General features: G+C 39.9%; 4 protein-coding genes across 9 annotated transcripts; 1 reads left to right on the top strand and 3 right to left on the bottom strand.

Annotated features, from left to right (window-relative positions):
* Positions 1-79,261: 79,261 nt before the first annotated feature.
* On the bottom strand, positions 79,262-83,991 carry CD24 (CD24 molecule). Its single transcript, XM_014248362.2, has 2 exons — positions 83,833-83,991; positions 79,262-81,314 (listed from the first exon to the last, which is right to left on the bottom strand). The coding sequence occupies exons 1-2, from the start codon at positions 83,905-83,907 to the stop codon at positions 81,129-81,131; spliced, it is 261 nt and encodes an 86-aa protein (XP_014103837.1). The 5' UTR covers positions 83,908-83,991; the 3' UTR covers positions 79,262-81,128.
* An 11,601-nt stretch (positions 83,992-95,592) lies between these two features.
* MTRES1 (mitochondrial transcription rescue factor 1) lies at positions 95,593-99,941 on the top strand. Of its 2 annotated transcripts, none has more exons than XM_005518247.3 (4): positions 95,593-95,669; positions 97,131-97,566; positions 98,388-98,460; positions 99,489-99,941. In XM_005518247.3, the coding sequence occupies exons 2-4, from the start codon at positions 97,139-97,141 to the stop codon at positions 99,663-99,665; spliced, it is 678 nt and encodes a 225-aa protein (XP_005518304.2). In that variant the 5' UTR covers positions 95,593-95,669; positions 97,131-97,138; the 3' UTR covers positions 99,666-99,941. The 2 variants fall into 2 exon arrangements, with proteins under 2 accessions (XP_005518304.2, XP_087910019.1); XM_088053893.1 differs by lacking the exon at positions 95,593-95,669 and adding an exon at positions 96,196-96,663.
* Positions 99,942-108,071: 8,130 nt separating this feature from the next.
* Positions 108,072-128,465, bottom strand: BEND3 (BEN domain containing 3). Of its 3 annotated transcripts, none has more exons than XM_014263660.2 (4): positions 127,400-128,465; positions 117,903-117,947; positions 117,243-117,463; positions 108,072-112,233 (listed from the first exon to the last, which is right to left on the bottom strand). In XM_014263660.2, exons 2-4 carry the CDS (start codon positions 117,934-117,936, stop codon positions 109,960-109,962), a joined length of 2,529 nt encoding a protein of 842 aa, XP_014119135.1. In that variant the 5' UTR covers positions 117,937-117,947; positions 127,400-128,465; the 3' UTR covers positions 108,072-109,959. The 3 variants fall into 3 exon arrangements, with proteins under 3 accessions (XP_014119135.1, XP_087909605.1, XP_087909604.1); XM_088053479.1 differs by lacking the exon at positions 127,400-128,465 and adding an exon at positions 125,338-125,360; XM_088053478.1 differs by lacking the exon at positions 127,400-128,465 and adding an exon at positions 125,046-125,070.
* A 10,410-nt stretch (positions 128,466-138,875) lies between these two features.
* PDSS2 (decaprenyl diphosphate synthase subunit 2) lies at positions 138,876-250,696 on the bottom strand. 3 transcript variants are annotated; one of them, XM_014248332.2, is made up of 8 exons: positions 250,276-250,696; positions 202,399-202,530; positions 179,444-179,642; positions 163,067-163,141; positions 154,430-154,603; positions 152,238-152,369; positions 148,647-148,682; positions 138,876-141,673 (listed from the first exon to the last, which is right to left on the bottom strand). In XM_014248332.2, exons 1-8 carry the CDS (start codon positions 250,500-250,502, stop codon positions 141,515-141,517), a joined length of 1,134 nt encoding a protein of 377 aa, XP_014103807.2. In that variant the 5' UTR covers positions 250,503-250,696; the 3' UTR covers positions 138,876-141,514. The 3 variants fall into 3 exon arrangements, with proteins under 3 accessions (XP_014103807.2, XP_014103808.2, XP_014103809.1); XM_014248334.2 differs by lacking the exon at positions 138,876-141,673 and adding an exon at positions 146,711-147,358; XM_014248333.2 differs by lacking the exon at positions 148,647-148,682.
* Positions 250,697-267,381: the final 16,685 nt, after the last annotated feature.

Raw genomic sequence — 267,381 nt, 5'->3', positions numbered from 1 at the left:
AGCTTGCAGACAAGTGGAGGTGGGAAGGTGCTGGACTCCACCTGCTTGGTTACACAAGTCAGGGAACATATTTAGGAGGAAAAACTGTCCCTGAGAGGACTGCCCAGTACACCAGGGCAAAGGCTGTCTTTAGGGATATTTGAGGTCAGATCTGATGCCTCTCTAGATGTGCTGGCTTTCAAGGACTCGGAGAGAATTTGTATTTCTTCATTTCCCATCCCACTCTTGAATCTTAAATCAATCACAGGGTTCTCAGAGCACCATAGCAGCAGGCACATGGAGAGTGTGAGGAACGTACAAAAGCCCCGAGGGCTGTGTGAAACACTGATGTGCAATCAGGGAGATAACATATCCCAAGGCCTGCCATAAAGAACATGCCTAAACATTATCAGGGTGGAAAAAAAAAACAGTTCTGCTCATGCCTCTTTGATTTGTGACTTAAAGCATGCATCTGACAGAATTGCAAAGGCAAAAAACATTCACTCTGTGTTGTAGTCAACAGTGCTGCACATCTGTGCCACAAGACCGTCTCACCTGAGGGCAGCCCAGCAAGAGAGACTCCCTCACAGAACAAGCAAAGAGGCTGTCCTAGTCTTCAGCCAAAGGAAAAGGAGATTACACCTCCTAGCATCCTTCTTGGGGGAGAAGCTTAGTGAAACACATTACTCTTAAACAAAACCACTCTTTTTTTTGTCCCCAGAATATATACTGAGACATTGTAAGTGCCAAGTGTATTTCTCCCACACAGCATGTTTTTCTCTAAAATCAAATTCACTTTTTCGCGTACATGCCGTGAGAGGGAAGAACAGTGGTGAGGAATTTGTAGCATGCCTTAAAAGTTGAGGGGAGACAAATGGAATAGCAAAGGAGGAAATAGTTTTTACAAACAAGTCAGCTAAATATTCTAATGCATTTGCTCTTCAAGCACAGTTACATTTATGAACAGCCTGATGAAGGGGATGTGTGTTGCTCCAGTTCCATTGCCTCAGCAAGAGTGAATTTGAGCACTGAAGGATTAGGACTAGATCTAACATACTTTGAACCTGGTGAAAAACAGACTTCTGAATTAGCAACATAACTGAAAGTAAAGAAGATAATTATTTCCGTTTCTTCTTTAAAAGTGAGACCTTAAGACAAGCTATGGCATAGAGGAACTTCAGGTAACTATTGCTTTTCTTAAGTGCAAACTTAACACTTTTCGTGTAGAGCATTTCTGACTCCTGCTCTTCACTGCCACTTCATTTTTTCCATTCAAACACAAGATTTCCCAGTGAATTTGGCCAACATATATGGAATTCATTGATGGACCTGAAATGATGGAGAAAACCTATCAGAATTCATTATGCTTGGTGTAAATGGACTAGTCATGCTGTTTTTGAGAAGAGACATAGTGAATGTAGTAATGGGTAGTCTTCCCTATAGACTTCTCCTAAATTTCCTTCTCCTGGTATTGTTTACTCTGAAAGCACAGGCATTTCCCAAACCACTGGCTCTGGCTCTTGTGAGCAAACTCACTAAACAAACATCACATTTCCATGCAGTCTAGTATTACCAGAGTGAGTGTGCTATTGAATTAACACCTTAAAGCCATTTTAGAGCATTCTTCAATCTTATTAAATACATGAGAATTTAGCTCAAGCTCCAGTTCTGTTACAGACAGAAATTGCTGTCATTGTCTTAAGTATCAGCACAAAGTATGGGTGGGGGACAAGAAGACTAAATATCACTTAATAATTCTATTGATCTATTCAATTTTTAAGGCTTTTTTTCCTAGGACCTGCTGCAAGTACTAACCTTTTTCTATAATTACCACTACAGATCATTGGCAAGAAACAGTTCTGAAAAATTATGAACTCTCCAAAGATGAAACCTGAAAATGAGTTTCATTATTCATGAATAGCCCTTGGAGATATCTGTTTCTATAAGACCAACAATGTCAAGTCCCTATTTTTGCCACTTTTAAAACATCTGCTTTGTTTTTCTGTTTTCAATATATTAGTCTTTACTGATAGCTGTGAAGGTCTGGTTTTCTCTGCTTAACTGAGGAAGACCAGCTGTACAGGGACACTGAAGACAATTTTCAAACTGATCCTTTTCAGAACTGACTTGGCTCTCTACTCATGTCACTACTTCAGAAAACTTGGTCAGGCCTCAGAGTGGAGGTTGCCTTTCAGGAGTTTGATGAAATATTACAAGGAAAAGGCCAGTACTCAGAAACTGCTCTTGAAGTAAATAATTTTTATTACTATCCTGCTGGAGGAAGCTTTACTTATATTAGTGTGCTATACTGCTTTTGTATCACTCCCAGTTTCTATACAAGTGTCAAATGCCATCCAAGAAAATAAAAATCACTCTAGAACTCTAAATATTCAGTGGCAACATTATAATATATATCAGCCACCTCTTAAAACAACATTACAAATCTCCCAAGTTTGATAGGAAAATGCTTTCCATCAATCTGTTGACACTCATTATATTGTTTTCAAGTTATCTGTCCAGTTCCCCCATCATGGTTTCTGCTCTTTTTCCTGTGACTAAGACCCAACAGACTTATGGTTGGGAGTGTCCCCATAAATCCTAACAGCTCTGAGATGTAGCTTCCTCCCCTCCTTCCTCAGGGCTTCCCTGCCGACCACAACAACACTCACCCCAACAGTCTCTCAACCCAGGACGTTTCCTGGAGGGAGGTTATGCATTTTCAAACGTTTAGCTGCAATTTAGCACCCTCCCAATTTATTACCAGAGGGGAAGATATATAGTCATATGAAATAGCTATGATGTCTCTGTTTAGTATCTGTAAATGTCTCTAAGTCCTTTTTCTGCTGTTAGTGGCAAAGATTTTGTTTTGCCAACAGCACCAGTAGGTGACCAGGAGCACAGCTGGGCTGAGAAGGGAAGGTGGATTTTTATTCTTAGGAAAGCCTAGGGCTTAAGTGTTTAATATCTTACCTTATTCCACATAATTAGTATCTTACCCTATGAAAAGAGGTGTATCAGCTTTTCCAGCTAGAAATTTATGTCCTGTATTTGTTACTCTCAGCTTCCCCATTCTTGTTTTATATTCACAGAGAGGAGGGTTATTGTTTTAACAGTTCCTTTTCAGCCAGGATGTTGTTGTTTTTCTTGAAACGAATGTACCCTTATTTTTTTCCCAGTTATGGCTTATTAGGCAGCCTGGAAAATATTCTTAGACATTTTACAGTTACAATTTACATTTTTTTCCCCGAATGACTTAGTTCAGAGTTGTTTTCCACTTTGTGAAATTGTATCAGCTAAAACTACTAATTTGCATTTTGTTTTCCTTGAACAAACATAATCGAGCTGTGAATATTTTTATTTATTATACCACTAAGTTTTACTACTGTGCCTCCTCTCCTCTGCTGAGGCAAAATCTGGAGTTTTCTTGATATCTGGAGCAATCGTTTTTAAGAAACAAAATTAAGAATGTTATTTAGTGATTCTGAAGATGTTTCAGTGCCGGCAGCATGAGATTGCCAGCATATGGTATTTGGATTAATGTCTCCCACAAAACCCACAATCTTCCTTTTCCTCCTATAAATTATAGATAGCAACTGAAAAAGTCACCTGTTCCTCATAAAAAGTAGGGGTTTTTTTTCTCTCACAGAGAGAAACTCCTACTCCCTTTTGCACTTCTCACAATGGGAAATCTGTCCATGAGACAATTTCTTTGTTATTTGTCACTAGTAAAATATTCACTTCCTTTTGTTATTTTTGGTAATAGTGTGCCATTTCTTATCCCCTTCTGTCCTCTCAACCTTTCTTAAGAGATTTTTACCTGTGATTTAAAGATTTCAATTACCAGAAAATTCTCATCAAGTTCCAGCAATGCCATCTCTATTGAAGCTACATTCCTAAATAAGCAATCCCAGTTTCTCTGTTGATTATTTAGGACCCTCACATTGGCTCAAGCAGCTAAATTATTTCCCCTCATGTCCTTGAGCATGTAAGGTGGTTTTATTCACCCTGGCATGGCTTGGAGTTAGATTAGTTTCTGGGCAGTCCCTTTCTCACAGAGGTAGAAGCTGCAGAGTTCTCCCAGCCCGCTCAGAGGCTGCCTGCTCACCAGAAACCCTCCAAGAAGAGGAACCTCCCTTCTGCCCTGCAGCCAAAGGCAGGAGACATTAAACACATTTATGCCTGCCGCCTTTCTTCAGGGTGGAAAAGTGGTTTCTGACATTACTCTGGCTAATATTTGACCATATGTTCCTTTGCCCATCCCTCCTCCCTTTAAAAAACCCAAAATCTTGCTCCATGAGTAGTTTTTGCACTTAAGAGGAAGGTAGAGAGAAATGAACTTTTAAAGCAAAAACAATTTTTGTGTGTATCCATATCCTTACCCTTAACTTTCATTCTTTTATAGGAAATGTTACATTAAAAATATTAAAGGGCAGTTAAAGGTTGAAGTTGTTTTATTCCACATAAACTCAGGCATTAATGATTCAGTCCTGTCTTTGATTTCTAGTATGATCCCAAATTTCAGCAGGATGTTATTCTGCACAAATAATCAAAGCCACAGAAACTCATTCTTGAAATCAGTACTGTCTTACCAGAGATGTATTGCACACCAAAAGAGAGTGAATTCAGCACTCTCCAGTCAATGCTGTGTTACATGGTCCATTTATAGGATGTGCTTTAAAACAGGACCAATTATTCTTACAGATTGCAATACAAATCGTAGTGTAATTAGTCCTTAACAGCAATAGTGAAAGAAAGTAAGAAAAATAGTGAAATAAGAGACAAAACCCAATTTATTTTAAGTAATTGCATTTCCACCTATTTATTTGAAATCTGCCACTTTCAAATCTTGTCATCTTGCCAATGCAGTAGCACAATGTTCTGCTGCTAGCCCTTTATATGTCTTTGTAGAATAAAAATCTCAGCTGCAGTATTCCCTTACTCTCAGAACAGAAATTATTCCTCCCTAATCCAAACCTCCTAATGGCTCAGCATTTTGTGCTGAGAGATCTTCCATCTTCTTGCAAGATCAAATAAGCAACTTTTCAGTTGAGTGTCCTAAAAGAACTATTGTCTATACAGCCACTTTAAAAGCCAAGACTTTTTTCCTCACACACATTCGCTTGCTTAGGAGATGTTTTTTGCATTCTCTGTAACCACTTCTTCGTCAGTTTGCTTAGCCCAATACAAACCTCACAGTTAATGACCTTTGTTATTTCAAATGCATAGAGAAACTAGATTCAGTTCAAAGTCAATACCACTGCAAGGCTATTGTAGTTCTGAAATATTTCCTTGCCAGTCTGTTGGAAGAAAGTAAAAGAAATAATTTTTTTAAAAGTCTAGAAAATAGCCCCCGAGAACAAAAGTCCAGTCTGCCTTAACAAGCGTGGCTGAATGGCATCCAGTATTTTAGTCTTTCATCATTGCTCCATGGAGTTCAGTATTCCCCCAGTCCTCCCAAATTCAAGGGCTTGTTTTTGATTTTGGATCTACTGTCTCCAGATTGACAGCTATGAAAACATGAAACATCCACAAATCACTACAGCATTAATTCCCAAATTTGGCAGCCAGACTAAATCAATGGTGTTTGCAAAGCACAAATCACCTCGCGCATTTCAATGGGCTCCTTGATCACCAAGCTGTGGACAATCAGTTGGATAATGAGGTTTTTTAGCTGTTTCACAAATAATTGTGTTATTAAAACATATTCCTCTCTGAATGCCAGTAACATTATAGCCAGTGATCAAAACCTTCCAGGTTCATCATTTGTAATTCCTATGGCATATCCATGAACTGGCAGTATGGATGTTCTAGGTAGCACGAAATCCAGACACTGCATAAAACACTGAATACACAAGAAGCCTCAGGAAAACAAAGGTATGATCATATTATTCACAACTGTGTGAAACTCATCAATTTTCAGGGTGACTGCTTGGACTTTCCAGCCTACCCTGACCTCATGTCATTGCAGCCAGGAGCAGTGACAGAACCGTCAGATCCCACTTATCACCAAGCACCCAGGTGTACGTGCCTTGTGTGACTTGATCAGTCAGCAAAAGGAATTACCAGCTTTACAGTGCAATGGAAAAGTTTATGCTTTTTTCTGCTCTGCAGAAGTGGATGTGGAAAACTTGGACCTCTTTGCGAAGTCATGTTTTGGTAATATGTGTCAGGATAAACTTTGCTCTAAACCCTGATTTAAAGCCGAACTGAGCTGGGAAGAGTTCAGTTGGTTTAATTAAAGCAGTTTACTTCTGGATTTTTTTGCTTGTGGAGTTTTTTCAGTTGGTTGGGATTTTTGGGGGTTTGGGGTTGGTTTTCTTTTGAATACAACCACTCGCTGCAGGGCTTGTTACCTGTGTATTTCCTTTTCCACCTGGGAACATCTGTGTTACTACAGCACATCTACAGTGTTGCAGTAACCTTGTCTGTACCTGTGCTTGTGTAAGGAGCAGACAATCTGGGAAAAGGCCCAAGTACCTGAAATCTTCTCTATTTATTTTCCAGTACACTGGTTGCTGTAACAACGGCTACTACTTTTTTTTTTTACAAACCTTGCTTTCTTTATACTGTACCCAGTTTAATGAGCTTGTACCACTTTATCTACCTGACAGGTCATAGCAGAATAAGCTGTGCTCCGTAGGCACATCCGAAGGAGCGTGAAAAATGGAACAGGTTCCAGCATTTTGAAGAGGCATTTTAAGCAACAGTTACTCCCTGCCTCCTCCACAGCCAGCTCAAAAACAGGGCAGTTTCTTTCCTAAAGTTTTCAATGATTCCCAATATGCTGCTCTGACCAGTCTGCCTTGCCCACATCCTTTACCACAGTTACCAGGGGCTGCTCATGTGAGGAAACCTGTTGTCAGAAGCAGTGAGTGTGCAACCAGCTCCCAGCAGCCTCCATGGATGCTGTTCCTGAACTGGAATGTGGTTACTGGGAATTAATTAAAATGCTCATGACTTAGCAAGCACCATGAATACTATAAGAAAGCATGTTCCCCGAATATGACTCCAAATCCCCTGGGCCCATTCAGCTCCATGTCCAGAGACCAGACCTGCCTGACAGCTGCAGCCCTGCACTCTTCCAGCAGCACTGGTACCCCTGGCAGCAGCCCTCTGCCACAGCCTCTCTCTGCCCCACTGCAGCATCGCTCATCACTGAGCCCCACGTCCTTTTCCAGGGGAGCAGACACACCAGCCTGGGCCTCCTCATCTCATCCTCCCACAAGTGACCATTTGTGCAAGCGTTTTGCCCTCCCAGATCAAATAACCTGACTCAAGGTGTCTCACATGATGAGACACAGGGAAATTGAGAAGTCTGAATTGCTGTGGTTTCACCTTTCTGAAGTGCAGCACCTGAACCAACAATATTTTCATGTTTTTGAAGCTTGGGGACTGCATTTCTTGATCATCTCTCTGTAAAAAAATGCAGTAGAACTCTTCTCAGAAACAAATGGATAACCGAAGAGACTGATACCAAACCCGAAATACTAGTATTGGGAGTATACATATATGATTTGGCTGAAGGAGCAGAAGGAGAAGTCTAACAGAAAATACAATGCAGATACCTCCTGATTAGCTCCAGACTACAGTGCCAAAGCCACACTGATGTGTAAAAGATTCCATCTCACCAGCAAATGGAAAAGCATCCCTAAATGTCCATGGCATGCTGCAAGCTAAGCAAAACTGAGCTGCTGACTTTGTGAACGTGTGCTCAATGTGATGTAATTATCATATCATTTTGCAGTGCACCATCAAGAATTTGAGCAGGAAGAGCTTTGTCTTCTCTGCTGTGTGACTTAAAAGCCAGCAAAGTACGCTGCTCACCTTCTCCAAGCTGCACTGCCACTGTGAGTGTTAAAGTGACGGTGACTAAAGGAATCAATGCTTATTTATTTTTAAATCAATGCTTCACATTTACTTGGATTCATGGAAGAAATAAAAGTTTTAATCTTCCAGCAATTCACCCAAATGAAAAATATAAATATGCTTGAAACGTTTTTGAGAGTATAAAACTGAAATATGCTTCCTTGCCACCTCTGATCTTTTTCTCTGCTATAAACTAGAGAATCAGAATATCATTAATGTGATCATGGTGTTTTTATCTAGGATGAGAGGTAAAGTCCCTTGCTGTCATCGACCTGCTCTACTGCTGATATTCTTGATACCTGAGCAGTTGTGATGAGGTGACAATTTTAGAACAGCAGCTGGCTGTTTATATCTCTTGAACATACATTTTCTGAGAGAAGATGATGAATCTTCTGAAAGTCCAGAATGATAAATTAAGTCAAGCCTTGTTCAGAATGGTTTTCAAATAAGGTATTCTGCAGTTCCCAGTATTGTCTTCCCACCCCAGTCTCAAGGATAAAAGATGCAATGAGAAGTTGCTGCTATTTGGGAGCACCAGCAGCTACTTTACTTAGTGGCCCCTGACAGCCAGAGAGAGCACAAGCTCCTGCAGAGAGCCCGTCTCCCCCGGGACCTGCAGCGCTGCCAATGTCACCTTATCCCTTGTTTTTTTTCCAGATCATTAACTGTTAAACAGGGAGAGAAAGCAGAAGTGAGTCCTGCTGCCCTGAGAACAGCACAACGTCAAGAAGGAAGGGCTACATTTCATCAATCCTCTGCTAAAGCAAGTGCAGCGTATACTTTTGCCAAAAATAAGCAAGAAGAAGGATGGAAGTAAAAATAAACATCCCTAAAGCTCTTTGACTTTCTTCTGCCAGAATGTGTCTGTCTAAAGCAGGCTTTGGCAGCGGGTCCCCGGTGCCTGACTGGGCCCTGCTGTGACCGGCGGCTGCCCGGGGGAGCAGGCACAGGCATTGGGGCTGGGATAAGGGATGGGACAGGGCTGATGTCACAGAACAGCTGGAGGCAGGCATGGGCAGCACCGCAGGGTGGCTTGGCCAGGAGCTGCCTCCAGCTCCAGATCTCTGGTGGACTGCACTGAAGCCTCCAGGTACCCTTGCCATTTCACCTTCACCACAAAATCTGATTCTCCACCTTTTTGAAACCCTCTCAAGAACATGGGGGTTTCCCTGCTGTGGTGGATGGCTGTCTCTCTCCACACCTCCACTATTTTCAGTGCAAACCACTTTCTAATTTTATGTTCCGAGTGGGAATTTCCAGCTGTAACCTGGCTGCACTCTCAGTGCGGCAAGCAAGTGGGCTGACTCGCAGCCACATGATTTGCTCTTGACATTGAACTGTTTGTTCTTTTCACACCCTGGCCACTTCTACTGTGCCTAAGCATCAGTCATAAAATGTAAGAGCTGGAAAATGTTACCTACAAAAAAGGTGCAGAGCTCCTCAACAGCAAGAGAGCCTTTTCCACACTGCTAGTCTTTGTTTCTGAGGGTCTGGGTATCCCAAGCACACCGTGCTGCTGGATTCTGGTCACACAGTTCTCTGAGATGCACTGCACTGCACCCACTGCCCTTCCTCCAGGTACCAGCAGCATCTGATGCAGTTGTGTTGAAACAAAAAAAGATTAAACCAGGGACATTCCCAGCTGTCAGTGCTATATGACCTGAAAGAAGTCAAATTAGGATTTTAGAAAGTTCTAGGCAGAATTTTCATCAGCTCCCTTTGATTTTAAGGATATCAAAGGGTTCAGGTGGAGGTGCAGAGGAGCAGAGCAGGAAAAGCTGGACTTTTCCAACTGCTTTAGTAAAGTTTTATTCCCTCCCTTGAAGGCCAGCCACAGCTGGGTTAATGCCGAGGGTGACAGTGCCACCTCAGCTCCATCCCTTCCCTGAACCACCAGGGCGGTGTGTCCTGGAAGCACCAGGAGGAAGCAGCCTCTGTACTCTCCTTTGCGAAGACTGCAATCACAAGGAGCTATCTGGACACTGCAAATAAATTTTTTGTAAGTTTTATTTCCTTTTGGACTGGGCAAGTGTCAGAAATTGCTTCCTGAAATGACTGAGATACGACTCTTCTGGCACTATTCCAGGCTTAAATAAAGATGAGTTATAATACCAAGCTTTGCAAAAAACATCAAGAAAAATGCTGACCAAGAAGCTTTGTGTAACTTCTTGGCAAAACTTGAGAAGGGAAGGATAGTTTAATCTTCATGGATTTATGGTTGCCTATAAGAAGGGGAAAGGCTTGACGTGGATGTGGTCCAAATAACTAATTTTTAGTGATTTTTTTCTGCAACCTGTATTTTATCTGATTGATTCCTATATGTCTACCTTGAGTCCTTCAGACAGTTTGTCCTCTCAGACAGTGCCAGATTCCAGCATGCATGTCCAGAAGGGAAAGAAAATACAATATAAATCCAAACTGAATTGAATTTTTGCTTCAGTGTAGCTTTCCATTAAGACCATACCAGTAGCATTTGTGGAAGTCCTTGAGTTATCTGCACCAGAGCCTGCTGCCAGTCAGAAGGCAAGAACAACCTCTTCCTGCTCCTCTTTAAACACTCCCCAGCCAGCATGAAAAGTCCTACATATGTAATGCTGTGCAACATGCTTATTTTGTTACTACTTTAGAGCCACTGGTTAAAAGAACCAGACTGGTTGATCAACAAATTCCTAAATATCTGTAATATATTTTTTAACTTTTCTATTAACATGCATTTATTCTTGTTAGAAAATTAGCGCCTACATTCAGTTAGAGATTAAATAAGTATACATCAAATTTTATTTCTCCATTTGTAAATCAAGGAGTAAACTTCTGTTCATTCTCACCCTGATTTTTTCAAAGAGATTGTTCTTTTTCTGACTTTGCAAGTGAGCTATTATTTTAAGTAGTGTTATTGAGAATTAACTTACATTGTAAAGGAACAAACACAATCTTGCAGGCACCACTGGTTAAATGCAACATAAATTGCACCAAGCACTGAAACAAAGTCTAAAGAATATCAAGATACCATTGTTTAAAACAGTACAAAGCAATCTCAAAACCTTTAGCAAACACACAGAAAGCAAGAGTGTTACCTGACTGCCAAAGAAGGCTACTAGGTATGATGTGAGAGGATTATAGGCCACTCAGCCTAATTTCAAGATCTGAAGTGTCCAGCAAATCACTATATAACTATAACCTGTCAGAACACTCTCAGTAAAGTCAGATACCACCTGGTGAAATGTGGGTGAAGCACTTCTTACTAATGAGTATATAAAAATTATTTGGAATTTATTTTAAAATACATATATTTGCCTTGGTTACCACCTCTTTTTATCATGCTCTTTCAAAGAGAGAAACAAATAGCTCAAAACCTGACCCTGAGGCAGAAAGACATGACTCTAAGAATGACATCTTTCCAAAGACAAGAGATTGTCTGTCAGCCATGAGCACTTCTCTCTTTGAAATGAAAACCAATGAAGACAAGTTCCTTTAAGAAGGGTATGCCAGACTTCAGGTAACTCAGCAGCACACACATTGCTGTGGGTAGTTAAGTACTAGTTGAATTCATCTTGGTTAGTCCATTCCATCTCAAATCCAGATGGCCTTTAAAAGTTGGTTTCTGAATCTATTTTCCCTGGGAATAAAGCAGTTGTTACTGCCTGGTTTGCCTGGAGAGGATTGCTCTTGAGTGGCTTTGACTCCACAAATGGGCTGGGGAGGAAAGCCCACATTTTGGGGGAAGAAAGCCCACATCTGGGGATTTCCTTGCTCAGTCTGACAGTGAGAGGAAAACATATCAACAAACAAAGCCCTAGACAAGAAACAGCTCCATGAGGTGCTTTAGCCTCTGATTTAATGGTTGACTCATTGCTTGTGACACAGAAAACCTCAGGGCTATCACCAACGTGGCACAGATTTTCCAGGGATGTCTAGAAAAGCTCACTTCAGTTCCTTGGTGGGGGATAGGAGGAGCAGAGTGGTGCAGTGATGGGAAAGAACAAAAAACAGAAAGCAAAGCTGAAATGATCCCAGGAAATAATTTACCAGCTCTCTTCCAGAGTTCAATTCAGCACATGCATTTAATTATTGAAACTTGTTGAATCTGCTGAAAGTCTAGAAACTTTGATGGAAAGCTTTTGTTGTTGCCTAAACTTACTGTGAGGTGAGATGTCCTTTTTTTGTCATATCTACCCCAGACACAATAAATTATTCATTCCCCTACAAAAATCTATTTCATTGACAAAGTTTAACTTCAGAGGGTTTTTAGGAAAATATTTCTCAACAGGTCAGGTACTCTTCTGATAAATGCAGGTTTTATACACTCAAATACAATTATCTATTACTCAAAGTAACATTTACCCATTTTGGATTTTTTAAAAATCCATTCCTTAGACATGCAATATAAATTAAAGTTATAAATTATGATTGTACTGATTCTAAGTTTTCCACAGATTGTCCAAATCAGTTTACTCAAGGGACATAGTCTTTCAGCTATTACAGCAGTATATATGAATGTAGTACTTGTAGATTTTGAATAATCAAGAAAATAAGGTTTTGCAGGTCAGAAAATTATATCATTATGGAAACCAATGCATCTCACAGCATGTAAACACATTCTCCTTGGTCTCTCAGTGTAAAGCCCTGACCAGACACATACAGAGTCCAGCCTCCATCGAACCTGTAAGTTCTAGCAAGCAGTAGAATTGCCCAAAGTCTGCACTGTTTTCAGGGAAATTAAAGGGATTTCAGGGAAATTAGGTTAAATTAACCTAACGTGTCTGTTTTCTAAAATCAGAAGGAAGTCAGGTATTCCAGAGGTAGTACAGACATGGGAAATAAAGTGTTTTTTGCATAGGTACACTTACAACCAAAATATTAATCATCAGTTTTTTAACAGTGTAACATATAGACATTCTCCCAACACATCACAGTCAGGATTGTGACTATTTTAAGACTATCAGAAAACATAGTATATGCTGTTCAAGAGAAGCATTATGCAACCGCTGAAAGAGTCTCTTTTTCACCCTTAATAAACAAAGTTTAATTACTGAACCCTTACCTAATGGGCAGAAATAACTTACAGGAGCTGTAAAATACTTCCTGATCCTGTACACTGTTAAGTTACATCTTTCTTACTATGGTGTACCTGAACATTTCCATGTTTTGAGAGCTGACAGAATGATTTCCAAACCTTTTTTTTTTTCAGATCTGCAGAAAAACAAGCAAAAGGTTTTGCCAAATCCACTTCAGGAATATGTTTATCCCCTGATTTAAAATGCTTGTGATCTAGAAGAGCATCTAAAAACAAGTCTTCCTTCTTATTGTCTACAAAATCACAGGAAAATGGTGTTTTCTAAATAGCAGCATTAGCTGTAGCAACTCCAAGCAGTAAGTAGGTCATTTAAGCCCCCGAAACCTGTTTGTAGTGCATTTGTTACATTTTTGAGTATTCATAATGCTGTTTAAATGAGGTCTTGAAAATATTCTTGTAGAGACCATATTACTCTTTTCTACCTGCTCAACAATAAATATTAGAAATATTTGGATATTGCCAAGATTTTGAGGCATCAGTAGCCACTATCTTTAATTGTTTTCTAAATTGAAAGAAGACCATGTTATTAACAGTAAATGGAGTTCTCAATCTAAAATCATATGCTGCTTCAGAAACAAGTAGAAAATTATATTGAATTTGCCATCAGAGTAAAGAGATTTATGTGAATGGTTGCAGAGAGTATGATTCTTGTTTGCCACTTTTACAACACTACTTTTCATTGTTCTCTGCAAAAACCTATTGAGTTTTTAATGTACAAGTTATATTACAATTAGTTTTTCTTATCTATTCTGCTTGCTTGCTCTTTTATATCTGACATTACCCAACCAGTCAAAGAACTATTTTCTTCATGTGCTAAGAAGCCTTGTGTCCATGCACCTAAACTGATCTCTGCAAAGTCATTCCTCCTGTCAGGAAGGTGAGAAAGAGCATTTCTTCCAACACAGGCAAGAGCAGATATACTGGGGGAAATGCTACCTTTGTACTCATAGACCTGATCCATGGACACCAGTAAAACCAGTAACACCTCACTAGTATTTCAAACTGGTCTTGTTTCACAACCAGCCATGGATGTACTCCATTTAAGTAATATTTAAGCTATGAAAAATTGAACTAAAGACACTCCCAAATCACAGAAGCTTGAATAGTTAAGCATAATCTAGGTTCTAGTGTTTACAGGCTATAGGTATTTTAGAAATGAAAGTGAATGTAAAACATATTTCAATGTGGAACTAATGATGTTTCAGGATCCTTTGCAATGTAAACTCTTGCTTGATCAAATTCAAGATCTGGTGTCCCAACAAGTAGTGGGCACCCAGCCTTCTCACACTGTCTGTGACAGGAACTCAGAAAACCTTTCTGGAGGAGTAAAATCTTTGTTGTTTGCTCAGCTGGGCTCTCCAGCCTTCGAGCAAAAGTCTTCAGATGACACCCATGGAGCCTCCACTCCCGCTCTTCTTAAGGCATTCTGCTCCTCAAGTCTTTTCTAAGTTCTCACTTAGCTCTCCTCCTCAGTTCTGCAAGCAATGTTTTTCTCTTTCCAGTTCCACAACCAAGCAATGAAATCCTTATTTTATGACTTCCCTACCTGCCCAGAAAGTGCCAGCAACCTAGTAACCCTTTACAGGGCTGGTGGCCTCACTATTTATAAGCTGCGAAATGAACATTTCCAGAGGGCCTGGTTATGACTTCTGCACACAAATTTCCATGTCATACCTGAGTGAAATGACATTCCATCACTCTCTAGCACAACACAATTTGTGAAATTCTGAACTGACTTTATCAATAAAGCATATTATGTTTTCATACTTGTTAACATTAAGTTTTCAGAAGTTCTCCTCCTCACAGAAGATTTCTTTACCTGGGGTAGAGGTACAGCACTTAATGCATAGTGCAATACAGTGATTTCATGGGTAAAGTCTGCCATCCTCAGCTGTGGCTTAAGAGCTTTCTCTTTAGGAGACAGATTTTCTTGTTCTTACCCAAAGTCTGGGGCTCCTCACACTGAAGATGAGCGCCTACAGAGAAAAGAGATCCTGCTGAAGGTAGATCCTTAAACCGACACACACACAGTGGAACACGAGTGGAACAAGGGATGCTCCTGAAAATAAGCAGTAGCTGATCACACCCTGTCAGTACACAGAAGTACAGACCTGAGCCCTTCCAGCCACATTCTCCTGACCCGCTCTCTCCACCCACAGCAACAACTGCTGTCCACATCCTGAGCTGGAGACACACAAATAGCGCTGCACCAGCGTTGCTGTTCCTGTGAGCAAACAAGGAATGGTGCTACAGGAAGGAAAAAAAAAAAAAAAAAAAAAAAAAAGACAGAAGAAACAGAGAAACACCAACCTGTTTTTCAGAAGTTGTGAGGAAGTGAGGCTCCAGATTTTCAAAACTTTTAATTTTGAAATTATTTAATTAAATAATGTGTGGAAAACACAGCTGAACTCTTATAAAAAAGAGTCATGCAGATTCTAAAGAACAGATTTGATTACCTTAATTCAATGAAGTGTTAGTCTAAGGGTTAATTTATCAGGGTATTAGAGACACTTGAAAGTAGAAGAATCTGGATTTCAAGACCTATTACTTCTAACATTAAACCAATGTACATCAGACCCTATAAGTCGATGTCAGTAATATTTACCACAAGTAATTATTCACAATACTTTTTAATAGATTTTAAGTCCCACAGCAGCCTTTATGTGAATTCCAGCCTTTCCTAAACAACAGATATTTTACTAAATTAAAGGCTTTTTATAACCTAATAACCACACACACTTGTGTAAGCATTTTCAATTACGTCATGCATTTTATTTCTGGTATAATTCTAGTTTCAGCACTAAACTTTCTTATGGCCACCTTCTAAGATGAAGAACTGTAATATAACAACTCATGTCTCCACAAGGTAATGGAGGTTTCTGGACAGCACACTTGTTTAAACCAGCATGCCAGGTGCAATGCCACCAATAATGTAGCCAGTGGTAATGAATTACTGGGTTTTGACCAACTTTAATAATCTTATATTCTAGTTTCATTCCATTTCTGTTTCACTGCCCCCATTCTCCAAGAATGGTGGTTCTCCTGTTGCAATGTGGAATCTGTGATTATTCCTGTCTTTTGAGAAAGAAGGTACTAAATACATATATATACAGATACATATATATAAATATATAAAGAAAGCTCCACATGAGAATGGTCATAATAGCAAAGCAATCTTCAAAATGTTTGTGCACGAGGCAGATAACAGGGTTAAAAGTGTATCACAGCCATGAACCCTGGAGGTACAAAAAGATCCAGCTTTGTAAGAAAGTCCTTAGTAATTGAGGACATATATAAAAAGTTAATACAGGTTTGGTATTACTTAGTCATCTCCTTTTCTAGCTTAAAATAAGATTCATAACACTGAACAAACATTTTCCTGACATCTTGGCACATAAGACAAACTGTTCTAAGAGAAAAATACATTATGAATAAAGTGAAAAATACAGATATAATCAATCATACTCAGTTATAATTTAATCCTCTAGTACTCAGTCTTCTTCTTTCCCTCTCCCCCAATGTTGGGATGATTATAAAAATCCCCAGCACCTTTAAAATCAACAGGAGATACTTTGGGTTGTATCTGACCAATTTAGGGTCAAAGGGAACAAATGCAATGCACAGAATTTTGTTCTTGAAATTCTAATTACCCCTGCTTTCTCAGGCAATGTTGGATCTCTAATAGTAAATCCAGCACACAGATTTCTTGCCTATCAAAATCCCCTTAGTTTTCCTGTGATTCCTTACTCTCTCCTGGCCAACTGATTTGAAATCAACAAATGTTGTTTCAGAGAATATACAAAATCCTAATTAATAGGGACATAAGAATTGGAAAAAGGAATTAATGAAAGCAAAAAATTAAGTAAGACCACATTTTATTGAAAATATAGAATTAGGAGACTGATACCTTTTTCTCAGGTTACATCATTTAACGTATTTAAACATAGGTTGAAAGCACACTTCTTCCTGCAATTCTTTAGAAGATTCCAGTAATTTTACTGGATAGTCATACATTTTCCAGATTTCAAAATCTGAATATCTACTCTTTCGAGTTACTGCCACCAATGAGAGACTTGAGGACAAAACCATCTGCTGGCCTTGTTTGTGATACATTGCTTCCTTCATATGCTCCCATATAACCATGGTGTGGGAGGCCCACTGCCCTACTGGCACAACACAGGAAGGCTCTGTATTTCAAACACTCTTCAGTAATAATGAAACTGAGAGGAGTCATAGCTGTATTTCCAGCCATCTCATGGCAAACTGGTTGTCTGTTGTTCCATCCAATTCCTTGCCCCAAAGTGCTCTCTTCACAAAGGTTTTGAGAAGAGTACTGTGTACTGAACCTTTTCCTACTTCAGAGAGATAACAAGGGAAGAAGAGGGGTGACAGAGGGTACCAGAAAAGTCTGTAAGATTTTCCAAAGCTTGCTGAAATTAATTTTCCCTGAAGAGAGTTTCCAAATTCATTTCACCACCCCTCCAGTTTCCTACAACACTATGTCAGCTAAGTAGAATTGTCTATTTTGCATAGGAACCACCTTTATATCTCAGTTTCCAGCACTCTTTGAGCCTGCCTTTTCATGCACTTTCTGTCAAAATATCATTTTCATTTCAAAACAGCCAGAGACATCTTGAGAGATCAGACTCCTCCGTGAAGAAGACTTCAGCCTTTTGAAACAGATTGTCTCCAGCACAATTCAAAACTCTATCAGCATAAAAAAAATATTTAGCATCTCCACCAAATACCACCAAAGAACCAAGTGCCCCAGAGATGTGGGGCTTGGAAACTCCCAAGGTGTAACACTGGGTACCTGACAGAGGAACCAGTGGAACAAATTGTCTGGAGTCAAAATAAAAACAAAAGCAAACCTAGTTCATGGATACCCAAGTGTCACAGGCACTCAGGCTTCTGGGTGTTCTCTCCAAGTCCAGACATACAGAGGGAAGAGGATACTGCTTGCCAGGATTTTCCTACCTGAGCACTCCCTCATTCATTTGAAGTCATTATTCCCCATCCACCCCTTTGATTTACCAGGACTGATTTTGCAGGATGAGCCTTAGGGAGCACTTGACCAGGAGCTCAGCTGGGGTAGCAGCCTCTGGCAGAGGAGCTGCATCAACCCCTTTCATCAAGTACGGTGGTCCCAGAAGAAAACATCTATTTGTGGCTTCCACTGAATCAGAACCATCTCTGCATAACATTTTAGTTTTGGCTAAAAATCAATAAGTTCTGCTGAGTAGGTGTTGTATTGATTATTTTTTCCCTAACCAGCTGTACAATTGCTAAGAAACTGATGTTCTATCAGATATTTCAGTGACTAAGTAATGAATTATTGGCATTTAATTCAACCAGCTGTCACACTAGACAGTCTCTGAAAGCCTGTTCACAGTAAATACTGGGTTTGAGTGGGAAGTTTCAGGTACAAATATTCCCAGTGTGAGTTTCTTGATTCTTTTTGCTTCAACTACTGCCTGCAAAAAGCTCACCTTTGCTTTACCTATATTGCAGCATTTTAGTACAGTGACATTTAAATCCTGTGAGATTTTCAGCCTAAAATTTTAAATCCCACCTGCAGAGGTCTTTATAACAATACTTAAATGTTTGATTCTGCCTAGAGAAACATCTAGTAATAAGCTTATCAGGTGATAAATGACTAGCTCTCAACTCTCCTCATACTGAGTTCCATATGCTATAGCCATTGATTTTTTTTCACAGCCAGTGCCCATCACTGGCACTGGCAAATGTGGCATCATTTGAAACTCCCAAAGAAGACCAAAAAGACACAGAATTAGAGTTTTGGCTCTCTGAAGCCTTCAAATTCACTTTCCCAGGAGCACATTGGTTTTAATATTCCTTTCCCTGGGTGCACCAGAAAAAGATTGTTTCATGACCAAAAATAATTGTAGTTTTGTATTGGAATATGAGTCCAAACAATTATGTGAATTATCTCTCCAGCTATGCCTTACATGGAAGAAAATATGGAATTATAAAAAAAAAGCAAACAACAACCACCCAAACCAGCCAACCTATATATCTCTTGGTTGGAATGATCAATAGTTCATATGCATGTAACATATTTAGAATTAAATAATCCTTGTATGCAACAGAGCAGACTTGGTGAGGCAGAAGACTCTCTAAGTTTCTTAACCCGAGACAGCTGTCTGCCACATATATTCAATGTATCTTACAACATAAAATTTGCCTCACTCCAGTTTCTCTAAGAATGAGCAAATCTTGCTACTTAGAGCAAGACACTGGTCTCACTCCACACACACCTCTCATCTCCATTATTTATACTGCCAATATTAGCAGCAGTTCATTGTAGAAAAAGCTATTAAGGAACAACTACTCATTTCCTTTTAGCTTGTAAAGTAATTAGACTGGCAAAGCAGTTACAGTGTTAATTTATCCCTGGCAGATAAATTAACTGGTTCTTTGCAGACACTGGAGGAATGACTCACATCATGAACACAAGTTTATTAACCAGAGTCTTTCCCTCTTTCCTACCTCCCACCTTCTCCTTTGGGCATAAAATTAAGACTGGAAGGCCAGTTTCACTGTATTTCTTAGCGTTTTCACTGATTGCCCCTGTTTTCTATCCCCAGTCCCAGAGTTCAGCCCCACCAACACTTGGGAGCGATGCCTGCTCCCAGTGCAATTGGATCAGCTCCACTGAGAGCCTTAATCTGTTCATCGTTTTCCACAGTCATAGCCATCAGCTAAATATCAGCAATACCTTCTACACCACAGCAGCAAGTCTGCCAGGAATGTTATTTGGATCTGATTTTTAGGTGTTTTTACACAAAACACAGCTAGGAAAGTTCCCTGCAGACTGAAATTAGAGGGCTGGGTTCTTCAAGCACTCATTCACACAAGCAGCCCTTACCTGCAAGCCTCATCAATGGCACTATTCACGTGAGATTTTACAGTTTAGAGGATTAGACACTGTATGTAATGTCTCAGCCTGAGAGACACAGCCCCATACCCACATGAGGCTGAACACAGGCCACACAGCACAGTTCTTCTACCCGCTCTCCATCAGTGGCTGAGAGATTCAGAAATGCAAATATATTTTTGAAAGTTGCCCTTTAAATCCTCAATTTCATCATTGCTCAGAAAAATCCAGCTGCTTGGGATATGTATGCAGACTCCCTTTAAGCCCACCATGATGAATTCAGCCTTCAAACAGGCCTGTGTTGGAAATTGTGGTAAATGAATTGCTGCTAGTCCTATATAACCAGTGAATTCATTTTCTAGGCTTGCCAATATGGCCTGTTTCAACAAGACTTACATTCAGTTTTTACAGGTATTGTGTTAATGTGTTTGTATCATTTTTTTCTTATACGATTCCCAGCATATTTAAGGACCTCCATCATTGCAAATTGCCTCTTTATCTTTGTCACGGAATCCCTCTTTATCTGCAGGCCCTTTGGCTCAGCAAAATGAACCTCTTGCCACATCAAGAAAATTTCAGGTTCTGTTGTTTTTTAGGTTAAACAAGACACTATGGCAACTCCAAGTAGAACCTGTTATGCTGGCTCAGGTCTGCTGGCAAGGTATGCAAGTTTCAGGTGCTCACTTAAATTAACAGCGATGATGAAGGAGGCACTTGTACCTTAACTCTCCCTAATCCTTGTGGGAATAAGGCTCTTAGAGCCTGCGTTTTGCTGGTGATACAGCCATGGAATAAATATTAATTCTCAGTAAGTTAAAATCATGATTACCATGTCTGCTGAATGACGTCTGCACCTCACCTTGGCTGAGCTCTTGGACAAGCTTCTGTAATAAAGACACTGCAGTGTCATAGCCATCCATACACTGCTCACTGACGCCAGTGCCATGCCACGTGCAGCAGATGTCAGACCAAACTGCCCCACCCTAAATTAGGCCAAGGGAAGGAAACATGAAATCCCCTTCATTATTCAGGAGCCCCCTTGCCAGACCTGTGTGGGCTCTCTGGGGTGCAGCAGCAAACCCATCTCTTCCACCCATAACAGCCTAACTGCAAATCCAAATTTCCCAATACTCTAATCACTGCCCAGAGACACTGGTACAACCGATGTTAAAGACAAAGCTTTCTGCCCTGCTCTGACACCTAATTCCACCCACAAATTCTAGTTCTCTTGACCTTGAATGTTAAAACAACCCCAACCTTTAGTCCCTGCTGTTAGCATAACCTGACTGTAATCTCAGCCTACATGTGCTTTTTATTTGCTCATTAGCATCAACAAGAGAATTGACAACAAAGAGAAAAGAAATGACACTGACTATAATGACCTACAGTTCAATTAAGAAAAAAAAAAAACCCAAATCATTAAGCAACAGGCTCCAAAAACTCACAGTCATTTGGCATACCAAATCATGCTAGGGTAACAGGATTACTGCTTGCACTGAGATCAGGGATAGGATAAGAGTTATTATTTAGGAAAGCACAGAATGAGGAGCTTGATTTGTGCTAAAGGGAAGGTCATACAAATAGGGCATGGGGTGGAAGGTTTTACTTTAGCTTTTAGGTTGAGAAGGACTTAAGGTCCAAACTTTGTAGGTGGCTCTGAAAACTGTGAGGACTAGTGTAAGACCTGTGTACGAGGACTAGAGCTTAACTTAGGTGTAAGCAGGTCTCATTTGCCTATGTGCTGGCAGGAGGTAACAGGGGCTGGGCAGCAAGGACAAAGACAGGATGAAAAGCATGGGGAGACCTGTTGCTGCTCCCAGGAGGGATGAGAGAGCTCCTCACGGGCTAATGAATTAGCAAAGGTTCAAAACCTAGTGTGGAAGATGGAAAAGGTAGTGTGTTGCCTGGTGCCCTGAAGTAGCAGGAATATCAGGGCAGAGAATTGTTGATATTTGTGTTGGTGCAAGTGGGGCTTACTGGAGTAGTTCTAAGGATACTACTGTGTAACTCTACAATAGCTTCTTAAATCAGAGCTACAACATGTTTTTAAAGTTAATCTAGTAATCATTCCCACATACCATGCACTGAGCTGTACTGTAGGCAGCTGTGGTGCACACAAACAAGAATCCTTTCAGTCAAAAGAGACCTGGAAGGCCCCCTCCAAGTGTACTCCCACCCTTAAAGGAGCTTTTGGGTCTGTAAATCTGTTTTGCTAATGCCCCAAGGTCTGCAGGACAGTCTGTTCTTGGAGATTCCTAAGCAGGTTTTAGCAGCTGGTTGCCAGCTGCAATGAGAGGCATTGTTATTCACGTGGTATTGTGGGTCCCAAAACAACCTGGCTAGATAAACTGCTATGCAAGGACCTGAGAAAAAGCTGACCTTGTAGGAGAGAAGGTCTTACTTGTCTTTAATCTAGCTAAGTAAGAACATAAACTGGATAGAGGCAGTTCAGAGACTGTAACAAGTTAAAAGAAAAAAACAAATCAGAGTAAGATACTCATAGTAGATGGGATAAAACCTCTGACTGGGTGTAAAAAACAGTTTTGGATAGTACAAAGGAACTTGTAAAGAGAAATTGGTGAGAAAAGATGAGTGGTGATGAAAACTAAAGAGAGATTATCAGCATCCAGCTTCAAGGAGCATTGCTGGAGCCTGAGAAGCAGCAGGAGAACCTGGGATACTCTGTGATGATGCAAAATAATCTGATCATCCCTCATTTATCTGCAGTTTGTCTGGTTTCTAACAGGCACAAAGTTAATGTAACATGTCCCGTAGTTGTTGGTAATAAAGTTACCCCCTAGGTGACAGGTGGCTGTGTGACACTGTATTTATTTGCACCTTGAAGCGTGAGGGTACTGCACCAGCTCTTCCTCCCTCTAGGGATTCTCTTGCCCCCTCTCCAAAGAGCTGGCAGCTCTTGGCTCATCTGCCTGGCCCAGCTGGTCCATGGATGCTGATGTAGCTCTGCTTGCCCCCAGCCAGGCACCTGTTAGACTGGATCCCACAAAAAGCACCATTATTTTCCAAGAACTCAAGGAACGCAAATACCTGCATAAATTCTTACTCATTTCCCACTCTCGTTACCCAGAACTAGAGAGTTTGAACAACAGCTTCAGAGATCTTTAACACAAAGACTACCAGGAACTCATTGTCCTTGTCTTCTTCCTGAAACAAAAGGACATTAAGGAGGAAATCTGTACGTCTGTAAGCAGTTAATCTTGGGTGTTTTCCTGCAACAGCTGCTGTGTTTAAAGGATTGAGCCCGCCATTCTCTTGCACACCTTTGGCCAAAGAAAAACTCAGAGGTAGGAAAACAACTGTAGTGTCACTTGTAGGTCAGGAAAAGAATGAGCTGGAACACAGATAAGGCATGAACATATGCAGCAATGGAGGCAAGGCTCACTTCTGCATTGTCCACTGATACGGAAAACAAATGTGGTCAAGCAAGGAACAGAATAACTTACAGGTTATTTCTTGTCCAGGTGGATATTTCTTCATTATTGTTAGGTTTACAGATAGAACTTGTGCTGCAGAGAGCGTTGCAAAGTGCAGGCAACAAAAGGCTAAAGTAAACTAGAAGGCCTTCTGAGTTGAATGAGGGTGAATAGTGAAGTTAGGTTGTTGTTGCTGTAGCAGGAATCTCTGGCCCTAAACAAGTCTAAGTTCAGGACAGGGTTAGATGTAGAGCTCCAACTGGACGAATCAAATTGATAGGACATTTGCTGAATCCTGCTTGGTTTTTCCTTTATTTTCCAATTTCTAGGACATTTATGAGAAAAGGTTAGGCTGCTTCATATGGTTGTGGTTACTGAGAGCAGGAGCAGCTTTGTCGTGGCACGTGCAGAGGAGTGGGATAGAATTCACACTGGAAAGAAACTGGCTTAAGGTTAGCCAGAAGTTCATCTCTGTACTAAAGTGATCTTTCTATCTCTTGAAAAATTATTTACACCTAAGATTAAGACTGGAGAGGGGATGAGTGTTATGGAAAAGGGGCTGAAGATCTCAAGTTAGGGATGCAAGAGCCACTGCTGAGGATGAGATGTGGGGCCATATGTGGTTTCTTTGTTACTCCAAGTTCAAGGGAGAGCTGCAGAGAAGAGACAGCCCTGGGCTTTGTAATTAAGACAAGATTCAAGCGAAGAGCTAGTTGGATTCACAGATGCTGAAATGCCTGTGGACTGGACTGCTACCAATAGGAAAGTACGACCTTTCTTCTTGTTTGGATAAGTTGCTAATTATTATTTAGCCAGTGGCTAGGGTTTGTGGTTAAGGTTCATTTACAGAGTCCTTGTTTACTGGAGAACTAGAATCTTGTCAGGCCTAGCAGATTAGAATGAGGACTCATACCAGAAGGAAGCAAAACTCCTTATACTCCTTATCCATCTGCTACTGGGATGTGTCTCTTGCTACAACTACTGTCAGGAGTGTGGTTACTGCACAACAGTGCTGGGGAAATGATTCCTCTCTGCTACTCACTGTAAAAGACCCACTGAAAAGACTTTGGCTTAGACTAGTCCTGCATACTAACTTAATATAGTTTGACATACAAAAACTTTTGACTTTATTCCTAGTCCATGAAGCTGGTTTTAGTCTTAACACAGAGAGAGCTGGCTGGAAACAAACAAACCCAAAGTAAAATATTCCTCCCTTCTAGCAATGGCTCTTGCAGTAAGAGATTAAGCCCTGAATACTGTAGTCATAAAACCTGAAATCTTCAGGACCTGGTGTTAATTATGTACCAGTCCTAGCACAGGTAGATTATTAACCCTTTGTCTGTAACACAAACACAGAAAATCAATTAGTAAAGTACACACACACATGCATCACTTATATATGTGTGTATAGCCTTTTGAGGAGGTCAAAGTAATGTGAAGACCCTTCAAAACCAGCAAGATTTTGCATAGCCCTTTGTCCTAGACAGAGTCTTTGTGTTCTCAGACTAAGACAAACTTGTAAGTAGGTAGTCAAAAATCCAAAATCCAGTTGGAATAGTTATAGACTGGATTATGAGGCTACAAAGCCGATATCTGCTTGATTCCTAGACACAGCACCTCTAAGGAGTCAAATAATCAAACTAGTATTTCAGGATCTGCCGTTTCCAACCATAAAATTGATCATATCTTTGAAACCCTTCCACAGACTGTAGAGAAGCATGAAATATTCTTGCCTCCTGGCACAAGCCCATATCTGAGTCCACAGTTCTCTATTGCACCTTTAAACACTGGTCTTCTGGCCCTGCTATTTCCCTAACATGACACCTGGCCATAGTTAGAGTTAGGTTCTTATCATAGCTTGAAAAGAGAATGAACTCTTACCCTCTGGCTACCGGTCCCAACCCTAAACTGCCACAAAAATATCTACTTTCCATCAGGCCCTGCTAGCCATAACCTCTGCCCTAGCTGAAGGCCACAAAAAGACACAAAATGGGCTTCTCTTTTGCAACCAACCCATTACCAAGGCCAGAGCAACATTCCTTCTGCAGATTAAAGCCTGGTTGTCCAACCCAGCTATCCATCGCCGTAAGGGGAGGCTAAACTTAACTATAACCCCTGAAACTGCTATTGCAACCCCACCCCAGCCTCCCTTCAAAAGTAATTTTTGACACCCAGAAATACCTAGCATTTGTATCTCTGATGGATCTGAACAGCAACCAAAGCCAAAGCAAAGCCCCAGCTACAACCCAAGTGAGCACTACCGCACAGATACTTTATTTACATCATGAATCTGTCTGTTTCAAGCACCATTCCTTAGTTCCAAACATGAGCACTTGGCCAGATCTAGTGATAAAATAACATCTTCAGCACTCATCTTCCAATCCCAGACCCTGGTCTCAGTTCCAGTGCTGGCACCAAACAAAGCTCAGTGACTGCCAACATCTCCACAAGGGTATTTTGTATCTGCTGCCTCCTAGAACCAGCCTCATATACGTCACTGTAAGCCTTGTAAAGTCTACCACTGGAAACAAACTACTCTGCCTCATCCATCCAGAGCCATAGACTGGCAGTATTTTTAGATTATGAAGATGCTATAAACTGTATTACGAAAGCCTTCAGATTGCACCAAAACCAAGTGAAAATCTGTGATTCTCTCAGCATCACCTTCAGCAATAGCTCAGTGAGTTTTGCAGGGTAAGCAATAAAGTTGAGCATTTGGTACTTTAGAGTTAAAAACTTCAAACCCAATATTTATATTAATGTAGTCAGATACCCCTCACAACAGATATGCTCAAAATGAGGCCTCCTGGAATAAAAGGTTTCTTTTGGGGGATGATGAGGAAACAGACGTCCCAGCAACACATCTGCCTACTAGAGGGATTCTTTGCACTTACATGTGGTTGTCATTGACTTGGCATAAGAGGGAGAAGGGATGTTGCAGGGTTTCACAAACAGGGTTTGCTTCTCTCAAGCTTGCAGTGCAAATATAGGCAGTATCAGGGGGAATCTCAGCACTATCAGTTTGGGTTGTTTTGGTAGTTGAACCCAGAGTGATTCCCAAACATTTTTGTTATTGTGGTTGCAGGCAAAAATTTGAAGTCACGGATGATGAGGCACAATTCACTTTAAGTCAGATCTAGATAATTATACTGCAAATGTCTAAACACTCTGGAACTCCTTTGTATCTGATGGAGGACAACAGGTAGTCAGAAGGAGAAATTCCTCTTGAGCTAAATTTAAAAATCTACTTCAAGATGGCACGAATCATATTTATCATGAACCTATCACATTTTCAACTGTATCTCTGTGAAGACAGCTGAAGGTGTGTAATTCATATGTAGACATCTACATTTAGTCAGATAAATCTTTTAAACTTTCTTACTAACCTGGAAGATCAGGATCTCGAATAATCAGCAAATTTCCATACATGCTGCCTTTATGGCATTATGATTTATTGATTCATGGAAAGGACTTTAAGGGGCATAGCATGAGATGGAATTTCTTGCATCTGTTCTAAGGGATTTTTCTTGTTATTATTATCTTCACTTCAGAGTTAAATTCACCTGTGAACTGAAGGAGAATTCTATCTATTTAAATGTTTGCAATAGTTAAAAAATTTATTTAGGTCGGCTGGTCAGGTGGCAAAGACTGGCCTAGCAAGGCTAGACCCAGCAGAACACTGAAAATTTACAGTGTAATGAGCATCTGGCCTGGCTGTGTTTCCTCCCACCTCTCAAGAACCAGAGGTAGGAAGCTAGGAGATCACCACTACCAGGAGTGGTTATGTTTCTTAAAGTGACCTTTGGGGAGTGCTCCTGCATCTGGGAATTGTAAAATTCTTCCTCTACCCTTCACTAGAGTTTAGTCAACTGCTGTATGTGATACTCACTTCTTACACATTACACTTAATTACTTAGCTGAAAAGAGCCATCTGCAACACCAAGATCAGGGCTTCTCAGCTGATTACAGAAAGTAATTTCTTTATGCTCATCCTTTCCCAGACATGGTTGATTAGATGATGAGATTCAATATAGTGCATGGGGGAAGCACTGGCTGCTCCTCCTTGCAGAGTGTCTGATTACAGGACACACAGCTGTAAGAGTGAGCACTTTCTGAATATAAACTTGATGCCTATTCATTTGCCACAGACCATTCAAGGGCTGATTCACAGAAATAAGTACAAGTAACACAGCAATACTTCAATTCCATTATTCTACCAATGGCATGTAATTTCACTGCCAGTGACATTTAAGCTAGCCAACTGTATTTTTATTTAGTCTTTAGTACGACAGCACAGCTTTTTGCTTACTTTGCCACCAATTTAAAATTCACATCCTCTCCAAAGATTGTATTAATATTATTGAACACAATACTCCAAGCCATACTATCTTACTGAATATTCAAGAGAGGAGGATGTTTGTGTGAGTGATTGCCTGTCACTGAAGCCAAGACTCACACTCCATTTCCAGGAAGCAGAATTAGCTCCCAATGAATATTCAAAACACTGTCCATAAAACAAATGCTATGACTATGTGGGTTGTCAAGTGCAGCTTGAGTAGATGTGCCTAAGCTGGCTGGATCAGGCAGGTGCCACATGTAAAACCCCTGAAGTAATACTGAGGACAGCACAGGCTGCAAAACCCTCTTGGGCCAGGGATAAATGACTTTACTTCAATTCCATGCTGCCTCGGTCATATTGTCAGCTATGGCCAATTAGCTACCCAGAAGCTGAATTTATCTTATTTCTGCCTTCCCAGCCCAACCTTCTTCTTTTTCCTTTTTCTTGTTTCTTTTTTTTTCTTTTTTTTTTCTTTTTTTTTCTTTTTTTTTTTTCCTAGTTTGAATGGATTGAATGAAGAAAATGTGAACTAAAATAACTGAAACATTGCACAATTAAATCAGGGCCAGTGGTCATTAAGGAACTGATATCCTCTATTCTAAACACCCATGCTTTTCCTTTCAGAGGAGAAATCAATCTATTACGGAGAAATTTAATGTACCCTTGGAGATAAGGTGAGCTCCATGTTTACTACATATGAGAGAACTTTCCTGGCAGACTGATAAGCAGGAAACATTTCCTCTTCCCAAACCTTTATTAACCAATTTCAAACTACTCTCCAAAGGTAGGTAGAGACAGAGCCACTCTGAGATAACCTGTGGACTACAGTATGGAGCTTATGGACCTGAAAAACAGCCATTACCTTGTAAGATTGCCAGAAGGATTTTAAGTGATAATTACTTTTAAATCACTCTAAGGAAAGCAAGGTTAAAATAAAAGTAACAAAAGCAAATAAAATCACCTGTTTACAAAATACAAATAAACAGTACAGGTGAACAGTTTGTGGGAGAAAGTACAAAGAAAGAAAATAATGTAACTATCCACCCAGAGTTTGGATGATGCTTAAGGATGCCAGGCCCTCCTAGAGCTGTATGACAGCAATCAATGATGGGTGAGGAGAGGAGCCAGGGCACTTCTTCTATGGGCCGGAGAATGAAGTGTAAACAAGGAAGAGGACTAGAACACAGCAGCTGGCAAAGGCCTGGGCTGCAGAGGAAAATGCTGCTTTCCCTCTCTAAATGGATACTGAATGATGTCAGAATACTGAACACTCCTCAGATGGAGCTGCTGTGAAGCACCTCCAGATTGTCTACCATGTTACAGAGACTGTGAGACCTTCAGAGCTAAGTCTAAGCTCACTGAGATGCTACACTAGTTATTTAGACTGGGATTTTTCTCTGTGTTCAAGACCCATTAGCAAAACACTTCTCTGTTTTGTTCTGTGTATAATGGAAATTAAATTATCATAACCAGGTCATGGTAACAAACATTTTGGTTTACAGCAAGTGCTGAGGTAGTAGGTTATTACCTTCTCCAAGACAGAGTTCTACAAACATTTATTTACAACATATTGATTATAATTTTTCAAGAAAGTGCTGATTACAGGCTCAGCAAGTTCCCTTTATTTAATGTTTATTTAATGTGTTCTGAAGAGACACCTTCTATTAAAACTCCATGCAACCAGCTTTCAAACAGTCTGACAATGTCTTTAGTGAATGCATGCCATTTCAGTTTCCCTGCTTTGGGGAAAAGCACTGAATTGCCAGGGTCAGAGATTATCATGATAACCATGAAATAACTTGATGTTAACTAATATCTCAAAATCACTCTTAGCACAAGCCAGGAAAAATACTTTCATTTTCTTTTATGGTTATTTGCAGAAGCCAAAAGAAATAAGGCAGTTCAAAGGTTTTTTTAAAGTCAGAAATGAAAGAAACACATACTTAACTTGATTAAGGTCTGTAAATCTATCAGATGAGCTGTACCTGGGTATTTGTCTTTTTTTGCATCCTTCAAGATATGAGCTCAAGAGGGACTCTCAGGTTCTTGAGCCTATTATTTCATTCCCTTTCAAGTTCCAGGTCCCTTCTTAAAGCTCCCCTGAAATTCTGTTTGCAAGTCTCTCCCTTGCCCTGGAAGGGTACTGTTCTGCATTTCATTCAGGAGGTAGCTCTGGGAATGTGTCTCCCGAACCATCACCTTGATGGTAATCAGAGAAACAGCTATTTACAATCTGATTCAAGACATATTTTAGCAGTCATATGAGGGGACACCACTTATCCTGCAATGTCTCTATTGCCAGTTATTTGGATAAGCCCATCTCCTCACATCAGTCAGGACCATTTCTGCTGGGCCGTGCTTCAGGTCCCTTATTCATATTTTGGCCTATGCAGCCATGGTAGGATCTTCTTTCATGTAAAAGTATTTTCCCCACTTTACTATGAGCTTTATCATAGCTATTCATCTAGGTCTTTTTTACATATCATTTTAATAAAAAAAACAACTTAGTAAGTGGTATCATTTTAAAATTCAAGAAGGGTGTTGATAGAGAAAAATCAGTGCTTAAAGGCAAAGTGGCAAACTGCCATTTAAAGCTAGAATTTGCATTTACTTTCTAAAGAATATAATTTTTTAACTATACAGTTTTAGATCCTACTTTAAAATCCCTTCAAAATACATTGGTTTTTAAATTCTCTCTATGCTTCATTGTCTTATTTGAAGTTTAAAAACTGAAAGTATTTGAATTTGTGGAAACACTAACAATATTAATTTTCTTTTTTTCCCCCTATGCATTATGACATTCACATTTAAATATGAGCTTTAAACAAAAATGCATTGGAAGTGAAACACAGCTGAGCATTCACCCTTGAAAACTGAACAGAACTGCTTATAGATAATTTAAAAGTGCATGCATATTATGTTTGGCTTCCTTGGGAGTTATCAGAGAGATGCCAGCTCGTTTGCCAACTATTTCAAAGTAATTTAATACATAATGCATTCTAAATGTATGACACTGTGTGTGGGAAAATTGGCATTTCAGTAGTAAGTTACTATCTAAAGGAAGAGGAAGAAGAAATTATGACAACTGCTTGTCAAGACACTTATTCCAGTGGCATCTGCCAATGTGGAAATGAAAAAAGAGCAGCATCAATGGGGTGTTCTTAAGACATGATTTAGAGTGTGGAAAGTGATGAGAAGTAGTAGAAGAAATTTGCTGCCATTAATATTACTAATAATTTTTTTAAGACCCGTGATGCACTGACTTTTACTTTAAACTTGAATCCATTTTATTGAATAAAGCCTTCTGCAGACTTCAGATGAGGTTTTCAATCAGGCACAGTGACCACCAAACTGTCCTTTGACCAGCTGTCCTGAGTTACTCCACAGAGATTGCTCAATAGGAATTTTTAAGCACAGGGCAAAAAATATCACAAAAGTTTTTGCACCATTAAGGAAAACAACATGGTCTCCCAGTATCTCCTGCCTTGTCCCTGCTTGGTGTCTGTGCTGGTCCTGAGGATGGCAATGACAATGAAGAAGAGTCTACCTGAAGAGGTAGAAGTGACTAGTAGTCAGGTAGTCCAGGAAGTGACTGGAATAGCTTGTCAAAACCTAGAATATTCACCTGTGAAAGTAAAGAGCAAATAGAATATATCAGCCTTTGGATGGCAAAAACAAGAACTGACCTCTAGGTATGTATAAATGACAGATGGGTGAGAGCTTTGGATGAAGTGCCTGGCAGGTATGAAGAGTGCAGCAGCCCATGATAAGTCTGGATGCACAGAGCCAAATCTGGCATTAGCTATGCTGTTTATTGTGTGAGAGTGAATGCAAGTCAGCAGATAAAATGCCAAGGTAGAGGAAAATGAGAAAAACTGGACATGTTCCTATTTCTTGCTCTGTGCAAGTTCATCAACCATTGTGCCACAATTTATTTTTACATCGAAATGAGGGGAAAGGAAAAAATAAAAAACAAACCAGGAAAAAATCTTCCCTTATGCTTCTTCATAAACCAATGAGATCTATATAGGAGCTTAGCAGTCATCTCAGGGTAAGAATCATCTCATATAAAACATTGAAAAAGAAGAAAGAAAGGCAGGAAAAAAGGAAAAATACATCCCAAATGGATCTGTAACAAGCTGTTTTTCCAGCACAGCCTGTGACTATCATTTACAGATGACAGCTCTGTATCAAGATTCAAAATCCCCATTCTCAGTTGTTTTCTGCAATCTTCCTAGGTTGCTAGAAATTATGAAAACATTTGTAGTGAAAACCCTTTTTGCTTTAGCAAAGAAAACTGCACTGAGCACCTGACTCGGACTCCTCTCTTTTGTTCCTCCAACAGGAAAATGAGTCAGAGCTCCAGTCCTGCTCTACTGTACCAAGAAACCTCCTTTTTACTCTTTTTACTCATTGCTTTACTCTGCAGCAATGGTCTGATCCATCTGCCACAGCCACTGAAAATTGTGGCTCTGATCATGATCCAGGATTTTAATCCCAGGTTGCTATTCCTGCAGCAAAGCTTGGCTGCACATGAGGACACTAAAGGGGAAAGCCTGCAGTTTTCCCCAGGATATGGCTTTTATTTACAGTTATGGGGTGCTGTTTTCAGATGTGTTTTTCAGCCTATGTTTCAGTCTTCCAAGAAACAGATGCCCAAGGAAGGAATATGAATGTAGAGTTCAGCTTGGTGTAATGGTTTTTACAGGGAGTCACTGCAGTGAACTTCATGCTGCTGCCCTCAGAGAGAGTGTGCTGAGGAGGAAATGCACATTTAGGAACTTGGGAACAGCTACCTCAGCTGTAGAGGCTGCTCCACAGGAAGAGCTCTCACATGTAGTATGGTGGCATGTTAATTTTAAGTGCAGCTTGAGTATTGGGTGCTGTAGCTCAAAACCGGTTTAATGTAAAACACAATTTTGAGGTTAAGTTTTTAAAGAACTGCTGAATTTTTCATTCTTCCACACCGCAAAGTATAAGAAGGCACATCACTACATATTTGGTGGGTAAGGATAAGGTAAGGAGGGAGAGGGGGAAAAAAAATCTTCATAACATTTCTTTATTACTCGGCTTCACATCTTACCTTCTTATACACTTTTCCATAAACCACTTCTCTGTTGAATTTGTATGCTGTGACCTTTTAGCTTTAGCAGGGAGAAAAACAAAAGCTCTGGGCTTCCTCTGGCTCAGCCTGTGAAAACTGGTGGACGTTTAAGCTTAATACACTAAAATTTCATTTCCAGAGACACGCTGCGCAGTACTTGCCAAATAAAATGCCAAGATAGTTGCAGGGAAATTGTGTTTTTGACAGCACACTGTATAATGTCTGCTGGGATGACTCCAGTTCCAGCAAGTCATAACTAGAGGTCACACGGTCTGGATGCACTCTTGTGTCCAACACCTGTTTTCCACCAGGTCTAATATCCAATGAGAAACAAAGGCAAAACACATTCATTGTTTTGGCATTTTTCATTTTCTGAAGACTGGAAGAATGTTAATAAAAGAACAGAAAAGCAGTCACACTTGGGGAGCTCACAGGTTCATATTTTCTATTTCTCTGTCTCCATCAGTGGCCCACACTGATATCAAAGAGCAGCTCTGTTTGCACTGAGCTTCCTTGGTGCATATCCCAGTCCACCATGCAAGGGTCTCTGGGGTCAAACCTGGCACCTCTGAATCTTTTTTATTCAAGAATTCATCAAGCTGCATTTTGAAGAGTTATAAACCTCAGACTTCCACAAATTCCTGTGTCAGAAGTTCCCCAGTTTATTTGCATGCTTCCTAAAAGTTATCTGTTTTGTTTGTTCGGAATGTGCTGAGTACAAGCTTTGATTGAGGACTCCTAGCTATGGTGCTGCAAGGCACAATAAGCATTTTTCCCTAGACTTGTTCTTCATGCTAACAATAGTATGTCTATTAGCACTATAGACACTAGCAATATTATATCTGCCAGACTCAGTCACCTTGCTCCCAGGTTGAAAAGTGGCTATTTGGTCATTCTTGTTTGCTTTCAGCCCTTCACTCCCTCTTCTCTGCCTTTCCCAGTTCTATTATACCTTTTCTGGGAGCTGGAAAGGGGTTGGTGGTGTACAGCAGGAGTATGCAACAAGATGACGACCAAAAAAAACACCTAATCTGTTTAGTTTCCCCTTCCTAAGTTTCCTGTCAATGTCTACAATAACCTCAATGTCTCTTTTCAAAAAGGGCAGCTCAGATTCCAACACTGTAAAATTAGAAGTGAGTTTTGCCTCCCTTGATATTTATCTATATTGAATTTTACCTGCTATTTCACCACATAGAATTTGGAGATCCTTCACATTTAGCCCTTACCTTTGCTATCCTGAATATCTTACTGCTCATTTGATCACTTTGTTCAGACCCTTCACTGACCTTGAACTCCACTCTCTCCCAACATAAAGCTATATTAATCTCTGCTGGCTGGAATTCAATGTGAAAACTCTACAGGACTCCTAACTTCCCTTTCCTCTTCATCTAGCTAGTTTTATATCTCGAAGAAAAATGTCCACAACAGCCTGGTTTAAAACCTTGTTGCATGCCTTCTGTTGGCTGAGCAGCTGGGTCTCCTATATCAGTATTCCTGCTGAACTCCTCAGGAAAGCAGCTCTGATACGCTTCTGAGGAAAAAGCTTTGGCAGTGTTTGCTCATCCCCTAAATATCATATTTACCCATGTGTATTATTTTCTTTGGTGCAGGTCTAATGATTTGCCAGCCACAGACATAGCAGATATATTTATCTATTTATCCGTAGCATCCCAGACCTCTTCTGAAGCACCTTCAAAAATTGGTGTAATAGTTGAAACCTTCATCTCTCCAAATAGATAAACAAGAGGTGGTGGATCACAGCTAATTCATATAGTTTTGAGCTCCTTCAGAAAACACAGTGTGTCATCAATAAACATAAGCTCCCAAGTTCCCAAGACTTCTTGAGACGTTTCAAAGGAATTTTAAGTTTCTGCTTTGTGTCTTACCAAACACCATTTCTATCACTGTAGATACCTTTCATTAGGTGTTCTTCACTCTCTGCCACTTTCACATTGGACTGCTTCAAGCTCTTATTTGACCAGAGTATTTTTTCCTAAGAAATTCACCTGCATTAGGAGAATATGAATATTGGTACTTCTGTCTTGCACTTCCTCACACTTGTTTCTTTGTCTCTTTCCTCTTTTTTTTTGGCCAAAACTCAACTAAAACATTAGAAAATATTTAGTGCTTTTGAAAACTGCCTGGCTAAGAACACTCACAATATTTATCCACCAACAAAGACTGCATGGGCAGGACTACTAAATCACAACTTGACCTGAAGGAATCGGGAGTGGAAAGTGAAATTCATCAAGACTTTTAGAGCCAGCATTTTAAGTATCAAGTCAAACTCCTAGCATAACTGATGTCAGCCAGGGTTCTGAATTGCTGCAATCTTTTAATCTGAGTTTCTGCATTTAAGTGACACTTTGTAGCACCACGATGATGCCAGTCTATCTGCCCCTCCTATTCTGTGTAATCCTTGTTCTGACTCAGCAGTCACACTTCCAAGTGGGACTGTGTATTTCCCCACGTAAAGGACAGGTATTGCAACACATTTTTTTAAAGAACCCTTTCTCAGTCCTATTTCTCATTTCCTAACCCCAAGGGATCATCAGGTATTCAGGATTGGTGTCTGGGTTATTACAACCTTAGAATCAAAAGCAAGGTGCAGTTGCAACAAGACCAGTGAAGCTGACAACCTTACAGAGCAGCTGTAAGCGTGCACAAACTAGATCCACATTTTTCATCCCAAGATATTCTGTGATTTCCCTCTTCCAAAGTTCAAACCCACTGGCTACTTTTTCTGCACACCTGATCAATAGGACTGAATTCTGAAAATACCATTAGAGAAAAACAAATGTCAACAACAGAGTTAAGGCCCTTTCATATCTCCCTAGAAAACAGAAAACAAACATTGTAAATTACCCATCAATTACTCAGATGCAAATGCTTGAAGTTCTTTTCCCTGTTGCAATTACAGAAGTTGTTCCATGCAATAAAAGGTTATTAAGGCAATACTTAATGGCCTTATTCATAATTCTAAGCAAGCTTCATTTAAAATTTAAACCTACCAGGCTGTTTGAATGTAAATCACAATGCTCTAGAGTAAAAAAAAAAAAAAAAAAGAAAGTGAGAACACCATAAATTCCAAGTATTTTCAGGCATGTCTCTTCCCATCATTTCTGTTACATCAACTTTACTGCTCATTCTTTCTCTCTCAATTAGACCATTCAATATTCTTCTCGCAATGCTCTCAGTGTGTTTTTCCCATTCTTGGCTGAATAACTCTCCAAACACTGCTGTAGCAGTGGAGGAGGGGTTGCCTTCCTGGAATCTGTGGACTTATCAGAATGGACATCTAAATGGTCTCAGAGCAAAAATTAATGCTATCAGGCCATTACAAGAGAGCCTTCTGAGATCATTAGGCAAAGCCTGACCACAGCTCTGCATGCACAAAAGCACTTGGCTCTACAAGCACCCTCAATCCTTTCCTGTTGAAACTTTGGTCAGAATTACAAAAGAGGTTGAGGTGTTTTTGTTGGTTTTGGGTTGTTTTATTTTTTCTAATGGTGTTGTGAGAGGCAGAACTCAGTTTATGATTAACTTAGCCAGACTGTAGACCTTATCTCAGCCCATAATTAGCATGGCTATTTTTTGGAATACCGCCTGCTAGCAAACCTGCACTCACAAGTAAATAATTTCTCCCATTCTGAAGACTCTGCCAACTTCCCTTGAGAAGCATCTAAATTATTTGAGCTAGGAGATACCAGAAAACAACAAACCCCTTAATTTTTTCTTCTGGTCTCAGGAGCAGAAAGGTTTCCAGGAACTGAACATGATGGGGTTCACCAGTTTCAGTCTCACATACAGCACATCTATAGTTGGAAAAGGTCTTTTGATAGGTTCCATGACAAATCAATAAAAATTGCTCCACAGGGGGTTCAGCAAGTACTGGAATAAATCCAATTAGTTGCCAGGTAAATGCATTTATTTTTGTTTTCTAAATCAGTTTTTTTCTTTCCTGAATGATCTTTCTGGACAAGGAGCAACATGAATGAACAAATGAATGCTACTGCAGCCAGGGCAATCTTTTGATTAAGTTAAGCGTGAGCTTCTTCTCACCTCTGCTGCTACACACTGATGAGGTGAACTGTGCTGTAAATATCAGTTCAAAATAACTTTTTGTCTCTTCTGTCCACTTCAAATGAAATACAGAAACTGAAGACTGGCTGCAGAGTATCTCTGGTGTGCACATGAAAGGACAATTAAGCTCTTTTACTGAGGCACCCCACATTCAGGGCTCAGTCTAAAAAGAAGGCCTCAAGGATCCTGAGATGTGGTTCATACAGACAAACAAGCAGAGGACAAAAACTATACCCCACAAAGAAAAAAAAAGGGACTCCATTATTTTTTACTACTTATAATAGTTATTATGCTGTAACACAGGAAAATACTATTTTTACAAGATAGCTGAGAAGTACCATGTAGGACCCAAATTAATTTAGTTTACCTCTAGACCAAGAAAAATATCTTAAAAAATAGTTTAAGACAGATATTATACTTCCCAAAGCAAGTACCTTGAGGTTGGGTTTGGGTACAGTGATAAATACCTGCTCCTTTCAAATCATTCTATGCTGAACAACAAAAGGGATATGGATTGCAGGCAGTTTTTTGCCTGCCAAAGTACTGCTACTACAATCATATTATTTCTTTTGAAAAACCAAGAACTTAATTCAGTTTATATGAAGAAGGTACAACTGGAAGCCAGCACTGCATGAACAAGAGCATACTTTGCTTAGGATTTTATTTTTCCCCTTGACGATCCATGGGATCCACACGCGTGTCCAGATGATTTTGAAAACGAAATCAGTTGTCCAGCAGGGGCCACAGAGATGATGTGGGGTCTGAATCATCTCTCTTATCAGGAGATACCATGGGAGCCAGACCTGTCTGGTCTGGAAAAGTCTGACAGAGGATCCCATTAATGCATGTAAATATCTCCAAGGAAGGTATCAAGAGGATGGTGCCAGATTCTTTTTGGTGGTGCCCAGTGACAGCACAAGGAGCACAAGGAGCTCCACCTCAACAGGAGGAAGAACTTCTTTACACTGAAGGTGGCAGAGCACTGGAACAGGCTTCCCAGGGAGGTTATGGATTCTCCCTCTTTGGAGATATTCAAAACCCCATCCAGATGCATTCCTGTGTCACCTGCCCTAGGTGTGGACTAGGTGATCTCCAGATGTCCTTCACAACCCTAACTGTTCTGTGATTATGTGTTTCTGTAAAACAAGTGAACGCCTTCAAAAAATGTCATATGGAAGAGAAAATGGTACAACCACTGTGCTACAAACCTTAAGTATGCCTTACCTTAAAGATTTTAAAAAGCCACTTTTCAGATGCAAAATTAATGGATATTCAATTCTATAGAGGGATTAGGAACATTATTCAGAGAGCTTTTCTAGTAAGTAATTTTACATTTCACAAAGGAAGACCTCTAAGTGCTACATTCAGTTTGCCAGTTGAAATGCAGCCCCAGAGCTATGAGATGTTGTCCAGCACATCTCTGATGTAGCCTCACTCCTCTCAATTCTTTCTAAGATCCAGCCAAATTTCAGAGCTCTGTGACTCACTGTCCTCAGCGAGGCATGTTTATGTCACCTCACTCCCTGACTCCTTCGAAGGACATTGCCACATGGGTACTGGTTTCAATGCTCTCATTTTCAAACACCTCCACATCCACTTCAAACAGCACCTTGTGAGATGATGGCATTATGAGAAACAGAGCCAGAAGATGGAAAATGGAGCGAGCCTCTTCCTTCCTGTGATGCTCCCTTTGCTAACTGCTGCGCACAGTGGGTGAACCCAACAGACCTGAGTGGTGAAAGCGTGGGGATGACATTTCTGGGAAGGTAATGGTCTCTAAAGTACCAGAAATGGTTATTACTCTATTACACACGCACTGGAAGATGTCACAAACCAGACACTCTAGACACAAGTGTTAAATCATGGTTTATGTTGGACACGACAGCAAATCTGAAGATTAAGGCAACTTTCACACTTGATGTATTTGCTGACTTGTGACAGTGAGAGAGGAGGAAGAGGGCTCCAGGACACAAAAGGAGACCTATCTCTTGCCAAGTTGTTTCAGTATGGATTTTCTTCTTGGTTGTAATGAAAATCCTTCTGTTAACTTGTCAGAGACACATGATACCTATGTGGGGGTGGTCAGAGCAGAGTTTGCCTCCTCTGCTTGCACCAGAAGCATCTTCAAGACTTAGCAATAAGGGTATCCTTGCTGTTGTTTATCCCAATTACAGGATTACCTGTCCAAAGGGTAGCAAGCTACGTAACAGTCTCACTGCCATCAGCATGGGCTGCATTTTGGAATTAGTACAGTATTACATCATTCATGACAATTTGAAGGTCTGGTGGGCTCCCTACACACACCGGGAAAGAAATACAGATGGCTCCTCCACCTCTGTGTCCCTGCACGTGGGTGAGTAAGTCCTGGAAGTTTCCTTGTCTGCAGGAAAAATCTTACCAGAACTTGCCTCCAACTATTACTTACGCCACAGCTTTAATTACTCAGTTTTGCCATTAAGCCATGGGCCATCAAGTTTTAATGCAATCTTACATTGTTGATCAAAACGCTGTGTTATTTCCTGAATGTCAAACAACATATGACAATAAAGTATAAAGTATAAATATAAAGTATAAAATATAAAGACAATAAAGTAATAAAGGCATAAAAGATCAGGAAAACAAATGTTCAGCTACTTCAGTACTGAATGCAGAGCATAAATGACTGATTTTTGAATGCTTTGTATTTGCTCGAAGCTTTATAACAATAAAATTGACAATAGTAATTAGTTTGCCTTTCAGAAAAATGAAATTTGAATATTCCTGAATTCCCCTGGGCCCAACAGCCTGTAACTAAAGCTTATTAACTTGCTTTCATTGGCTCTCCTATTACTGTTGGTAATGTATTTTAAAGACTGAAGAAGCCCCAAAACTCTAACTATTTCTTAAAGCAAGTCCTGACATGCTGATGAACAGTTGTTTTATATAACATAGACATCTTGAAGTTATCCACATCTTCCTAATCTACACATATACGTAACAGAGAGCCACAGATACCTTGAGAGAATGACTCACAAAGTGATGTAAATTAAGTGGGTCTGATGAATTACCTTCTCAAGGGGCCTGTTTCTGTTTCTGTTTCTGTTTCAACTGATGTGAATAAAGCTTAGGGTGACTAGCTTGGATTTAGCAAGGTGATGATGTTCAGATAGACACATTAAATTACATCTATTTTCCAATTTTTCTTAAAATATGTAGGGTTTACATATAAGAGCACTTCAAATTAGAAAAGATCTTCAAAAGCATAGGAGAGCTGTCTGACTTCAAATTTATTATCTCAGTCTCTTAAAATATTTTAAGTATATAGTTATATTCACTCCTGATACTCCTGCAGTCATGTCTGCTTCCAGCTGAATCCCTAGGTCTAGGAGGAATCAGAGGCCCAGAGGAAACACAAATGCCATTGATTTCTTTGACTTTGATGAATTTCTGGTTATCATCTGTAACCAGGATTGAGAAAATAACCCCCTAAAGAACAGAGCAACTCAGGTCTTCTGAAATGAAAACATTTCTGGAAAGGGAGGATTATGTCCTACTTCTCATTTTGTGCCTGCAGTCAGCAAAAAGAAAGCCTACCAGAAAGACTCACCATCTCACAGCAGCAGGTCTTTTTAAGTTTTGCTATATACCACGCTACTATCAGTTTGTCAGGAACACTGCTGCCATTACAAAGCCTAACTCTCCCCTCCCCATTCCTCACATCCCTGAGGTTATTTCTCATCTACAGCTGGGTTATTTACTCTGAGCAATCACTGACCTTCCCAGAACTGAGGAAGATCTGTCAATTGTTGAAACTCTACAAGACCCTGAGATATCACCCAGCCTTTCCCTGGGTGGTTGGTTTTACATGAGCATATTTCATTATAATATACCATACCAACAAAACCTGAAATCACCTCCAATTATTTTTAATACTGTGTAGAAGAGAGGAGAGGTCTGCAGAAGTCAAATTTGATACAAAGAAGAGCATGGGAATGCCAGAGCAGACTGACTGGTATCCCAGAAAAACAAAGGAACATGCAGTCCACATATGTCCACAAGATGACAAAGGGATCAAACAAACAACCCAAATAGTTCTGTTTTGTCAAAAACTTACACCAGATGAACCTAGTGTCCTCTTCTGACAAGACAACCGGCCTGGTGGCTGAAGGGGAAGCTATATACACAGCTTAAATTCATCTCACATGACATCCTCATAAACAAGCTTTAGCAACATGGTCTAGCTGTAACCAGCCTTAGGTATGGGCAAAAGGAGTTGAGAACCTGCTTTCAGCACAGGGGCTATCGGTGAGTCACTGTCAGATGGGGAGAGAGGCTGTCAGCTCTCTCTCACTCCATGTTTTTATCAACAGCTAAATGATGGTACACAGTGGATAACAACAAACTGTAAGTTGCAAATGCCTTGAAGGGCAGGGTTACAGCTAAAAGTGATCAATAATAGCTTGGAGGGAGGGTATGAAATCACTATGAAGAAATTCAACAAGGACAAGTGCTAACACCACGCTGCAGAAGGAGAGAAATCAAGTACAAAGCAAGGATTGACAAAAGCCCTGGGCTGCAAAATAGGTCCAAACTTTCTCATGTATGAGTAGCATGAAGGTGTGTAAGCCTGGGGCACACTGAGAGGGTTGCCACTTGTGAGAGACAGGAGGAGACATAATTTCATTATTTCCAGCTCTCTATTAAGTTCCTTTTGGAGTGTTGCACTTAATGGCCAAAGGGGAAGCCAGTCTGGAGAGATTTAAGAGGGTAATAACTAGTGCTGAGAACATCTGATCCATGAGGAAGGTGGTTGAGGAGGCTCCTTCGCCCCAGGAGAGCACTGTCTTAGGCTGCTGCAGCTGCTTGCTCCCTCAGGGACTGTCTCCTTCCACAAGGCTCAGGCTCTTTCTTTACAATTCACCTTTCCACACTGTTCCTGACTTTTAAATTGTTCCTGTTTCTCATTTGGCAAGGAAGGACACGCTATATCTTCCTACTGAATAAGGGTTTCTAATCTCATTTGGTGTTCTCTCCTCTGGGCTTCCCACTGGCCTTTCCTTGCTCTTCCCCCCCTTTGCTGGAGCACCCCACTGCCCAGAGTGAGCTCAGGTCACCTTTCATCATGTTCTTGCATCTCTACCTCTAGGTCACCCATCACTTCTCATGTTTCCATGCCCCCCCTCCTTCTGTTTTGGTATATGAAAAAAAGGGTCAGCAAGCCTGTGGCAAAAGCTGGGTAAGGAAAAACATCAGCCCAAGTAACTGATTACTTGAACTGGCTTTAAAAAGATGTTTCAATATTTGTGTGGGCATGGCTCCAACAGCATCCGCAAGAGCTAGTAGGAAAAGGGATAAATTTCCCACTCAAGAGAGCACACAGAGGACTTTTGCCTCTCAGGTGACCTATATGCTTTTGGATATTACATCTTTCTGGTCAACTTCACAAATATTTTCTTGCTTCTAAATTGTGCAGTACAGATTTTGCTCAGATATGGTGCTGTGGACCCGTAGCTCATTGGCACCGCTTCCTGAACTACCTCAGGGGCCAGGGGACCTCAGGGGGCACCACCCTGGGCAGCAGCTGGCTCACAGCCATGCTCCTCCCTCACCCGGCTCCAAAGGAGACCCAAACAGAGCCCTGTACTGAGGACACACTGGGGGCATGGAAATTCATCCTGCCTGTGTAGGGCACTGCCTAGGGATCACTGCTTGCTGTCATGCCATCAGTGGTTTGGCATTTCTTGATAGGGAGAGCCTGTCATTACAGGCCTCTAAATGTGGCTGCATTGTTGTTTGTATTCCACAGCCAAAACCACCTCAGTTCCTGCACTCCACAGCAGCTGCATTTGGGGCAGATTGGCACACCTTTCCCCCAGGGCTGACACCTCTGTGCCATCCCAAGTAGCCATGGCACTGCACTTAGTGGAGTCCTGCCCATGATGGCTGTACCAGAACAGATGTTTTGGCTGCAGGAGGGATGACACAAAGCAGAGGCAGCAAGAGGGTGACATGTAAGGGTCAGTTTTCCTTAATGAACACCGTTGTTTCCTTTCTGTCATCTTGTACTTTCAGAAATTCACGGAGCTTCCTCATTTCCAAAGAGACTTTATCTTGGGGACAGGACAGAAATGAAAACAGACTCACGTGTTTGTCGCTAAAAGGCACCTTTACACAATGTTCCTCATGCTTAGTGCGTGCGTCAAGCGTTGCTCCTCGGTTGGAGCCTAAACGTCCTGTTCACGCAGCTGAGCAGGATAATGGCATCTGAGTGGGGAAGGAAAGAATGAATCATTATTCACCACACAAGTCCTGACCCCACCATCTCCCTGGCAAATGAATGCAACGCTTTCCAGGGCTCTTAGAGTGATACTTTTGTGAGCCATCAATTATTTACGTACCTGGTCAATAATTTAAATGTCCTGGAATGTGCATATTACAAAATAACTGCCTTTGTTCTTTAAATTTGCAAGGATACCCTGCTGGCACTAGCACAATTAATGACTCAATAAGGTTTTAGCAGCAACATTGAAATACTGGATTTTACTGCTTTGATGAAAACTAAGCTGAATTTTACACTTTGGAAAAGTTATCCTTGAAAGAACACATTAGGCATACATAGACACTTCAGTGAATTGGGGGTAAGGTACCCAAGGGTTTAAGTGAAGCTGTTACATCAAAATTGTAAAAAAAATTCACTTTCCCTTACACAGAGAGTAAGAAAATGCTTTTAATGGGGCTCTTGCAAACACAGCCTTTTGCATATGAACCTCAGTGACAATGGAGATGCTATGAGTGCAGTGTGACTGAAGACAATGCCATTCCAATGAGGCAGCATCTGCAGGATTGCAGCAGGCTTGGGTTCAGCCCTGAGAGGGGCACAGCCCTTGTGAAGGGTTCCTGCAACCCTCTTTCCTCCTCTCACATCCCCAGCTATATACAGGAGGTGTTCATGTGATATTGGTAATTCACACCAATTCACTGCCTCTAAAAAGGTGTCCAGGTGACCCTGCTGTCATTTTAACAAGGCACCTGGACAAAGGGTGGCTTGTGTTTGCTGACAAGACTTCTATAACTGTTCCATTATGATGTATTACAAATCAGAGTTTCAATGTAATTGAAGAATTAAACCTAGGTAAGCATTTGCCCTAGAAAACAGATCAGTTTGTCTTCATGAGGGTGTTTGGGACTCCTGTGATTCCTGTGATCTGAACTCCCTTTCCTTTTCAGGGATGCTAATGAATACTAAAAAAGGAACTGTAAACCATTTGTAACAGCATCTTTTCTAAAATGTTGCAGATGGTAGATCAGCTTTTGATCAGTAAAAACAACTCTCCCACACTTCATCCTAAAAAGGGTTATCAATGGAGCAGATGAGTGACCAGCCCACCTCCCCAAGAGCATTTCAGTTTGTGCTGTAGAATGAACATCAACAAGCACCAAAAATGTTTACAGACCTTTACTACACCCTTTCATAAGTATTTATCAATAAAATTTCTGCCTTAATGGAAAAGGGTCAGTGCAGCTTTGTGTTCAGGTCCAGGTAATGATGTAAATTAAGGAACAAACAGGAAATTGTTCCATCATTAACATTTTAGATTAAGAATCATAGGATGTGGAATAAACAAACAGAGCAAGAGGCAGCAGTTCTGTGAGCTACATGGGAACTCAATGTACTGTGCTTCCCATGCTGAAGGTAAACAACAATGTGGACTCTCTGATGGCTAACAAGGAATGTGCCTATGCTGCAGCCTCCATCAGACCTGGGATGGCTCCTCACAGCAACCCTTTTGACAAAGGCAGCAGGAGCCTAATTCCTTGAATCTTCCTGTCAGACAAGGTTGGAATTGGTCCATATGTTTGAATTAGCTGGGGCAAGAAGAGAAAAGGGCTGGTTTCCAGAAGTCTAATTTCCTGTTTTCTGAGTGTCTTTGTAAAACCATTTTTATTACAAAACCAAGTTTACTTTAGGCTGCAGAGTAGTATTCCTCTAGTATGCTGATCCAGGGTAGAAAACACAAATGTACTCTGTTCTCAGTTTTGTTGCCTAAGTGAGGAAGATGGGGTGCCATGAGGAAGACAGCAAGCCATAAAATGATCCTCTCTCCCTCTCTCTTCCTCACCATCTATTTATCCCTCTAAACTGTACACTTGACCTGCAAGAAGCACATCCAAGGACTTGGGAAAGACAACTGCAGAGTGACATTATTCCCCTGCAGGTGCTGCATGATTTCATTTTTGTGTGTTTATCACAATGGATACATGGCAGTAGCACAGTTCCTACCCTGCTGATCCAAAGAACTGCAGGCTGCAATGCACCCTGAGGGCTTCTTGGTACTTGCAATAGCATTACTCACCTTCCTTTGCAAACCTGGTTGCTCACATCACCTCCCCTCAGTGGGAAGCCAACCATGAGGTTGGAGTATTTCCTAATCACTTCTCATTCCTGCCCATCAGTGCTGGGTAGGTTCTCCAGGAGTCCTTTCCCTTCCAGGCAGGAAACACTGAAGTTTCTAAACTCAAGTGCAAACTCTTCCACCCTTGCCTCCTGCTGGTACTTTTCTCTCTCTCTCTCTCTCATTGGGAACGGTATCTCACAGCAAAGAACCTCTCTGCCTTAATCCACATTTGTTGTGAAGCAAGTGGCGTGTCTTGTATTTCCACTAACACGATGAGGATCTTTCTGACAAAAAAGGCTATGTTTAAGTCTCTTTTTAAGGATATACAAGCAGATTTCTACTAGATTACTTTGAAAGTACAGGACTTCTGGACACTCATTATCCCTCTATGGGTTTATACAAATAGTCTGTTTCTGTCTTCTAGCCAGATAACTTGGACTTACGTCTCCATTTCTTAACTTGGTTTTAAAATAGTTTTGTATCTTTTATTTAGGAAGTTAAGAGTACAAAAGCTCCTTGCTGAGTTTCAATTAAAAAAAAAAATAAAAAATAAGCGAGACAGTACTATTAAACCAGAGGCTGGTAAGAAGCTTTTTATTTCATCTGTAACTGAGAAGGATAATAAATATCCTTCTAAACAAAATCTAAATTAAGTCTAAACAAAACTAAGTGTTTTTTTTTAAAAAAAAAAATTGATCCTGAAGTAATATATCCTAATATTAAAAAGTGTCAGTAAAGGAATTGTACAAATCAGTCAATACGTCAGTTATCAATAGCTCGCTGAATATTAGAGAAGTCAAAAAGGTTGGAAAGAGTCCTAATATTGTGCCAAGACTTACCAAAGTTAAAATAAATAAATACTGCATCAGTTGGGCAACAATCCAAGACAATATAACGGATAACCTGACAGGAGAGACAGTTACTAGGATGTAAGTTTAGATGAGATAAGTAATGCCAGTAGTAGAGATTTAGGGAAAATCAATTTTACCAAATAAATTTGATGATCTTTTTCTATATTACAAGTTTGGTTGTTAAATTAATAGCACTGATATATTAACTTCAGGTATATATCAGGTATTTTAATATAGTAAAAGAACTGGAGGAAAAAAGTCAACACTGAATACCAGGTTGAAAAGCACAGGTTCTATAAACAGGATATCATAATTGAAGGGGTGGATTTCTAACAGGTTCATGGAGACATTAAATCTGCAAAGTTTTCAATGGTGAAATGGAGGTATAAAAACCTATACTGAGTACCAGGTATGCAAGTGACCTGAAGAACAGAGAAAGGGAGCAACTGGGGGACAGGGCAGAAGGGTAGAGAGGATAAAATACAAATATTAAGATAATATAACTTGTAACATCTAGAAACAAAGCATGCATGCCAGACTCCTAGCCTGAAAGCCTCTCTTCCAGGAAAGAGCAACTCTGATAAGGAACTGGGTATCACTGGGGATGATCAGATGAGCTGGGTCCTGATGAAACCAGCTGAAAGAGAGAGCACAATTCCACAGTGAGCAATGGGAGTATGGGGCAGTTTCAAAGATGGCATTTTGCCTCTGTGTTTTTAAGGGGTTGTGAGTGCTAATGCCTGCAATTGTGGTAGGGGCTGATAGAGGTTGACACAACCAAAGAACTGGAAAATATACTTTAAACACAGATATCCATATCCAGTGTTTTGCATCTTTATCAAGTAAGTCCCAGCTCACTACATCTCTATGATGAATATTTAACTGTGAATAACAACCATACAGAGCAAGAGGTACACAGCCATTCTGTGTAACAGGCAGGAACCCAAGGGTGGTGAAAATAAAAGTATAAAAAGTTTTAATTTTATGTGCTGTCAGGTACTGAAGTAGGCTGTCAGATTTTCCAGTAGCTTTTCTGTAATTTAAAGTTTTCTAAAAAATACTGAGCTGCAATATGTTGACTAAAATGGGAGTTAAGGAAGGTCCAAGGCTGATGGTAACTGGAAGATCAGAGTAGATGAATGCAAAAGCTTTTTGCAGTTAGATAAACGTTTCACCTTCTGTAGAAGAATCCACTTCTTTTTAAGCCTTTGGCTCTAGAAATGCCTCCAGCTCTAATCCTGAAACCTCTCTTTCTTCTCTCTCCTTCTCTGTGAGCCTGTCTGCCTTTGAGGTGTGTGTCAGCAGAGTCCATTACTGTTGCAGTCTAGACTAGCTGGATGCACCAGTCCAACCAAAGGAACCAACAGAAGACAGCAACATTTTTTTACATATAACTTTACAGCTTTTCTATTTGATGTTATTTTTTCCTCCCCCAGAAAAGTTGACCACACAGATTGAAAAAAAACAAATCTGTAACTCACTGTGGGCCCTTACTGTGAATTGCCCATCTCTGGTCCTGGATGGACAGCACTCACCATATGTACCCCATCCCATTAAAAAGTCCAGAGGGGCAGACTTTGGACTTCACATCCTAGATGCAGCCCATGTACAAGGCACACAGAAAATATTTTCTGTGAAAACCTCTGAAGAGCAGCCTGTTTTCTCTCCACACACACACAAAAACAGTGAACTCTGCAGAACTGTGCTTGCAGTCTCATCAAATTGCTTAATTGGGTTTTTTAAAACTAACTACTGCCAGTCTCCTAGCTCTGTGATTAGTAATGTATCTAAATCCTCTTAGGAACTTTGTGAATCTATTAATCTTCTTAAGAAAGTATATCAAGCCAATTAAATGATGGTTTAAGTGTTCTGTGCAAAACATAGCGGTAAGACAAAAGACCCTCTGAAAAGTTATGATATGTATATACTCACATGTTCAGCCTCCCAGAGAAGAGAGCTAATTCTGGTACACTGAATATCTTAAGAGATTATTTCTCTCTAAAGTTCTTTTTTCATCACAACATTTTTGTTTTACTAGTTAAGATAAAACCTATCAGTCATGGAAGAGCAGAATGGAAACAGCTTCATTAAGGCAAACCCTCTGATAGTTCCCTTATTTCTGAAAGTTAAATTCTCTTGAAAAATTAATCACAGTGAATCTGGCAGAACTAATTTTAAAATGTGAGAACATGAGAGATGCTCTACTTCTAGCCTCAAGTGAGATGAGATCAATATGTTAAATTAAGTCTACATGAAACCATACAGGAGAATTTGTATAGGCAACATTTATTCCCATTCGGAAGAGTAATTGCAATTTAGAGAGCAGTGAAGAGAGATCTTGGCAAAAATATCACTGGCTAAAATTAATGAGAGAAAAAAACTGCAATGAACTCATTCATTGCCACTCAGAAGTCAGTATCAGCAGTATTCACCTTAAATCTTCTGAAAAAACCCAAACAAATACACAAAAAACCAGAGCTGTGAAATGTGAGCTGGCAAGTACGTTAAGAAAAGTTCCCCAGACTGTGATGCTGATCCTAATTCCTAAAAAATTTCTTCCTACATCCAAAAGGAAAATAATCAAAGCCACAGATATTTGGGGAAAAAATACAAAATTAGTCATGAATCCTTAAAATTCTATTTCATTAACATCCACCTTGTATACAAATTTTATAATTTAATACACACAAGCACACAAAGGATATACAAATGCACTGTTTGGGCTTTCAAATCATCAAGGAGAAACTAATGGCTTGCATTATTTTTTTGTTGGGAGTGGAAAGAGCAAGCAGATTCATTATTATATTTTTCCCTACTGCAGTTTTACTCACATTAATTAACTATTAATTGAGCACAAGTTGCATTAACAGCAAAAATGCCAGCAAAAATAACTCACAATGTTGCAGAAAGCAGTGATATTTGGGTTTCCAGGAATTTCTCCTTTATCAGTGGTCCAGATATTTTGATGTTTTAACCACCTCCCAGCTGCAGTGTCTGGACAAAGTTTCCAAGCTTTCTCTTCAGCTCACTTTTCCTCCCTCAATTCAAGTTCTCCAAACAAATTGGAGACTGTGCCATGATCTGTGCCCCCTGGTAGTTAACACATGAATGACACAGAATAACCCCACCTGGGCTGTGCATCCAGTCCTGTGCCCAGGGCAGGCTTGTGCAGGTGAGGGAATTGCTGCATTATAGCTCTGACCAGATTGGATCCACAATGACAGGGCCAAAAATTCACTTAACCTGGGGCAGCAGAACACGTCAGCTTCACACAGGACTGTGTGTACACTGCTCTGGTCACCATCAGGATACCCCAAAGGATATCCCAATGATGATTTGTAGTTGCACTTGAGAGGAGTTTCTATGCGCTGCCAGCAGATCTTTTCATCAAATAGTTCATCATTCAGCTAGTTAGCTATATTTGCAATATTCAGATCACTGTAACTAGAACTGGTCATTATCTGGATACAAAATATTTAAATGGAAGTCAATGCAGGAACTGAGCATTTCACCACAGTCTGCTGCTGCTGGTGATATGCTATTAAACAATAGTAACAGCAGAATAAAGTGGTGTCTTGGTTGGAAAAGACACGTGTCTGCTACGGAAGGCAGAAACTTCCTTTGAAATAAATAAGAATCTAAACCACCACCCCACCACCCCCACCCCAAAATATTATAATCTTGAAATCAAGGTTCTCTTATGCAAGGATATGGGAATAGGAATAACAGCTTTTCACTAAGGAAATTAAAATTAAAATGCAGTACTATGAAAAAAGAAAACCAAAGCAAACAAAAAATAAATAAATAAATAAATAAAAAACAAAACAAAAAAATAAACCCACTGACAGTGTCAGAATATAATCTGACACTCTGTTGGTCAGGGTGTTGGTAGCAGTCCCATTAAATGGTGGCTGCGGTGCTCCTGCAGTGACAGATGTGGTTCTGTTGAAGCAATGTTCCCATAGAAGGGTGTAGTTTTCCTCTGGAGGTCCAGTGGTGGTGTAGATGGGTCCAGTCTTGCTCTGGGAATCCCATGGAGAAATGCTGACTGTGGTGTTCTAAGCCTCAGATTATATCCAGGTAGGAATGCTTGGCTCCTCCCCCTGGGTGGAGCATCTCCCAATGGGATGATGTAGTTTTATCAGTCATGCAGTCAGACTCAATGGCCCATTAACAGAAGAGATCCCCCTGGAGGGGGGATGGGTCCTGGAAGAAATAAAAAACACTGACAAACCTGGTTTTAAGAGCTGGCCCATTATCAGAAGATACCCCCTGGAGTTATGAGGGATGGGTCATGGAAGAGATTAAGAACACAGCCCTGCCTGGTTTTAACAGATGGTAATAGAATACATACTTTTGGTTACATCTTGCATTGCAACCTAAGACAGGTGGCCACAGTTATTCTCCCTTCATTAACTCCATGGAAAAAGACAATTACATATCATAGACTACTTTTTCTCTAAAGGTCTGATATTTTTAGTATTTACATTCATTAAAAACCACTCCCTCTCTGGTTTCTAGCAAGCAAGCCAAAACTGTGTCTCCACTGTGTCTCCACTGAGGATGATGCCAAGAGGGCTGTTGGCTGCCCATGCCACAAGTGCAGCATTTCCACAGCCTGCAGCCACCTGTGCCAGCAGCCTTCAACTACCAAAAAAATCTATTTACAAAATCCCTACTGGTGGCTTCATGGCACTCAGAAAAGTAAGTCCATGTATGCCACATAGTAGTCCACGTGCAAGATATTTCCAGCTGATTTTACACCTCAAGAGTGCTTTAGGGGAGCTAAGCAAACCAAAACACAGATGGAAAAAGTGAGCTACCAGGCATCAACTGCTTACTTTGCAAGAGATTTTTCTTAGGGAAATGCTCTTTAAAAGGACAGCCAGCTTTGTTTTGAGAGAAAGTTGGAATGTAAACACTGTCTTTAGAAGTAGCATCTGCTCCTTTTGTTTTTTTAGAATATGCTCTTGCATTTACAAAAGGATTTGTAAAACTTTTCCAGGCTTTTAAAATTTGTATATTCACAACTTTCAAGACAACCATCAAAACCAGAACAGTTTAATTTTTGTTTCCTTTTTGGTTTCTTTCAATTTTTTTCACAGAAAAATATTTTTTCTTTTATTCTAGACAATTTAGTAACAAATAGCAGGTTTGGGAACCCTGGGAATTTCTCATAAGAGGAATAATCAAACTCCTGCCTAGATCTAGTCATTACCAAAAAAATCCAGCCCTCATCACAGGCACAGGGGAGATGAAAGACTGAAAAAATGTTTGGTACTCATGGTTTCAGGCTTCCTTTTGGGTTGACAGACGATACCTGTACTTTCATGACACAAACCTTCACTTGAAACCAACTGGATGTAAAGATAGCACAGAGGACACCGTAGTCAATCATGTATCTCCTTCTAAATAAAAAAATAAAATAGCGGCCTCCCTAAAATAACAGGAATTCGTGTGCTCAGTGAAGTCAGTGAGAGCACTGGCTTTTATTTTGGTGATGCAGAACAGCACGAAACAGTGCTGATACACCTGGCCTTTCTTTGGAGGAAGAGGGCTGAAGCGGGAAGGAGGCAGGCAGTGCATGGGCTGAGCTCCAAGGCAAGCAGGGCAGGGGGGGCCAGGGTTATCGCTCTCAGGTGAACAAAAGCTCTCCTACCCCAAGTGAAGGAAGTCAATGCAGGAGGAGGGGCAGGGCGAGGCAGAACGTGCTGAGCAGGGTTTAATCCATCCAACAGTTACAAAGACCTAAACAGGGCAGCATATTTACCCTGTCTTTCAGCCTATCCACCCTTCAAAGCAGTAAGGGTTACGCTGGGAAGCAGTGCAGCAGCAGGCACTCTACCTGGGTTACATTTGGAGTAGGTTTTCCAGAAATCTCTATGCTGTCTGGGAAACAATTTGGGGCCCTTTTTCACTTGTGATGCCCATAGATGTTTACGGCTTCCTAGCACCACATCTAGCTGTATGTTAATGGATAAAACTTATACGTGATGCCACAGGAAGAGCTTTCTGGCAGGGTAGCTCAGTCCTTTGGTGTTTGCAGGCTGCTTGAAATGGCTGGAAGGAAAGAAAAAAAAAAATCTCTTTGCTTTATAAAATGCGGCTGTTCCAGGGAGAGGAGTATTACTGTTCACATGAGAGCAGATGCCACAGTAAGAACTGGTAGCTTATTTTCAAAAAGATATTGATAAAATACAGATAGTTCAGTGAAAAGCAACAAGAATTGTGTAATGCCCTAGGGAGACTGATTAAACAGAAAAAAAAAAAATCAACAAAAATTCTTATGAGTAAGGACTGGTAACAAATATGGGAGCAAAATAACCTTTCCCAACACTTAGGCCCTAGTCGAAGGAAGATTATTTACTTGCACACAAACACACAAGCAGGCAGCTCTGACTTACTGCTGTTGGCATTTTCCTAACATTTGATCATCTGGTTGCTAAGCACACTGCTACATTACCACTTGACATTTACGTTTTATTTTCAGTTTATTACTAAAGGTAGGAAATGAAGCACTCTCCTACTCTCTTAAATTATAGTCATCTTGCTAATAATACTGCTAAAAGCCCCATTCCATTTCATTTAATGAATTTAGAATACCTGATAAACATTCAGATACTGCCGAGCAAACCTATTGTCTTCTGCCTGAAGAGGCAGGGCCTGCTGAGCGCATTTTCTCATCAGAGAGAAGGGTTCCTGAAGTAATCCTGCTCTTGTAATCTGCATGGAGCCTTCCAGAAGAGTTAAAACCATAGAGTAAACCAAACCTACAATAGCCTCAAGTTGCAACATCAGAGAACTCAGCTACTGTAATTCTAAAGAACTGGTAGGGTGTTGTGCAACTGAGGAAACCAAAGCAGAAATCACCGTGTGTTTTCTCTGCCATCAGTCAGCAGGGCAATAAATAGCAGAAGGAGTTTAATGCCATGCACTCCTGAGCACTCCTGAGGTCAGCCTTCCCTGCAAAGGCAGTTTATCAGTCTGACGAAAGATCAAAAGTAAATTTTGCCAAACTCATCATCTCTGGAAGACTTTGACTCACTGGTGGCTGCAGTATAAATCACTTAACAGCTGAACCACCTGGGTCTTCTGTGCCAGAGGAAAACATGTGAAATGAGAGCTTTATCTTATGTATAAATAAGTGACTAGGGTGACCAGCTCGATTTCAGATGTCTGACTTTCAGAGTCCCCAGTTAGGCATCCCACACCTCTGGGTCCATCTAGAGCGGCTCTGAGTATCTCCAAACCCCCGCTGACTACAGTGGCAACTATAATTTTCCAGCCCTGCCAGCAGTGAGAAAAACATTATTCTCTGATAAAGGCCTCAGAAATACAGTTGAGATCTTATTCCTGACTCCAAACAAACAGGGCAGGGGGTGGCAAGGATAAGTCTTGTACGCTGGGAAACTCCCACTGCAATGGGCTGCCAAAGCCAGAGTAGAAGCACGTGTCCAAACCCAGGAGAACATGAAGGCACCAGCTCATCCCCACATTTGAGTGCGAAACAGGCAACAGGGGCAGCCCAAGGGCCATGGTGATTTCTGTAGTCTCCCCTTGCCTGGCAGAGGAGACCACACAGCTATAGGGATGGGTGCAAGAGACTGGGAAGCAGTCATGGTGTGGTTCGAGGTTTCTTCCAAGCACAGAGGAGATGTAGGAGCAGTTCAGGGCAGGGCTGGAAATTATTTTGTAGAATAGTGAGTCTGCCTGTCCTCTGTTCCCCTTTAGTCTCTCCAGACTGGTTTACCCAAATCAACACATAACTTTTCCACCCCCCCCCCCCTCTTTATCTGTCCCACAAATCCTCACAGTCCTGCATGTCCCGAGTGCACAACCACAGCCCTCATTCACCCTTGCCCACTCCCCTTCTCTTCCCTGACAGCCTCCAGTTCCCTCAGTTCTGACTCTCACCCTGTTTCTGCAGGCAAACCCCAGCTCAGGAGCAGCTGGGGTAGCAGGGAAAGCTCAGGAGCAGCTCTCTTTCTTTCAGATAAACAAGTTACCACCTGCCAGCTGCTCTGCTGTGACACATGCAGCAGCCCACACACAGGTTCTTCTCTTCTGCAGAGGAAAAACAGGGTTTACCCCTACACATGAAAATAAACCTGCAGGGAAAAAGCCTGCAGATAGGGCACATCCTGTTGCAGCTGGGGCTTGGCACTACCACTGTGCTGTGGGAACTGGAGCATGAGGAACTGCTGGGTCACAAACATTCCCTTGGATGGCAAGGAGTGACCGGAGATGTTTAGAAGAAGAGAAGTGGGAGCATCAGCTGAAAACAACAGCACAGAGACAAGGATTTCTCTGAGTGGGTGGACTATTCTGGAGGAAAATAATCACACATTTTCCAAAATACTTAGAGTTCTCCTGAAGAACAATTTATTTTCTGGTAAAAAAATGTCACTTCTATTTAGTATTAGTGTGCCTTGCTGAGAACCTGCCTGGTTTAGCTCTTCCAGCTTTACAATGTACAAACAGCTGAAGCCGTGAGGAGGCCTTGGAAAGCAGAACAACAGGAAAAGCTCGGAACAGTGGCTTGGAAAGCTCAGAACAGTGGCAGAGTGAGCCATTGCCATCAGCACAGCAATCCAGGGAGGCTGCTCTGATACCTCTCAGGAGTACATAACCAGCATTCACAGGTTTCAGCAGGTAAAGCTGCCGATCGCTCCAAGATTAAGCCCTGCAGTGATCTGAAAATTGTCATGTCGCTTCTCCTGCCTGTGTTGCTCAGTGTACAAGCACAGTGTGAAGCACTCGTGTGAGCTGTGCACAGCTGTAAGCACAGTTCAGTACCTCGTGGCACCAAAGAGGCGCTGCAGCCGTGCCGGTTTTCCTGGTATTCACGTGAATTACAACTATGGCCTAACAGCCAATTTAAAAATAGTTTATTGAAAGAATAAACATTACATCAGTTACTAAACTGCCAGAAACCTCTGTATGTCTATAAATGAGGTGATTTTTTTTTCCTAAAAAAGTCTCTAATTTCCTCTTTTGGAGTTTTAACAAAAGAAAAAAAAGAAAATTTTCCTGCTTTATTATACAAAGTAGTTTTATTGTTTGGGAAAGGAGAGCTCCCAATCAGCTGCAGTTTTTGTGTGAATGGCAATGCCTGGTAATACTCAAATGTGCAACTCTACTTATTTATGAGTTAATAGTCCAATATGAGTTGCAGTTAGTCCTCATGAGCACTGGGTTTAAAAAAAAGCAACAAGTAGCATAAGGTTCAAATATCGGTGTGTATCATTGCTTTTGCATATGTGAAAAGCTGGTACCTGAAATTTTCCTAGCTAAAGCAAAGAAATTAAATATTCAAAGTCCAGAATTTTTTCCCGGATTTTATCCCATGTGGTGTGGCCTGAAATACAGATGGCAAATGTGACAGTGATCTCCACCCTTCATCATTTCCATCCTTCATCCTTTCCATCTAGGACTTTCTAAATATCTCTTAATTGTACAGCACACTTTGGATTGTCAGATAACAAAAAAGGTTTTGTTCATGATTTTTCTACTTTTCTGCCTAATTAGATCTTCATGCCAGAGGAATCCCTGCACTTTGCCACTGCAGTAGAGCCAACAGCAAAAACCAGATCAAATCCCTGTGGAAGAGCTGTGGAGAAGGTGTGCTCGTGTGCAGATATCCAAGGGCTTCACCACGCTTGTGTGGCTTCTGGTTCCTGACAAGGAATGGCATTTGGCAGGGCCTGTCCAGACTGCACTTTGCTAAGTGAAGCAGGTGTATTGGTTCCTGCAACAGTAGAACAACTTTTCTCCAGTAAATGTTTAATCTAAGAAGAATGTTCTGTATCGTACAATGGCAGGCACAGAAAGCCTGCCCTACACTCCCACAAGTTTCACCAGTCCAGCTACCACTGTAAAAGGCAGCAGAGCACTGGGCAGTGCCTTACAGGCAGCTCACTCACCCATGCTGATGAGGCACAATTTGGACACATGAGAAGGGAGTGTTTCTAACACCTGCTTGAAGAAAGAAAATAAGAAATAATTAGGGAAGAAAGTGAAACTTCACTGAGGCCAGGAAGTTTAGCTCTACATGATGTACTGACTCCTGAGGCAAAAGGTTTCTAATTAAAAATTTTGCTGTGGGAATGCAATGCCAGGCACCAGCTGGAGGGAGGAGAGAGTCCCTGTGTGCTCAGTGAGCTCTCACCAGCCTTCAGCCTTCCCTCACCACATCCCAAAATAATCAAGGGTGGTGGGTGTGGGGCCTCCTGGGAGCAGAGCTCCAGCACATACACAGGATCTGCAGTCAAATAGAAAGTGGTACCACTTTCACAGCTACTTTTGCCCAGTGGTTGCCCACGGGTAACTTGCAAACCAGTATTTTTCTAAATCAAGGTCTCATTTCAATTGCAAGGTGGCGTTTTCCAAATGGAAATATTTGACATCAGGGAAACATGATGGTGCACTATGGGAAGGGATAGCTTCCTTCATTTCCACACTGTCTCCAAGGACAGGAGCACGCTGTGTGGGTATCACGCCCCAGCAGCTGCGTCTATCGTGTACCATCTACAGCTTTAACCAGACCATGACCGAATTGAGGCCAGGTGTGGTACAAATATAAATGAGATCCAGCATTCCTGGGATGCCCTAAACAGTGACTCCAGAACAGAGGCAGTTTTTAACCCTTTTTTAACATAATGCAGGGAGGCAGAGCTAGATCTGAGGAACAGGGACACAGTTGGCAGAAGCCAAGTAAATGTACAAAGGTTTTGCATTACCCTTGGTTTTGCCTTACCCAAGTTACCCCACTTCTTTCTCACTCTCTTGTTCCCTGGGATAGCAGAAGAACGGGCGGAAATGAAGAAGAGTCAGCAGAGACTCACATGTAATTGAACACAAATTTGACATCAGTGTTGTTAGGACTGAACACTTCAAGCTTGTGTTTTAGTGGCATAAGGAAGAAGTTACCCTAACAAACTTGTTATTTATGAGTGAGAAAATCTTCTAGATGTATTCAAGCACATTTCTGGGCAGCAATAGCATTTTTGGGCAGCACCAACAGAACCCCCTAAGGCAGCAGAAGTGTGTCAAAGGAGAGGAGAGTTACTTCTCTTACAAAAGGATAAGAGCCCACAGTTTTAAGAAGTGATCACATCTGTGGAACAGTGTTTAGAGAAGACCCAAAATGAAAGTGATCCCTAAACTGCAATAACAGATGGACTTTTAATCTACAGAACTAAAAGCCATAGTGCTTGCTGACTTCCCATGGTAGAGTGTTCCAGGAAGGAGGACAACAGAGAGCACTGCTGTGTATATAGCACAAGAATGATGCTCAGCACGTCACAAAATACAGAGCTCTTGAATTCTACCAGCTCTTCATTGTTACAACATCTCCTGGTCAGCAGGGATCCTCTCACCCACCCAGCGCCCACACCTGAAACCTGCACACCACACCACACCACATCACAAGCTTTATCAAACCATGCTACCTCTTTCATTGTCTCCAGGATATGATCCCATTATTGAGGCACCAAAATTCTCACCCAAGAAGAGTTTCTATGCATGAAAATTCTTATGTACACAAATAAATACACACACTCACTCTTCCCTGTTTCAACAGGGAAAATTCTTTCCTCTTTTGGGTCAGCCATGAACATCTGAGCCATTGAAGCGGCCCAGGTGAAGAAGAAGGCTGTGAAAATTCTCGTGTTCCATTGGCTGAGATTTTTGCTTATGTTTTCACCTCTAAAATTTCATCTTCATAGAATGGTTTGAGTTAGAATGGACCATAAATATCATCTAATTGCAACCGTGCTGCCATGCACAGGGCCTTCTTCCATTAGACCATGGTGCTCAAAACCCTGTCCAACCTCAACTTGAACAGTTCTATCCCCAGATTCTTGTAGGCCCCCTTTAAGTGCTGGAAGGCTGCTGCAAGAGCTAACAGGAGCCTTTTCTTCTCCAGGATGAAGAACCCCACGTCTTTCAGGCTGTCTTCAGATCAGAGCCTCCTGATCATCTTCATGGTCCTCCTCTGAACCCTCTAGTTCAAAGACCATCTCAGATTTTACTACTCCTCTGGCTTTTATGTTGGGGGCTGCAGCTCCCTATAACCCCACAGAAATCTCCCTTTTTCTCAGTCAAGCTGTCCTTTGTCACTGAGATTGCTGAGCACTCATGTAATTTGTCAGTGATATTTTCTCTTCACAAATTCAGCATAACTTTGGATCTTGGATGGGAATTACATCTTCAACAGCATCCTGTCTTCCCTCCTCCATCACCAACTCCTTTTTTTGTCTGTTTTAGTGATTGTCTGCGTTTCAAGATCAATCTTGATCTTGAAATTTCAAGACCATTAAATGGTAAGTTCTTCTTTTTTGGATGGTCACCCTCCTCATTAAACAGTTCATGCTCTAGTTGGCTTTTTGGGGGGGCAAATTTTGAGCAGCCCATGGAGCTGCTCTTCCCTTTCCTTCAGAAAATCTACACATCTCTATCTGAACTCCACGCTTGCCTCCAGCATCATGTCCCTAATCCTCTAATCCTTGTTTCCAAGACATGCAGAAGGCTGAATTCTATCAGTAAGTAGATCTTGGCAGAGACATCTGCTTACACAAGTACCTCTGACTGCTCCTGGTCACTGGCTCCCATTAGAGTCTGATATTCCTAGCCCCTGGCCCTAAAAAAGGACAGAAATCCCACCAGACTCTCCTAGATTTCCCTCTCCTTTTCTCAGAAGAGCTGTAGGCACAAAAAAAAAAAAAAAAGGAAAAAAGAGTGTCTTACTTATCTGAGTGTGCATCATATTACAGAAACCTAATAAGAAACACTGTCCCAGGCTTCCCTGATCACTGATATATGAGCCTGGTGCAAAAAAGGTGTCAGCATTACCTTTTCTCCCTGCTGCCTAAAGGATACTGCCACCTTTGGAGTCCTTTTTGTAACCATCTTCTGTGCAGAGTCTTGCTCAGGCTGGGCTTTCAAGTAAATAGAACATTGCCAGGGCAAACAGACTTTTAAGGAGTAGAATAAAAATAAATTGTTGCTCATGCTTTCTTATTTAATACTAGCATAAAACCAACCAAACAAATCAGCTACAACTACGACAACAAATCCCAAGCAAATTATTCCTCAAAATTTTAATGGTAGTTTTTTATTCCCACCTTTCAGAATATGCTTTTTTGGCCATTTTCACATGCAGCAGCTTCAAACTTGACAGCCAAGTTTGCTCGTAAATTCCTAACAGAGAAATCCTGAGCCATGCCACCAAAACAGCAGACTGACTGGTGTGTCCATCTGTCTCAGGCACCTGCATCTCTTCTTCCTCTTTACAGCTGGCTTAGAATTATTTTCAGTCTTATACGATTACAATGAGCTAACAGATATGGTTTGGTGTCTTCAGCTCTTAATTATGAAAAAAAAATGGATCTCTTTGAAATCTGGAGGCTGGGAAGGAAGGAAGGAAGGATATTATCATTTTACTTCCAGGTTGTTCTCATACTTTCACCTGAGACTCCCCTAATGAGAAAATTAGGTTGTATTGAATAGCCTGTGCAATACTGTTCAGCAAGGCCTCAAAAATATGGGTTATAGACACTTTCCTTGGTGCTTTGCTAACAACATTTGCCTTTAACATTCCTCAATAGCTCAGATTTGATCACTCATTATTTCTGATGCATCTAACATACTATGTCATACTTTCATAATTTTTTTCTCCTCTCCCATTTTTTGCAAATGAAAATTTACTTCAAGTAGAAAATGGGCACTGAGTATTCCCTTCCCTCTTGCTTTTTCCATTTACTTTTCTGGGTAGTGCTTTGGAGAAAATATAGAAACCTCTTTATGCTTAGGAATGATGGCCTGTTCATTCTAGGCACAATTACTTTCACCCCCTTTTGCAACATTCAACCCTTCACATTCCCTGTCCACCTTATCAGTTCTCCAGCCTGGATGATGGACAGTACATATTCTGACAGATCTAGCTCCAAGTAACCACCCCCAGAGTACCCTCCTCATCCATATGGAAAAAAAAAAAACCAACAAAAAACCAAACCAAACCAAAACCAAAATGTAAACCCCCAGACTTTTGCATATCAAAATAAATCTTCAGCTCCGCTCTTCTTCTCAAATTGAATTTTCAGTCCTTAATTCAATCAGTGGAGTAAATGGACTGTCCTCCTCTGGACAGATGAGAGGGAGGACAAATGGAAAAGCTGAATATCTGCTCTCTTTTAGTAGTAGTCCAGGAGATTCCAGTACGAGTTGTTGCACAATAGCAAATGGCATTTTGTTCTTTGGATGCTGACAGTTTTCCAGATATTTTGATTAAATTAGAAAGGCATAGTAGGTCTGTACCACAGCACAGGGCTTCAAAGTTTGCTTCAGTTTTGCAGCAGGCTGTTAACTGAGTGAAGCAGCAATAATATTTCAATTATATAGCTGGAATGATACTTATTACACAGACATGTCAAAACAGCAGTGGCAGAGGCCTGGTTTACAGGCATCGTTTGGGATAATCCATTCTGAAGGGATGTTGTCAACATTTTGCTCCTTGCAGAGAGGCTGAGTAAAAGGGCTTAGCCATTTCAATGGGGCTGTAAAAAGATTTTCTTTGAAGGAATGAAGAAAGTCCCATTAGCTCCTTGCAATACCTGTGGTGTCTCAGCCTTTCTTTAAGCCTCCCGTAATTTTCTGCTGCACTCCGTGGGTGCGCTGACAACAGCGATAACAGCGAGTTGTTTGGAAACTAATTCAGTGACAAAGAAAATGCTGTGTAAGGGTGGCAAAGAGAAAATCTGTGCCATGGTTACTGGTAGCTACAACAAGGCTTTCTACACACACCCATGTGCTGGGATTATACTCGGACCCCCCCAGGTGCCATTCCCTCTTTTGCCGTACTGAAATGCTGGCATGAAAAGCAGGAGCCTGCTCAGTCAGCCCCTTGCAGGCATCTCCAAGGAGCACAAACAGACACTATTGGAGGGTGAATTCTGCTGCTGAATCAGGCCTTTGCTGAGAGTCCTGCAGGGAGCAGAGCTGGAGATAACTCTATTTCACCCCCAAAAATCTTCCAGTTCTTTCAGAGATTTCAGGTGGGTTCCAGGGTCTTTGATTCCCTCTGAGAATCAAAGGGGGAATCAAAAGTTCAGCAATTAATGAAGCATGTTCTGCTGCCTTTTGAGGAGGACACTGGTGAGGACAAACATGTCCCACTGCCCCACAAAAAAATCCCAGCTCTGTGTCTGAAGTCCTGGCAAGGGGCTGGAGGAGACCAGACTCAGGGCAGGAAGCCAAATGCCCCACCACGATTGTGGCAGCAGTTGCACACTGGCAGCAAAATTACATCTACACAGCAGTTTGAATGCACAAAGTGGTTTTTTGCATTTATTATTTATCAAAGCCTATTGATAAATAGGTTTTGATAAATAATAATAATAAAATAAATCAAACCAAAACAGACAAACAAAAAACAAGACAAAGAAAACAGCAGGAACACTTAGAGAAAAGATTTCTGTGGACAGCAACCAAGTGTGTTAAAATAAGGGCTGAGAAAACCCAGACAAGGCTGATTCTCAGAAAAAAACTTTAATTAAAATCTTTGGAGCTGAATTCTGCTTTTCTCTGCTCTCAGCTTAGTTGGTTTAGTTTCTTCTCCCTTTCTCAAAGTGCAGATTTCTTTTTCCTTTGACTGGCTTAGAAAATGCCCTTTTCAATCAGCATCTATCCATGTTTTCAGTCATAGAAAACCCTGTACTAGTAATTCAAGAGAATTAACCTGCATGGGTTTACAATTTTTTATTTTTTATTTTTTACATTCAGATTTCACCTGCTTTTTTTTGTTGTTTTTTAGTTTACATCACCTTTTCCAGTTTTACTTTTCTTCCACTCTTCATCCTCAGACAGGCAGTGGTTCAACCCTTCCTAAAGAAAGCAGAGTGCTCAGAAACAGGCACACTGGACTTTCCTTGCTTTAAATGAGTAGTTATTTTCCAGGACACTCACTGAACTTTCAGACAGAAAGAGAGCAGTCAGCAATGTGCAGGAGAGCTTGTTTCCCTTCTTGCAGCAGAGCACTCCCAGGCAAGTAGATGCAACATTTGCATCTCCCTCCTGCCCTGAAACACGTTAATCTGCCCGTTCCCAAGGCTCCATTTGCATAAAGAGCAATCGACAGGAGAGCCACCCAAACAATCTTGCCTCTGCATCAGCAGTATAGCTTTTTTTTTTTTTTTTCTCAAATGAGCAAAGCACCTTTATGTGTTAAACCATTTCAAGTAGGAGGTATCCCAATAAAACATTAGAAGTATTTTAATGGGAGGGCAGCCCACTGGAATTTTAACTACTATTCTCAGAGCAAAGTGTGTGCAGAGAAGCAAAATATACAGAAGCACAGGGCAGAATATTCAGTCAACTTTATAAGCGGCGCCTGTATCAGGGAGACCTGAAAACCTTACATGACCTGCTCTTATGATAATAGACTTAAAAATAAGAACAGGAGGAAGGAACCACGAAACATCATCAAGAGAATTAAACAAAACACTATGTATAAACAGTAGTATTGCTGCATGTTTTATTCCTACTCTTTGTTTTGTTGCTTTTTTTTTTTTAACTGTTGCTCCCCCTTAACTCTTTCTTTGGCAGCCTCTGCCCATCTGCCTCCCACTCTTCCTTTTGCTTGTGCAGGAGTAAACCCTGGGTGGTGTACAGTAAATCCTTCTCGAATTTCCTTCATCACGCCAGAGATCAGAAACTGGCCCCAGAGCACCAGCCTTAGAAACACAGGCTGTGGTTAAACAGGGAGGAATTTGTAACACCCTGATACAGCCATGGCACTAACGGCATGTAGAAACAAATAAAGGGAGGGATAAAACTCACGGGGGAAATACCCCTTTGCATATTTTCTAACAGTCAAACAATAGTCTCAGCGTCCTTGATACAACCTTGGTAACATTTATATAGGATGAACTGAGGCTTTCTTCTCCCTGTCAATCTGCCCTGTGCTTAAATACAGTTTTTGAACTGCCTGCAGCAATCAAGCAAACATTAGTAGGGCCAAAGTAAGTCCAACACCAAACACTTCCTCACACTGTCCACTATTTATTTATTCTGTTTGCAGCCAAGAAAACTTTGAAATCCATTCTCATTTGTGGTTTTGGATGGCTGCTCTGCATCACCAGTGGCAATTTCAAAATCCAGTGTTATTTCCTGCAGTTCAGACCTTGACCTGCGTGAACAATCCATACTTGTGGTGCTGTTTTCCTGTATCAAACTTAAGAAGTGTGTGAACAAGAGGTTATTTCTTTGGTGGGTGCAAATGTCAGGACTGGTGTCTACTATGCATGGAGTGCTTTAACCCATTTCTGCCGAATAACTGTGCAACAAAAATTGCCTTGCTGTGCAGTCCAAGACAATACTGCAGCCATCTGAGCTTTATTGTGCCCTCAGCTGCAAAATTAAGGGCATGTAGGAATTGCCTATCATGGCACACAAGTAACATCTGCCTTTATTAAGGTCAGGACCCATACACCTCTCCAAATGGCCCTCCTGCCACACCTCATAATTTTTCTTGGCACAGTAACCTACATAAACTCGCACAGAGCCTGCTTTACCTCCCCCCAGCCAAGCCACCCTCAGTGTATGAATGAAGAATAAACACCTTCTGCTTTCTCCTACTATTGAGATCAAGCGAAACATGGCCTTGGTTTTCCAAACGGTGCCAGTGCCTCTTTTTGCACATTTTCTCGGTGAATTTGCTCCTAAAGAGCTGACGTTTTTCTCTCTGTCCCGCACTGAGGGCCCGTGTCGGCTCTGGCTGCACCTGGCAGCCCTCCCTGCGCACGGCATCCTCCGCACCGAGCCGCTCCTCCCCAGCGCGGGGAACAAAGGAGCCACTGTGCCCGCACCGAGCAGCAGCGCTCGCCTCCGAGCCCTCGGTCCCCCGAGCAATGCACCCAGTCCCTCCTGCTCCCACACACACCGGCACCAGAGACACGGCTCATTGCCCTCCCTGCCTCCCCGGGGCCTCCCACCGCGTCCCACCACGCAGACGCTGGGATTTGGCTCCAAACTGGCCCTGTCCAAGGGGTATGGGCTGCTCTGGATCCAGGTGATTACCCCTGAGAACACGGTTCTTGTGAGAGCGTCGTGTGTCCTTGGCAAGCTGTAGCACCTGCACTAAAGCAGGGAAAATACAGGAGAGATGGCAAGGTATTCTCTTGAATAATGGTATTTCTCCCTGCCAAACATTATCACCCCTAGAAATGTCTAGGTATGAAGGGATTTCATTCTTCAAAAAAGGTTTCCTGTCTAGGTTTTGCTCCTGACTGATTATAAAATTGCATGGAGTTTGTCAGGCACAGCATCAGTGTAGCTTCAGCCTCCCATCTGCACCACAGAGAGGATACACAGCAGTGTGCTGGAGCAAGAATATTTTTTTCTGATGAAATATAACTGCTGGAGCACTTCATCCAAGGACAGGCTCTTTGATACAACCCCATGTACTCCTGTGGGCTGGCCAGAGCCCTGTGTCTCTGCACACAGCAGGTGATTCTTTGTTCCTTGCTTTTGGTTTCTAATGACGCTGTTCAAATGCCTTCTCTCTTGCATATATTCTCTTAGACCATATTTCCAGTTTTACTGTTCTGTCTCTCTCTCTCTCACCTGCTGTTTGCTCACTGCAGAGCTCTGTGTGCACATGGTTAAACAATACCCTGGGAAATCCCACCAAAGCTCCATGCTTTCAACTCCTCTGTGAGCAGCTCAAATCCAGAGCTCACATACTGAACAAGTCCTTTTTTCTTTCTTTTTTTTTTTTTTTAATCTGCCTAGCTTGTGATTGTTGCATTTATTCATAACAGAAGGGCAGCCATTTCACTCACCAGTTCCAGTTTAACCCAACCCATAATACCATCATTGTAGTCAGCTTGCTGAGAGCTGGAAAAATTAGACATACCTGTTTGTAATGAATGCTGATAATTACACAACAAACAAACAACAAAGCAGTCTGCTAGATCCAATCACTTCCTCAATTTGGAGACATTAACATTGATAATTGCATACTGTGGAAGCTCAGAGGCACTAAACAAGATTTGCATCCTCTGTACTCATCATAAAAGACATCACCAGAGCAGAGGAACTCACACACTCGGAGGGAAAGGACACATGGCACTGCTTCCACAGATGAGGAGCAGGGTGCAGAACCAACCACCCAGCCAAAGATGTAACACAGGGTAGAGCTGGAACCAAGTTAACTGAGTGCCATAAATACTTGCCACTAACTTTGGCACCAAGCCATCTGTCTAAGACAAACTCCTGGACAAAACTGAAAGATCTTGTGAAAATGTACAGGACCCACAAATTCCATTTCTATGTGTAATTCTTTTGAAAAGCAATTGTTTTTGTTTTCTTTTTTATTTCCTAGTTTTCTATATATGAACCTTCAAGAGTAATGGAGCTTTTATATCTGACTGTTCATGTGATGAAAATTAAATCTTCTTAGTCTCCATGGGGAAGGATGCACCATAGACAGTGACATCCAGATGCTCCATTTGTGTGTGTGTGGTGCAAAATCTTCAATAAACTTATTTCTGGATTCCTGATTTTCTGTTATCATCAGTGCCTGAAAATGTTATTCACAGAGAGATGCTTTGCTATATAGATTATCATACCTGGAACAAAGCCATGAATTTCCAAACCTTACCAGCTTTGACCCTCTTTTTTTTTCCTTTTCCATAGTACTGAACAGCTATTGTAATTGCACTAGTTCAGAATAAGAAAATTCTCCTGACCAGCATTTAACTCCTGTGAAAACAGGCTGATAGAGCAGGGGTTGCTGAGTCTGGAGGAGAGACAGTACCTAAAAAGGACTTGCAAGAAGGTTGGAGAAGGATTTTTCATAAGGACATGTATGATGTGATAAGGGGGAATGGCCTGAAACTGAAAGAGGGCAGGTGTAAAAAAGGTATTAAAATTCTTGTCTGTGAGGGTGGTGGTGAGGCACTGGAACAGGTTGCCCAGAGAGTTTGTAGACTCCCTGTCCCAGGAGGTATTCGAGACCAGGCTGGATGGGGCTGTGAGTAACCTGATCTAGTAGATGATCCTTATGGTCCCTTTCAGCACAAACTACTCTATGATTCCATAATTAATTTGATTTATGCCTCCATTTCCACAAGACTGTACTCTCTCAAGTCCATATATGAGTATAACACAAAAATAATGTAATCTACACAGACACAGGTACCTTTTAAAGCCGTCACTGCTTTCTACACCCTGCACTTGCAGCAGGATGAGGTCTCACTTGCACTGCATATCACGTCAGCTGCAATTATGAAGACACATCAGTATGTTTGCAAGGCAGCAGCATACAAAAAGCCTCATCTTACAACCACTGACGCTGGAGGCTGAAGAATATAGAAATTTAGATTTGTAATAAAGGGCTGTAATAAATACCTGACCTCAGTGTTCATTTTACACACTGACATGAATAAATCCCCTGTGCTTTAGACCCCTCAGCGGCAAGTTCACCAAGCACCTGGGAAATTTTCAGCCACAGAATAGAGATACCTTGCAGTGCAAGAATCAGACAGTCTGAGCCTTAGGCTTTGGGCTCCTAAGTCTCAATTTAAGGAGGCTAGATCCTGCACAGAGCTAATACCTTATTATATGTTCATGTTCCTTTTCCAGGTCTTTCCTGGTAGTTCTTCATCTATCAGCTCTCCCCACTTAAGTTCCTCTCATCCCAGCACATTGGCACCAAAACCACAGACCTATTCTCAACATTTTCAAAGTGGTATTTAGCCAAATATCCCACTACATCAAAGATGAAATATCTCAGAAGAACATGAACGTTTCAAGAGCGTTTTGCTTGTGACCAAAATGAAACCTTCCAACTGGATACCTGAGGACTTTGATCTCAAACTAGGCATGTCAACACATCTCTCTTTCACAGAGGCACTTGAAAGGGGCTGCTTTGTATTTTGTTCCTACAAAAGATACAGAAAAGACTTCAGAAACCTCAAGAACTTTCCATGGGATGGAATAACTATTCTTCAATCATTTCTCCTCTAACACTTCAAGGGGAGGGACTCAGGTAAGGATGCTTCTGTCAACCACCTTGGTCATTCAAAAAAGACTGACTGGAAATATGCTCCAAGTTCTTCTCCTTTCTCTTGATAAAAAAAAAAAAAAAAAAAAAAAAAAAAAAGGAAGGAAGGAAAAAAAGCACTAAAATTATGCCCAAAATCACTGAACATTTTGCCCAGTTCTCCTAAAAAAGCCAAAAGAAGAAAGAAATCATGGTATTAAAGTAAGCTTCATGACTACAAAGTATCCAGGAACCTCTTGTATCAGTTTTTCTTTCTACATTTGTCCAATTAGTCTTTAGTATACTTCAAGTTTTTATATAAGGAACAAGGTAGCTTGGTTCATGTCTTTTTAAAAGACACTTAGTAACATTTTTTGAAAGTAATTACTGAAGTTGCAATAGAAGATAGAAAAAGGCTATTTCCTACTCCATTACTGTACATTAATATATCTTCCCTGACATTTACTGTCAGGATTCAGTTTTTCTTACCATCAATCTACTTCACACAATTTAGTCTCTTATTGGATTGAAACTTTTCAGACTAAGAATATCCCACAGTCCTTCTGTTGCATGATGATTCCTACCACTTTAGGTGTCTGTTTCATCAATCACAAGAATTAGAGACTATTCTGAACAATAAAGTCAAAAGTGTGAATAAGATTCAGAAAATGTTGCCTTTGCATGGCGTGCCCTCTCAGGAACAAAAAAATTTCCATTTTCTATCTATCTTTTGGTCTTTCACATTTCTCGAGTGTCATTTGCATTTGAAATCAGGACAGAGTACAGCTTGATGCCACAATTTTTTTTTTTTTCATTTTGAACAGATCACCTGTTATTCTTCTACCAGGAGGACTCTTGTATTACTCTCCCAATTCCTCATTACATTGCAGCCAGTTCATACTGGTCATGAAATTACTGTCAGGATAAAAAAAAATGTTTCATCCCAAGTCTCCTGAACTTACTCATCAATAGCTTTCTGCTTTGCTTGTATCCAAATGACCTTCTAATGGGAATGAATGACAAGATGGATTATTTCAGCCCAGAAGGGTGAAGCCAGATTACAGGAGAAAGTCATTGCTGGCAGAATGGAGTCAGTCATGGAGCTCAAGCACCACTGCACTGGGCCAGAGAGGCCTCTGAGCCTGCTGGGTAGACTCAGACCAAGCTGCAGGAATGGCTCTAACACTTACAGGTGTTCCAGACCCACACCTGGAGCTGCACCAGTGCAGAAGAATCATTTCTGCATCCCCCTTCAGCTCAGATAGCGTATTTATGTATCTGCACACAACCAAAAGGGATTATGGTGAATGATGCTCAGCAAATGCCTGAGAAAAGCTGTCAGATAAAGGCTCCATCATTTTTAGCATCCTCAAACTGTTTTCATTAAAAGAAAGAAATGGATGGATGTCACTGGTTGAAGGGCTCACTTCCAGCAGTGTAATACAAGAAGGCAGCAACTGAGAGTGTGCTGAAAGTTTCTGATATTTTTCATGCCGCCCAAAGATAAGAAGGATACTTGGACAAGTCACAGTTTTCAAAGCAAAGGGATAATTCCTATTCACAAATATAACGGAAAATAAAGAATATCCATTTGATAATTCTGACAGAATAATCTGTCAAATGTGAGGGATTGAGATTAGAACTGGAGAGTGAAAATGAACAAAGAGGTGCAAAAAGGCAGGGATCTGCCCCAAAGCAGCAGCAGCAAATGGTGCCGTCTTCAGGTGTAAGGCCTTTGCAGCAGGGGCATCGTCCTTGCTGCTTGTGCAAGAGGCAGCAGGGTTACAATCCATGTGTAGTGCTGCTAGTGCCACCTTGACTAGTAACAGAATGGGCTGCACAACTGGCAAGTCTGGAAGGTGAAAGAAATTGCTAGGTTCAGCAAAAGCTTGTCCCATTCCTGTAGAACATCACTTCCAAGCCCCTGAGAAATTCTGCTGTTATCTCACCTGATCAAAGGACCTTGCATTCCACAGGAAATAGCAGGTGGATAATCATACCCCACCTGAAGAGGAGGGACTGCATCAGCAACCGTAGAATTTCTCCTCCTCCAACAGATGCTAAGTGGGATTTCTGTGAGGAAAGGAGCTTAAAGATTGTGATACCTCCTTTGTTTAAGCTCCAGCATCAGAGGCAAGCTGCTCTAACATGATAAATTAAAAAAAACCAAAAACAACAAAAAAAAAACCCACCAAGAAACCAAAGCTCCAATTTAGAAGGTGCAAAAAGCAACTGCAACAAAAGAAGAATTTTATATCCTTGTTTCAGGTGTCAGTGCCTGACTTCTTGGTGTCATCCAGGGTATCACTCACCATCACTCTCCTCCCACCCTCCCTCCCCCCAAAAAAGGCCAGAAAAAGTCTTTGCACTGCAGGGAAATACTATGGACAGCAGCTTAATCTGTGCATTAGTGAGGTGCAGTATCTAATAGGTAACTTGGCCTTCCCTAATTCTCCCATGGATCAATGCAAACTTCTGGTTATTTGTAAGATAAAATATCATGCCATTAGCAGAAGCCACTCATGACAAACAGCTCAGGCATTTGACTTCTGCAGAAGAGTAGATGTTGATTTTTGCTCTAGCTCCAGCAAAACAGTGATTAATTGAAAACTATTCAGTGTTCCAGTGCCAAGATGGGTAAAAAGCACCAAACAACATCTTGTGAACATCTTTGCTCTCTGTTATTAAAAGAAAAAATTGCACATTCAAGATAGCTGTCAGTCAGTTCTGGTGACCTAATCTCTGTCTCTCTTTTCTAGGCACAGGTTAGAGGTATTTGATATAAAACCACAGTGCATGTTTCTCTACTCAAGGGTGTCAGAGAGTGCTGCCAAAGCAGAGATAATCATGGGCTTAAACTCAGAAGGAAATTCAGGTGCATGTTCAAGTAAAGCTGTCTCAGCTTCCAGCAGCTGTTCCTGAGGAGTGGAGCAAAAGCAGCCCCAGAGCACTGTCCCACACTAAGCACAGCCCCTGTGACCCCAGGAGCAGCTGGTCAGGGTCTGGCCAGAGAAATCCCCACTTTTCTTGTTCTCCAGCTGTCTCATTCTCCCCTGAGCAATGCTTGTGACACAGAGAGATGTAGATAAAGGTCTTTCAAAATTGCACCAAAAAGAAAAAAATTCATATGGTTGGGACATACAGTGGGAAGAAGAAGTCAGGCCACTTTAGAATTGTTCTGTCTTCTGACCTGGCCCACAGCTCCTGTCTTGTGAGCAGCCTTCACTTACAGCTCCTCTGTCACACATTTAGACAAGCCTGAGGACTCATTTGTCTTCCAGGGATGTCTTAAGCTGTAATTAATGTTTTACTATATAGCGCAATAAGTCTTTAGGATGAAAGGAGTAAACTCAAATAATTTCCTAATGAAAATCATTAATAATAAATGTAATTACAAAGCTTTTGTAATGATTCAAGATCTTCAGAATATTTCAACATCTGCATTATCCATTTATGATTTTAAAACAGAAGAAGATAATAGAATTTTTACAGAAATCTTTAAAAGGAATGAATTCTTCACAATTATCAAAAAAGTAAGAGCTTTATCTCTTTCTCCAGGGGATGAAGAAAAGAGGAAGGGAAACAAGTCTTTAAAATATTGTATCAGTTTCTAGGCCATAAAATTATATGCACGGTTTAAGACTTAGTGGGAGGAGGATTATGTAGCCATAATTGAATAGAGTTGCCACTCTGTTGAGTAGAGAGCCACTTGAATAAAGACCAGCCATAGATTATCACCAGGGGAAAAAAAATCATCAACATTTAAAACAAAAAGTAGCTAAGAAAATGGATGAAAAAACAAAAGGAGGTTGTTTCCAAAGGAATATAAAAAGAAAATAAGAAAGGTCACATAAACCAAATAACATATAATCAGAGGATTTTATATCCCATTTATATTTCTCTTTATGTCATCACATTTTTCCTTACATACATAAGCTGAATGTTCAACAATATAAACATGTGCAGTGGTGTCACTCCTCCTTAGAAATCTTCCAGGAGTTTTCCAAATTGTTTCTTCCTTTGAGATGAAAAGGTTTTCATTTTTTTAACCACTGCAAACATTGTGAGTCAAGACTTATTAAATAAGCATCCAGCAGTACCAGATATCAGACCTAAATAATTAACTGGTCCATTTCTTCTCTCCATCACCTTTTCTTGCACTACAGTCTTTACATATTGCCTGATAAATCAGAGCTTTTTAACAAATAAGAGCCACCCTCCCAAACAGAGTTTTCTCACAATAGACCTTTATGATACCAGGTTTTCATGGTATCCTCTCTGCCTTTCTTGTCAGGACCCAGCACATATTCTGGGCAGATTTTCATCTCTGTTGGTGCATTCTAAAAGTGTTAGTAAAATGTAAGCAAGAACAAGATGAATGGGAGAAGTCGCAAAAGCTTTAATCAACCCCTACACATTGCAAATAACAAAGCAATTGCTTCAAACTGAATTCAGTGCTGCAATCTTTGACTTCAGCAAAAATCTGAGTCAAAATTACAAAGCCAAGCCTCAATAACACAAAATCTTGAGCAATGTTATATATCACTATAGAAATCCAACAGGTATTATTTTAGTTTGAAAAGAAACAAAAAACCTCAAACTGAACTGATTTTGTCCTATTTAAAATTTGGAAGATATTAAAATTACCACTAGTATGTAATGATTGCCACAAGACTTTACAAAAAGTCATGTTGCTTTGTATTCAACACAAGGATTTTCTAGAGAAACTCAAGTTGATATGCCTGCTTGATGTTCACAAATCATTTTGAAGATGAAAAGTAAGAAGTGCTAAACATTAGGCTAGTCTGACCATCTTCTCATTACAATACAGATAGGCAATCTCTCAGAACAGGAAAAACGAGACACAAAGCTGGTCTGGTGAGGAACCTGTTTTGCCTTTGAAAAATGTTAAAGTAATTGATAGTTTCAATAATACATAGTTTCAAAGTATTAAGCATTCCTTTGCTCAGTGCTTCAAAGGGGTCCCCAAATGCCTAGAAATGCAACTATTTTCCTTTTCATGTTTGATAGGAAAAAGTATTAAAAAGACTCTTAAAAATACAAATAAAGAGATCTATCCACTTTTTGATCCACCTTTATCTGAAATTAAAAAAGAATTTCGAGTGCTTTACATGTCCCCCTGTAATGAAAAGCCTCACAAAAAGACTCTGATGTGGAACTAATTTACATTCTGAATGTGCTGAATGGACTACAGAGACTATAGTAACCTTTAGAGAATCTTTGCTGCATTAAAAAAAGCAATTCATATTCTACCTCCTTCTACAGAAAATGAAAGGTTGAAAGATGTAAATTAGACAAAACAAACAAACCTTTCATAGTATATTATGAGCTCCAGGTTTCCTGTGCACTTACTAAAATTTCAGTAACTCCTCTTCCAATTTCAAGCAGAGTAAATTTGAGCTATTTGACAAATGCCTTATCACCACTCGATTTAAGTGGTGATACATACAGAAGCGTATTTCAAGGAATAAAGCATTAAGAAACAACTTCTTTGAACTTCCTTACTGTCTCACTCATGCCATCAAAGGGCTGATAGCTTTTTTATTATTTAAAGCTCACATAATTTCTAGCCTGTCTAACTGACTTTAAGCTTACATGACCACGTGATGCCTGTACATCTTCACATTTCCTTAATTCAAGTGTTGGAACCCGCTGACCCATGCCAACAGATTTTAACAGGGTGGTCAAAGCCATAAACAGAATTAAATTCCCGCTCATCCCATGAAAGGAAAAAAAAAAAAAGAGGGTTAAGGAAAAGAAAAGCATCCTCTAAAAGCCTTAATTAAGAGACTGGAAACAACATATACTTGTCCCGTGTGAGAGACAGTGAGCCTTTCTAAAGACTCCGCTCACTCAGAAAGTGTCTTTCAGATACCAGGATTCCCTTGGCTTCAGTGTTCGTGCCCAGTAAGGGGCAACCAAGTTAACTTCAAAAACAGTGAAACAGTGATTTGATAGCAATTCCTTATCCCCACCATGCAGCATCATTAAAATTATCTTTTATCCACTCAAGCTGTCTGCCTTTCCTTATTTACCCTTGTCCTTGTAACAACTCTGCCGGTCCTACATAATGAGGCCACATTGCTTCTGCAGATGCCCCAAATCCTTGCATCAACACTATTATCCTGGAACCAGATGGGAAAGAAGGGCTGTCAGAGGCCCTCCACCCTTCCTCTTGCCCAAAGATATGATCAGCTAGATCTGAATTATTCTGAAATGGTGTTTTATCTAACCTGCTTTCAGAAACATCCTCAGCCATCCCTCAGTCGATGCTTACGAACGGGACTTGTTGTTTCCACAGCACACAGGAAGCACAGGCTCTGTCCCTATATCTCAGCTACTGTCATCTACCTACAGGTCCCAATATGTTTTTTGTAGCTAAATACACTCTACTCTGTCTACTTCTTTTCCATCTACAGCTGTTGTGATTTTCATTGCTCTACTCTGAATTTTACCAGTTGATATCTGCTAATTGCAGTGTCCAAAACTGGACACAGCACTTCTTATTTGGAGCTTGTAAGATTTCTTTTGAAGGGTTTGCCTTAAGCATTTTTCAGAAGTTTCTTTATTTTTTGAAGTGTCCTTTTCCCCATCAAATCCACTACCTGCTAACCAAACCCCTGCCCTCTCCCTGATGCCCCACCCTGTCATGTGCAGGACAGCACTTGAACCCCATTTTATTCCTCCCTTCCCCAGATGGAATGAACCCAGCAAGACTGCAATCTCTTCAGGGCTGAAACCATCTTAAAAGGCACTAAGCTATAAACTATTAGCTATGATTTGCCATACTAGCTATATAAAAATATATTAGTATGGATACATCACATATATATTAACTCTAATTAGCTATACTCAGCTGATAAGTAAGATTAAATACAGTATTTCAGTGCCACTGGAAATCAAATGAAGGTTCCATCTGGAAAAGGATGAAATTTCCCATATTTTCGGTTCATCAGCCTCTCACTCAGCCCCTCCTTCCTTCTTGTCAGCAATCAATATAAACCCATCATTCTGGTCTTCACCGCAATGAGTGGCTCAAGCCCAAAACTGGGGCTTGTCTGGGGCCCTCAGCTGTCCCTGGGTTGAAGCACCAAGGGAGTGTGGCTGCTCTGGAAGTGTGCTGATCCCCATGTGTGAAAGCCTGGGACAGAGTGCGGGCAGACTGCGGGGACAGGCAGCTCTGACCTTGTTAAACCCCTCCTGTCCAGCTGCAGCAGAGATGAAAGACACTACCTTGGTAGTTACAGACACTCCTGAGACAGCAATCAGAGGTCCTGAGTATAGGAAGCAAAACAAGCAGGCACACAAAACAGAAGAGAAAAATAAGCAGAGATCCCATGAGGTCCATAAGAGCTTTCAGCGTTACACACTGATTTTACACACAAGGCCATCAAACTACAACTCAAGGACACTGATCTGAACAGGAATTCAAGTCAGGCACCAAATTACTTTTGAAGACCTGGGCTTTAAATACTGCTGTTACAGAAAATAGCGCAAAACCTGCTGAAAAAATGGTTAATGCCAACCAGGAGTTTTGCAAGCTCTCAGCACAGGCTGCCTCTGCTCTGAATAACACTTCATATCAGACTGGAGCGAGAGAAAAAAGAAGGAAGCAGAAGTTGAACAATGTCAGCCTGCACTGCTGAGTAAGAACAGACCTGCTAAATGTAAACACATTGAAATACTAATTAAAGTCACAGACCCCCATTAGCTGCCTAGCAAAATCCACCAAATCCCTGGTGGAACGAACCACACATCTTGGGATCAAAGCTGACGTCTAGTCAGGTCACAGGAGTACGTGTGGCCGCTTTACCTCTCATCCTGTTCATCCACCATGCTGGCAACGTGTTTTTGCTTACAGTAAAACTGTGTCAGAGGCCTTAGATCAGTGCCAGATGAACAGGGCTAAATTACTGTGGAATTTGTGTTCTGAAAATAGATGTATGTTCATTTGATATTTTAATGTCAGTAAAACACAAATTAGCAGGGAAGAAAACATCCCGTCTGTCATCCCAGTTATGCTTCAGGTTGCTCATTTACTGATGGCACTTTGCAAAAGGCCACACCCTACAGAAGCCTGAGAATTTTAGAATGGAGGCTAATTCCAATGTGAAAAAATTGCTGTGTTGCATGTAATTTTGTGTTAGTTTCCTGAAAAAGGAAAGACAAAAAAATCAGAGTAGTGACAACAGCCTTAAAAAATTTAGCTTAAGATACTCTTGGAAACATAAAAAGTCATAAAATTCCAGCAAGTTTTAGAAAATATATTTTTAAAAATGTAGATAGCAGATACGTGACAGCAAATGTCATTGTTGTGTCTCAGAATAATGATGCCGTCTCTCCTTTGTATTACTTGCACAGCCCTGCCAAAGGACTTTTCTTCCTCATTGTTCAAAAACTTCCTCATACTTAAGCGTTAAACCACAGAAGCTGCCATGTCTGAGCAAAGACTCCATCAAATCTATATTCTGTATCATATTTTATGATTCAATGGAGTTCTTTTTCATTCTACTAACATGCCTCAGACTGTCTTTGTATCGGAACAGCTACCAGATAATCTGATTTCAGAGGAAATTCTTCCTGACAAGGAAGGTTCTCAGAACATGCTTTTTACCCATTTTAATATATTTGTCATTAAATTCTTGCTATTATGGTTTTAATTGCTATAATGAGCTGCATGTACTCCGTTTCGAATCGTACTAGTCCAAGCAATCAATATTTATATTGATATACACAATATTTATTTTTATACCACCCAGTCTTTGCACAATAATATTTGTTATTGTACTCAGGTTATATATCCCTCTGAACTCAAGGTTCAGTCTTACACCTCAAAAACCATCTGTATTTTATACAACTCAGTAAAAAAAAATATACAGTTTTTGTCATGTGAAATTTACGTATTTCAGCCTAATGAAGGCAGACTTTAAAACCAGGTTATGCACACTAAGCGATCTGAAAAAAGTCCACGCTGTGCTTTCAGTGAGAGTGGTTGAAAAGCGGGAAACAGAACAATTGCTTTACAGAGGCGTTGCTTCCTTTAATAAATTGTGCCACATAAAGAATACTTTTCACGCTAGGTCATTCAAGAGAGATTTTGGTGGAATGCGATCATTCAGTTTATGCAGCAAAACCAAGCTACCACGATTTAATTCTGCTGTGTGCTCAAATTTTATATTGTACACCCATCAGTTGTTAAAGCATAGCTCCTGCTAAGCTGAAAGCATGAAAGAAAGAGTCTCATTTCACTTCTGAAAAGCTTGAAAATGTTTTATTCATGTATTTGTAGCACATACATTGCAGGCAGTATTACTGGATTCAGGAGAGAATTGAATGACCCTTCACAGATGAGATTCTGTTAGTTTAGGATTTTGATTGGGCAGTAAAGAATCTATCAGGTTTTTTCTTCAGCTCTAGGTCATTCATTCTGGACATTTTGATGAAGTCTTAACCAGAGCAATTATGCATTCATGAGCAGGATGCTGAGGGTTTCACTTGGAAAACTGAAGGCTGATAACCAAAGTAAGGATCAAGTATCTTTCCTGAGGCTACTGCATAATGATGAAAAGACCACATCTCAAAGCACATACTGCAGAAAGCCTAGTGCTGTTCTCCAAGCTGCTGCAGATAAACTGATGGATTTAAAATAACCAGCCCCTTCATCTGTCGGGGCTCAGTAGACCTGCACACTGCATCAAACATAACGTGCATTCTAGAATGAAGAGCTTTGTGCTGCTACAGGGCAGAGCTGACAGCTCCTGTTTCAAAGTTATCTTTAATGCAAAAACAAGAAACTTTCCCAATTGTATCCATTACAATAAAGGTGCTGGATGATAAAGTCTGCTACCTAAATCATTTCAGTCATGTATGGGAAATCAAATCTCTATAAGCCTGAATGCACACAAAATGCAAATCACTCTGAACTGCCTCTAATGCAAGCACATTCACATCCATCCTCAATTTCAGATACAAGGTGTTATTGTGAGCTCGCTGCAGTGCCTGGTGTAACCCGAGCCCAGGGAAACGCTGACTTGGAAAGATGTGTGACAAAGAACCAAGCCCTGCAAGTGTTTGTTCCCATGAGCCCTACCAGAGGCCAACAGGCTGCATAAGAACGACTCTGGGGAGAAATTATTCCATATTAAACAACGTACTAATAACATTAGAGAGCAGCCCGCTGTCTCCAGCTAGCTTGAGAGCATTTGCATTGTACAGGCAAACCCTAATTTGATGGATTCAGCTAAGAGCTGGGAATTGCTTGTCAAAATAACCCTGAATTCATTTATTGAGACATTAACAATGTCCCATCCCCACGTGGACAGAGGAGCACTACCCTTGGTACAGCACAGCATTGCCTGTACGCTGCTCTCGTGTGGAGAAAGGCTCAGGGGACAGGGCTGCGTCTTGCTGAAAACAAGGAGGCCACTAGCAGTGGTGTTGGATCTGGCCCAAAATACTTTACCTTGTAGAGATTTTTGCTGAATGGAAGTTGTTCATTCAAAGTCCCTGTGGATTTCTAAACTAGATGAAAACTGCAATTTGGAAAAGATTAAGGGACATCCAGAGTATGATGTTGAGAAGGAAGGAATAGTAAGCTGCACACGAACTGTAAATGCTCATTTTATGTATTTTCATTCAAATAATAACAGTGTACTTTATTCAGGACATATGTGGCTAGCACAGGTTTACAACTAAAGCAATGCCATGCATCAAACAGAGCAGTATTGTTCCAGGGTCATTGCAATATACACTATCCAGACACACCTCAGCTGGACAGATCTGTGAAAGTGAGAGGCATAGGTAAGAGCTGACTCTAGGTGCCATTTAAAAAAAATTAAATAGTTGTGAAGTGCATAGGCTCCATTCTCCTCCCTCCCCTCCCACCCTCCCTGCTTTGTTAAATACATCCATCACATCCTCTTCCCCTGGGTGGATTTCTTCATCACTGATTCCATTGTCCTGTGGTGGAATGGAACAGAACAAAGGTTACCAGATCATTTTTCTAAATCGCTCATCTGGTCTGGTGAAAACTCTAAAATTCAAGAGAATTTAAATAGCTTAAATGCTATTAAAGAGCAATCTGGCTCTATTTCTCCAATTAAAAAAAAAAAAAAATTGAAAAAAGCATGGCACCAATTAAGCCAAGCATCCCACTTTGCCTGAATATTTCACAAAAACTTCAAACACATTCCTTTACTTCTCTTATTGTACTGGTATATCATAGAATTAAGGCCCATTGTTGCAGCCTTTTTTCCTTGTCTGCTTGTCTTTAGAGAGAGGTTATTTTTAGTTTTATGTTTTTCAAAAAAGGTGCACAGCCGGGTTGGTTGGTTTATCTTGCTGCTTTCTCCTGGAGCATTTGGGGAAAAGCCAAACAAAGGAACAATGTGCTTTGATACTCCCTGCACGTTCCAAGACTTAGTTAAACAGCGAGCTTTGATAAACTTATCCTGCTCCTTGGGTTTGTTCAGCCTACTGGAAAAGCAGAGGAACAGAAGCAAAGGCCTGCCACGCCACATTCCCTCCGGAGCCTTGGGAGGCCTCTCCAGGGGCCTCTTTCCCACTGACAAATGCAGATCCATGTGCAGCGTGCCTAAGTGCTTAGGCACTTGTAAATGTGTTTCCCCACATGTAGGGAGTGGAGATAACCACACAGAACAACCCAGGGCCTTTAAGGGGTGTTAGAAAGGAATGCACCTGAAAAACAACACGGACACAGTTTTGGAATGTCACAAATGGCAGCTTTGTTACTGAATGCCCATCCGGTTAATTTTTGCTTTAAATCAAAAATTTGCATAAATTTCTACCTCTTCCAGCCCCTGTCCTTCACCAAGCATGGTTCAGCTTGTATTATTGGGATATACCTACTGTGTTAGTGTAGTCTGTGAAAGTCAGAAACCTTAAGCAGTTAATTCACATTGCTTTATAAACAGAAGCTGAGAAACAGCTTTAGCCATCATAAGAAAAATTGTTCATTGCCACCAAAAGAAATGAAGGAAAACTGTCTAAGCACAGTTTGTCTAACATGAAAACATAGTCATACTTTGAAAGGGAAGAGGCTGTAATATGTAGGGAAAACTTTACTACAGTTACTAGAGATGCTAATCAAATCTCACTCCCTGGTTTCAAAGCAAAATCCAGACTCCCAGTGGCACAAAACCTTCCAGAGAAATAAAACTAATTACACTTCAGCATTTCTAGACCTTGAGGTTTTTAATCACATATACCATCTTGCTTAACAGTTCATTCACTTAACACAGGCAAGGTACAAGTTTTTGTAGAAGTGTCTGGAAGTGCATCTAGAATGCATTGCCTGTCCACTGTTTTATTTACAGTTTTTTTCAATGAAAATCAGTAGCTAATAAATCAAAGCATTATTACACAAACACAAAATACAATCATTAACATTTTACTTGATACAAATGATAAGCATAAGGAAATGTCCATGTACGTTCACTGACATGAATTTGTGTTAGCTTGCTACTAAATATATGATACTGTGAATTGGTGGTAACTGAAAGACAGATGTGTATTAAAAAAAAAAATTAAGAGAGCCACTCATGTTTGACATGATCTTATACTGAGATAAATATCTACAGACAGTGGTATGATCATGTACAGTCACATGTGATGATATCAACATAGTTAATTTTTTTCTGACAAGGTATCATCATCAAGGTAGTTGAACCTCCTCAACAAAGCTTGCTTTGATCAAGTACCAGATACTATTTTCTAAAGTGTTGGATGATACAGAAACAATCTGTGCAAGTGTAGCAATTTTGATTCAGAAAAAAAAAAATTTAAAAAGTAGTATTTACAAAGGTAACTTTTAAATTCACTGATTAAATTAAGACTCCAGTCTTCATATTTCAAACACCTGTTCATTTAATTTCTTTTTTTTTTTGGCAGTTTGCTCTCCTCTTCCCATTCCTTCTCCTCACCGCAAATATTAGCCCAGGTTTAAAGTAGACTATCACAATTAAAACTCTTCAAAAAACAGTAAGTTATTCACCTTGTGCCAAAAAAAAAAAAAAAAAAAAAAAAAAAGTAGCACTATAACATTACTCGTAAGGTTTCATAAATCCTTCATAATTAATGAAAGTTCCAGGAGCAAAAAAAACCTTACAGAACTTGTAGAATTTGTGAGGAGAAATAAAGGAAAGAGGAGACATACATCCATTAACTTTTTTGTTTGTTCTTTTCTGAATTTCATTTACAAAAAGCTCCTGGTACTTTTTCTAATGTTTCCACACCTCCTTTCTCTGGCACATATGGTTTAATATACAAACAATTTAAATAAAATGTCAAATTCAAATTCCCACCATAAATAATTCCACTCTTATGAAAACTGGTGGGGTTTTAGCTATTTCAAAACTAGCCCTCCCTGGCTAACCATTTTGTTAGGAATCAAGGGTTAAATAAGAGGATTCTTACAAAAACTTTGTTATTCTATTTTAGCCTTGTAACAATTTCATACAAATGAAACCTAGAAGAAACCTTTTTCACTGATGTTGTTTCTTGTTCATACGTCCTAATACCCATAAGTTATAACCAGACAGGCTGCGCAAGAAACGGAATTATTTGAACTTTTCTCTGTTTTCTAGGGGTTCTATGAGCCTGTTGATGTTTTTGAACTTAAGGAATAAAAACTCTTCCTTATTCTAAATGGTAGATAAACTTTAAGCCTTTTTTTCTTCATGGAGCGTTATTATCCATCCTTATTATAAGATACTGTAATTCTTCTCAGCTTTAAATTTGGTTTGTCAGTACTGTCTCTTTTTGCTTCCATTTTGGTTTTCAGATTCCAGCTCATTTGGTGGAAGAGCTCATAATTTTACCTCCTTGCTGAAGCTGGTCTTTTCACACTGGTCAGCTTTGAAAGTCAGAATACTGAGTGCTTGCCTAAGTCAGACTGGTACTAATTTGAGTATGGAGTGGAACCAAGCTGGTTTGATGTGGAGTTTGGGTTGATTTCTTCTCATGCTGGGTTGGAGATCTAGCCATCTCAGGCGGTTCAGGAAACGGGGTGGGGAGTGGTAGCCATTTCCATGCCAGAGTCTCTTAACAGCAAAAATACAGAAGAGAAACTGAGAGAATGAAAAAAAGACTTGTGGTTGAGTGAAGAGAATTCCCATGTCCGTGAGTGGTGGTATTGTTCACTGAATTTGTGACAGCTGACAGAGAGGTGGAACTTGCTGAAGAATTGTTTGAGGGTGTCGGACTCGTTCCATTGGGACCACAGTAGATCTAGAATATGGAGAGGAGGGGAAGTAACAAAAAGGGTTATATTGTCTCTTTTTTAAAATCAGAATACATATTAGTAGCAATGAACACTGTGTAGCCCCACTCAGTCACAGCACACAAATGATATATACAAATGCTCACACCTTTCATTGTGCAGTTAAGGACAAAGACGTTTTGAATTGCATGTGTGGGATTTGTTAAAGAAATAAATCTAATTCTTTTCTAAATGTATTTCCATAACTATTACTTTATGGAAATCCTTCCCTAAATCAGAAGATATATAGGTTTCAAAAAACATCACCAAAAAAAAAAAAATAAAAAGTGCAAATGTAGAGCTATGTAATGGCAAATCTTAGGATAAGAAAGACTTTCAAACAATGGCATGAATTGCAGTCTGCATTTGCAGAGTAAGCCACAAACGAAAACACGAGGAAACAACAGTCAAGAATCTATTGATGCTGGTCTGTGGCTTCCTTTCAGGCAATGGTGGGGCTTTATGTGAGTGGATTTAATACTTCAGCCTCTTATCTTGCGGTGGTAGCACTGAACTGCAGAAGTTAGAACAATGAAACCATAGTGATTGAATCACAACCTATTGGCATTCTAGAACATACAAACAAAAAAAAAGTATAGTGAAAAGACAGCATATTAACAAATTTTAAAAATGCTGACAGAAAGCAAAATAAGAAAATACCCTTTTCCCTTCATAACTCTGAATTACAGGGACAGAACAAAAACTTGCAGTCTGTGCAGCCTCAAGATCAAGTTATTCCCTACATATGAGCAGGAAAACTGTCAAAGATAACCAGTGAAAAAGAGCATGTGAAACACAAGGATGAAAAACAAGAGCAAGAATCACATTATTTCAACCCCAAAAATGAACAGAATACAAAAAGCTTGGCTTTAACTCCATGGCAGCAAACTTGTATTCTACCAGAGCATCCTGGTAAGCTCTTAAGAGTTAATTCAAGTAAAAACATATATATTCTTAAATAAGTTAGTTAGTTAGTTTAATAAGTAGTTCTGTCCACAAAAGGTGTCCTTATTTTCTCATGTTTCTAGTGCTGCTGTGAAAATAGATTAGCAGGAAAAAAAATAAAATAAAATCATTCCCTCAGTACTGAAGCAATGAGGTGTATGTTGAATTAATTAGAAAATTACATAAACACTTTCAGTGTTTCCTACTAAAAAAAACATACAATAGAAAAACATAAGAACGGTGTAAAGCTTCTGATAGTTTGCATTTTTGGCAATTGGCGTCGTGCTGGAAGCAATTTAGGACTGCAGGATAAAAATCGCTATGTTGAAGTTTCTGTTAAAACCGGTCTGAAAGTGATCAATAGCGAATTGCTGAGTTAATGACCTACAAGGCAAGTCCCAACCTGCCCTGGAAATTTTTTTCAGTCTACATACAAAGACTCTACCATCATTCCACTCTTGGGTATGTATTTTTAAAGTTTTCTTGGTTTTATAAAAAAACAAACAAACTAGTTTCTCTTTTTTTTTTTTTTTTTGTGGAAGAGAATGGGCTTATGTCCAAATTCCCCAACATCACAGTAGATGGGACCCCAGAGATTTTCTCAACGTGAATGTGATAAATACCGGTAACCCAAAGGGTCTGATCCTGCTCTCATCACTGCCAAGGGCAAGACTCAAGCACAAAGGAGAAGGGATAATGCCCTTCCTCGCAAACAAAGAGGAGAGGAGGAGGGAACACGATCCAGCAGCGCCGTTGCTGTTTATTTTTCTGATACTGTGTTATTCAGCGTTTTGAAGAGGAGGTCGCTAACAGCAACACACCGATAGGGAACCTGGGAGCCCAGCTCGGCTTGGCCGCTCCAAGAGAAGCGGATCGCTCCTGCACCCATTACCTTTGCGCCAAGGGCAAGGCTCGGCCAGCGCAGCGGCCAGAGCCCGGCGCCTTTGCTTCCAGCCTCCCACTCCTGCCGGGAACCGAGCCCGGGACGGGACGGGACCCAAAGTCCCGCAGCTTCGGTGAAGGGGAGGCTCAGACCCGGGTCCCGCTGCAAAACTCCTGCCTTCCCGGAGCTCTCTCGGGTTTGGAGGGATCGTTCTCCCTCTGATCAGCGGAGCAATGAACGCTCAGCCGCCGCCCATAGCACGGTTCCCCTCGAGAATCCCACGGGGGAAAACAAAGGTGGCGAATTCCAACTTCATCTTTTTTGGTTTGACCGGGATAATCCACGGCATCGCCACCGTCATCCCAGGGCTCCGGGCTCGCCCCGCCGCCCGTCCGCGCCCATCCCCGCCCGGTCCGCAGCCGGGGCTGCCCGGGCTCGTTCCTCTCGCCCGCCGCCCCGGGGCGGAGGAGCCGCCCGCCACCCACGGCCACCCGGGGGGCGCCTCGGCGGGCTCCGGGACGGCGAACACGAGCGGGAATTCCTCTCGGGAGAAACCCTACCCCTCCGCCGGGAGCGGCCGCCACAGCGGCGGGGAGGCGCGGGGAGGGTCTCGCCCTGGAGCCGGCGGAGGGAAAGCGCCGAGCCGCTGCGGGGCTCACCTGCGTGGGGAGGAGGAGGGCAAGGAGCAGGAGCCCCAGGCCGAGCCGCGCCGCCAGCGCCGTCCCCATGCCCATCTGATGCTGTCCCGCCGCGATGCTGCTGCTGCTCTTGCCGCTGTGGCTGCGGGCGAGAGGGATGCACGGCTCCGCCGCGCCCGGCCCTTTTATAGCAGCGCGGGCTCCCGTGACGCCCCGCCGCCGCCTTCCCCCTCCTCCTCCTCCCCACACCTCTGCTCCCGCCCTCCGTGCCCGCCGGGGCCCCGCAAGTTGCTGCCGCCCCCTCGTTCCGCGCCGCTGCGGGCTCCGCTCCCCCTGCCCGGCTGTCCCCCGGGACCGGGCAGCGCCCGAGTCCTGCCGGCCCCTCTCCGACAGAGCCGGGAGCTCTGCTTCCCCCCCTGCGCTCGTACAGGCGCTGGCCCCTCTCTAGTGCCGGCGTCGTGTTCTGGTATGGAGGGACTGGCACAGGGCTGTGGTGCTTGAGCTGCAGTTACTCCAGAGAAATGCTTATGTTTATAAAAACACCAGGCTTTTTCCATTTTAAAAAAAACCAAAAACAACAACAACAACAAAACCTAAAAAAAATCATTAGTGAGAGAAGGAAAGGTGAAAGCGGCTGTAAATATTTCTAAATGGTGGGAGCAGTGGAAGAAAAGCTGAGGAGTTAAGACCCCATCTTGTTCGCAGCTTCCTCACCATTAGTGCTCAGGCTTCAGACCACAGGTTGCAATTTCAAGCACACTTTGGATCTAAATATTTTATTATTGCCATTATTCTTTAAAGAAATCTGTGTAACAAGTGGAACACAAAGTTCTTCCAGCTGTAGCCTCTATGTAGGTGAGGTTCTACTTTCTGGCACAGTAAATGCTGAACTTACATTGTATCTCCTCCCTTGACTGACTAAAGATTGATTTGGTGAGGCCCTGGCACAACTTTTCAGATGTCTCAGTGTATGGACAGCTGAACAAAACCAGTCTGTGTTCACTTTATAAGCTACAAAAAAAGAGACACCAATGTGCTGATTCTATTGTCACAAAGCAGTTATTTCTATTTAAAAGAAGAGCAAGATTTTCTCTTGGCTCAGACAAATCCACGGGTTTCAAAATTAGATAAATTTATGTTAATCTCAGAACAAAGTGTGAGGAGATACCCAAGTCCAGCACTACATGACCCATTGCCCATCTTCAGGGGCTGGGCTGCATTTGAAGAGCTTCCAAGGGCATTGCTAGAACTCAGTCCAAAAGCATAGGAAACGTGGAGAGATGCACTGCAGAACTGGGTGGTGGGACTTATATTGGACAAGAATATTTCATTCCAGACTAAGTCTTACATGAATTTCTTCAGAATGCCTGACAAAGATATAGTTATTTTATTTTTCCAGAAACAAAGGCATTTTGTAAGCTGTACTACCCAAAATATCAATCCCTCTTCTATACCAGGACGAAAGAGCTTTTGAGGGCTTCGCTAAGTTTGAAGCACTTTTGAAACAACGTTTCTCTCATTCTGATCATAGTCATAGCCCAGTTCTTAACTGTAAGAGACATAGTCTATCAATAGAGTAGCTATGGGAATAGTCATTAAATTGATGGTCTGATGTCTCTGAATATTCACTGGTTGTCTGCTGAAAGCTGGATGCCAGAAGATGGGTTTTCATGATTATGGAGATATAAGGAGAGAAAAAAGAGAACTGTGGTGGACTTAAAATGACAGAGGAGTGACAAAGCTCCTGAGTGACAAAACATTTCTATCAGTACTTTTCCTTGCCTGCAGTTAGTTTTGGTTGTCATAGTTTAATGAATCATAAATGAGGGAGAGGATCACCTTTTCATTCAATAGATAAGCCTAACACTACAGAAAAGTGAAATTCCCTGTGAGAGAAGTCACGTGAATCACAGCAGTGAAGTCAGGGCTCACATGATTCTGACACCAGATTCCCTGGAGGCGATGAAAAATGAAGGGAATCCAGTTAGGGCTCTACAATAGCTAAAACAAAGAATATTCTAGTGTAAAGCTGACAGAGATGGCTGCCATTATTATCTCTCCCATCTTGTTAGGGAGAAAAGGAAGTGATACAGCTGTTGCATGATGCCATAGGGATCATAACTGGCTGTTCCAGGTGGAAGCAGCAGCTGAGACACTTAAATGTCAACACGTGGACAGATGAGAATGATAGAGTAACAGTCAGGTGGCCTTTCCCATTCTCTCTACCTGTGCATCTTGCCTGAGGTCTATAACTGTAAAAAAAAAGATGATGATGCACAATGCTTATAAGGTGACATGAACCAATACAGCATGATATAACTGACAATTACTTTTATTATTATTATTATACAGTATATTGCACTTCTGGTTTTTTAATAAGTTTCAGTGAAAATGACGGTATCTTTCTTTTTTGCTAAAAATATTGTAAAGTCTGTTCCTTTATTTGAAAATAAGGAAAAATATTGAGGTTTAAAAACATTTGGCAGAAATTATAAATTACAGAAATAGTATACCTCTGTAAAGTTTATGTTTGGAGGCAAAAAAGATGCCTTCCTGAAATATTCCTAAAATACTAATATAAATAAGGAAATGTACTGTCAGCAAGGGAGAAATGCTAAAAATATTTTAAGCCCAAGATTTTCATTGAAACTTTTGTCATTGGAAATTATAATGCCTAACACTCCATTAGGTTTATAGAACCAACTTTCCCCATTCAGGAAAGCTGCAATATTCTTGATTCCTTCTGAACACATAAATCACCCATGTTCCTAATTCCAAAATCTTTTTTTTTTATGGGTGAAGTTTATAATGAAGTCTGCAAAATATATATCTGAGCAAGAGTCCAGAATCCAATATATGGATTTTTCGACAAGGCAAGGAATGCTGTGAGCTGAGAAGCATACAAAGTGAAGTACTGCTATCTGGTGGCCAAAAGGTACTTCAGATATTTTTCTTTCAGAAAAGACAATATGTTCCCTCAATCAAGCACCCTTTGATGGCAGTGTGTTCTTAGGGTTCTCATCATGCTGAGATACAGTGTTAAGTATTGTTAAATCCCCATTCCTCTACTTCCTTTAGTTTTTATCGGTAGGTCAGCACCTCTCCTAGTTAAATACATTTATTAAATAGTATTTGATAAGAAAGGTTAGCAGGGAGAAGATGATCTTGATCTTTTGAGTTAAATTTAAGCTCATATGTATATGCCACCAGTGACTTTTAAGTTGACTGAACTTTGCAATAGGCATAGCTCGCAGTTCAGTGAGCAGAAGCAAAACTTTTGCTGCTTTGCATAATGCATTGGAAAACAAAATCAGCTAAAATGACTGGCAGAAAACCCCAACAGTTGTCTATAAAAGGAGGCATAGAAGTCTACAAGACACATAAGTAAAAAAAAAGCTTTAGCAAAATAAGTGTAGACAGAGCATTAAGTGGAATTAATGAGAAATAATTTTGACTTAACCATTAATTTACTCCTACCATTTAGATGCTAATCTTGATCCATCTAAAATATTTTAGGAACATCAATTGCCCATGAGAATCACTGGATCCTGTGCTCCCCCAACCAGCTCTTCATTCTCCTTAGTTGTGCACAGACTAGACCTTACATATTAGAACTTACTACACCTCGTAGATCCTCTCAGAGTCCTCATCCAAGAAGACATGTCAAGCTCAGTCTGCTGCAGCTCTCAGTACTTGCCTGAGTCATATTATGAGTTATTTCAGTTAATACCCACCTGTGAACTTGTGTATTCATGTATTAGAACCTGATGTTTTTTCAAAAGACAGATTTGGAGAAATCCATTTTTGCAGCTTTCACGAACTAGCTCACATACGCTGATCTAAGCTGACATCATCTGGTGATATGTTTCCGTGATATCCATTTTTAGCACATGGTTATGCCTTGAGAAACTCACAGGTCAATATTTCCTAATATTTCCTAGTATTTCATTAGTTAACCTGGCTTTTCTCTTGCTGCTTGTTTAGTGGAAAGGACTTGTGTTGCAGCAGCGCCAGCCATATAATCAAAATTTACCAGATATTTTGAAGCACCCTTCCTTACAGTTGCATCTGCACTATCATTGCAGAACAAGACTGAAATACTGATGGGATTGGTTGAAACTGATTTTAGACAACTGGACAAAAGCTGTTTGGCATGTGTCTTGGATAAGAACTTGGTATACTGAAGATTGCATTTCCTCTTCCAGTGGTTCATATTAAATTTTTATTAGTAAAGCTTTTAATGGAAGGCATGATTTGTGGTAGTGTAAATCTCCATTTATTGGTAATAAATGTTGATTAGATTTGACTATATATGTTTTCAGACATTGGTCTTGCTGCCGTGATGCAGAGCCACGATTCCAGCAGTGGCAGCTGTTTCCCTTCTCTGTTGATCTGAGACAAAGGTATTGGGCTGGCTAGTTAGAGGTACAGTTATGGAAGTAAGCAAAACCATGATTTCCAAACCTGGAATCATGAGCCTGGAAGTTTGAGCAGAAGGGAAATTGTGATTCCAGAAAACGTCTCAAGAAGAAATGTGTAAGGGCTGCTGCTTTAATGTCCGTGGATCTTTTGACTTCAAGGGATGGTGTCAGCCTACACAATTAGGTGTGGCTTCAGATCTGCTTGAAAGCACACCTTTCTCCCTAAGTCAAACAAACTCCTGGGTGACATCAATACAAACAAATTAAATGGTAGCAGAGCCTGTTCTTTGGCCTTCAGGCCAACTGACATGTCTAACCCTGTCCACACTGTTAAACTCCCCCAGTCTCCAGAAAATGGAGGCTAAGTCTAAATTGCCTATTGGGAGGTAGCTGTCCCTGGCCTGAGCCAACCCCTGAATCATGGTCAGGAATTGCTTGGGATCATGCTTCTTGGAACAGGGCAAAACCAAGACAGAGTTTTCCTTCACTCATGAGGCATAATGCCAGATAATGTCAGGTCTATAGACAGGAAGAAGTAAAAATGATCAAAGGTAATTTATTCCATCTTCTGATTTGAGGGAAGTTTAAACATTATACTCAGAAAAAAAAAAATCAGTGAAGGGTATTCAACAGCCCAAAGACCTTCTTTTTGTTTGCCAAACTATCTTTGCATAATATTTCTCTTAAGTCTTCTTTGCTGCAAGTTTGCATTGCATTGCAACAATTTATTGTGTTGCATAGTAAAGTGCACAGTAATGATGACCAGATTCGTAAGTGTTTACTGGTTGAAAACATATCAGACATTTTGCACTGAGAGAAGGAAGAGTTGCATGACAGCAGCCATCTACATCTAAGTAAGTCTCCCTGGAAACCCTTATAGATGATGAAAGGAAACAAGTGCTTCTATGACGTAATTAATCTCATTTCATCACAGACATCTGAAGTAGATTAATCACTTCCTGGAGATGCTGACACCTCTTCACTGTCTCCTAAAAGAGTATAGATGATTCACTCTGACATTTGCCACTATATTTTCCTGTAGTTTGAAGAACTGATTCAATTCCTTCAAGCTTTCTTCACAGGATTTTTATGCTTTTTTTTTCCACTTTATTTTGTACTCTCTCAAATCTGTCTTAATTAGATCATGCTTTCCAAAGTAGCACACTCTGCTCAAGATGAGACTTCAGCATGCAACAACTCCATTGATGCATCTTAGAAAGAATAATTTTTCCCAAATGTTTTGTTTTGTTTGTGGTTTGATGCAGTTTTGTGATTATCTCACTCCAGTTCTTGAGCAATAATGCAATGTTAGCACTTTTCCCATCTCCCTGAATTTTCCTTCTATGATAAGACTTATTAGTAGAGGACAGGCAGAGAAAACAAAGTAATGAGAATGAACCATGGAGAAATCTGGGAAACAGGAAGATTTGAAGCTGGATGGGAAGACACAAAATTATAAACCAAAATAAGAACAAATAGGATTACAACGTGTACAGTAGTTCAGCTCTCCTTCCAATTTCATAATAGAAAAAGGGACTAGTCTAGGATTTGAAAAGCTGAAATGCTGAAAGGAAACTTGTATCATGTATCACTAGGAGTGCTAAGACTTCATGTATCTTTTAAATGGTGAATACTTTATCACAGGGTATCATTATGCAAGGTGCAGAGAAGGAGTGGTCACACAGTGATGAGAACACCCAGAGTTTAAACAGCTGGTGTTGCAAGGACACTCTTCCCTGGGAGATAAATCATCCCAGATCTTCCTACTATGCGATTTACACATCTTTTACACCTCTGGAGTTGGACATTGTGAAAGGGCAGGACAGCCTTGACACCAAGTAATATTATTCTGACATTCCATCCCTCCTTATTACACCTTTATTGATATTATTTCTTTGTGTGTATGTGTATCTCAAAGGTGTGTTGAAACAGATAATTTTTTCTGTTTATAGATGCTAATCAAGAAAACTTGGTGTCTTGTCACTAATGGACATGAAATTATTCATATGGACACTTCTCAGTGTCAGAACAAAACTCAGTCCTTTTATTCTCTGACTCCAGTATTTATAGACTCTCGACAATGACCAGGGACTGGATTATTAAGTTACCACCTTCCCAAGCACACTGGTCATGCGAAATGTCCATCAAAAGATGTTTCTTAGAAAGAATGTGATAAACAACTTATGTTTATAGAACTTTCATGGAAAAGTAACTAAAACTATGAAAACATTATCAGAAGGCTTCAATTTTCAGAGTAACAGTCTCTGAGTCACACTGGAAGATGAAGTATTTTCTCAGCCTTTTTTCTGCTTTTAAAAGTAAGCCTGACTCAAAACATTGTTGGTTTGGGTTTGTTTGGGGCTTTTAGTTTGCTTGTTTTAAGAAAACTTTAATTATACACAGATGGAGGAACAATTGAAATTTCCCCATTGGAAATTGATAATGCTAAACTTGCATGTGTATATCTTGAATTAGTTGCTTTCAATTAGAAGAGAGAACATTATTTTCTAGTAACTAAAGACATTAATCTGAGGAGAGTACAGAGGAAACACAGCAGTAAACAAATAATTCAAACTACTTAACATTTGCTCATGAACTATGTTGTTTTATGGCTAATAAATAAAGTTCAAGTAATGAATGCTTAATTGATTGGTTTTGGTTTTTATTGCATTTACCACCCACTGTTAGTGCAGCTAGATAAATCCCAGAGCAGCAACCAACACCAGCAGGACCTGAACACGTTCACTATAGAATGAATGAAAATCTTAAAGCCTGTCTTAGGAAACAGCACAATAACTTTTCCTACCAAAAAAATTACTGTGTTTTAGACATTAGCAAACAAGAAAGCAAGGGTGAAACAACAAAACAAATTTCATTGCAAACCTCTCATCAAACTGGAAAATTAAAAAATTAGCAGTGAAACTGCAGAGTTTTTAATCTTGGTGTAGCTGGATTTAAATCCAGACTGGCTGAAGGAAGTTACTCACTGTTTTCCTCCCATTTGCTTAACCACTGATGTAACATCAGTTTTCACTGGCAAGGCAGCAATGTATTTCTGGTTTAGGTGATTCACCATGCTGTGACTGATGGAGTGGCCTCACATCACTTCTTCAGTGCTGGTCAGAGCAATCTGAACTATCCATCTCCATCTTCTTAAATATTATGGCTCAATATTGCCTCCTACTCTAAAAGACAAAATAGGAAGTCAAAAGCCAAATTAGTCAGGTAGTGAAAAGGATGGGGAAAAAAGAGAGAATGATACATTAACAAGTGACTGTATCCATCACTTAAACAAATACAAAACAATACTTGAGACTCATCCACTTACCTCTACTCCTCTAATTAATCTTTGATGTCTAAGATGGGTTTTCAAGGAATAAGTAAAATGCAAGTAAAGGTGCTTTGTGAAACCTTGCTCACTTCTGGAAAGGGATTCTCTGCGCAGGATGCCAACGTGGCTGCAGGAAAAAAATGGACAGAAGTTCATAATGCAGTTGTTATCATAAGAGATGAAATGGCAACACAGACAGCTGATAAGCAGAGAGAAACAGAAGTTTCAGTGTACTGGGGTAGGAGCTGAGTACGTTAAAGGTATCCTAAAGAGAATAAACACAATGTTTTATAGCAAAAGATAGCACAGTAGATTACATAGGCAAATAAATGAGAGAGGGAATTTTAGAGCAGCCTGCCAACTGAAAAGGCAGCACTGGAAGGGCTAGAAAGGGAGCTTCTGCTGCATGAAAGGTTATTTTTCAGAGAGGGGCTTTAGAGGAAGAAATGATAGGATTATTTGGTCACAGATTAAATGCAGTAACCTGCTAGAGGAATTGTCTCTAGGCTAAGGACTAAGAAAAAAGAACATCTAAGGAGCTACAATAGGTGTGAAGAGGTGAATTAGCAGTCAGGAAGCTCTTTATTCAAATGAATATGGACAAACTTAAAGGTCATGCTCATATGTGAACACTTGTTTGGCCAGGCAGCATAAATATGCATTAGAACACTGTCCGGTCACCTTCCCACCTTGAAACAAGCAGTGTAACTTAAAAAACATGTGGTCTCCACAACAAAATATTGAAGTGGAATCTGCAGAGACAAGTAATCTGGTGAGATATGCATTGCAGAATGTTAGTCAGAGCTACTCACAGCACTCAAATGGCAGCATGGGGCTCTTTATTTTGCAAATGCAAGGACTGTCAGCAGATCCAGCGCTGTCACTTGACTGACCTTGCAGGAAAACAAAGGCAACAAAAAACCCTAGGCAGTGGGGAGGGAATTCCCAGTTACAGATTCCAACACACAGGTCAAAAGCTACTGAGAATTTTCTCTTTGAGCTACCAAATCTAAAAGATTAATCTTGTGAGTGAATGGCATAGGGAGTACGTTGAAATACATGAAATGAAAATCAAACGAGAGGAATTACCCTTTCTAGAGAGGAGATGTCTCCACTGAAAAAACAAAAACAATTCTATGGGATTAGACATGGGAAGAACACACCATGATCAGAACAATTAAAAAAAAAAAAAAAAATTAGACTACAATGAATCTGCCAGAAATGAATGATCACTGTTTCTTACCAAAATTGAAACTTTTGAGTGTATGTTGTGGAGGCCTCTTATTAAAAAAAAAAAAAAAATCAAATCACCTAGAAGCAGGTTAAAGAACATCCTGCTCAGAGATAGGTATGACTGATGTATGATTGAGCAAAGCCTCTTGTGCGGGAAGTCTGAGCCCGTGGCAGCTTTGAGAGGAGCTTTTCACTGCCATCTAATGGTAAACTGGGAGAAGAGAAAAATTACACTGAGGTCTTCACCCCCTCGGAACATTTTGGTTATAATTACAGTTCCATATAATTAAATCAGGATTGATCATTCTTAACTTCATTTTTGCATTGTTTTTTTTTCATTAAAAAATGCACATACTGACCCAGGCTGGGAGTTCCCTCTCATGGCTCTTCACCTCTGGCACGGAGGGAGTCTGACCACAAGAAGACCCGGGAGATATTGAAGTTCCTCTACAGTCCAGGGCTGAAATAATCCTGGGGGAGGGGGAAGTCCCAAAAAACCTTGGTAGGCATCTGCTTTCATGACTGAGATGTAATAATAACATGATGTACCTTCCAACTAGTACAACTGGAACAGTTGCCGTCATAGCTGGACTAGGAAATTAAGCAAGTGTGTCAGAGGTGATGTCTCTGTTTGGGGTGGAGAAATGATGAGATAAATCAGATTTGTGATACCTGCTCATGACAATCAAGTCACATTTCCTCTGCATCTGATTAATTTCTGCTTGTGCAAGATGCAACTGTATCATCATATTTTAAAATATAAGAGAGGGGGTGACTTGAGGCACACTCTACCTTGCCATTCAATATGAAGCTGCAATAAGTGTCATGCATGAATAACATAGAAAGGCACTAATACTTATATTTTTGTTTACTAAGAGTAGGTTAACTTCATGCTCAGAAACGTTAGATCATGACTTTAATCCTACATGAGACAAGTCAAATTCCAAAAAATTTGAAGAGAATGGGGTGCATGATAGGATTGGGGTGGTTTCTGTTGGGTTTTGGCTGGGGTTTTTTTTTCCTTCTTAGAGAAGGTAGCATTTCTGCTCAGGGAATCCACACTGCTTTTGACATTCTTTTCTGTTCTGACTCACTATGTGCCACTATGAATGCAAGGAAGTCACTCTTACCATCCTTCCCTCCCCGCCCTCCACCCCGGTAAGTATGTCTGTGTATTTTACCATATATAGGGGGAAAGTGCCAAAAAAAATTGGAGGCTATATTGTCAACTGAAATTGGTCAAAAATCTCACAGAACTTAGCACTGGAACATTCAAAATACATAAAGACACAAAGGTGTTCAGAGACTTCTTCCCAGTGAAGTTTCTAAGGAGGGGAAATAGTTTTGCCTGTGAATTGCTCATTACCAAATATCCCTGACATAAAAACCTCCCATTCAAACACTTTATAACAAAGTTTATACAGGTGTAAAATTAGGAAAACACTTATAATGCCCATGCTAATTGCACCACTGCTGTTCAGCAATAGTTCTGCAGTTATATCACTTTTCAGATTTGCTTGTATTTTTCCAAGGGACGGCTGGTCTGTCAGGTGAGGTGGCTGGCATGTTAAAACAGAACTGTAAAGTTGAGGAGCTTTTCCATCTGCCAAAATTACTCTGAATCTTGTGTGGCCACTTACATCAGAGTGAGATGCTACCAATCTGGTTGCATTCTGTGCCTGCTCAGTATGGATACAGAGAATTCCCCAAATGCTGAGAAATCGGAGCGTTCAGAAGCAAAAAGAGATTGGTGCACAGCATAGAGAAATCTGGGAGAAGGCAGAAGTGGGGATGGACCTCCTAGTTTCTGAGCTCCAAAGAGAAGGAATAATGAATTATCACCAGTAATGGAGATGCAGAGTAAAAGAAGGAGATGTAATGTGAAGGAAAGTAAGAAAGATAAAGGGAAATGTAGGTCACAGAGGGGGTTGAATTAGATTGTCATGGTGGCCAAACCCTTCAAATCAATCTATGGTTGGAAAACTTGTGCATCTGCTGGAATGATTTCCCCAGTGAGAGAAGTTCATGTTTTTCTGGTTTGGGCATGTGGTCAGAGCATGAGGAGCTGAAAACGCAGAAAAAACTTCCCTAGAAAGCCAGGGAAATTATAATGGGAAACAGCTCCAGCATATCTCAGTGTGGAGGGAGACCATCGGTGGCTGAACCAGTCTTCCAGCAGAGGACAGGGCAGAGGCTGGCCCAAACACAGAGGGCTCCTCCCGTGGAACCTCCCGGTTTGCTGAGGAGGGATTGGCAGGATCCCCACTTTAGCCTGCTGCCCTCCTGCCTCTCCCAGCTCCCTCCAGCCTCTGCTCCCAAACCAGCGGGCACGGTGTGCAGAAGGGAGAGATAGGGACGATGCCAGGAGGATGGAGACAGGCTTTTTTCGGTGGTGCCAACTATTAGGACACGAGCCAACAGGCAGAACATGATGCACAGGAAGTTTCGCCGGAAAATGAGGAAGAACTTTACTGCTCGGGTAACCGAGCACTGGAAAAGGCTGCCCAGAAGGCTTGTGAAGTCTCCTTCATTGGAGATACTTAACCACTGTCTGGACACAATCCTGTGCCGTGTGCTCTGGGATGTCGCTGCTTGTGCAGGGAGGTTGGACCAGATGACCCACTGTGGTGCCTTCCAACCTTGCGCATTCTGTGATTCTGTGAGAGGCGCCTCGGCTCCCCGACCGGCGGGCGCGGGGCGGAGAACGAGCGGCCCCCGCGCCGCCCGCCCTGCCCGTCCCGCCCCGGAGCGGGTCCTGCGGGCCCCGGCAGAGGGCGCCGAGCCGGGGCTGCTGCGGCTCCGGCTCCGCCTCCCGCGGGCGAGCGGCGGCGGGGGACGGCAGCGGCCCGGGCCCCGGCGGCCGCGGCACCCAGGTAACACGGCGGGCCGCCCCTCCGCCCGGGCCGGGCCGGGCGCGCCGCGGCTCCCGGGTGGCGGGGCCGGGTCGCGGCGGCGTTCGGCGGCGGGCGGGCGGCGGGGCCGGGCCGTGCGGCCTCCGGGGCAGCCGCCAGGGAAGGCGGGGCCGCCCGGTCCCGCCGCCACCGTGCGTCCCGACGGCGGGTCAGGGGCCGGGCCGGGGGTGCCGGGCGACTCTGCCCGGCCGAGGGCTCCAGCGAGGCGGAGAGGGCGCTTCCTGTGTGGGGCGGGCTCACGGCCTTCCCGGCCCGCTTGTACCCGCTGGCCAGCGCGGAACAAACTAAGGTCGAGTGCTAAAATGAAGGAATAATATTTGTTTGCACGTCCAAATAACTGTTGGAATTTGCCCCCGAACTGAGGAGAAGGCAGATACACGCCTGTGTATTCTGCGATCGCTGTACCGTCCTACAATTCAAACTATATGTCATATATTTTAAGTTCACATATTTAGATACAAGAAAAAAGCCAGAGGAGGTGTGGTTATTTTTATTTGGCCAGTAATAGCCCTCATTGCTCAGGGCTTTTCTCTGAGCCACAAATACCACCTCATTTCATATTTTGGCAGGGGTCATTAGGTGCGGGGAAACCATACTCTAAACTCAGAAGAAAACACTTTTCCGTGGATATGAGATCACAGTAAAAGCCAGCGCAGCACCCAGCTAGTAGGGACTGTAAATCAGTTTCTGAGAGGGTTGAAAGACATCTGGGGTGTTAGAGGGGTGTTTCCACCTGCATGTCCCAGGTTAGAGAAAGGAGCAGCAGCACCGGGGAGCTTCCATATGAGCCTGCTGTGTCCGGTGTCACTCCTGGTGTCGCGCCTGTTGCGGTACACAGAGTCGTGATATTCCTCCCGAGCACTACCACGGCGCCACTTCCTACTTGGAGAAACAGGAGGGGTCGTTGTTCAGCATTTTGTTATGCGGGAGTGTTGTGGTCCAAGCAGAAACTGAGGTTAAGCAGCTTTCGGCTTTTCTGGATTTGCTTGCTTGCAGTGTTCAGCAACTTGCTTGTATTGACAATGACTCATGATAAATAGAGATCACCCTGTGCTTTTTATGACACAGATAGCAGCGTTTCCGTGTATTTTGTAAATTTTATTTCAGATGTAGGGAGGAAAGTGCCACAAATGTGTTTGGACAGTTAATGTTGAACAACAGAAAAGGAATTACAAACGGAGTATTCCGCTGGGCTTTTCTGTGTTTGGTTCTCGTTGTATTTAGCTCCTTGTAGTTGGCCAGTGTGTGAGAAAGTCAGATCATAAAGCCACCTAAAGCTTTGTGCTTTCAGGTGATGCATCACTGTATGGGGAACTGGATACTCATCTTTTTGTAGTAACTGTTATGCCATGTGTGGGGAAATCCTTCCAATCCATCAAAGCAGTTGCTCATTTTTATATAAGAATGTTTGTTTTATTTTAGGTTATGCTATGACTGGCTTCAGACTCCCCATCAGCACTTTCAGAAAACTAAATGTCTGGTTTGGGCTGTGGGAGAAATTTCCCTCAAATAAACTGTATCCCACTTGGAGGAGAAGCTTATTCTGTAGCTGTCAAGCAAGCACAGTAAACTACAGAAGATGTTTCAGTTTCTCCCCAGTCAGACTCAGTGCACTAAGACTCTCTCCAGAGTATATCTCAGTACTTTCTCTGCGCAACAAAAGCAGCAAAAGCTCTAAAAGGAGCAGACAAAGCGTACAAGAGGAGGAGGAGGAAGAAGAGGAAGAAGATGAAAGTAATTTGGAAGATGAATTTGAAAATGACCCCAATGTAGTAAAAGATTACAAGGATCTTGAAAAAGTAGTGCAGTCTCTTCGATATGACGTGATCTTGAAAGCTGGTCTAGACATGGCAAGAAAGTAAGTACAGAAGAAACAACTTGGTAGCGAGAAAGACGTCATGCATCTAAAATTTGACTTTTGATAACCTTTTATTGTTGGAATAACTCAGTATTTGTGGGGGTTTTTTTGGTGTAGCTTTTTTGACCCTCTGCCTGCACGTTTTGGATGTATGGATGTTCCTGTTTATTTCACCCTATCTCCCTTGAAACAGCCTGATTTTGCTTTTCCCCTGTCTGCAGTATTTCTGAGATTGCTGAGGAGGCATTTTGTATCACTATTTATTTAAAATTAAGAAAATGCAGAATACTGTACTGAGTGATATGAAAAGGTCTAATTTGAGATTGAGGGAGTAAAATAATGCACTATTTAATGAATGGAGAAATAGGGGATGGTAGGTATAAGCTTCACAGGTCCACCAGGTAAATGTGCAGTCTATAAATGTATCACAGAGTTTGATCTAATGCAACCTGCAGAAGTCTGATATCACTATGTTGTTAGAACAGAATATTAGTATAACTTGGTCACTTACAAATTATTAAATTGGCTGGTGCAGGAAAGGGGACATTATTCATTGGATATTCAGGAGACAGATCTCTAGAAACAGCTTTTCTGGCACAGAGCAACTATATGCTATTATTTAATTTAGTATCTGTGAAAGACCTTTTCTTTACATCCAGTTCAAGTCTGTTCTAACCTCAAGTGAAGGTGTCCTTTACACACAAATTAGAGCTGTGGAAATGTGCCTTGCCCATGAATGGTGGTGCTGTGTTTCTGCAAAGAAACACTTTTATTTCTTCTACTGCACACTATAACTGCAATAAAACCTTGTTTTTCTTCAGTAAAGTAGAAGATGCATTCTACAATAATGAACTCAGGCTGAATGGAGAAAAACTATGGAAGAAAAGTAGAACTGTAAGACTTTTATTTTTTTAATTTCTTTTTAATATAGCACAAGAAAATAGCTAAGGCATGACCTTCTCCCTCTAGATCACTCTGCAAAGGTGAATGCACAGCATTGCTAATACCGCTTCCACGTCGGGGGGGGTGGTGGTGTGACTATACTTCCCTGGGTAAAATGTTATTCCCTAAGGCAGACAGGAAACTTGTGTGGTTGGAAAGTCAAATCTAAGACTGGAAGTCAAGAGAAGGCATTAAGGACAGAACATTTTAAGTTGTTGAAGGGAGCAATTATATGTATGCGAGGTTGATGGAGCAGGAATGATTAAATCTGAGATACTGGTGGAACAGGCACATGATTAAAGAAAATAGGAAGTTTGATGATAGAAAGGGATTGAAACTGGGGTAGCTGAGGGAAGGTTGTTGTACCTGTAACAGAGCACACAGGACCACAGTTAGGAGAGATCCAGGAGGGTCACCAGACACGTACTTCTACCAACCCTTTCTTCATGTGAGGGTGATCGTCAGAGGTGGCTACTGTCATCAGAGGGCAATACAATGAGAAATTTTGATTCCTGATCCCATAGAGTTAAGGCTGGTTTATGAGAGGTGTACTGCATCTGACCTTTGAGAGGAGCACAGGCAGTTGCTAAGCACTCTGTTTTTGAAACACTTCAAACCGTTTAAAAGGCATGAGGAAGAGCTTTGCATTTTGCTGTTTTGTGTCTGTGTTGATAGAAAAAGACTGGTGGGATGCACAATTCAGGAAAAAAAGACATACATGAAACTTTTTTCACAGAGTTAGGTGTTGGTTGTATAACATGGAGGGTGAAGCTCTTGGCATGGAAGATCATGAGACATGTAATTGCATATTGCCACAGCTTTCCTAGAAGTTTATAGCTGGAGGATCTATAATAGGTCTGGTATTGGCTGCCTTCCTCCTCTCCTGTGAGATAAGAATATTAAGTGGAAAGAAAGAAAGATTGCAGGGATTTGTTTTCCCCAGGGAATGTTTATAATCACTCATCTCTTTCTGTTTCCAGGTGAAACTTGGAGACACACTGGATCTCATAATAGGTGAAGATAAACAAACAGGAACTGCTGTAGTTATGCGGGTAGTCTTAAAAAAATTATCTGACAAAACTGTAAGTGAAAAATACAAAGTCATTTTGAGGCGTTGGAAAAATTTAAAAGTGCCCAAACAGGATGTACTTAAGTAACAAGGGGTTGCATGTCACAGCATAAGATTTTTGCAGAAAAACATATTTTTTTGTTAAATATGAATTTTGGTTGAACAAAATTACAGTACCCTTTTTTAAGGGCTTGTGTCAGAATGTTATCTTGCTCTGCTGCGTACATCAATAATCATGCAATAAAGCCTGTCACTTTTTGCTGTTAGCTTTGTTTTGTGGTACTGTAAGTTAAAAGATCCAACACTTACATTTCCAGGAAATTTCTTATAAATAATGAACCAATAAAGACTGATTTGATCACTATTTAATTGTTGTCTAATTTTGTTAATCAGAAAGGTTACATTAAAGCTGCCATCACGTCAAGCAAAATGGCTTTCTTTGTTTCATCTCTATATTCATGACATAGTTAGGGCTAAAGCCCTCAATTATGTAAAATTGCTTCCTTTTTCATTATTTAATCTTAATTAAAAGTTAACAGTACCAACTTTATGCTTACGTATGCTGTTGCTATACCAAGAATACAGCAGGATACTGATTGCAGTGGCATATTTAAGCAGGAAAACTTAATGGTGACAGAGAATCCTAGAATCAGAATAGTTTATGTTGACAAGACAAGATCATTGAGTCCAGCTGTTAACCCTGCACAGCCAAACCCATCACTAAATTGTGTCCCTAAGTGCCACATCTACATGCCATTTAAATACCTCCAGGGATGGTGAGTCCACCACTTCCCTGGGCAGTCTGTTCCAATGTTTGACAACCCTTTCAGTGAGGAAATCTTTCCTAATGTCCAATCTAAAATTCACCTGGTGGAACTTGAGGCTATTTCCTCTTGTCGAATCACTTGTCGTCTGGCAGAAAGAGACCATCCCCATTCCCCATCACTGTGGGCCCAGCCGTGCAGACAGGCTTTTACCCAGTGAACAGTGCACCTGTCCCAAGCCATAAGCAGCTAGTTTCTCAAAGAGAATGCTGTGGAAAATGTCAAGAGCTTTACTAAAGTCCAAGTAGACAACATCCACAGCCTCTCCCTCATTGATTAAGGAGGTCACTTTATCACAGATGGAGCTCAGGTTGATCAAGCAGGACCTTCCCTTCACAAAGTTGTGTTGGCTGGGCCCAATCCCCTGGTTGTGCTGTGCATGCCGTACGATGTACTCAAGATTAATTATCTGCTCCATGACTTTCCCCAGCACTGAGGGCAGGCTGACAGGTCTCTAGCTTCCCAGATCCTCCTTCCAGCCCTTCTTGTAAATGGGCATCATACTGGCTGACCTCCAGTGACCTGGAGGCTCCGTGGTGAGGCAGAAGTGTGGGGAAATGATAGAAGGTGGCTCAGTGAACTCTTCTACCAGCTCCTTGAGTACAGCTGTGTGGATGCCATTCAGCACCATAGACTTCTGTCTAAATGGTACAGCAGGTCACTGACCATTTCCCCGTGGATTATGGGGGGCTACGTTCTTCTCCCTGTCGCCCAGCTCAGAGGTCTGAGTACCTGCAGAACAACTGTTATTACTATTGGAGACTGAAGCAAAGAAGGCATTAAGTACCTCAACCTTTGTTGTCAGTACATTTCCACCTACACCCATCCAATAAATGATGCAGATTCTTCTTAGCCAACCTTTTGTTGCTTATGTATTTATAGAAACAGGTTTTTAATATATTTTATGACAGCCAGATTAAATTCCAGTTTCTTCTACTTTCTCTCTGCATAACCTTAGAACATCCCTGTAGTCCTCCTGAGTTGCCTAACCCTTCTTCCAGAGGTCATAAACTCCTTTTTTAAAAAGTTCCAGCCGAAGCTCTCTGTTCAGACAGGGCAGTCTTCTCACCGTGTGTATCAGGAAGTTATGAATAAATCATGGCAGTGATACTCTGCTCTCATGGAGAAGACAGATCAGGGAGGAGCTCTTTGTAGTACTGCTGATTTTTACAGTTTAACTAACCACACAGAGGAAGATGAAATATCAGATTGTCATGTATTAATTTCATTGTGGCATTTAGGTGGATATTTAATACTTGGGTGTTGTAAGGAGCTGAGTAAAGGTCAGATCACACTGGAGTGAGAATCTCACGTCTGTATTAATTCAGGAAAATACTGTCACTTAGGACAGGCATCTCAGGAATAACCACTTGCACTGGTGACATTAAACATGTGCTTCCTTTGACACAACTTGTTGGATGAACTGTGAAGCACAAAGTTTTTTGTTGTTTATGTATGTTTAGACAGGCACACACAGGTGTGTGTGTCTGCAGGAAAGCTGCCCAGTAGGAGCATATAGCTACTGTTCATGCAGTCTGGGTCTGCTCCCAGCCTGGTCTGGACAAAGACAGCCCTGAAGAGACAGCAGGAGCATATTCCAGGACACTTTTTCTTTCATGCCAACAGCTACTCAATAGCTGTGTTTAAACAGGGTGTACCTCTCCGCAGCCTCATAGTGATAGTTGCTGAGTGAAGGGTTTAGAATAATTTATTGCTTTCTTCAGGCATAGCTAAAATGAGTGCTGTTTTGGTTTTGTTTTGTTGGTTTGGTTTTTGGGGTTGTTTTTTCATTTGTTTTCTGTTTTGTTGTTTTTAGTTTGGTTGGGTTTTGGTTTTTCATTTTGTTTTGCTTGGTTTGGGGTGTTGTTTTTTTTTAATTGTGTAGATGTTTAAAGGTGCAGATACATATCTAGCTACTGATTTACAGGCATAGTGACCTTTTAAAAAATGGTTCTTAAGAGGACATGATCCTGGAAAGCTTTCCTATGGGATTTTGGATCCTTACTCTGCGGAAGTGAAGGGACTCTGCAGACCAAGCACCCAGAGTAAGACAGCAAGCTGTACTTTCATTGTGGGCATTGCTGTCACCACTCTGTCGGAGCTTCCACCAGCTGCTATGGAAATAAATGAGATGCATCCTCTGTTCCCTAATTCCACTTATTCTTGCTATTCTAAGTGGCTGCCCTAATCTCCAGGGGTGCTGTGAGAAACAAGTAAAGAGATGTGTTGCAATATGTCAGTGAGCTCCAGCTGCTGGTCAGCAACCTGTCAAATGCTTGTCAGCATGTACACACCACCTGTCACCTCCAGCAGTAGTAGCTTACACCAGAGCATGCAGGACCAGAAGACCCCACTCAAAAAATACCAGGAATGCTCTGGGGCTTGGGAATAAAGTATGGATGTGAAGAAACTAACTTTCTGAAAGGGTCTTTCTGCACAGGATAAAAACAGTAGCAACAACAGAAAAGCCAACACCCTCCTGGCATCCAAGATGAGCAGGGAAGTTGCATCCCTGAGAGCCATTAAAATAAGAAAGAGCACTTAGTAAGATAGCTTCTTGAATTGGACAGAATATAAATTCAGTATTAAGCCAAAAAGTTAAATATTTAACTTCTGGAAAAGCCTTTTGGAAACCAAAGTAGACAAGAGCACAGGCAATCAAGACTTTTCACTAGAGCCTGTAGTCACAGGACAAGGGGCACTGGTTTTAAAATGCAAGAGGATGGATTTACATTGGATATAGGGAAGAATTTTTTTTTTGTTTTGTTTTTAATTATTTTTTGTTGAAAGTCATGAGACATCAAAACAAGTTTTCCAAAGAAATTTGGGATCACTCATCCCTGGAAGCCTTCAAGGCCAGATTGGATGGGGTTTTTAGCAACCTGGTCTGGTGGAAGGTGTCCCTGCCCGTGGCAGGGAGTTGGAGCTACATGATCTTTGGTGGTCTTGTCCAGCTCAAATCATTCTGATATTTGACTGCCACCAAAACCAGGTCCTCACTGACAGTGGAAGGTATAAATAGGCTTTGATAAGCTTTAAGCGTTAATCCACCAGTGTTATGTGCTAAGGAAAAGAAAGACAGACTTCCTAATGAATCTTGTGATGCATGAGACAGCAGCCCTCTGTGGTTTCAGGATTGAAACGGTTGGAGAGGGAACTGGACCCATACGCTTCAAAATAGAAAGCTTCAGTCACAAGGCAGGGTGATCTCAGAGGAAAACTATGACAGCAGGAAGGTGAGAAGCTGTTCCGCTTGGCTACATTGATCTGTCCTGGATCAGCTTCTCTATTGATCAGACCTTTTTATTGGGGTCAGACACTGCTAAGCAGGTTGCACTTGTTTCTGCAGCCTTTAAACATCATGTGAGCTAAAACTGTGACCCAAAGAAGGGTAAGCAGGACAGTGTGTGTTCTGGGAGGTGTATGAACAGGCATGTCACATCCACAGTTTTTGCAGGACCTTCAAGGGGCATGTAAAACACACATGATCTGGTCTGGGAATCAATGACTCTGTGTGGTGGAGAAACTATATGGAAGGGCTTCTTCATGGAGATACTGCTGAGAGGTAGAAAAGGGAGGCTTGGACAACTTGAGAAGCAACTGACAAGTTCACAGGAAGCTACCCAGATGACTGTGCTGTCCAAGCAACCTCTGCATTAATCACAGGCAAAACCAACTTCATGTGGAATGTCCAGCCTGCCTGCCCTTGCACAGACAGATGAGCTGATCCAGATGACTTTGCCCAGTCCTGTAAGAGGCAGGCACTGTCAGACTGTGGGTGCAGGACCCTGTTGTCCCTGGCACAGCCTGAAGCATTACCTGGCAACTTTGTGCATCTCACCTGCTGCAGGAGCAGTGCTACACAGCTGCAGAATCTGCTGCACGTGGGCCAGCCTGCATTATGGAGCAGGGCATGGGACAGAGAACCCTGTGAAGGAATAGTGGGGAATTGCTCCCACAGGAGTTGGACTTGGGTCTGGCACAAGACAGCCTGCTCAACTAAAGCAGGCATATACTGGCACTCCTGAATAGGTTCAGAGTTCTGCTGCCTGCAGACTCAGAGAGAGGCAGAGTGTATTCCCTGACCCCTCTGGCCAGGCATAATAAGCAATTCTTTTTTTCTTAGAACAGAAAAGCACCAAAGTGATTCTGGTGGGGAGTTGGGATTGGTTTTTTTGTTGTTTTATTTCTTGAGGTTGTTTTTTTCCTGTAATGGCATGTCGGAAGAGGACAGTCTGCCTTCAGGACCTACCAAATTACAGTGCTCCACATAGAAGGGAAAGGAATGTGAAGGGATGCATGCGAGCCATGCACATCTGAGCACTAGTGAAACTAAAATTCATTGGTGTCCAGTGCTTCTGTATATAGATAAGCACTACAGGGAGCGAGACCTTCTTTTGTTCAAACTCTTCGAACAAGGAGAGACAGGGAACAAGAGACAAGGGACAATTACATAATACCAAACTCTTGGTTGTATACAAGGGGTCAGATCTCAAATATAGGATGCAATCCTATCAAGTGACTCATTCCCACTGCTAACAGTTACTTTAGAATTTTCTTCTCACGGGAAACAGTTGTAGACCTTGCTAACACACCACCATATGAGCTAACCAAAGTGGGACATTCCTGAAAGTGCAATGATTAAAGGAATATTTTGCCTTCCAGAGAAGTGAGCACTGACACACAAGACTACAAAATGCCTCTGGAAATAAGGACAAGCAGTTGCTTTGCTATAATGAAATTTGTGAAGGAAATTTGGAGTGATTACTTGACATTTGTGCGTGTGTGTTCTGTGTGTATAGATACTAATTAGCTGATCTTCCTCCAATACCCAGTAATAATATGTTTCCATCTATAAACATCCATTTTAGTCTGATTGGACATGTAGTGATTTCACCTATTTTATAATTGGGAAGTCAGTTTCACTAAATTTTAAAACAGAAATTAAGGAAAACATAGCTAAAAACATAGCTAAAATTTTTCTATTCAATTTTGTCTTGGGGTGTGGGTAAGAAAGGGGAGAAGTGGGAAAATAACAACTTTATTTGTCTTCTATTACAGTTCTTCCTTTCCCATGGGAATCAGCTCTCCCTTATGAATTGTTAATCAAAGAAAAATGCTCAGTGGGGACCACAGTCCCATGATGGAACACACCAGGAAATGGAGAGAGCAAGTGGTCTGCTCATGTCACAAGCTTTCATGGCCATTAGCTAGAAATGACAGTAACCAGAAAATGACAAAAAATGAAAAGGAATATGCTGGATAAAAATAATACAGTGTAAGGGCTAATCTCCTGCCAGTCAAATGATGTACAAGGAAAATGTGAATGTGATGGAGATTTGGTTTTGTTAGGAGTCATCTACTTGACAAAGCCATGGCAGCTCCCTCAGCTGGCACTCTGATGCTGGAGAGACAACCTCTCAGAACAGGATTTATGGGAGCTCTGACAGAGACAGGTATTATGTATTCTGCAAGACACTTCTATAAGAAATTAAGACTATTACTACCAGTGAGAAGTTTAGATGAATGAATTTTAGGGCAAAATGAAGATTTGAAAGCACTATTGAAAGCACTAGAAATTTATCTGTCTTAACATTTACTACAACAAGAAAAGTAGGTAGGACATGATGAGGACAAATGTGTCTTTTTTCTTGCTTGTTCTGCCTTTCTTAGCAAAGTCAATTTTAAGAGAGAATTAAGAGAAAAGTAAACCATAACTTCATCTATTCATTTTTATCAGCTTCAGGCACATTAAGAGAGATACTTTCAGAATGTTTCTGAGGAAAAATCTGTAACTCCATTGGTGCTGAGTTGCAGTAATAATGGGAAAAAAATATCAGAAAGTCAAACCAAGGCAGTAAAGAAATGTTTGCAACATCAGTGATGGAGTTTGTTTCATTTACTCAGAAAAACCTGCCACATTTGTTCTTCCATAAATTTTAAGTGCAATCAACTAAAATGTACTTTTGTAAGTAAGAACACTTGTCAATTTATGCCCTGTCCTCAAGGCAAGATTAAGACATTGAATTTTCCAGCTGTTCCACATTGCTTTAATCAGCAAAACAAAATCTGAATGGAAATAAATTATAAATAAAACCTGCACATTATTTTCTGGGCTTCTTGGGGGTGTAGAATTCATCTTAGCCCCTTCCAGCAGGAAACTAGACCTGGTGTGCCTTTGTAGAGCATTGAGCACACAATTCTACTTCTCACTGCTATGACATAAACATCAAACAATAACTGAAGAGACAAATGACAGATTTTAAAAAATGTACCTAAAAATAAATTATATGCATTTTGAAGATAATTTAAAAAGTCATAAACATTTCTTAGAACATGAAACACTGTTGGTTGTACTGCATCAGTATAACAAAGTGACTTCAAGTAAAGACTTTTCTCATTTGCCAACACATTTGTTGTTGATTCTGTCACCTGAATACACTTAACGGGCAATAAACTGATGTATACTTCACCTCCCTTTTGATGTGCAGTTTTACATTTTTTACAGAACTTCTAAGGAAATGTTTAAGTTGTAGGAAATGCGTAAAATGCAAAAATAAAGAATTATGATACATACTACACTGTTTCTTTTAGAAAGCTTAGAAATGGGCTATTCAATACTTGCTGAAAGCTGATATATTTACACTGCAAGAAGTAGAGACACTTGATACCCACCTTAACTGAGTAGGTAGAAAGTAATGCTTATCCACAGGAAGTCAGTAAGCATGGCTACGCAGGTGCCCAACACTTCAATATCTAGCAACCCTCCTGTCACAGTTTCACTTTCAAAATTCTAAGTTTATTCCTTTAAACATAAGAAGTCTGAAAGACAGAAAAATCTTTTTAAATGGATGCAGAAACTGGGGTGTTTTCCTTTATATATTTGTCCGACTAGCTAAGGTTATCTCAGACCTTAGTAAGAGATTTTATAGGAAAAAAAATCCTGCTTGTACCTGAACAATCACCAGACAACATTCCTCTTGTATGAAAATAATATACCTTTAATATATTTACAAGACTGACCAACTGGATGAAGTGGCTGTACTTCAGATGCACTGCAAGAACTTTTGTTAGTGAAGTATGCCACTATTTATATGTCTGTATTTTCATGATATCAGTTATAAATCATACAATCAAACGAATCATGAAAGGGTTGTGAAGAGTTGGACAAAAGGAATGTACACAGCAATAAAAAGAGGAAAAAACACAACAAAAGTATTTGTATACCCAGTTTAAAAAATTATAATTTTTATGGTCAAAGTTGTCAAACTGATTTTTTTTCACTACTTTTTAGATAATATCAATTGACTGATTTTTTTACTTAATATCAACATCTACAGTAAAAGTCTTGCATGCTAGCTAGTAACGTCTATCCCTTGTAAAAATGTTCAGTATATATTGAATTCTTCTGGGAGCTTTGACATCACCAAGTGGTGAAACGTATGACATTAAGATAAGAAAATAAAATTGTATTTCTTACCTTTTGGCCAGCCATTTGCAACCACAAATTAAAGAGTCGTTAAGATCTTCTGTTATTTTATATATCCCATAAAAGTGCATGTAAAAAACATTTCACAGAGTTTCTAGGTAGCATACAATGACTAGAGAGTCTTGGTTTCTGATACATTCAATTTGATAAATTTATGAAGTAAAATGAACAGATGCAGACATTGTGGTATCAGTTCTTTATCTTTGGTAAAATGATTTTGATTTATTATAGCTGTATTTGCTCCGATATCCATTTTGAGTATGGTCTGCTATTACTTAAACCAACAGGAAACATTTAAATGGATATAAACAATGTGTTATTTAGTACATTCATGACTTTTTTCATACATTCTCTGAGAATGTTTCTAGCATATGGGCAAAACGAGCAAATGCTACTAACTATGATTTACTCCCAGTTTAACACAATACATTTACTAGTTCTTGCCATCAGGAAAAACCACTTTGTTTTCCTTTTAAAGGGATCAATATGAGTCTAAGAACAATAAATTCTAAAAATCTGAAGTAAAAATATCAAATATTTTATACTTCCTTACAAATGCTAAAATAGAAAATTACACTGGAACTGACTTAAAATTTGCTATGACCCATCTAAGTAAACAACAGAAAAGGACCACAGAGAACATCAACAATTGCTCCAAGGTGTTCCAGTGATGCTCTATAGGCAACCACTGTCTTTACTGTATTAAGAATTCATATTTGACTCTCTCTCAGCATTTCTATCAGTATTACAATTTTTTAAAAAAAGAAAGAGAAAATTAGTTTTAAAGCAGCACTCTCCAGTGACAAGTCACACGGCAAATTCATATCAGGTTCTGGGTGGTCTTTGTTACACTTGAACATATTAATGATTCAAACTTGACCACACGAACCTAAGTTATACATACACAGTTATGTCTCCAAATAGCTACTAATTACACTAAAACAATTTGGCAAAGTGAGGGAGTTCTATATCCCTACACCCAAAATATCCAGATGCTGCTGCATTGATGGAAAGAATGAGTTACATTACCACAGCTCATATGCTGGGACCCTGAAACACTGGATTTCACCGCAAAACCAATCTTTGCATATACTTTTTATATATGCAATTCAATATCAACACTGGAAACACCTTTGGAATCATGATTTTGATAGGAAGTAAGGTCTAAAATTTTTTAAAGTTCTTGTTTCAGGTCTTTTTGATGTTGCTGATGCTTTTGCTGTTTTACAAACAGGGTGGCGAGCAGGTGACGGGAAGACATTCCATGGGTATAGGCTTGGGTCTGTTCTGCTGGCTTTACTCAAGACAAGCGATCCTCAGTTGCTCCAGCAGTTACACTGGACAAAACAATAACAGGACTCACAGGGGCAGGACCAAGCTTGTGGTGTCAATACAAAAAAACCCCATTCACACAGTGTTTATGCTCATGTCTCAATTCTTCAACAGGAAATTCTTGATTTTAGAAATAAAACTAACGTAACAGTCAAAAATGCAAAGGACACCATTCTGACCTACTCTTTGACACAGCATCATAACTTTCAGTACCTCAATATCATAAAGAACAAAACAAGTGTGAAGCTGCAGTTACTGTAGAAGCAAAGTCTACTATTCCAATGATTTCAAATGAAAATGGCACTTTCAAATTTAAATTAAGCTTAGTCTACACATTTCAAAATCCAAATTAATTAAAAATACTGTTTATAATGGTATAATGAAAAACTGCTCTTGAAGAGCACAACCATTAAAAAAAAATTCTTTATTATTAGAAAGTGATAGAAAAGGAAGATGCAGAAATGGGGAGTGGAGCAATAGTTTCAGTAAATGTATCTGCACCAGTGAATATCATGCTCTTAGCGAGTCATTGATAGCTGTCACTGATGGTCTTTACCCATGTACAAATGTTGTCAGCCACTTCCCACTGCTGCTGTGCCAACAGAAATGCAAAACACACACTGAAGCGCAACAAATTTGGTGCCTGACTGTCCCAGGTGCTGAGAACCCCCAGCTCCCAACAGGCCCTTCAGTCTAAACCAAAGCATACTCTTGACAATAATTTAGTGGTCAAAGTCTTAGCAGTTTAAAGAGCCTGTCACTTTTTTTGCTTTCTTAGCTTTTTTCAGTATATCACACTTTTTTCTGTTAGGACGCCGGCACCTTTCATCGATGCTCGGTATACATTCATAATGCCACACTTCTTCCATTTTCTCCACAGGATAAACTGCCTCCACATAATGACGGATCAGTCTCAGTCTGATGGGATCAAGCTGTTTTTTATTGCAAGCACCTGAATGGTTGTACTGCAGTCTCAGATTCTCTGGAGTAAAGAGTTCAGGAAAGAGTCTTACGAGAAGCCTGGCAGCAAAGTTGCCGACTGACAGGCTCTGCTGCACTATCTCTCTTATCTCCTTATCAGACAGCAAATACAGAGAAGGCACAGGGAAGTCAGGATTAGGAACAACAAGTTCATCGAGTGGTATCTTGCAAAAATCCTTGCTACTTCTTTCTGGTGGCAGTGGCGGCCCTTCAAATTCTTCCCGAAATCTCTCAGGGTTTATTGCATAGGTGAGAAATTCCCTCCTGTCGGGACCTGGCACATGGATTTTCCGTTGCTGTTGGTACGAGCGCCTTTGCTCCGTGTCTCTTCGTCGACACCTCTCGTCAAGCTTCCCAACAAACTCCAATGTCCACACTCTGTCATTCTTTGCTCTGGGGTACAGTATCTGCACATAATGTCGAATTAATTTAATTCTAGTGGGGTCAAGCTGTTTCTTGCCTAAAGATCCGCTACAGTTGTATTGCTTCCTTAAGTTTTCATGAGTAAATAGTTCAGGAAATAGGAGAACAAGCAATCGAGAGGCAAAGTTGCCTATGGAAAGACTGCTTTCATATATGCTTTTAATCTGTTCTTTGTTCAACAGGTAATCTGGGACTGGGACATCAAAATCAGGAGGGGGAAAGTCAAGTTTGTCAAAATCTATAGGTACAAGCCAAATCTTTTTTGACCGTCTGCCAGGCTTTTCATATTCAAAACTGTCTTCCACTTTTATGATCGATACATCATCTGGTAAACTAGAAGAATCATAACAGTCATCTCTCATCTGGTCACATTCACTTCCATCCATATACGTACTTTCAAGCTCATCATTTATTCGCTGAACACACTGCTGCAACCAGGCTTCTTCTTCTTGCACATCTGGAAAGTAAATTTCCGTGTACCTACGGATTATTTGAAGCCGATGAGGATCCAGCAGTTGTTTTCCAGAGTCTCCAAAGCAGCTGTACCTTTCAGCTAATTTTCTGTGGTCAAAGAGTTCTGGAAACAGTCTGTGCAACAAGAAAACAGAAAACTCTCCTGGTGAAGAAGCTTCATCTAAAAATTCATTGAGATCCTGAGCATCCAGTATGTAATCTGAGGCAATGACATTACTCCTGTCCAAGGACAAAGCTTCTTCCTGCTCTTTATCCTCAATAAAATGAGAGGATTCAACCTGCTCAGTCTCATAAAAACTGGATGATTGCACATTCTGCTGACTGTTTTCCATTTCCCTTTGAGCCCAAAATCTGTTGAAAAAATCATTGACTTGAGGCAAACACTCCAACTGCCACACAGCTGTATTCTTCACAGAAGGATAACAAACTTCCACATAGTTACGAATAAGCTGCAGATGAAGAGATTCAAGTTTCCTTTTGTTGAGAAAGCCACATGCACTGCAGCTCCTGCTGAACTCATCGTCACTGAAGAGCTCTGGAAAGAGCTGCACAAGCAACCGGCAAGCCAGGTCTCCACCTGATGTGCTTTGATCCATGATTTGTTTGAGTTCCGTCGAAGTCAGCTGGTACTCTGGGGGAGGCTTGAAGTCAGCAACGGACTCTGCTGGACTGACTTGCTTTTTAATTCTGCTAACCTCCAGAGACAACAGGTCAACTTTACTGTGAAGCTGAGTCATATTGGTATTGAGGGTGTTCAGCGTGTAAAACATTTTCTGTATCAAAGAATATATATTTGATTCTGAATCTGCCGTGGCTGCTGCTACTGCAATGGCTGTGGCCGAGTCTCTTTTGCGTTGATCGTTCAAAGTCCGAATTTGCGAGGGACTGCTGGGGTTGATTTTTTCAAACAACTCGTAAGAAGCAAACTGCTCTGCTCCTGGTGGGTTCTTCTTCTCTGTGATTTTGTGTGAGATGCCATAGAGAGGTTTTTTATAAGATGGCGTGATTATGTCACTGAAGGATTCTTCTTCACAGAGCCATGTTACATTAGAATTCTTATTCTTGTTTGGCTGCTCTGCATTTACCTGAGTGGGTGAGGCAGCATCTCTGTTCCTCATGTTTGAAAGGGAGCCCTTCAAATGAATAAATATTGTATTAGTAAGATTGCCTTAAAGATAGTAGCTATACATTTGTGCTCCTTAACCAGGCATTGTTACATAAATATGCAAAGTCAAATTTTCTCCAGGGGGCTTGTTGTGTTAAATAATAAAAATTAATAAATTCACTAAGAAAAATAAAAATTTTTATTTTTATTTAAGTAAGGTATTATTTAGGTTTCCTTTATTAAGGATATTATTTCCTTTGTTATTCCTTTATATTAAGTAAGGTATTATTTAGGTTTCCTTTTTACTTCCCTTTTTTTGGCTCACAGCTCTCTCTATGGAATAGAAATGCAATAATAATTCTCAGTACTCTCTACCCACAGAGCTCTAATTACTCCCCAAATTAAGTATCATTAGGCTTCACCTTGCATATGAGGATCTTGGGCTGTAGAGAATTTTGGTGGCAACAAGTCAGCAACAGAGCCAAGAATAGCATCTAGATTTTCTGACTCCTGGTCCTGTGACCTTGCCATTACCTCCAACAACTGCATTTAACATTCCAGCACTCTCTTTAGGTTAGCTTTTGAAAATGTCACAAAGGCTATAAACCACAAAAAATATGCTTATTCTCTTTTTCTGATGTGAAACATTTATATACAGGTTTAAAAAAAAAAAACCTCTTTATAATGGTGCAGAACTGCTAAATAAATTCTAAAAATGACTTAATTTTTAAAAGGTATTCTACTTAAATAACAAAGACGTGAAAAGTACCTTGGTACTATATCTTTTTAAAAAGGAAGCCTAACAGAAGATATCTTCATTTCTGAAAGGCAAGGAAGTTTAGATTCATGGATTTCTAACTTTCTAAATTATTTAAACTATATAAATTTATATAATTTATAAATTATATAAAACCAGTAGTAAATTCATAAGTAGTTAATGTTGTCAATTATTTGTAATTATTCCTCATTGCTTGAACTTGGAACTAAGCATTTTCATCATCTCACAGCATCTCACAGGGCTTGGGTGATTTGGGGTTTTTTTTGCAATCACGTAGCTATTGCAAATAATTCTTAAAAGTTAAGCAGATACAACAGAATCAAAATCCAACATACAGAATTCAAACATGAGAAAACACTCCCAGATTTGTAAATGTTTCTGTACTGAAACTACTTTCTTGGCTTGTTCCACAAAACATTAGTTAGATAAAAAACAACAGAATTTGCATTCAAGTATTAAAACAAATGAATCACAGACTTCAGGTCTGAGCTTGAGAGCCCCAAGAACTTTGAAATTCTAGTGAAGCCCACATTATGTCCTACAGTGAGGAACTTGAATTAAGGTTTCTTTCTTAGAAACAGAACTGTAACTCATGAAATAAATGTGGTCCCTATGTGTACTCACACTTGGCATTTTCTTACTGTAGTGACAAATTGAATCTAATTATCTTAATTTCTAATGCAATGTATACTCAAAGGAGACTAAGAAAGAACAAGCTGGTTTCCACTCCAAGTTTAGGAACCAGCATTCAATTAAACTGAAGCTGTTTCCAAGTTCTGCTCTCACTCACATCACATTACCCTACATATGAAACCTTGTGTTTGTACATCTGTACAAACTGTGCGGAGAGATGATGAAATGAAAATGTAATGCCAAGGCAATGTATTTCAGTGTGCAGAATCCCTGGCTGTCATGGTGCTGGTGACACCTGACTTCCAGGCCCTATTTAGAAGACTGTCCCACTCCAGTCCCACTCATAATAAAGCTAGAACAGTGACTGAACTGCAAGCAGACTGAAATCCACATTGCCCTCCGCTAACTGCAGGCTCCTAAGCTCGGACTGAAGTTGTCACACACCACCTGTACTTGTCAGCAAAGAAACAGAGGTAATTTCAGGTGGTAACAGAGCTCTGCCACATAGGCATCACCTGAAAGCAGGCCATGAAAATCTCCACTAACAATAAGCACAGTACTGCTCCCCAGTCAAACTGAATTACAAAGCTTTTTACTATTTTAGATCTAAAAAACAAAACAAAACATTTCTTACACAACCAGTGAGACCTACCACCTAAGCTGCTCTTTCATTAACACTCCTGTTAACTGAGGATATGCCAAATATTCCTTCAGAAACTGCATATGATTCTTTCAATTCCTTCTCTACTACTAAAATACCTTGCTACTAAATAGTTTTCCCGGGCCATCAGGTATCTGTCAATGCTCATTTGACCTCCTGCTATTTTATAATTATATAATATATATATTTTATAATATTTTATAATTATATAACCTGGCAATATAAGGGTAATTTCTATTATTGTGCACCTCACAAAGTCAGGCCAAATCAATATTAGAATGTGTATTAAAGAATATGAATTAATTATTTTGACAGCAAGATCATCAAAGTTTGCAGTCTCAGTCTTGGACACAGTACTCTGGAGCTCATGCTAAGAACTACAGCAGATCTTCACTATGATGGCAGCTGAACTTTTGCCTTCACTAATGCAGCTCCCAGTGGCTGGACCTGGGTTCGGGATGGATTTGCATTTCAGAATATTTACATTTCAAAAACTCATAGCCAGTGTTCTCCTAGCAAATGACAAAACATTTGGGCCTTAAAAATATTTAAGGATATTTTAGTTCAGATGCATTCTCATTTTCTTTTCTTTTGCTTTTAATTATCTTGTCCATAGTTTCCATCTGGGAACAGCACTATCCACACCATAAATGCATGGCTTTTGTAAATTCTCCAATTTAACAAATTCATTTTCTGTAACACTGATCTTTAAATATCCATGCATCTCAGATAATACTGCACCCATTTAAGATGATCAGTTCTAATGCACTATCAAAAAAAAGAAGCAAAGATATTGTTCTTTGAGTTTCAATGTATAGAAGATAGTGCTGCTTTTCATACTACAGTTGTACAGCAACTTTTTATGTTCTAAACATTTTATGAACATTTGCAAAGTGCAGTATTTTGCAAAACATGGTCCAATACAAGAAATTGTGAAACAGTCTCTCGCATTCTCTCTTGGAGTCCTAAGCCAAGTTTTAAAAGTTACTTTGTTATTGTTCTGTTCAATGCTTGGATCCATTTACGACCTTTGCTATGCTTAATAAACAAAGTCTAAATATCTGTAAGAATACATTACATAATATTCAAGCACAGGAGTAAAGAATAAATAAATATACAAGCAAGAAACAGATTCTTTCAGACACATAAGAATACGGAAAAGTCCTGCACATAACGTTTTTAAATTTACAGTCTTTTCCACTTTGTTTTTTTAAAGAAAATCATGGAAAATTAATTCCTGATTATGAAGTGGTATTCAAAATTTAAAAAAAAAAAAGTGAAGTCTTTAGATAAAAAGTAATTTAGCAATAAAACTACCAGCCCTAAAGAAGCACAGTTCTGTTTATATCATAGATAGATGCCTCTGTGACATGCAGTAAAAATATACTACAAGCACAACATTCTTTAAAATAATCAAGATTTTTCCACTGTTTAAATAGAAATAGTTAATAAAGTCATCAATTAAAACATTATATTGATACTAGAGAAGTAATTAACTTTAAAAACACTGTTAAGCTTGAGGACTATTTCTGGTTATTTAACTAAACATGCTGATTCATTGGAGTCAGCCAAGACTGAATTTTCATTGTTATTACTGGGTCAACTTCTGGTATTATAAATCCAAAGTTATAATTAATTTCAAATTAAATTTTAAAATTTATTAGTGCCAAACAGGAAAATGCAAAGCGAGCACAGTTCAGAGACCATTATAAAGCTCTTTTAAGAATCTGAATGTAAGGAAAAAAATTGTAAAAAGAAAAAGAGAAAGGAAAAGAAAGAAACCATGTAATAAGATTAAAACCTACCTACCACAGGCATTCAGAGGAAAAAAACAGCCCTAAGAAGTCAGAGAGATGATAGTCAAGAAAAAGAATCACAGAGAACTATGGCTATAAAGGAGACATGAAATGTGCAAATACAACATGGAATAACTGGCTAGGTAGCAGAAGAGCAGAAAAGGATATGTGCATTAGGATAGGTCACAAACTAAATATAACCCAGGGCCTGAAGTTATTCAAAAGAGGATGAATTTGAATCTAGGTTATTTTAATAAAGTGCTGAGTGTGAAAAACAGGAGGTCATTATACTGCTCTAGAGGGTGGCAGGAGAGATATGACTATCCAACACTGGACACTAGTCTTTCTGGACTCTCAAATGGAACAAAAGTATAAGGTGACTCCTGAGAAGAGCTAAAAAAAAGAATTTTAATCTCAAAAATAAAGGACTGAGGGTGGACAGCATCACACATATTTTCCCACATGCAGAAGATTTTTCTAGGAACAGATGATCATTGCTTTCCCTACTGAAAAGAACAAGGACGAAAAGAAACTTGCTCAATTTCAGCAGAGATTAATTAAAATCTGCCATTGCTAGAGAGGTGAACACAAGATCAGAATAATGGAAAAGACTGGGCATCTCCTTCACTGGCTAGGGAAACATCTGGATTGTCCCAAGCGGGATGCCACCCCAGATGCTGTAATACATTCCACTCTTGATATGGCTGAAATCTTCTGCCTCCCTGCATTTTTATCCTTCAGATAATACACTAATTTACACTGGTCTCACTAACATTAAAGCTTTGTCACAGAAGAAGGAATTAAAGCCCTGATTCTACTATTCAGGAATCAGCTGAAGGACTGTGTGACATGAGAGGGACTGTAATCAGTCATGCCCAGTTACTCTATATCACTGCCCCTACCTATGTTATCTGCTGAACTACAAAAATATAATTCACATAAATGAATTAACCTATTTGTGAAATAACCATATTTCACAAATACGATCACTCCCATGTTATTTACAGAATACCCAGCCATGTGCAAACTGGCTTCAGATTAGCCACATTTGCAACAAACTCATTACCAATGCAAATTTAGTTAAAATACTTGCATTCTACTTATAGCTGCAGTGAATTTAGCCTAGGAAATATGAATCAAAAAATCACAGTCATTTATAGAGAAGTCACCTCGTGCGCAAAGCGTCTCTTCTTCACGCTGGGTAAGGCATCCTGCTGGCCTCCTGACCCATCACAGCCAAGGGAGGTCTGTTTCCTTTTGTTGGAATCCTGTAGGCAAGTCACTGCACCATCCAGTGAGTGTTTCTCAGCAGATCTGGAAGTTACTGAGCAGTCTAGAGCTTCATCTTCATTTTCTGTTTCTACTTTCACATTTTTTTTAGGAATTTTAACTGAAAAAAGAGAAGATTTAGAAAGATAAAGCACCCTCTCCAGAAAACCGTGACATCCTCACTATAATGTTCTGTGGTTTGTTCTTTTTTATGAAAACGTGTTTTGAAGAACTTCATTATTTTTTATGACTTCTATGGTAAGTGTATATTGGGGCCACCTCAAAGTCAAATCATTCAATTTTCCAGTAAATGACAGTTTCTTCTCCAAAGAAAAATCTAAAGTATAAACAAATGTTACAGGAGAAAGACTTTTTTGGAGGGGAGGAAGGATGTAGAGCAGAAGAAAGAATGACAAACAAAGATAAAGCCCTATTTTAGATAACTTTTTAAAAAACATTAGTGTAATTTGTCTTGATCCAATTGCATTCTTTATTACAAATGCTTTAAATCAACAAGTATTTTTGCCTGATCAAAAATTATACAAAGTATAATATTTTACCTTCATCATCATCAGTGATTTCAGCTGAATTCATCTTCTATCTCACTGAAGGAACAAAACAAAAATACAAAAATAAATATCAGCATCTTCTGGAATCAGGACATATCTACATCTCCTCTTGTAATTACTTTTCATCTAGAAGTATTAACAGCCCATAGATAACTCCCAGTCTTCCCAATCTGTATATTTGTAATAACTAGTTATTTTCAGTAACCCTCGTGGCCATCTATAGACCCACCAACATACAAACTATATTGTTGATAACATACAGCAGGTAGGGAACCTGCTAAAACTCTGTCTTCTTCTGGTATAGAGTGAACTCATTCTAACTTTCTCTGTTAAGTGTCTTGGCAGTATATAAATGGAAGTTAACTGTATTAAAGTCTTCACCCTTTACAAAATCACTATTATTACAGTCAAATGTTTTCATGTTGTCCTTGTGGTTTACACAAAGTCATCACAGAAAGAAAATCCATCATAAATATTAACATACATGCTGGAATAAGTTTTTACTTAAAAATATTTGATCTTTTGATATAAATTGCATCCATTCAAGCAGAATAATGCACACAGATCTATGGTAAGTCCTTTTTCTCTGTCAGTCTCTAAATAATGTATTTTTTGTAGGGAAAAGTGAGTATATGTACTGTGCTAGCATGATTTTAGTGTTACTTCTCATGTGAAAAACTCAGCTGTATTTATGTTTACTTGAAAACTAATTTTGCAAGTTACTTGGGGGTAAATATCAATCTCTGGACACGTTCCTAAAAGATATTCCAAATCTTTGGAGATCTACAAAGCAAACAAATTAATCAGATATCACTGACCCTTATGGGCAAGCAGCTGCAAACTGACACCCTCAACTGATGTGCAGATGACTGGCAAAATGTCACACTCTGCTCATGCTCCTCTACACACAGCATTATGCTTACCTGGCCTCAGAGCATTATTGCTTTACAAGTGCAAGTCAATAAAACCAGTCAATCAAAAATATACATACAGCCCAGGAGGAGAAATGATAATGAAATTAGTAAGTGAGATGGGGAAAGAAAGACAGAGAATCTGTTGTGGAGGGGAAAACAGTCTGTACCTCTCTCCTGAATAATGCTGAATAATAATTTTTTCTTTACATCTCAAAATACTGATAATAAACTCTGTAAACACTTGAATGCTGTGTAGATATGAATAGCAATTTGCAGGCAATTTGATGGCTGTAATGGTAACTATGAGGTTCCATTCTGGATTAGATTTTGTATGATTTGCAATGGGTGGCACCCAAACAAAAGATGCACAGATTTATAAAATCAGCTTATTATTACTGGGCCACCCTTGAAGCCAAGATACTCTTTGATGTGCTGATCTTCCACATGGCCCCTATATACAACCTTGTAAAGGGCATCATCAAGAGGACAACATGAGATTGTCTTCATCATCTTGTATAAAAGTAAGTTGTTCTCAGTTGGATGCAGAGCTACTACAAACCCCTCAGATACCTACTCCTTTCACCCACCATAATTCCCTATTTCACGACTTGAATTTTTTAATTGATCTATATATCAATTAAGCTAGCTTAATAGTACTAATCATGTCACTCAAACTTTTGCAAACTCTTTAGAGACATAACAGCATGAAACAAAGTGGTCCAGCTTCTAAACCACCTGATAAGCCCTGATATGAGTTAATTCCAGATCTTATTAACTCAAAAATTTTTACAGATTTTGACAAAGCCACTAAAGCTCTTTGTGAAAAATCCTACAGCAGTCTACTTTTCACAGCACCATCAAAAAGCTCTCCTGGACCCTAAGAAAATCCCATGGTACTAACTGTTATCATTTTTCCCTGATATCCCACATACATTGACAGTCACTGCCTGGATCTTCCTTGAACTTTTCCATACTGCACTAGGCTTGGCTCTGAGGGCTGTGGTACAAGACCAACACATGCCAGTGCTCAGGGAGTATGAGACATAGTCTTTTTGTGAAGGCCTGAGGTGACAGTAAGCAAATCTACCAGTACCGCTACAAAATATTCTAAAATGGAAATCAAAATGATTTTTCAGACAATCCTAGACTGCTTTATCAGAGCAAAACAGTAAAAAATGTTAACCACAAGGCCAGAAGAGAAGACTAAAAGGTGACAGTGGACGCAACAACAAAAATTAATTAGGAGGGAATATATGGAATTATATGTTCTTTCTAATTCCTACTATTACTACTATTCAAACAGAAAGAATGCTTTAGAAGAATTCCTATCGGAGAATAAAATCAAACTGAAAGCAGAAGATAAATGAGGAGCTGAAGAGCCACTCTTTAACACTGGAAAAAAGTGAAAATTAAAGCAAAGCAACAGTTAATTTTCTGAAGGAAACATCAGGAAGGCCAGAGGTACCCCGAATTCAGGTCAAACAACATTGAGTCAAAACATTGTTTCACAAATTTGAAATACACTGTTAACTTTTGATTTTTTTTTAACCCAAAACTGCCAGAATACAATTAAAAGTGAATAATCAAAACCAGTGTCAGAACCAATGAGGCCTAGGAAGACTGTGTTCCATACCTGAGCTCTCTGGTGCCAAAAAAAGCATGAGCTCCAACTTTTTTCATTTTTGGGAGCCCTAGTAATAATCTCTTTCCTTATCTAGTTTCCTGTCTTCTTTCTGAGATTTGTAAGAACTCTGATATTACAAGAAAATGAAGCACATCTAACATATAACACCTTCTGTTAAGAGATAGAATTCAATTGTCCCTTTGATTTCCTGCCTCACAGCCCCACCTGCTCCCTCAGTCAAGCATGGGTGCCGACCTTATCCTTCCATCTTGATAAACAGTCTGAAAACAACTCACTTCTTTTTTTTTCTGGGTTACTTTCCTTATAATTCATAGAGGTAAAGGGCCCAGCTCAGGAGTATGCACAAGGTTTCTGCTGGAAAGGAGGAATTAAAATCTCTCCTCATACCAGCAAGCCACTGGCTTGGTTCAACTGTTTAATGATACCTTATTTATTCCACAATCTCGCTTCAAATTTGGGTCACAGTGGACCCATGAGTGACTAGCAAGCCAACAAAGATGCACCAACAGAGCAAATGCACCATTGCTTCCCTAGGAAATTAGTCTGTATCTGTTCTTGAGCATGTCTGTGCATGCATGCCTGTACATGTAATATTAACAATGATTTGGTTGATTGTTTTAAGTCCACTAAAGATAAAACATTTCACACTTGTTAAAGTACCATTTGCTGTGTATCAGCACTTATGAATAATAATAATTTCCTCTTAAAAGTGTCGAAGCCTGTTTTAGCATTCTGGCCCACACTGCGAGAATAAGCAAAACTGGAATAAAAAAATAGTCTAAAAGATCTTGGGGCAAAATACTGCAAAATGCAATTGGGGTAAGAAATACATACAGTAAAGCAAACACCCAACAGTTGTTCCTTGTCATGTTGAGTATACAAAACATATTTCAATCTTATATGTATTTTTTTAAAAATGTAAGATAAATATACTTATCCTCAGCCTAATATTACTCAACGCTATCTAGAGGACAGCTGTTAGCAAGTTATAGGAAAGAGTGAACACTCTGTGCTGAAGTTGGGAACCTGCAACTGTGACTGGCAGAGCGACCAGCTTTGGCAGCTTTATCTTGCAGGGATACAGACAGATGCACTACATCCTGTTTTCTGGTGAATCCTCTGGAAGATTCCAAAACAAACTAAACACCTACAGCAGCAGGTACATCAACAGCCAGATCCGAGGGAGTAGGGAAAGAAGGGGGGTCCTGACACACCTTATCAGTCACTATTGGACAAGTTCCGTCCCCACAAATCCTGCTCTCCCTTCTCATCAGACTAGGAAATGAAAAAGACAGTTCAATGAAAGGACTTAACACTCCCCACTTCGATTACTCTTGCTTAGACATCTGCCCCTATTCCAAAAACCTACCAGGTCATGACACTTAACTGCACTGTTATATCATTTTGGTAACAGTATTCCACATTGAAATGGCATTACCCATGGTTAACAGAGAAGCCAAATGCATAGGGCAGTGCTAGGAGTTCCAAAGTATGGAAAACAAGATTCTTGAACGTTTCTCTGTGCATTTAATGTTAATGACCACCCTGATGCTGCTTTTGCATGTAGAACAAAACATGCGATCCATTTACTAAAAACATACCTACCCAAAGTATCCACTGAAGCCTTAAGGAATTAAAGCACTGGGGCACAACAGATCTTATAAGGGAGGAAATTGCAACTCATACTCATTTCAGTCTCATATCATCTAGTATAACGCATATTGCTACTTAAAAGTAACATAAAGGTGTATCTAGTTATTGATACACAAAACAAAACTGAATCCTAACTGATTGATAAGTTAAATCTTCCCATAATGTGCGTTCTCCTCCTCCTGTTTACCACCTAACAATTACTCATGTGTTTACCCTGGAGGATACTTTCCCAACCACTCTTATGATTTTGACCATTATAAAAGCATAATGCAGGGAGAAAAAATCCTGCCCATAATGTAAGATGAAGGCAGTTCTCAACCTTTGCAATCATTCTTAAAGAAAGCCTTACTGATCGCTTTCACATCCTGACTTAAAAATGGAACAAAAAAATTCCACCAGAAAAAAATACTGCTGTTCTGCTGTTCATAACTGAAGAAGTAACTCTTTACTCTTTGAACTCCCCTATCTAATGTACTAAGTTCTGACAAATGAAAAAAATAGTGTGAAAATCACATAGGAAAGTATAAAACTGTGTACATGTTGCATGTGGAAAGTAATTCGGATTTCATCACACCTGTTAACGGTACTCATAAATGAAAATTAATCACTACCTTAAACAAGATTCTAAATAATAACAATAATGATGATTATTATCAGTTTTATAGAAGCTTGCTGTTTAGAATTTTAACTCCTCGCAAAACATTGTACTGTTCAGTTCACTAATGCATGGTAAATATGTAGAAGCTGCTTTTTGGATGCACATCATCCACAATAAGTATTTTAGCTTCTTTGTGTAGATTGGCAGGAATGTGCCAAATTCCTCATTATTGGCTACAAGAATGTTATTAAAAACACAGGGATTGAGACATTGTGTATTAAGTTTATTCCCTTTAAAGCCTCACGGTGGTACACTGCTTCATATATAAAACTCAAGACATAATGAAAAGTGTTCTTGAGTGCTTCTTCTGAAGAGGTCAACTGTTCTTTTACATTTTAGGCAAATGTTAAGACATACATGTTTGCTAGTAACATTAAATATGTGTTTGATAACATATGTAGAATAAACTGCTCAGCTTCCTTAGCTTTCAGCATGTGTTGAGAGATACAACAGCCCTCTTACAGCATAGGTATCATAATAAAGTTAAATAAATGAGAGGAGCACAAAAAAAGTGCTGATCTTTCAAGGAGATGACACTAGCTAAATTTTACAAGATGTGTACATTGAACTGCTGTTTAACAGCCAGACTTAGCACCTCCTCTTCACATACCATCCTGCAGCAGGACTTTATCACAAAATTGCAGTGGAATTACACTATGTAATTAGAGTATGATTTACCCAGAGCCATTCTAAAATACTGTACATATATTCATTCTCAGCAAGTAACAATGATTAATCAATTAATCTCAGTGAACACTCAAGTGTCTGAGATTCTGCTCCCTGAGTTTCTGCCTGTATTTCATAACAAGCACTGGGAGAACAACAGAAAGCATCCAAAGCTTCCCACGGGAAGTCCAGAGCCTTGAAAGCTAGTGTGGGTAGGCGGAAGCAGACCTGTTCCACACAGCAGGTGAGCAGAGGGCTGCTCTAAGTGCCTGGCAACGGTGTGGAACTCTGTCCCTCATGACATCTTAGAAAACTGATTCCTACAGAACAGCTGGAAACAATGAGAGGAAACAACAATTCTCAACAGCCATCCCTACAGCCCCAGAGTCAAAAAGGACTGGAGGCGTGTGCCCTCTGCTCAGGCTGCCCAGGAGCTGCCTCCTGTTCAGGGTGCATGCTGCTTTCCAGGCTGTCTCTTGGAAAGCTCTCCTGCTGGGCTGAGAAACAGACCTAGAGAACTGAGAGTTCTGTGTTCTGCTCCGGGTGCCAAGTAATCTGCATCTTTTATTTCCTAGCTGTAGCACTGGGTTCAATAATTTCAATATTGCAATTATCCTCAGGGTAGATTTGATTCCTCAAATTTTTAAAAAACAATAAACTCAAATTCAATTCAACTAAGTTAGTCATAAATACCACTCCAGGACCAAGCCAGAAAATGTATTTCTTAGAGGCAATGTTTGCCTTTTGTTCAGATCTATGGTCCAGTGATTTGACTAAATTTTACATGATTTTGATAAGGCCTTATAAATTTTGAAGAAGCAGAGGCTTGAAGAAGTCCAATACCTGAAACAACCTTAATAAAAAATGCCTACTAACAAAAACCAGGTAACTTATTTGAAACTGACCACCCATCTTTAAGAAACTCAGATCTGAATGTTGCCTCATTTAACTGAGCAAACAGCGAAATGTAAGTAGACATTATATCAAATACTAAAAGCGTTCTACAAATGCTTTCTATTCTATCCATTTTGAGGTAGTAGGGTGCTGCAGCATAATTTCACAACAAAATTTGTTCTTGATATCCAATACTGACACTTATAATAGTAAGTATCGATATCCAATGCTGATACTTGTAATATTAAGTATCATAGAAAACAGTATTGCAGCACTACAAGCATTCTGACTACAAATACAGGAATAGTAAGTTCTAAAACTACAAAGAAAAAGATTTTAAGAAACCAGCAGATGTTGTTGGAAGTACTACTCTTATGGACAGTTAACAATCCCTATTCTTAACACAGTTTGAAAATCTCTCTTGCTGCCCTGTGGAGCAGGACATGAAGCCTCAAGTCTACACTGAAGCCAGCCTGCAACAAGGTTATTTTTCCAGTAGGGCTTGGAAGGCATGTTCTTAATTTGTGTCTTTCATATTTCACTTTAATTAAGTTGAATATGCAAATTAAATAAATTTTAAAAACAACCAAAATCACTCTTCCCAGTTTTCTCACAATTTGCCTAAAACTGAAGGTTTTTTAATCTGTCCTCTGTACTTTTACCACACAGCAACTCAATCTTGCAGGGGTCAGCAAAACACTAACCTGGTTTATTTCCAGCAGTAATGCACGAATTTGTCTTTTCTTCAAACACGTGTTTTCCACTGGTCTATTAAAAACATTTTGCTTTCCTCTCTCCCCTCTCACTCCGCTTTTATTTTAAAATACTGTTCCATCTGAACTTTGTGCAAACAGTTTAAATTCTCCTCCAAACTGCATTCAACTTTCGTTTATTTTTGTCCACTGAACTTACCTAAACTATGAAAATACTTAGCAAAGATAGAAATTCAATTGGTCCAATGCTGAGTTTGATTTAGCAGGGGAGAAGAAAACGTACCAGCACATATGGGTAATTATTTCTTTTATGAGATGTAAATCACTCAAGTTGGAACCAGGGAAAAGGTTTCTCTTTCCCTGCTTAGACTTCTTTGCCCCATGGGTCGGGCATGCACTGTGTTTATAGGTGGCACCGACAAACCCTACTCACACTTCAACCCAAAAAAACTCTGGGACTGCGTCAACGCTATGTGGGAGCCGTCACATGGCTGTTGGCCTGCCGCCGGCCCGCATTCTGCTGGTTCAGAGTTTGTTCCCTTCTATTTACAAAGGGCTGTGTGGACACATCGCAGGAAAAAGTAGGGTAGAGGCGGCGGGCGAACAGGGCAGGGGAAGCGGGCGGTGATCGGGGCACGGGCAGTGAGCGGTGATCCGGACGGAGGCAGCGGGCGATCAGAGCAGGGGAAGGCGCGGGTGACCCGGGGGGAGATGATCGGGGCAGGGCCGGCCAGTTCCCCCGCAGTGCCCTTCACCGGGCCCCTCAGAGCGCGACCCGACAAGGACCGACACGAATTACAGCGCAACCACCCGCCTGCCGCTCCTCCCGCCGCGTACGATAGGACAGGCGGGACCCTGACCCCGGCCCCGGTTCCCGGGGGACGCGTAGCCCCGCGAAGCCCCGGGGCGCTGCCGGGGCGGGCCCGTGGCCGGTGCGGGGCAGCGCGCGCCCGGCCGGGGCCCCCCCCTCGCCCACCGAGGGGCGGCGGAGCGGCCGCCACGTGGGAGCGGCGCGCGCGGCGGCGGCGGCGCGAGGCCCCGCCCGGGGGCGGGCGCTGCGGCGGGGCCCGCCCCGCGCGCCCCGCACGCGGCGCGGCCGCGGCCGCTTCCGCGGTCAGACCCACGAGCCCGAGGCGGAGGCGGCGGTTGGTGCTTCCGGTCCGAACCCTGCCCGGGCGGATCTGTGTGGCCGGCGCGCTGGGGAGGGGGGGGGAAGGGGTTAAGGTGAGGCTGGAGGTGACGGCGGCGTGACCGTTCCGCCGTGCCCCCGCTCCCCGCGGTCCCCCCCCTCCCCCAGCCCCGCGCACGGAGTCGCCCGGGCCGGGCGCGCGCGACCCGCGCCGCCGCACCACCGTTCGGAGCGGCGAACAAAGAGCCCCCCGCCCGCGCAGCCCCGGCCCGCGGGCGGCCGGAGGAGGGGCCGGCCCCGCGCCTCCCCCGCTCGGCCCCCCCCCCCCCCCCCCCGTTCCTCCCCCACCCGCCGGGGCGGCGCTGCGTGCCGGCCGTGGGGTGCGTGGAACGGAGCCCGCCCCCCCCAGCGGCGGCAGCGAGCCTTCCCTCTCCCCCGCGCGGGGCCACGGGAGCCCGGGGGCGGCGGGGGCGGCTGGAGCGGCCGCCGCTGGAGCCCGCGCTTCCCCCCCGCTCTTTGTGTGCGAGGGTCCGCGCGCTGCGCTCTCGCGTGACGTGACGGGACCGTGTGTCATTTCCGCACAAGGACACCGAGCCCCGACCCGCCGCGGCCAGCGCCACCCGCCGCCCCGGGGCAGGGGCAGGGGAGGGAGGGAGCGGGGGTGGGGGGGAGCGCGGCCCCCCCCCCCCCCGCCCCCTGGCCCCCCCCCCCCCGCCCCGCCCGGCGCTGCCACTGGGAACGCGCGCGGTTCCCACTGGAGACCCCGCGCGCCCCCGCGCCGCGCGCGCCCCGCCGCCCACTCGGTGCCGCGCGGGCAGAGGCCCCGCCGCCGGGGGGGTCGCGTGGCCGCCCCGCGACACGCCCTCCCCGGGACCCCGCGCTCGCACGTGGGGCCGCCGCCGCTCAGGGACACGGCCCCGCGTGACGGGACCGGGACCGGGGACCGGCGGGGACGGGGCGCGCTCGCCGCCGGCGGCCACCGCCGCATGGAAAACGCGCTCCCCCCCGCCCCCGCCGCCCTCCCCGGCCTTTGCGCGGCCGGGCCGCTCCGCGCGGTCTCGCGTGGACGCGGCGCCCGCGCGCCCCGCAGAGTCAGGCGGCGGGCCGCGCACGTGCGCGCGGGGGGGGGGCGCGCCCCCAGGGCAGGTGGCGGCGAGCCCGTGGCCGCGCGCGGGCACACGGTCCCGTATCCCCCCCGCGCCTTCCCAGCACCCACCCGCCACTCGCGTCCCGCCGCCGCCAGGCTGCGACAAAACCGGGGCGATCCGGGTCATCCCCAGGCAGAGCGGGGCTCCGGCCGCGCCGGCGGAGGGACCGGCCGGCAGTTCCCAAGACCCCGGCCGCGGGCGCACCGATGCCGTAAATCCGTCCCCACGGCGGCGTGCCCGCGGGTCAGCCCGGGGCAGCCCTGCGGGCGGAGCCGGGGGACGCGCCGAGAGCTCCTCGCACACACGGACTGTGACACCCGCACGCAGCCCCTGCCCGGCCCGACAGGCTCCGGCCCCCGGCGCTGCCCGGAGCTGGCGGCACCCGTGGGAGCGCTGCCCGCCTGCCTTTATGTGACCTTAACGCGGGTTTCTGTGCATAGTGCCAAGTAGGAAACGTCGGTGTTTGGTGCCGCGTTAGGCTTCAGCCTGTACTTAGGAAAAAAAAAAAAAAAAAAAAGAAAAAGTTATTTCAGTAAGTTGGTTTAATTCAGATCCAGGCTTTTTCCCACGCTGGTTAGACACAAGACCGCTTCCAGGCTCCGCATTTGGGGGGCAGATGGCAGCAGTGATTTATAAAACAGACATCACATTCTTTTTTAATTAAGTATCCTTGTAGATTTTATCTTCCCTGAAATTGACAGGAGCACATAAGACATTAGTCTGCCAAATCATACGTGCCCTTTCGACTAAGAGCTTGTAGAAAACCAAACCGTTTCCCAAAGATTAATAAATAAAAATTGTAGGAGAGCAAAGTCTGGTTTGGTAACCTATGGCAAATTCTGGCAGTTATGTTTTTTGGCTATATGTAACATACCTTTGGAACTTGGAGGCTTTGTGTGAAATGTTTTACTTACACAATGAACTCAGCCAGTGCTGCTGTTCCTAATAAATAGATTAATTTTGCTGTTAATAAAAGTACACAGCCAAGTGGTCTAATTGTATTGTAATTCCTTCACTTTTCTTCTTTTTTTCTCCAGAGTTATTAGAAGTTCAGTCTAAAGATGTTGATAAAAGATGTTTATTATAAAATAAGTAGGTGAGGTCTGATATTACCATGAAGGATGATGGATTCTGTGCAGCATGGAGGATGTATCTGATAGAAGTTACAAGGCAAATACACACCATGCAAGTGGCAAGTAAATGTGGTGGTAGAACTCGTGAGCTCTGAGCAGTGCTGTGAATGTAACACAAATAAACCTTTCGTTTGTTATTTCAAACTTTTTTTTTTTTTTTTTTTAAATTCAAAAGCAATACAAAGGCATATAAGTCAACAGAGAAATAACTGGGGAAAAAAATCCCAGATAAATCTTCTGCCCCATAAATAGCTCGGCACTTTCCTAGTCACATGCTGTTTCCTTTGAACTGAACAATAAAAGAGTGCCTCTTAAAATAAAAAATCCTCACCATTTCAGATTTTTGGCGCTTTCTTTAGAAGCAGTTCCCTAAAATTTTGTTATTCCACTTATGTCGCTCTTCTAAATTTAGTATTTGGGACTTTTGGTATGTTTACAGTGTCATATTCCATGAATAATCCTAACAGATAATAGTTTGTTGATTTTAACTTTGACTGCTCCTTTTATTATTGCTGTTGATAGACAGCTGTTAAAAGGAGCCCTTAAAAGCGGAAACCACCAGCATTGTAACTCCACCGATGAATCACTCCAACGAAAGATACATTTATGAACAAGACAAGTGTTCTGCAGTTAGCGCATCGTTCTCTCTTTGGAGATAATGAGCACTTCTCGCGAACTTTTCTGAGCCTGTTAGCGCTATGAACACGGAAGTTTACAGTATGGTTTGTCCCCTTCCTTTATTGTAAGGATAATTGAGGCTTTTCTTAAAGGGTACCGTTTTTAACACCTGGCCCAGCTGCTAAGTACTGCTAGTTCTCAGCTGGATTTTACTTGAATGCTTTACTTAGTGAGACTAAGGAAAGGCAACCATAAGGCGAGAGCAAGCCAGTGGAATCCCAAACTCAAATTCAGAGCCCTTGAGAAAATACCTTGCCAGTTTGAACTCCACCTCATTTCTGCTCTATAGTGCTGGCCTGAGGCGTTGTAGCTACTAGGGACTCAAGCCCAGGAGGAGACCTGAAGGGCCTCAGCTAAGCATAAAGTAGCATGAGCATATTGTTGCAATAACAGTATTCAATGGAAAGGGAGCGAGCCAAGTTGTCTCCAGGCAATGCAGGTAGCAAGCTTAGATTGGCTTCCCAGCCAGACAAGTCCCATTTCTTTTCACCATTTGAACTTGTGCTACACACGTCATTTATTCCAATGTTCCATCTTCCCCCCACTTTGTGCCTTTGGCTCAAAAGCCACTCTGTGAGACTGCGGCAATCTCTGAAAAATTCCAGGTCGCCGGGGAGGGGAGTAGTGGTGCTCTAGCAAGAGAACTCTTCAGTAAAAAAATCACCACTGCTTTTGAATACGATGGGCCATTACTGAGTTGACCAAACTGCAGCGAGACTTCAGTCAGGCCACCACCAACACCGATATGCTCAGAAGCTCAGGGAAGCTGAAAGCACTGTCGGCACATGTATGGAGCTCTCTAAGGGTGGACTACGGGAGCTCTTTAAACCTTTACTTGTAGAAACTCTAACGTGCCAGCCCTCTCTGGAAAATGCCTTCTCTGAGTTAGTTCAAAGGATCTAGTCAACTAGAGATTCCCCTGGGCAGGGGTGAGGAACCACGGTGGCTGGCAGAGAGGTGGCAGAGCTGGCAGCACTCCTCCCTAAGCTGGGACTCAGAACAGCTCCGTGTGCCTGGTGCTGGGTATGACGACAAGGAGCAGAAGAATGAACCAAGAATGAACCTAAATTTAGAAGCGTTTTTGCTTCCTATGCTGCAAACATTTGGGATAAGCAAGAATCCAGCTTGAAACCTTCAACAAGGCTTCTTTAGTTTAGATCTTTGCAACAACCTACAGCACTCAGTAGGAAGAGATGTGGCAGGAGATGTCAAAAGCGCTTTAAGCAGGAACTAATTTTGGCAATTTCATTCCATGAAAAGTATTGCTATGGTACTAGTACATCGTCTATCACTTCGCCACATCTTGAAACTAGGCCACCTTGGAGCCAGACACAAGAGTCACGGAGGCCAGAAAAAAAGGAGATGAGAAACAGTGGGGTGTGGAGCCAGGTCCTCGAAACTTAGATACATTTTATGTTAAAACTCTAATCGGAAAGCAAGCCCCTTGTGCAAAAAGACAAGCCCACACCGGTAACCAGACTTCTTTCTGCTGCTCTTGGGCTGACTTTCAGTGATTCCTGCGTTGCTGGCCACGCTGTGTGTGCAGCAGGCAGGGGAGGTGCCCCCTTTTGCAAGGCAGCCCAGAGCCAAGCGGCTGTTTTCTGCAATACAGTGAGATTTCCTAACCTGAGTGTGCTACCAGCCTTTGCTGGAAGGGTGCTTATCCCTGGGACAGCCAAGTGGATGGAGTCTCATATTTCCTGCGGGTTCCTCCGGGCTGGCTCAGGCTCAGCAGGGCTGGATGGAACGGGCAGGATTGCCCTCTAGAGGGACGTCAGGGGGTCCGCGGGTACCCGGCTGGACCCGCACCTCCAGCGGTGACAGGAGTCAGGCACTGACTCACCCAGATCGGGCAGATACTTAAATCAGGCAGCTTAGAATTCAACTTAAATTATTTAGGCATGTATTTGATAAAAATAAACTTCAAAGAGACTGAATATATCAGGGAGAAAAAAAGAAAATAAAAAAAATAGAAAGAATGCAGGTTCCAAAATCTTCTGTCTTGAATTATTGAATTAAATTATGAATTGTCTTGAATACCATTAAAAATCAGTCCAATTATCTCATCTGATTTGCACTAAAATGTGTTCTGCAATTAAAAGTTTATTAAAAAAAATATTTAATAGCAAATAAAGCAGCTTGATAACAAACTTTGTATACCTCCATGCTCTTCACAGCCAGTCTGACTGAAAGGACATGTATGGACACATTGGACAGGAACATTTGGAACCTGTGTTGGCCCACAGGCAACAATACTGAACAAGTAACATGCTGTGGGCAATATCCATACATTGCTGCAACCCAGGCAGAGATGAACAGTGGCAGACATCTGAACTTTATTTATATTTTTAAACTTCCTGTGGCTGCAAGCAATGTTGGAGGGTTCTGCCAGCAAAATACTACATTAGTCGGGAAACACTGGTTTAGACTGCCAGTAAATATAATTGCCTTCTTTTTTTTATTTTTTTTTTTCCTCAAGAAACAGAATTGTTACATGATACTCTGTTGTTTTTTTGTTGGTTTTTTTTTAGTTTTATAGCAACACTGCTTCTTGTTCTTAGATACAACGATAGATGCCACTGGAAACTTCAAAATTTGCTGTTTAGCTAAACTTCACAGAGATGGGCAAGATGTGTAATTGTGTTGCTTGCTGAATCAAGGATATCAAAACAGAGAGAATATAAATGGCATCTTTGGATTTTAAAAATGAGTTGGTTCATCTCCAAGTGCATGTGGGTTGGAAATCTTAAGAGTTTAGCTCACAGAGAAAAAGTTTCAAAAAATGAACACTCATTATAAGAAAACCCTTTTCTAGTCTGAAGTAGCACCAGAGCATACTGGCAAGACAGCAGATATGTAACACTTGAGCACCAAAGGAAGAAGAATTTTATATAAAAGCTTAAAATAAAAATCAGATCAAAGCCGAAGTGGAAGAGTAGAACAGAAATGTAAAGGAGCTTCAAGAATAGAGTAACTCAACCCAGTGGGCAACCTAAATTCTCCTTCTGTGCTGCAGCAGTTTACTTAGACATCAGTTGCATCTATAACTGTTTAAAAACTGACAAATCTGAGCAACTTCACTCTTGGAAGCATAAGCCTCTTTTAATCTCTTGGCAATGAAATTGCAGTTCTCTTTACTCTATGTTAGTTCAGCCAAGAACTGTGCCATTGTGCGCTATTTCACAGCTTTGCATTTAAAAAGAAGTAATGCTCTCTTAATGCACAGTCATCCTATTATCGACACCATAACTAACTCTGAACGATCAAACATTTATCCCATAAAGGTCTGTTTGCCAAGTTCTGTTTTACAGCCAGAAGAGGTAAATACAGCCTGGAATGCCCTTTCTCCTAAAGACGTCCACATCTTCCAATCAAGTGCAAACAGCACACTCTGCTTTGTGTGCTCAACACTTAGTTCCATATCTTGCCCATAGTATGGAAAAGGATATTTTGCACCAGTTGCATAGTCTCATACCTCACTTTGTTCAAATGTAAGTTCAAATGTTTGCAACAATAGTAGAAAAAAGAATTGTGAAGCAATGTAGAAAACTAGGTCTCTTTGAGAACTCAGTTGGATGACTTAGCTTTTGGTTCATTTTTTTTGGTTGTGTTTTTGTTTTGTTATTTTTTTTTTTGTCTGTAAACATCTGTTTCTCTTAAATCAGAGAAGCAATATTCAGATTGTAGAATTCCTCTTTGTTTCAGGTCCCAAAACTGAAAGAGCCTTTCTAGGTTTTTTGAGGTCCAGCTGCTTCTGTCATGGCCAACATGTTATACAGCCCTTTTTTACAAAAAAACCCTCACTGTCTTAGAAGCAGCTAGGGATCTTCCCTTCTCAGTCTTTAGCCTCACTGCTGTTGGGAAGCTACTCCTGCACCTTGCTTTTTGGGTGGATAGGAATCTTCTCTTCTGAATTTGCGTTGACATGGATCTTTGGCTCACGGCTACTCAATGCCCTAATCCACCTAGTTAGAACCCATCTAATATAACCTAGTCATACCCTACAGCAGTGCCTTTGAGAACAATCATGAATGTAAGAGGTGAATGCATTTTATCCAACAGGAATTTCCCTTTGATATTGGTGAAAATTCAATATGGACTGAATTTTTCATAAAAAGTGTAGGCGTGGGGACCTGGGTTTACAAGAAGAAAAAACCCACCTGCTTAGTGGTTATTACTACAATAGAATGTGATTGAAAGCAATTACTTTTCATAAAAGTTTACATAATAAATACTTCTAATCATTAATAATGTGACCACTTTTAGCAGCAGCAGCCATCTTTAAGAAATACTAGATGTTTAAATCCTGTTCATTTTCTGCAAAGATAGCATATTCCATCTAAAATCCATGTATATTGCTTGCAGTCTTACATAATGTGAGCAGAGGTAGGGACATCCACAGTTTTTATACTTTGGATATAAATAAAATTGTTTGATTAAAAATAAATCTTACTAATACAGACTTTTTTTCTGTAATGTTCTCCTGCTAAACCCATTTTTATGAAAATAATGATTCAAGCAACTAAGTGTAATTGTAGAAAATTATTGCTAGTGATTTGCATATGAAATACACACCTTTTACAGCTTCTAGTAGCATTGTTCAACGAGCTTATAAATAGTACAGCTGAAATGCTGCAAACAGAAAACAGTTTTCGATGGGCACATGCTATGAATGAAGAAATGTTCAGACACAATGTGCAACTTGGAGAGCTTTCATCAAAACTAGCCAAGAGGGAAAAATGCCTCATTTCCTAACCATGCTGTGTTTCGGATAAGCTGGTCACATAGAAAAACCATCACACTCCTCTGCAGAGAGTAAAGCTTTTTAAAATAAGGGTTCATATTTTTTTCTGGGGGGGAAAAAAGCTAACCTAATCTACTGGTACTTGCTGAGATTTTTCTAATGGTTTCTGCATAACATTTAATTTCTAGAATTTGACATTTAATAACTGCTAAGATTTGAACGCTGCAATTGAGGCCAGTTGTTTGCTGTAGTAATTGAAAGCATAGAAAAGTGTTGTTTTAAGATATTGGTTTTGTTGCAAGTAAAATACTCACTTTTGTGTACAATTTTAAAACTAAAAATGATGAGCATTGCTCTAATAATAAAGCAGAGTATTTTCAGTATTTGATATTTGGGGCAAGGGGTGAACGGTGGAAGACAAAGTGGAATAAGGTAAAGAAGGATGTGTCAAAGTAAGATTTTTTAATAATATTGCTGCAAAATTGCAGTTCTTCTGCACAATATATCAAAATAAGCCTCAAATGGAATTTAATATAAAAATTTCTTAAAAACCAGATAAATCGGAGAGCTACTGTTTTAGTTATCTGTGGGACACCTGCCTGTCACTATTAGCCAAGAGGAATGAATGTTCTTGCATGATGCGATCCCTCTTTTCTCCTGCAGACAGATTTGCAGTTTCACCGTGTGAAGTCGATAGAACACTGCTTTCCAGTTTAGTAGGTAAACCATCTTGTTGCTCTTTCTATTTTGGAGAAAAAGGTTGTCTTTCCTCAAGAGACACACACTGACTAAAGCATTTTGCAAATAGGCATGAATTTAAGTCAACTTCACGCACTGCAGAGAAGGAATCTCCTACACAGGGGGGAGCCCGAGCATTCTCCGGCTGCTGTCGGGGCTGGCAACACGGCAGCAACGCCGGGAGCTGCGGGCAGAGTCACGCACAAGTGCAAGTGCATGAAGGGCTGGAAAAGGTGACTGCACGAGGCTTTGGTGTATCAATGCCAATTTGTTTGTCACCCTCTTCTCTCCTTCACAACTCAGAGCAAGCTCTGTACTTTATCTTTTTGTTTATTTTAAAGGAATTTGCTGTAAGAATTTTAGTTTAATGGCCACTTTCTCCTAGCTTTCGAAAAACCAGGCTTAGCCTAAGAGAGAAACACGTGAATGCTAATTATGTAAATAATTAATGCATTTTAGGGATTGGTTTCCAAAAGGTGAAAAAGAAAGCATAATTTAATTCAAAGACCTTCAGAACAGATGACTTTCAGTACTGGAAATATTCTTTCCTTTGAACTACTTTGAGAGACTGAAAAGCTTTAGCTCTTTATTTTTTGTAAGACACTGTGCAGGTAAAAGACTTTGAAGACTACAAAGAATAAAAAAAGTTTGATGCCTCACTCTTCTTTGAGATTGAAGTAGCTGACAAGAGTAGTGACAGCCAGTGCTCTGACCCAGAAGCCACTTCCTTGACAAATCTGCAGCATGGCACAGTTGCCCGAGTTAGCCTTTTGTGCTGGGAAGAAAAAGCCACGGGAAGATCTCATCTGCAGGTGTACCCCTGAGAACACTGGTCTGGCATCCTTAGCACCGCTTGGGGCAAGAAGCACTCCCCAGCAGCTCCAGAGAATGCTTCCTTAATGTTTCCATTAAGCCAAAAAAGAGTTTTTCAATCTTTTAGCTACTTCTGTCAAGTTCAACACTTAGTCAAATATGGGCCACATGTGCATTCTTTCTTGCCAATAAGGCAATGCACATGGAGGGTTAGATTAAAAGAAGCACAGCCAGCTAATCAGGTGTGCCAGGCCACCAAATCCATGCAGTCAAATAAACCTGGTAATCCCTTTCCTTATCCTGGCCAGAGGCAGGGCCCCTCAATTCCTGGATGGTGTATTCATTACCTAATCCTTTTTCTGCTAACCAGAAGTTCCATACTGGAGTCAAAGGCAGTATCAGTCCTTCTGCACTGTCTGGGGAACTGCTCAGTAGCAACCAGAGTTGTAGTTCTCCTGCCATTTTTGGCCAAATTCCTTGCAATTCACATACCCCAGCTTCCACATCTGAGGCATCCCACTGCCCCACGCTCCCCTCATGGTAATGCAGACAGAACCACAGGATGGCACACAAATGTGCACATGGTACCCTCCCCCCTGAGCAGAAAACAGCTCCCTTGTCAGCCTAGGTGGTGGCTGGTAGGGAGGAGGAGGAGGACACACGGTTTTTGAATAGCTGGAGCTGTTGGGACTGTCTCTCCCCAGCTGAGGCACAGGCCTGCAGGGGTGGGTGGGAGAGAGATTCTCTTCGAATTGCTGGAGCAGACTGGCCAATCTACCCACAGCTGGGGCCTTGATGTCTGGCCAAGTCACGAGCACCAGGTGCTGGCATACAATGACTGTGCTCCATAGAAACTTCCACTGCATGGAGCACAGGCACTGGATTTCATCTGGGTCTTTAGCTGTCTGGTTGTTATGCAGGCTGCTGTAGATCACCTCTACCACTGCTAATTCCCTCAGAGACTGCATACTCTCAGTGGTTGTCCACTCTTGCCTTAATACTTTAAAAACCTTCTTCAAGGGGATATTTCCTCACACTCAACACAAGCTGCCTCCAGAAGCTGCCAATTTTTGCTCTTTTTGTTGATGCCCCATTCCCTTGTGAGGGGTCCCAGCTGCTGGGCTTCCTTGCTCTCTGATTCCTGACTGTTGGCTCCAGTACCAGAGCACTGCAGCAGCCAGCTGATAATTAGCTCACCAGGTTGATGGCTGTAATATTTATGTGTATCTTGCAGCTTACTCGGGGATAAGGAGATGGTGATTTCTGCCTTGCTCATTTCTGTCTCTTTCCCCTCCGTTCTTGTGCCTGTTCTGCTGCACAACAGGCTGCCTCTCCAAATCCTCCTCCTGTTCCCTCTGTGGAGAAGCTTTCTCCCTGACTAATTGACTTCTGCCTCTGTCATTTCTTCATAACTGTAGGGGGTTACTCAGGGGTAACTGATAGAGTTGAGAGGTGTGTGTCTGGCTTAGTCATGGTGCTTTTTGTGTGTCTTCAGACACAGAGACCACCTCTGCCCTCTAAGGGTGCTGAAGAGTTCTTGGCAGAGTTAGGCCAGGCTCAGCACAGTGTGAGAAGTTGTGTCCCTTTAGCACAGCCAGGGCAGCTGTGACAGCACAGCCTTTTCTCAAGTGTACTGCCACTTTTTCAGGATTCTGCACTTGTTTGGCAGTCAGGTCCCACACCATCAGAGGTAAAAACTGTTCCAGATACCTTGCCATCCACGACCACACAACCCCAGGACATATCCCCATGTGATATTCCTAAATACTCTGTTAATCCTAGGAAAAGCTGGATACAGATTCTTAAGACACACTGATGTGAACGTTCTGATTACCCAGGAGCGTTCAAAATATTGAAGAGACATTGTAACAAGGTGGAAAACAATTACCTTGCTGGAGGTGAAGGGGAAGGTGCTGTTGCTTCCTCCACAAACTGTCTCTCAGAGGAAAAGGGAGAAAAGGTGTAATTGTTAATTATCTCCACGAGATGGTTCCCAAAGTACTGGGACAGCAGCAACGCAGAGCCCAAATACCAGATTAGGCTCAGGGCCAGTGCTTTTATCATAGTTCTCCAAGGGAAAATACAAGCAAGTGCTACACAGCACAGCAAACTGCAGAAGACAGACCCAGCCTCCAACAAGCTCTCAAATTGTCATGTTTAATCTTGAGCATGACAGGGAGTGAGAAAGGGAACAAATAAACCTGCATCGAGAGTAAGTCAACATCAGAACCAGCAATAGCTAAACAGCATAAAAGGTTCCCTCTAGCACACTCTGATAAAACATTGTATTATCTTGAGCCCTATGTGTTCCATCCTGGGTACCAAAAATAATTGTGTTGCATGGCAGCTAAGCACCTCAGAGCTGCTCAGTCTGTGCCCCTCACCATGGGATGTACTGTGGGTTTTTAGTTCTGTATAGACAAAGGATGGACACAGTCCCTCATAGAGGTGTTTTCTGGGCTGAGATGAAGCACATCTGGGCTTAGACATGCCCAGCCAGGTTTGATGGTACATCCCATCCTGTGTGGCCAGCACAGAGGAACAGAGAGCAGCATTCCTCTCTATCCAGCTGAGGCAGTGTGAGGCCAGAGGCAAGCAAAAAAACATCCTTGCATTTGCATGACTTGCTCCTTTACTAAAATATTGAATGTGCAAAATTATTCAAAGACTGTTTACAATCAGGTGAGTGGGATCTGAAGAGTATAAAGGTAGTATACGAAAAGTGCCTTATGATTAAAGCCTATTGGTAGGCTTTTAATTCCCTTGGTATTTGCTGGTGTTTCAGCTCAATGAGCATGAGTGGGGCCAAGGAGACTCTCAGACCAAAAGAGAAAGAGCTTTTTACTGAACTACTTCTGTTCCTGGAACAATTTAAGGCTACAATCCTAAAGGTCAAAAATATTGTGGGAAACTGAAATTGATGCCACCACTAAAAGACACAATTTTAGTAGATCCTTCTAAAATCCCTAACCACTAACAAATAGGTATCTCCACACTCAACCCTAGAGAAGGGCAACACTGAGAAAATTTGTGGGTTGAGTTAAAGACAGTTTAATAGATAAAAGGGGGAAAAAAATGAAAACAAAACCATGAAAAACAAGCAAGGAGAAAATAATCACTACCAGTCAACTGATGCCCAGACAGTCCCCAAGCAACCGACCCCTGGAACATTCCCCCCTCTCCATCCCCAGTTTTAATTGCTGAGCATGATCTTGTACAGCAGACTACCTCTGAGGTCAGCTGTCCCATCTGTGCCCCCTTGAACCCCTTGCCCACAACCAACTCCTCACTGGCTTTTGGAGTGAGGAGCAGAGAAAGCCTTGGCACCGTGCAAGCATTGCTGAGCACGGCGGGTGAGCAATGCTGTTTTAGTTACACATCCAAAATACAGGACTGTATAGGATACTATGAAGAAAATTAACTCCATCACAAGTGGGATGCAGTAGATCAGAATAACTTTTTTATTTTAATTTGATTTAAAAAGCAGCTGGGACCTTGTCCTGCATTTTGTGCGTCTGTGGAACAGTGCAGCAATTCCATACTGGTGATAAGTTCAGAGGAGCAGGCACCAGGAATGTCTCATTGAGTAGCTGGGTGACTGAAGTAAACAGTGAGGATGCTTTCCTCAGACCACAGGCCTCCCTCTCCCTGACCTACTTTAGAGGTAGGTGGGGACAAAGGAACCAAGGAGACAAAAATAAGACCATGACCAGAACAGCCCTAAGGTTACACATTGCTCAGAAACTGTATGAGGTGTGAGGAGTACATTAGTACACAGCAAAGACTAATACACCCAGAGTCTGACAGGTACAATACTTCACTTGTAGTTTATCTGGAGGATACAAGACAACAAAAATTTCTGAAGAATTACAGTCAAATACCTTAAATGTAAGATTTCTTGATAATATTGATAAGGGACAATTCACATTGTTTGTTTGGTATTTGGTATTTTTTTAAATTAAGGTTGAATTATTTAACAGCAATCAGAACACTCTGGTGATAAAAATACAAAAAAGAAAGTAATTAATTTTTAGTGATTCCCCTTTATTGATAACAAGTACAAATAAAAACTTGTACTTGTGTGAAAAAATAAGAGAGGTGTACATAGTTTTGCAGTATGTTTGGGATTTCTTTCACACAGCTGAGGTGAAGTGACTCAGAACAGCTCCAGCAACCCAAGTTTTTGTAGCCCTAAATCATTATGAACCAATTAACATAGACATAAGACAAAGAAAGATGATGAATGGCTCTTACTTTATGTAACATGTAAAAACAAGAGCCAAAGAAAGCTGAAATATGACTCTGGTTGAACTTAGGTAGTTCTTTCTAGCACGTTTTTTATTAGAAGAACTTCAGGGAACTTCATGGGTAAGTGCCTGGAATAAACCATTCTTCTCAGTGCTCCTCTTCTGTCTTCAGCCATCCTGCTGCAGTAACAACAGTAACTCAGGGAGAAGTGCCAGAGTCTTGGGAAAAGATGCAAGGGCGGGCAAGAGAAAAAATGCAAGTAAGAAGGAGTCTGGTGTTGAACCCGTTCTCCAGAACAAAGTGAGTCCTGAGTTCTGGATGCTGTTCCTAAACAAAGATTGTGACTCAAGGCTGCTTATTATACATAAAATATCATGGTATAATGTGGGCAGAATGTACACAGAATATTATGTACATTACACAGGATGTATTTTCAGTATATTTTTAGAGGATAGAGTTTTTATTTATATTTTGCATTTGGTGGAATGCAACACGCTGATCTATGACAAACAAGCTGTGTGACGAGGAGGGAGTGCAGGGGGAAAAGGAGGGAGGAGAGAATTTAACAGAAATAACTCCACTTAGTGTTTGAGTGAGGGATGTAATGAAATCTGTTTGCTGTGCTAGCTGTCTCCAGATTGGGCTGTAATTACACCACAGAAGGAAGAAAGGTAGCTGAGTCTCAATCTAGATCATTTATGTAAACTCAGCCTTCTTGTCAACGGCATTCTCAGATTGCAGGCGTGCAAACCACAAAAATCATCTCCTATGAACAAAACAGAGACGGTCTCAAATTGCAGGCTTCTGATACACCTTATAAGCTGTCTGTAATTGGACCTGAAAATCCAACACACTGAGGTTCAAAACTTCTCCAGTATTTTCTGCATTTTATTCAGTGCAGTGACTACTCACAGAGGAGCATTCCTGCTTCCTTTCTGCCAAAGGCTGATGTCTAGCCTTACAAATTAACATTTATTTGGCTTAAATTAACACAAGTGTCAAAAACATAGGAAATTCTTTTGTGTAAGACACTGTTGAAGCAAACTGCTGGATCTGAGGGAGGGATATTCCCTCCTCCAGAAGACTTGGAAAAACCTCATTCTTTGACCCAGAGCAACATTTTACATAGGCACAGTATAAACTCCAGGCACTCAGTTCCCTTAACAGAGCCAAATTAATATTTGATTAAATATTTTAAAGCTCCTACTTACCATGCTTGACACATTTTCTCAGCAAGTTTCTCAAATACTACACTCATTAGGCACAGGGTAATTTTACATTTGAGTACATAAAAAGAGTGTGAGGAGACATAACTGCGTGCAGAGAGGGATTTCCCCCCATTAATTCCCCAAACTGCCCTTCCCCTTGGATAAGGGGATGTTAATTCCTGGCTTCGGTAGCTCACTCTCTCTGGGCAGGTTTGAGCGGGTTTCTTGTGACACCTGGATCTTCACGCCCTTCCATCCATCCCTCCCTCCCTCTATCCCTCCCTCTGGCAGGAAAACCACCGGCCTCCGCCCTGGCGCCGTCCCCACTGGTGCCCAATCAATACTGACTTATTTCCTGTCCATTTGCTGAGGTCACGGAAACGGGACTCATTAATTATTTCTACCGGTGCAGCCTCAAGTGCGCTTCTGGCACGACAAGTGAAAACCGTCTGTGACCTTTTTTCTTTCCTCTCCATAATTTTGCTGGTGGGGACGGCGGCAGCAAGTGCATTTTCCTCTGCAGGGACGGGAGGAGGTGACCAGAGGTGTGAGGCAGCACTGGTGTCCCCGCTGGGTTGCTTCCACCTGTGGAGGGAGGGGTGCTCCTCCCGGAGCGGCAGGTCAGGGAAACCTGGTCACGGCATAGACAATGTTGGCCAAGGCGTCCCTGGCCTCCGATGGAGGGAATTGCTCCAGGGCTGCCAGTGCTCTGTTTCCGTGGCAGCGGCAGAGGTCGATGGCAGAAGTCACACCTTTGCCAGCCTTGATCGCTTCCTGCAGCTGTTGGAAAACACAGGCACATCGGTGGGGGGCGGTTTTCAGCCATGCACAATTATATCTTGGAGCACAGAGGCTTCCACCACCTCTTCCCGAGGTAAGGGCAAAGCCAAAGCCATCAGACAAAGCCCTTAAACCCTCTCAGCTGCTCTGTTTAGCTCCCCACTACAGCAAAACTGTGTGTAATGTAATTACACCACCCATTACTTCATCACCTGAAAGATGCTGGCTCTCCAAAGGACACACTTAAAAAAAATATATATCTATATATTTAAATATCTGAACATTTCATACCTCAGCCACTGTCTGAGAGCTTTTGTTCAGAACTGGCAAACCAGCCATTCACTCACACTCCTGTTTTATGCAGTGAAAACTGGATTTTACGAATACCCGTTCCACCCCCTGCTTTCGGAAACCAGCATAGGACAACACAGATGGAATGACTGTATTTTGTAATAGGGGTTTCTATTTATAGACCATGTGATTACATTGGTCACAGTGGACAAAAGCAAATTTTGTCAGTAAAATGTGGTAAACTACCATACTGAACTCATGCAAATTCCATCTTATCAGTAAGGCTACCGAATTTGACAAAGGCTTGGTGATACACCATATGAGAAAGAAAATACTTTCATGGTATAACCAACACTTCACAGAAAGTTGCTGGAAAGATTTGGCACCTAAAAAACTTGGGTAAATGATGGGTTAAATTTCTTATGAAATAATACAAACAAAATTGACAAAATAAAACTTGTTATTTTTACCCATACCTGAACTTAGCAGAAGCTCTAAACAGCTTTTATTAAGGGCTTTTTTATTTTTAATTAATTTTTTAACAGCATCATGAGATTGTCATGAAAGACCATTACATTTTCTGCTCTAAAATACAGATGTTCCCAGACCAACTCCAGCCTGATGCCTGAGTCTGGAAACAAAGGCCAGGTGGATATTTGGGATTTGATTTTTCCAAAAGCCTTACAGCATTTCACAATCTTTAACACGCCCCACATGGCTTTCACAACTGTCTTACATCACTGCACCAGTCTTTTAAAAAAACATCTTTTCTTGGATACAGTGACCTCCAGTAACAAACTATACAGGGTTTCCTAAGTCATGTTTTTCATCAATACACAGGTCAGTGCCCAAATTATTATTATTATTCAAAAAATACATCAGTATGACCTTACCTATCCAGTAAGTTTAAATCACACACACATACACACACATATATATATGTATGTATATATCTTAAAAGAAAAAAATCCTAGATATGACCAAATTGTAAGTCACCCACTTCCTATACATACTTGCATTCATACAGAATGAATGATGCTTCTTATCTGAGAGTGGATTCATTATCTGTATTTAAAGATGAAATTAGCTGAAAGCATATTACAGCACTTGAGTGTTCAAGTCCCAGTTCATAAAAATTTTATTCTCCTCTTCAGTTGGAATCTTCCTGCACTGTGTGCTGGAAAGGAACTTGCCCTGAGGCATAAATGCATCACATAGCTAATTCAACATGTCTTCTAATGAGTGGAAATCAGACATATTTCAAGGGCTCTGCAGCAAAGGTGAGGACAGGTGAGATGAGGTACTCTAGCAGTGTGCAAAGGTGGCCCTTCCTCTTCTTTGAGACACAACCTTGTGGGACAGTAGAACCCACACATCTTGAAGCAAACTCTGCTGATTCGCTAAAGCTTATGAAAAAGGATTAGCATAACTTCTAGTACTCACGAAGTATGTCCTGGGATGTAAACAGAAAAGAAAATAGCTCCTAGAAGGTCTTAAATTCGTCCAAAGCCAGAGAAGCTTAGCTTAGGCATATATGTGCTCACATATATGTACCATGACTTAGTTGAAAGAACAGACTCTGGAATGGGGGAGAATCCTAACACAAGGACACACAATCCATTTACACGCCTGTCTTGTGTAAGCCCTCAGACACATGCACTGCTTTGAAGCTAATACAATCGCAAAGCCCGTGTCAAACTATAGGCAGAGGAACCGCTACACAAAAATCAGACTAATCCGCTGTTGAATGCTTCCCAGCGAAGTTCAAGGAATGTCAAAATGGAAAATAGCTGCTTATATGGCAAGCTTTTCAGTTAAGAGATCATCCTACATAATGAACAATTTATAGCCCTCAAAAACTTACCTGTTTTATATTCCACCTGCAGAAGCAGCTGGTCAACTCAAATAAGCATATGCAGGGGCAAAGCAGTCTGAACTAACCAGAGTGCATACTACCTCTGTTTCAGCAGGGGTTGTAAAAGGGAAAAAAAAAAAGTAAAAACTTGGATTTTTGTAGTGGGATAGTTCTTAAAGAAATACAAGAAATAACTCTATAACAAACCAGGCTTCAGCAGCCCCCCTGTATGCAAAAGCCCCCTAATTTAAGACTTCAGTTGTACTTTTGTTTACATTACAGTTGTATTTTCAGACTCTCTCAAATTTTGAGCTTCAATAATTTTATGTAATGAACTTCACAAACTAAGGACACAGGAAAAAAAAATGTATCCAGTATAGATGCACTATTTTAAAATCTGGACAGGACCAGCTAATTTTTGCAGCAAATGAACAGAAAAGCAAAATTAACTGCTTTTATTTTTTACCTTATAAACTTTATTTAAGGTGCCTCATTAATTTCTTCTAAATATAAGAATCTGCTCTTTTAGTCTGTACTTATATGGCATATTTAATTTTGTGCATATTTTCACTTATAGGAACAATTTAATCCACACAACCTTCTTCAGAATGATATTCAGTAATTAAAACTGAACACAAGTCAAAACACAGATTGCTTAGCTACACTTTTCTCCAGTTGAACTGCTAGATATGCTGGAATACTGCATTTTTACTTTTAAGCTTTTGTTCAGACCATTGGCATTAAAACCTTACCTCATTCTAGAAGTGCCAAGACTCTGAAAAAATCACCAACTGGGTTTTGGTTATTTAAATTCAGCTTAAAGAATAGTCTTGCAATAGCACAGCCAAGATGAGGCTCAGATGAGACGCGATCTCCTCCACAACGTATCTGCACTGTTTCGCAATCCGTGCCCTTGTAGATACTCAAAACTTAACTGAGCAAACCCATAGTGGCTCTGCTTTGAGAGGCTGGACCAGACATCCCCCACAGGTCCCTTCCAACTCCCATTACTGTATGATTCTGTGAATGGTTTAAAGTACCGTGTTTCTCAGTCTGTTTTAAAAAGGCGAAGAGAGGATTTCTCATCTGCACCACAGAAGTGAAGGATTTGCCTTTCAGACCAACTGCTCTGGATTGCCGCTGGACAGAACAGCTGGGCTGAGGGCAGCAAGAGGTCAAAGAGGAAAGCTAGAAACTGCTGGATTTTGGAGACTGAAGAACTAAAGGAGTCAAAAACTAAGCAGGTGTTCAAGAACAAAGTCAACTAATTTCAGATCTTCTCTGCTGAGACATTTCTGCTTCATGAGCCAAAGGAAAGAAGACTCACACTGTGCTACCTGTAGGAAGCAATGAATCGGGGGCAGGGTGGAGTGGGTGGGAACTCACTGAATATGTGGTAAATATTTTGCCTATAATAGATTTTATATGCAATGAGAGAAAGAGAGCACTGAAATTCTTTTTTTTTTTTCCACAGTCCATTCTAAGATTAATTATTTCAGTGGTAAAATATCAAAAGTAACTTCAGATTTTTTTGATGTTGTTTCAGAAGGACGATCCTAAACCAGATAATTTGTTATCTACTGAAATCTTTGAATATCATGCATTCTCTGATCCTGAAGTGAGCTAAAACATTCTATGTTTCTGAAGTGCATAGTACTTGCTGAAACAAAAAGAAACCCCAAAACTCAAAATATAAATGGATCTGCGGCTGAGTGATGGAATGATGCTCAAAATATCCACAAGTGTTCTGCACTGGCTTTCTTAAATTTGTTTTCCCTTTTGTGGGAACAGCATGCTTAATAAGCACTGGTGTTTCAGACTGCTGAAATGTTATCCTTATAAAAGTATCAACTGATTTCATAGGTAGTAGATCAATTTTGTCAATGTTTTCCTTTGTTTTCTAAAGAAGTACTCTGGAACGTTTCAGCATCCATTCTTGTGGTTGGACATAGGTTTGAGCTCTTCCTTCTCAAAAAACCTTGGAAACTCACTTATTTGCATCACTTCATAGCATCATAGGATTTAAACTTTTTTTTTAAAAAAAATTTTTGTTGGCTATATGCAGCACGATATGCCAGCTGAAACTGGGGCAGTATGAAATATCAAATATTTTCTGAGAAACTTTTTGTGTACAAAAGGTAAAGAAATGCATTTTCAAAGGGCCTAAATGCCCTGCAGAAGCCTCCATTAGTAGAATTTATTTTCTTTATTCATCTGACAAAAAGAAAAATTTTCTTTTAACTTCAAACTGAAACCCACACTATATATAGGATGAGACCAAATGTGAGGAGGGTGGTCCCCAACAGGAGAGGAAAGATGGCCTGCTTACAGGGAGCACTGCTGTTACACAGCTCTTACAATACTCTGCCAAAACACGACAAGCCATCCTGAGACACTGATTGATTGCACAGATTATTTATTATTTTACAAGGGGCACCAAAGCCTTTCTATGTCTTTCACAATGAACTTAACAAGACCCACTAGCTTTTAAATCTAAACAATGGCAGTTGTGAAGACTCTTTACCCAAAAGCATAATTTTCTTAAATCACACTAATGCAAATAGTGATTGTTAATTGTCATCTTAGCACACACATGCAATGAACTTCATATTTATGTTAAAACATGTGGTTATTTGCTTTAATGAAACAGAAGTTATGCTTGATTCTCACCCCAAAGAAGTGGGAAAATACCCAATGATTACAAAGAAAGATGCAACTGATTGTTGGTACTGGATGTACACCTTGATAATTCAGATATTAATTCCAAAAAATAAGAAAATTGCTTAATCTGAATGATTTTTAATGCTTTTGTAATACTACTAACACATCTAATAAGCTCCATCTTCATTAAATCACTGACTGTGCTGTGCTTCTCATTATACATAACAAAAGGAACTAATGGCAGTGGCTGCTCCAAAACAAACAAGACAAATCTTCATGCAAAACCAACATGGGTCATAAGCATCTACAAACAACAACCCCCTGTTTTTAACTCTTTGCTGCATTTCAGGAGCAGGAGGATGAATAGCCCGTGGCCTCCAGTCCTCCTAATGACTCCCTGGGATGTTAACAAAGACACGGGATGACTGTCCCTTACACCATGGGGCTGCAGACCCGCAGCCAGCACTGCACAGGATGGCTGCACTCACTGTGGCAGTCAGCAGAGGGGTGGGCAAGGGCAGCCAGCACCTCTGGCTGGCACCTCTGGCTGGCACTGTGCTAGTATTATTTATTAGCAGCATGGCAGCAGGCTACCACTGAGAAACCTCCTTGTAACCAAATATGACCTTTCCCATTTTTCTTCTCTCTTTCCTACCAGATGGGAAGTCAAGACTTTAGTGCCATGCAGTGTATGAACAGCTGGATCTACCCCACCCTGACTCATCCCTTCCAGCACTGTACAAACCCAGCTCCTGGTGTTGATGCAATATACAAACCAAGAAAGTATGTCACAGCATACTATGCCAGACTATGCCATGTTTTCCATGCCAGTTTGGATGAAAGGCCTCTATAACAGACAGCAGAGCAAATGGATAGGGCTACAGTAAAAAAAAAATAAATAAAGCTGTGCTATGTCCTCTCTCACTTGACTTAAAAATGACATTGTGTGGATCACAATTATAAAAATTAGGAGAAAACTTGTTCTAGATTTGCGAAAGTAAGTAACCTAGCTTAAACATTCACAGGAATGTCCCCAAGACACATCTGAAGAATAAATTTGGTGCTCTCAGTGGTGATTTAGAGGGAAGAAAACTGATACAACTGTGACTGCTGTGGAGAACAACCCAAAAGCACAGTGATTTTAAATAGCAAAGTAAGTTGAGATCCTTCTGATGTTCTAAGAGGATCAAAGGGCAGAGAGGTTTTTTAATAATCCAAATTGCAATTTTTCTTAATACAGAATACTTAAAATAATCTGACCCATACTTGTGTGTTAGCCTTCCATAGGAGCAGCAATCAGTCAGAGCTGTAACACTCTTCAGGTCCCATTTCAAGAAGCAATTCTCAATCATGCATGTGGCTCAGTAATTTATCTATAATTTCCCACTGATGCAGGAGATAACTGACTGGATTTCATGATCTGCTTAAGACTCAGAACAAGTCAGGCTCATGCTCAGTGAGCTGGAGGCACAGTGTCATCTCTCTCCACCACAAGAGTGCTGTGCTCCAATATTTAGCCAGGGGAACCTTGTCAGCCATCTCTTGCAGCCATTTAAGAGTTTTAAGGTGTCTCAGCTACTTCTAGTAAAGCTACTTAGTTCAGGTCTGCCTTTATTATATAGAAGTAGCAAATACAGTGCTGTAAAGCTAAAAGTTGTAATGGGGACTGGAAGAAAACAAATTATTGTATGTGTATATTTTTCAATAGATGCCATGGAACTAAGGAGAGATTAAAAAAATTAGCAGTGTACTCTACCAATAGAGAGAGATCACTGATAGGAATTAACCTGCAAGTGACTCCAGGAAAAAAAAGCAGCAAAAGTCATCAGAAGCCTGAGTTTGAAAATTGAGTTTGGGAAAGTAAATGGGAAAAATGACAGTAAAAATGATTATTCAATAACTACATTATTAAATTACTATTATTAGATACATTATTAAAATGCTATTATTAAATAGCTGCATTGTAGTTACAGTGCAGCTGTCTATTAGTGCCTTTTTAAAACCAAGAAATTGCACAAGCCATTCCCCCTCCCTTCATATACACACACACAACCTAGCTAACTTACAACCTAGCTTTAATAAGAAAGTTTCTCTCAACTGTCAAGAATATTATTGAAAATAATTTTAAAAAATATTAAAAACTAGATATAAATGTAATTTACCAACCTTCTTATAGTCCACAATGTTTCCTTTTCCTTGTGCCTTAAACAGAAAGAGATTTTATATCAGACACCACATTCTACAAACTTGAGTTGCAAGAATAAAGAATGCAATTAAATGAGCTACTACTTTAAACATAACTTACTTTCTTTAGGAATCTGATATAGAAAACCCTAAAATACAACCAAATGTGTTACCAGCTTACACAACATGGTTCTGTTTCAGATGAGAGCTGCAGATACTCAGTGTAATTTTTAGGCTTTTTTATTATGATTTGTAGTTAAACATTTGGTGAATCCAAAATGTTTTGGTCTTAAGAAATCTTTCTGTTTGCATTAATTAATCTCTTCCATGAGATTCTGAAATAAACTATCCTTCCTATCAGCATTAACAGGACTTATTTTCTTAAAGGAGAACTCTCTGTATACCTACACTGACTTGCATAAGGCAATAGTCTAGAGCTCCCAAAAGAGGCTGTTGGACCCTGTCAGAGCTGTTACACCCAGGTTAGAAGTGCTTTTGATTTAAGTATCAGCATCACCTTTTGAGTAAGTGACAGATAAATACAACCTGCAACTCCTAACACACTCAGAAAGAAATACAAATAAATTTTAAATTTCTTCTTGTCCAGATGCAGGCAACTATGTAGTCCAACTTCCTGAATTTTGTCACAGAATGACGTAGAAGATGTCTTTCTCACTTGGTGGCAGTGCTCTGGTAGAATCAGAGCATTAGCACTTAACCAACCTGAAAACCCTTCCCTGAGATCTGATCTGGATGTGCCACTATCACCTCATCCAACTCCAGCTCTTCTCTTTCCAGGTTCATTGAGGAAAAAAAAAATCACCTGTTTCTTTAGCTTCCTCAAGGGAAGACCCCAAACATCAGTTCTTCTGCAATGTGTCTCCTGGAAAGATGTAGATTAGGACAACTACCTCTCCATGTCCCCTGTGGGGACTTCAGAGATCCAGCTTTCCAACTGGGAGAACGAGAAGAGCTGAGACCTACACTGAAGAGGAACACTATGTGGCAAGCACAGCTTCAAAGGGATGTTGCTGAGCTGGCCCAGACTTGAAAAATGAATTGATTTTTGTAAAGGAGGAAAAATAAAATCTAGAAAAGAATTGATCACAGACTAAACAAACTGAACCTGAAGGAGAACAGTAGATAACAGAACTGATTCCTCTGTTCTGAAGGAGAAAGGGGACTGATCCACAAAAAAACCCTTGGCTTCTCTCTTTAGTTTTCTCAAGAGACAGCTTTTCTGGAATGCATGATAAGAAGACAGCCAGATAGTATTTGGGAGTAGCAAAACCATTGCCAGTTACTGCTTCCTTATTTGTATATTCCCATCTTCTTTGATTTGTCAACTTTCATTCACCTGATTGGATGTTACAGCTTCTTCAAAGTATGTCTAGTAGTTATACTGTATATTAGAACACCAGAAACATGTTCTTTAACAAGTGATTGCCTATATGCAGATTCACACTGCAGCAGAGAATCTGACATGTTTGAGGAAGATGTTTTTCAGCCATAGCAATACCAGGAAAGGTATGCTCAGTGTGCCTTCTCCTGTGCTTATTCTCATTACCAACAGCAAGAATATTTTCTCATGATCTACTCCTGTCAAGCATTCAAGTCAATGGCTGTTGTGCTCCTCCAGGCAACAACCTCATCCAGTCTGTCTCCTAAGCCTTCTTTACTACAACTGCACCATTGCTTTTTTCTCTTTTTTTAATCCTCACAGTAGTACTCTGGCTCTCCTTTTTCTGATCCTCATCTCAGACACACTGGTGTTTTTATTACCTTTTACATCAGACTTGCTCAGCTGGTTAAGCTTCTGACCTAAGCTTAACCTAAGCTTCTGGGCCTAAGTGGACTGCATGTGCTTTACCTATTAAAACCATACAAATGACATTGACAAAAGGGTGGCTTATGAGTGTACCCTTATGAGCACTTGCCACCGTGAGGAAGTCTCTCGTTTGAGCGTTTGGCCTACGCTGAATGTCACATAGTGAATGTGACTGTGGATGATACCTCAAAGAGCTTGTAGTTAATCAAAGATAACTTTCCTCTCTAAAGCAACACAAGTCAAGAAAGGCTCCTGGACTAGGCTCTTGTTCCATATTGTAGTTGGTAGTAGTGGTAGCATAGTAAATACCATGTATGAAGTATGTGTATAATAAATGAATGTATGAAGTACAGCAGTACTTGTAGTTAGCAAATACTCCTCCGCAGTACATGTCACTTGGCACCCCCAGCCTTTTCACACAGAAGTGTTTCATTGTTTCTATAATGCCCATTTTTGGTATGAAAATTTAGTAAGCAGACAGACGGCACTCCTGGAGTCCTGAAACCTCCTCTAGATTCTGCAGATGGGAAATTGTTTCAAAGCTTTTATACACTGCGCTGTGGAAATGCCATTATTCTCCAACTATAATCCAAGTCCATTTACATTCAACTCGCATATGAGCCTTGTGTTGTCACTGCTGAATTCCAAAAATCCTCACCATGCTTTATGAACTACCAGTCCCTTATTTCAAAGTGACAATAGGTTTGCTTAAAATTAAGATCCCCCTATTCTATATCACTGTAGGACTGTAGATTCTGCATACATCTCCCAAAATTTCATGGCTGAAGAGACCATGCCTCTGGCTTGCAATATGTGAAGGCAGGTTAGAACTAGGCAGAGGTTTAGACTCCACATCCTGTACCTGATTCCTGCTTTCAAGCCAGCAGAGAAAGAATCCTTCAGCAAGCACATCTTGAATGAATATGCTTGCAAAGAGCCAGCTTCTTATTAAAGGCAGCAGCCTTTCTAACAAACTGTGTAACAACAAGCATGAATTTCCAAATGGCAGTCATCACTGTTGTTTAGACAGACAAAACATGTCCAACTGATGCGGGAACTCAACAGAATGCTTAATTTTGGCCATTTTGGTGCTTCCCCCTCCCCCTTTCCCTTCTTGCTGTCTTCTACAGTTATCTATTTGTGCTTTGGCAACATTCAGGAAACTATTCACGGACCTGAATCCTGCTGTGGTACATGACAGTTACCACATAGTTATTTCATTCTTATTGCCTTCCTCATGTAAAAATCAGAGGAAAAAAATAGGTAAATAAGAGAATTAAGAACAAGGGTATCAGACAGCTAGATCTCAAAACTATTTTGTGGTCAGAAAGCCAAGCTCCACAGATCTTTCCACTGAAAATTACTACTCCCAGCATCATGTTGACAGAAGAAAATGTGTGCCTACCTTTCAACCCCTGTGATGGTTGAAGTTCTCTGCTTTAAGCTGCCAGTGAAAGCAGCTTTACTAAGACATGGGACTGCACAAGCAGTGCAGAGGAACAAACATATGCTCCACGGAAATGAATCTGCCTGTTACACTGGTATACAGAAGTCTGTCAGAGCTTGACTGTCAGGTCCCTAAATTTCCCCTTGTTTAAAGTGTGGATGAGAGAGGTACTAAGCACTAGAGAGCACAGGGAAACCTCTCATCAGTTTCTAAGTTCTTTTGCAGATTGAAAGTACAGATAGGAAAAAATAAACAAATAGCAAAACCAGGAAATTCTTAACAGTGCTTTACATATTACCTCTCTAATCTGTTTAAGCCATGCCTCCCTTCCACGGAATTCCTGATGAAGGATTGCAGGAGCAGAATTCAAATTGAAGGTCATGGTGTCATTAGAACTTTCTTTAACAAATGGCTGCAGGTCCGAATGTAGCTGAAAAAGAACACACACACATTCAATTCCCAGGAACAGTCTAAACTTATCCACCCACTTCTCAAACTTAGGTCCGCATCCTGATTCTACACCTACTCACCACTTCCTACTTTGACACTTGTACTCTGGTTGCACTTTTTCAAGTTTGGGGGAGGGATAGAAAGATGTTGAAAGCCTTGCAGTGGTGGAAAGATGTGGTAAAGAGAAGAATGTAGAGAGTCTGCAAAGACACAGATAAAGGACAGCTTGCAGAGCTGGGCAAGCCATGGGACACAGCCAGGTAGGAGATGTGGAGTGGCAAGAAACAGGGAAAATATTAAAGGAGAGAATGACCCAGCCTTCGGTGGGAAGAAGATCAGGTTTTAGTCTGGGCAGAGTATTACATTCTACTTTTGAGTACCTGAGGAAGCAGACACAGTATGACCTTCCTTCTGACAAAGCAAATGCAATATAGCTAGGAGCTTTCTATGAAAATTATGCAATCCTTAATACACAACTATGTGTCAATGGTGAATATATTAATATTAAAGCATACACAAAATATTAAGGATATAACTGCACTCGAAGTAATTTACTGGTAGAATTGTACCTAGTAATAGCATATAGTGGCATTTCTGTGGCAGTAAAACTGTGCTTTATAAAACCACTTCCTTCTCCTGTAGGAACTAGAAACTGCATAAATCAACTCATCTGAAGCAGATGGGAGGTCTGTCTGCCTGTCTCAAGCTATATCTAACCTCGCAAGTGATGCAATACAGCAGAAGCAGATCTGTGTTTTCCTCTGCACTAACTCTAGCTGCAGACTCAATGTCTTCTAGCAGAGGTCAGAGAACTTGTCCAGGAAATCCTACTACTCTAGAGGTATAGGATGCTCCTGTCCAGACATAGTGACCTCCACCTCCCTCCTTATCTTCTAGCTGTCCTCTATGGAAGTTCCCTCCACAGCAGGTTATTCAGAGGGGATATGGCTCAGCCCATGCTGCTGCAGACAATTGAGCCTCACAGTACAAATCTCTGAACGGTGGCAGCCAAGATCCAACATGTTATGTACAGCCTGGGGAATGAGAGGTTGGAAAGCAGTGCTGTGGAAAGGGACCTGGGGGTCCTCGTTGATGGCACGTGGAGCATGAGTCAGCAGTGCCCTGGCAGCCAGGAGGGCCAACCCTGTCCTGAAGGACATCAGGCACAGCATCTGGGACAGCCTCACCTCCAGTGCTGGGGGAAGTTCTGGGCACCTCAACATAAGAAAGACATTAAACTATTAGAGAGTGTCCAAATGAGGGCAACAAAGATGGTGAAGGGCCTTGAGGGGAAGCTGTATGAGGAGCAGCTGAGGTCACTTGGTCTGTTCAGCCTGGAGGAGACAGAAGACCTTACTGCAGTCTTCAACATCCTTGTGAGGGGAAGAGGAGGGGCAGACACTGATCTCTTCTCTCTGGTGCCCACTGACAGGACCCAAGGGAATGGTCTGAAGTTGTGCCAGGGGAGGTTTAGGTTGGCTATTAGAAAAAGCCTCTTCACCCAGAGAGTGGTTTGGCACTGGAACAGGCTCTGTCCCCTTGTCACAGCACCAAGCCTAAGAGTTCAGAAGTGTTTGGACAATGCTCTCAGGCACAGGGTGTGACTGTTGGGGATGGTCCTGTGCAGCGCTGGGAGTTGGACTAGATGATCCTTGTGGATCCCTTCTAATTCAACATATTCCATGGCATGTTTTCTCCTGCAACTCTTGCAATGGGACAGTGGGTTTAGAAATAATGTGGGAGCAGAGAAGGTAAAGTTTTAAGCTGCTGCAGAAAGATATGCTAGAGGGATGTTAACAGAGCCTTTAATGTAATGAGCTCCATTGCCAGGAGTGTGACTTCGGTTGTTCACAAGTGCTGTTCATACCAACAGTTTCTGCAAACATCTCACTCCCTACAGCAGTCAAATTTCTCAACACTCACCTGCTGGCTAAAGTCTACAGCATAAGTCACGCAGTATACGACAGAGCTCACGAGCAACACATCTTACAAGCCTTTCCTTCTATATTTAAGCTCCCAGAACAAAAGGAAAAGGTGTACCTTATGACTCATAGACATATGCTTCCCATACTGGAATGCCATGTCCTGGATCTCAGCGCTGTGCTTTGCTAGCTCCATTGCAGCCTGGCAGCTCTTTGCCAGCAAGGCACTGTGTGACAGGAAAACCTGCTCCTTCCACCTAGATATGCCAATATCATCCGTGAGGCAGTTCTCCTGAAAATGAAACAAAGGCTAGCATGAAAACACCAAAACTGCACGTGTCAGCTCACAGAAGTTAATAGTGTGGCACAGGTGAGTAGCGTGTGGTAAGTAACAAACAAAATTCTGGGTGCCATGGTGCCAAATAAATTCTTTTAGGGATGAATAGAGGAAAATATCCAAATAAACATATTGGCAGCTTCAAACAAAAACCTTCTCCATTTTCTTTTCAAAAAGTACAATGCAAAATATGTGGAACTGTCAACAGATTCAATATAAATATTTTTTAAATTACTGCATCATCACATTGAACATTAACAGCCAACTATAGCTCTCATGAGGGACTAGGGAGGAAAAAACCCCCACAACCAAAACTCCAAAACAAACCCAAAAAGCAAACCTCCCCCTAAGTACACCCGCACTTCAGCCCCTTCCCAGTTACCAAGAAACAACAGTCCCAAACAATCTCGAGAAGTCCCTAGAATTTCTCCTTTGTAGTCAAGAAAAAAACTAATTACAACAGGTCTTGAAAATTCTTATAGACTCCACTGAAAAAATGAGGGGCTGTGAGAAAGGACTTGTACCTCTTCTGCTCCCATATTAAGGGCGAGGAGTGACTGAAAGTATTAAAAAAAAAATAAAGTTGCAATTTAAACCTGTCAGGGATTAATTAATGTTCTCAGGGGCTGATAGAGGCATCTCAGCTATGCCTGTGCTGAACTTTACCACCTTGACTGTAAGGTCAGAGATGCTCAACCCATCTCAAAATTTTTTTGTATCCAAAGTACTTATTTGGATTACTTTCCACAGTATTTTAATTAACACAAATCAAATACCTTCTCCCAAAATCCAAATTCAGCTGCTATTCCTCTGACTCATAAGGTGTTAATATGCCAATAATTCACTCATGTCTTCAAAGCTAGACATTACTTTAATCTGTCTCACATACTGTCATGCCTTTAGATACTAAGGATGGGGGGCGGAACCCCCAAAACCAGAAAAGATCGTAACTGTTTTGCTTCGAAAAATAAAATGAATAATGAGAAGCTAAAAAAAATGTAAAGCACAAAAATGTTAATGATTTTGTAATTTCTCAGTTCAGCTACATCTGTAACATACCCTAAGACAAAAGATATTCTTTAAAAGAGTAATATAAAAACCCCTCTTATACAACAAACCTTTTCCCTTGAAGTGATGTCAATTAAATTACTTAGAAATGAGCAAGAAGTAATTCTGTGTGACCCTATAGTTTTCTAGCAAGGTATTATCTGTCATGAAATCAGTAACAAATGAAATAGAATCCATCCGTTCAGCTCTAATTTTCCTCCCTTATGGATATCACCCAGAAGTGCTGTGTTACAAGGGAGAGGATAATCTGAGACTAATGGAAAAAGTAGGAGAATTCTGCAATGCCAAGTTACACAGAGCTGTATCAAAATGCCTTTGCTTTCAGACATACTATTAAGTTATACAAGGAAAGTGAAGAACAGAGAAACCACATGTTTGCTATTATGCATATGACAACTTACAAAGTCAAGCCTAAACTTTCCTCTGTTTCTGTATTTTTGTTTTAATATCTTAACACAGCCCAGAGCTTGTGCAAATTCCCATGACTGGCAAAATGTCAAAATGAGCATTTAATTCAAGTAGTTTCCCATATATCAAGTCTCTTTTTTTTTTTTTTCCATTTAGATATAGGTCAATTTATTTTAAATTTAAAATCAGGAGCTGTTGGAAGATGAAACACAATCTTTTCCTTAACAACCAATCTGCTCAGTGAAAAAACAGTATTTACTAAAATTTGTTGGATGATACTGAAAATTGGCAGTGATTTTTATAATAGTTTGTTTTACATCCAAATAAGAAAAAAATACTCTAGAAAAGTACCTTGCAACAATTTTGAAGTTAACAAAATCTTTCAGAAGACCCATAAGCTGAAAATGATTGCTTTCTAGAGCCTTTGAGCAGCAAGAGAAATGCAGACATTATCCAATATCAACTGAAGGAACTCAAGAAGCTTAAACAGTCACTGCAACTCAATGTAAACAAGAAAATTAATTCTATGATTTGTTACAAAATTATATTCCTAAACAAGTTAGAATTTCATTAACAGGATTGAAAATGATGGCAGAAAAAGTTACTGTCCACTACATAAACATTATTTAAAAGCTTCAAGCACCTAAAATGAGCATCTAACTACAAAAAACCCACAGGAATTCAACACATATTTGAAGACTGAAATCTTGAAAACGTAAGTATTGAAAATCTCTGGGCTACAGAAACAAGCCAGTTGTAAAAAGGCATTATGTCCATATGGATATGCTTTAGCATATGAACTTGCATGCCAGAATATAGCTGATTTTAATCACAGAGCTTCTAATGACCACATACCCCTAAAGCTTCTGCTGCTTAAGACAGAGGCAGACACATCCTTTCTTCAGCAAAATTTTCCAACAATGCCGTTTTTTTCCAAGCTTAACTCTCATGTTATACACAAAGCATCCACCAACCACACCACATTCTTACAAGGGTATGTAGGACAATATCTAAACACTACTTTGAAAACATCAAGGGAAAACCCAAACTAGCTCTAGATTGGAAAGGCTGTAAAATCTGATATCACAACAGCTCTTACTACTTCTAGAGAAATTTTCACTGCTTTGTAAGCTTTGTTTTGTTCTGTCAGCAGTGGGTATAAAAGTAGACATTAGTTGGCCCAGAAGGCTCTTAAGGCTTTCTTATAAAAACCCCTCTAAAGTCAAATGAATTCTAGTTGTAGATGACAATGCCCAGACATTTGATTAACTAACGCCTGTGGGCTGACCTCATTCACAAATTCTGTCACCAAGAAATGGGTGCAGATCACCCCTGGTGCTGTCAGGCTGGCAGGTGGCGGTGGATGAAGAGAGCTGAACACCTCACCATCACTGGAAGAAAACCGCCAACTCCAGAGACAGTTTGCATAATGTCAGCATAAGAGCACAGGAAAAATATCCAAATCCAGCTCTGTCAATCATCATTTCCAATGGGAAATGAACAGCTGAGGGTGTTCCCATTTTGCTATTGGCAAGGTCAGTTACCGCTTTGTTAGAAACTGCCTAGCTGAGATTTTTTTTTATTAAACTACTTCCATAATTTAAACTGTGTTTAAAACAATCACCTCAGGAAACAAAACACTTGCAGAAAATGAAATTGTGGGACAAAATATGCAATCATAACCATCAGGAAGGGCAGCTCTTAGTGACAGTACCAAGGATATCCAGTACACAAGCAACAATAGCATAGTTTGATTCATCTCACCAAAGAAGATTGTTATATGAGGCTCAGCCAAAAACATATTAAGGAAATATGAATGAAAAATATGTCTTAGAACTGAACAAACCCATTTGCAAAATCAAGAAGGAGCAGAAGTCAGAGACTTTAAACTTCAGCTATAGTTTGTAACAGAGCCCTTCATTTATTTCCATACCATGGCAGCTCCTTCTTAACCATCTGCTGTTGCACAAAATGATCCAAATGTCTGAATCATTTATATCAAACATTAGTTCAGTTCTCAATGGACAAATAATCCACAGAAACACATAGAAATAATTTTACATTACATATTCAAAGTTTTAAATTAGGTAGTTCAAGAACTTCTATTTTTCGTAAATAAAATCCAATGCAAATATGAATCACTCTACCAGCAGCAAGCCCCTGTAAAACATTTCACACATGGTTCACACAAGCTTTCAGCAGATGTATTCATGCTTGCTGAACATGACAGGGCATGTTTTATTGGTCTATTAATACCCATCTTCACTGCTTTTGGAGGAACAAGGCTGTCTGCAAATGGGTCAATAAAGCAAGCTACTGACTACTTTTATCATGATACTGTGAAAAAACAACACCCGGTTTTAAAAGAAAAGTTTGTAAACTTATCATAAAGATAAATATCTCTTCACATCTGTTGCTTTTAAATCTCTGTGGAAAAACTTAGTATTTAGAAGAACAAAAGCTGTAAATAAATAACATTGGCCTTCTTTTTAGCTATGCTCTTTTTCCTCTTTTTCCCCCAACACATTTTCTTATTCTTTTCACATATGCTCTTTATTCAAATTCTGTGTTTTATACTTGTCTTTTGTCTTGCAACAGAAACATTTGTTCAAAAAAAGTGAAAGCTCTAGCTCTGCTGCCCTGCTAAAAGGTGGCCTACATGACTCAAAATATACTTGATTTACCACCTACAGTAAAATGATAAACAAATCCCTTACTTGTGATACAGAGTCACAGCTGTCCAGTTGATGGACATGTGCAATGTTCCAAAACATTATTCCTCAAAGCAGGGCTGGGACCAAACATCAAAGAAGTATTGGCACAGCTCACCGCATGTAGCCCATCCTTACCAAGAAAATAAACTAATTTTCATTAAAAAACCCTACAGTGGTCTAAAATAAATATCTGTTAATTCACTCTTTGATACAATGAGTACTTGCTACTAATGCCATTATTTTCTACACTTGTTTAACATATTAGTTATGCACAGCTTTCACAAAATTGCATCAAAAATTTCGAATAGCTCTTCTGGCCATCAGTGGAACAGTTGGGAATGGTCCTGTCTTATGTAATAGTCCCACTCCAATACTATAATGAGCTTTGCTAATGCACATTTATCATCAGCTAGATATTCTGAAGACAAGAAAAAATCACCAAAACCCAAGCAAATTATTTCCCCTCAAAGTCCCTCATACTTTAAGATTGGAAGAGCATTCTGGTAGGTTAAGCTCAAGAGCCAACACCCTGAAGTCCCTCTCTTGATTCTGCTGTTTGACCTTGAGCTTCCTTGCCATCTCTTACCCCTGCACAGTGAATTGGCAGGAATATTCAAGTAAACCCCCTTAGTATTTGTTAAATGATCTGGAATATTAAAACAGAGGGGGTTTATAAATATGACAGTATTCTCTGAGTTAGCAAACAGTTTAGAAGCCTTCAGCCTCCTATAAGTTTGAACCAGAAACTCAGAGCAATTGAGGTTTTTTTCTGTTAAAAATAGATAACCACAATCACAACTGAAGGCCAGACTGGACAATTTTCACCTTTGCACTCACTAAGGCAAAATTTTTACTCCCAAATTAGACCTAGATTTAGGGAAGGCAAATGGGAACTGGGAAGAATGTCTTCCACTTGCAGAATTTTGGGCTGAGAGGGGATTTAGCACAGAAAACTGCAACAGTTTATCATATCACCCCTTCCAGATCCAGGTTAGAGTCCAACATATAAACTTAATACTGTTAATGCAATATCTTAAACCACAGCAGCTGTTTGTTACTTTGTACATAGTGACAACTCTTAACCTTCAGGCTGTGTCAAAGCCTACACTTCATAGTTTGGCTTGTCACTTCAAATAATGATGAGAAGTTAAATATTAGCTTTTTCTTTCCTGATTTCACACAGATCTAATGGCTTACCTATGCAGAAAAGATGAAGAATGATCAAACAGAATGTACTAAAATGGGACAGCTGTGGGATTGCACGTGGCTGTGCGGAGGAAAAAAAAAGTGGTAATGAAGCTGTCAAATAATTATATCCATTATGGGTTCAGGAGTAAATCAGGTCAGTCTTGTTAGGTCAAACAATTCTTTGAACTTTCCTACTGGGTTATCTAAGTGAAGAAGACTGAAACTTTTTTTCTGTAAACATGAACTTAGGGTGTCAGAGAAGGAAGGTTAACTTTGCAGATATATTTTTGTATTTTTATCTACTATTCAGGTAGACATTCAGCAAAGTTCAAAATAACTTGGTGCTAAGTTAGTTTATTTTATAGTACTAAAGAGCTGTAAAACAACTGTATTAAGGACATTTAACATATGAAGTACAGTTTTCTTGCCTCAGGGAAAGAAAAAAAAAACAAAACAAGGTGAGAAGATATCCTTCTTCTTTTCCAAAAATTAACACATTCCCAGCAATGAAAATGCCATTACTAGCATCCCTATGCCCTATTCCTAAAAAGAGAAATAAATTTGACATTTGAGATTTAGTTGTGGAGCAGATTAAAGCATTTGTCTTACCTCTGGGAAATGTAGTTCACAACTTTGTTTCAATCAAATTGCAATTAAGGAAGAAGGGAAGATGCACAAAGGACAGAAATAAGACCAACAACTTAACTAGTCTATTTGCCAGTCTTTGCTAAAGAAATGTTCAGGACGAATGGGACACTGCCTTGGCAGAACAGTGTGAGGAGAGCAGCAGGGATATGTCTCAGCACAACATGAAACTATGAATTTCTCAGAGAACTAGACAGAAAATTTTAAAGCAGATGCCACACCTTGTTGTAGGTCTCGTCAGAAGTCACACACTACTATAAAGGCTGAACTTTAGACACTGTCATGTAAATGTCTCTATTACACCACCACACTAATTGTGTTTTGAGTTAACTGGGTTCCCCTTAGGAAGGGTACAGTGTACTTTCAACTCTCCTTAGACAGAAATAGTCACTGAAACAAAATAAGTCTTTGCTATTTGTAACTGGGCCAGGGCAGGGTAAATGTCATGCAGCTGCACTTAGTTTATCTCACACTTCCCCCTGCAATCCACACATGTGGAAGGCTTCAGTAAGGCAACAGAAAATCAAAAAAGAATGACTAAGAAAGAAAAGATTAAGATCTTCTGCAGTGGAAGGAATTCAAATGAGTCCACAAGATTTCTCATTTACAGAGGGGTCATGGTTTCAGTAAAATGCAGTTTGATTGCTGAGATGAACCTGTAGAGCTTTACCTCTACACATGAAAAAGTAGAAAGTAGATGAGTGTTTTCAAAATATACCTGCAATCTACTTGTATTTAGAAACCTGCTGGAATAGCAAAAACATTTCAACTATTCTTGACAAAAATCTCAGAGATACCATCTATTTTAACATATAACCCTCAGCACAGTCCCTGGGAGCAACACCGAAGGGCTGAGGTCAGTTTATACACTGGTTAAACACAGCAGGTGCAGAAGCATCGCCAAGTTCCAAACGCTGCCCTCCTGCTCCACTTCCTCCCAGGTTCCACTCCTGAGAGGTGCCAGAGGACACTCCAGGCATGACATCGTTTCTGTGCATCCTAGAGACCTGTGAGCCCCAGGCAGCCCATTATTGCTGTCCTGCTAGAGGCTCTCACTCAGCTCAGCAGTGTGATCGTTCTCTTCCTAACTGGATTCAGTCAAAATGACAGGGATACCCCTCAGTGAGGTTAGTTTTAGTGATGTGACTTGGCTGTTGCAGAGCAGGAGAGACAGAGTGTCCAAGGGAGCAGCACCCTCCAGAACACAGCGCTGACATCCAGTGGAATGCTCCACTTGCCCACTGTGGTTTGCCTGGTGCAGAGGCATCAGGGCACGCATCTAGTGTAGCAGCAGCCCATGAGAACAGCATTTTACCATGGTGTCAAAATTGTTACATATGACAACACAGCAACAGTAAACCAGAGCTGCAATTTCAGTACACAACACCTGCTGAACCATAAGATTCAGGTCTCCCAGGCGTGTGAGACAACACTGCTAGAAGCGAATCTACCTCAGTGGATTTCAAGATCGATACTTACATATACACAGTGCTCACCAGTGACCGAAAACCTGCTATGATAAAATCTGTAGAGATCATGATTTTATTACATTTATTACATTAAATTACTGATTTTATTGCACGTTATGTGCAATGTATTAAGACACGCAATAAAATGAAAAAATGAAAAAAACTCTAATTTGAAAGTAAATGAAAAAATGAAAATGAGAAAACCACTTTTTTGCGCCAACACACAAGCCTACTTCAAGAATGGCCTCTAGAAATTTCCTTGAATGTTCTAGTAAAGATAAAAATACCTACATCTAATTTGACCAATTTTCATTATTGCTCTTGCCAAACAATAACACAGAATAAGTGCAACTGCCTTTGATGAAATACAAGATTATTTGTTGTGAAATGCTAGCAGTTATTATCTTAGCTCATGCTAACTTATGAAATACATGCACAGTCACTTCTGATGGAGAAGAACACAGCACTATACTCCTAGCACTCCAGGACAAAACTCAGAAGAAAGGACATATAAGTTTGGGAAGAACCATTCTGTAAACCACTCTGGGCTTGGAAACAACAGGTTTGATATGAAAATATTAATGATGATGACAACATTGTAACAAATACCCCTAACAGAACCTTGACTAGGAACCTCTGAAAGCATTTGGAAAGCCTGCAGTAAGATGTGACTAGAGCTCCTGGTAATGACAGATTGTATTTTATTAAGCACTCACAAAAACAAAATAGTTCCTCCTTGAGAACTTCTAGAAACTTCTATCAGAACTTACAGGTGTCATAATGATGTTACTGCTGAAACCCATTAGGACTAACTACTCTTCCTCCCTCTCCCTCCTTTCAAACAGTGAGAAAGTAATTGTATTTACAGTAGTCACACATTAATAGCGCCAAACACCTTGGGTACATAAATCTAGTGAAATTCTTACCTCAGATGATTTTGCGTTTTCATAATATATCCCTTGAACTAAGTCACCAATAGCACTTGAAATGAGTTCCACAACCTGCAAAAGAAAAGGAGACAAAGCCTTACATCTTTAATTATCACCAAATTGACTAACAAAGCTACTGCCAGATTTCCAGACAGATAAGCTACGAAGAAAGCTAATTGTGAAAGACTTCAGGATTTACTGAGACACATACTGTGATATGTCTCTGCTAAAACCTCTACTACAGTAACTCTTCTATCAAAGTTTTAAGTTAATATAAATGAAAAACAAGACTTGTTTTTCCTGCAGTGTGAACTATAGAGTGTATTCTCACAAGGACGTTCACAGAACTAATAAATCCCAGTTCATGAATATGAGACAGTACCTCATCTGGGCTTTGTTTTGTTTTGTTTTTTTCCTGCCAAGTAAATACTTCACAATACCTCTCCTTGGGAGCTGTTAAAATTCTAATCTTCGTGGCTAATACAGAAAAGTCAGAATCCATAGAAAGGTAACCTTTCAAACGTGATCATTTGGTATTCGGGTGCCCTGGGAATGCACTGTGGATGTATTTAGTGCATGGCCTGAGGCTCAGCTGTACCACATACACTGAAAGTCTGCAACACGGGAATGTTTAAATCAGATTTATCAATCTGTATTATCTTCAGGGTTCAGGCTTTTTATTTTATTCAAGTGAAGCCTAAAAATCTGAACTTGATCCAGAATGTAAAACAAGTAGTCCACGGTCTCCCTGGAACTACTGTAAAATTTGAAGTTGCGCACATGAACTGTCTTAATTGGAACAAAATACTCAGATTTATTGTAAAATTAAATGCAGGCATTTCAAATAAGCACACCTTAAGGCTACCTCTTTCGTTGCTCACAAAGTTTTAATTTTTTGAATGTTTAATTTCCTATGCATATGAGTCTGTATCTGATTCTTATTTTGCTTCCTAAAATTCAATGTAGTTCTTATTGAATTAAAAGATTTAGTTTCAATTTTTATAATTCTTGTAACTGAAGACAAGAAGTCAAGTGATAAAAGCCCTAACGGAAAGATATTCTAACATTTAGGCATTCTTTATTTGATAATAAAACCACATTGGTATGCTAGTTTTGAGTACTAGCAGAAAGATTGTGTTTTCTTTTTTTTTAAACACTGGTTCATATACATATTCATATACACACAGCAAGCGCTAACTTTAGAAATGGTGCTGATTAAAAGTCATGTTTTTTCTTGCAATGCATATGGGTTAATTTGCAAGACCTACAAAAACAGCCTGGAAAAAAAAAATAAAAAAAAAATCACATTACCCTTTAGGAAACTAGACACTGAAGAAATATTGTAGCAACATGAGCTTTGAAGGAACTGAAAGGACAATGATCCTACAGTGTTACCAGATGTGTTGAGTTATTTAAGGGGGGAACAGAGAAAATGAGGGGCGCTTTTTTTTTTTTTAAACAACAACCCTCCTCCCCAGCCCCCCCCCCCCCCCCATTTTTTTTTTAAGGTATCAGATAAGCCTTATTCCCAAATCCAGGAGGACTGAGTATCGCCAATAGGTCTATGAAAGTCTGTAACTAAATGCCCAGGATCAGATTGTATTACAGTTTATACAAGCAACATCCCAAGATTCTTCTGATGGCTAGGACACATAATACAGATCAATCACTCACTCAAAAATGTTATGGTTTGTGAAATGGTCTGAGCTCAGAGACCTACACTGGTAATACGAAGAGGAATTTACAAAGACACAGAGTCCTACTCTAAATGTCAAAGTGATAGTATGAACTTTTAACAATGCAGCTGGCTCTGGATAACTAGACCTTTTCCCCTCTTGCCTGAAACTCTAGACTGAGCAGGACGCTGTTTTGGGGTTTCTTTTTTCCATCTCTCCTCCTTCTTTTTAGTGCAACTCTACTCTCAAAGGCAATTTTAACTGACTTAAAACAAGCTTGGTGAAACATTTGTGAACAATTGTACCTCTTCCTCTTAGAGTTTATAAAACATCTTAGGAGAATTACACATCAACTATTTAGAAAAATCCTTATTATATTAAATACCATTTAGTGACATATTGAGCACTATATGTTAGTGAGAATTCAGTACTAATATTACCCCCCTTCTTTCTAAATATATATCTATATATTACTTTTAAGGTAAATGTAAGGCTATACAGATCACTACCAAGAATGAAATTCCAGTTTCAAGAGCACAGTGGGATGCTTGCATGAAGCTCTGTTACCTCACCAACTCTTAATCTGATCTATGAAAAGCATCTCCTGCTTAACATCAGTGGCCTAGGGTCCTGAGCAGTGGGGAAAGAAATGAGAAACGAGGAAACCAGGCAATTTTTCTCTGCATCCCAAAACGACAGAGGAAGAAAAATTATTACAGATCAGTAGGATTCATGAAATGATACACTGTCTAGCTCTTATGTAGCACTTTTCATCAGAAAATTTGAAAGCAATCAACATCTCCTGTTAAATTTATTCCCTACTGTTTTATATAAGGGGAAAATGGCAACAGTGAACTGATTTTCCAGAAAAATCATGCAGAATGCCAGCGAAAGAGCAGAAAGCAGTATCTGACCTGTCTTCGTTCTCATTGCTGCCTTTCTGCCTGACCAGTGCTGACATTTCTGAGATGTAAGTCTGAGGAGGAAGAAAGTTAGATGAAAAATGAAGTGCTCTCAACTGCTTCTCTTCTCATTTGACAGTTGAGCTCCATTTTAAAAAGGTTCAGAGATGAGGAAAAAGAAGGATTGCCAGAATTAGTGCTTGAAAACAGCATCTCAAAAGAGACCAAAGGCAGCCTATTCATAACCACTCTTCCCACTGTTTTCTACTCTTCAACATGTTTTTGAGAAGCCTGGTTCTTCATAGGTACTTGGGATGAGCAGGAGCAACCACACATTGAGAGAAAACAAACTTCCACTCTATTTTTCATTTTCCACTCTGCATCTGCATCTTCCAAAGTGCTGTTTTCTGCTCCTCCGCATGACTGGGTATGGCCCAGGGGATGACCTATTACTTGCAGGTGACAAATGCACATGCAAGTGATTTCACACCCTTTAAACACGTTTTGCAAGTAGTTCTGCCAGTGCCCTTTTTTTTTTCCCCTAAGGAGGTATTACTTCAACATTTTTTGTAGGGATGTGATCTGTTCTGCTTTTTAAAAGTCAACACAAAGGCCAACAGTTTAGGATGAATACAGGGAAAAGGGATGGATTGTTAAAGCTAAAATCTCTCCCACTATTTAGGCAGACTAAATGTATAACATGATGTAAATTCTGGACACAACCATTGCTCATTCTACAGCAAGGTAGAACACACGCTCTGACCTCTCAAATTCATTCAAATGCGAAATATTCCAAAAGACTGTGCTGTGTTTCAGTCCCAGAAGAGTTCTGTAGGGTTAAAGATAAGAAATTTGGTGAAAATTAATTTACCCTTTTCTGGTGCAGTAACTTGTTTATCAAAAAGGCACAGCTTTACCCCTTCAATACTCTCTATATTTATTTTGAGTCTAATTACTGAAGCTCAAAATTTCTATATATTACTTGAAGAAATAAATAAAATGTTGATAATTCGCTCAGTTCAGATAATTACTCAGGACATCCAACCAATCACTTAATGAATATCCTCCTTCATTTTCCTGAAGTCAGAATTTCATGAAGTTTCATGAGGACTTATCTATAAGAGTTCAGAATTCCCAAAGCATCATACATGGTGTCACAGAATAGGGCCACATGTTCACTGTTGCAGGTACAGTTGCCCAGTTCACCACTGCAATTGACCATCGTAGAAGATTCAACTCTTGTCTTTTCAACAGAAAAAGAGGTGTGTTTTAATGGAAGTGAAACTCTATGTTAGAAGGAATGCAGTGAAATCACACAAAAGAAGACATTTTGGTAGAACACTTTCTCCAGAGTTAAAAGATATGATTCAGACTCTATCAAGCACAGTAAAAAGAATGGATTCCAAGCCCCACTCATCCACAAGATTTTTAAACAACCTGGATGAAAAGACAACATTGGTGCCATCAATTCAGCAACTCCAGCACTTTGCTCTCTTCAGTTGTCTTCAAAATACTTAGTTTAAAGTATACTGCAACATAACACCACTTACAGTTTTTTCCCTGGTTTTCCTTCTAATTTACAAAAGGAATGAATCTGAGCTCCATTCAAAGAATGGTCATTTTATTTTAAACTCTTAAACAGCTGAAATGGAATTGATTACACAGACCACTCTGTTTCCGAGTAGTAATGTGGTGCCTCGCCAGACTCTATCGGGTATTTTCAATGGAAACATCATACAAAGGATGAAACTCTTGTGGGAAGACGGGAAACAGCACTAGGAAGGACACAGGACTGGGTATATCTTTGTTCTTCATCCCTCACAACTTCTATTTGACAAACCTCCTTAGCTTTGCCAAATTCCTTCCGAGAAGGACCACAAGTAATTCCTTCCATCTTATGTTGAAACAGTATCCTTTCCTCACACATCTGCTCTGACAGACCCTAATCCTTGCTGCTGATGTGCAGATTTGAAAACGCAGCAGGACTTCTCCACACAAATAAAGAAGAAAATTAGATGGTCAAGAACCTTCAAATATACATATAAAAATTCCTTCAGCTTTCATTCCTTCCCCCCAAAAGCACTAATTTGTAAAATACTCCAACACTCAAAAAATTCCACAGAAAGCCCTTAAATATTCTCATGCATTTGACCCAGCAACATTGCAACACTAGGAAGCTAAAGACAAAACTCAGCAAAGAGCTGATTTGGATTGTTCAGTAATGCCTAAAAAAAAGGGGGGGCAGGGGGAGCAAGAGCTGTAAGTAGTTCCAAGAATAGCGAGATTCAATTTTCTTTCCTGCTGATCTCCTCAAACATCATTAGTCATACAGGTAACCAGGTGTGCCAGCCTACAGAATTTTTTTTAAAATCTAATGTTTATTGAATCCTATTGGATTTCTTGTTTGAAACTGTCTTGAGCTTTACTGTTTCTTGTACCTGGCTCTCTCTTAGTAGTAAATGCACAGAGAGAACAGTGATTTGCTTTTCCAGCATGCTTTAAGTCTTGGAAAACTAAGTTATGGTTTTCTTCATTCTGTTAATGATGAATTAGTAGCAAACTATGATATAACAATACAGCGTAAACACATCACCCAACCCCTTTTTACTTGTTAAAAAGGTGCTTCTAAGACATAAAAAATAATCAGCAGCCATCAATTTGAAAATTGCTAATATTGTTAAATATCTACCTTACGGTCAGTCTGCCTTAGGGATTTTCACGAGCGTTAAGTTACCCTTTCTATGATGATGCAGCACTATCTACAGAATTGGATTTTCAGTGTAAAGACTTTTAGTGCATAATTCAGTCATTTTCCTTAAGGACAATATAACCAACAGAAGAATTATCATTTTCCTTGTCTACTTCCACACACCTTACAGTTTCTTAATACCTTTGCAGATCCACGGCAGCAGATCCTTGCACTAAAGTACTCAACAATTGTTGCTGAGTGACCCAGGTTAGAGAAACACTTGATTGCTTCAGCTTGACCCTTTTGGATGGGTAATTTCACTACAACTTTCTTCTATATAAAACAGTGAACAAAGAAGGTATCGTGACTACAGGGTTCTGTAGATATAAACCCCTCTCCATCCGTAAAGGGACCATGGTTATAAAACGCTGCTCCCAGTCACGCTGCTGCAGACAACCAATGAACAGCAATGCTCACAAATTAAGTAAATAACACAAATTGTACCTGCAAGTAGCATTTACTATTTTGAACAGTCTGTACCTGAACAAATGTGAATCAGAAGACCATTTAGCATCTGATGGATGGACTGAACAAAGCTGCAGATATTTGTTAAACTAACAAATCAACAACCACCTTTACCAGGGGTAGCAGCAAACAGATTCTAGGCTTCAAGTGAAATGTTGTTGAATTTCAAAACACTAATATTAACAAACAGTTACAGTCCATCCAGAAATTCAATATTCTTGCTAGCCACCAAAAGTCAAATACATCAGCATTTTGATTAAAAATACAATTAAATCATTTATATTACTGCTAAAATTTTATGCATTCCACCATATTATTACACTGAAACCACTCCAGATGTTAAGGCACATTTACAAAAAATTTTACCATGGAAAGGTTCATTTTAAAGACAAGCTTTACAGCAGTGGAAAGAGAGGGGAAGATATATAATCTATTGCCCTATTTACATGGCACATCTATTTTAGCCTCTCCTACAGTACAATGGGTATAAACACCTGATGGGAAGGCATGTAGAAGAGGGAGCCAAATTCTCCTCAACAGTGCTCACTGATAGGATGAGGCAACATGCACAAATGAAAACATGAAATGCTATCTGAATACAAGAAAACAGTCTATTGTGAGGGCATACAACAGTGGATGAGGTTGCCCAAAGGGGTTACAAAGTTTCCATTTTTGGAGATACCTAAAATCTGTCTGGACATAGTCCCGGGCAACTTTCTCTAGCTGACCCTTCTTGAACAGGGGCTTTGGAATACATGATCTCCACAGGTCCTTGTCAGTCTCAACCATTCTATGACACCAGCAGCTGCTGCAGAAGGACCACAGCTGATTTTACACATTTACATCTGCAGCACCAATAACAACTTTCCTCATTTTAGAAATACTACAATCTAGGTTACTGTGCTGGTGACAAATACTCTTTTAGGTAAGAGTTAAGTTTACTGATTGTAATCGGAATACATTTCCCTATTATAAATAGTTACATTCTTGGGAGACTAAGAAGAGCCAAGCAGAATAATCTTAGATTGTTATCGCTATTGCTAACAGCTTTGAATTGCAACCAAATCATCACAAAAATATATTTTCAGTTTTTAAAAGTGTATTGCCTGTTGAAGCCATACTCCAGGTGGACAGCTGACTATATACTAACCACTGTAACCTCCAGTCCTGCAAAACTGCATATGAACTGCCTTGACATGAAAATCCACCTCTAGAACCAAATATCCCAGGCATCCAAAGATGAAAGTTAGTATATAATAAAAACACAAAAAAAAGTCTGTTTCAGATAATATTGGGATAGCACCCAATTCATCCAATACAGATCTCATTGCTTTTTATCCTTCTATGCACTCTCAATAGGAATCCTACTATGTTTGAGAAACAGATTTCAAATAAAGCCATGAAAACAAAACTTGTGATCTTCCACTCCAGCTATAAAGAGAATGAAGCTGACATTGCAAATATCACTTCTGGAGGACATCACCTCAGAATCATTAGGTTAGAAAAGACATTAAAGATCATTAAGTCCAAACTAAACCCATGATTGACAGGTCCACTGCTAAAAGATGTCTCTAAGTGTCACATTCACACATCTTTTAAAGATCTCTATGCACGGTGACTCAACCACTTCCCTGTGCAGCCTCTTCTAGTGTTTTTGTTGAAGAAATTTCACCGGTACTCTCATTTCATGTACCTGTTCTGTGAAAATTTATTTTCATTTTACAATTTGTGTAAGGGCTAGAGTTATTTAGCAACAAATTCCTCCATGATGCTTATTCACAGCTGTGAAAGAAAAAGGTGTAACAAACATCTCTGTTTAAGGAAGGCAGGCAGTACCAATACCTATTGTAACTTAGTGGCGAATGAAGTAGCAGAACTGCTGGCTCTTGAGAGCCCTTTCCCACACTATGCATCTCAAGCAGAATAAAACCTCATATACCCAAAAGGTTTCATCACTTCAATTTCTTAGAATAAATTTTGTTTTCTTTTGAATATCTATTTGCTACATATTCTGGCATTGATTTTGGATAAATGTTCTTGTTAGCAGTGACACAAATACTAAATACAGACACTTTTGAATGTTTATCTTAAATCTTTCAAAGGCAATTTCTCTGAAAAGTGAGGGGGTTTGACTTTAAAAAACAAGAAAACCTTTTCTTTCAAAATTTGGCTTTAACATTCAATTAAATTTATATATATATATATATATATATATATATATATATACATATATATATATATATATATACATATGTAATATGCACATATATATCTCAAAGCCTGTAAATATTTTTGACTCTTGAAGTATTTATGTTCACCACTAGACAACTGCCAATACAGTGCTGTACATTAAGGGAGCAAACATAAGAGGAACAGACCCCAACTACCCAAAACTCATTTGCCAGGTATAGTGATCGTCTTGAGATGTTGAATGACCTTTGACTTTCATCAGATTCATCTTTTCTTCAGTTTTGTTAGTTTTTATCTCCTTCCTCATTGATGTTTAGTCATCTCTGAAAAGCCCAGTCTTTCATACAGATGGCAGATCTGTATTTTCCAGACCATTCTGTTAATTACGAGGTGAACAGCAGTTCTGTAAGAAAAAGAATTACTAAACCAGGTGTTAGAAGCAGCTGTGCAGTTTACCTCCAAGGAAGACAATATTTACCTGGAATAATGACAGGTATTTGGTTCATGAATTCAAGCAGTAAACATTGACTTCAGTCTGCTAGGCAGACCAGAGGAGCAGAAAGACATGTCTGGTTGCTACCATGAGGAAGGTGAATTCAGATGTAAGTTGAGGAAATTGTTAGTGAGATGATTCAGAGGCAAGAATATTGCATGGACTTTGTGCAGATTGGTGTAAGGATCTTTGGTAGGCCACTGAAAAGTCATCACAACTGAATGGAAAACTTCCTGAGACTGTCAGTTGCTTGGTCAGTGTGACACTGAGGCAGAATCACAAATACTCATAATTCTGTGCTCAACAGCAACACGCCTTGATGACTTAAAAATATTCCTGCAGTGTATTTTTGGGAAAGACTTTAATCCAGACTTGGTGATACAACCATACCTATGATGATATATTCTGCCATCAGTCTTAGTTTCAATCTTTCCATGTTCTGCAACAATTATTCTGCTACAAGGCACTGTTTGTAAGTCACAGACATCCATGAGGGAAGTGGCAGAAATCACTCTTTCTTTTTGTAAGTATTTTTTCATGCAGAAGTGGGAGGACAGAAAACAGATTGAAATCTAAACATAAAATTTTCCAGTAGTGCCATGGCCAAGAATCACAGAAAAATATACTCTTTCCATGCAGGCATATACTAACCCCTGTGGAGTCTAACTTGGGAAAGCTTAACATAAGCATTAGCTTTATAAACCAGTACAGGTGCAAAAGGCCACTAAGGTAAAGGATAAACCTATTTGAGGAATGCACTGATTAGGAATGAAGGCAAAGTTAAGCAGTTTTAATCCCAAAACTGACATTCATTGCAATGCAACAGGACTCTTACTGATCTAGAAGGAGACTGTTTCTAACATTATCACAATTACAGATTAAGTCTAATTTTTAGAATTTTAATTGAATTAAGTTAATAAGCTATGTCACCTAATCCTCTAATTTAACGTCTCTAAAAGATTATTTTTCAAACATATAACCACAGCCATTAGATTAATGAAATTTTACAAATATTCAGTTATATTACTGGTTACACATAGCAAAAGTAAAAAAGAAAAAATCCTGTGAAATATTCAGAAAATTGAATGCTTCATTTGCTCAGGTGTTATTTTAGGGACTAGTTCTTGAGAACAATGGCAAAAGATGCACTTGCTAAGAAACTGTTCCACAGACACAAGCATCAAAAGAGACAATGAGAAGAGCACAATGCAGTAATCATCTAGCATCATTCCACAGTTTTATCATCATTATCAATATCATAAAAGGTGTTGTCTCTAAAGACAGCAGAAATGTTAGACAAAGTTTTACAGCACTAGTATGGGAAAAATTTGATTACCAGGTACTGATTCCAATGGATTTTAACCTTTTATCTCTTACATATAAGATTTTTTTTTCCCCTTTAATGCTTCAGTAATTTTACTATTATAAAAATTGCCTTTTTCCTACCAAAGGAATTTCACATGTCACTAAAACTTCAGTAAATAAATCTTATTAAAAATCGAATATTTGAGAACATTTGGAAGAAAAAGCAATACATGTCCATTAAATGAACATAAAGTTTGTTTCAATTACCATCTCTTCTATGTTTTACTTTACACTAAATGAAATCTAATATTACCTCAAAGGGTATGCAAGTTAGTACTTTTTGGTGCCATCTAAATATAATAATTATAATAAATAATACTTTTCTTCATTATGATTCATACATAAGTATCAATTATTATGTATTTCTCAGTACTTAAAAGTATGTTTGCATTCTCCAATACAAATCATGCTAAGATGTATGACAATATTCAGTATGTATCTCAAAATTTTAAGATACAGAACTGCTTATTTAGGGTTGCCTAAGGAAGATCTTTATTATGTAATAATTCAATCATGTTAGCTATGTTGCCCTGTGTCATCTCCCATTAGTTTAAAGGTTCAAAAACATTAGACTTCTTTCTTGGTTTTCTTCTCCCCCAATATCCAGACAAAGCAGTGTTTCTTAAGTGTACTTTGCCATAAATCAGAGCTCTTTGAACTTATTTCTATTTTTCAGTAGACTCTGGTTTTGAGACACACCCCTGTGGCACTCTAAAATACTAAATTAAAACAAAAATGTTCAACAATACAGATACTATCCTACTCTCCATCTTGTCCAGTACATCATCATCAAACAGTGCCTCAGGGGAAGTTTACAGCAAGACAGACATGATAAAGTGCTTCAGAAAAGCTCTTTATTCAGCTCTCTACATAAAAAGTTGAAGGGGTTTTTTTTTCTTCTTTTTTTTTTCCCCTCAAGAAGACAAGATCACTATCAAACTATAAACTGTCTCTTAATCTATTTTGATCTAATCTGGTCTCTGCTTCTTACCAAATTCCTGTCACCTAGCTGCTCTGTAAATTGATAATTTTCAAGATACTCATCTCCAACAGCAGCTTGTATTAGAGAAGAAAAATAAAGTCAATATGTGAGCAAAGGCAAAAAGTTAAAACCAATTAAAAATACATAAGAAAGAGGTTTTATCACCAGCTACAGTTTTCTATATGAATACTGTAACTGGGAGCAAACACATTAGTTCTGGTTCCCAACGTTTCTCCATAATTTTTTCATCCTGCCCTCTTTGATCAATAAAGCTACTGAATCCCAGTAGGCAAATTCAGATTATAAAGGTCTCTGTTTATTTTAAGTAAAATATAATAAAAATATATGCTACAAATATACTTAGCAGATATTTACAGTTCGTATCTTCCACCAGAGATAACAAAGAAGAATCTCTTTCAAAATAATTTTCACAGCTCTGAAAATAACACATCTCAACTACATTTATGAAGGAGGACCTTCTACTTACTTCTAACAAAATGAGGCACTGTTCTAAGGGATGGTAATTTGAATCTATTACAAGTCAGTAGCTGCTAATGGTTGCCTTTACACTGGCAACTATTAACATTTCGTTTCCATTAAAAAAGGGTATTTCTTGGCAGATTCGTGATAGGTCTTTTTTACAAGTTTATGTTCTTCTCTTGAAATCGTCCAGGGAAAGGAAAAGTCTGATACAAGTAACACCATTGTTAAATGACATATAAAAATTAAAATTGTAGATTCTACCTGATTGTCAATGATCAAAAATGTCAATTTACATCGAAAGAGCAACTGGTGTAACTTCAGAAAGAGGATATTCTCTGTATCCTTCACTGGACGCCAAGGAACCAAGTTGCTTAAGTTCCAAACTGAGCCTTCCCCACAGGACCACAACTGACGCTACAGAAGTAGAAATCATAGCTCATGATAAACAGCTCTTATGTGAAGTGCAGGGCACCTTCAGGTGGTAGCAACAGGAAGATATAGGAAGACTTACATGAGTAACTTATTGATGTTTATGTAAACACAAGGTTTATTTGATAAATAACACACTTATGCCTTTAAGAATATATAAACTTAACATAAGGAAATAGATCCACTATATAAGTACTACATCTGTGCTACTGTTTATTTATGAACAAATAATGCTTCATAAAACAATGCTCTACAATGTGGTCTTCTGGCAGAGCTCTGCATTGACAGACAAGATTCTTAAATCGAATTCCAAGCTTTCAGCCTGTAGATTTTGAAGTGTTTCTGTGAAGAGTTTCATCATTTCAAGAAGAATTTACCGAATTACAGTGGGGAAAATTGAGTCAATTCTTAACATTTCAGTAAGAACTACAGAGAACACTACCATAACACATACTTCAGGCTCTTGGGATAGTCTCTTTCTTCTTTTGGGGAACTTTATTTTTAGCTTGGTATACGTTGAGTTTTGGAGGTTTTGTTTTGGTCATTTGGCTGGTTTGTGGGTTTTCTTTCTTTAAATACAAAGGAATGTCTTATCAGTTTATGAAGTTGCAAGAAATGCATTTGCAGATTATTTTATCATTTTCTAGGCATAGTACTAAAATTCACCATTTCAACCTTCTGAAGTTCTATGCATCACTCTCTTTAGAGTGGAAGAGCATCAAAATTGGTTTTAATTATGTCTTTTAAGCACCTTGTCTATAGTTTCATAACACAACTGATGATTCAGATGCTCAAGGAAGCACCAGCTCCAAAGCTGTGACAGACTTCTTCCAACTTCTCTGTTATAAACACTGAAAAAGCACATTATTTGATAATATCATGGTCAGTATCCACATTTCAGCTGTGGTAAAATGCCCATATCTCACATTCACACGACAGGTGACAAAAATGCCAATGATGTTTGTTACTTTTGCTGTGTTTGCATCTGAATACCAGCCTAAAAATACTATAGGAAGTACAGGTTACTTACACAGAAATCAAAGACAAAACTAACACTTTTTGCTAGCAGAGTCAAAGAAGGACTTTCATTCAAAAGATTTGCTTTTAGCAGTTTCATCCCCACATCCTTGGCTAGGCAAAGCAAGATAACAAATGTTAAAGATGTACTGTCTTCAGATGGCAACAAAGCACCACCCATTAAACAGATCATTTTACATTTCTTAATAATTTATTAGCACATTTATTTAAAACTGCTTATGGTCACATACCCCACAGGATAGCTGGGAGGTACCCTATTTTGTTAGGCAAAAATAATTCCCTTTTCATCACTTCCATACCTACATGTTTACAATGACTTCCACATAGATATTACATGTATCTTGCCATGATCCTAGTATCAGAGCATTGCAACCTCAAAATGAGAAAACCTATCAAAATAACCCTGTCATCCCATATAAACACACCCCTACCCAATAACTCAGCACATTAGCACACATTACTGCATCATTAGTTAAGTAGCAAAACACAAACATGCCCTTCCCTTGCCAAAGGGTCACCATTTCACTGCTAATATAACAAGTACTAAAATTGGTTTGTGAACCAATTCATCTTTTGGCTCAATTCTGTTCTAAAATCCATGGATTAGTAATAAACAATCTGCTACAGGATGCAGTTCTGAAGTAAGGTTTATCCATATCATTCTCAACTGACAACGTAATTTATCACTGCAATCAGCAGGCCAAGAAGAGCCACCATCCAAAAGGTTAGTTTATATACAGTGATCAAAAAGTTAAAGTGAATGTATAAAGGAATTGTTAACACATGATCTGATCAATCTAATGCCTTGTACTGTAAGGGCTTTTGAAGAAATTAATGCTCATTTTCAATGTTTTTTATTAACTTTAAAGATGTAGAACTTCATTGTGATTAGAAATACGCAGCACCTGCCCTTCAATATTTTAAGTCTCAGTTGATATTAACTTTGTATTCATAATTAAGGTATCATGATTTCACAAAGCAGAAAAATGAGAATGTTTTCTTCTGAATAGTTATGTGTTCAAAAAACAAAATTTGCAGTGATTTTGTAATCAGCAGAGTTTACCTTAGAGGAGGCTTTCCGACATTTCAAGAAATCTAGAATCCTTGTACCTCAGAGATCAAAAACCATAAAACCCAAAACACCACCCAAAAACCTCCTTTATCATAACTTTAGGAAACTTATGAGAGGAATGAGCACTAGTTTAAAAGAAAACCCCAAAAACATAAACCCTGAGCCTTGATTCTTGTTAACATCATTACGGTTATATTCCATAACAGTAGCAAGAAGAGGAAAATTACTCTGAATTAACAACAACAATTCCTATATTTAATGTTATTTAAAAATCAAAGTGTTACCTAAGGCAATTACCTTGCAGCCTTTTAATATCTACAGGGAAAAGCCTAAGGGAAAATAATTGACTTTGCTAATTTTACCCTTGGCAATTATAAAATAGCTCTGCATTTCATTACGACTACAGAATTTCACATCTAATTGTCAGCCCCGAGAGAAGCAGAGAGATAAATGCATCATGCACAAGCTCAGACAGGAATTTAACAGCACAATAAAATTATCCTGGTAGCAGTGAGTTCAGTTATGTTAAAACCCCCTTTAATTTAAATTCTAGTCTATACAGTAGCTATGCATGTCTATGGAGGCTATAGGTACCCTGGTCAGTACCATGCATGATAAAATGTTGTTCATTTCATTAGCCAATTTGCTAAATGCCAGCAAAAAAAGCAGTACTGTGATTTTTACTTTTTACATCAAAGAACACAAAACATTATGAAGGAAAAAAGTCACAGTTATTTCACACTGCTAAAAAACAGATGCCAGATTTGAAAATTCATCATTTACAAAAGAATAAATACAGTATGTTTAAATCATTGCACCTGTCAAGAGATTTCTATAGCTTGTACTTCAATTTTTCTAACTTTGCTGGTAGGGTTAGACGTATGAAAAAGAATAATTTACTAAGTCAATCAGTTTCCATAATGGCATCCCACTTATCGTATGTAGAAGCTATGAAAGTATTTAGATGTCAGAAAAATGAAAAAAAGTGCTAAAATGTTTTGGCAGAATTTTCCAACATGCAGTATAATGATTGCTTTAAAAAAAAAAAAAAAAAAGTATTTCTTTGCACTTGTGCTTCATTTCGCTGTAGGCTTGTTTCCTGGCAAGTCTTCAGGGATTATACATTCCTGCTGCAATACTTAATGATGTACTAAATGCAAAGTAATAGTTGCTACATTTTGTAGAAGTTTCCTCTTATGTTGAAACAGAAAATTGATGTAGGGTTAAATCCTTTGGTCTGTCTTGAGAAACTTACAGGGTACTAAAAAAAATGAACTGACACAAATGAATAATAATTACTAAAATCAATTACACCCCATTTTGGTTATGGTATTTAATTTTTTTTTTCTAATACTTACTCCAAGTTAGCACCATAATGGCTTAACCCACTATTCCAGTAGACTGACATCTAATTTTCTGTCTCTTCTCTTGAATCTCAGCTCTGTGGTAGAAAATGACACCACTTCTGAGAGAAACTGTCATACTCATGATCAAAGGAGTACAGAAATACTCAAATACCACTACCATCAAGGAGATTTAGCATGAGAATCTAAAAAGGTAGACTCCTTAGGCTCACAATTACAGCTATGCTGATTATTGACAATTGCACATGACAAACATTTATTTTACGTTACAACATGGCAGCAATGTTGAAATGTATGAAAAGCATCTCTGCAAAAAAAGGACTGTTTCCTCTTTCCATTGGAATGGCACACTTAGCTCTTCAGCCATACACACAGTTAGGTGTTACACTGGGCTGGCACAGGGATGCCCAGGAATCTCTCTCCACCACAGAAAGTTTTAAGAACAAGCTAGATAAATGTGGATCAAGAATGATTTTGTGTAGCTGATTCTATCTGGCAAAAAGAAGAACCAGCTAGAGAGTAGATCTCTTAATGTCTCCATCTGTCTCATTTTCTAAGATAATACATAAACATAACTTGTTTGTCATTACAAACATCTCCCTGTAAAGTGTCAAGCAGTTTGGCTAAGCAGTTGGACCACAGCTGTCCTTTAGAAGCCAGGACATCCATGTTAGTAGGGCAATCCAATATCCAGGTGCATCCAAATCCCTAACAGTATTAGAAACAAAAAGTCACCTGAGACAAAGCAGTAAAGCCTTTTGCTCCCCAGAGAAAAGACAGAAAGCCCTTCACAAAGCACAGAGTAGAAGAAAATAACAGACCAAACATGTTTTCAGCTGGCAGTTTACCAGAGGTGTTGTAGCCTGACATGTCATGAAAATGCTACTGCATATGCCCTAAATTCACCAAATTAACCACCCATCCATTACTACAGTGCTTCAGAACTTACACTAAAGACCTCAACACAGTAATTCCATAGCAGAGTGCTAAAGATGTTCACAGCACAGCAGCCTGTCAAATTTACAGCTATAATGGTAAGCATGTTGATTTTTAAATGATGTTCCATATATACATATACAACTGCTGATTCTTTTAGGGGGCCTCTCTTTCAAAATACTTGCTAATATTTACTTGCTTTGTTAGTAAAGGAATTTTATTCTTTTTACCTTGGTATTCTGCAACTGTGCAAGGCTTGTGCAAGCATTTGCCAGAAGAAAATCTCCACTCAAAACAGCCATTTTATTCCCAAACTGCATATCCTTCAGTGGGCCATCACAGGACTTGAGCTCACCAATGTTTACTATGCCACGATGCACCAGAAAGGCAGTATGGATCAGCTCCGTTATCTCAGCCAGACTTCTTTGACTGAAAGAAAGAAAAAAGAAAGAAAAAGCATAATTATGTTTGATGCTATGAACAGAACAGAGATTCTTAGTGAAAATAAACTAACAACCACATGTGCTAAACAGGAATTTTATTAATTATCATGTAGCTCTTCTATGTACTTCTAGAAGCCACGACCAGGAGGTGTTAAACACAGAGAACTGTCACTAGTATTTCCAGGCAAGCCACAGGCACCACTTGGGAGAATGCTGCCCTTTGTTTGAATTCTTTCACAAAATAAAGCAAAATAATCAATATAGTCCTCATGGTGCTTTCTTTTTCTGTTTTGTCTACCAGAAGCTTGAGGGACACTGACATGAAGAAAATGCGAAGCAGAAAGTAATGATGGAAAGAAACAAAGGAGATATCAGCAGGGGAGTCCTGAGCAAGCCAATCCAAACAACGTAAGAACGCTACAGTCAATGACTGCTCAAATTAGAATTAAATTAATAACAGAATACCTTGCAGCTTAATAGTACCAAAGGGGAAGGGTTCAGGCAGGAGAGAAAAAACAGCAGAATGTTTAAGAACTGTGTATTAATGGTAAATGGTATTTCACTGGTGGCTGTAGTCAGAAGCAGCAAAGGTGACTATCTAGCAAAGGGGCCAATTTTATTGGATAGGTCTACAAACCACTTCTTACTCCAGCACAGTGTGATACATTCTGGGTTTAGGGGTTACAAATCCCTAAGAGAGGCTTGCCACAGAGGTTATTCCACAGAGGCTTGCTCTCTATTTTAATTTTTTTGAAAAGGCAAGGAAAGAGTCATTAGCACAGCCTTCTCCTCTGCCCCCCCGCGCCCAATCCAACCCTGCACAGTCCTCAACAGTGGACTGTCACTCCAAGAAGCCCAGAGATGTCACCTTTGCTCAGAGTGACAATGGGGTGTTGAATAGACATAATAACTGAGCAGGGACAAGAGAAGGGGAAAACAGAGCAATGCACTGGAGAATCTTTTTATTGCTAGATATACATAGGACTCATTCTTACAAAATCTTCAGCACATTCACATCTTCTCTGATTCAAGCAGTTCCCTTTATGCCATGGACATTTTACATATGAGCAAAAATGAAATCCATGCCCTCCAACTGAACAGATGACTAAAGGCTTTAAAGTTGTAATTAATTACAATGTAGTACAAAGGCATGTTGTACTCTTGTGCTAATTCAGAAGTGGCCAGGTACTGATTCATTGTGTAACCAAACTGTACCTTCATATACAAATATACCTGCTGGTACATGCTCAGGTTAGATTCTGCCTCAGTACTAGCACAGTGCTGAGCAAATTAATTCTGTTTCCTCTGGATAGTGAACATGTTCACATAGTGCAGTTCCAACTGCCCTAAACCATCTTAATCTAAAGTAACCTTCTGCCCCAAATATAACAAATATAACTGTGAATATAAATGTGACCTGTGAACAGCCCCAGCAGCAACTGTTTCAGGGCAGTGGTCAATGCCAATGGGCAAGAGGGAAGAGCTGGGACAGTCACACGGCCTGGGCAGGCACACAAAAGGCAGATGAGCTGAAGGGAGAGGATAAAGAGAGGTTCCCGATGTATTTTGCCATGCACAGAAAAAAAGTTGCCTTTATAATTCACAAATTGCTGGCTCCATGCAGACAAAAACAATTCAAAAACCAAACAGTCATTCTCCATGTAGACAATAAATCTGAAGGTTGAGGCTGCTTTTCAAAGACGTGAGTGAGGAACTCACACAACCCAGTCACAGTATTGTAATCATGCTTGGCTCGGCTCTAACAAAGGGTTAATAAAATTTCAGGCTCGGAGAAAAAGACTAACAAGACATCCCGATGCTCCTGCTGTCATTGTCAGGGCAGCCCTTGGAGGAAATGTCCGTATCAATTCGGTTTATCAGATGGACAGCTGATCAACATTAAACAGACTTGCTCTGGGCAGATTGAGCCGAGCTACCTGTTATGAATAGCAATGAGAGCCCTCTGCTCCCCGCTGCCGAGCTCTGCCATTTCCGACTGCCGCAGATCCCAGGACATATGGGGATCCCTAGTGACGGGCACATAAAGCTGCAGCTAACTCAGGCGACGGCTCATTTCCCCCAGCTGAAAGTAGGCATTAATATCCTGAGGAGACCAGGCCCGCCTCTGTGACCCCCAACTATTGAAGCAAAACAACGACTGTCCTATTTCTTCATTTAATAAGCTTTTAATGAAGGAAATCAAAATCCCCTCTTTGACTTCAGCATCGCTCTTCATGAAAAGGTTACACAAATACATCAGTGTCATGCTTTCCAAATGCTCAGGATCTGGATGTTTTCATTTCTTTTCCTATAATCCGTTTGTTCTTCAAATAGTATTCACATTATTTGTGCTAACAAGAACCGTATTAGGCAGATAATCTATGTCTAATTCTGATCTTACATATTGCTCTTCCACTCTCTATCCCTAGCAGACTAAAAATACCAGAATCAATGCTATTGCAGAAATCCCAGGCAATGCATTTTTTAATGCTTTTTGTGATAATCTCTACAATATCCAGGCACAATAACAAGCCCACAATGCCGCAGATACGGGAGGATCCTCCACACGACTTTGTAAAGACCAGTATCCAACAAATAAACACTGCTGCTACAAAGTTGCTGCTAAATGGCTGAAGAAATACTATACACAGCTTTCTCCATCTGGAATACAATTCAGTGAATAAATAATTTTGTATTTGAAAGCAGCAGATCCCAACACGCAAAAAAATAATGTTTTAGCAATACTGGACTTGGAAACGGCAATGGGATGACAAACTCTGACTGCTTCCACCCTGTTTTCACTCCAGAGTCCAAAGTCAAAAAAAAAAAAATAAATGAAGCAGCTGCCGTAAGAATTACCTGTACTTACCTTGGTACAAGGTACTACTGAGAAAATAGTCAGCATTTCTAAACACACAAAGTTCCTTAATGAAAGCATGCTAAGAATCAGCAAAGCTCACACTTCCACGCCTTTCACCTCTGAAGCAAGAACTCCATGCAAATCACAAAGTTCATAATTTCAAGTCCTACTCTAGAAAGAAATAATAGGATTCTGTAAAACATATGATAAAAAAGACATTTTAAATAGTAAAGTTGTATTGAACTTTAGTTAGTTTACCTTTCATTATCAGCTATCCATCAGAACTACACTGGGCTTCTCAAGGGATGACACGTTATGCAAAGAAATATTTAATACTTAAAATGTCATTTTTAGGCATGATATTTCACAGAAATGGGCCAAAGACTTAAATTACCCTCTAAAAATAATATTTGAAAATTTTTGAAGCAGTGGCAATGAACAAAGATAATGAAACTGATAGATCAAAAATTCTTTAAGAACTCTTATCATTGAAGCTTTGAATTAAAGTGACTAACAGTACACACCCAAGATTTGAACATTTTCTTTGTGACTGTCAATTCAAGAGTTTCCTTTCAATACAAAAAGGATTAATTTGGATGAAAAGCATTACATTCAGGATTAAAAAAAATTAAAAAAATATCAGCATCCATTCCATTTCAGTGACAACTATAATAATCTTCATATACACACACGAATTTGAAATAAAAAGAAATAGCGCCTTTAATGGAAAATTTCATATAAAAAAGCATTAACTAAAGAATTAAAGTAATTATTTCAGGTACTGACTATGTATTTGGGCAGCACTTGGTATCTGATTTTACTTTTTTTGTGAACAGTGAACAGAAAGAAAAGTTCTAGGAAGACAAGAAGGTGCTTGAACTATATTCAATGCCTTGTATGTTTTGAGTGCTAGCTGGTGCTACATCAAGATAATTCACTTAGTTACACAGCAAGGCAGGACAGTGATTTTTACAGTGCTTTTTCCCATTCACCCGTCAAAGTCAATGCCATGGTTAATAAACCATGATTAGAGGAACAATGCATAGTGTGTAACAAATAGCATCATAGTGATGGAAAGTCTCATTCACATCTTCTGTGTATAGTTTCTTTTGTAAGAAATTAAATGGCAGGGGGGCAGGTGTTTAAGCCAGTCAACATGTATGGCAGATGCTGTGATTTCACTAACAGGAAAAATTTTCAGGGTAAAGCAGCAGATTCGAGCAGAGCACCAAATATTCACCGCATTACCATGACTCGTATCTGTTAACCAGTAGAAAACATCTACCCACTCCTATCCCATAACCAGGTTAGAGACCAAGACTTTTGTGGTTCCTTCTACCTCGGTCCTAAGACACATGAGGAAAAAATAAATTAAAAGACATCAGGTCTATGAAGTTTCTTGATTATTTTGTTGATTAGCTTGTTTAACTGCATTCCTAAAAACCAGTTTATTTTTAAACTGGCTACATTTCCTACCTCTTTCATTTCCTTCACTTCCTAGTATCACAAAGTTTTTGAAGTAAAATTTCTACCAATGCTGCTTTATGTATATTTTGCTATTTATTTTTGAAAAGACCTTACATTTTCATTCTCTGTCACCCCCACCACTGATTATTGCTTAGGTTGTTTCCTGTAATTTGTCTTACTAAGATCTTACCTCAGCCCACTATAGGATTTGAAAATGTTTTCTGATTTTTAGTGGGCAGACATTCACTTGAACTTGGCAAGCCAGTTTCCGTAAGCACTGTAGGTGGCTGGCAGTGGAGAGTGAGAAGCCTGACTTGAAGTCAGTCCCTTCCTTAGTGCAGATATTTTGAAGGGTTTTCACTGGTCTTGGCTTCATTGTTAGGGCTACCACAAGCAACCAATTCCCACTTTGTACTCCAGACAGCAACATGCAAGCAAACCAACTTGTATCAGCTCCTGACTAGTGCCACTGATGTGCCAACATGGCCACCACTGTGTCACCACAGTGTAGCCAGGAGCCCTCCAGCCTGGGAGCCAGCTACCCATACCAGACTGCAAGAATCCACATTTGCACCATCATCTTCAGCAAAACGAAGCTCCAACTGCTGAACTTGTGTCTGGCTTACTCCTATAAAGCATCAGTGGCTGAAGAACAGTGATCACAGCCTATAGCACATTTTCCTTGGGTCAAATGGCCTCATCACGCCAATTCCCCTTTCAAGTCACACAGCATAAAAGAAAAATAATCCCAGCCTGGAAACAAAAGCATCAATTATGGAAAATAGGTGACAGAATCCAGACAAAGACCTGGTAAGGATCACTACCTCAAACTCAGTTTAAAAGGAAAAAGTGTTAATCTCAAAAGCCAGAAGGAAAATACCACCAGAATCACTAAGTCAAACGGATGTTTTCCAGTTGCCAGAGCCAGGCAGACAGGCTGGGACCAATAAAGAAGGGAATATCAAGAGGAAACCTGCTCAGTAAGGAGTACATAGCTACTGTAAAAGATCCAGAAACCAGTGACAATGCAGCTGTGTGAACAATGAGAAGCAGGCAGGCTGGGCTGACATGGTAAGAATCCAGATACTCTTGCTGTACAGACAAATCTTGTCATATTGAGACTTTATTAACAAGAAGAATACAAAGAACATTCTGCAAGGGACAGGTATTAAAAGAACAGTGAGATGTGGTGGCAGGCCTAGGTATGTTTTTTAATCCCCACAAACCAGGATATGTGAAAGTTAAATAGCTTTGGATTTTATTTCAGTTATTACAGATTTCATAAGCACCAGAAACTGAAAAAGAGGGAGATATCAATTGCTTTTTCTGTTCTCAGAGATCCTTCCTACACTGCTAGAGAAGAAACAGACTAGAGACATGAGCCAGTACTTACGTAAGTATTGTTAAAAAAAATAGCTTTACAGCTTTGGTTTTATGGCTTTTATATTTTTTAAAGGAAGAATAGCTAGCTTAACCTAACTGATCAAACCAGAGGAAAAACCATGAGTATTCACCCAAAGATAGAAAGAAAAAATTAGTAAGTTATCTGGAAAAAGACTTCTTGGATTACTTGAACACAGACACCAAAAATCAATAATAAAATTTAGAGCCACTAATTTATAAGCATATTGTCAAATTTATAAAATCACATATCATAATCACATTTTAAAATCATTGGTTATCCCTATGGGAAGATTCACATTTCCAAAATGAAGTAAAGCTGTCAACGGCAATATTGTGTTTTTATAAGGCAATTATAAAGATTTAAACTTCTAATAAAAGGCAGGTTGAAATTCCAGCTGGTATCTGCTGTAGACTATATGAAGAGCTATGTAGACTATATTAAGTACTTCATCAAGTAATAGCATGAGCTAAGATGTTTACTTCTTCAAAGACTTACTTCTCTCATTTTGTAAATAACGATGCAGATATTCAGTGTTCAGTATGCTCATGCAATAAGGTATATTGGCAATATTCAGGTATATTGACACTGCATTGACACTAAGTTGAATTTCTAAAAGGAATTTTGCTGGGTCAAGAAATGTTGCATTAAACCTGAATTCTCTATATTAAAGATTCAATTTGCTACAAAGACATCATGTCAGAAAAATTTAGGTACAAGTGAATGTGAGTTCAATACGTTTGTTATATGAAAACAATATAATCCAAACCAGAATACAAACTTTCTTTATAAATATGACAGATAATATTCAAAGGCCTACATTATATATGAGCAATATTTTCAATGATAAAACTAGCTGAATCAGATAGATAAATTGAAAAGGAAAATGTGAATACTTTTTGGAAACTTCTTATGAATATTTCACTATATGACCAAAAAGCCACAAATACCCAATTAAAAAGACTAAGCTGATTAAACAAAAAAAAACAAAAACAAAAAAACAAAACCTGAGTCAGTTATAATTCCTTCCCTACCTAGCTTATACAAACTGAAAAACTGATAGGAATCAATCTAAACCAGAGAAACCAGGCAAAAAAGAAAACGGATAAAGGACTGGATGAGAAAATGCAGAGATGAGAGAGCTGAGCAAAGGCAATTTAAAAATGGATATACTAAAAAAGCCTCAAAACTAAGAACAACTGTAAGAACTGCATCGGTCCTTTATGTAAGGTTAGGCAGAAACAAAACCACATAAAGGCAAGGCACTGTAGAAAACCTGTTATATTTTAAGCAACATATTTACATAAGCAGGTGCTTACATCTCTTAGCCTAGAATTGAATATTGGTCATGAACAGCAAGAGTGGCTAAGATATTACAGTTAGCAGGTCCAGAGAACTTACACTCAGGAGAGAAGGCAACAGAAAATGAGTAACACAGCTAACAAACAGCAAAGAGATTGAACCATCCTCAATATAGAGACAACTGAGCTGGTTCAATATGCTTTACTCAAGTTAAAATATGCAATGCAAAAAAAAAGATCAATCAAAAGACCTCAATGCAGACCACATATATACAAGACCAGGGATTCTTTCAAGAAGAAAGCACCCAAAGTTTGGAAGGAGGCTAAAAGAACACGTAATCTGAGATAATCACCTAAAACAGAATGTGACTGTCGTCAAACAGACCAGTAGGATCCACAGATTATTTAACGGAAGAATATTAGCAAGTGTTTCTGTTAACCCTGAGTTTCTGATAACAGTAAAAATTATCACTTGAAAATTTCAATCAAGAAGAATTTGAGAAAGTATGACTTCTCAACATTTTTGTCCTAACAATCAAAGCAAAGAAAACAGATGAAGTGAAGAACTAAAGCTATTTTATGCATGGAGAAGGCTGATATTGAATCAGTAGATTTGGTCACAGATACTTAAAGGAAATTTAAGCATCTATACTACAGAAAACAAATTCAACAGAATATGCTAATTATCAAGCAAACATAAAATAAGAACCAGTAGCCTGAACCTAAGGAAATCCAAAAAGAATAAAGGGAAGTCACTTTCCAAAATCTGTTACAAAGAGCAATGACAGACTCTCCATCAGCAGTGCCATTGAAGGTAACACCTGATGAACACCCATGGAACAAATATTAAAATTTATTAAAGTTGGGGAAATCCTATGTTTTGTAAGGCAGCCAGTATGACTACCAGAATGATATCTCTTAGTTATTCATACAGGAATGAACAGTAAAGGAAAAAAAAACCAAAAACCCCCAACTTCTCAGATAATAAACAGATGATGACTAGATTTAGCAGCATATGTTGGTCCTTCTATCTGAAAATTGACCACTGGCCAGAAGCCCATTTACCTTTAAGGAGGTATAAATACTTTCAGCACTGAGATTTACAAATACATTTATTTCAGCCACCTTCTTCAGGAGAAACACCAAAACCAGAGCCACTCGGCCCATTAGAGTTACCTCCCATTCCCAGCACAGGAGCACACAAAGCCACCATCAGGCAGGGAACCTGTTCTATTATGGCAGGTATATTAATTCTGTCTTACAGTGCACAGAAAATAAGTATTTCAAAATGTATTTGAAGCAAGTTCTGCAAGAGGAAACAACCTATTCAAGATTCATGTCTGCACATATTTAGGTATCCACAGTGGTAATGCAGCACTAACCTGGGAATACACACAAATATTCCCACTAAGGACAGAAGATAAAGAAAAACAGAGACCTTCTACAAAATTATTTTATGGATATAAGGGTGTGTATTTTACATAAGTATACATATTTTATTTAATTACAGTTTTCCATATAACCATTAGGAGGTTCTAGCCATGCAAGTCACATTTATTAAAGGCAGCATGTCAAATAAGAGTTGACAATTACAGGCTATATCAATACACATTATGCCAGATGGTAATGAGCCGTACACAGAGGGCCAGCCATCCAAAATAATCACACCATTTTCCACAGAAATGTTGAAGAGGTTATGGTTTATTACACAGTGCTCATTAGATATACAGTGGCAGCATTAGCAATTTTTCCTTCATTTGTGTCTCATTTAAGACTCTGCCCCCACAAGCCCATTCAAATTAGTACACAAGGTTAAAATCATTACGGTCAGTGGGAAAAAAAAAAAGTTTTATTTTTATTTTATAGTAATGGTAGATCAAAGGTCCCTGGAATCTATTATTCTCTCAACTATTATCTAACACAGGGTACTAAAAGGAATGAAATTCACTGCCATTTGCTGTAAAGAAAGATAACCAATTTTAAATGGGTAAACTTGGTATTTCTTAATAGCTCTAAGTGAAAACAACAGTTAGGTTGTGACACAAAGTGACAAAAGTCAGAAAACTAAAAGTTGAAACTGAACTTTCAGCCTTGGCTTTGAACTTTCTCATCTGCTTTTCAATCTGCTGCTTTAACAGCATGGAAATATTTAAGTGTCCAAAAGGCAACTCATCCTTCACAGCAGGTGGAAAAAACAGTTGTCTCAAATAACTAGAGTGTCTCTGAGAAAACACCTATAAGATGATTTAAAATACCTTTCTAGTCAGCTGCATATGTTGACTTGCAGTTAGAAAATTACTGTTGGAGACATTTATTTTCCTGCCTTTTTGTGTTTATAGACAGTATGGGGATGAAAAGATGTAATGAGGGGAATGTGAAAATTTGTCAGCACGAGCAAGGATATGTTTATCATTTAAAAATATGCCAATGTCCCCCAAACTCTAAGTGACAGTCAGCATTTGGAAGTCATAAAACTGTAAAAGAGAGGAAGGACTTAAGTACTAGATGTGCCACCTGACTGCGGAGAATTGTCTTACCAGTCCAAGCTCCTCTTTTGAGGCATGCGGCACATCACTCAGCAATCTGGGTTTCCCATCAGGAAGCCACCCAGCTCTCAAGGCCAGGGCATCCTCACACCTCCTTCCTTGGCCAATCCTGCCGAGTTACTCTGCTGCTACACAAAACCTTCAATTATTCATTCAGCCAGATGGCAAAAGAGTGAAAAAAGTCAGTATGCAGGAGATTATGGGAGAGAAAGGTGAGACACCTGGACCCCAGATCCTGCCCCGCTAAGTTACTGGGAGGGAAACAACATTACAAACTCAGCCATTCCTGACCGAGACGTCCTATATCCCCGTGTTTAGAGAAATTTTCTAAAAATTCAGACAGAGTACTTTTACATCCTTTCAAATTCTCAAGAAAGCCAAATGTGGACTTCTTGCATCCTCAGTGAATGCTTAGAACACAAACCACTGTTAACAGCACAATTCCATTAATTTCAGGCAATGCCAGTCTTATGACAACTGAACAGGTACCCTGGTAAAAAAAATGTTCACTGCATTTAGTTAACAACAGTATTTTGCAAAAAGGTCATCCTACTACCTGCCCTTTGTACAACTCATTTTATTACTGACAAAACCACTTACCCTAATAAGGTGGCACTTTTGCAGGCAGACATGAGCAAATATGAAGCAAATATGAAACCTGTGCAATGTGAAACAAATGCAAGCCTTGATTCATTATACGACCCAAAGGGCATCATGCTAATTTAAAGGTCTAAACAGAACACAGCAAACATCATACAGAAGTTTTATAGAGTTATTTCCATGCTAAGTTTCCAGACAATTCAGACTAAGTTTAAATTCAAAAATGAACACCAGCAGCTGACTCAAAAAAAACTGCTCACAAGAAAGCCCATCTCTGCACAACTGCAACTGGTTTGGAAACAACAAAACAACCACTGCTTCCTTAAAACAAACTTATTGTATTTCTAATAGTCAAAGACAAAAATAAGACATTCAAAACTGATAGGGTGAAAGAAGAGCAAGCCAAGAGTTTACAATGGAGTAAGCATGGAGGCCTTCCTTTTGGCTTACTGAAGTGAGCCGAAGTTTTAGGTATTGTAAACGAGAGCCAAAAAAATGGCAAGATATGAGGTGATCAAAAGCTTTGGCAACAGCTGCTATAGCATGGCTTTGGGAAAATGTGATGGTAGGATACACGATGATAGATAGAAAGACTCAGAACTGAGTAACATATATTGACCAAAACCCTCAAAAGATGAGGTATGAGCAAAAGGATTCATTTGTAGACTGGATGACCTAACTATCACCACAGCAAGAATCAGAAGGAACATGATGATGGACAAAATTACATATTTTGTTATGGAAATGACCAACATTCCTTCCCATACGATGACAGCATGTGTCAGCCAGACTGCTTGTGGGCAACACCCAGGGTGCCCATCCATCCAGGATTACCCATATTTGCTCCACAGTCCCTCAACAACATGCATCCTCTGATTATATCTCATGCATCTATTTTATAAGAAATTTCACATCATGGTTTAAAAACAGTTTTGACTACTCTGTGGTTTATTTAGTAAAAATATTTAAATAGTTGCACTAAAACCATCTAAAAAGATATGAAGGGAAATAAAAGGTCTCATAGGTAAATGCAAGAAACAGGCTACTAACAATTAATTTTATGAACATAATTTTTCCTACAATTGATTAGATGTTTCTCAGCCCTGCAAGACTGAAGCATGTCTATAATTTTACTTGCAATGACTATGGGTGACAGTTTGAACCACTATTAACAGAAATTCCCATTCCTGTGCGCTGTCAGCCATTCTGAGACTGCCAGCTTGACTTATTACTTCCAGTTTTTCTCTGAAATCTCTCTGAAGAGTTTGTCTGTAATTGTATTCAATGTAGCTGAAAGATAAGGTGCACTAACCTTGACATTAAATCTCTAGTACTAATGACACCTGAAATACATGGAACCTTTTTATGTGAGAGCAAAAAGAAGGTAACCTTTTTTGTGCCATGAAGAATGAACACTTGATAAATGAACAGTCCTGTTAAGAGAATAGATTGTTCATATGTCTAACTGCACAAGAAAAAGGCATTAAAAAATAAAATGTGAATCACCAGAATACAGTGTACCAGATAGGGCTGGGGTTTATTTTATAACTATATATATATATATATTTTATTATGCTTATATAACAATTACTGCGTAGTCTGAAATACCCATATATATCCAAGATACAGAGGGGTTTAAAAAATCCAAACATACTGGTTGCACAACCACAGATAGCTCATACTATGAAGTAAACCTGTTGTATTCTGAACAGCTGTAACTACATTTCTGTTAGTCAGTAATCAAAAGTATGGCTATCACAGCTCTCCTCTCCCATCCTGAACCTTCAGTGTTCAGAACTGGATAGGGACATTAATACCATACATTAAAATGTTTTTTTATAGGAATACTTTTGCTTTTCACAAAGCAGAAGTATGCAGCAGATGGGTATTGCCTGCCATGTACAAGGAAAGAGACTAATAACTAAAGGGAGACAGCAGACTTCTCAGAGACCTTGCCCCTTACACCAGGTGTGTTGACAGAATTGCCAGCAGGGAAAGGATAATAAACCTTTTGGAGCAAGGCAACGACTGCTGCTTCTGGGACCATATCAGCATAGTAACAAGCATTTGGTGCTGTTGAGGTCTGCAAAGTTTTGTCATTATTATTCGTATATACTTTATGCAAATGGCATACGGTGTGATATTGAGAAAAATGTGTCCTTTGATTACAAAAATGACTTACTATTATACCATTGGCACAATTTCCATCTATTTTTACCTTATTAAAATATAAGGTATCTGAAAATTTCATGATTTCATTTTTCAGTTCTTTCATCCCAGAATGATTCAATTTACACACTTTAGGAAGGGATAAAATGACATCAACCAATTCAAGCAACATTAACCCCAAGCAAGTGATGATGGAGTGACAGCTTTATGATAACAAGCTACCTTCAAGAACAAACTTTATTTCTGCAGTATTCCTAGCAGAGTCCACAAACTAGGATCCTTTCCTGACTGCAGCTAATACTAGAGCATTGCTAAAATTTAATTTGCCTACTGGAACAGCTATGAATGTAGCTGAACTTTTTACACTGGTTTTGTTGCATGGACATCAAAAGCCAGAATGAAATTTCAGCTATAAGAGACTGAAGCAAGCTTTCCATGCAACAGGGTCTAGGTGAAACATAGCAAGCATGAGAAAGAAATCAGAAATACTGTTCAGTATAAAATAGAATTTGTTTAGTTTTCTTCCCTTTCTGGCAATAATAGATGCATAATTTATTTGGCTGCATCTTCTGTTTCCACAAAAATGTACACAAATTTGGCCAAGTCTTCGGAAAAATTAAAAACTAGAAATCCAAATACTTAAATGGACTTCAGGAATCAGGCAATCAAGCTCACAAAATCTCATATGTACCAAACATTCTCCATAATCATGCTGGCACAGCTGATCGTAAGTTTTCAGTTGCTGCAAGCCCTATTAAAAACCCATTGTGTTTCTGATTTTTCTTTTGATTGCATAAGAATCTTCTTAAATAAAACATAGTGAGAATACTATATTGCATTCATATTCTTGAAATCTTGATCCCAACTCCTTATTCCTCTTCTCAAATCATCAATCACTCTTACCTATGTACTCATACATTCACCTTTATACTTGAATATATTAAAAATAACCAAGTTTTGTTGTCCAGGAACACAGTGCTCTGTTCACACCATCAGCATACTATTGCTGCCCTTTTTATTATTGTTTGCTCTAGAAGCATCTCAGAGCTGTCAAACTGCACATGAAAATCTACTAAAGGCCAGAAACCAATGAAGCCACAAGAAATATTCATTCACTTATTGTGATTAGGCTCCAGAACATGCCATTATTTCATGTGGAAGTGAAAGAACACTGCATAATCTTTATACAGTCTCATATTTTCATATACATATACTCATGGAGTTCTCAACCAGCAGATGAAAAATGTTGTAATATCTTCAGTTACATTATATCAGAATAGTGACCGAATCATACTAAGAAAATAAATTAATTAGTGCAGTATGCCTTGTAATACTTAACTTCATACTGCTACAATTTTCCAAGAACTGCAGAAATTTGTACTGAAACTGTGTATCTGCATTGCAAAATTTGTCAAGGGAGATGCTAATAGGACAGAAAGAAGATAAGTGGTACTTCAGCAGGTAGAAAAGCAAGGGAAATCTGTTGGGACTCTAGGACAAATAAATGATATAGATACAGTTATTAAAGAATTTGAAGTGAAGCAATCGGCCACATTGATGTCATAGTTCTGATGGATAAGCAGTCCCCAAAGCTGTTGTGTGCTGTCATCACAGCACTGGATTGTACTCAGGTGATGGTTAGAAATTTCACAAATACTATTACACTTTTTTTAAAGGAAATGTAAAAGTTCTCCAGTAGAGAACTGTTGCAAGGGAAAGGGGAAGATTTTTCAGCACACACAGTTCTGTTGAAGTGCTCTGGTATGTGGCCATGCCATGTCCCAGGAAGGCTGTGCCAGGCCTTGTTACCCACAGGTCCCCTGGTCTTTCTTTGAAAAGCTCCCACTGGGGTGAAAGCAGGGCTTTGTTGCTCCCACAGCTTCTCCTGACCCACTGCAGAATTCCACCAGTGCTGCTCAGGTTTAGTATGTTATGCTTGCACATCACGGCAGTCCAGTTCTCACTTCACAAGCAGTGGGAGGAAGAAGCTCCAAGAAAAGGGAGAGCTGGACAGACAGACAGAGGTGACATCACAATTTCTCCAGGGTAAGCCATCCTTACCATGCCTTCTATGATACTGAAAATTACTTCCTTTTTAAAATGGAAACCAAATACACTTTGTGATGTACTTGCTGAGTTTACCTTGCTCAGCTGTCTAGTGCTGTAAAGACTTATATTGAACAAGATTTGAGCCCGTACCTCTGAACAGTCTTTGATCAGCTCTAATGTAATAGAACTTTTTATTTTAAAAGTGCCTTTTCATTTATTCTGCACTATAAGGAGAAGACCTTTTCTTACTCAACATATAATTGCTGTATTTGCACATGCTAAGTATGCTGAAAACAATAAAAGTTAATGAAGAAAAGTACTGGTTGTAATGAATTAGTAATATAGTTAGATTTGTATTTGGAGTTGATTTCTATTGTTGTGGATGGAAGATGATCAATAGGAATATGTAATCAAGTTGTATGTGTTTTTCATCTCCCGAGACTCATCTTGTAAATGAGATGATGAATCTCACAGGGTTTATCCTGGAGAGAAAAAAACTAAACAGAATAATTTAGAATAACTGCTTGGATTTCCTCTCACTAAAAGCTATGGGAAAGCTACCAAGGACTGGGAGACAAAATTATATATTTCTTGAAGATTATAAAAGATATCACTGCTCATATTTTGACATACTTTTCCCATTATCTTTCAAACAATTTTGTCAAGAGCATTGTACTTATTAATGTACTTAGATAGTGAATATTTTAGGACTATGCATTTTCTCTACCAGTTAATTAGCTAAGCTTCCAAAGTACTTGCTAGTTGGGATACTGCACCTTTGCTGAAAGCCAGCCTTCCAGAAGACAGAAATAAGAACAGTAAGTCCCAAAGGAAATCATTTTTATGATAAAGAGTCCTAATGTGCCCCAGTAAAGGTGAGGATTGATTGTTATGGCCTATTGTTACTATAATTAGAAGTCAAACACCAATTAGCAGTTCCATTAATAAGATTAATCTCTGCAATATCTGCAGCTGAGACTCAGGTCTTGTGTGCAATAAGCCAGTGTGAATTTAAAGTGCAACAGCTACACTGTACTAAAACTCCCAGGCTGAATACTTATATCACAAAAGATAAGACCTCTGCTTTCTTTGAGTTTTGAGCTCCTACATACACTATTGGTCTTACTACATTTTTCTCATTTATTACTTTTTATTCTATTTAAACATTTTCTACCATGATTTAGCAATCACTGATGGGGATAGGTGCAATGGAACATGAGGTCTCCCAAACTGAATCTCAGCCACTCCCTCTGCATTGCACCAAGTCAAGGTAAATTTAATTTAGTTTCCATTACTAGTAAACCCAGAAAAGTAGTAATGGAAATGGGAAAAAAAAACCCAACTTTTTACTAATATAGAAGTACTCTTCACATGATAGAAGTCCATTGTAGAGTTAGGAATCATTTTTCACTTGAAAATATGAAATTAAGAAACAGTCAAATCCAATCTCTGAAGTTAACACCCTATGCAGTTCAGAGTACAGAAACTGAAAGAAGGGCAAGATCTGAGGTGAAGAGTCACACACTTGTGCTCTTTGTATTTTTGTAGGCACCAAAATAATAATCTGTATGGTCTTTCTTTGCTTATTTTTCATTTGTGTTTTACTTTTTACAATAATTCTCAAAGAGAATTTGTCCACAGATATACCTACACCATGCGAGGTAAAAAGAAGGCTTTCATAAAATTTATTAGCAAACAGCTCAAAGCAAGTTATAAGTGTCATTTACACTTTAGCAATACAATAAACCTCACACGTTCACCAAAATTTATTCATGTTTCCCATGGCTAATTAGCCAGGAGGCTTTGTAATAGATTTGCTTTTTTCTTTCTTTCTTTTAAAAGGGGACTACTTTCTTTCCATAGATCCACTGATAATCAAATATAGGTTAATGTGGAGATACATTCCAGTTGGAAGGCATTTAAACAACTATTTAAATTTACAAACATCTTTCAACTTGTCTACAGTAGAAAGAGTCTGCTGACAAAACTTCATTGGTGAGCTGAGCAAGTGAAGATACACTTTTCACAGTAGAAGATCTGTTTTGCCAGAGAGCATTGCTCCTAAAGCAGAAGGCAGCCCTTTGCTACTGTAGCAATCTACTCTGACTGGAGATGTGACAGTCACCTGAGCATGAGCATCTCTCAGCTGTTTGGCTGCATTCACACGAACAGGACACAAGCTACTTGCCAAAAACTGGAGCTCTCAGGGAATGCACAGCCAAAGATGCATATCCTCATGCAGTATTTATTCTGTTTTTCACTCAATGTAGAACACCTTTTACATTTTCTTAATTTCCAGAGAAGGTGTGCTCTCACCTAATATGCTGTTATGCTAAATACATAAAGAGTATTGTCATTTCAGATCTTTCTCACCCATAAAATCCCAGTCCTACAGCAGTCTAGGCCACAGGCATAAGTAAAGTCATTTGTGCACATTTTTGCAGACTGCAAATCTCAAAAGCATACTATAATCAGCATATTACCTTTGAGTTTTTGATTACACCTGTCCATATTTATCTTTGCAGACTGATGTTGTCCAAGGATCATCGTTCACATAAGCCTGGATTCCCTGGAAGCAGCCCGAGTGCTCCTCATGCATACAGCGATTAAAGACTGCTCTAACAAGCACAGCATCACCTCTGTTATGGCTGCCATGGCATGGGTTTTGGATAAGAACAGACCACTGCAGATGGTGAGCTGTCACCTGTGAAAAATAGAAGAGATGCCTAGCGTCCCCATTAATACACAGCAATTTGTCCCTAAAACACAGTGGCATATCCCTAAGACAGACAAGACCTTTATGCTCAGGTTCTTAAAGGAGGCCTTGGCACAGTCACCATTTCTAATTCTGAAAATCTTGGGATGGAATGTTCTTTGGATATTTCAGCTGTCAAATGACCATAAAGACACCTAACAGGCTAAATTATGCCAACATCAGTGTAGCCTCTTGTGAGCTCCATAGCTATGAATGCACACCAATGACAGCATTAGACACAGAGCTGAGGCTACAGGCCAGGATGCTCGCTCATCTGTTTAAAACACATCTTGATTATCACCTTGTGAAGAAGACTGTTCTTGAAAGACCTGACCTTCATGAAGAAATGACCTCATTGCTGACTCCGCTTTCCGAAGGAGGTGGGTCTACAGACCTCCTGATATCCCTTCCAACTTGAATTATCCTGTGAACCTGTGTACTATCAACATCATCTGGTGAACCCTAAAGGAGGTTAATGGAAGGCAAAACTTTCTTTGAAGATGGCATAAAGCTCTTTGGAATACAAGGAAAGGAAATTAAGTTAAGGCAAAGCTTTGTTTTCATATCTAGCAAGAAGCTGGGAAAAAGCTGGGTAGAACTGCAAAGGGACAGAGCAGTATGTCCTCTGTTCTTACAGTCCTTAGATACCTACCCCCTCTGACGTCTTTGCAATCAAAGAAACATTCAGCGAAAAAGAAACCTATGGGTGAATGAATCCTCTGCTTAAGATCTGGATTTAAGTTTTAAGTGTTCTTTAGAGTAGGTTAGAACAAGATGACCACAATATGTGATATGACCACAATGACAAAGAACACGTGAAACCACTCTGTGACCCCTGTGTGCGTGTGTGCACCTCCAAAAAAGGGTACTCAGGACAACTTAGTATTGGAACATGACAAGCAAAAGACACACCACCATAACAAGGACTTGGCATCTGCTGCCAGCTTACTCTTAAACTGGGCTTTTATTGGAAGCAGAACCAATGCTGATTCCAAAATAATTTCTAAACCACTAAGGAAAAGGAATCTATGTTCATGATTCCTGTCACTACAGTACTGCCACTACTCTTCCAAGCAGCAGGAAGGACTCTGATTCAGAGACAAGCTTATTCAGTGAGTACCTTCTTGTAGTGAAGCATGTTCTTCTTGCAAAGTGATGAATTCCTGGAGCTGCAAAGGTCAGCTGCATCATCCCGAGGAAGAAGGTGCAAGGACAGAGCCCAGTATTGATAGTCCAAATCCAGCAATCTGCTAGATTTAGCAAGTTTTAGTACAGAACTGAAATAGTACTTCCTATATTCTCATTTCAATATTTCATATTGATTAAAGTCTTTGCTTGTCAATGACCATAGGATCCACCAGTGTGAATGCACAGGCAGATTTAACTGAAAAAGGATTGTTTTGAACCTCTGACAAGCATCCAAGGAAACTGCAGAGCTGACTCAAGAGATGTCAATACTAGAGGGTATTTTTCAAATTGGCACTAATAAGAAAAAAAGAAAAAAAGAAAAAAAGGAGAAAAGGCAAAACAGAGAGAAGAAAATAACTTGCTGTGTTAGAGCCAAGGATTCCGAGGGCTGAAGAGATGGCCCAAGTTTGTTCTTTGGTGTCACTTGCATTTTAAGTTGCAATACAGAGGCTATGTCAGGCATTCATTACTCAATATAAAGCCAAGGAGATCCCCAGTCAGTAGTGTATGCAGTGACAAACATGAACAGAAGAAGATACTACTTTGGGTACTTTGAGAGAGGACCCAAGCCAGTCTTGGTATCTTCAACTGTGAGAATGTAGCTCCACCATGAAGCATAAAGTTGTCAGTGTTCAGAAACCACACAATCCTGGAGTTTCAATTTTAATTACAATTCAATTTCCAGCAAGTAAAATAACAGCAAGCTGCATGCTTCCCTATCCAAGTGAGTTTTGCTCTGAGAGAAGGCAATGCAGTGTCAGACTCTAGTATAATCACCAGTTAGGAAATGGATCTCAAAACCCTTATGAAGCTCTAGCCTTCTGTGTCACATCTGAGGTACTCTCTGACACTATTAGCATGATAAATTCGATTCTGCCTAAACCCAAATGTGAGTTCTGCTTTCTCTTTAGCACAGGAGTAAGGAGTTTCAAGGCAATATGGGATGCGTGCTTTGCTTGAGTACAGGCATTGACATCAACTCTTACACGGTAGTGGTTGCATACTCTGTAGTGAGTGCTACAATTGATCCTTGTATTTGCATTGCTTCTGTAGCCAAGGAAATATTTTCTTTAATGCTAAGAGACCAGCAGAAAGTTTTAATTTAGGAAATCTCTCCAGCAGCTGAAATTGAGCTGTTTATCATGCTGCTACTTCTCTTCATCCTCTTTTGGGATCACTAGTGCTGAGCTGGAAGTAAAGCCAGGTTCTTTTCCCCGCCAATAGGAATAAAGTCAGGTTGCTGCCAACACGACAGGGAGGTGGCTGAACAGTGTAAAGCATGCCAGGCAGGCTTTTATAACACTTCCTCCCTTATCTTCAGCATGGCTCATAAGGCAACCAGCAGTTACTATGACACCCTTGCACACAATGACCCCCAAGGCCCCAGATTAATGCAGGCAGATCACGACTCTTGCAAATTATGAAGTGCTAAAGCTGAAGGCAACGCTGGCCAGAGGCAGCACCATTCAACTACACTAGCCCTGCTCCTTAACTACCTAAATTGTAATCCTCATTATTCTGGAAAAGATTGTTCTCTGGTAGCAGGCATTAGTTTTGTTCCATTGTGTACCAGTGAAAAACAGATGCCAGCTACGAAACTAGATTATCTATTTTTATACATTTAGGTCAATTGTCCCTTGAATTGACATATCTAGAGAACAACAGAATAGGATTTTTTTTTTCTATTCCAAATTCAGCTCTCAGTATCTGTTTTAATTATAATTTTTGTATTACTTTATTGTGATTTAAGAATATGAAATAGTGAGAAGAGGTTATGCAGAACATGCCAAATTCCAGGATGAAAAAGTCTACCATGTTGTTCTTTAAAAAAAAATTAAATTATCACAGTGTTACATCTTCCTGGTCACAGATTGTACATTTAGTGTAGTACCAGTTACAGAGGACCGATGTAACCTGGCTATCTACTGCAAGACTGAATATTTAAATACAGCACAAGAACTGGTTCCAACACAAACACTGGAAAAAGAAAGACTGGGCTGGTGCAGTTGCTGACAAGTACTGGAACAACTTAGCTCATGCTCAGATTTCAGAAATGCAATTAATCACTACTAAGTATCCTAAAATCAAGTGAGCCATATCCCAGCTAATAGTCCACAAGATAATGTTCACAGCACGTAAGTATCAGGCAGTGAAGATGCTCATTACAGTGCCAGAAATAATATTTCCAGCAAAACATTATATATAAAGATGAAGTAATTATATGGCATGGCAACAAAAAGAGCTGTATAGATTACAGCTGAGCTGGAGATCTGTAAGAATCTATTTCCAAAAAATACTATCCAAAGCTGAAGACATATAAGCAATAAAGGATTAAGCATATTTCTTCATATAACTGAGGGATATTCTTTGCCTTTGATATATATGTCAAATATACACAAACCATATATAATTATATTGCAACCAAGACAGCAGACAAAAATGCATTAATGGAAAACAACATCCTTTTGTTCGTCTCCAGGAGAGGGCAGTTTGTAAAACACTACTTGTAACACATGTTAAAAATATCACAAAAACCGTTTAAGATGACAACTTTACAAGCCGCCTATTCTCTTAGCTATATACAACGGAGAAATGGAAATCAGAAATTAGACTCCCATATAAATAAGTGTAGTTGGAAAAGTACCTTATGTAAAGAAAGAACTGCAAAGCCAAAGCCCACAGCAACTTAAGTAGGGGGCAAGAGCTGACCATCATGACACAAAATGAAACAATCCAGTGGCATATTTGCTTATATTTACACCATGCTGCAGGACTTCAAGTGTCATTGAAAATCCATTTAAATTAACAACTCCACAGTCATCACTTTTGAAAACAGTAATGAACCTTAAGTGAACTTGTGTGGGGCATATTCCAAACTGCTTCGTTTTTGGTGTACCTTTGTAACTCTGAACTAGATATTGTAATGGCTATTGACTTGCTCAAACTTAGATTATTAGGCTAGATTTTCAGCTGGTTGAACTGGCACCATTCCAATGATGTCCATTTACACCAAATGGCTCATTATTAATTCAAGGTCTTATTTGCTCCTTAATGAATACTTTCACTAGTCACCTTCCCAACGGCAGCTTTAAATGCTCAAACTTTACCTGCATGGCCAGAATCATCATACTCAAGAACTTAGTTATCAAAAAAATAATACCTTTTCTCTCTTTTTATGAGGCATACTTAAGGTAAATTTTTTTAATCATTTACAAAACAAACTAAAATACTTCCTGTGCCATAATTAACAAACTAGAATTATGCTTTCATACAGCACCATTTGCATATAAATATAAAAATTTTACAACCCTAAGGGGACATTATGGATGAAACAAAATAAGAATGGAATTAAACAGCTAAAGAGACAACACAGCTCTCCCATAACAAGCCTGCTTTACAGCCTTGTCCTTTTTATTATTTTTTTTTATTTCTGCCTGTACTAGCTCTCATATATTTTCCTTCTCTGCTTTTTTAAGATACTCCATAGATTTTAAAATTTGTATTTGTTTGGTTTTTCCAATTCTATTATACTACCTCTGCATTTTGAAACAAATCAGGATGTAAACATGTCACTAAGCTTGTGCATCTTCACTTAGTATATTACAGAGGTCAGAACCACAATTGACAAAAAATACAAGTCTTGTTTCCACAACCAAGAACACATAATTTTTCAAAAGAATTTTAATAAATTCAAATTTTTCAACAGATCTCATTACTTACTTCAGTGGAATAGCTCACTGTCAAATATACAAAGGAGAGCAACCACTGATTTTCATAAGTGTTGTTACTAGTACTATGAAAATTAGTTTAAAAGCCTAAAAAATATTTAGGAACTCAATGAAGCTGAAATGTCGCGGTGAGAGCCTAAGGAACCATAATGGTAGGCTCAGTAAATCTGCTGTGGGAGGTGAAAACTTTTTTCTACACAGCTGCTGCATGGGAAAACATCTTCAAACAGGCTGTACAAAAACTTCTGGGCTCAGTGAGACCAACTGGCATCCCACAAGGCTGGCATCTCACTCTGTTAATTCTAGTAAACAGGTGTACCCAAATTACATTGGAGGAACTCAAAATAAAAATAGTGTATTTAAAAATATTTTCCAGCATTGGGGCTTTTTTTATTCCAAGCACCTCTTAATGTAAACTTTCAACTAACTACCTTGACGCAAATGTTTTCAATTTGGTTGTGCCAAAACCCACAATTAAGATACAATAAGAGTTATACAAAGAGTATATGGTTTTCACTGTGGAAAGCTTATAATAAATCTGAGGAACAAAGGTTTGTGATTAGGTAAGTACTGATTTTCCTTACTGGGTGAACAGGCCACTTAGGATGCTTTGATACCACCAAGAAATTGCCCACCAACATCATAGCATATCATACTTAGCATATCATACTACATACCTGGAGTAAATTCCACTGACCATGTCATGCTGGAAAGAGAGTTCTGCTGTGCTGGGTCCAGCAGCTTTGGAAATAAGCAGTACGACCAAACCTCGCATCTGTAAATTGTTTCGGCTATCGTACACAAAACCCCTAAAACAGGAAGAAGAAAAGAAAAAAAGAGATATTTTCACAATCCATGTTCAGTAGTTGTACCAAAGTGGAGAAAAGACTTCAGGCTGCCATCCATTCATCATGTCTTTAATATTCATGTTAGCAAGGAAATAAGTTGCAATTATGAATCATGATCTTTGTCATCCTTTACCTGACACTTACAATGAAATCCTACTATTGCAGGGAAAAACAAGTATTCAGGATTGAATTAAATCTTTATTATTTTCAAGGAGCAGCATTTCTCTTGCATTTCACATCATGTGATGACAGAAGTATTTCAGAATAATTCAATGAAATCTACTGTAACAGTAATATAATAATATAATAAAAGCTTTCAGTTTCTTGTCTGAAGTGAAAAAAAAAAGGCAAAACCCTCCTACTTCATGAGAAGAAAGGCAAAGGAGGAAAGGTACAGCCAAAATCTATATATAACCTGCTGGAAGAAAACTGTTTAGTGGTTGTGAACAAAGGGCAGAGTACATAAAACAACTAGGAAAACAACAAAAATGCAGAAACTGATGAAAAATGTACAAAAAAAGTTAGAGACAAATGAAGTCGAGATGAGCTGGTTTAAACAAAAAAATCTGTTTCAAATGCTACAACTTTGAATTTGGGGTGAAAACGAAACTGCACCCAAACTCATATTCGCTGAGATCAATTCCAAATAACCATTTAGGTATAACACTTCAGAATTTAATTTGTTTTAAAGTGAGCTTTGCTTTCCTTTTTGTCTGAAATGTCTCCAACCGTATTCCTCCTGTCCTTGTCAAACTTGCTTTCTACTTCCTACATTCATTAATACAGATAAATAGCTAGACAAAAGGATAATACACTCCAGATGCTATTAAACTTTGCAAACTAATTTCCAATAAATAAGAGTCAATATCTCTGATATCATCTAAATATTTGTTAAATAAAACACATGAAGAACTACATCGCAAATTCACTAAGCACTTTAACTCATCTTCTATACATATCAGAGTATAATACAGTATATATCTATACTATATCAGTATAATTTTAGCCCTAATAACTGAGGGAAATCAAACCAGAACTGTCTTTAAATCAGCTGAATGAAAAAAAAATCTAAGATGTTGATCTTGCAAGTATGTTTGAATAAAGAAAACAGTGCATGCAATCTAAAGTTTCATTTGGACTTTTGTCATTACATGTACACTCTGCAATACAAGTGTACCTTCTGTATACTGCTTCATTAACACAGACACATAAACATGAAAAAGAATCATTTAAATAGCACCTTTCTCTGTCAAAGTTCCTGCACTACTGCAAATAAAATGACTTCTTGGGTCTTTACATCCTGTTTTACAGTGCTGAGGAAATGGTCCGAACTATTCTCAGAGAAGAATGAGCAGCACCACCCAGGTAGCTGGTAATAATCAAATTCTGGGATTGATCTTCACATCCACATTCACACACCCAATTCCAGGCTAATACTCCTCCCTCCAAGAGATACCCAAGCTCCTACTCACTGCAGCTACACCTTACAAGTGCCATGATCAATTAAGATAAGAGGAGGCCAGTATGGCTTTTTACCACAACCCACAACACTTCTAGCTCTGGTGAGATCTAACTAGCCAAATGAGGCCATGACTTCTGTGCCTTTAAAATCTGCTCACATCCTATTTGTTTCACCTGCAGGCTGAAAGGCTGGCCCATCCTGCACAAGTCAGGTGTGCCCATGTTCACAGCAACCCTGACCAGAATAACATAAAAAGCAGTAGAAGGGAGATTCTATCTAAGTTTCCAAAGCAGAAATCTTTTTTTTTTTTTTTTTTTTTAGTTCAGCCCCCCAGTACTTCCCAGCCACTCAAACCCACGAAAGATTGCTCAGACCTCTGCTCAAGGGCACACGCACTGTGGTCATGTGATATACACCTTTATTTTGTTTACTGGGTACACGTAGTGAGAGATTTTAAGAAGGAGGGGGACAACTGCTTGCCTTCAGCATTCTGTGAATTTGTCACCTGCATATTTCTATTCTCACCAAACACACGAATGTATAATTTGTTTCTTACCATGCTCCAATATACAGTTAACAGAATGCAGCCAAGGCAGTTATACACTTAAAACTATAGATTTCCAAAGTCAGAGCCACAAAGAACATTAAATTACACAGGAAAAAGACAGAAAATACATATAATGAATAATACATACTGAGTATGCATCCTGTACACAGAATTCATAATTGTTTGTGGTGGTCTAAGTACTTCTCTGGCTTGAACTTCAGTTGACCACCTTACTCACAACCACAGAAGTTACACAGACGATGCAACTGAATTAAAATATATCTCCTCAACACTATTTAAAACTCCATAATTTTTAAAGAAAAGTAGTTTTAGGAAAAAAAATTGCTTTTTTCCACACATATATGTGGTAAAATTAGAGTGTATTACTAAAGGCAGAGATATCATAAGACATGAATAACGCTCTAAAAAAATAGCAAATTATAGTGATACTCTGAACAATCAGAACACTTTTGCTTTTTCATGACCAGTGCTCTACAGCTTGTCAAGTGACAGGATGTTACAGAGGTAGATGCCAAAAGTGCTCAGCACAGGAACATGGAGAACTGGACTTTGAATAAACCACTGCCTAGACAGACACTAGAAGTGAAGCACTTTTACCTGATTCAGACTAGGTAAGGAACAGAAGAAGAAAATTACCTCTATTGAAAATACTCAGTCTATAGCAATAGCAAAAGCAAGTGTTATGGGCTGTTCAGGGGGTTTGCAACACCACTAGCAATGAATACTTTACGTTCTTAGCAGAAAACTGTTAATGAAAAGTGCAGCTGTGGGTGGGGGGAAGAAGAGAACATAAAAATCAAGTAGTAAGGAGCAATATGTCTAGCACTGCTACACCTAATCATACAGCCTCTACGTTACATATAGTTTGGATGTAATTTCAGACAGGATTTTCTATGAATTACCAAACCAGTAGTCAAAGTTTAACTCCATTTTCAAAACATGTTGTGTTACTGACATGTAACATATCCACACTAAAGCAAACCGCATTAGACTTGAAACAAATAAAGCCCCCGGTGATCATCCTTTAGACACTAGAAACTACTGCAGCTACTTGACATGGCTTCAGGGGTCACATTCACATTCTGAATTAAGCTCCCCAGAGATACCCTGCACAAGTAACAGCAACACAAAAGTCTTCCAGATGGTGCAATTAGTCTTGATGGGTATGTGGCAGGAGACAGGTGCCTCCGGGGAAAAAAGTGAACTAAAAGAAACCCAAGTGAAATTGCGCACACAGAAAAAAGATACATCAAGCTGACATTCTTTTGGAAAACCTCTGCTGAACAACACAAATGCATGCATAGGGTACCCAAAAAACCCCCCTCAATCATTAGCACAATTTTGCTTCCTCTTAAGTTTACAGGCTGGGTATCTGCAAATGACATATTTCATCCTTCGGGGACTGCATACCAGAAAAAGGTAGGAAAGTCAAACACCTCTACGTTTCAGTTTTGGAATTCAGAATCTGGGAGAGGGAAAGGCATTTACTCTAGATATTATCCGTGTGACGGAGTAACCCAGTTGAAAATTGGCAGATTCACAGTTTTAAATACAGCACAGTGTTCACCGAACAAAAAACCACTTAAAAAATCAAAAAATCCATCTTACAGCACAGGGGAGAAGCGCCTGGCTCCGACACATGCGCGCTGTGACACTGCACACGCACAAGAGACTCACACCACCCACTCAGGCAGTGACACTGGCTAATAGCTAATGTGCTGCAAATTACACCTCCTACTACCAGGGTCCGTCTGCTGCACAGAATAAATCAAGCGAACATTTCACTTAGTGCTTTGTGTATTGCTCGACACGTGCAGCTATTTCAGTAGAATTTCAACCTCCAATAACGGCCAGGTTTAACTCCATCGGTAATTTACACTTTTATTAAAATAAAAATCTGCTATTCATTGCAAGCGTCATTTGTATCAAATATTTAAATACCGCAAAGATTTCAAAATTATTTGCATGAGACAAAACCACGTTCCTAGCACTTTTATTCATCATATTAAACTGTGAATTTAAACAATAGAGAGGAAACATGGCAACTATAACAGTTACTGTAAGGAAGAGCTGGACATAGGGATAATTTCATGGTACCAAAAGGCAGTAAAAAAAACGCCTGCACAGGCAAGTGTAAAGCCAACTGACTGCAAGTGGGTGTAGCAGAAGAGACCATACTCATGGGTACTAGTGCTAATTCAAATTTAATTAGGAAGAATGCAGAACAAATTACCCAACAAAACTGATGTGAAAAGGTATTTTGAGAGAGACAAAAAGATGTTGCTAAATGTTTAGATAAATGTTAGTGCTGCCCAAATGTCCTGCTCATGACCCAAGCAAGCAGGAGCTGTGGGACTTGCAGCCCTTCCATCAGTTACCCCACAGGAGCCCCTCCAGCCCCACCCAGGTGTGTTTGGTGGCCACAGAACTGATGGACAGATCACTGTCCTCCTCACACCTTCTGGTCATTTTTACCCTTCTTTTCCATGCATTCTATTGAAGGTGTCCCACTGACAAGATCAATCGTTTTGTTTCAGGCCATACACAAGCCCCGTGTAGTTACCAAAGGGAAGGAAAAGAAAGATGAATTCCATTCCTCTGCCTTCCCTGTTCAGCTGTCAAACAAAAGGAGGGGGGAAAAAATGATCTGTTCACACAGCTCTAATAAAAAGCAGCTGGGAAAGTCTATAATACAACCAAAATCAATTACACTGATGAAGAAGATTTATAAGCATAGGATAGTGTCATTGAAAGCCCAGACTAGTTTTAGGCTGAATTACAAACTATTCTGAAAACCCCCTCAATTCAAACTGACAATTCCAGATGTGACAATATAAACAGAGTTTTCAGTCTGTAACATCTAAAGAAAGTACCTTCCGTCTTGCTCAGTATAGAAGGGTTATCAGGATGCACTCATAGTTACAGGTGCAGTTACATTTTAAAAATAACACAACTCATTTTTTCAAAATTAATTATAATAGACAATTCTATAGCTATCACTAGAGGTAAGGCATGGAGCTACTTGGCAAGATTCTTGGCTTCCTTATTAGAAATGCAAGAAATACCAGCCTCAGGGCTTTTATCCAATTTGCTTTATTAATGACTTGTCAGAAGTAAATAAGAAAAAACTCTCTGACATACTCATTTTTTAAACGGATGTTAGACCACTGTATTATTGATGTGCATATCTCAATCATAGGATTCACCATCTGACCATACGATCACAGTCAAACATGCATATATTTAAATACTGAGAACATCAAAAGTTAAACATTTGGTATATGCTAACAGCAATCTACATCAACTTGTTTTCACCCACTACTCAAGTTTTCAAGTATTTATTAAATATCATTTTGCATATCTCTCCAGAAAACATTAAAAACCCTGACCCATTCCAACTTCCACAGCCAGATCTGTAGAGGAGAATCAGCCTTGTCATGACATGTGCTTTGAGCACAATTCAGAAGGGGAGAGGACACAAACTTACTTCACATGGAGAGAACAGAATTTAAAAATGTGATTCAAATTAAATATACAGGTGAAATGAAAAGACAGAAGGGGGGATGCTCTGCAACCCACATGCCATCTCAACTCAAAAGCCCACTAGAGGCTTCAGAGGAGAATGTTTGTTTTAGAAACTTATTCTTGGATTTGGACAACTAAACATCTCTTTGCATATGGAAAATGACTATTGAAGTTTGGGGAATTTCCTTCCCTGAAAAACAGACTTGTGAAAAATGGGATGGGGCTCATCATGATTATGTAACTGCCTGGTAATGAAAGGGTTTGTCCAGTAAGGGCAGACTTGTATAATGAGTCGCACCAGGCTTGGAGGAATTTATGTTCCTGTCCCACTTTGCAGGAATATGCTTTTAGACCAGGTTACAAGGGAGTCTTTAACAGCCCCCGTGCTCCACCTGTTTCTGAGAAATAAGGGGTCTCACACCATTAGCTTTGTGAAGCCAATGATAAAGAAACACAAGATTTCACAGAAAAAACACCAAGCAAAACTCTGGTGTGAAGAAGACGGGCCTGTCTCTGCACTAGATTTTCACCCAAAGGCAAAAAAATTAGGAAGGTATTTTAGAAGTGTGGCTTTCACTTATGACACAAGGAAACTTCTTATTAACTTCAACTGTTAGCTGGTGTGATGCTTAGAGAGTAAAAAGCAAGCCAAAACAGTAACTTAGTTGTTGCAGTGAGGATTACTGCAACAAACCTTTGGTTCCCTGACTCCAGGGTCCCAGTGATGCAAAATAAATAGGAGCAGGAACAACGGAGATGACCAAAAAAGAAAAACATGTTTAAGAGAAAAGAAAATAGGGGACTATGCCCATAAACCATACAGAGAAGTGGGTCAAACTCCAAGGACCAGGACTAGGGGCTGACACAATACATAGGGTAGGTCTGAGGGCAGAGTCTGAGGGCATGGATCCAACCACAAATTGGGGTTAGAAATACGCAAAACACTGTGACAAACAGCAACCAATCAGGGGAGAGACCTGGGAACATTCTCGAAGCATGACCCCTTATATGGGGTGACTTTAGTAACTTATTATGTGCCATAAGCTCCTTCTCTTTGCCATAACTTAAACAAATGTTTCCCAAGGCTTGAATTTAATGCCTGTTTTTTTTCTGGGTGAAGTTTAGCTGGCTTGGATCCCCAGCCAGATCCATTCCCACATGTGCAAAACAAGAATGGTTGTGGTCCAGTGAGGAAATACTTGCCTGGAATTTATGCATTCGTAGCTATGCATCTACAGGCAGAGTCACTGAAAAACTAATACAGAAAATGTTGTATCTGTGCTTTCACTTGGCTACTCTTATGTTGTGACGTGCCTCGGGGAGGCAAAGAGTTACTTTCAGATAAGCATTGTCCCACCCCAAACCCCTTGTGAAGGGCGGCCCAGGAGTTCTGATTGGGTTTGAGTCCCTGGGGGGTTTCTCCCTTGTTGTGTTTTTAGTGGTCCCTGACCCTGAACTCCACCCTCAAAGGTGGAGACCCTCAAGAGTTCTGACCCTCAAAAACCCCTGCTCAGCCTCTGCTCGGGGCTCTTTGTTCTGGATCTGAGTTTGTTCCCACGCTGAATAAATGGTTTCATGAACCAAAGCCCATCTTGTTGGTGTTCCATGCTGGTCCCCAGAACCCTGCGGCTTCTCTGGACAAGATCCTGACGTAGTGGACTGCAACACTCTTAGGAGTACTTGGGAATGAATTGCAACCCAGGTTTTCAGTAAAAAACAGGCCTCAAAACGCTCAGTTCCACAAAAGCTGTAGCGTTTTTGGGCTGCAAAGAACTGTATAAATTTGGGTACCTTTCCTTCCATTTTATGAAGTCTCAGACACTTACTAGGCTGGAGAGAATGACTAAAGATCATTTAAAATACTGCTTGTACAAAATTCAGGTGTTCAAGAGTTCCAGAAATGCATGTAAACTGTGTCTTTAAAACATTAAATATGTTTTTCACAAACTGAACAGAAACATAACAAAGATAATTTTCTTTGCTTTATCTTGGAAGAAGATTGCAAAAGCGTAGCTTCTAGAACAGAAGGCTCCTAGAAGAAAACTCCTGGGGTTCTTTCCAACTCAAGTGACTCCAGCTGCTCAATTTTCATGGGATATTGCTTACAAGGAGAAATATTTCTTAAATAATGGTGAAAAATTACATGCAAAGTTTCATCAGTCTATTGTTTATTAAATGTGATCTTCACAGGGTCTGGGAGTGTGGAAAACTGCAGTCCTGGGTAGGAGGCAGGAAGCGCGCAGAATTTGGCTCAGAATGTGGGGTCAATCGCATCATTCCCAAAGTAATTTATCACAAGATCAAGTCTTGCACATAACTTTCAAGAATCTCAAGGAAAAGCCACAGCACCCTTCAAGATTGGAAGAGAGACTGATCTCTTTCTGGAGCTGCTACATGCACTAATTTCTTCAGGCTTTAGTAACTCTCCCAAATATTGCACTACATTTGAAAAGAAAATTCCAACAGTTTCTAAAACACAACAGTGATCACAAAAGATGGAGCTTTCCAGGAAATTATAAAAGTCAGAAAGTTAAATAAAATTGTGGAGATTCAAATGGGCAAGAACCCACAAAACCCAAATCTTATTCTTAAATTTAAGGAACAACAGGTTTTTGATTAGGCACACCCCAAACAAAAAACCCAAACAAACAAAAAACACAACAACGACAAAAAAAAAAAAAAAACAACCTACAAAAAAAACCAAACAAACACCCCCGCCCCCCCCAAACACCCAAATACTTGGCCATGGTAACTTGGAGTTAATTGTAACTGAGCACTTGTAGCTCCTAACAATCAATACAGGCTTCGAATACTTGAAATAAAAAACCACAAAGTTTCCCCTGGAGTCTGTAAAATCCTATTTAGACACTTGTATCAGTCTACCATTGAGTGCTGCTAGGTTTATTTGATTTCCCAAAAAGGCAGAGGTTATTTGAATCATTCCCCCATGAAGATCAGCCACACAGATGAATACTATTTTCAGGGGTTTTGATGCACTTATTTCCTTTAGGGTAGGATATTCCCTAAGATCAATGGAAGGAGTTACTTTTTAAAACAAAATCAATAAACAAAGAAAGAAACAAAATCACTTAACTAAAAAACACGAGCCAAACAAAAGAAGCCCAAAAAACCAACAAACAAAAAAAACCCCAACAAGAACAAAAAAGCCCACACTTCAACAACTGCTATTTTATGGCAAAACTTATGACCAGATGAAGACAAAGAGGAAAAATATTTGGTGAAAAGAACCAAATGCACAGGAACAGTTTGACACCTAAGTGTGAAAGAGGTTGTTTTGAGGTTGCATGCTCATATACAATCTGAAAAATACCTACTAAGGACACTGCAAAAACCTCAGTGTAAAAATAAAAGGCAGCTATAATCAGACATGTGTCTAAAAGACCTTGATTATTCAGTAAAAAAAGATTATTAACTATTATTATTAGCTTAAGTAATTCTACCCTCCACCCATGAGATCCTACGAGTGGTAGAGGTAGGGCAAAAAGGACCACTTTAAGAATGACAATAAAGGCACCACACAGGAAACAAACCACCAAAATGTATTTTTAAACCAACTGCCAGTCTCCACTGTTTTTCCTGTTCAGTGACTTGATTTCGAATGTGATGTGGACAGCAGGCAAGCTAACATTAAAAAATGCAGTTAGAATCTGAGTGCAATTACTGTGAGCAGGAGTAGCTTGCAGGTCTGGCACCCTTATTTTTCTAACCACAAATACTTAGACAGAAGCCTAAATTTTGTGTATCTGAGTTCTCCATCAATATTTGCTTTATTTAAACTGTGGGAGGTCTAACACCCTACTGCCAACCAGTATCAACAGGTGGACTCAAGCACAAGACTACTTTTCTGGGAAAAGGCTCTCTAAGATGCAGGAATAATCTGCTAAGTGAAAGGAGTAAAAATATTTTGGAAGAGTTCAGTGAATGACAGAAAGATTATTAGCTTCAGAAGGCTAATTAATTCAGACACCTCTGGAGGTCCAGTGTCACTTCAGCAATATTGTAATTGTACAGCCTGTCATAAAAATGTATTTTGCATTAAATAAACTTTACTAGGAAAATGTAACAATGAAATAGGTCAACTCCAGGCCATTATCTCAGACTGAAAATGTTCACAGCATGTTTTACAAATGGATGAAACATAAAAAGGCAAAAATGTTAGGCTATGTATTGCCATGACAGAATGATAGAAAAAGTTCTTTTAACCTTCCATACTGAATAAGATTTCTAGATAACTTCACTGATTTTCATCATTATTCAGATGAATTAATTTCAAATATTTCTTCCCTAAAAACACTGAAGGCTCTTTACTAGTAGTGAGAAAGAGGTTCCAGATTTTTTGCTTCAACAGCAAGTAGCTCAAGCCAAATACATGCAAAGAGCGCCATATACAAAAAGCTTTCTTCTAGACAGAAACAGAAATTAGGTGGTTGAAACCCAACCAACAGCATTACTCCAAATGCAGCACCTCTACAGTGTCACTACCTAGTAGAGTTAAGTGGTTATATAAAGCAGAAGCCTTTTGTAAGCTGGCGGGGTGAAAAAACACCTTAAAACATAGTGGATGATTAGCACAAAGTGCAAGGCAGCAATGTGAACATACAGTCTCAAATGAGAAAAAAGATAAATACTCACAGATTCTATGACAAATGTATATACTTCTAAATACTATACCTGAAAGTTTTTCAATAGTTCCAAGTAATCAAAGCAAACTTTCTAAAAAAACAATTTCAAGCCAAGAGTAGAAACCACAGAGACACTTAGACAGTAACTCTTAACAGTATTATCTTCATTTGCTGTTTTTCTCTAAATTTCTGATTCTAGAGAGTCTTTTATTTTTCAGTGAGACTCAAGTGACCAACTCTGATAATTGAGATGAATCTGGGTTTTTACTTAGGTTAAGGAGTATTTTCAATGTGACCTCCACCCAAATTCTGTATTTGTCTCTGCACTGTGTCAATATCACAACTGGTCTTGTTCGTCTGCACTAAAACCCCTCCTTTTACAAAGATCAACCTAAAACCCAACAAGTATCTGTCACCTTTTTGTGGATGATTGCTAAGCATCAAATAAGCTCATTAAGTTACCAGCAGCATGCTTTAAATTTCTCAAGTTTTGAAAGAAGATACAGCACAAAAATACTGGAAGTATTTTACAGCAAAACAACTATTAGGAAATATAAATCACTGGGAAACTTTAGATATTTTCAATTCTTCTTTCCCTCAGAAAATGCAAGACTTTAGAAGGCCTGAGATTTTAAGCAAACACTTGTGGTTTTGGAAATGCTGGTTTCCATGGCAACCAGTAAGGTCTTCTTTATATAGCATTATAAACAGATGGTAAAGACTGGTCATGTTTGCTTCTTTGCCAACATATCAATAAAACTCCTGTATTACTCTATCTCTTGTATTAGAGTTATTAAGTAACTTGGGTATTTGAGCAACAAAATCTACAAATCAGACTTGCTCAACTAGTATGGGCTTTTTCCATGAACACATGAAGATTCTCAACAGTAAAGTCACTGTAGTCTATATAGCCAGATTTCTTTGGCAAAGCTTTTTATAAATGTTTTCTCAGCACTCGCCACGTAGGGTACATTACTACCACAAATATGAATCTGACAGGGATTAAAATAATTAATTCAAACAAGAAATAGAAATCTGACTGTTTACATCCACTGGTATTAAAATGTACTTTAGAATTGTTGCATTGCATTTGGAATTATTCAGAGAAGATGTAATGAACTGTAAACTCATCTTCATTATGACATAATAAGGAGAGGTTATTCTTGCAGGTGATTTGTGAAAGAAAGAAAATCCCTTTGCATTTAAATCTTTCAGTTATAGCTATGGCCCACAATATACAAGTGGTTTCTTTTCCATAGATGGTTGGTAGCATCAAGAGGATTTGATTTGGTTAAGCATTCAATTTTGTACCTCTCTGGAAAAGCCTGAAGTACCAACTGCTTGCAGTGTAAGCTAACATAGATTTTTGCTACTGAATTCAGCTGATTGCTCCAGTGGTTTAGCTGTTTAATAAGTTTCATGCCAAAAAATCAGGGGAAAAAGAAAAAAAATAGAGAAAAGGTAGAAGCCAAACACATCAGGTTTTTGACTGCATGTCAGGAGCCTAAATGACACATTTCAGATCAAAGTATCCCCTGCATTCTAAACAGATTAGAAATTATTTTATTATCAAAATACTATAAAAATATCAGTATTTCTAGTCCAATTTCCACTGAAATTCATGCCCGTTCCATGAGGGCTGGCACACAAATTCTCTATTGCCTGTTTTTGTTAACTACTTTGTGGAAACTTTGTGGTTTGGTGGGGTTTTTTTCAGCAGCATGTCATGGACAAATGTAGTATCTAAAAACTTTTCTTTATAGGAAGTACAAATTTCCAGGTCCACTCCTATCCAGTCTGCTCCCAATATCACACCAGTTATCATTAATAAGCAAGATTCAAAAAAATCACCACACAAACAAAAATTCTCAAAATCCACTCAACTTCAAAAAACAACCAATAATACATTTGGAAATGTGTGAACTACTAAAGATTTGAATATGTTTGGCAAAGATCAAGAGGATAACAAGCATTCAGTATGCACAGAGAAGCCAGAAATGGTTTCTAGGGTATGGATGAGAAGTCTTCCTGCACATCATTTGATACTCATTTGAGACTGCATTAAGCAACAAGTTCTACAGATAGATAATCCCACATAATTTTTGTGTTGGTAGTTGTATGCTCTTCTTTTTGGTACCAGGCAAATGACACACAAATAATATCCAACAGTGGGGTCCATTCCACCAAAATCCCAAGAGTTTCCAACAGTGCTTAAACTGGAGATGCTTAACACTACTTAGCATAAAATTCCTAGGGTGGTTTGGGTGCACAGCCTGTTCAGAAGCACACACTGAGATGACAAGAAGTCCCTATTGTTGTCTACATCTTCAAGGATGAATCCACTGGCCACTGCTGTGGTCAATGTTCCAGCAATCCCAATATACCTTTGTCATTTTAGGATACTGTTGTTCACCTGCTGACTACACCAAAACTCACCATTTCCATGCGCCACATGATTTAGCTTCATAAAACAAATCTAGATGGGGCTTTGATATATAAACTTGATCAACAGCAGGTGAATGAGGGTAAGGTTAGGGAACTTTTAAACAAGTCAGATGTGCACCCACAAGTGCTGAAGAAACTACCTAACATTATAGCCAGGTCACTCCATGATCTTTAAAAAGTCGTGGTAATCAGGGCAAGCTCCCAAGGACTGGAAGAAAGCATCACTCCTACATTCAAGAAGGGCAAGAAAGAAGGTGGAAAGCTACAAAGACAGTTGAAAGTACACAGGTAGGGTAAAACCTTTAATTAATATTCCAAATAATCAGGTTACAATTTAACAGAGCCCTTTTAAAAGGGGTGGCAGTGCAGAGCAAGCATTGTGTAAAGGACCTGAACTTCAGTTTAGCAAGTGTATGGAACAGCACTAAATTCAGAATGGGGTGGGGAGTGAAAAGGCAAAGCCATGTTTTTATCACTCAAAAGGACTACAGGCTTCACCTGTAACACAAGACAACTCAGCCCGCACACTGACTGCTTTATTTGCATTGGACATAACACAAAAGGAGGGGTCCCAATTCCAAGACAGAACACCAACACAAAAAAAGAGAGGGAGCTGCTTTACAGAAGTTACGAAGTTATTCGGGAAAAGTGTACTGACCACCTCAGTTTTTCCTAGTCTGGTACCAGAGTCTGGAAGGCAAGTTAAGAAACTTAAGTCTGTAGGAATATCTGGAGCCCATGAGAGAAAACTGGCAAGAGGAAGTAGTGCTGGAATGTGAAGCAGGAACCTAATTTCTCCCCACAACTCCCAACGATTTTGACAGCATGGCAAACAAGTAGAAGGCAGCTCTGCTAACAGAGGCGTAAAAAGAGCCACTCTAGAACTGCCAAAAGAGAACACCTTACTAAAATGTCATTCTTGGAGTAGAAGCAAGAGTGAAAAGAAAAATGAAAAATGGATGCCATGCCATCCTTTGTCAATTTGCTTCATAGAAGCAAATCTACCACTTCAGGTACCCACAGTACAGAGAAAACTGTTATTCACTGTACATGTCAGGCAACCTTGGAAAAACCTCCAAGTTACCATGGTAATAGAAGAGGTGAAAATAGAGGAATCTTCTTTAGGTAATCTGAAAATAAAGATTTTTCCAAGGTCCACCACCTAGGGAAAACTAGAGAGCCCAAGGTGAAACTGCCAGAAGCAAAACTGTCCCAGAATTAAGAGTCACAAGGAAGGAAATTTAAGTCACAGATCTGATCCTGCCTCCAAGAGATACAGAAACAAAAATTAACTGGCTGGTTCTGACAAAGGAATACAGCACTGATATTAAATATTTGCTGAAACAAAGTGCAATGGAGTGAGGAGAGATAAACCTGGGATATGCATGAAGATAATTTTTTTTTTTTTTTTACATTTAGTTTACATGTGCCTTTTTTATTATTACATAGATTATCCAGGTATTTTACTCTAACCTGGCATACATCTTGCCATGTAGCTCACAACAGTAATGGTTTCTGAAGTAACTCAGAATAGGACCTGTATTTTCAGCAGTAGCTTAACGAATCTTAAATGATGATAGAATTTCTTACATGAAAAATGTCAACTCAAATTGCTACAGGAAGTCCATCTTATTTTGAAGAGTATCTATTTCCTCTTTAAAGACCTAAAAGCATCTGTATGCTTAGTATTAATAATCTTAACTCTTAGAATCTTAAAAGATTTCTAATTTTTCTGGAATGAAGATCAACAAAATGCTGCTTTCAGTCATGCAATGCAATATTAACCAAACCAGCAACACCCTACCAACAAAAGAAAACAAATCTCCTGGAAGTAATTCTGTATGTATTTTAGTTGTATCAGAAGCATACTGTTATTATTGTCAATGGCAAAAGGCACCCATATAAAACTGTAACTCAATTGAAACTATGACAATTCCCTTTTTATTCTCCTGATTGTACTGACATTTCAAGAAAAAAATGAGCAAATACAATTACAAAAAAAAAAAAAAAAAAAAAAAGAGACAATGATTTCCAGTGTTCCATTATTTTATCTTTTAGTTTTCCAGTTATATAAGCAAACTCTGGAATGAAATACAAATACTCTTTCATGACCACCTCTTGCAATACTCTCAAAAAATTAAAGTGGAACCTTAAAATAAAAATAAATAAAAAGGGGGTTCATATAAATCACCAGCACCCTCTGAAAAATGAGAAGTGTTCCAAAAAACCAGTAACAACTATGGCACAGATCTGGAAGTGCTACATCTCATCTGAGGAAAAAATTACATAAATGTCAAATTTCAAATTTATCAGGTACTTTGAGACAGTTTTTCCCAAATGATACTTTGTCAATATTAATACAGTGCTGACTTGCAGAAACAAGTTAACAAGTTATCTGTTAAACTTGACTTTTAAAAATAATACACTTTTTAAAAATTAAGAGAGAGCATGACAAAAGTCGTAAAGAACTTATTCCATTCTATGTTACCTTACATCTGAAGGACAGAACTTAACTTTGGACCAGAGCCAAAGAACTTCTAGCAAAGTTGCTAAGCTTTCACCACTAATCCAATAGTCCAGTTATATCTTTACTGCAGTTTGTTGGCAAGTTCTTGAGTATGGTAACTGTGTTCCCTACCATGCCAACAGCAAGATACATTTTAATACTTTGAGGAAACATATGCACTTTCCTTGGGATATGTTAGCACAAGAAAATACGAAAAAGGTCGTTCTCATAAGTGAGCCTGATTTGCACATACAAGCTTGCAGCCAAGGAATATGTTTGTGTGCTACAACATTTTTCCCCCATCCCACTAAACATTTTTTTTGCTGTACTCAAGCGCACTTCATCTGTGATTTCAATTTGCCATTGAAAAAGCGTATGTAAGATGAGCTGCAAAATTACAGGATCGTAAATTTAAATGTCAAAATGTAAATGAAAAATGTACAGATATCCAAGAAGCATACCACTGGAACTATACAGAGCTTTTTTAAAAAAAACCCTAACCCAGTACCACTACCATTATAACATACAGTGCTCTCAACAATTTTCTTTGCCTATCAACTTTGCTTTTGCTAGTTGGCAGATACTGCTTTTTAGCATTGTTAGATGCCTGTCCAAAAAAATCTCAGACATTTCATTTTCTCTCCTCACCAGACTAGGAGGTAGCCAGCTAGAATGCTAGAACCTTTCAGTGCCTCTAGGTCTGTGCTCAGACATCTCCTTCCTGCTGATGAGGCCAGCCCCAGCAGATCCTGAGGTTTCTAAAATGAAATGTGATTAGTATTTTGTGGTGAAGTACGAGTGATTAGAAATAAACAATAGGCAGAACACGAAGATATTAAATTCTCCACTAAAGCCCATTATCTGTTTCTGCGCTTCATTATATTTTGGCCACTCATTCCTCTAGTGAAAAAAAAAATAATAATAAAAAAAAGAATCATAAATGTCCTTCCTTTCATGACAAACTTCTGCAGAGACATGCAAGCCTGCTGAGAGGAAACTGAAAACACTTTTACTTCATTGAAGAAACTGTAAAAAAAAATAAATCTCCAGACACAATGAACAGTCTCACCCAGAGCAAGGTATAATTCACAAAAATATCTGTATAGGCACTTCTGCCCCTCTACATTCCTTTTTAACACCTGAGCCTCTGGAGAGGTGCTTATGTGGAAAGACAAGTGTGGCTCAACAGCCTTCTGCCACAAACATTATTTAGTCTCTCAGAAGGTAAAAAACACTGAGGAACAAACAGAGATAAATGTTTTCTTTAACCCAGATAATTCTTTAGATACACCTGCAAAAGTTAGAGATAAAAAAAGACTATTCACTATATATTGAGGCTTAGCCTAACTTTTCTGTATAACCAGCAAGGTAAGCTTTCAGTTCAACCCCACCACTCTAAAAGTACCTTACAAGAACTTTAATGAAAGGCTGATAACACTACTGCAAACTTTATTCCACATTTCAGGATTACCATCCTCCTTTACTTTGCCAAAATTTACAAATTCAAAGAACAAACCTGGTTCTTTGCACCCATGTTCACTCCAAATGGTCTCCACTCCCAAAGGAAACTTATAAGAGCTTTATTGTGTCAGCAGACCAGGGGCCAGGCAGTGTCTCCTCAGCTTCAACAAGCTCCCCAGCTTACTTTCTCTTTCACCACATAATAAAATACTGAAGAGCAGCCTTTTAGTAGCAAGCCACAAGGCAAAATAAAAAAAAAAAGGCAAACCAAACCTCAACCCCCAATACCTTGAAATCAGTTACTAGCCAGGTCTCCTACCCTTTCAGGACTGGAGCAAGACAATGAAGCAGATAAAAAAAAAATGATCCTTCAGGCCCATGGTGAGGTTTGCGGACTTTTGCAAGACCAGCATCCTCACTACAGAAATATACTTCTGCTGAGTAATGCTACAGAACAGAATGATAATGGTAACACTTTTCAATAAGCAGGATAACACCCAACAATAACATGTTTGGAGAGGGCAAGAGTTTTGCCCATCTTGGACAGAGAACAAACTTCAGTTTACTGGCAGTAAACTGTTATATCACAGAGAAGACTACGTGGTTATGTGAACTTACACAGAGCAAATATACAGAGAATGATGTCCTTAAACAAAAATATTTAATGTTCTCAACCACCACAAATACACATATAATCACCCATTGCTTGGAAAACAAAGTAACTTCTGAGGGCACTTTAACATTATAGTATGATCTAGAACGACACTAAATGCTAACTACATTTAAGGACAACAGTGGTTTCTAGTTACATTCACTGAGCAGAACTTGGGATCAAATTAAAGTGTGTAGTCTTTACGTAATCAGATTCTTGCTCTAGACTTAATGACTGCAAATGAAAATTCAACTGTCAAGGGTGCCTCTGACAGGCAATAGGTAAGTCAGCCATCTGAAAATAAGAACTTGCAAATGTTAATAGACTGTGTATAGAAAATGTCAATCCTGGTGCAAACTCTCAACAAGTAAAGTTTAATTAACTCCCCTTATTGACCTTCTTAGAACTGACTCCACAGAGCCTATCCTTTGATAAAGGAACAAAAGCATTATATTCATCCTTCATATCAGACAGAAACTGGGTGCCTGTGTTAAGAGGAAATTTCTAATACCATCTAGAGACTCAAATGACAATGTCCTGATTTAATGTAAATTCTTCTTCCAGGCACCAAAAGAGAGGACATGCTAATTCCTGGTGTGTTACATCTGCTAATTTTAACATAAAATTGACTCAAATGTACTGTCCTTGACCAGAGTTACAGTGCACTTTCATGCATTAGGACAAGCTTTCTTTCCAACACTTCATATTAAGATAAGCCAAATATCCCACCATCCTTTGATATACCATACTCATGGTGTATTTGCAAACACCACGAGTAACAATGATTTTGTAGAACTGGTGCTCCAATCTTACCAGGTCTATAATACTTGCAGCAGCACCAGAACCACAAAATTTTAAAATATTCTTTCTGAAAAATAATGCAAGAAGCGTATGACAGCATTTATATAATATGTAAATATGGAACATCTCAATTCTTTTTTGTCAGTCAGTAATACTGCATGAAATTTACCACACACATCTTCAAAATCCATAAAAACAAAGACTTTGGAATTTGTAACACTTTGAGTTCACTCTGAAGCATAAGAGCATTAGAGACAGCACATCAAGCAGAAAATTCAAATGATCTGGTATAAATGACAAGTAACATATATAATATGTAATTCAAGGTATATCCAGAGTCAACAAAATGTCAGACTCTGATGACTTAAATTACTTAAATTGAACAATTTATAAAACAACACAGTCTTTCTTTTTACATAATTTCTCTTTTTCATCATATACAAATTATGTAGTATTTTTATATCTACATAGACTATGCTTGTTACATTCAAATATAATAGTAGCCATGAACAGAAACACTTAGAATTTTAGTCTTGCCCTATATTCTGTTATTAAAACCACTGTAGTAAATATACAGTGTGCTAATGCAAAAATAACTGATCTTGGGACTTTCATTCTTCTTTTGGGTCAATGATCTACCAATTTCACATGAAAAATGGTTTATATTGACACTAGCTTTCCAAATTTAGGCTGAAGTGCTTGTGACAGTCTCTCAGAATTCTCTATTTTTAGGGAAGTTTTCAATGTAACTTACGAGATGAGCAAACAGGAACAAATATTCCCTTGCTAACCTTGTATTTCCTTCCAATTTTGCAGAGACAGTAACTGCATCCTGTAACTCTAACAGAGTGACGAAGCCTGTATGTTTGTACTTCTTTGCAGGACTGACATAGCTAAAGGATAAAGTACCATTAATGAAAGAAAAGGAGCTCTTTCCTCAAACAGCAAGGACTTGGTGCCTCTGGTATACTTCCTTGTTCTTGGGATCTGCTAGAATCCTAATGTTAGTCTGCAGCTAAAAAGAATACCAAAAACATTTGTTGTGTTCTAATCTTTCAGGTATTCTCTATTCATCAGGGCTTCTTATACTGGAACACATAGAGAAAGGATTAATTCAGTTAGGCATAAGGAACTACATACCACATCCTGAGTATCATCAGGCATCAACTGAAAAATGGCAACTGTTTTCTCTTAAAAGAAAATGGAGTAAATTGAAAGATAAAGTTTACCACCAATAGCTAACAAACAGTGATACAAAACATTTGCTGACCCAGGAAGAATGTTCAGCAAGCTGGCCTGCAAAGTGTTATCGCAGTAACTTGCTCACCATGTCAGTATAGCAGTGGCAGTATCAGTTTTGACTTCTCCTTTCCCAGGGCTACAAAGAATCACAAAGGCAAGATGTTCACAAGATGCTGCTTTGGGGACCACAGCTACAGGTCTTTAAACTACTCATGTCTGCAGCTATAAGCAAACACCACTTGAGAGAGCAATTTTAAATAATTTGTCCGTTCAGAAAGGACCAGAATTGGTCTAGAATAAAACCACTTTTGTTCTCTAAGAGCATCTATACCCTACTCCAAAACAGCAGCTTGCACTATAGTTATGCCAATCAATTGCTGTGTGTAGATAAAGCACCACTGCTAAGGAGGTTCCTATTAAAAACCCACCAAAACTCTATGGCCAGCAAAACATGCTCAAGGTCTTGTGTGTAAGCTTTATGTGGGGAGTGGGAGTTTTGAACAGGTTAGTTTTTCATTCAAGCAATGGATAGGCTGATCCTTCTCTCTCCTAGGCAAAGGACAAAATACTGTGTATTACTAGATGCACACTGCTACGTCAGCTGCAAAGTACAATTTTTTCCCGATGTAAAAAACAATGAGCAGAATATGGATAAAAAATTATTATTGGACGTATATATGAATACAACAGAGAGGCAAAAGCTCAATTAGAACTTAAACAGGCCACTTCTGTAAAGGATAATAAAAAATGTTTTTATAAATACATTTATAGAAAAAGGAGGGGCAAGGAAAACTTCCATTCTTTATTGGATACAGTGGGGAGCACTTATCAAGGATAAGGAAAAGGCTGAGGTACGTAATACCTTCTTTGCCTCAGTTTTCAACAATAAGCCAGTCGTCCTCAGGACAACTGGCCTCCTGAGCTGGTAGATGGGGATGGAAAACAGAATAGCTCCCCTGTAATCCAGGAGGGAATCTGCTGAGCCACTTGGATGCTCACAAGTCTATGGAACCAGAAGGGATACATCCAAGGGTGATGAGGGAGCTGGTGGAAGAGCTTGCCAAGCCACTCTCCATCATTTACTGTGAGATGCCTCAGGGAAGCAAAGATTTCGTTTCAGATAAGCATTGTTAAAGTGAGAGGTGTGGCTGTAAGGCCCAGCTAGTGTGAATTCTGAACTTCTGCTTTGGGGGCTGGGCCCTGTGAGCCCTGGAAGAACCTGCCTCACCCCAGACGCCTCGTGGGGTGGCAGCCCAGGAGTTCTGATTTGGTTTGGGCCCCTGGGGTTTCTCCCTTGCTGTGTTCCTAGTGGTCCCTGACCTTAAACCTGATTCTGATTCTGTCCCTCAAAACCCATCACCCTGCCTCTGTTCGGGGCTATCTGTCTCTAGAACTGAGTTTGTTTCCATGCTGAATAAATGGTTTCATGAACAGAAGCCCATCTCCTTGTTATAAATGCAAAGGCAAATTTAGGTTAAATAAAAGAACAGTTTATTATAAAACAATTTTTATAATAAAAATAAACAACGAGGAAAAACCACAATAAAATAAACAGTGCAGTGCTGGGTGGACAGGGGTCTATACCCAAAGGTATAGGTGTTCCCAAATCCACAAAGGAGGGTAGACTGTCTGGGGTTTTTATAGGGATTTTGTGTCCTGAGGCCAAAACTCTGAGCAGTTACTGTTCAACAAAGAGTTTGGATGGCTGGTTGAATGAATTTCCTGGAACCGTGGAACTGAATCAATAGACGACTGGGCAGAGTCCTCTCGTATGTAAAAAGTCCTGAGTGCTTCTTGATTGTATCTTCGGTTTGGGCTCTCAGAGTGAAGTATCCAAGTCCGGTGTGGAGTCGACAGATATCTCGGCTGGGCTTCCACTTATTGTCCGGCCTGTTTGCATCTTCAGTCGGGGTTTGCAGGAAGGGGTGCCCAGGTGCGGTGTGGAGTCGATGGCCATCTCGGCCTGGCTCCTTTCTTTGTTTAGCTTAATTGTTCGTGTCCTGCTTTTCTTTCAGGCTGATGAACGTCGCCTAGGGTCGTTACTGCCTGAATGGGTAGTGACTGCTGGGTTTGGGGAAATTCTTCGGCCACACTATATTTTATATACTTTTTACATTGTTACAAATCTAGTTATATACTTATTTATTCTTTCACGAATTTTTTATCCAAGGTTACATTTATCACATCCTTAATGTCCCATGCTGGTTCCCAGTAACTAGCTTCAATGGACTTGATCCTGTAGCTGTGGAATGCAACAATTTATCACCAGTCCTGGCTTGGGGAGGTCCCAGATGACTGGAATCTGTCCCATGTGATGTCCGTCCACAAGAAGAGCCAGAAGGAGGATCTGCGAAAACTGCAGTCCTGTCAGCCTGACCTTGGTGCCCAGCAAGATTATGGAACATACCATCTTAAGTGTGATCAGACAGGACCTACAGCTGAGGGATCAGCCCAGCCAGCATGGATTTAGGAGGGGCAGGTCCTGGCTGACCAACCTGATCTCCTTTTATGACCAGGTGACCCTCTGATGGATGAGAGGAAGGCTGTGGTTGTTGTCTATTTGGACTTCAGCAAGGCCTTTGACACTGTCTCCCACAGCATTCCCTGGAAAAACTGGCACCCCATGGCTTAGACAGGAACACTCTGCGCTGGGTAAAGAACTGTCAGAATGGCCAGGCCCAGAGAGTGGTGGTGAATGGTGCTGCCTCCAGTTGGTGGCCAGTCACTTCTGGTGTCCCCCAGGGGTCTGTGCTGGGCCCTCTCTTGTTTAGTATCTCCACTGATGGTCTGGATGAGGGGATCAAAACCATCAGTAAAATTGCAGATGACACCAAGTTGGGTTCAATTTGCTGGATAGGAGGGCTCTGCAGAGGCACCTGGACAGACTGGATAGATGGGCCAAATCCAACATGAGGTTTAACAGGACCAAACGCCAAGTCCTGCATTTTGACCACAAGAACCCCCTATAGCACTACACGCTGGGGACAGTGTGGCTAAACAGTGACCAGGCAGAAAGGGACCTAAGGGTGCTGGTGACAGCTGGCTGAACATGAGCCAGCCCTGTGCCCTGGTGGCCAAGAAGGCCAACGGCCCCTGGCCTTGATCAGGAATAGTGTGGCCAGCAGGAACAGGGAGGTCATTCTTTCCCTTTACTTGGCACAGGCAAGGCCACACCTCAAATGCTGTGTCCAGTTCTGGGCCCTACAGTGACAAGACGACACAGCCTTAAGGTGTGCCAGGGGAGGTTTAGGCTGGACATTAGGAAGAAGTTCCTCACAGAAGAAGTGATTTGGCATTGGAATGGGCTGCCCAAGGAGGTGATAGAGTTACTGTCCCTGGTGGTGTTGAAAAGACTGGATGTGCCAACTCAGTGCCATGGTCTAGTTCACACGCAGGTGTTCAGTCTTAGGTTGGACTCAATCTCAAAGGTATTTTCCAACCTGGCTGATTCTGTTATTCTGTGAATGGGCTTACACTGCTTTTTCTTCAGCTACAGACCCTACGTTAAGTCTCAAGAGGTGTTGAAAATACTTTAAAGGAAAGCTGTTTCAGATGAAAACAGAAGGCTGTTTTTTTGAGTTAAAAGGAAAAAAAGCTGCAACAAAACTACAAGTGTTCTGTAGTTCAGACTTCACCTACATTTTTACAGAAACATGTTTCTTCAGAGTAAAACTGGTTATTTTCCAGACCAAAACTATGTTTTCAAAGCAAAGTCAAGGAACAGGAGAACATGGATGGGATGCTGGCCATAATCTTAACAAGAAAAAAACGCAACAAAAACTACTGTTTCTTCACAGTAAAGCTAGAACGTTTTTCTGAATCTTTTCAATAATTCCTCACAGATGCTGCACACACAGTAAGTGTACCATTAAATCATCCATATCACATTATGAAATATCTCATATGTCCAGAGATACAAAGAATTTTCAAATAATTCTTGGCTAACTTACTAATATAGTTTTGAAATCCAGTTACCAGTGAAGACTTTCTTACCCCACTTTTCACCTTGCAATGGCTGCACAAAAAACTATGGCATAAATCCATTCCCATTGGAAAGCAGTTTACTTGGTATATTTATTTCTAGCTACAAAAACTAGACTGAAGTGTTGGAGATTTTGAACCACACTCAAAATAAAGGCATAAACACACTGAGGCTACCTGGCACATATCACCATTAGCTAAACCAAGTTATTTGCAAGTGTGGGGTTTAAAGCTTCACACAAGGAATTTTTTAATAACTTGTGAAACCAAATTTCATGCTAGTCATGTCATTTTGCAAATCTAGAATGTAGCTGTATAATTCTTAGTTTCATTACATATTAATTGAAACAAGGTAGTTTGTTGTCTGCTTTTCAGACACACTGGTGAAAAAATGGACTTGAAAAATTTGCATGAACTTCTGGATGTGACTTGACAGTATAAGCTACAAATTTTTCAACTGGTATCTCAAGCTGCAATGACCTCTCATTGCAGAACACACAGTAGAGGAAACCACATACCATAAAAAAACAAACAAACAAACAAAAAAACTGCTATTAATATTTTGAAAGGGAAAGTTCCAAAAGTGTTGTTGCCACAACAACTACCTCAGCATACAAATGGACAGTTTATTTCTTAAACCTATCTAGAGTACTTTCAGAGCAAATTAACAATTCCATGAATTTACACAGCACAAAAAAAACAAGTGTCTTAAAACTGGTTATTTCTTTGTTCTAAACTTTAAGCTCAGAGTACTGAACCCCCAATTCAGTGACCTTATTTGGAGTCAGTGAAGTAAACAGACTTATGAATTGAAATAGCTTTCATAATGGCTAATAAAAATTACACAAGTTTGAAGAAATAGATGTAATATTTAAGATGCAATTCACTCAAAGGCAAGATGCAATACCACAAAGGCAAACAAAATTAAAACTTAAGAACTTCACTTTAGACACTAGTATAAGTTTTCACCCTGCACATTTACAATTCAGCTTCATTTTCTCACAATGTCAAAAAGGGAAAACAGAAAAAAAAGCCCCCAGTGCTGTTGATACAAAGTTACTGATTTCTTTTTATTTGGGGGATTGTTCCTAAAACTGTTTGGACTGCAAGTTACTGAACTTACACGGTGCACAAAAACAAGCAGATGTTTAGTGCTGAACTTCAGTTTAAATTTCTAGCAGGTGACTACCACCGCTGCAACAAGCACTTCTGGTCTGTCCTACTTTGTTCTACCCCCAGTTCCTTGCTTCCCTCCTAATAGTACAGGATGTAAACACAAAAGCAAGTTACAAAGAGTTAAAAAGTTATTACTCAGCCAAGCTGTGATTCCCGTCCACTTTTAGCCTGAGGCAAATCCAGGCTAATTATACTCAGGTTAACCTGCAATGAGAAAAGGTCAAGCTACATTGCATTATTTTGCATTTGCTTTGGGCAATGTGAATGCACATTATTCAGTGTTCACAGCTCATCTTCTGAGCAGTAACCTCACTGCACACCCTTTATAAACAATTCTGGTTTTAAGACTCAATTCCATGTGTTGATATAAAATACAGTTACAGTACACTACCACTGGCAATACAATGGCCAGAACATGAAAATTTAGCACAGTTTTGCTTTCCTGGTCCTAAAAAAAAGTCCATCAAAAACCAAAACCAAAAAACCAAAACAAAATACCACTATTGTGCAGCTAAATACATACTAAAACCATGGAAGGAATTAACAGAATTTACACTGTAAGTGCCACTGGGAGACTGTTTAACATCTGCCCACCTCTCCTCATGTAGGATTTAAATTTACTTTTTTGTTGAATTGGTAGAAAAATGACACTGTTTTTGTAAGTGTAGATTATAACTTCAAGTGAGATACTCCTACAACATGTACCCAAATGAACACTGAAATTAATTTCACGACGGCTTGGAAATCTCCATCTACTTAAAGAGAACAGACTTTTTTCCATTAAAGCATCCTTCAACTCCACCAGATTCAAGTGTCCATTTTGTAAGTATTTTATTGTATATGAATCCACACATGTCTTTGGAGGTCCCAAGATAAGCTCAGTAGTCCACAACCAGGAAAAATCTCTGCTCCTGGTCAGAGGTCTTCATTTTTCCACTTTGGAAAGCTGTTGCAGAAACCTTTTGAACAATATGCAACTGTTGAACAGCAGAAGTTGTTGCAGAAAAAGAAGAATGGGAGGAGAGACAAAAACATGAGGAGTAAAAAGTGTCTTAAGGGAGTTGGTTCTTTGTCTCCAAAAGAAGTGTATCTTTTTACAAAAATGCATCAAAACACCATCAGGCCACAATTCTGCATACAGGGTCTCTTGGAGGGTTGTAGAGAAAGTAAGAGGAAATGAGAGTGTCTCAATTTACATTTTAACTAGGAATCCACACAAGGAAAGCCCCCTGTCTCTCTGGCTCCAGGGCTTTCTCGACTCCCGCCCACAAAGCAATCTTCCACTTTTATCAGCTGGTGTTTCTCTCTCTGGCTGAGAGAAAGCTGTGTGTCAGGAGAGTGGCACTGCACTAGAAAAACAAATTCAATTTTAGGACATTCACTGCTAGCAGTATTCCCACAGACATGAACGGAGTTAAAATAATGATTAAAAAAAATATTAAAAGATAATAAAAAAGGCACTTCACCTAGTTAGCTCTTTCTTTTACAATAAAAGACAAAGAACAGAGTAACGACACAAAGGAGCTAGGAGATTAAACCAAAACCCTGAACTCAGTCCAGGTAGTCTCTTTCACAGCTATGAAAGGAAGAATAATTCTTTTTTGTCAAATTATCTTACCAGAGTTGAAGAGAAAAATCTTTTTATCTCCCTCTATGCTCTTGCTTTGGAAGAAAAGTATCAAAATGTTGACTATTTAAGTTGCTACAAAAGGACTCTACTGCAGGGATTTTTTAAAATGTCACTTCACTCACTGCAACCCAAGCACAGCACAGAAGTAATGACTACATATGTACAGCTTACAAGAGTAATTATTGGCCCTAATAATGTCTCGAGCAACCTTATGAAATTCTCGCAGTTTGCCCAGTAGGTTCATCCCTTAATAACTGACATGATGTGACAGACACTCAGCACAATGCATGAGGATTTGACTATATCATTCTCATTGTGAACACTAACTCACTGTTGCACTCTTGAAGGCTGCACTGAAAACCGTCCCCACCTTGTCATTGTGAAAGACTAATTACATCACTTAAAATTGAGAGGAAAACTCTTCTAATCAAGGATCAACTTTGGCATCTGCCTTCCTGTTCGTACTAACCTCACTTTTCAGTATGAACGCATTCATAAGCAAATTATTTTCAAAGAAAATCATTCAAATTAGAGGAGAACTTGGGCCAAAAGTGCATCTGTTTTCATTACAAGAACTTGCCTAATGGAATTACTCTTATCTGCAAGCCCTTGGAAATAAATTGAGAGAGAGCGCTTATATACACACATAAAGCTAAAGAACAGTAAAGAACAGTACACATATCCTTAAACAGTGCAACACCTTCTGCTATGCTCAAACTGCATTACTGATCTGAAACAATTTATTATGTCTACTTAAATCTAGTAAGCAACAACAAATAAATACTGATTTCTTATATACTTTTAAAATATTCAAAAGGACTTTTCTTTCTACAATGAAGCAGAACACGTATCACATACTACACTCTGCTGTTTGAGACTGTTCTTTATCCCTGCACAATCTCTAAACACCAATAATAGTCTAAACAAAGATGGAATCAAAACAAACAGGACACAAGTGACAATGAGAGTTGGCATTATCCTGCAGATTAAAATATACAGGCACAAGAAATGGACTGGTGCTTCCATGTGGAAACATCTCATCACTCCTGCTCTCTGCTTTTCAAATGTGAAGAAAGACAAAGTGCCCAATGGAAGTGCCATTCCGGTAACTTGTCCATTTAGCATCAGCACCATTTCTACACATCCTTGCTTTGTGATAATGCTTGATCTACATCAGAAATTCACTTTCGCATTTTATCATGTTTTATTCTATATATAAAAAAAAAGGGGGGCAAAATAAAAATGCATAGCATTCCTTGGAGAACTCAAAGCCAGGAGCATACTACTTCAATATGCATTACGTACAAAGACTGCACGTACAATAAGAAGCTAAGATTTCTATTTGCTTACTTTCCTCTGGTGGCTTGAAGGAGCAATAGCTCACTGCAGAACTTCATTTTAGTCTGGTCCAAGCAAAATAACTGCTGCAGAATTGCAAAATTCTTAGAATTATGAAATGTAACACTAGGTTAATCAGGCCAGAGAAGCATAATTTTTCAATAACATGCACATGTAGCTCTACTATAGCTTGTTTCTTTCTTCTAAACAAGCAAAAGCTTACTTTAGAAGAAAGACCTCACAAAGTAAGGCCTTTCCCTTTCTCTGGTCCTGCTACCTTTCTGGCTTTCATTATCAGAGCAGCCTCAAGAGTAAAGATACTCTTTCAATTCTGAAACCACTTTACTAACCCAGCTTCTGTTATGCAGGTCTTGATGTCCCTTCTCTGGTGGTGCATTTATCTGGGAAAAAATATGTACTCTCTTTTTTAAGAGAAAGATTAAGAGAATCCCTCAATTCAAGTTCTCACAAGACCAACCCTGTATGCCTGACTTATGTCTGATCTCAATTTGTATAGCAGCAGAGTCTTCAATGGACTTCAGGTATTTCCCTCCCATATTCACTTCCCTACATGATCCAAAACGATCCAGTCATACAAATAAAGTGACTGCTGAACTTAAAAATTCAGTAGTGATGCCTGTTAGACCTGAAACACTGTCAGCAGGCATCATTCACCTCCCTCCTGCATAGCTCCTCAAAAAGGCAACGGTTGAACTTACATAGCACAGGATGCCACAGATGGTGCTTTCTGAAGCATTAATTTCCCTATGCTCATTAGAAAGGCTGTCCACAGCAACAAGCTCTGATACAGACATTTACTTAGTAAAAACTAACTTCTGATAGACATGTAAACACACAGGCTGAAGCTTTGGTTCCCAAGTCCATAATACTCCAAAAATTGACATGATTCATTTTCCACGTACAACAGATACCTACCAAAAAAGTGCCAAAGAAGGCTTAGGAAGTTCTTAGGGCCAAGGGGACCTACCTCTCTGGTGAGACCAGTCCTGGAGAACGTTCTGCTACATATGGCTTTCACTCCAAAGGGCTCCAGTGTGCCAGAAAGCACGGCAAGCAGCCACGGCTTTCCCTCTGCAGCTTCCTGCAGCCTTTTACACATGCTGAACCCCAAATGGCAAGCACTCTGAAGACTAAGAACAGACACCTTAGCTTGGTGTTTTGCAGAAAGTCAACATATAAAGAAAGATCAGATTCGACTTGTGGCAGCCAGTGCTGACGGCATGACACACAACAAGACCCTAAACCAGCTGGTGCTCCAGAACAACTGCAGGCTTTGTGCCCAGGAGTATCACATTACAATAGTCAGGAGAAAAGTGATGAATAGATAAGTAATTGAGGTCAGGTCAGCCTCTGACAAGGGAGAGTTTTCTGTCAGTGAGAGGCAGGAGAAAAGACTCTTTGTGAATGCTAAACTCTTGTAGAGCAGATGGGGACGCTCCTGACAAAGCCACATGCCAAACACACGGCAACTTTGTAAGGCTTAACAATTTTCCAGATACCATCACCATTATCATCTCCATCTTACCCACACTTGGTCTCAGCTTGCATTCCCTCTTTCCCAAAACCTCAGCTTTGATTCTTCTTGGTTGTTATTTATATCCTATCCTTTCATGTATACATCATTTGCCTACTGCCAACACACACGTCTACAGTCAGCTTATCTCCTGGTCTGTAGAGAAAAGAATACCTTTCTAATACCAGAGACCTAGCAGGGGAGCTGCAGATTTACATCTTCATTTCTATTATGCACCTTTACACAAATACCTGGGGTGGAGGGAATAGGAGGAAAATATTTAGGGTCCATCACTCCTCTCTGAAGAGAGAGCTTTCAAAAAGGAAGGACAGCCAAAGAGCCAATCATCCCAAAAATGGTTCCTAATGGATGTGTGTTTTTACATGACTAATACTTCTTTCAAGAAGTGCAAAGAAAGAAAGCCTGGTTAAGCCACCTGCTACAGCAGAAAACAAAATGTGTGGCAAAACTTCACGACATGGTATATTCCCACCAAACCTAATGTTGCTCACAAGCTGAAAACGAATAGACACATATAATGTTATGTAACTCAGCATGACAAAGAAACTGTATTTCTTCAGGTTTTGTTGGAGGTGACACTTTCTTCTTTTCTTACCAAACACTGCAAACTGTCACTCAAATTTGTTCCTCTGCTCTCCCTGCCTGTTCCAGTAGTAATCCTGCAGATGGCACTAGGGACTAAGAAATTTCTTTCACATTTTCCTTGTCGGAGGTCTTTTACTTTGTATTCATTTCTTGTTCCTTGAATTGTACCATAGAACTCACCTTTTAAGCATCTTGGTCACTTCAAATCAATAAAAATTACCCTGTCCTCCTGCTGCACCTTTAAGATCTCTTCAGAATTTTCCAAAAAAAAAAATCCCTTTATTCACCAAATATTAGGCATCTGTAATAAATGGCATAAAATAATGGATGGATAACACCAGTAATTTAAGTAAAATGGCATATTTAACAGAGGAAACAAAGCCTAACATCTACACATAAGACTGAATAACAAACTCACCTAGCAGACAGATATGTGACTTTAAACTAAGGATGGTGCGCTGTTGCTCTGCTGAGATACCCAGAAGATGAACCAATCCAAATTTCATCTTTCATGCTTTCTATGAAGCTATTCCGATACAATTTAAAATTCACTGTTTCCATAATCATCTGTGGCTTGATTATCTCACAGGATGCAGCAGTCTCATCTGAATTGGAAAGATACTTTTCTTCTTGCTCAGTGCACCTTTTTTAGCTAGACAGATGGTACAGCAGTTTCAGAGCAGAAAGTTAAGTATCTGACAAACAGCTGGAAGATTTTAAGCATCCCACTTACCATGTCTGGGAGGGCAGCCATTCTCATCTCAGCTTATCTAAGATTCTTCAGACAAGGTATTTAAAAAAGAGCATTGAAATATGTGCAGTTCCTACGGCAAATTAAATTTCACTAAACATATAGAGGTGACAGAGTGACCTCGGCTATCCTTAAAAACAAAATGGATCTGTAATCTTCTCTTTTTATGGCCAAGACAAAACAAATTGCTAAAATATCCAAGACATACTTGACACCTATTCACCTCACAAGGCTAGACAGCCTGTGAAAGACAAACACATCTTTTCCTGCACTGATCTCTACATTAACATGAAATGATCATGAAATAGAGAAGGATTGCTCCTGCCAGATGCCAACAGTTGAGCTCCACTACTGTCTCAATCATCAAGTGAGAGTGTGAACAGAGAAAATCTATACAGAAACCTGAGTTCATTATTAATTCTCTTCATTGTCTGTTTGCAAAACTACATTCATAAATGAAACCAATGTGTAACAGCAAAGAAGGACAACTCCAATATGCAAGGCCATTCACCCCTATTTTGGAATCAAGGAGAGAAACAGAGAACTGTTTAAGCTTTTTTCATTTCAGTGAAAAGAGAAACTAGCAGAGAGTTGGAGGAAACTCAGGTGGTGCTGCAGAGTTTAGAAGCTCAGCTGGTACTTCAGATGCCGAGACAAGTGTCCTTACAAACTGCAAAGGAAAGTAGTCACCTCTCCAGAACAAGGCAGCCTTGCTAAGGAACCTAAATATCATGCACTGAGAGTGCACAATAAACCACCTCCATCGGTGAATTCGATCAAACAGAAAATGCACCCAAAATGAAGAAAACACCTCTTTTTTTTCCTTCTCCTAGATCAGAGGGGTTACAGTAGTTCACAGAAAGGTCAGACCAACATCATACACAGTCAAAGCACAGGAGGGACAGGCAGGAGCAGGGAAGAAAAGAGCATCACCTCTTGCTTCCAGCAGCAATGGCCAGCAGACCAACTCAGCTGCTTGTGAAACCACAATCCAAGACCTCTCTGGCCAACTCTGCTTCTTGCACTCAACACAACCAGCCTTAAGCCCCCTGTTAAAACTATCCTACTGCATCACTTAAGGGCCAACCAAAACAAAAAGATCTCTTGCATGCCTTCTATGCAGTATGTCCAGAAAGATGTCCAGTTAACAAAACTGTTTATCTACAAGTTTCTCCTGAATCATTAAAAAAAAGCTCAAAAAAGCGTTATTCATGTTCTTGTAGATGCAAAGATTTTTTTCTTATTCTGCCTTAATTTTTTTCTTCTCAAAAGAGGCAACTAAAACTCAACAACAGTACAGCAACAATGAATATATCTTCTGTATTAATCCTATACAGAACAAATGGTCTTGATATGAAACTGAGAAAGGAAAAAAAAAAGGTTTATTTCTGAACTCAAGTGTCTCTATGGGTCATTGACACAGTGATAGACACAATGGCCTGACACGAACAACATTTTCCATAATAATCCTCCATTTCAGTACAGCTTTCATCTGTTGTTCACAAGAATCACATTTCTTTGTGTTTTTCTTGCTCTCTCCCATTTCTCCTCTTCCATGGTTTTGAACCAGAAGATTGATGAGCAAGAATGTAATAACTAAGGCAAAAATAAAAAGGAATAAAACTTATTGGAGCCCACTATAACCAAAAACTTCCCTTGCCAAAGGAAAAGTTTTGCAACAGTTTTAAGAGAAAGAATTGTTACAAAAGCCAATACAAGATTTCAGGTAAGTATTAAATCCCTCAGCAAATCATGAGTCTAAAATTGAAATAACTAAAAAACAGACAGCTAATACAATAAATATTTTCAAGTCACAACCAACTAGGAAAGCACTTCCAATTCCTGCATAAAAGTGTATATGCAACATGCTAATACTGGGTCATTTGCACGTTCAGACACTATCAGGACTTCTGTATTTTTAATTAAAAGGTTCTTCTTCCCTATACTACTACTAGCATATTACTCATATTTCTTTTGAATTAAAAAAAGTTACACTGCATTCCTTTATGTATCATATATTCTCTGAAGATTAGTATGAAAAACACTAGGTATTTCCAGCTTTACTTGACGGGTACATGCTGATGCTGAAGAAAGGCTGTCAGACTGTGTATGCACAGACATGCACTGCAAGACAAATGAAGTTCATGAACTGCTGTCCATAAGGAGAGCTGCTTGTCCACTGAACTCCATCTTTCTGTTGTTTTCAATTTAATGTTATGAAAAGAGCATGTATGGTTCTTAGCTTTCAAAAGCACTATACAGCCAAAAACCTCCTGGAACCACTGGAACGCTCTGGATGCAAACCAGAATTGTTTCATGCAACTTTAACAACCTCACTGTGATGAGCCCTCAGTGTGCACACACTCCACCCCAACTCCTCTTCAATCTGACTTCTGTAACATACACCTCTTCCTTTTCCTTCTGAAATCTGTGGGTTTCTTAGCCTCCGTGACTCCTTCCTCCCTCATTAACTGCTTCTCTAATAATTTAGTGGTAACATCCCAATTCCCCACTCACTAGGAAATCTGTCAGGAGGCTTTTCCTTTGCTTGAAAATCTACCTTGCCCCCGGCTTGGCACATTTCATCCAAACTGCCTGGTGTTCTTTTTGCCATTATCAAGCAATCAACTGAATCAACTTTTGCCAAAATTGAGCATCAAACTTCTTTCCCAGGCAACCTTATGCTTTTTTTCTTATTCTCTGTAACATATTTCAGCTATTAAATGAATGTAATATCATTAATAGCAAAGTAGATAACTGTCTATTAAAAAAAACCCAACAAAAACCACAAAAAACCTAACCAAACAAAAATAAAACCAAGCACCTTTTCCAACACTTTCATCAGCAAACAGAAGTCTGCATCTAGTGCATTCAGACTATTTGCCTCAGGCAAGCAAGACCTCTGCATGGTATGCTATCATTATTTTGTGCTTTAAAAACCATCAGTGGGGCATGCACCCTTAAAATAGCATAGAATATTGTTACCTGGAGATTACCTTCTGCCTCAGTCTGAAAATATGTTAGGACCATTTGTGCATGAAGAAAAAAAAAAAAAAAAAATCAGGTTGGATGCAATTTTCTTGACATGTGAAATACACAAATACTTTCTTTCTCCAATATCATAGGATGCCAATAAAAGGTTCCCATTTACGTAGCATTATGACTTTGAACATGCCCATAAATAATGTTACCACTAACCAAACTGCATTTATTTTTTGTTAATATATATTTATTTATATATTTATTTATGTATATTTATTGTTACATCCCAAAATACATTTATATTAATAACCTAGTAATATTGAGTTTGTAACAGCTAAAACAATCTTAAATCATTTGCAGGGAAAAAAAAATTAAGCATTTTCCGAGTTAACTGCCAGTAGTGTTTGAACAGAGAAATTCACAATAGCAGATAGTAAAAATATAAATTAAAAAAAATCACCAAAACAAACTAAAAAAATCAACAAAACTGAAGTTTACTAGTTGTATGACATCATTGTTAAGTTCCAATCACATGCATACCCACATTTAAGTTTTCATGAGCTTTTCAATTGATTTTTCAGCTCTTGCACCCCAGTAAACAGAGGTTCCAGGCTAGGACACTGACTTTTTTTGGCTCCCCAGGGGGATTTTCACAAAACACTGACTGGGAAGCAGAACATGGACACATGGTTCTGATCTCAAGGCACCTGGGGCATTATGCTCCTGCCATGTTCTGAGTCCATACCCTGGTGTGGTGCTGTGCACATCAAGTTGCCACAATTTGCACAGGAAAAAGACCTGCCAACAGCCGCACAGACAGAATGCAGAACCCAGCCTGGGCCAGCCAGCACTTGAACCATTGAGTGCTGGGAGAGCACACCAAGTTCAACAACTCAACTCATCTAACTTAGCATCCCACTTTCAAAAGATACAAAAAATGAAAATATATGATAAAATTTTAATTACAGGATAATTTTGCTCACTCCTATTGGCTGCAGGCATTGAAATCTGGTATTCTGGAACATTATTAGGAAACTAAAAATACTTGCATATTTAAAAAAGTATGACGATGGGGATTTTAAAAGATACTTTTTTAATGATATCTCGCCCATAAGATACTGTAAGAATGTTCTCACAAAAAAGTCTTTGCTAGAGGCAATTTCTCCTCCCTCTTGTTCTTCAACTAGCCTCCCAAAAAATTCTTTCAAGTAATTAACACAATTAAAGGCATAATGATGAAAGCTAACTAGGGAGGAAAGAAGGCGGAAAGGAGGCGGAAAGGAGGCGGAAAGGAGGCGGAAAGGAGGCGGAAAGGAGGCGGAAAGGAGGCGGAAAGGAGGCGGAAAGGAGGCGGAAAGGAGGCGGAAAGGAGGCGGAAAGGAGGCGGAAAGGAGGCGGAAAGGAGGCGGAAAGGAGGCGGAAAGGAGGCGGAAAGGAGGCGGAAAGGAGGCGGAAAGGAGGCGGAAAGGAGGCGGAAAGGAGGCGGAAAGGAGGCGGAAAGGAGGCGGAAAGGAGGAGGAAAGGAGGAGGAAAGGAGGAGGAAAGGAGGAGGAAAGGAGGAGGAAAGGAGGAGGAAAGGAGGAGGAAAGGAGGAGGAAAGGAGGAGGAAAGGAGGAGGAAAGGAGGAGGAAAGAAAGAGGAAAGAAGGAGGAAAGAAGGAGGAAAGAGAGGAAAGAGAGGAAAAAAGGGAGAAAAAAAGGTTCAATGTCTGAACTCTTTACCCTACTTTATTTTGTGAATGTATTTTTTATTGTAACTTAAGACACTACAAAATAAATTGCAGCTTGGCTACAATAGCCACACATGGGAAAACACAATTTAGGTTTGTTATTCCCTCTTTTTCATAAATCAGTTCCGGGCTCAGTTTAAACATATGCCAAATATGACCTAAATGTATCACATCTTCAACAAGTAATCATACACGAGAAGAGCAAAATAAGCATTGGTTCAATCCCCACAGCCCACAAGCCAACGATTAAGTTACCTTCTTGTAATTGTATCTAGTTATATACATACATGAGAAATAGTTTAAGCAAAGGGAATATGTACTGAGATCAGGATATGAAACTAACACCAATAAACCTGGCTCTGTATTTTGTACATTTTCTACAAAATGTCATATATCCAGTTATCAGTGCATGGTTTGGTTTTACATTAAATTTCTGTGGTCCTCAACAACTTCAGAAAGCAATGTATTTCAATACATTATGTCCTAATCTTTCTCTTCCACAGCAGACAGGAAAATATGTTTCTGGTGATATCTCCTAACTGTCCAAGCTGATCCCTGAAATGCTGGACACAAACCAGAAATCAAGAGCAAAAGAGCAAATCAAGACTTGTTCAACAGAGCAGCATACAACAGCCTATTAGAGAATTATGCAGCAAATATATCCCTCTCCACTGCTAACATAGTAAAAGCTCCTCAGGGAACAGCTTAACTCACCTGTAACTTAATTTAAAATTTAAAGATTTAAAGCCTGAAGTAATTAATTAAAATAATTTAGATCTCTTGTGAAAGAATAATTCATCAGTCACAGGGGAAAAATTTAAAATTCTTCACATCAACAAATGATGACGTTTTTGAGGTAATCTAATGCAAAATTCAATTTTTACATAAAATTACATCAGGTACGGAAACACAATAGGCTACCTATGCCATAACAAGCCTGCAGGCTTCTGCCTTTTGTGTCTCAGTAACAAAAAGAAATAAATATTCAATGTTTTGTGAATTCATAAAAATCATAAAAGGGAAATTTAAAGCTAAAAGAGAGCTAGCTCACTCCTTCTTTAACTCTGTCTAGAGCTAGACTAGCTCTGAAATGTCTATTTAGCACACGAATGAGGAAAGGGGCTTCCATTCTTGATATAGAAGTGTAAAAACATCTCCAAATTACTCATAATAAAGCTAAGACTAAACATGTATAAGGTCTGAGTATCTCCTGTCTTTAACAATACACATTTGAAATTATAAAACAGATAAAACTTGCGCAACATTACCCCCTAAACTGGAGGTTTTTTTAGTTGTTTGGGATTTTTTAAACCATGTAACTACACTCTCCCAAGTATTAGCAACATCTTCACAGGTTTCACATTTACATTACACTCCATAGCATGGTAACATTAATTCTATGCAGATTTAAAGTACTAATTTGTCTTCAAACTTCTTCAATGTATTTTCTTGTTTCCCTAATGCTTACATTTATAAGGGCTTGTATTTATTTGTCTCCAGATTGAACACATGGGGGGGAACAAATCTTGAGAGCAAAGACTCTATACAATATAAGAGACTTTTGAATGCCTTTGAAAAAAAAAAAAAGATTGAAAATTGTTTCATGAGGATTAGTGACAGTAGTTGGTAAGCATTTCAGTTATTCATGAGCTTAAGGAGATTTTCTTCACAATGTCAGGACAATGGTTCTTCCTCTCAGTAACACTCACTGTTATGGCTCCTTGTCTACCACTGCTTTTACTACAGCCAGTGAAAATCAGGACAAAGGCTTAAATGGTAGATTTCCTAAGGCAAACCAGTGTGTACATGCTTACCAAACTGCTCAGTAAGACTTGTTCACCCAGAGCTCCATCACGTGAGAACATGAAAACAGCTTTCAATATTTAATACCTACATGCACACCAAGGTAATCTGAAGCACTGGTACCAACCAAGGACAATATATTAATCCAGACTTATTCTATTTCTAGGAAGTAAATAATTTAGCAATTATAACAGAGGAAAGTAAGAGAAAGGAACAACTATTGCCAAGAAGACACCTCAACTCCTAGTTGCAATGCATGTTCACATCATAGCAGCTACCTGAAAAAGTTTTTTCTACATTAACTATTAGGAAGATAGTACATATGAAAGAACACTGGGGACTGAGGATGAGACCTGTGAAAATTAGAAATCAAAGCCCTCAAATGAAAACATATTCAAAGGAACTAACTGCAGAACATCCATGCAGGCAGAGCAAGACAGCCCATCCCATTTCTGCATCCATGCTTTGAATCTAACACAGAGCTACGCTGCCCACCACCTGCATTCACAGAGTTATGGATGTACACTGTGATTGTGAGCTGCTTCCTTAAGAGAATAAGCCTGGCTCAGCCCCAAGGAGCAGCTCCTCCAGGCTTGGATCACCATGCACACGGAAATGGAGGGATGAGGGATGCACATACTCCCACTGTGAATCTCACAGTTGCTCTGGGAAGCATCAGAACATTGTGCTGCAGGATGGCATCCACCAATGGTGGAAAAAAACACAACCTCTTGAAGCTTCATTCATGATTTTTGGCCACTAAAATTTTATCATTCCTTGGTAAAAGACTTGGAGAGATTCAAGGGAACTCTTAAAGTCTTGGAAGTAGAAAAGCAATCAAGCAGGTGAATTTTCAGTTAGTTCTTTATTTGAAAATAAATTCAAACCAGGAAAAATTAACTTCAGTCCTCTCAAACTGTCACAGGAATAAGGATGACAAAAAAAAAAGTATAACCTCACACATCCCCTCAAACAAACACTGTGTGTTAGGACAGAAACACCCATAGAAATCCACAGGCAGAAATGTGATCCTAAGTGATTCACGAACAAACAAACAAGGCCATGTTTCTGTTGCTATAACATAATACACAGTATATTTTCTTTTTTTCTCTGATGTAATTTTTATAACATTATTTTGGAATCTGACTATTTTAAAACTTGGTTGCTACAACACGTTATAGTCATTACATGGCTTCATTTCCTACTTTCCAACTGGCAAGACTACTTGTTTCAGTTTTATGAAGTTATATCGCGGACAAAAGACACGTAAAATATACTGTAAATTCTAATAGTAGAAACTCCTTTAATGCCTTCCATTCCTTGAATAAATGTGAATTAGAAGGAGGGCTTCAACCCACAATTACTCTAAAGATCTCCATACTTCTAGCTTTCTCAAAGGTTTACTGAACCTTATTTCTGAAAATGATCTTTTCACATTATTACTCCTACTGAGAGATGACATCCAATTTCTTTCAGAGACTGTCAATGACTCCCATATTATGTAAATTTAAAAATAATCAGAAAGTGACAAGTTCTTCCAGTGGACAATAAAACATGGAATACAAATCTTCCCTGGTATTTCTGGTTTTAACAACTGGGGATGAAGAACAGATGAACTGACCCACTAATGCTTCAGCTTCACCTCCATGAGGAAACATAGGTTTGGGGAAGCCTTGCTTTTCTTGTAGATTAACTTTTAATTACTGAAATACAGTCATACCAGACAGATCACATTCAGAAACCAACTTCTAAAAGAAAACCAAATATGAACTTCATAATGTAGCATTAACATCACCAAAAATCTTTTAAAATACGCACACAGTATACCTTCATCTTCATAAACCACATTAAATAGAAAGCGTTTGGGAATCAGAAACTGGAAAGTCACTGGGGTAAAAACTTTACCCTTTTATAATAAGCATGAACATAATATGCTTATTATAATGCTGATATATCAAAGGAACCTTTAGTTTCTACCTTATGAAAATATATTAATTTCCATAATAGAAAAACACAGTGGTTCTGTCACATTAAATCTCAAAGTTCAACACTAATTTAACAGGAAAACAATGGGTCTTTAGGAAAAAAATCCACCCAGTAACAAACGCATGCTAGCACGGTCATTCTTCAAATGTGCAAAAGAGGCGATTTTTCAACTTGTAGCTTTGCTTGTGTATTTACAATTAACAACTATAAATACAATTTTCATTTAGCTCTTAACAAGTTGAACTGTCTTTTAAGTCTGATTAAAAGAAGTCTTACCAAATCAGCTAATTATGGTGCTTCTACTACTGGCTAATCATTCATAAGACAACCGGCCACAAAGAGTGCTGGCACGGACCATTTACCCTCAAATTGCCTTAATCTTTGCATTTGCAGGATGGGTCTACACAAGCACAGCCTGCTACAGATCCAGTCCCACTTTACGACTGAAACACAGAATCTTTCTATTTATTTATTTTTAAGGTGCAATAGGTAAGCTACTTTCAGGAGCAATGAAAACAGTGTAGACAATTATACAGAGGTATCGACCCTTTGATTATGTTTATTTCATGGAGAGTGCTGAACAGGCAGTTAATGGAAAAGATAGCTGTCATACTTTGCACTTTGCACCACAAGTATGAAAATCTAGAAAAGAAATAACGGGAGCTGTAAGGGAGAATTATTTTTTCTTTAAAGAGTTTAGATTGTATAAAACTAATTAACTGTATACGTTTAGTGGCAGCTATCAAGTCAATTCATGATTATAGGATCATTTAACCAACAAATCATCAAAAAGAATTTCTACTTGGTCTCGAAAAAATCTCCTTCTAAAGGCAGTACTTTTTGAAACAAATTAGAGATGAAGGCTAAAGGGCTTTCCTGTTCATATTTTTAACTAGAAAAATAAACCTGAATCAGCGGTGCCAAGGTGTATGACATCCTTCCCTAGCTGGGAAAAAGGAGAGGAACAAAACAAACCAGATGTAACAAAGTATAAACTTTCATTTTATTAAGAACCAGAGGATTACCTTTAGGACAGAAGATTACCTTTAGGACTTTGTTCTTCTCCAAAATGGAAGAGCTGCCATAGAATAGAACCAGCTAGTCCTATTTTGAAGAAAGGAATTGGAGGAATGAGAAAGGAAATGAGAACAACCATCACTTGTAATTTATGTGGAAAAGAAATGAGAAAGATGAATGCAAAAGCTGGAGCTCCCGATGTTTCATTAGGAATAGCTGAGGATTGAAGAAAAGATGACTATGGCTCACCTGAAGAACCACCAGCAGGCTGAAAAGGTCCTAGAGTTTCTCAGTAAAATAAAGTATTGAGGCAAATTTCTAAGCCTTATCTATCATTATAAGTAAAATCTAGGTATTTCACAGCATGTGTTTGATAAAAGCTCAAATATAATGAGTCTCAACAGTTTTCCTATATGATCAGTTTTTCTTTCCTTAAATAAAATTCTTTCATACAGCAACAGAGAAGGAAAAAAAAATAAATTCAAGCTAAAGTGATTGTCAATCTCAGACAATTGGCAGGGACAATTCAAGGACAGCAAAGCAGCTACTAAGATTTTTAACTTATTTTTTTTAATAGATCAGATTTTTAAATTCACAGTGTTCCTTTATAGTCTGTCAGGTTTGTCTCTAGCAGGAGTTCCTTTAGGGCAAGCACTGCAGACTGTCTGCCTACCCTGAGGGAAACTAAGACACTCAGATGTAGGGTAAAGGAAAGATATTAATAATTTAAGACAGTGGTCTGCCACCCCTAGGACAAAGCAATAGTGTAAGTATGGAAAGATCTAACTCCTGAGCTTACATTTGTCCTCCCTGAACTTGTATTTTCCTCAATAGATTTACAAAGTGCTGCAGAGGACACAGTGTTACCCACGGCATTTGGAGGAGCTCTGAAAATGTTCATGGTTAATGATACCTCCTGCCACTGTCAGGACCTCCAAAGCAAGAGAGAAGTCAACTCAGAGGCTCCATCAACAAAAGAGGCAGCACAGCACGGAAGAACCCTGTTTGTAAGCTACAAAACACAGACCTTAGAGAGAGAAAAAGCCCTGGGTAAAGTACTTTTTCCATTATTCCTGTAAGGTAAAGAGGTTAACTTACCACTGCCAAATAGAAGATTCACTGAGTGAAAACCACTTCCAATAACCCAAATATTAATTTTGATTACTCTTCGACATTGGTTCTCATTTTCATTTTATAGAAAGGCATATTTGGCAACTCTCTTCAGTATTAGAGAAAGAATTACTTTGAAACTATTTCCACTTATTCAGTACTCTTTTCCTGCATTGAGCAAACATTGACCTAACAGTCAATCACTAGAACATTAAACTCGGTATTCAATATTCACATGCATTATAAATCAATTGTACTTGAAAGCAGGAAAGAACAGATGTGAACTTTAAAAATTACCTTCATTTTAGGCTACTGCATGCCCAAAGCGAAGCAAAATTTTCTCTAGGTGTGGCATACTACAACCTTTCAAGACTGAGTGGCGCTTGGATCTGGGCATTATATATTCCGTTTCTTTGTCACATGCTTGAGAACCCAAGCCTAAGTACTCCCACGGTCTTTCATTTAATCAGACCGAGTTGTACTGGAAATTCTGCTAAAACTTTCACACTCCCTATGCAAAATATCAGAAATTATCACTATCATAACAGCATATTAGTTTTCACTGTAAATAATTCCATCAGACAATCCCGAACAGAATCACCACCTACTGAGTACACTTTGTTTACAAAGACCACCCTACATGTTGAAATAATACATTCTTCATAAGCACAGAAACCTGGATTCAACATAGATATTTAAATGAGAATCACTGCAAAAAATCCAATTATTCAAGAGAATTTAATTTGAAGCCTAGCTTATGCATCTTCATACTGCAGATTTCCTACTCGATTCTACTTTGTTTATGGTAGCAAAATAAAGAGCAAAACTAAGTGCTGTACCATACAATTAAACATCCTTTACATAATTTTTCCCACACAAATACTATGAATGAATGGCAAGACAGGAACTCAGCACCACTACAGCTGAAAACCCATGATCCTGACAATGGCAACTTTGACTTCCTTGAGACAGGATTTACTAATACAATGAGGGGGTATCTGTGGATAGATATCTAGTCCTCCCATTCTACCTGATTACGGCATAAAGGATGAGTGGGACCTACAAAAATGGATTCTCTCTTCCTGTTAACTGCACAAGACAGTATTAAGTGGTGGCTGACTGAGAACCATACTGAAGGCCACTGGAACAAGAAATAATACAGAAGTAATCAGAAGGAAATTTCAATCCATATATGAACCTGCAATGGTTTAATTTCTTTCATGTCTTTTTACCTTCCAAAGTTAACTTTACCACAATAGGTCTTTGTGAGTTCATTCAGCCAAAATACACAATAAATTGGTTTTGGTGTCTAGGAAAGGTTTACTTGATGGTATGGTAACAGAAAACCTTAGGGAGTATCAACATTTCTAAGTTATGTAACATGATGAAGGTTTTTCATGTCCATCACAACTGACTGGGAGATAGTCACAAAACCTAACTTAGCTAAGAGGGGCAAGCATTCCTTGAAAAACAAACATTTCTTGATGGGGTGAATCAAACCAAGAACTTAACTTGGTGTTTCAATCGACTGGAGCTCTCCTGAAAAGCCCTGTTTCCATCAGCTATACACAATGCTTTGGGAAATAGTCTTCCTGGACAAAGCGAGGTATATAAATAGATATATACATAGATATATATATATAAAAATATATAGATATATAGACATAACCACCATTCTATTTTGCAAATAGTATCAAACATATCAAGCAGGAAGAATACTTCTGCATTTCTGACATCACTACTAATACTTTCTGCAGAAGTGTCCTGAATGCCAGCTGGGGTAGTCAGTGATTCCAGGAAGTAAAACAGATCTGTGCAGTGAACATAGGAAACTACACTGCTGCCATATCATTGCTAACTTCACAGGCATTCTGACCACAATTATAAAAATCACCTCTCTCTACTGCAAAAATATTTTTTTATGAAGTGTTATAGCAGGCTGAAAATAGACTAAAATTTAGTGAAAGCCAATGTGTTTTAACTTCTAATCTGACAATTGCAGGAGAAGGACTTTATGACCCCACGCCCGCTATAGATTAAGCAACTCGGTAAAACTTGAAAGATTGTAGTAGAAGCTCAGCCTTGGCCAGACCTTCTGCTTATCATCTTCAGTGTCCAGCTGCCTGCTGTTTTCAGAGAAAGGTACCTCATTAGCCATTGTATTGTAAATAGATGCTATCATTTTTCTGGCTCAGAAAATAAAAATTAATTAACATTTGAAACAAGTCGCTAAAAAACTTGTAGTCACTCACAACTTCAATTATTAAAAAAAAGGACAATTTTAAGGTCACCTTTCTGTTAAGACAAAATATAAATTGGCAATAACAATTCCATCAACAACAGGCTGGAACAAATGCCGACGTCTATGCTGAAACCGGTCACCTGCATAGGAAGGCAGATGCATGCCACACCTGGAGTTACAAGATGTGTTACCAAACTAAGCTATCTCAAGCTGATAAAGAAACAGAACTACCAGAAAGCCAATGTTATCAGACATTTTAAACAAAAAAAGCATGTCATCTTGAAAGCGCTCTGGATCGCATTCTTGGCCCTTAAAATGTCTAGGGATCTATACTGAGTGGGCTGCAACAGAACAAAGACTGGTCTAGCCAGTCTTTTTACTTCTGTAATAATCCAGGAAAACTGTAACCATGTCTACTTATGCATTTATCACCAACAAACAATTCTGACAGAACTAAAATATAATCATTCCTCCCGCAGGCTAATGAGAGAATGGCTGGAGCTAAATGGTATCCCATAATAATTTTACGTGTATGAATTGTTCCATTTCATTTAGTTGTATTATAAAAGTGATGCATTGGCCATAACATTTACTGTTTACAATCTGCAGCAAGCTATACCCTTCTCAAGGGAGATTAAGTAATCAAGAAAATGTTATTCACACTATGTATTTGAGAAAAATAGATCACTGTGCCAATTACAGACTCTTTCCTATACTAAGAAGGATATATGCTAGCCTAGAAAGGAGATGGGAAAAAGTCAGGAGATTTGTTTGCTTCGCAAGTGAATAGGAAGTCATACAATCATGCATTGAAAAGGTTTTGCTTTAGCCCAGCAAAGCCTGAAGAGAAAAAAAACAAGAAGTGCTAGTTTTGAGTAGCTGCTGAAGACACTTCATTATAGCATATCTTAAAGCTCTGAAAAACCATACAAAGACTCACAGGACTACAAATAGAAAGATCCAGAAGTAGTCAGATTGCAATTTTGTATCCAGAGTATCCATGAGAGGGAATTTTTTTTTTTTTTAATGATAGCATTTCTTTAAAATACTCTTTGTTAATATTGCTTATACACCATTTTCCACTGAAAGATCATAGTGATCGATACAGACTGCAATGAATGAAGTGCAACATCTCCAGAAAACAGATGCTACATTATTCATTTTACAGATAAGTAAATGCAAGTATGAAAAATTAAGTGACTTGCTCTAGTCAGAGAGCCAAAAGCACAGCTGTGAATCTAATCCAGATACCCCAGCTTCCAATGATCCATTAACCATTAGACATTAGCCTTTCTTAAACAAAATGTAACCTTTTCCTCACATTTTGCCCTCCTTCTAACAGGTCTGGCAAAGCTAGTACAAGGGCTGTTCACATAGCTGACTTTTAAGAAGCCAAAATCTCAGAAATATAACAAAAATTAATAAAATACAAACTCAACTTTACCACAGGGATTACAGAACTCCCATATCCATCACCGTAGGGCTCAGTTAGCCATCTCTGCCCTCCTAAGAGGAGGGTCAGCAATAGCTCTCAGATTTAAAGCCGCTGGCCAGGCACCAGTTTGGTAGGAGGTACCAGGGTCACACATCATCCCAGAACACCTGCTGCAGACCTGATTCACAGCAGGCACACCCAGGAGCTGCCAGTGCTGCATCCAAACAAGAGGAAGAAATGGATGGGATCATCAGGGAAACGTATACTGGCCCAACAGCTGTTTCTCCACATGTCCTGTCTCACACTCACAGATACCTTTCACCTGCCTTCTTCAAGACTCTCAGCACAGGCATTGAATTGCAACAGCCTAGAGAGCCAAAGCTTGGCAAAATGTTAAAAACACTCATCTACACTCTGGTTACACTAAAGGCTTTCAGTGTGGTGGCAATTATGTCCTATGCTGTCTCAGCTCAGAAGTTATTCCGTGAAGACAAGCACTGGTAGAGAACCCTCTGCTTTAAGAAACCCCTAATGGACTCAGGAAGGCTTCAAAAGCTAGCAAAGCCTTTAGGCAGGAAGGGAGGGTAGACACAAAACCACTGATGACAAAATGCTACCAGTCAATGAAGGTTAAATAAAATTGTTTAGACTTGACAGCAAGCAATCAATTTGACTGTCACCACTTCTAACCTCCAAAATAAATGAGTAGAAACTTGAGAAACAGCACATGCAACTAATCAATTTTACAGCACATTTTTCAGTTGTTTCCACAAATACAAAAATATCTTTAAATATTGGAGTACTTCTCAGACATATATAGCATTTACTCGCTCAGAATCTCAAAGATTAGAGTTCCAGAACATATCAATCACTTAAGTATTAAAAAAAACATAAATCAGCAAATAAAATATTTTAGATACCCATGCTTTAAAGCATTTGTCTGAACACACAACAGGAAACCTTTGTTACTTTTTAAGAATGAGTAATGAGACAGATTAAAAGTATTCAAAAAAAAATCCTAGTATTGAAAAATCACGACCTGTTTCCTAAATTGCTATGATAGGTCAGGGCATAGATCTCAGACACAAAACTAAAATCACTCACATTTACATCGAAACATACAACACTTAAATTTCAGAAATAAATTATCAAGATTATTCAGAAAGAACATGGTCAAATTTCACCTTATTGCAATATTGCACCATAAAACAAGGTGAGCAAGGTACAATTTGTGCATTACTGTGGGTGTACTACAGCTTGTCAACAGGATATTAACTCTTCTTATAACACAAAGGTCAAGACTATTGGAAACTATTCTGCAACAAAGCCCTTGGAAACACCAGTGAAACCAAATAAGAAGATTCAGAATAAGGGCACAGGGTTTCAGTTTTATGTGAGTAAATAGTTCTTCTTTCCAGCACAACACATCAGTTTGGTAGTGTACTCTGAAACATATATGAATTTTAAAAATTAATGTCTTTAATCTTGCTGAGCCTGGGCATGATTATATTCCTACCAGTGTTCCACAAGCCACAGGCTTACAGAATTAAGCCTGAAGCAGCCCACTTAAAATAATAGAAAACCCCAACAAACCCTTACATCACAGCCCCACACAAAATTTCCAACCACAAAATTTCCAACCATGCCCCAAAATACTGCTTTTATATTTAATTCACAAACAAACCAGCAACTACCACACATGGAGCAGGCACTCTAAGGTTCCATTTTAGCACTGCAGGTCTCTGTGACACTTCTATGACTGCAGTGCAAACTTAAGAGCCCAAATACATTGAGCTTCGCTTCTCCTATTCCCTCCATTCCATCAACTATACAAAGACAGAAGAGCATTTTCTTCACATCCCTCCTCTTTATCATAACATCACAACCTTCAGTTATAAATAGTTCAACAAAATCCCCTCCACCACCATTTTATAAAGTCATGTATTTTCCATTTTTATTAATAATTTAATTTGTTTCTTCCAGAAAAGTCCACTTAAGGCCAATGTCTAAATCTCCCTTCCTGAAAATCATGTTTCTTTAAAAAACACTGTTTGTCCCTTGTACTCATTTTGTTCACTCAAGACAACCAGATTTAGAGACAGAGAGCTTGAAAAACTAATCTTGATTTTATACCATTACAACACTGTGGACTTGCCAAGGAGCTCCAAAGAGTTACAATTTCTGTTCCTTAAAAGAAAAGCTGAACATCCACTTTAAACAAATGCTCATTTTTGTCTTACACCTGTTAAAAAATACTGTGCATACTAAACTTGGATTCTATTAATGTTGCTCTAGCTGCAGTTATAGCAAACACAGATCTATCAAATAAAAACCATCAAAAACCCCAAAACCATACAAAAACCACAACCAAAACACTCAAATCCACAACCAAAAGTCTTCAGAAAACGGCACTTTTATTTTTTCCTTAATTTTGGTAAGCGTCTGGAGTTTTATTTTATAAAAAACCCACTGCCAACCAGTTCTTGTTTTACAGTCAAAGAAAACCCTGCTCAACAATCCCAATTTCTGCTTATTGGCAGGAACGCAAGACTTCCATTAGTTTGCCTTAAGAATGAAAGAGTGGATAAACAGCTTAGCAACTCTAAAATTCTCAACAACACACAAAAACTCGCAGCTCCCAGCTGGATATTCCCAAACACTTGCTAACAAAATACACAGTTCCGAGCAGTGTCATTTCGAGCTTTTGAACCGAGTAGTCTCTCTGCTTTTTTTCCCTTGTTTTCCTTGCCATACAGCTCTTAGTTATAAAGAAAATAGGTAACTGTTAGGGAGGCAGCCGCACTTTTCCGGGGAATTTTTCTTTTTTTTTTCCTCCCCGCACGGGGGAAGCGCCGCACGTGGCGTCACAAGGAAGGAACTTCCGAACGACAGCGGCTAACCGCAGGGAAAGCCTGTTGCGGCAAGGAAACGAGGATCCCGGAGCGGAGGCGAAACCTCCCACCCCCAGGGCAGCCTTTCCCTGGGGACACGGCACGAAGCCCAAAACTTGCCAGGAGTTGTGCCAAGGCTGCCGAGGGCCGGGAGCCCCGCCGTGCCCCCGCAGCTCCCACCAGCGCTTACCGGGCGGTGTCGAGCAGCGGGTGCTTGGTGCCCACCAGCTTGCGGACCTGCATGGCGATGTTGCTGAGCTCGTCGCTCAGCAGGCACCGCAGGCTCATGAAGGACGTCGGGTACCCCACGATCTTCTCGGCCTCCGACACCACCTGGCTCCAGGGCGGGCCGCCCGAGGACAGGCATCGGATCCCGCCGGCGCAGCGGACCCCGTGCCGCAGCAGGGCACCCCACATGCCGCCTCCCAAGGGACGCTCCGCTCTCCCGCTACGAGCCCCGGCGGGGCCCCACACGCCGAGCAGTCGCGGACAAGTCCCGCTGCCGGAGGAACGCCCCGTCTGTGCCCCGGACGGCCCTGCCCGTGCCCCGCGTCCCCCCCAGCGGCGGCGGCGGCGGCCGGAGCGGGCTCATTGTGCCCTGGGGGCGGCCATCTTGGGCGTCGCAAAACACGGCGCGCCGTAAAGCGAGGGCGGCGAGGCGGGGGCTGCAGACGGGCGCGTTGGTGTCCTCTGACAGCGGGCTCTGCCCGCTGTCCCCTGCCCTCAGAACCCGCGGGGATAAAGCGCCGTCGCTTCATTCCCCACTCTGTGCTTGTTGCCTTCCAGAGCCATGGCAGAGGGTCCCGCTGGAGGGGGAACGCTCCCCGCGCCAGCTCCCGGCTGGCTGGGGGTGTCCCACAGAACGGGATGTGCTCTGCCTGTGCCCAGGGTTGCTTCAAGGACCAGCGGGGAAGAGAGGTCAGGGTCCCACCTGAGCTGTTCGGCCTGTAGTCTTCAGCTGCATAGTCAAGATTTCTGTGCATTTATTTTTTGCTGTTTGTTTGGTCAGGATTTCGAATAGGTTTCTCAGGGAGGTTGGTGGACTCACCAGCGTGTTCAGGATGCACCTGGATCTGGCACTGGGTGATGTGGTTTAGGGGAGACTGGTCTGATGGTCGGACTGACGGCTGATGTGCTGATCTTGACGGTCTTCTCCAACCCCGCTGATCCTGTACGTCAATAATTTAAGTGTACGGGCATTCTTTTTTACCTCTTCCCGGAGTTGTCTTGGGCATGGCATCACCAGCCCTTATTTACTGCGTGCTCTGCCTTGCACTGCAGCTGTGTTATATGGTGCTCTGCTCTGAGCCAGCTGAGGGGGTTATGAACAGGCTCCTTCTGAGCTGAGGAGGTACTTGCAACCAAACAGTGAACTTCAAAGAGACAGCTAATTTTGAGGACCCAAGTGAAGACTCCAGGATCCTGCAGTGTGACCTGCTGTATATCATGTAGTCTTTCCTTAAGTCTGAGCGCGGCCATCACCAATGCCTCTTTGCAGGTACCTGCCCCCAAAACTTTGGTGAATTCAGAGAATATATGTTCTATTTCAGAGAATAGATTTAACAGAGGAGAAGAATTCACTGGCTATCTTCAGAAACTGTGTTTAAGTGACTTCCTCACACCCACAGATACCTCTAATACTACACAGATACCCACAGAAAGAATATGATCTGTCTTTACAATCACTGACATCCGTTCCTTCTATATCTCCAAGGCTTGGTTGCAACGAATCAGGCAAAGTTTTGAGGAGAAAACTGTCCTTTTGACTACAGTCATGTTGAAAATGAGGGTGTTACATTTCCTATCTTTGGAAATACAAGATACAGGTCACTTAATTTTGTTTGCATTATTCCACATAATATAAAGAGTTACACTGAAGGATACTGTAAAAGAAGATGCAAATAGAAAATAATCCCATCAGAGAGAAAGATGTCCAGGAAAGCACAACATAACTCTTGCAGTTGCAAGGGAGAAGCTGCTAAAAAGGAACACCCTTACCTGTTTTTCAATAACATGTTTGTTGTTTTGACACCTGAGACAACTCCAGCACTCTAAAAGGTACTGTCCTAAAGAAAGGCTTTGACTGTGGAGTCAGCAACACCTGGACATGCCTGTGGTGTCTCATAAGCGGCCTCTCCCAATAGAGAGGGGAAAAACTAGAATAGAGGAAACTGTGAGAACTGGAAAGGTAACTTAAGAGTTAAGTTTCTGGCGTCAAATCCTTGCTTTCTGTGCTGCCTGTCTCTGAGAGAATAAAGCTTTGCTTTGAAGGAGCTGCCGCTGAGGCAGTTTAGTTAGCTGGTGTCACAGAACAAACTGTTGCTAAATAGGGAATTTCAGCTCATAAACACAGTTTAGAAATGACAGAATGCAGTGGCATGTTTCTGTGCAGAAAGCCTAAGTTAATGAAAATTGCCGGAGGGATGCACTTAAGAGGAGCTACCAAGGCACCTCATCCTGTAATGGTGACAAGTTCCTTGATTCATTTCCTGAGCCATATCCATTTTTGCACTTAATGTGGTTAGTGTTCTGTGAAAAACTTAACATGATTATGCAATTAAAGTCTGCTTAAAATATTACGTATAAACTGGGGAGAATTAGGGTTCCATGGGCAGTAAATCTACCATCTCCTAATGCGTGAGACTTTAATTTTTTAAAATTGCTGTTCTTTATGTTATTCTAAAAAACTGAATGCCTCTGTACTCTTTGTGTAGAATTCTTCTAAGTCCAAATGGTTTTGAATGAGAGCAAAACCCTTGATATCCACAACTCTGCACACTATCACTAGGGTTTTCTCAGGATTCACCAGCAGTAAGTTGATGTTCTTTAAAAGCAGCAATCGCTAGAGAAATAAAGCAAATATTTTGTCATTTTCCAGCTTTTTTTTAATTGTTATTTCTTGGCCACAGAGACGCTTGGAGAAGATTGTACTGTAATACCTAAGGACTTTCTGTCTCTCATTCTCAGCCCAATGCCTTCATCCCTTTCCTTTCTCTTAGCAACCATGGAGTCTTGCTTCAGTAGTTCATTTTTTACTCCTGGTCCAAGTTCACAGTTTCTTTCTCCTCTCACTTCTTTGCTTCAGTCCCACACATCATCCCTACGGGTTACTGTTCTTTCAATCTTGTCACAGCCTTCTCGTTTCACCCTCAATAACCTTCTTGTCTGCATAACCTGCATCCTAATCTTATCATACATCTTCATGAGTGGGACTCTCCAAATCCTTGGCAAATTCTTTGCCGAATTTCAGGTTTAGAGCATGGAGAGTTTCTCAGTCATGCAACCCAATGATGTTTTTCAACACAAGGAGAACGTTTTCTTTTTCTGCTAACCTCATTTTTCAAACTGAGCGAAGTATTTTAAAAATCAGCTTCAGGCTGGCACACCAATCACAGGAAAAAATCATTACAAATTAGCTGATATTTGACAGTTACAGGCATCAAAAGCCAGGGTCCTATAATAGGCAATGATGGACTAACTTACCCATAGGCATTGCTGTTTGTACTGCCTGTCTCTGAAACAGAGCTTCTCAGTTTTCATCTCAAAAAAAACCCCATCAGTAGCAAAAGTATGATGTACTTACCACATCATAAGTTGTGGACAAAACCACATGCTTTTTTTTTTTTTTTTCTGTTTTTCTTTTTTTTTTTCTTTGCTCATTTCCCTGCAGGATTGGAGAGAAAAACCCGCACTATTCCAAGAGCTTAGATGTGTCTATTTCTTTAGAGTCTTAAGCAGAGAAGAAAACTGAAACTCTTTTTTTTTTTTTCTGTACCAAATGACTTTTAAAAGCCTCCCCAGGAGGAGAAGGAAGCCACTGGATAGGGCCAATATCAAAGCTGAAGAATAAAGATGACAGGTCAAGAGACACTTCTGTTTACATCAGCATGCTCTGGACCAATGTACCAGAGAATACATCAAAGCTACTACTAATGCTAGCTCTGGATCTCTTTTCTAGCACATGAAACAAGGAAATATTTTCCCGACTGCCATCTAAAGTAAAACAATTGCAAAAGCACTCTCATTTGATTGGGAGCATTTGAACTTTCAATTTTTCATAGTTACCCTGGCCTTATCCAAAACAAACAATGTCTTTAGGAGAAAGAGACCAGCAATGCCAATACATTGTAGTAACTATAACCTGTCTACAAGACCAAATCTTATAGATGTTGCTTAATTTTTTAATATGTTAAATCCCAGGTGCACTCTAAGACAATTTACAGAAATAAAAGTAAAGAAAAATTGTCTCTTCCTTCCAAAGCACCCATATAGTTATTGTTCCTACATACACCTATTCTCCCCTTTCCCTCCTCCCAATAATTGATTTACTCCATGGCATCCTGGGAAAGCAGAGAGTTATGATCATTTCCATTTTGGAAGTCGGGAGGTTGAACGGAGAGGTTGTGTGATTTGTCCAAGGCTTTGCAAAAGCCTAAGGCAAACTGAGAAAAGAATCCACTTCTCTTGACCTTCTTGTCTGTGTCTTGTCTACAAGGCTGCCTGTCTTCCTAGCAGCTGACAGAACTACTGACAAGGGTGAAGGCCATATTGATCCTATAGTTAGACACTGAAAAATATCATTATTTAGCATCAGTTGGTTTCAGTAGGTGCCATGTCCCTTGGACAGAATTTGACACTTAGAAGTATTAATTTTTAAGCTGAATTATACCTACTGTGATACCAATATCAGAACTTGATATGTTGCTGGTAAATAAACGATAACAAATGCAAAAGATTTTTTCAAAACAAATAAATATATCTGTGATATATATGGTTCCTTTGACAGAGAAGGTGTATGTAACTCTTCACTCTGCACACCAGTCTCAGGGATACAGTAGCTCATCATCAGGGATAGAGTGGCTCATCAATGCATGGCACAGATGGAAAGCCAAAGATCCTGCTTTGTCTCAGCAGTGCTGCTCAGGCAGTGGGACAAACCTCTTCTGTGGCACATGCCCTCAGAACGCAGCTGCCTCCTCACTGGCTCGTCAGTCAGCACTGCAAAAGAAAGCAAAATCAATTGAAACCCCTCCATTTCAGCAAGCTTAGTATGAACAGGAGTGGACGAGTGTGCAGCTGATAACGCGCCCCCCTTTGTAGAGTCACTGTTCACCTCCCCACCCAATTTCCATTGTAAGAGCCTCTCAGGCCATCTCCTGATGGGCAGTGCTCCACTCAGGGGAATTTGGACAGAGACTCAGAACAGCAACGTTTTGGAGCTGAGTAATCTACAATAGAAGGAGGAGGAAGATAAGCACATTGTTGGTTTCTGCTCATATTCAATGAAAGCAGACAAAACATCCATCATCCTGTACAATATTAGTCTTTAAATATTCAGCTTTATCAGTTCCCCCATTCCTAATCCATCATTAACCACCCCATGAAGTCTCAGCTGATTAGCCCCACCTCTGCAGCTCAGCAAACCATTAACTATTTATTATTTGTATTTAATTGAACATCAGTAGCAGTAGAAAACTCTAACCAGACACATTTCAAAACCAGAACAAAGGAGATGATCCCCTGTCTAAGGAATTCATGGTTTGGACAAGAGTGAAATGCAGCAAAGAGGAACTGACAGCCATGCTGAACAAAGACTTACCCATGTACCCTCTATTAAATTCCCCACCCCACAAATTTCTAGATTTTCTACGGATTCCTTTTTCAATGAGATCCATCTCAGTATCCCTTAAAATCAGAGATGATGATGGGATTTAGGAGGGTCCTGCAGGGAAAAAAATGGGATTTGTTATGTTAGATGAAAATGGTTTGAAAAACTACCTAAATCATGAAATAGTTGTCAGGTAGTAATAGAAACCAGGGATTATAGTCATAGTATGGCCAGGAAACTGGCAAACATACACAACATGCACATTTTATGTGGATTTAAATAAGTAGAAACATTTCTCAGTTAAAATGCTTACTTCTCAGGGATTAAATATATGTAATTTATGAAGTGCTGTTTATATTTTGCTGATTGCTATTCATATGCGCAATCGAAACATAGATACAATTCTAAATGTTTTTTTCTGCGGGTAGTCCTGGGTTTGGACACCTTTCTCTGTCTTTCTCTTTTTATTACTTAGACTGGAAGCTAACGCTGGCTGAACATTTCCTTTGAAGTAAACTTTGTAGAAGTCACTGGTGTCTTTGTTACCTCCACCTGGGTTTCTGTACCTTTCTATTTATGAGTCCCCTTTGAAACATGCCTGAAAGATCCAGTTCCCAAGAAAGCCACTACCCAGTCCCTGAGCAGAGCTGCACAGCATGAGCACTCTGCACCAGAGACTCAGCACTGGCTTGCTGTTTACTGATCAACTTTAAAGCCCTGAGCACTGGAGGAAACAGTTTTCTAAGGGACTTCTCTACCTCTGTGCCCACTCACTGCCTTGCTACCAGGTGGAGTATAATGCCAGTCTGGGAACCAAGCTCAATATATGAAAGTGAACATGGCAGATACAGGAAAAGTTGTTTTTTTTTTTCAATTTGAGTTGGAAAACTCAAGTTAAAACCATTTTAATACATCTTTGTAATTCTGTGTCTGAACAAAATAATGTATTTTTAGTAGCACTGACTAAATGGCTTTGAGGAAATTAAAATGTATCCATCTATAATATCTGTACTGTCTGTACACTTTACCCCAGTCTGTTAAAAATAGGTATTTTCCAGTACTATTCCCTCTGCTTTTGAATTTATCCTGATGTCAATCTGTTGGAGACAAAGAGTGATGACTCTGAGGGTACAAGAGGTGACGCAGTTATATTTACCTAGCTCTCGACTCACTTGCATCTGTTCTCCTTTTAATCCCTGTAATTAAAATGCCTGCCTGCCTCTTCAGTACACACTCTAAAACAGTTTATATTTGGACATCACAGCAATCATAGTTACTGCTGCAGAAGGACAAGAGGAAGACCAATTGACTTAGGCCAGCACAGTTAAGATAGATAGTATCTATTCCTATAGAAGGGAAAACATAAGCTACTAATGCAAAATAGAATATGAGAGCATTGAGTCAGATGAAAGGAACATTTAAAGTAGTACAGCCTGTCTCCCATAAGAGTCAGAATTAAATGATTAAGGCAATAGAATGAGAAATGACGCAAATATGGATAAGTAAGTTCTGTGGTATGTCCACCCAGATCCCACCTGATTGCACTTTGGAGACTTCTTGAGCCAGATGCTCTGTCAAGTCTATCATGTTTAATAAATGAAAATGGAGCGATTTCTCAGATCTTCCAAGTCTGGCTTTTCCAAGCTCTTCTTTGAAGCTGTTTGGACCTTTTTCCCTCCAAACATCCTGTGGACACTGTGTTCCCCAGTTCTTTTATGTGTTATGTAGAAGAAGCCCACTTAATTTAATTTATTTTAAGCTTCCTATCTGCATTCAGAACCAATGAGGCATGCCCAGACTAGTTTAAAATAATCTTGAACAACATCTCCATCCATTTCTGTTTTATTAGTTCCCCTCATCTTCCTTCTTTCCTTTCTAATGGCCTCTTTCTTTTATCCTAATTTCTAGAGGGTGCTACAAGCTATAAAGGCATCTAATTTATAAATGCATGTCTATCACATACCAAAATTCAAATGACTGAAAGCACAGCGGTCCTTCAGAGACAGTCTTCCACAATGATGTCACTTACTTGTAAGTTTAGTCTTAAACTTTGGCACCTCAGTTGCTTTATGAGCTCTTGAGTGACAGTGACCTGATTTTCAGAGGTGCTTAGCACCCACCAGCTCTTCAGGGGAGCTGCAGGCACTCCACAAGCACAAGAGAACACTTTTATGCAAAGCATCTGCCTGACTCTGGGCATTCAAGTATTAAATTGTTACTCTGGATTCAGCTTCACAGTGTAGTGACACAGGAAATCATCAGCCCTGGAGTGAAATTAAGAGCCTTAGGACTGGCAGTGCAACCCTTATTTATTGTGATTTAAGGTAAGTAGTACTCTTTAATTAAATATTACTAAATGTGAATCTTCCCATTGTTTTTCAGGATCAGTGGCAAACACTACAGAGAAGAATAATCCTACAGGTTTCATGTACTGTAAATGTACAGATTTGCTGTATCAGGAGTCCTGCTGGAACATCTGATTTTCAGCTTTGTATCTGTTTCCACAGTAAAACACCAAATTTTCAACTTACATTTTCACCTGCACAGTCATCTAATAGATACACTTTCCATCTACCCTATAATTTTTTCTCTTTCTCTGTTCCTCTCTTGGAACTTGTTCAGACCTATTCCCTAGCCAAAAGTGGGTGGGTTTTTTCCTTTCAGTGTACTCCTCTTTGCATTTCTTTTTGCTTTCTCACCACCTTTCTATGTGTCAGCCTTGTTCCACTTCTTCTCCCCGGTGGCATTCAGAACTCCTGCTACTTTTGTACACTCTCACCATTTTAAGCTGCTTTCCCACATGCTGCTTTTCACGGAACACCTTCCATCCACTGATTTCCAAAGCACAGATGCTTGTTCGCTTTCCGTGATGGCAACAACAGCTCTGAACGAAACATATCGTTTCCCCTCCTGCAATTCATGCACAAATGCCTGGCATGTGCTTGGAGAAAGCCTTTCAATTTTGAATTTCCTTGCTTTTGTGGAATCTGTGAAAAAGTCTGATAAATTACAGCTTTGGCAGTTATTTCAAATAACTTTATTTGTAGCCAGCTGAGGTAAAATCTGTCAATGGTGCCATCCCTGTGTTCTTTCAGTTCTTTCAAAGGTTGTTGGTGTTTCATGAGAGCTCAAAGTCAAGCTGGTTCAAAGGGAGGCTCACATTTCATTTTTTTCCAAGAAGGTTAGCTTACATGTTCTAATGGTGACAGGACTGTCTTACAAGACATAAGAGCTGAGTTCTAGTTGAGGCCATGAGTCTCTTCTAGTACATATGTTTTGTCACTTTATCTCTCCCCTGATGATTTCTCATCTGTGAAATAGCTGTAATACTAACTGATAGTTGTAATATTAGTTAACAACAGACAAGAAGACCCCAATGAATCATACGGGTGGCAAGGTTCTGGAGTTGGCCATGGACCTGGTTTTAGTGTTAACAGTTTGGGCAAAGCCAGTGAACCTCAGTCTACAGCTCCTCTCACCTGAGCTCAAGACACCAGCTGTGACACACAGTGTGCAGCAGGAAACTTCTCACATTGTCCTGAGGGCTGAGAGGAAGAAATGATACAGAGCCTTGGCTTTGCAAGCCACTACTGCCTGATTTTGCAGGAATGGTGGTGCACCTGGGGACCACTAGTGATAATCAGAATAAACACTAGTATGGCAGGGTTTGCCGTGTGTTTGAGCAGGATTTCAGTGCATGCTAAGGAACATAAGCTTGGTGTTCCTGAGCCACAACTCCCAGAAGTTGTTCAAAGCTGAAGTCTCATGGCAAGCATTTGCTGAATCATCTGGGTAGGATGGAAGTTACCTGTGACTGTCTCTCATCTACACCCTCTGGTGACCTGAAAACGAGTAGTGAGAACATGTCAATTCCACTTAACGCAGTAGCACTGTGGTAAGAAATCAATAGCCACACCTGACTTCAAGAATCTTGGATGGAGAAGGATACAAACGCTGATCATGTTTGAAGGTGAAAGATCTTGTATGTATAGAGAAGGATTCCAAGAACTGTCTTTGAGAAAAATCTACTTATGGTAAGAGACATAGATTATTATCATTAATGTTACATGCATGATTTAATTTGGAAAAGCCACACAGTTCATGAAAACAAAATATTTCTAGCTAATAGTATTACTAATTACCTAAAAGATCATAAATCAAAACAAATTTAATAAGATGCAGGAGAAAAGGCTGAAAAGAATCCCATGAATTTCAGCAAAGAAATGTGAAATCCTGCACGCAGATCAGAACAATATTTGTAGTAACAAAGCTGGGGAAGCAGCTAAAAAGCAGCTTTGCAGAGAAGGCCCTGGGGACCCTGGTATTCAACATCTGAACATGAGCCAGCAGTGCAGCCCTGCAGCAAAGATGACAGGGGTGCATTAGGAAGACCACTGCTGGCAGATTGATGGATGTGATCCTTCCTCTCTTCTCAGCTCTGGTGAGACACACCTGGACTGCTGGGTCAAGATCTGAGCTCCACGGTATAAGAGAGACATGGACACACTGGAACAAGGACAGAGAAAGGCCATGGAGATGATAAAGGGACTGAAGCATCTGATGTTTGAGAGGCTGAGAGATTTGGGATTGTTTAGCAAGGAGAAGGCCCAGGGAAGATATGATCAATGTGTATAAATATCAGAATGAGGGGAGGCAAGCAGAAAAACAGAACCAGGCTTTTTTCAGTGATAGGACAAGAGGCACGTGGGCCTTGGGTAGAAGTACACTGATTCCATATAAACATAAGAAAAACCTTTTTATTTTTCACTATGAATGTGGTCAAACACTGGAAGAGGCAACCCAGAGATGCTCTGGAGCCTTCATACTAATTCAAGACATGACTGGACACAGAAACCAACCTGCTCTGCTTTGAGCAGGGAGGTTGGACTGTACAATCTTCAGAGGTCACTTCCAATCCCAGCTATTCTTCAATTTGCTAAATATGTGGCCTATTCTAATCCTGAATAGATCTCTGTTATGCATGCCCAAGATACGTTTGGATTTTTTGTCAGAGTTTTCACCACATCAATGTGAAGGCATTGCCATTATATATTAGAATGTGTAAAATTAATGTAAATATAACTGAGAAGATCAAGAGATTGAATCACATGTCATGTAGGATTCTGGGGAGACTCTGGCAGGAAAACAAGCATTGCAGTAGAAGAGCAATTGTCAAATAATGACATGCCAAAGCTCAACTTTTACCAACTCTAAATTATTTAGTATATATCAGTGTAGATACCTTGACATGTTTCTTTGGGTCCAGGAAAGAAATTAATAACCTGCTGTATCTTGTATATGCAATGCAGGGGGTAATTTGGACAAAATGATGTAATGTTTTTGAAAGCATGACAAGAAAATTAAGGATGAAGAAACTCCAGAATGACTTTATGAATGAAAAGAACCTGCAATTGCTTTCCATCCCTTGACAGATGTTACTTAAACTGACATACTATATCATGCAACAAAGCTTACAGGGGAAATACAGGATTATGAGAAAATGTATAAACCACTGTCACTATTGTAAAAAATTCTTTTATTCTACACAGAAAGACAAAAAGAGGAGGGATACTTCTTAGGAAGAACTTGACGTACTGTACCAGTATTTTCAAGAATCAGCAAAATTAATCTATTAAAAAAAAAAAGTCAAAAGGAGAACTTTCTGCTATATTCCAATCCCACAGAATCTCTGCCCCTTTTCTTCTGCCACTGTAGTATCTGGGAGACTTGCCTATTTATTAAACTAAACTCAAGAAGACTCTCTCCTGCCTTCTTCTGTACAGAGAAGTAAAATAATCAGAAGGGGAGGAAAAAGTCATTGTCAAGAGATGGTAGGTGAAGAAATGAAGATTCCTTGGCTATAAACATTCTCAGTTCACCTCAGAGGGAGGTTTACAGCTTAGGACTGTTGCAGAGAGCGCAAGTCTTCATCCCTCACGGGTTTTGTTTCCGACTTTGACAGTTGCCTGCTTTTGATGTGTGTAAGAAGCAGGGGCACAGCACACACAGAGTTAGGAGGGTGCTGACCTCAGACCTTCTCCGAAGCAGCCTTTGGAGATCAGCATTTTGGGTGTCGGCCCCAATGAAAGAAGAAAGTAGGGCTTAGTATATGCCCTGACCAACCCTTGTGACAGCAAGTAGAGCACCATTTTGGACCAAGTGAATCTTCAAAAGATTCACAAAATCTCTTTTTAAAATATTAATTTCAGTCTGAGGTACAGACCTTAACTGTAATAAGGCTGCAAACCCATATTTTGTCACAGCCAAGTTCAAGTCTGGTATAATGTGTCTTAAGTTTTTTGCTCATCCATAGGTCCTTTATTTTTCTCTATCTGATTTTTGGCATTGCATTCAATAAGAAAGCATCACAGAAGAGCCACCGAACAGCTGGAGTGGATAGGTAGAGTGTAGCAATAGACAGATGATAAAGATTTTTCCCCAAAGTCAATATTGGTGTCCGGGATTTATTTTTACTTATTTTTTTTTAATGCATTGCTACCTTTTAAAAAGGTTTAATATTGATTTTTTTTTTTAATAGCATGGGTGTTCTCTCATGCTAAAGACTTTTTCTTGCTTACTTTTCTTGTAAGGAACATGAGAAAATAAACAAGGAGACTTGGAAGTATTTAACAAAGAATCATAGTAACGAGTTAACTTTCCTTTCTGTTTATCAAATTTTGTGAGGATTCAGGCCAAAAGAACAATTGTTATTAAAAATTTAATAAAATAAATAAAGTTTATCCCTTTTTGCCAGAAGTTTCAAAAAACATTAACAGTGTTAAGGCACTGTCTTGCCATTAATTCAGATACGTTTGACACTGATACCCTAAAGCTGCACAAAAAAACCCAAAGAAATATTCATCAATATTAAAATATCTCCAAACATTTCCAGACCTTCGTATTTGGAAAGCCGCCACTACTCCCATTTCAACTGCCATACTGAGTCTGCTTTGCAAAAGCTACCTCTTGACATTTTGCAGAACAGCCTCTAATCGTCTAAGGAAACTCTGGATTGAGATTAGTATCCACAGCAGAAAGGAATCTACAGACACTACTATGTGCAAGTAACGCTGTGGGCATTTGTCCAAGCTCAGGAACGAGTGGAATGTACCCCTTCTCCAAGGTATGGGTGAAAAAACATCACTGAAGTGGAAGTGGGGTTTGGGTGGAACTGAAGCGAGAGAGAAGCTCGTATATATGTTTTCCATGTGTATGAAAATAGCTGTCTACTTATTAAAAAAAAATATTGGGAGCCAGTATTTTAATTATTCACTGCATTTGTTTGTTTCTGATGGCATAAATAATCCATCATCTTAGTGTGCCACACAAAAAGTCAGAGGAACATTTCCATTTCAAGTTAAATGAAAAAAAAAAAAAAAATCAACGTAATGGAACTTTTCTGTGAACTCACATAATGAATTTCTTTGTTTAATTAAACACTTCAGCAAACCAAATACCTGAATTTAAATTGCTGTTTATTATGGCTTCCCCTCGGATACAGGTGAAAGACTGCATAGACATATGTTTTCCACGGTGACTGGCATTACCAAGCAACCTGATGGAGAGCTGACAACACCTTGGCAAGCAGGGACTAATACGGTAAATTATCAGCAATATTAAGAGAACCCAGTTATGAGCCTCACCTTTACTGTGGCCTGCGACGTCCGGGGCTGCTACTTGGGAAAAAAAAAAAAAGAAAAAGAGAAAACAACCTCCCTTTTTACCTTCAGCTTCCCCCCTTTCCCCCCGTGTGTGTGGGTGGACGTGTGGGTTTATACGTGCATAATCGCACGCAGACTGGTGCTTAAACACGTTTCGGTGTCCGAGGCTCCATGATGTGTTTCCCATAATGCTGGGAAGGAGCGGGACAGGAGGGGGAGCTCTCGCCGCGGCCGCCGGGCGGGGATGCCGCTCCTCGGGCCGGGGGCGGCGGGGCCGCGGCCCCTTCGCCCGCCCGCCGGGCAGCACCGCGGCTCCGGGGATGACCCCGCATGTCCCGATTTTGCCTCTGAAAACCGGCACATTGTTTCCAGAGTGCCCCCAGAGCACCGTTCGCTTGTTGCTGTTGCCTTCTAAAACCTTTCGCTTTGAAGCCGTCGTGCTGCTTACATATTTAGCAGCTGGAAAAATCAGGCCTACTTGTTTATCTCGTCCTCCCCAGCAGGGAAAAAAAACCGAGAAGAAATAGCTCATTAATAATATTAAAGAGACTGATGCATTAATACAGGCCGAAATGAAGAACTTGGAGCAAAGTGGTTTTTTTGTGTTACCTGAAAAGCAGCTCTGATATGTGGATAGGTCCCCTTTTAAAACATTTAAACACCAATAAATAGGACTATGAACAATAGAATATAAATTAAACCTGGGGTGATTTATTTTGGGCAGCTCATTTGCACATGTAATTTTATGACTGATACTTTTTTTCAGAAGTCTAAATTACTGTGCTTGCAAAAGCCCAAGTGCAAATTCAGAGCTGGAAACAAATCTGTCATAGAACAAAAATATGGAGCTTGGTAAAACATGGAGCTTTGCGTGTAGAGCATGTGCTTGGGCAATGGAAGGAAAAGCTCCGATTCTTGCCACGACTTAAAGACCACCAAAAGGTGGAACCTCATAGTTTCTTCCCAGTTTTAAAAGTGACCAAAAAACCAACCAGCTTCAAACCATCATGACAGTGAGAGACTTTCTCTACTACACTGTAGTTAGAATACACGACCTAATAGATTGATTTAAAATCGCCTTGGAAATTTCACAAATAATTTGGTCTCATTAAACTCAGGAGTAAAATCTTCACTGATTCCCACAGGATCAGGGCTTCATCTTTGTCTGCTTACTGATACCACTTACCCCGGTATCTCTGTCTTGTAGAATAAATCTGAGCAGTTCTATTGATCCAATCAGTCACCTTTACTCACCTGTTCAAGATGTTTGCAGAATCCATATTGACAACTACAGAACCAGGATTCTTTGCCAAAAAATACAGGTTTTTATACCAAAAAAAATGTGTTGCTGCCACAGTTTGGGAAATGTGTTTAATGTTAGGGTGCCTGTAATGTAAATAGCAGATTTATTTCCTCATAACTTTTTGGAGATGTTCAGATCAATGCCATTGTATGAATGACAAATGCGTGGCTTCCATAGATTTTGATATTCTGCCTCCCCTTATGAATTCAGTAGTTACCACTGAAACCTGAAAGCATTCCTTTTTGTTAGTCACTCCCTCCCCCTTAGTAACAAGTGGAATAATTAGATGGTTTCCAAAACTTATTTTGGTACCTCCAATGTGTGTCAGGTAACGTCTGAGCACTCTAAATGCATGAACTCCTGTGTTGACAGTTGATGGTCCTCCATATGCTGTCACTAGAAGAACAACTTCCCAAGAATATGCAGTGTAATAATATGCAATATATAAAGGTAATAACAGCTCTAGAAAAGTAGGAATCGTGACAGTTGCAGAAATAACCTGCTGTCAGATGGAGATATTATTATTAGGACACAGAGAGGTAGAACTTTTGTATCCGTCCCAGTCCTACATTAAATATTGAGAAAAACAGGATATGTTCTAAGACTGAGGCTTTCATCTGGTGGTTGACAAGATACTGGGGGACTGGAGGTTCTTTTTAAAGAGCTTACCAGAACTAGCAGAGAAGACGAGCCTACTGTCAGGAGAAATAAGTTCACATCTCCATTCAAAAGCATTCAGAAAAATACTGTGAAAAACCCCAGATGAATGTCGTTACTTTTGGTGATCAAGAAGTGAGAATCAGCATTCAGAACTGGTAGCAAGAGGGGTGGGAAGTGCTTCAATTTGCAGCCAAACCTTCAGATGCTAGTCAGGAAAACTGGAATGACAGACTTGATCCTGAAAAAAATTCATTCTGGTCTACTCACTGTAACCTGCTGTAGTCAATTCACATCACCTAGGCTTGCAAATATCTTCCCCATAGTATCTTTCAACATTAAAGGAAGTTCTGTTTATGCTGGGAGTTTGAGATTAATCTTTTTGTCAGAGTGTCAACTCAAACCTGTTAAATTTATGCAGTGCTTAATGAAAAAGTGCCAGTGTTTTATTACAATACACATAGTAAGTGTTGAGAAGTAGTCCTCAGATGTTCCATTGAACAAGAACCATTTGAGGCAATACTCTGTTTAGCAGAAGTTTTATGGTTTTCCTTAAAACTCTTCCATCTGCTCTACAGAGAAACTAGCGATATGTGTAATACAAGAACTAGTTTTGTCTTTTTCATTAGAATGATTTAATGTATCAGCAAAGTGGTGGCTGTTCAAGGCAAAATAGTCATCTGAGGTTAGATGGCTTTTTCCAGCCAAAGGTTTCAAAGAGCCATGTGAGGTCGTGTTTAAAAGCAACTTTCCCTTGTGCTGTTTTATTCTTATTGTGTGAAAGAATACACTGCGATTCTGGGAATATCTCCTGTACTTAATGAGAGCTCAACTGTACTGATTTGTTTGTAATAGAATATGGCAAGCAAAACATAGAGGTGAGGTTGCTGGCGGTGGGGCACAGGAGGAGAGAAACCTCCCTACTAAGCACCATCCTTTGAGGGTTACCTGTAGTCAGAAGTTAGTTTCCACAAGTTTGAGAAATCACTGTATTTTAAAATACTACAAGCAAGAAAAAAATAGACCTTGGTTGCTTCTCATGCTTGCTGCTTGGCGGATTTGAGCCCAGACCTTGTGTTGCTGGGGTGCACTGAACATACCGAGCCCACAGCACAAGCCCTGCTGTGGCTAAACTCCTGCAACTCTTTGCTGTCAGAAGAGCCTTTTCGAGGGTTTCTGCGAGATCCTCCTGCTCTGCAAAAAACAAACGATCAGGGCTGGGTTTTTTCCAACATCTGCCTGATTCTTTCAGGCAGCGAGGGGAGTGGCAGCACCTTCCCCTCGCAGCGGCCGTGACCTTACCGCTGCAGATGTGCTCTAGGATTTTACAGGGTCAAACTGGTTGCTATCTCGTCTTTTGATGCTCGATGCTCTAACAGCTGAGACTGGGCTAAATCCCCGTTTCTTCTTATTCTCAAAATCACGGGGGAAAATGTGCCCCGTGTCTCTAATCGCTTTGACAGGCAGGCAGGCAAGGCTCATTTTAGTAACGGAACGAACAAAGTTGTGCTCAACTTTTCATGCTAAAAAGTGCCAGTGATTTAAAGCTTCGGAAACAGAGAATGTAAATTAGACATTGTTGCACGCAAACCGAACTCGTCTTTGACAGGCTAAACAGAGATTTTTATGGGGAGCCTACTCATGCCCACACGGAAGGCAGTTTATCTTTCGACTGTGGGTTTGGGTGTTTTACAAAGCAAATGGATCATTTTAAGGTGTACCGCAGTCGTAATGAGGAACCCCGTACGATTACAATTTTGACTATCGGAAAAATGGACACCCCCGTGCCGTAATGTGCTGTGTCGGGTAATCAGGGACTGCCAGGGAAAGCGGGAAAGCAGAGCCTAGGAATAATCAATGTATCGCCTACAGTGTGTGCTGTAATCCGGCACCTCCTCGCTGAAGCGCGTCCCACCAAACCATTCATCCGCACCTCCCCGCCGCAGATAAAGGGAAAAACAGGAGTGATCAGGGGAAGAGCCTCGGCTGAAAGCGGCGGGGACGGGACGGGACCGGACGGGACGGGACCGGACGGGACGGGAGCGGTCGGGACGAGTCGGGTCGGCT

This window comes from Pseudopodoces humilis, chromosome 3 (genome assembly GCF_049639895.1).
Source record: "Pseudopodoces humilis isolate 2021_Gansu_Grassland_sample_001 chromosome 3, ASM4963989v1, whole genome shotgun sequence".
NCBI lineage: Eukaryota > Metazoa > Chordata > Aves > Passeriformes > Paridae > Pseudopodoces > Pseudopodoces humilis.
Note: the sequence above shows the minus strand (reverse complement) of the source record. Positions and strands in the feature narration are given on the sequence as shown.

Coding starts and splice junctions, on each gene's coding strand:
- CD24 (XM_014248362.2), bottom strand. CDS start 83,907: ATGGGCATGGGGACGGCGCTGGCGGCGCGGCTCGGCCTGGGGCTCCTG. Junction 81,315..83,832: donor CCCTCCTCCTCCCCACGCAG/GTGAGCCCCGCA, acceptor TCCATATTCTAG/ATCTACTGTGGTCCCAATGG.
- MTRES1 (XM_005518247.3), top strand. CDS start 97,139: ATGACTGGCTTCAGACTCCCCATCAGCACTTTCAGAAAACTAAATGTC. Junction 97,567..98,387: donor GGTCTAGACATGGCAAGAAA/GTAAGTACAGAA, acceptor GTTTTTCTTCAG/TAAAGTAGAAGATGCATTCT. Junction 98,461..99,488: donor TATGGAAGAAAAGTAGAACT/GTAAGACTTTTA, acceptor TTCTGTTTCCAG/GTGAAACTTGGAGACACACT.
- BEND3 (XM_014263660.2), bottom strand. CDS start 117,936: ATGAATTCAGCTGAAATCACTGATGATGATGAAG. Junction 117,464..117,902: donor AATCACTGATGATGATGAAG/GTAAAATATTAT, acceptor CTCTTTTTTCAG/TTAAAATTCCTAAAAAAAAT. Junction 112,234..117,242: donor AGAGACGCTTTGCGCACGAG/GTGACTTCTCTA, acceptor ATTCATTTGAAG/GGCTCCCTTTCAAACATGAG.
- PDSS2 (XM_014248332.2), bottom strand. CDS start 250,502: ATGTGGGGTGCCCTGCTGCGGCACGGGGTCCGCTGCGCCGGCGGGATC. Junction 163,142..179,443: donor CACAGTTGCAGAATACCAAG/GTAAAAAGAATA, acceptor TTTCTTTTGCAG/GTTGTGGAACTCATTTCAAG. Junction 152,370..154,429: donor ATATGTCTATGAGTCATAAG/GTACACCTTTTC, acceptor GTTCTTTTTCAG/CTACATTCGGACCTGCAGCC.